Source organism: Orcinus orca, chromosome 9 (assembly GCF_937001465.1).
Source record: "Orcinus orca chromosome 9, mOrcOrc1.1, whole genome shotgun sequence".
NCBI classification, from domain to species: domain Eukaryota; kingdom Metazoa; phylum Chordata; class Mammalia; order Artiodactyla; family Delphinidae; genus Orcinus; species Orcinus orca.
In genome coordinates, this window is record NC_064567.1 from 14153031 (window position 1) to 14386981 (window position 233951).

A 233951-nucleotide genomic window follows, 5' to 3' on the forward strand; every position below is an offset into this window, starting at 1 on the left:
ATTGCTGAAGGCGGCACCGCACGAGCGCACGGTTGGCTGGTTTTCTGACTCCCAGGCCCGGGCTCCCTCGATGGTCTTCACTTGGGCCCTCTTTCCGTGGCTGAACCCGGGCCACCTCCGGCTCCACGCCCAGCCCCACGTCTGCGTCGTCTCTCAGCCCGTGATTCCTCATCCTCAGCCTTCCTGCTCTGTCCCCCACCACCAGATCCAATCAGTACCGACTCCTGTGAACCGTCCCTTTCAGAGGCTCCCTTCTCACAGCCCCTCGCCAAGTACAAGTCCATTTCATCTGTCTGGCCGCAGCCTCAGTCTCCTTATGGTCTCCCTCTGCTCTTGCTTCCTCCTGTCTCAGCACCAGAGGCATCTTCGTAAAATGTGAACCTCACCAGTCCTTCAGGGCCCCCTCTACCTGTGGGCTTGGTCCAACTTATTTTTTTTTTTTTTTTTTTGCGGTACGCGGGCCTCTCACTGTTGTGACCTCTCCCGTTGCGGAGCACAGGCTCCGGACGCGCAGGCTCAGCGGCCATGGCTCACGGGCCCAGTGTGGGATCCTCCCGGACCAGGGCACAAACCCGTGTCCCCTGCATCGGCAGGTGGACTCTCAACCACTGCGCCACCAGGGAAGCCCTGGTCCAACTTCTTACAAGGCTACAAGGCCCCTCATGTCTTAGCCCTGCTCCTATTTCAGGCTTCATCTCCTTCTTCCCCTTCTCTGCTGGCCCCAGACACACCCAACTGTGTTCTGTCTTTCCTCCAGGCCAGGAAACATTCTCTCCCCTCTGCCTGAAATACGTTTCCTGTTGGTCCTTCTCATCCCAACCTGTAGCCCCTCACACACCAGTTTGCCCACGTAACGTCTGCTAATGCTTCAGATCACACATCCTCTAGGATGCCACATTCGTTTGGATTCGATTCGGCAGACTGTAAGAGAAGACCCCAAGAACAAAGGCTTAGACTCAAAAGTCCAATAAAAGAAGTCTGGAGGTGGTCAGCCCAGGACTGGGCTGAGCTCCGAGGTCAACAGGACCCAGTCTTCTTCCCTTGGGCAGTGTTTTTACCACCTTCTAACACACTCCGTGTTCCTGTCTCTAGAGTTCCATCCCAGGTAAACCTGGGTCCTCCTATGTCTCCAGATACAGGCTCCTTGTCTTAGGGTTAGATAATAGGAATGAGTCCTGCCCACAAACTCAGAGGTTGGGGGGAAAAATTTTTCCTTTTCCTTTAAATTAACTTAATTGTAACTTCAGGTCACCATCCGCTAAGGTGGTAGCAAATTCCAGCTCATTTTTTAAATTGAGATAAAATTCACCATTTTAACCATTCTAAAGTCTACAATTCAGTGTCTTTGAGTACATTCATAATATATTCACGACATAGTGCGACCATCATCACTATCTAATTCCAGAACATACCCTAAAGAGAAAGCTGGTCACCCCTCATCTCCCTCTCCCCCAGCCCCTGCCAACCACGAGCCTGCTTTCTGTCTCTATGAGTTTGCCCAGCCTGGGTATTTCATGTCACTGGAGTCCTACGCTCTGCGGCCTTTCGTGCCTGGCTTTCACTTCGCACGTTTTCGAGGGGCATCTGTGTTATAGCATATGTCGGTCCTTCATTCCTTTTCATCTCGGTCTGTTTTGAAGGCTGTTGTCCTTCCTGGGTGGTATCAGAGTCCCTGAGGCTTATGAAGGAGACCCTGGCTGGCACCTGTCCTCCGAGCCGGGCAGGCCCTGCTTCCTGGCTTTCCTGGGATACGGAGTCTCTGCTGGGGCTGGGGCTCTGGGGCCAGAGCTGCCTCTCCTGGCCACCGAGCCATGCGGGTCCAGAAGGCTCTCATGGAGTAGTAGTGGCCCTGCTGCCCTGGAGGAGTCCCCAGACCTCTCTGCCCTTCCCGGGCAGGGCCCGCCCTCCTCACCTCACCGCTTCTCCCAGGGCCCCCTCTCTCCAGGACACCCCATCACCTGTTCCGTGGCCTTAGGTTTTTAGTACAGATCAGCTTCATTTTCGGGCTACCTTGCTGTCTGCCCCACCACAATTATTAAGGCAAAGACATACAAAGCCTGGCGAATTGCTTACAGTTAGGAAACATGTAGAGAGCCAAACAAAAATTTCACGAGAATAGGTTATCCTGCTACCTGCCAGAGTGTCATGGTTGGCCCTGCCTCCCCACATGCACTGAGCAGTTCTGGAACGTTGGTGTTTACTAGACCAGGAGGGCACAGAGTTGCGAACCCGAATGTGCAGGGGCAGACATTTGAAGGAAGGAAGGAAGGAGTAAATCCTACCAGTGGGGGCTGTGGGGGACCCCCTCACTCAGGTCAGTGGGTTATTGCCAAGTGGCCATGCTGCTCCACTGTTAACAGCGCTTCCCAGCATTTTGGTGTTTTCCAAAGGGGTTGGAAATATGAGTTGTCATATGAAACTTCATAATTTTTAATTCTGGCAAATAATTCATATTTTAATAGAAAACTTGTATAAGCCCAAAAATAATAGCCACAGCGCACGTGCACACACACACGCGCGCGCACACACACACACACACATCTACATGATTGATTCAGCCTCTGGGCTACCAGTTGACAGTCTCTGATTTAAGGATACACTTGATGTCAGGGATCCCATGTAGCACAAGACATCACAAACCCGTAGATAAATTGTCACTGGATAAGACCCCTGAAGACAAATACTTCCTAATTAGGCAAGGGCCTCATTTGCTGGCCTGTCTCCCCATCTGGAAGGAAACTTCCTCACTGCTTATTATGTGAGGATACGCTGTGGGTCCTCATGGTTACGAGCAGGTGCTGAACTCGGAGGATATTAGGAAAGGTATTTCCATATGGATGAGGGCTGAACCTATATACGGGTTGTAAGTTTCTCTGCTTATTCCTTTGGAGTAGGCTTGAGAAATCACACCGCCTACTCCCCATACATCAATGAAATCACCTGAGATCTGCAACCAGACTGCCTATTACTGTGGGACACCAGGAAGGTCTTAGCTCTTGGCAGTAAGAGGAGTAGGAACAGATCATTTATAACAACAAACATAAATAATTCACTTTACTGTCCGTAAGTTAATAAAGTGAAAAAATTGTGAAACCAACACAAGGAGAAGACTAAGTACTGGTGGTAGAATATATTTTATTACATGGCTGTATTTTGGCATAGTTTCCTTCGCAGAGTCTGTTCGTGGCTGTCTACAATCAAAGTCTCATTGCCAAGTCCATGTGAGTGTTGTTGTATAACTCACTGTGCTGCTTGGAGCCATGGGGTCTTCAAGGTCCTTCTCCCTTGGGTTCAGGAAGACACTGTCCTTTTTGTGGCACAGAGGAGACATCCTTCTGGTGAAGAAGTTCCTCTCCACCGGGGCAGAGCCTCCCCTCCGTCAAGTTGATGTGTATTTCTCTCTAGAGCGTGGCTCTTCTTGCTGAAATAAGTCTCCACTCCCCTGTCCCGTCCGTCTTTGTCACAGGGCCCCCAGTGATGTGATGATGTGGTTTGTCCTCTGCTGGGTTTTGGTTTTGTTTTGTTGCGTTTGGTTTTGGTTTTGGCTTGCACAGCGCAGCTTGCGGGACCTTAGTTCCCCTGGCGGTGAAAGCGCGGAACCCTAACCACTGGACCTCCAGGGGATTCCTAGGTCCTCGCTGGTTTCCATCAGGCCAGATGATGACTCTGAATCTTTCTCATCCTCAACCTAACCCTAATACACTCTCTATGCTGGCGACCCCAAGTAGCGCACACTAACCCTAATACACTCTCTATGCTGGCGACCCCAAGTAGCGCACACAAACAGATTGTTCAAGCAGAAATACTGAGGGTCGTCAAAAGACTTTGGCCAAGAGATTTTCCTATCCCAGAGCCAACTGTGAGACACGCTGAACAATGATACTGTGGCCCAGGAAATGAGCGTCAGCTCCTGGACGTGGGCACACCAAAAGAGGATTGTGGTGAGTAAATCTTCGAAGCACCGGAATAATTTTGTATGGCCAGTGGTTTCCCGAAGGTTGTTCTCTGGAAGGAGGAGAGTCCACAGAAGTTAAAGCACGTGAAAGTGAAGGGGAGGGTAGGCAAGGCAGCAGCTGCGAAATCCCCGCGGCGTGGGCTTTTCTGCATCCAGGGAGAGAGGCACCGCGCTGGTGCAGCAGGGCCTGGAGGTCACCCTGGGACTGAGGCTTTGTGAGCTAGTGTGGGTTTCTCTGACAACACGATCCGCTTGGGATTTCAGGGGGCTTCCAGGCTATTTGTGTCCCAGTGCCATGGAGTAGGAACAGAACCACTGACTGCCCAGCTCACAGTCCTGACTCTGTCCCTTACTTCGTCGAGGTTTATTTGTCTAACTTCCTCCTGCCTCTGTTTTCCTCATCTGAAAATCAGCATCTACCCCAGTGGGTTGTTACGAGTAATGAGTTCATGTAGGCGAACACGTACGAGAGACACCTAAATGTCAGTTCGCGGTACTCGCCTCCTAAGTCCCAACTTTCTCTCTTGCTGTTTTCTGCCTCTCAGCCTGTGGTCCCTGTGCTCTCGGCTTGTTGCAGAAAATTCAGCTTTTCCAATAGCGCTTGACCGGACTCTCAGCCATACTGGATTGCAGGTCACAGGCAGAAAGGGCCTCTCATGATAAAGCTGTATCTTCTTCTTTCTGTGTATGTTTTATTTTAACTTTAGTAAAAAAACATGCAACATAAAATTTACCATCTTAACCATTTTTCAGTGGCATTCAGTACATTCATTTTGTGCAGACATCACCACCATCCACCTCCTCAACTCCTTTCATCCTGCAAAACCGAAGCTCATTACCCATCAAACAACTCTCTGTTTCCATCTCCTCCCAGCCCCTGGCAACCACTGCTCTACTCTCTCTCCCTATGAATTTGACTAGTCTAGTTGCCTCATATAAGTAAAATAGTGCACCTAGTCTGAGTGGCCACAATGTAATTAGTTGCTTCATTACTGGGTAATGAGAATGGCCAGCTTGCTGCCGAGAAGAGAAGGCTCTCCACCTTCCTTGACTCAGCCAATTCCATATTCCAGGGTCACTTGCCAACCCCCCTTCTTTTTTTTTTTTTTTTTTTTTTGCTGTACACGGGCCCCTCACTGTTGGTGGCCTCTCCCGTTGCGGAGCACAGGCTCCGGACGCGCAGGCTCAGCGGCCATGGCTCACGGGCCCAGCCGCTCCGCGGTATGTGGGATCCTCCCGGACCGGGGCACGAACCCGTGTGCCCTGCATCGGCAGGCGGACTCTCAACCACTGCACCACCAGAGAAGCCCCCAACCCCCCTTCTTGATGCCAGTTTCTATAGCAAGACTCTTCCTAGGGTGAGCTACAGAAAGCCCTGCCCAATTGGCTTAGGCCAAAAAGGAATCCATTGGCACATGTAACTGAAAGTTACACGTGAGCCCCAAAAGGGCTCCAGGTAGACCTAAGCCAGACTCTTACACTGTGTCATCAAGGCCAGCAGCTCTATATTTTGGTTCCATTCTTATCCATTCTGCCTCCACACTATGGAATGTGCTCCAGGACCACACCTCCCCAGATGCAAGGTCAGCAGGAAAAAGAGAGCTTCTCTTCCCTAAATAATTCAGTTAAAGTCCTGGCCCTGACTGACCTTGCCCGCACCCAGGTCATGTGTCCACCCCGAACCAATCTCTGTGGTAAGGTCTGGGTCATATGTCCAAGCCTGTAGCTGAGGTCAGGGTCATCCTCACCCAAATCACACGACTGAGAGTGGGGAAGAGACAAAGAAAATGCTACTGTCACAGGAAGAAAGGGGACAGGCTGTTAGGCAGGAAAAAACAGCAAATGTTTGCCATATAGACAGTGGAATAGTAAAGCCCTTTAAAAAGAATAAAGTAAATCAGTATTTGTTGATTTGGAGCAATCTTCAAGCTAAGTCAGAAGGAAGCAAGATGCAGAAAAGCAGCAGAGTGTGTGTCCACCTGTGGCCACCAAAAGATGCGTATGTGTTCACGTACGCGTGTGTGCTTGTACAGGCATGAAGGTTTTTGCGAGAATATACAAGAAACAGTTCACGGGTATTTACCTCTGTACAGCAGAACTGGGGGGCATGGGACTTCTTTTGTTTTCTGTCCTTCTGAATTTTTAGCTGAATATGTGTACATTTTCATTAAATATCAATTTACCAGGCCCCACCTTTAAGTCGTATTCAGAGCATCTGTGTTAGAATTGTTACCTCACAGAAACTGGGGAAGATCACTGGGTCCGTGGAATCTGTGGCCTGGCTGAGATTTTGACTGAGGGGCAATGGGTCTGGGATAGCGAGGCCCCAGGGCCCTGGGCCAGGAGCTGGGCAAAGCAGAGCCACCTGTCATGTTTTCTATGTCAGGGGTAGTGGCTGGGGAGCCATTCAGAGGGAAAGGGGAGCTTGGGACTCAGCTCTGAGAGCTCACAGCTGGGCACTGTCTTCCTTTTTCAGGAACAAAGAGAAAACTAGCATCTGGGTGGGCCTGGATTTGGGGTCCAAAGCATCTTTGGAAGGATCTCAGAGCAGCTACAAGTCCCCTCTTTGGCACCCTGGCCCCAAAGGTGCCCCCAGAAGTGCTTGATTTTACCTTGGCCGTGAACCCACTTACCATTATTTATATAAGGTGATTACCGTTTACATCTAGATATCGCGTAGCAGAAACATTCTGCAAATTGCTAAAACGTCAAATCAACTCTGCGGTATCGTTTCTAAGTGCAGGGACAGCGTCTGCCCCTGTGTGTTAAGACTTCATCACGTGCTGCGCAGGTGGCTGGGCCATCTGCTTACAACCTTCCAAAATTAGGAGCCCAGGAGACACCCCCAGACTCGTGACCCAGGAACTGCCAGCCACCTTCCCAGACACCCCACTTCCCCAACCTGAAAATCAAGCCAAGAGAGATCAAAAGCTCTTCCTTCAACAAATTCTTTAACAATTATTGAGCATCAAATACACACTGGGCACATTGCTAGGTGCCAGGAATACAGAGGCCAAGGACACACCCAGTCCCGGCCCTCGGAGCTTCATGATGAGAGCCTGAGCAGCGGATGGAAGCTGAGCCGCCTGGTGAGCACACTGGCTACCAGCTCGGAGAGTGAGAGGGCAACTGTGCTCAGCATTTCCTGATGGAAGCAGCCTCTGCAGGCAAGAAAAACTGTTCCTGGCCAAAAGATTGACTTCACAATGAGAATGATGTCTCAGGCATTAGCCCTCTCCCTGGAGGGTAACAGGAACCTGCAAGTGACCCAAAAAACTTGCACCAAGTCTTTGTTGTATTCACCAAATCTGACTTTGTACTTTTTTTCTAAAATGACAAAAATAAATTTTTAAAATTATAAAGTTAATACATAAGCTGTTTTCATGCAAACAATATATAAATTTTTTAATTTTAAACTTTCGCTTGCGTGTGGTATACTACATATGCTTCTAAGTACTTTTTAATATATGTAAAATAAATATTTATGATTTTGTTTTACAAAAGTTAATACATTCTGCAACTTGCTTTTTATGTCACTTCATATAGCTCTCTTGCATTCTTTTTTAACACTTACATAGAATTCCACAGTTTGGAGATACCATAATTATTATTACTTCATTATTCTTCTAGGGATGGACATTTAAATTGTTTCTAATTTTTTAATAGCACAGGCAATGCTGCAATGAATATTCTAGCATATTTACTTTTGTGCTGTTGTACAAGTGTTTCTTTTTTGTTTTGGCTGTGTTGGGTCTTCGTTGCTGTGCACGGACCCTCTCTAGTTGCGGCGAGCGGGGGCTACTCTTTGTTGCGGTGCGTGGGCTTCTCATTGCGGTGGCTTCTCTTATTGCGGAGCACGGGCTCTAGGCGTGCGGGCTTCAGTAGTTGTGGCATGCAGGCTCAGTAGTTGCAGCTCGTGGGCTCTAGAGCACGGGCTCAGTAGTTGTGGCTCACGGGCTTAGTTGCTCCGCAGCGTGTGGGATCTTCCCTGATCAGGGCTCGAACCCATGTCCCCTGCATTGGCAGGCAGATTCTTAACCCCTGTGCCACCAGGGAAGTCCCTGTACAAGTATTTCTATGGAAGAAGTTTCCAGAAGTGGAATTACTGGGTCAAAAGTTCTCTGAAATGGTTCAGCTTGAGTTTGAAGTGAAAATACTGTGTAAGTAAACATTCTGCAGAGCAGAGAGTTATTAAATAATGCACAAGATGAATTATTCAGAGTGATATTTAAAGTGTGCCCAAGGGTATGATTTGTGCCTTTGGGCTGCCTTGTCAGAAATGTTCCAGTTTCCTCGTGAGGACAGGAAGTCAGCAGAGCAGGATTCCTGAGCCGGGGTCTCCCTGATCCCACTGACAGGAACGTGTGAAGGGTTTTGATGGCAGCATCAGAATTGTTCACAGACTGAACGCATCAGTTGATCACACAAGAGGATGGATCACATGTGCGCATGAGAAGCCCTCAAACTCCTAAGTGCTGTTCTGAAGAGAGAACAGCGTACCCAAGAGGCATTTGGGTGTCAGCACCTGTCCTCACACAGCACCTGATCCTCTTCCTGCTTAGGTAATAAGCTCCGGGTCAGTTTCTCACTTACTCAAAACTCACACTGTATATACTTGCTGTCTAAACCTCTTTTTTTTTCTTTTGGCTGTGTTGGGTCTTCGTTGCTGCGCTGGGGCTTTCTCTAGTAGCGGCGAGCGGGGGCTACTCTTCGTTGTGGCGCAAGGGGTTCTCACTGCGGTGGCTTCTCGTTGCGGAGAGCAGGCTCTAGGCTCGCGGGCTCAGTAGTCATGGCACGCGGGGCTCAGTAGTCGTGGCACGCGGGGCTCAGTAGTCGTGGCACGTGGGCTCAGTAGTTGTGGCTTGCAAGCTCTAGAGCATAGGCTCAGTAGTTGTGGCGCACGGGCTTAGTTGCTCCGCAGCATGTGGGATCTTCCCAGACCAGGGCTCGAACCTGTGTCCCCTGCATTGGCAGGCGGATTCTTAACCACTGCACCACCAGGGAAGTCTCCAACATCTCTCTGATTGAATAACTTTCATCCTGAGAGAAATGAGGGACCAAGCATCATATTTAGCCCCAAGTTCCCTGAATCTTACACAGTGCCTGGCACACAAGCGGTCTTGGCAAATGCTTCTTGTAGTATGGCGCAGACTAATGTCAGCGCTAGTTGGGCTGTTAATTTACTACTGGGCATGGGTAAGTCACCTCCCTGCTGTAAGCCTCAGTTCCCCATCTCCCTGCTGGAGTTGTTTCAGGGCTGAAGTGAAACGTACACAGAGCCCACAGTATTGTGAATTGATGGAAAAGGTGAGGATGAGAAAGTGGCCTCCGTATGTGGCTTTTCAAATACGCCCAGACATTAAGGAACATTTTGGGGTCTAAAAAGCAGGTTAGAGTTTGTTTTTCTCACAGACATTTTACGATTCAATTAAGTAGGGATTCAAAGTGGTAAAAAAAAAATGCCGTTTCCTGTAATACTAAAACTGTTTTCATTTTGAGTGGGGTAAGAATACAGCCTTTGAAACTTTTTTTTTAATATATTTATTTATTTTTGGCTGCACTGAGTCTTCGTTGCTGCACGCGGGCTTTCTCTAGTTGCAGCGAGTGGGGGCTACTCTTCGTTGAGGTGTGCAGGCTTCTCATTGCGGTGGCTTCTCTTGCTGCGGAGCACGGGCTCTAGGCATGCAGCCTTCAGTAGTTGTGACACACGTGCTCAGTAGTTGTGGCTCACGGGCTCTAGAGCGCAGGCTCAGTAGTTGTGGCGCACGGGTTTAGTTGCCCCGCGGCATGTGGGATCTTCCCGGACCAGGGCTCGAACCCGTGTCCCTTGCATTGGCAGGCGGATTCTTAACCACTGCGCCACCAGGGAAGTCCCTGAAACATTTTTATGTTCCCTGGTTTGGCTTTGAAAACGACTGGTGAAAGTTTCTGTGAAGCTCCGCCCCCTCCCTCATTCGGTTTGTTTATTACCCACAGGTGACACCGATGGCCTCGCGGAGCCTCGAGGCTGAAGCCCTGGACAGGCATGTTCTAGGATGCCTGAGCCCAGCATTTTCGGCATTTTCGCAGAGCCGAGTGAATTCACACCAAGCGTGAGGTCTAATCGGGCCACAGAAAATTCGCTCTCAAGGGCCATTTCTTCTACCTTAACGGCCTCATCGATAACTCAAGCGCGTCGATTTTGGTGCCGTGATATGCGTGACTGTGGAGCAACTCCACAAGCTTCCAAGCACACTGCAGACTTTTATTATTATTGTGGTGGTGGTGGTGGTTGTTTAAAGTGTACAGCTGTGAGCACACAGAGCCACTCTGGTTTTGTGTCTGGTTTTGCTGCTTCCGCAAGCGGGCGCCACCTTCGCGGTGGCCTCGAGCCCGGAGTCTGTGCCTCGGAGGCCCCCACTCAGCAGGTGAGTGTTCTCTCCCCATCTCGCAGGGCTCACGTCCTTGCCCTGAGATACTGCTTCACCTGAAAACAGCGTTTGGGGGGCAAAACAGGTCCCAACCCGGTAACGAGGGGTCACTTCGCGTCTGCGCACAGCTCCGGGAGCCCCGGGTCGCTGGGCTGGCCCCTGGGTCGTCTGCTGGGGAAGGACCCCGGGACTGGGGGAGGAATTGCCCTCTGGAGCCACGCCTCCCGAGCCCCCGGGCGGACCCGAAAGTAAGCACCTTCCGTATCCGGCCTCTGCTGTCTTTGATTCCCTCCAGGGACCCCGCCTCGAGAGAAAGAGGCAGCCCGGCGGCGGGCGGCTTCCAGCGGCATTTTGCTTTCCCTTTACACAGGGTCGCCATCTAGCGACAACAAGGATGTACTACCACGTTCTAACTTCGGCAGGGAGTGCTCCAAGTGTGGAACGTTCTGGTGAGTGCGGGGAAGCTCTGTGGTGGGGACTGGAGCCAGTTCCAGGCCTTGCTGGGGGCGGATGAGGGGCAGACCTTCCCTGCCCTGCAACACGCGGCCTGGGGCCATCTCCGCAGGGGGCGGTGAGTCTGGGGCAATGGTCGAGTCCGACCTCGGGTGGACAGTGATTTGTTCTTCAAAAGGGGAGGCCGGTGGCCCCCCTGAGTTCGGCTCTGAGAGCCACACTCGGCATAGGACCTGTCTGGAGGAATTCTGGCTTAGGATACCCCACTCTCTGTTGGGACTGGGAAAGGTGTTCGGGAAGACAAGGGTGCCAGATGGAGAGCCCAGATGGGCCTGCCTCGTGCCCTCCCTGAGCACACCTCCAGTTAGAGACTCTGCAGATGGGCGAAGGGAGAGGGCTGACCTCCCAGGTTCCTGGAACAGTCTGGCCCTGAGCTACCTCACCCCAGCCATGTCCACTTGCTCCAGAACAGACCCAAGGGGTAGGTGCCTTCTGCAACTCAGCAAACATTCAGGTGGAAAGAGACTCCAGTCTCCTCTTTTTTAGAGACCCCCGTATCTTTACTAGGGATTTCCTTGTTGCTGTCAACTTGGCTTCATGGAGGGAAAGCACCGTATCCCACATCCCCACTCTTTCAGAGAATAGCTTCTTTCCACAAGCACTGTGCTCCCAAAGGCGGCTGACCTCCTCCCCTCCTTGTCCTATATTGAGGGGGATGGGGAGAGGGGAAAGAGGGAAAGTTCTCAGTAGTCACCGCTCACTGAGCCCTGTGGATAGGTTGCCATATACGTTTGTGCAAGTTGCTCACTGCACAAGGGCGCCTGGCCGGGGGGGCCACTAGGATCTGGAATTCAGCTCTTACCTGATCACAAAGCCACGCCACCTGGAGGAAGGGGTACACTTTTCAAATTTACCTGCTCTCGGTGATCCTGCCTACAGGGGCCCCCTTTTCCTAATTCTCACAGATAGGGGCCAGCTGCAGCTTTTGGGGAGTTGGGTGACGCTCCTTGGAGAAGAGGCGCCTGCATGGAGCCCCAGCCCAGGACTCCTTGGCTTCTGTGGGCCCCAACTCACCTCTCTTCTCCCACAAGTAGAAATTCCCCCCGAGGTGCTCAGTGTATTAGCTGGAGCGGCAAACCTATTCCAGTGCTGCGGTCTCCATCAAGGGGCTCTGCTGGGGAGAAACGGCAATACTACTCTTGCAGAGGGTTGGTATTTGATTATAAGATTTTCAGGCAGAAGACATGTCTTTGCACCATTCTGCTGACTCTAGCCTAGTTCCTCAAGCCAGCCTGTGAATGGCTCACCTTCATTTCTCTTGTCCCAGAATATCTCAGATACACACACACACCTCTATAGACAGAAAGGTCATTACAGTTCCAGTGGACAGAGATTTAGGTGGGCCTAAGGGTGGGTTTATGTTTCTGCCACCTGGTCTATAAAATCTGGGTAGTTTAGCACTTTTTGATGTTTGAAATGGGACAGTGAGGCGTTTCCTTGTGGCCTGTCAAAGGCCCAGGTCAGTGTGTGTTTGTTTCCTAGGGCTGCTGTAACAAAGTACCTTAAACATAAATGTACTGTCTCACAGTTCTAGAGTCTAGAAGTGGAGATCAAGGCACCTGCAGGATTCCTGCTGAGGGCTGTCAGGGAGAATGTTGCCTTTCTCCTAGTTTCTGGGGGTTTGCTGGCCATCTTTGGTGTTCCTTGGCTTGTAGCCGCATGACCGCAGTCTGCCTTCATGTTCACATGGTGTTCTCTCTGCATGCATGTCTGTGTCCAAATCCCCCCTTTTTACAGTGGGTTAGGGCTCACCCTAGTGACCTCACCTGAACTAATTACATCTGCGAGGACCTTATCTTCCAATAGTCACACTCTGAGGTACCGGGAGTTAGGAATTCAACATACGAATTTGGGAGGACACAATTCAACCGATAGCATTAAGATCCCCCCAAAAGATAGCACTAAACCCCTCATCTTCTACCCATTGCCATGGTGACAGGAGGAGGGGAGGCTGGAGGGACAGGGAAGTTCAGCTCAGAAAAGCTACAAGAAAGCTTTTCTTTCTGTGTCAGGTTGGGATCAGGAGACTGTCTGATCCCCACGTAACTGAAAAAATCTCTAATAAGACAGACAAGCCAGACGGTCTCATGCTTATGCATCTCCAGACCACAAAGGAGAGAAAGGTTTTGGTAGCCCAAACAGACCCTGAGCTGTCTCAGCGGCCAGAGAAACACAGGTCTGTGGAAGGCTGGCCTGCTCAGCCAGAGCCGTCATGGTCCTTGCAGGAGGTTGCCCGTTAGGCTTTTGAAATTATACATTGTCTTAATCATCACTGTGAAGGTCTCCTCAAAATTAACAATAGCTTAACTGCCTGTTTTGGTTGTTGCATTTTGCTTGCAGAAATGGCACAGTTCTGGCTCAAAATCACAGTGTCTAAATCTTGAGCACTGTGGCCAGACTGGCTCTCCTGCTGCCTGAGTCATGGTATTTCAATCTGCCACGTATGACAGTCACATAATCCCACTTTGGGGCTCTGATGAGACAGGTGGAAAACAGCCTTGCAATGGCCTGTGAAAGCTTCATGGGCAAACATGCAGTGGAATCGATAAGCCAGCTGGCTAGAGCTTCAGCCAGAAGACCAGGGGTCCTTACATTGCTGTTCATGGGTGGGCTTCAGGGAATCTGTGACCCCCAACACATGTATTTTATTAGGGGGAGGGTTCCCAGCATTCACTGAAGATTCAAAGGAATCTATAGATAAACCAGTTAAGAAATACTGCCCTAAAAACTCCCGTCCCCCCCACATCTTTATGGTAAATGAGTAAAGTCAATTTTCTTCTAAAGTACAGAAGCTCATCATGAAATTGGGAATTGTTACTGATGGGAGCAAGACCTTTAACCTTGACAATGGTTATCTCCCAGTCTGGACCCTGAAGTTCCTGTCAAGGTTATGCATGTGGATCTATAATTGGGAATGTGCAGGCTAGGTTCTGTGGTCCCAGAACGGCATATAATGTGGCTCCCTGTGGCCTGGGCTCTCTGATGGGTCCCCAGTAATAGAAGTGTCTGTTCCTTTATGGAGAAGGGTGAACCTTGATGGAGTCCATGAACTGGGTCCCAGGATTGTTAGGAATGTAAGACCCTTCCCCCAGAAAATCCTCCCTAGAGGGTTTTTGTTCACATCAACCAGCACTGAGTGTCAGACAACTTCTACTTGACCAAAGGATTCACGATGTTTGTTTTTAAGACAGAAGCTGGTCCAGCACCCCCTCTCTCTCTCTGTCTTTCCGTCTCTCTCTCTCTATTTGTCCAACCCGTCTCCACCACTCTACCCTATGATAAATAAATAGATGACAGATCGATATTAGATAGATACATGTACATCCATGGTACATGGTAGGGAAAGTTCTCAGTCTGAATTATTAAAACAGGGACAGCCAGATATCAACTTTTTTTTTAATAATTTATTTTATTTATTTATTTTTGGCTTTGTTGGGTCTTTGTTGCTGCGCACTGGCTTTCTCTAGTTGCGGTGAGCTTCTCTTGTTGCAGAGCACAGGCTTTAGGCGCGAGGGCTTCAGTAGTTGTGGCACGTGAGCTCAGTAGTTGTCGCTCGCGGGCTCCAGAGCTCAGGCTCAGTAGTTGTGGTGCACGGGCTCAGTTGCTCTGCAGCATGTGGGATCTTCCCAGACCAGGGCTTGAACCCGTGTCCCCTGCACTGGCAGGTGGATTCTTAACCACCGTGCCACCAGGGAAGCCCAATATCAACTTTTACAGAAATAAAAGAAGAAATTTTAGCAAACTGTTTAAACTATTTTCTTAAATAGATTTCCTTCACAGCCAGAGATCTTCAGTAGCCTCCTCATCCGACATCGGGGTTCTTCACCAACTGATGAATTTGGCTTTTATTTTGGGGAAAGAAGCCTCTTTTTCTCTACTTGCTTGCATTTTTGCTTTAACGTCTTCTAGCAAGCTGGGGTGTTTCGATGCACATGGACAGCACCTGGGAATATCTCCGCCTCACTCCGTGCTGTGACCACCTCAATCCGGCCATCCCTCTCCTTGTACTTGACAGACTGGCAATCTTGTTACACTCATTACCGTGCAGGACTGGGTAGGGTCTGCACAAATACGCTCGCTGTTTGGAAAGCTTCTGCATGACATCACCAAGAGTGAGGCGTAGTGAGATCCCCCTCCCCAGCCCAGCCTTCTGCACGGGTGTTAGTGACAGTGAGTCACACTGTCGTGTGCTCCTGGTCTCCCTTCAAGGCTGGGGTCTTTACCAGTGTTATTAACCTGGGCCCAGGAAGGGCCTCACAAATCCCATTTCTGTGACCGTGAGGTGCCGGCATCAGGCTGGCAGGGAAGACGCGAGGCCGGGACTTGGAGGCAGCGTGTGGAGAATCCCTGGATTCTCCCTCTTGAGGAGGGTGGGGGTCCCTGCGACGTCTCACACGGTGTTTGTGTGAGACCCCTCCTCTTTCTCACATGGAAAGTTGGAACCCTTCCAATCCCTGAGACAGGTCTCAGGAAGCAGGCCCGCCTGGGGCTGAAGGTGGCTGGAGGGGCTCAGGGGAGGCAGGTGAGAGGGAGCCAGCACAGAACTGAGATGGACCAGGGCCTAGGAGGGCAGGTGACCCCATGCCTCCGACAGGCGACCCCACATGCCTCTGACAAGCAGAGGTAGCCAGGTCCGTTCAATCCTGACAGAGCCAAGTCCAGGGCCCGAAAGACAGTCAGGGGATCCCTAATGGGTTGTGGGGTTGCTGAGACCTTTCGTCTGACCTTTTGTCCCGAGCGACCTTGGGCTGCCTGCTGGCTCCAGTACCACCATCTAGCCTAGCATCTAGCCTAGCATTCCCACCTGCCCGGGAAGACCAGGCTCTTTGTCCTCACTGAGGTCTGCACTGCCAGGCCTACAGACGGTAGTTGGGGTCTTACAGGGAGACCCCACATCTTCCTCTGTGATCAGTCACCCACTGGGGCCTGGGCACAGGGTCTAGCAGAGGGTCTCTTGACCAGGGTGTGCATTCAACAGCACAGGCCGTGAGCTGCTTAGCCCCGGGCGCCCCTCCTCTGGACTCTGACGTGAGCAGGTTGGGCGTCTCTGGAGTTGAGCATCTCATCCCCTCTGCTCCTGACATAAAGAGACAAAGCTGATGTGTACAAAGAGTCTGATGCGAGGTTAGCCGTCTCACTCTCCTATAGACTCATTACCAAAACAGAGAGGTATTTTCTGCTTCTTCCTCTTCAGAGGGCGGTTGGACTTGCTGTCCTGGAAATTGAGGTGTTCCTAGCCCCAGGAGAGAGTCGAGTGCTTTCATTTTTAAAAGCCTAGACTCATAAAATAATCATAACACAGGAGGTTTAGGATAGAGGAAGACTCCAAGGACTGAGTCCAAAAACAGCCCAAGGATGGAGGAGACTGGGTGGGGACAGGTGTTCCCACAGTGCCAGAGACCTGCCCTGGAGGGACAGGGAGGGGGCAGGACCTCAGCCGGGGGAGGGCATGAGTGGATGCATGTGGAGGCTGGCTGGCCAGGGAGGAGGGAGTCTGTAACACAAAGGCTGGATTTGTCGGGGTTCTTCAGAGAAACAGAACCAACAAGGATATGTTTGTATGTATATTTCATATGTTTATATTTCCTATCTGTATAATTAGGAGCTGACTCACCCCCTTATAGAGGCCGAGCAATCTCATGGTCTGCAGTTGGCAGGCCGGAGACTCACTAGAGCTGATGGTGTAGTTCCAGTCTGAAGGCGGGAGGAGACCCAGGTCCCAGCTGCCCGCACCCACATGCGAGGGCTGGGGTTAAGCCTGGTAAAGACCAGCACCTGGAGGCTAATCTGTCTCAGGCAGAAGCAGCAGCACAATCAGGACCCAAAACCCAAGAATGGGCCTCCTCTTTCAAGGCACCAATAAATCCTGGGGTCCTTGTTTAATCTGCTTGCGAGAGGGAGCCCTGGAAATTGACTCAGAGTGAAGTTCTCATGCATCTTCGTAAGTGGCAGCTTGAATTGGATATCGTATGACTTAGGAAAATAAAGCAAGGTGACATTTCTTGCCCTTGAATGTTGAAAAGCACATCACTACCCATTCTGAATCTTTAGGAGCCCTGCCATCACAACAGTGATGCAGAAATAAGAAAGGAAGTTGATAGGATTCAACTAACACGTCGTTAATCTCTGCAGCTATTACCTAAGGTGAGGGGTTGAATTTTTTTTAATTTATTTATTATTATTATTATTATTATTTTTGGCTGTGCCAGGTCTTAGTTGCAGCACGCGGGGTCTTCGTTACGGCACAAGGATCTTTAGTTGCAGCATGCAGACTAATTAGTTGTGGGATGCGGACTCTTAGTTGTGGCATGCATGCGGGATCTAGTTCCCTGACCAGGGATCGAACCCGGGCCCCTGCATTGGGAGTGCGGAGTCTTACCCACGGGACCACCAGGGAAGCCCTGAGGGGTGGAATTTTATAGAATGTGAGGCAGAGGTCAAGGATGGTAAGGATTCTGGGTATCAGTTCCCATGTGGGAGGGTATTCCCACACAACCAATCAATTCTCAGATACCAGCTGGTTATTCTACAGTTTAGCTCAATTCTGACACTGTCTACCTGGAGATAGTCAGATCCCACAGATTAAGGACTGAGTCCCACCAGACTGCCACCACTTCAGGTGTCAACTGAAAGTCCAGGTTGTCACCTGTACTTATAACCAACTGGCTATACAGCAGAGGTTCCCATGACCCCCTCCTTGTGTTGGATTAATTTGCTAGAGCGGCTCACAGGACTCAAGATACCAGTTTACTTACTAGATTACCAGTTTATTATAAAAGGATATAACTCAGGAACAGCCAGGTGGAAGAGATGCATGGGGCAAGGAATGTGGGCAGGGGCGGCAGAGCTTCCATGCCCTTCTCTCCAAGGGCACCACTCTCCCTGCATCTCCACATGTTCACCAGCCCAGAAGTTCTCCAGACCCCATCCTTTTGGGTTTTGATGGAGGCTTCATTACACAGGCATGATTGATTAAACCATTGCCCATTGGTGACTGATTCAACCTTCTGCTCTTTTCCTGTCCCTGGAGATCAAGGGTGGTACTGAAAATTTCAGCCCTCAGGACTTCCCTGGTGGTCCAGTGGGTAAGACTCTACGCTCCCAATGCAGGGGGCCCGGGTTCGATCCCTGGTACGGGAACTAGATCCCACCTGCTGCACTAAGAGCCCTCATTCCACAACTAAAAGATCCCACATGCCGCAACTAAAGAGCCCGCATGCCGCAACGATGATCCTGCATGCTGCAGCTAAGACTTGGCGCAGCCAAAATAAATAAACAAATATTTTTTTTTAAGTTGAAATTCTTAAAAAAAAAAAAAAAGGAGCAAAGAAAAGAAAGTTTCAGCCCTCTAGTCACATGGTTGGTTCTCCTGACAAGCAGACCCATCCTTTGGTGTGGTCCAAAAGTCACCTTACAAACATAACAAAAGACACCTTTATTGCTCTCATCACTTAAGAAATTCCAAGGGTTTTGGGAACTATGTGCCAGAAATGGGGACACAGGCTAAATATATATTTCTTTTTCTTTTTTTTTTTATAAATTTTTTAATTTTTATTTTATTTTTGGCTGCGTTGGGTCTTCGCTGCTGCGTGCAGGTTTTCTCTGGTTGCGGCGAGCGGGGGCTACTCTTCCCTGTGCTGTGTGAGCCTCTCATTGTGGTGGCCTCTCCTGTTGTGGAGCACAGGCTCCAGGCGCACAGGCTTCAGCAGCTGTGGCTCACGGGCTTAGTTGCTCCACAGCATGTGGGATCCTCCAGGGCCAGGGGTCAAACCCATGTCCCCTGCATTGGCAGGCGGACTCCCAACCACTGAGCCATCAGGGAAGCCCCTATATTTCTTATAAAATGCAATATCGCAGATGGTGTTTCCCCAGACACAGTGATTGAACCTGGAGATCTCTGGGCTCTCGTCTGAAAAACCAGGCTGGTGGGGCTTCCCTGGTGGCACGGTGGTTGGGAATCTGCCTGCTAATGCAGGGGACACGGGTTCGAGCCCTGGTCTGGGAAGATCCCACATGCCGCAGAGCAACTAGGCCCGTGAGCCACAACTACTGAGCCTGCGCGTCTGGAGCCTGTGCTCCACAACGAGAGGCCGCGATAGTGAGAGGCCCGCGCGCCGCGATGAAGAGTGGCCCCCCCGCTCGCCACAACTAGAGAAAGCCCTCGCGCAGAAACGAAGACCCAACACAGCCAAAAATAAATTAATTAATAAACTCCTACCCCCAACATCTTAAAACAACAACAACAAAAAAAAAACCAGGCTGGTGGTCACCAAATCACACATATACCAGAATTCAAGACTATTGACACATGGTGGGGGAGGTACTGTGGACATGGCTCCCCGCTCCTGGCTGCAGGGAGCTCCTTGAAGGGAGGAAGCCAAGAAAAGGCAGAACAGGAGCTGGAGCCACCAAGATAGATGATGGAGCCCTAGTGACGGGACCACTCAGACCACAAGAGAATAGTAAACTCTAGACCAGGCAGGATCCAGTCTAAGTGGGGGTGAGATGGTTTTCTTTTCCTTTTTCTTTTTTAATAAGGTCTTTCCTTTTTTATTATTTATTTATGTATTTGTGTATTTAGTTATTTATCTGGCTGCGCCGGGACTTAGATGCAGCTCGCGGAATCTTCGTTGCCGTGGGGGGGATCTTTGTTGCAGCATGCAGAATTTTTAGTTGCGGCATGCGAGATCCAGTTCCCTGACCAGGGATCGAACCCGGGCCCCCTGTGTTGGGAGCATGGAGTCTTACCCACTGCACCACCAGGGAAGTCCCGAGATGGTTTTCAATGGTGAGTTTTCACCATGGGCTAAAGCGCTCAGCTGTCTGAGTCCATAAGAGGAGGGTGGGTGGCCAGGACCCATCAAGGCACTGACAGCTGGGCCAGGCTTGAGCATGAGGCTGAGACCTCCAGAGGGTCTCAGTGGGAAACAGGGCAGAAGGCCAGGGAGGCAGAAGAGCCCTGTACTAAGGGGTTAGACGGGGAGGCTGATGAGAGATGAGAGCTGTGCCCCAAACTTACCAGCTACCTGCACAGTAGTGTTGAGGGGCCCCTTATCCTTCCCAGCTGGCCCTCCCCGCCCTTCGGTTCCGGGCCTCAGTTTTGTTGCAGGAAGGAGAACCCTTTCCAAGGCCCGAGAGTGGGCTCTTGTCTAACACTCGGAAATGCATTGTCCGAGGAGACACACGTGCTGACACAGCAAGAGACTTTATCGGGAAGGGGCGCCCGGGTAGAGCTGGTAAGGGAACCCAGGAGGACTGCTCTGCCACGTGGCTCGCAGTCTCGGGCTTCATGGTGATGGGATTAGTTTCCGGGTTGTCTCTGGCCAGTCACTCTGGCTCAGGGTCCTTTCTGGTGGCACGTGCAACCGCTCAACCAAGGTGGATTCCAGCGAGGAGGATTCTGGGACGTTGGTAGGACATGTGGACGGGCGTCTCCTCTCTCCTTTTGACCTTTCCCGTATTCTTCTGGTTGGTGGTGGCTTGTTGGTTCCGTGTTCCTTACCAGGACCTCCTGTTGTAAGATAACTCATGCAAATTGTTACTGTCTTGGCCCGGCCAGGGCAGGCGGTTTCAGTCAGTGTTTCCCTAACAGTTTGGGAATGGGGACTGCCAGTGATAGGTTATCACCACCACTGGCGGCAGGTCGCACGGGGCAGGCAAGGGTCCCCCGCGTCTCAGGGGACTAGAATGTCTGGTGTGTCTCTGTATCAAGCAGTGCTGGAAAAACTTGCCAAATTCTTGTATTTGGGAGACATTTTCTTATGTTCCACTTTTTTCTCCATCCCTCTTTTTCCTGAAAACGGCTTTTTTTTTCTGATTATATAAATAGTTACCACCTTTGTCTTGAAATACACATGCTCCAGCTGTTAACATCTTAGCTTAGACTTAACATCCACATTTAGTCAGCCTTCCTAGTTATATACTCTAGGACTTTGTTTAGAGTTCGCGAGGCCTGCTTTGACTTGGGAGATCCCGATGCCCGAGGACTCGCTAGGAAGTCTCCTCTGCGGCGGGCTGACTTGGCTCCCGGTGGGGCGGGGGGGGGGTCCTCCACATCTGGATGCCGCTCACCGAGGTGCTTCTGGGCGCTGCTGTCTTCTCCTTTTGCTGCTCTCAGACTGTGGCTCTAGGGGTCCCACGCAGCCTGATGAAGTCTTTTGCGTAGCAGCGGTGTGAGGCGGTGGGTGCTGGTGGGTGCTGCTTCTGCACTCATGTCCCTTTGTCCCCCCTCATCTCTTTCTGCCCCTGTCTCCTGTTCCCTGCACTGCTCCCATCCAGGTCTTTCCGGGTGTTGAGCCCCAGACCCAGAGAGATCAGCTGGGTGTGCCTCAATAGACAGTGTTACTATCTATTCATCAGGGCCGTCTATTCACACAGGTCAGTAACTCACAAGCCCCAGTGCACTGCGTTGTAGCAGATTCCGGGATGGCGCTCCCAGCAAGGGAGGATCTTTGTTTTGACATGCCGGGAGCAAGCAGACGGTGACTCAGGGAGCTGTTTTCCTGTCCTGTTACGGCTTCCAAGTCTCCTTGGATGAGCTTGCACGCGTCCAGGTGGAATATTTTCTCACCCCCGTTGCAGCCTTACCTTTACCTGCTCACCTGACTGAAGGCCACCGTTTGTTCCTCCACTGGATTCACGTTTGTCTCTCCTCTAGCTGCAAGCGGATCCTTCACTAAATAACTGAGGCAGAAACAGGATGCCTTGTCCCTCCCAGCAGAAAGCTAATGTCCCAGAGAACAACAGGGATAAGATCGGGGTAAGGAGGTGGCTGGAGGAACTTGAAAGCGAGGCCCCGGCTGCTGAGTAACTAGGTCAACTCCTGCTCCTTGGCCCCAGCCCATGACTTGCATGGACCAGAGACTGGGAAAGAAACCTCCAAGAGCCCAGAGGACGAGGGGAACAAGATGCAGGAAACGGGGAGAAAGGACGTGTTTGGCAGTCGCAGATGCATGACGGCATCGTGAGTCTTCCACTTAGGAGTTCTGTGACCCTGGCAAGTACCTCAACCTCTCTCACTCTCAGTTTCCGGTAAAGAAGGAATTTTAGTGTCTTCCTCACCGAGTTACTGTGAAGAGTATTTACTCATAACAGCCGAATGCACTGTGTGAAACTTGATTGGATCCTAGTTTGAAAAAAATTGGGGGAATTTAAATACGGTCTCTGTAATATCATCTAGCATGGAGTACTTGCTCATTTCTTGGTGTAAGGATGGTATGGACTTCTGCAGAATACTATATTCGTGGGCGATACATGCTGAAGTATTTAAGGCACAAGTTTCGGGAGGTCTGAAGCACATTCAAATGGTTCGGCAACAAAAAGTACATTAGCATGGAGAGAAAGACAAAGCAAATATGATGAAATGCTGACTGTTGAGTCCAGGTGGAGGGTCTTTAAGAGTTCGCTGTGTGTGCTTTCTATTTTTCTTAATGTTTAAAATTTGTCAGAGAAAAATCGGGGGAGAAAAAGAAGAAATGAGACAAGGTATGTCAAGTACCCTGCACAGCGCCCCATTCGGCAATGTTTATTTCATAAATATTCATAATATGTCACCAAGGTGACATCAGCCAAGAGCCGGGGATGGGCCTGCCAGGTACTGTCCTGGGGTTACAGCAGTGGCTGCCAGAGGGCCGGAGACAAATAGTAAACAATGAAACAAATATGTGAACACGTTGGCCGAAGACAGTGCCGAGTGCTATGAAGACAGTCACAGGTGAGGGACCAGGGACCCGGGGGTGGGAGTGCCACACTGGCTTGGCTGCCCCTGAGCCTCTGAGCAGGTGGAATGTGAGCTGAGGATGGACCGTGCCAGGGAGCTGGCGGTGCAGAGACCTCCCTCCGCCACCACCTGTGCATCCAAGGACCCTAGAAGAGCTCAGGATGCCACAGGGGGTGACATCGGCCAAGAGCCGGGGCTGGGCGTGTTTGCTTCCTCTCTAGGAGCAGCCAGCCATGGCTCAGTTTATGCTCTTACAACTCCTCAGTTTGCTCAGGTGGCCCCGGTACCATCAGCCTCCTGGAGCAGTGAACTCCGGGAGGGCGTGACAAGGGTGCCTGCTGAGCCACTTCCTGGAACCAACCGGTGATCTGGAACGGGCCTTAGAGGGAATCTCCATGGCCCTCTTCACAGGCCCTGAGACTGGCAGAGACTTCTCAGTAACACAATTAACAAAGTATGTTCAGGAGGCTTCCCTGGTGGCGCAGTGGTTAAGAATCTGCTTGCCAGTGTAGGGGACACCGGTTCGATCTCTGGTCTGGGAAGATCCCTCATGCCGCGGAGCAACTAAGCCCGTGTGCCACAACTACTGAGCCTGCACTCTAGAGCCTGTGAGCCACAACTACTGAGCCTGTGCACCACAACTACTGAAGCCTGCGTGCTCTAGGGCCCACATGCCACAGCTACTGAGCCCGCGTGCTGCAACTCGTGAAGCCCGCGTGCCTAGAGCCCGTGCTCCACAACAGGAGAAGCCTGCGCACCGCAAGGAAGACCCAATGCAGGCAAAAAAAAAAAAAAGAAAGGTATGTCCAACCTCATTCGTAACTCAAGAAATTCAAGTTGAAATTTCACCCATCAGATTAGTAAAGACTAAGGAGAATGGAAATATCAAGTCCTGGTGATGCTGTGTGGACGACCCTCTCTCATCCTTCATTTGCTCAGCCTCTTGTGGGTAATCCGGGTCATTTGGGCCCTGTCCATCAAATTTGAAATTGTGACCACCCTTTGGTTCCATTTTAATTAATCTATTCTGAAGATATCATCAAAGAAGTGATTTTTTTAAAACAATGTAGAAGGATGGTCACTGAATTATAATTGTAGCATTTGCAGCACTGCAGGAACTATGTCACGCAGAAGGAAACAACCCAAATGTCCACCAGGAGGAGACTGCTTAAATAAATCATGTATAGGTATGCATTTAATATGAGTGGAGTTTTGGAAGCAAAATATATGTACGTATAATAGCAATCGAGGTCAGTGTATGCATAGAAAAGACATCCAGAAGACTGTATATTGAAATGTTAATAACAGATGTCTCTGGGGCATGAAATCCTGGGCACTTTCACTTTCTACAGTGTGTCTTTCTGTAATATTTAAACTTTGTATCACAAGCATGTGGAGCCCACTTCTCTTGCTGCCCTCGGTCTCCCCGCTTGTGACCCCTCAGCGCCAGTGCGCGCCACCAACTTCCCACAGGCACTGTGGTCTACAGTTCAAATTCAAGATGGAATTTAGATGGCCCTGGGTGCCTCTGAGTCTGAGCCCAGCCCAAGGTGGTGGGCTGTGGCCGGGGGAGCCAGGCCTTGGCGTCTCCCTCTTAGGGACCGTGACACAGTGACGCACATCATGTTTTCCTCGCGGACTCGCTCTGAGCCAAAACACGTGGAAGATAAGAAGTCTTTGATTTTATAAACTACATATGTGATGATCGTCATCCCAGGCGAAGATATTTAAGCAGGAAAGCCAGTCAGGATGCTCCCCTCTCAGCTCCTGTCCACACCGGAAATGAACAAGCAGCCCATCTCAACAGGGACAGCGGCTGACTCTGAGAGGTGAAATAGAGGGACAGAAGAGACCTTTCCTTTATATTTTATATACTTTTTGAACTATTTTCATATTTTTAGTAATCTTTATTAGCCCTAAAAAAATAACTTACTATATGCCACCTCTTTAAAAATTGAATTTTTATGTAAGAATATACATAAATACCTTCTGTTTCTAGAAAGTGGAAACATTGCAGATAAGGTTAAGTCTCCTAGACGTTCCCCCCTGCCCCAGCCCAGACAATCTACAGCAAAATCCACTAGTATTATCACTTTGGTATGTATCTATCTTTCCACATCTTTTTAAATGCATTTTCAGGCATATATATATATATCCCCACATTAAATACATAGCCTGGGGTTGGTAGAGATTAAACATAAAGTGTTTTCATATAGTGCTTTCTTTCTGCTGGACTTTTTCTCTCAGTTGCTTGTCTTCAGGGAGCATCCTTTGCAGTAGTTTACCTCCCCTCCTAAGATCCTTCCCCTCCACATCCTGCTTCCTTCCCGTCTCTCAGGAGTAGCGAGTCTGTGGTCTTTCCAAATGCTGCTACCAAGATCACTCCAGCAGAAGTCCCTGGGGTAGAGTTGCCTGATTTGGCAAATAAAAATATAGGAGGCAGGTTAAATTTTAATTTCAGATAACGAATACTTTTTAAATATAAGTATATCCCACGGAGCACTTGGGACGTTCTTATACAAAAAACAAAAACACTATTATTTATTTATTTATCTGAAATTCAGATTTAACCGAATGGTCTGTATTTTATCTGCCAATCCTATCCTGGGGCACTTGTTAAAAATTGGCCTTATCCCCTTATGAGATTCAGTAGGTCTGGGTGGAGTCTGCCAGGAATCTGTATTTTTTTCATGGTATTCAGATTACTGGTCAGGGCTGGGAACCCTGTCCTCCACACCAGGCTGGCAGGGGACCAGGCTTCTCCCGCCGTGAAAATACACATTTTCAAGCTTATTCATTTCTCAGTCTTTATTGAGTTAGCCCAGTAGGAGTCAGGCCTCCAGAGTACATGTCTCTGGGACTTCTGCCTTGGGGGAGTCCTCTAGGTGTGCCGCTCCTTCCCTAACTCTCAAAAATCAGCACGATGGCAGAGGGCTGGAGGGGGAAATGGGTGGGGCCAGGGACAAGGAAGAGAGAAGGGTCTGCGCTCTGGGCTCCCCCTTACCCGTCTCCCGGCTCTTTCTGGGTAACCCCTCAGCCAGACCCTTCTGCCCCTCTCTTCTCCTTCGCCAAGTAAAGGCGAGGCTCGGGGCCTGAAGGGGCGTGGCCAACAGAACCCGAGCCACAGCCAATCCCAGCCGGGTCCTTGGCTCGGAGGAGGAAGTGGGTGTGGCGACGGAGAGGGGCGTGGCTTGACGGTTTAGAGCGACTCGTCGGAACCAGTCCCGACCCGGGAGGCGAAGCTAACGCCCTACCTGGGCCCGGGTGCATCCCGCTCGGCACCTCTCGGCTGCTCCGCGTATAAAATGGAGGGAGCCCGGGCGGCGTCGGGGGAAGACCAAGACGGAGCCGAGTTCCCAATGGAGCCCTTGGGAAGCCGGGTCCCGGAGCTGGAGCAGCCCCAGGTCCCCGCGGAGGAAAGACGCCCTGAGAGTCCCGAGAGCAGCCCGAGTCTGGCTCCCGCAGTGAAGGAGGAGGCGGGCGCGGGCCAGGACCTGTCGGGCGGGAAGAAGCTGCCCTCGCCTCGACCCGCGCCCCTGCGGTTGCTGCCATCCAGCCCGGGCTACAGCGCCTTCCGCCGTCAGGAGTCGGCCAGCCCGGAGCTGCCGTCGCCGGGCCCAGCCGCGGCTGAGCAGCCCCGGGACGGCGAGACGCCGGGGGCAGAGCAGATGCTCAGGGCCGCACCCGGTGAGCCGGCTCGGGGCGCCTGGGCCCCCATGGAACTGCAGGTGGACGTGCGCGTGAAGTCCGTGGGCGCGGCCGGCAGCAGCTGCGCGCCCTCGCCGGCGCCCTCCACGCGCTTCCTCACCGTCCCGGTGCCGGAATCGCCGGCCTTCTCCCATCACGCCTCCCCAGCGCACCCGCTCCTGCGGCTGACCCCGTCTCCGGGAGGCACCTGGGGCCGTGGCACGCCGCTGGCCGCAGCCCGGACGGAGCGCGACCTCGACGCCGAGGGTTGGGCCGGTCCCGCCGAGGGGCGCGCGGAGTCCCCGGGCTCCCCCACGTGCCGCTGCCGCGGCAAGGAGGACGCCGTGCTCCACGCCGAGATGGACGGCGACAAGAAGCTGTCCCGCGTCATAAAGCTCGTAGGTAAGCGGGCGCCGGGAGCCGCGCTCTCGGGTGGGGGTCGACGAACGTGAGGCCCGCCTGCTACCCACCCAGCGTTGGGCCACTGCGGCGGAGGAACCTCACCCGGCCTCTCTGGCGTAGAGTCGGTAACTTTTGGTCTACGTAATTATAATCCAACTTGTTGGCAGTAAAAGAATAAAACCGCTATTCTCCCTCCCCGACCCTCCAAGAACTTTCCCGTTCGCTCTTGGTGTGCGCAGCGTCTTTGAGAAGTAGAGGTGGAAGGAATTCCAGGCGAGGGGAGGTCTTTCAGGATCACGTGACGGCGGTGGCGGCCCGGCAGCACCGCGGTCTCCCGACTCCTTGCTTCGGCTCGCCGATCTCTCGCAGGTCCAGACTCCCTTTTTCCCTCCCGTATATTGAGGACCAGTTGACCCCTAACACTCATCCATTCATCAGCTACTGCTGCTACTGCGTGGGGACTTCGGGCCAGACTGTGCTAGGGTGTGTGTGAGTTTTTTTGTTGCCGCGTGGCGGGTGGCGACTTGCAGGGAAGAAGAAAGAGCCTGAAAAATACAAAAATCCTGGACAAGGAACCAGAAGGGAGTGGCTGGTGAACTTGAGGGCATGGGAAAGCTTCCTGCAGCTAAAGCCCTGAAAGCTGAGTAGGAGTTGGGGGTGGTAGCGCGCCTTCTGGCTGGAGGGCCTAGAGGCCTCCCCAGCAGACAACCTGCTGAAAGCTTGACCGGTTGAGAGGAGACCGGTCAGCTAGACAGGCTCCAAACCCCGAGGGCCTCTATGCCAGGGGTTCTTAGACATGGTAGAGTTCAGGGGCTCTAATCACGCGGGGACTTTTGCAAAGTTGGGTGTGAGCACATTTTCTGCACGAGAGGTGTATCGTTTTCTGGTGCTGCTGTAACAAATTGGCACAAACTTAGAGGCTTAAAATGGCACTAATTTATTATCTTGCAGTTCTGTAAGTCTGAAGTCTGATATGGGCTCAAGAGACTAAAGGCCAGATGGCAGGGCTGTGATCCCTGCTGGGGGCCCTAGGAGATGATTGTTTCCTTGCCTTTTCTAGCTTCTGAGGGCGATTGAGTTCCTTAGCTCATGGTCCTCTGTATATTCAAAACCAACCAGGACTTCCCTGATGGCGCAGTGGTTAAGAATCCGCCTGCCAATGCAGGGGACACGGGTTCGGGCCCTGGTCCGGGAAGATCCCACATGCTGCGGAGCAAATAAGCCCGTGCACCAGAACTCCTGAGCCTGCAAGCCGCAACTACTGAGCCCACGTGCCACAACTACTGAAGGCCGCGCGCCTAGAGCCCGAGCTCCGCAACAAGAGAAGCCACCGCAATGAGAAGCCCACGCACCACGACGAAGAGTAGCCCCCGTTCGCTGCAACTAGAGAAAGCCCGTGCGCGGCAACGAAGACCCAACGCAGCCAATAAAAAAGAGAAAAACCAGCCAGTGTCAGGCTGAACCTTTCCACTGCCATCTCTGGGGCTCTCCTGTCCTTTTGCCTCCCTCTTCCATTTATGAGGACCCTTGTGATCACATTGGACCCACCCAGAAATTCGGTACAGTCTACCCATCTCAAGGTCAGCAGATAAGCAACCTCAATTCCATCTGCAGCCTTAATTCCTCTGTGCCTTGTAACCTAACATATCCACAGGTTCCAAGGATTAAGACGTGGACTTCTTTAGGAGGACATTATTCTGTCCACCACAATGAGTCTGTAGCTTTTTTTAACAAATAAATTTGTTTATTTTATTTATTTACTTTTGGCTGTGTTTGGTCTTCGTTGCTGCGTGCGGGCTTTCTCTAGTTGTGGTAAGCGGAGGCTACTCTTTGTTGCGGTGCGCAGGCTTCTCATTGCGGTGGCTTCTCTTGTTGCAGACCACGGGCTCTAGGCACGCGGGCTTCAGTAGTTGTGTGACGTGGGCTTCAGTAGTTGTGGCTCGCGGGCTCTAGAGTGCAGACTCAGTAGTTGTGGCGCACGGGCTTAGTTGCTCTGCGGCATGTGGGATCTTCCTGGACCAGGGCTCGAACCCGTGTCCCCTGCACTGGCAGGCGGATTCTTAACCACTGCACCACCAGGGAAGCCCAAGTTTGTAGCTTTTTTTAAATCAGATTAATAATAGGAGAGTCTGTGACTAAAAGGGTGGAATGATAAGGAAGTGAGGACTCAAGGAAGTGAGTCGTGGGGAGGTAACATGGTTGGATTTTTATTCTAGAAAGTGAGCTCTGCCAGCACTGTGGAGGAAGGTCAGGACAGGCATGAAATTGAAGGAAGGGAGACCTTAAGAGGTGATAGCACCAGTTCCGCAAGAGCCGATGAAGGTTTGATCTATGGCAGAGGTGGGAGGGAGTGTTCAAAGGTTGAATTAGAGAGTGGGGCCACTGCCCTGATGAAGATGCGCTAACAGGAAGAGTGGGGATGATTCCCGAGTTGCTGAGCTGGGTAGCTGAATGATGGATTGATTGGGTTATCCTTGCAGAATGGAGAATGGGGGAAGAGGCGTGGGAGAAATAAGCAGGTACATTTGGGAGTTCCAGGTAGTGATGTCATTTAAAGGGAGAGGAGCCAGGCTTCCCTGGCGGTCCAGTGGTTAAGACTCTGCACCCCCTGCACACCTCCATGCTGTGTAGCACAGCTGGAAAAAAAAAAAAGGAAGAGGAGCCAGCCACAGACTGGGAAAGGAAAATGTAGGTGGTAGGAAGAAAATCAGGATGCAGAGAAGCAGAAAAAGGAGAGAGTTTCTGGAAGATGTGGTCAGCAGTGTCCAGTGTCCAGGGGAGAGGCAGACTTTGGGACTGGATGGTTAGGGAGAGCTGCCACGTGGAAACAATACTCTGGACATGAGGCAGGTAACCCGGGGGTGTGGAGAGGAATGACGTCAGGGGAGGGAGATGCCGGGCAGGAAATACCGCAGGGTGCATGCAGACACTTGATGCTTTGCGCTTCCTCTCTGGGAAGTGTGGGATTAAAGAACTTTCAAGTTCCTGGCTGAAGCTTGGTCTGAGGGAGGCTGCTTGGATGAGGATCTCTGCATTGTGGTTTCTGCCTGTGGTGGCCTTTACCGCCTAGATCAAGCTGGTTACAAGAAGAGGGCACACTAGGGCACAGGCTCAGGGACTTGCCCAGGGCAGTGCGGTAATGCTGCCACCCAGCTGTTTCATGTCCCCTCCTTGTGAACCCAAGAGGGAGGAGACCACTGTGGAGAGGGTTGGAGACGTCACTGCTTTGTCTCTTCCCTTGCTTTTTGGGGCAGATGTCCCAGAGGCGCCGTCCAGGTGTAAACTGAAGAATCAAGGACTCAGGGAATGTTCTATATGGGAGCCCTCAGCCCAGAAGGGAAATTGGCTTGTGCAGAGAGCCTAAAACTGGGGGGGAGGGGCTTCCCTGGTAGCACGGTTGGTTAAGACTGTGCTCCCAGTGCAGTGGGCCCGGGTTCAATCCCTGGTCAGGGAACTAGATCCCACATGCGTGCCGCCACTGAGAGTTCCCATGCCACAACTAAGGAGCCCGCCTGCCACAACTAAGGCCCGGTGCAACCAAATAAATAAATAAATAATAATTAATTTAAAAAATAAAGAAATAAAACTGGGGAAGAGCTGGATCCTCAAATGGAGACTATTCCCCTTTAGGTGTTGGTTCAGAGTCACCTCTTCTGGTCCCCAAGGCAAGATCAGGTGTCCCTATTACATGCTCCACGGGCCCTTGTGCTGCCCAGCTCCAGCATCCCTCTTGTAAGTATGCTCCCCTGGATTCTGAGCCCCACGGGGCATGGCAGGTGACAGTCTAGCCTTTCACTGAATCTCCAGCACCTGGCACTTAAGTGCTCTGTAAATCGTTACTCAATGAGTAGCACTAACCTCAGAGTGTAAGCACATGTCAGAAGTGCTTAGTCCCATCCCCGTCTGGGGAAGGGGAGCGGCAGTTGGATCTCAGTGGTTGTCCAGCCTTGCTGCCGCCTGTCACATTGTACTCAACACATCAGGTGTGGAAGATGTGAGGAAACGGCCATCCTGACCCTGCCCTCCAGCAGTCCTCAGTCTGGGCAGGAGAAAACAAAAGCGCCTGGCAGTCTGGGATGGTGCCAGGAGGGGTACATTCAGAGGAAGAATGCTCTCAGTGCCTGGAGGAAGTGGAGCTGGGAGAGGTGATGTCCAGCATGGTCAGGCTCCGCCGGGAGAGCAGAGGCCACCGGCCGAAGTAGATGGACCTGGAGGCAGTGACACAAGCAGGCCTCTCACTGGCAGGAGCCCTTTGAGCCCCTGTGCTGAACTTTGTATTTGGAAGTTTGTATTTTATTTTTTTTAATAAATTTATTTTATTTATTTATTTATCTTTGGCTGCGTTGGGTCTTCGTTGCTGCACGCGGGCTTTCTGTGGTTGCAGCGAGCGGGGGCTACTCTTCGTCGCGGTGCGTGGGCTTCTCATTGCGGTGGCTTCTATTGTTGTGGAGCACGGGCTCTAGGCGTGTGGGCTTCAGTTGTTGTGACACGCAGGCTCCAGTAGCTGTGGCTCACGGGCTCTAGAGCTCAGGCTCAGTAGTTGTGGCACGGGGGCTTGGTAGTTATGGCTCGAGGGCTCTAGAGCGCAGGCTCAGTAGTTGTGGCACGTGGGCTTCAGTAGTTGTGCCTCACGGGCTCTAGAGTGCAGGCTCAGTAGTCGTGGCGCACGGGCTTAGTTGCTCTGCGGCATGTGGGATTTTCCCGGACCAGGGCTCAAACCTGTGTTCCCTGCATTGGCAGGCGGATTCTTAACCACTGCACCACCAGGGAAGTCCCTGTATTTTATTTTTTAAGATGCCCCCCTGCCCCAATTGGATAAACTAAGTTGCACAAAACCTGGCTCCACCCCAGCCATGGGATTTGACTAGGAGGAAGCAGAAGGTGTTTCAGTTGTGGGGTGGGAAAGGTAGTTGAAATGTAGACAATGACGATGGGATGAGCAGTGAAGAAAAGCAGCAGAGGGTGTGACCCTGGAGATGTCAATCCCAGATACAAACAGGAAATCGGGTGGTGGGTATATACAATGTCCATGGTCTTTTAAATGGAATTACTCTTTTCAAAGTAATGAAATATTTGCCACAGACTAACGCCTGCTGTTTCAGGCTTCGGGAAATACAATGATTGAGTTCTTAGGACCCTCACACTGATTATGTGGCATTCCTGACCCTCATCCCCAAGATTTGGGTGGGTCCTGGGCCCCTTGCAGCGAGGTGTTTGCTCTGATTGATTTCATGCCTGAGTCGTGGCAGAGGTCAAGTTCTGAGTGCTCAGTTACTTCAGATGGGTGTGTCTTTCCAGGTGGAAAGCTGCTTATAATTCTGGCTGTGATTAAGCATTTACTCTGTTCTACTCCTCGAGTTTTCCCCTCTGACTTCCCTGGTTACTCCATCTACAGGGCAGGATGTGGCATCGGAATGTGTTCTTTTTTTTTTTTTCTGGCCACGCAGCACAGCTTGCAGGATCTTGGTTCCCCGACCAGGATCGAACCTGGGCCCCCAGCAGTGGAAGCACAGAGTCCTAACTTCGGGACTGCCAGGGAAGTCCCTGAACATGTTCTGTCTCTGAGCCTTTGCACTCTTCCTTTCCCCTCCACAGCCTCATTCCAGCCATCTGGTCCCCTAGGTCGTTGGGCGGCTGACAACTCAATCTGTCTAGCGCTCTGCAGCCCGAAAGGCGCTCTCTGTGTGAAGCTTCGTTAGTGGCCTCCAGTGACCTGGAGAGATAGAAGAGGCAGATGTGATTCCAATGTTAAAAGGAAAACCACCAAGAACACTTGAGGGGCCCATAGAGTCAGGACTCGAACTTGAATTTGGGGGTCTGTCGAACTCTGAACCTAGCCTTCGTTCCTCTCTTGTGTGGAGTTTGATCTCCTGCTACCTTTGCCTGTTCCGTTAGCTCCCTGAGTGCGGGGCCCTTGCCCCATCCTTGGAGCTATTTGTGCCCTATGTCTAATGCACATCAGATGCTCAATACATGGTTCTTAGCCACTTTCTTTCTTGAAGAGAATCTTACGTCTTCTAGTTATTTAAGAAGTGGAATATCTTCTAGCAGTTTTCTCCGAGGTATGAGGTTTGGACCCAAATTGAGTGGATTATCCTGGTGTCTTGGGCCTGAGGGTGGGCGATGAGGTGGGCATGTTGATGGTATAGGAGTCAGCATGGTCCTGAGTTGGGACCATCTCCTAACCTGTGTCTCCTGGTTGTCCCCTCCCCTCCCGCAGGGCTGCCCATGTACATGAGGTCCCTGCGCTGGGCCCTGGCAGTCATGGCCGTGCTCCTGGCGGTGTCTACGGTGGCCATTGTGGCCCTGGCCTCGAGAGCAGGTATGGGACCTCCCCGTCCCCTCTCCTCCCCCTCTCCTCCCCTGCTCCCCCAGCAGGGTGTCTAGTCCTTCTAGCTCCTTTGTGAGAATTAGAAGAAGACACGCCCCCCACGCAGATGCAGCGTGAAGACACAGGGCTCGGTGAGCAGAGGTAAGGGAGAAGAGCCCCTTCCTTCTGTGGACACAGCCTGCACTTGGAGAGGCCTTGTGCACAAGCTGTGCAGCCTTCCCAGGGCCTGCCCTCCTTGCTTACCCCTCCAAGGCTTGCCAGTTCCATGCCTCCAGATTTGCCCCCTGATTTTTTTTTTTTAATTTATTTTTGGCTGCGTTGGGTCTTCATTGCTGCACGTGGGCTTTCTCTAGTTGCGGCGAACGGGGGCTACTCTTTGTTGCAGTGCACGGGCTTCTCATCGCGGTGGCTTCTCTTGTTGCGGAGCATGGGCTCTAGGCGAGCGGGCTTCAGTAGTTGTGGCACGTGGGCTCAGTAGTTGTGGCTCGCAGGCTCTAGAGCACAGGCTCAGTAGTTGTGGCGCACGGGCTTAGTTGCTCCGCGGCATGTGGGATCTTTCCGGCCCAGGGCTCGAACGTGTGTCCCCTGCATTGGCAGGCGGATTCTTAACCACTGCGCCACCAGGGAAGTCCGCCCCCGCCCCCCCCGATTTTTGAACATCCACACATTCAGCTCTGTACAGTTTACCCTGCACTCACTGGTGGTCTCTGTGCTGCAGGGGCCAGGTGCCAGCCATGCCCCCAGGGCTGGATGTGGTCCATGGAGCACTGCTACTACCTCTCTGCCGAAGCTGAGGCCTGGGAGGCCAGCCAGGCTTTCTGCTCAGCCCACCATGCTACCCTCCCCCTGCTGAGACACACCCAGGTGAGGAGGGGGGGAGGTGGGCAGGAGAGGGGCGTGGTTATCATTACAGATTAGATTCTCAGTACTAGAAGGAACCTCAAAGATCTAGTCCAACTCTATGTTATAGAAAAAGTCACCAAGGCCTGGAGAAATAAAGTGACATGCAGGAGGACCAGACATCAGGTCTCCAAGATGTTCAGTTTGCTCTTCATTCTAAGAAGTGGAAGTGGAGCTGGGGAGGGCTGGAGCGGAGATGCTCCCATCCAACCTGGTGACCAAGCACTTAACAGTGAGCTCAGGAACAAGTCTGTGCTGGCCGGTCTGTGGGAGAGACACACGTGTACCCTCTGAGAGGTAGTCTGGAAAATAAATTACATTTAGTGGGTATTCCAGTCAGGTATTGCTATAATAATACTGGGTAACAAATCACCCCAAAAGTCAGTGACTTAAGACAATAGGCATCTCTCTCTTGATCGCTGGTCTGTGGGAGGCCCGTGGATGGGCTAATTTGGGCTGAGTCTGGCAGGACAGCTCAGCTTCGGGATTGGCTGCACTTGGCTTGAGCCCATGGATTGGGCTTGTGTTTGCTCCATGAATCTCTCGTCCTTCTTCTTGAGAGAAACTCTTTGTAAGAAAAATGGCAGGAGGGCAAGAACTGAGAACTTCTCATGTCATATGTGCTAACATTCCGTTGGGCAAAGCAAATAACATGGCCAAGCCCAACATCAAAGGGACAGGGTAGTATAGTCCATGCCCCACTCCCACCCTGGGGGTGGAGGGGGAGGAGTGAATATTTGCTGAATAATAATCCAGTCAGTGGGTCTGAGAGTGGCTACAAAAAAGGACCTATAAACTGGATCCAAACCTTGGCTTAATTTTATCTAACTTAGGGCAGGTGCCAAGAATTTATATTAGCTGTTCTAATATGCATGAAAAAGCACCATTCTTTCAGTCAGTGCCTTAATAAACATTTACTGAGCACCTACACTGCGTTTGGCACTGGGGATCCCATGAAGAGCCACAAGAGCACAGCCTCCACCTTCATGTGACTAAGAGCAGCGAGTGAGGCAGAGAGTAATCTGGAACTCATAGAAATAGATGTTTAATTACTATATTGATCTATGCTATGAAGGGAAGGTGCACGATGCTCTGGTTATATATGACAGGAATATGTGATTGAAGGTCAAGGTGGGCAGGGCAGCGTGGACCAGAAAAAAAAAAAAAAAACCGGAAACTAAAAACTAGTTCAGGAGATGGACAGACAGCCTCCTGGAATCCTCTGTCTCCTGCTTCAGTCTGGACTGGCTGCTCACGAGGCCTGCTACCCAGCTATTGACTTGGAATTTCTTTTTACCTTCATCCTCAATATACCTTTGCCTCTTTCCTGTGTGAGATCCCGTTTCCTAGATTCCATGTCTTTTCTTGGTAAAGCACACCCTGTATAAGTTTGCTGGAAGACATTTGAGATCTTTCATGTCTAAAGATACTTTTATTCTAACCTCTCATTTGATTGATAGCTTGGCTGGGTACAGATTTCTAAGTTGGAAATAGTTTACCTCCAGAATTGTGCAGATTTTGCTCCATTGCCTTCCACCTTTTAGTCCGACCACTAAGAAGTCTCATTCACGCTGATTCCCAACCCTTTGTATGTGACTCTTACCAGCCCCCCTACCCCAAACTCTGGAAATTTTCAGGGTCTTCACCTTTGTTCTTATTCAGTGTTCTGAAATTTAACAATAATAGTCCTTTGTGGGTCTTTTTCTTCATTTTTATTTCTGCTGCCTTATTTGTAATTTTAAGAACTCTTTTTGGTTCTTCAAATGTTCCTTTTGTATGGTGTCCTGTTCCTGTTTCAAGGATGAAGCATCTTCTCTTATCTTACTGTAAATACTAATTATAGTGTTTTGGAAGTTTTCTTCTGCTCCCTGCATTATCTCTGCTTTTATGCAAGTGCTTTTTATTCTGTGCCTTGGCATTTTCCTATACCTTGCCTCTAATATTTGAGCACTTTGGGGCTTCTCAATACAAATTAGCATGTTTCTCAGCTTCCTCCCACTCCACCCTTTCCTTGAAAAATCACTAGGCTTTCTTGGGTCTGCTAAGCCAATCAGTGTTGTCCAGCTTCCAAAATTTTGTCGACATTTCTCATCTGCTGTTATCTCCTCCCATTCTTATATCCTTTTTTCCCCCTTATGTTATTATTTAAGGAAGTTCCCTTCTGTTCCTGTTTTACTAAGAGTTTTAAGCATGAATGAGTCTAATTTCATTGGATTTTTTTTGCATACATTAAGATGGTAATATCTTTTATGTTTCCTCCTTTAATCTTGTGGTTATTATTTTTTTTTTTAAATGCTTGGCCTCTTGTAATAAGGTTTATTTAGCCAGGATTTTTTTCTTCCCAAAATACTTCTGTATTTGAGTTGATAATTTTACTTAAGATTTTCTCACATATGAAATTTCATTTCCTGCCAGGTCCTAAAATCAAAGGTATTCCACCCCACACTGCAGGGAAGGCAGCTTCTGTAGTTTTCTTTTCTCTGGGAGAGTTCTCATGAAGTGGATATAAAAATCTGCTGGAGAAAATGTTTTACATGAACATGGATTATTTTATTACCAGGAATAACACATTTTTCCAAAAAACATGGGGAAATGAAAAAGATACAATGTAGATTGAAAAAAGTCGTGTGTGATCCCAATATGGTAAATATATATGCAAAGAAAACATACTGAAAGGAAGTATATTAATAGCGGTTATCACTGGAGTCAAGATTACGAGCGATTATTTTCCTTCTTCTTTAAAGCTTTTTAAAATTGTCTAAATGTCCTACAAATAGTATGCACTATGATTAGGGGGAAATACTAGAGTAATGGTAGCCCATGGAGGCAAGAGATCAGAATATAATGTTTTCTGCCCAACCCAGCCTGGTTGCATCTACAAAATGAAGGCCAGTGGGAACTTGGTGAGTCCCTAGAGAGTCTCTGCCTGGACCCGACGAGGGGGGCGAGCTGGGCAGGGACTTAGCGGCCCATCTCCTGAGTCAGACCCACTGAGCACAGCAAGTGTCATCAGAAAACTGGTGAAGTAAAAGTTCCCTGCCCTCGGGCCTCTCATCAGACAGGTTCAGTCCACCATGACCTCGGACATCGGCTGAACAAATGGCCTCCCTGTGGCTGGGGGTCCTCAAAGGGGAGATGAGCTGAACTACCCACATCGCAAACGGAGCTTGAATTCTTTTAAAACTAAGCAAACAGGATCAATCATTTGTAACACAAGTATATATTCAGAAAATATATCACAAAGTTTGGATAAGCTTTTTCCAAAAAGGAGCTTCCAAAAAGCCCCTTGCAAAAAGACCAAAGTGAAGATTTGGGTCTCAGGCAGTTGAAATCCAGAATATGACGACTGTGGAGCTCTGGAGTCCTGCTGAGTTCTGGACAAGGGCCAGAAGCTGCAGGAGGCACCAAGGCAGGTATGGGGAAGAGCAGCGGAGGACAGGCTGGCCGCTGGCAGAGGGCTGGGCCGCTGGCAGAGGCCAGGCTCCACGAGCTGGGATGCGAGACCCCAGGGACACGCCAAGGTGCCAGTAGTACACGCAGCCCCAGGATAGACATGTCTCGTCCTCCCCAGGAGGTTAGAGGAAAGGAGAAAGTTTCAGTGCCTCTGTGCCGTCAGTCATTAGACTCACTGGCCATTGCTTTAAGATCAGCTTTGTTTTGCAGGGTCGGGGAAGGAAGAAGCTTCCTGAAATGTACACATTGACTGTAAGCCACGTTTTGAGTGCAGAAAGATGAAAACACGAATAAATATCATAGGATTCAGAAAATTAAGTAGTTTAAAACATTTAAATATTAAAGCAGAAATGTTTGAAGGCAGAAAGTAGAATGGTGGTTGCCAAGGGGAGGGGGAAATGGGAGTTGTATAGTGGGTGCAAAGTTTCAGTTGGGGAAGATGAAAAAGTTTTGGAGATGGGGGTGGGCGATAGTCCCACAACAGTGCGAATGAACCTAGCGCCACTGAATTATACACTTAAAAATGGTTGAAATGGTAAACTTTATATATATATTTTACCACAGTTTTTTACTTTTTTTTTTTTTTTTTTTGCGGTACGCGGGCCTCTCACTGCTGTGGCCTCTCCCATTGCGGAGCACAGGCTCTGGACGCGCAGGCTCAGCGGCCATGGCTCACGGGCCCAGCCGCTCCGCGGTCTTCCCAGACCGGGGCATGAACCCGTGTCCCCTGCATCGGCAGATGGACCCTCAACCACTGCGCCACCAGGGAAGCCCTACCACAGTTTTTTAAAAAGAAATGTATGAAAGGATGGAAAACAATTTACCTTAATTTTAATATGTAAAGTATGAGATTTCAGGTAAATTCTGCTCAGGATCACGTTCCCCTCCCCCCACGTTGGTGGCAAAGTTGGAGATGCACCAGCTGGAGTAGATGGAGGCCCCAGATACCTGTGCCATTACGGAGCAGTCCTTTGAGCCATAAATCACACAGAAGTTTCTAGAATTTACTTATATCTCCAGGCAATGCTTTTCCCACACCATAATTTTTGCTAACAATGGGAACAGGTTAATGGTGTCTGAGCTGCAAGGAAAAAGACGGAATGGAGTGGGTGGAGCTGGGTGGGGACAGGCCATGGCTCCTGTCACCAGGAGGCCCAGAGGGAGAGCCGCATGGCCTGGGGCTAGGACAGAGAGAAGGGAAGGATCACCTTGGCAATGCCAAGGCATCAAATGAGGTCACATATGTTAGAGTCAGACACGAAGCTTTGTACACCATCCAGCGGACTGGAGGCGCCTCATTTAATGAGTGTGTACTACATGCCCTTGGCTGTGTGCACAAAACATCTCCCCATTTTACAGAGGACCATACTGAAGCTCTGAAAGGTCGGGTAACTTAACTAGGGTCACTTAGCTTGCAAGTCACAGGACCAGAATTTGAATGTGGGGTGGCCTAGCCCCAAAGCTCTACTCTGCAGTGATAGCCCCCTTCTCGGCCCTGGGAGGAGCTCCAAGCTCTGGTTTGTCTTCCCGATCAGGCAGCTGATTGCTGCCAGGAGGTCGGGGCTGGCCAGCAGGAGCCCCGAGTCTGCTGCAGCCACGGCAGTGAGATGCTTGGAGCTGCTGTGCCCTCTGACTCGCAGCTCAAACCCAGCCCAGTTCCTTCTCATCCCTTCCAAAGCTCCCACCCAACCCTGCCCAAGGGCCCCAGCCTGTGGAGTCCAGCCAGAGAGGAAATGACCAGCCCAGGAGAGGCTGTACGTGCGCCTGATGCAGTCTGGCCTTTGGGATTTCAGAAGGGGTAAGGTTGGCACCCTTCAGTCTGGAAGTTCCTTCTGGCTCTTCTCCCAGCTGTTGACCAGCTGATGTTCTCTTGAACGTCTACACCAACACCTCTGGGAGCAGGGCTGGCCTGACAGCCCGATTGTTACCTGTGGCCCTTGCTGGTTATTGGCAGTGACCCAGGGGAGGGGGGCCAGTTTTGTTGAGCTGGTCTACTATGTGCTGGGCTGTCGTGGTCAGTGGTGAATAGGGCAGGCACCCGGCGCTCACCAAGTTCACTGTCTGATACAGAAAACTGACAAGGAAGCCAGCCAGCCAAATGCCACACACCATGCTCTAAACTGTGAAGGTTGTGGCAGCCCAGGGGAGGGGGTCAGAATGGTGTCCCTACAGGAAGTGACCTTTAAACTGAGACCTCAAGGACAAATAGGAGTGTCACCAAGGGGATGGGCATCACGTGGTGCTTGCTTTCTCATCCCCAGGGTTAAATATAGAGGTTTTGTCTCTGTCAACATAAACACTTTCCTAGGGAAGAACTGAACATACATCAGATTTATGTCGCTTCTCATCACTAACGCGAATGTGTGCTGCTCGGCGTGGGCTCGCTGGCGTGGTCTGCTTTTTTCCACTCGGCGTGGTTTTGTATCTACGTTTCCTTGCGTAACTGCATCTTCCGTGTGCTCATCATCTTTAACAGCTCTGTGAGTTTCCATCATGTTGATGTCCCAGAATCTGCCTAGTTATTTCCTGACTGCAGAGCATTTGGGTGGTTTCCATTTTTTCTTTACAAAGAGCAGTGTGATAATTTTGCGAAAGTTCATTTTCTCCCCTTTATGTACTTGGATTTCTTCCCCAAAGTGGAATTACCCGTCCGAGCAATAGGAACTGTGTTGCCACTCTTTTTTTGTAGCACAGATTATGTTCTGGAAAGACTGGGCTGGTGTGGACCACTGTCCCCACCTCTATCCACCAGTCCCCTGCACCAGGACTTACAATATTGAAACATCTTTTTCCAAGTTGAAACTTTTTAAATACAATTTTTTGCTTTAATTCATTACTAAAAATAAGATGACGCTGGGGACAATTATTTAAAAGAAAAAAGCATCTCCACTAGCTCTCTAACATACTTGTTTTGCTTTTTGTTGTTTCTCGTGTGTCTGCGCCCATGTGCGTACACATTTTTTCATTCTTATAATCATGCCACAACTTTATTTATTTATTTTTTTTAATAAATTTATTTATTTTATTTTTATTTATTTTTGGCTGCGTTGGGTCTTCGTTGCTGCGCGCGGGCTTTCTCTAGTTGCGGCGAGCGGGGACTCCTCTTCATTGTGGTGCGCGGGCTTCTCATTGCAGTGGCTTCTCTTGTTGTGGAGCACAGGCTCTAGGTGCGTGGGCTTCAGTAGCTGTGGCACACGGGCTCAATAATTGTGGCTCACGGGCTCTAGAGCGCAGGCTCAGTAGTTGTGGCGCATGGGCTTAGTTGCTCCGTGGCATGTGGGATCTTCCCAGGCCAGGGATCGAACCCGTGTCTCCTGCATTGGCAGGCGGATTCTTAACCACTGCGCCACCAGGGAAGTCCATGCCACAACTTTACTTCAGCTTTTTCACTTACTATAACCCTTCATGTACTATGACTTTTCCCCATGTTGCCCCAGGGACTTCATACTCACCCTTATTTTGAATGGTCTTCATAATACTTCCGGAATGAATGCAATGTAGTTTATGCTCTTGCTGGCGACTGCATTGTTGACCATCTGCTCCCTGGCCGCCTCTGCAGCCTAACCAACCCTAGCGCTCTTCTCCTGCCCAGTGAGGCTACTTGCTGTTTGTCACCTGGATTGCTTTGTAGGCTCCCAGCTTTGCTCATGCCCTTCACCCCCTCTTCTCCGAGCTGCCTCGTTTCTCTGTCCGCTCAGTACCCATCGTGCATTGCTCGTGGGGATGGGCGATCACGTCCTGTCTCCCCTTGGGGAGGGCTGAGATGGGATTGCCCCCATTTCTGGTCCTCAGTCCTGAGCACAGTGCCTGTCAACCAGCAAGCACCTAATACAGCTCCCCAATTCCTGGTGTTTGGGGAGGGATGAGTCGCTTCTCTAGCTTGTGGAACTGGGAACTTGCAGAAACCTGGGATGGGGGATGGGGTAGGGGGACGGAAGCCCCAGGTGAGCCGTATCAGTGGCCCGAGAAGAATGACGAGCTGCTTTTCTCTCTCTCAGGACTTCCTGAGCAGATACCCAGTCACCAAGTACTCCTGGGTGGGGGCCCGACGAGGCCCCCAGGGCTGGCACTGGATCGATGGGACCCCTCTGCCACCCCAGCTGTGAGTGACCGTGGGCCTGGGTGGGCGGCCCCTCTGTCCCCAACACGCTAGCATTGGGCCCCCAGGGTGACCCACGTGATACCACAGCAGGCGCCAAAGGGGCTGGAGGCCTTCCCCTCCACGTGTCGCCAGGTTCACCCCCCTGCACCACCCCCAGCCTAGGATGTCCCTTGGTTTCATTTAGTCCTCATCACCCCATCCCTTGTTTGGGTCCCACGCATTCACCCAAGAAGGACTGTCACCATGTTCTATGGATAAGGGGAGTGCTGCTCAGAGAGGTTTGGTGGTTTGCCCAGGGCCACACAGCTGACTCCCTGGGGCAAGAGGCGGGGCACATCATCATAACTCCTGCCTCAGAGCTCTTTCCAGACCCCCCGGGCTCCATGCAGCGATCCCAGCGGTACCCAGGCAGCGGGCACAAGGGCTGGGAGGGCCCGTCAGCCTGAGTACCTTCCCTTCCTCTCGCCCTTCCCCAGACTCCCGGAGGAAGACCAGCAAGAACCGGATCTCAACTGCGGGGGCCTGGAGGGAGGCAAGTTCGTGGCTTCGGACTGTGCCTCCCCCAGACCCTGGGTCTGCGCCAGGGGGACCAAGTGACTTGGGTCCTGCCCGCCCTGAGCCTGCTGGGGGAGGCCAGGCTGAGAGCCGGGGCAGCCTCCTCCCCGGACCCAGGCCTCCAGGTCTCCCGGCTCTGCTCAGTGGCCCCGCCTCGGCGAAGCAGGGAGCGGACTCCTGGCGCAGGGAGGTCGCATCCGCGGGGAAGGAGACGTTCTGCGGCCCCGCGGCTGAGCGCCCATTTGAGTGTCCAGCTGCTGAAGCGGATTTGTTCTGTGACCTTGTGGGTTTTTTTGGTTTTGGGTTTTTCCTTCTGAGCCTCAGTTTCTCCCTCATTAAAACGGCCACTTCTCATTCTCCCACTTACCTGCCTAGTCACAGGTGTGCACCCTTTCAGGCCTAGAGAGACAAAAAGGATGAACAGTCACAGGTGATCCCAACCTGGCTTCTCATCGAGCCCAGGAAGTGAGTCTCCCATTTCGTGGCCTTGGGATTTGGCAGCGATGACATTATTGCTACAAAGGCCACTTCCAGGCGGCCACGCACGCCGACAGCATCCAGAGGGCAGCGCGCGAGACGTGGCCACCCCGGAGGAGAGAGGAAGGAGGGTCCTGTCCCCACCCCGGCGTTGGCAGCGAGTAAGGTTCTTTGCGGTGACTGGCGTGTGGGACTGGCGGGGCGTCCGGCCAGCTGATGCCCAAGGCTGGGAGGACGCAGAGAGGACACACCCCCTCTTGGCCGGCGAAGCCACCACAAAGCTTGGGGTCCGAGGGAGAAAGGAAATCAGAAATGTGGGGAGGCGTGAGGCTGCTCTTCCTGCCACAACTGTGAGGACCCCAGCCTGAAGGTGTCTCCCACTGAGGTTCAGTGAAGGGCCTCCGGCCTGGAGGGAGTGGCAGCAAGGTGGGGGGAGGGTTTGCTTAGCCTCCAGCCTGGAGAGACTTCCTCAAAGGACAGGAGACTGACTGTACCGGCCTCTGGTCGTGGTGCCAGTCATGTGCAAACCAGCCTTCCTCTTTAAAGGCAGACCAGGTGTCCAGCTCCTCAAAGAAACCTCTACTGGTCCATTTGAACTAAGAGCTTGTACAGAGTGCGGGGCTGCCCGGGAGAAAGGGATGGAGAGTGCTAAGAGCACACCTGACAGGCAATAAAAATCTTAGACGCACTCTGGTGTTTCTCACGGCTTTCTTCTTATTTCAACTACAGATTAACCCCAGAGCTTGATGACATGTTCAGGTTGAACTCGCTTCAAAGCCCTTCTCAGCGAACGTCCGGGTCTGGTGGTGTCAGGCTGGTTTAATGTCAGCTTCAGGGCCACCGGCTTGGGGCCCTCTGGGCTCGGCGCTGTTTAGAATCGCCTGTGGAGCTTAAAAGATCCAGGTGCCCAGCGTGGGTGGTGTGATGCTGGGGCCTGGAAATCAGAGTTTTTCAGCTTCAGTTGGTGGGGAAGGGGAGTAAGAGAGTGACCTTTGACCTGCCGAAGTAGGAAGCTCCTAGTTACTGTCCAAAGTTGGCAAACGAAGGAATAGCAGTGTGCACTTATTATTTAGAAATGTGGAGACAAATACTAGAAGAGATGGCAAAAATCATTTAAAGTGGTTGCCTTAAAACTAATCTGATGCCTATAGAAGTCAGGACAGTAGTTATCTTGGTCTGGGGGAGGAGTATTAACTGGGCAGGGGGACCAGGGAATATTCAGGGGTGCTGGAATGCTCTAGACCTTGATCTGGGTGGAGCTGGGTACATACGTAAAAATTCATCAAGCTATATACCTAAGCTTAAAACACTTAAATGCCTATCTCCAAGGAACAGGAGCGAGGTTACAGGAGTAGTGAGGTTTTTCTTCTTTTTCTTAATATACCGCCTTTAGTACTATTAACATAAAACCATATTCACTTTTTTTAAATACCCATATTCATGTACTACTTCGATAAAAAGAGAAATTATATTTTTTGCAAGGTCCAAAAGATTCTGACATGCAGCCTGGCTTGAGAACGATGAGCTTCAGAGAGCATTCCTGTGACTGCCTTTTCTTATAACCTGTCATTATTTCTTTCACCGAGGTACATTTTCACAAGTTGCAGCCTCGCCTCACCTTCCGAGCGTGTCTTTCCCTTTCTACTAAATGGAAGCTGGACAGGTTCCACAGCAGGCTGGTCTGCGTGGAATTCCTCTGCGTAATTTTTCTAGTTTCTTTTTCCACCAGGCACTGCCAACGGCTGTTGTCTGAAATCCACACTAATAACGTTGCCCCCAGTACCGGTTTGTTTTATGGAGCTTTGGAGAACTGCCTCTGACACAGGCTGGCCCAGCAGCTCACAGCGGCCTCCGAGGTTACAGCTATGGACACCTCGTTTGTGGAAGAGTCACCTGTGTGGAGCACACACCTCATCCTGAGATTGGGCACAGGGAGCGACCCCCAAGTCAGGTTTTTACCAGCTTTTCTGGTAATTCTGATGCAGACAGTCTGCAAACCACATTTTGAGAAACGCTGTCTAAAAGAGCCCGTATTGCCCCCAGGGAAAAAAAAATAGTGTGTAGATATTTTGTCAACTTCACTGAGGTAAGAAAATGCACCCATCTCAGGAGTACCTTTTGACAACTGTTGGCACCCGTGTAACCACTGCCAATCAAGATGTGGAGTAGTTCCAACACTGCAGATAGTTCCCTCGTGTCCCTTTGTGGTCAATGTTCTCTTCTCCCTAATCTCCAACCCCAGGCAAATTTGCATTCTGTGTCTGCAGATTAACTTCAGCTTGTTCTAGGATTTCACAGAATAGTCATTAAACGTACTCTTTTGTGTCTGCTTGTTTAGCTTAGCACCAGGTTTTAGAGACTCGTTCAGGTTGCCCCAGGTATCGGTAATAGCTCCTTTCTTTGTAGGGACAGATCACAACCTGTTTCTCTTCTCTCTAGTGGGTGATACTGCGGTTGTCTCCAGTTTGGAGCTTTTATGAATACGATGCTGTGGACATTCGGATTATCAGTCTGTGTGTGGACGTAGGCTGTCAATTTTCTTGAGCGCCTCGGAGTAGGATTACTGGGGTGTGTGGTAAGGATGTGTTTAATTTGTAAGAAACTGCCAACGTGTCTTCCAAAGTCGCTGCGCCATTTTACAGACCCGCCAGTAACATACCAGAGTTCCGGTAGCTCCACATCACCAGCATTCGGTGTTGCCAGCCTTTTCACGTTTAGACATTCTCGTGGATGTGTAGTGGTATCTCAGTGTGGTTTGCATTTGCACTTTCTTTTTTTTTTTTTTAATTATTTATTTATTTTAGCTGTGTTGGGTCTTCGTTTCTGTGCGAGGGCTTTCTCTAGTTGTGGCAAGCGGGGGCCACTCTTCATCGTGGTGCGCGGGCCTCTCACTATCGCGGCCTCTCCTATTGCGGAGCACAGGCTCCAGACGTGCAGGCTCAGTCGCTGTGGCTCACGGGCCCAGCCGCTCCGCGGCATGCGGGATCCTCCCAGACCAGGGCTCGAACCCGTGTCTCCTGCATTAGCAGGCAGACTCTCAACCACTGCGCCACCAGGGAAGCCCTCATTTGCACTTTCTTGACGACCGATGTTAACTTCTTTTCAGGTGCTCGTGGCCATTCGTATATTTTCTTTTGTGATTCTCATACTGATGGTCCAGAGCCCATATTTGGAGAACCCTGCCTAAAAGACGCATATGCCCACCAGGACAGAGCATTTTAAAAGTGATGATACAAATGGAAAAATCTAAGATCTCCCCCCAACTTTGTGAAAATTTTCAAAATACAGAGTTGAAAAAAATGACATGACAAACACCCAGCTGCTCTCTACCTAGATCTAACAACTGTTAACATTTTGCCACATTTACTCTATGTCTGTATATACAAAACTGTCAAACCATTTGAAAATGAGTTGCAGACATGAAGACACCTCACCCCTAAATACTTCAGCACACAGCTCCTAAAAATAAGAATATTCTTCTACATAGTTGCAATTCTACCATTACACTTAATGAAATTAAGTTCATATTCAATCTGTGCTCCAACTTCCCTAGTTGCTCCATTAATTTAAACAAAGGTCCAGTCAGGGTTTAAGCACTGTTAGGGGTTATCACTTGAGTCTCTTTCAACCTGGAACTTCTTCCCTGTAACATGGACTTTTTGAAAAGACCAGGCCAGTCTTGTAGAGTGACTAACATCTCGAATGTGTCTCATTTCCTGTAAACTGAAATGAGGCTTCGACTCAGTATAAACATTGAAAAAAACTATTTTTGCTGTTGTTGAAGTATAGTTGACTTAAAGTGTTAATTTCTGCTGTACAGCAAAGTGATTCAATTATACATGTATATACACACATTCTTTTTTACAATATAAACATTTTTGACAGGAGTGGTATGTGATTCACATTTCATCACCTGATAGAGCTTAACATTGATTTCAAGTAATTTGCACCAAATTTTCTCAAAAAGAAAAAATTCAGGGAGCTAAAACATGTAACTCATATATCCAAATTTGGATAAATTTGGGCGTTTCCTCTGTTATTCTCAGCTTTAGAGATAGTATAAAAGTAAAATAAGGCTATATAAAAAGGTTTTAGAAATGATACAGTTCATTTGCGCCTTTGTTGTTCCCTCCTGGGACATACCATTCACAACGTTATGCCAGGAACAGCCTCAGGCTCAGGAGCAAAGCGATGTTGGGCAACTTTGTCGTGACCTTGGGTGACCTTGGCTTCGCTCTGTTCCCTCCGTAAAATGGGCGTGATAGGATACAGCTCCCACCAGTGCCACAGTGATGCGCAAATCAAGTGAGACCAGGTGGGTCAATGTATGTCAATAATTCACTCCACGTTCGTTGAACATCAGTTGTGTTTCTGCGCCGGGTTTGTGGGAGGATGCAGAGAACAAGATCCATTCCCAGCACTTGGCCTGGCTGCCAGCGTGAGGGTGTGTTCAGGCAAAGGAATCACTGGGGATGTTGGGGGTTCTCCCTTATCTGCTCCGACCTCCTGCGCTGACTGTGGAGCAGCCGTGTGGTCTGACAGTGACCCCAGTTTGGGGGTGGAGGTGAGCAGGGATAACTTGGGAGGCAGACCTGACACATCTAAGCCACACGTGCTGGTGGCGCAGTCCCAGTCCCCTGGCCGTTGTTTGGTTCTGGAGCCCAGGCCTAAGCCAATCAGGGATGTCACTAACTCTGTTCCAAATGGGAACACGCCCCAACCGGGCCCCGGATGTGAGAAAAGCTTGCCATGCTCTTTACAGACTCAGGATGCCATGGTATTGAAACGGTGCGTGATGATGGGTCAAATCCATTCCACCTGCCTCCGGTAATGGAGGTAATTGAGGTCGTTTTAACACTTGCCTGTCTCCCAAACAGCACGTAGCCTGAACATGAAGATGTTTTGCCTGAGTTACTGTCCAGGAACTTGGAGTCTCAGATGAGCCGGTTAAGGCTGGATAGGATCACCCACCCTCCAGGGGTCACACATGGATGTCAGCTCTGTGACCTTTCACACGTGCAGAAGCCTGTAGCGTAGTTACGCCTGCGCAGAAGGATGATTCCTGCACCTTTTTCCAATCACCTTTCCCCACAAGCCCCACCCCTCACGCACCCTGCTTCTTTATTTGCCATCCTATAAATACCTGAGCCGCTCGCTTTCCCAGAGGCGAATTCGGCATCTGAGGTTTGTCCTCCCCTCGCTCCCCTCGCTCCCCTCGCTCCCCCCTCTTCCCCCTCTTCTCTCTCTCTCCTCTTCCTCTCTCTCTCCCCCCTCTTTCTCTCTCTCTCCCCTCTCTCTCTCCCCCCACTCTCTCCCCTCTTCTCTCTCTCTTTCCTCTCCTCTCTCTCTCTCCCCACTCTTTCTCTCTCTCTCTCTCCCCTCTCTCTCTGTCCCCCTCTCTCTCCCCCCTCCCCCCCCACTCTCTCTCCCCTTCTCTCTCTCTCTTTCTCCTCTCTCTCTCTCTCCCCTCTCTCCCTCTCTCCCTCTCTCCCTTCTCTCCCCTCTCGGCTGGAATAAACCCACTCTTTGCCCCAAACTTTGGCGTCTCAGCGTTTGGTTTGCTGTGCGACGGGCACGATAAACCTGGTTGGGTAAAATTCGGCGAGCCGGGCAGGAGGGGAAGTTCAGATGGACCTTTTGCTTGGGGCTTTTTGGCCCCTTGCTGGTACAGAGAGCACGTGGAAAGGTCCAAGCAGCTGCCTGGTCCATTTGTTCCACGACCGTCCCCAAATTTCCCCTGCCAGGTGCCACCGACGTTTCATTTTGCAGCAGACGGTTTTGGGTTTGGAAGACATCTTGTGGGTGAGTAACTGCGTTAAAGAAATCCAACTGTGCTTAAATTGTCCGATAATCCTGACCAGATCGTGGGCTGGGGGCCTGCCTACCTGGAGGGATTCTGGCCGACAATATAGAAGGTTACAGGTGCTGAGTTACTCTACCTGGGTTAGAGGCCCGGGGTTTTTGTCGTTGGTCTTGTTTGTGTCCCTCTGTGTCTGATTGTTTCCGTTGTTAACCTTTGACTGCTGGGGATTGAGCTTGGTGATGGTGGCAAGGACCCTTAGAAAGACTTCATTATTGTGACCACCTGGAAGCAAAGCCCTTTCAAAATGGGAAAGGTTAATTCAGTTCCCCCTTGCAGCCCTCTAGGCTGTATTTTCCAAAATTGGGAGACGTTCAGTTATGAATCCATGGAAAAGAAAGTGATGGTATTTTTTTTGGTAACACTGCATGGCCATAATATCCTTAGTCTCCTGAGCAAAATGGCCTGTAAGTGGATCCTGAATTTACAATATAATTCTGCAACTAGATTCATTTTGTAAATGAGAAAAAACATGGGATGAAGTACCTTTAGATACAATGTTTGTATCAGAATAAACCTACGCAAAGAAGATGTAAGGTTATGGTCCAACAGGAAGGGAAGGAAGGAAACCTGTTTTGCTTCATGCTATTTCAAAGGAGGATGATTTGCCATTGACCCTATGTCATGGGGGCTGTTGCCCTTTCGTTTCCACTGTCTGAGCCACAGCCTCCGGCTTGGGCCCCTCTGGTCTCTGAGGGTCGAGAAATAGGAGTGAGCTCCCCCTTCTCATACCTGCTGCTGGATTTGGCCAGGGAGCTGCCCAAACTCAGGTGGGGCAACATCCAGCAAGGCGAGTCCCCACTGGGGGTGTGGATGCTGGGACCGGGCAGCCAATGGGGTTGATCTGGGTCCACTCCCACTTTCAACTTCAGAGTTATTTAATTGTAAGAACACTATGCCAACTTACAGAGATGACCCAAAGAGAATGGAAATACCTTTTCTCATCCTTTTTTTTTTTTTTTTAAACTCCAAACCTGACCTGGGCAGATGTTCAAAATTTATTAAATACCCTTCTCACTTCAGAAGAACATAGAATGGTGCTGGATAAAGCTCGGGAGGAGGCAGATGTGCTTCATGTACACACCCCTGGCAGGCGGTGGGGGATGCTGGGAGCGTGGCTATATCAACAGGGGATCCTCATTGGGATGTGAATGTTGGGCGTAGGCCAAAACTCGAGTATGATTGAGATTGTATTCTTGCGGGATTTCAAAGAGGGATGCCCAGAGAAGCTTTAATAAAGTACAAGAGGTAAAAGGGAACCCAGATGAGGCTCTTTCAGAGTTTCTCGTATGGGTCTCTGAAGCTTAGAGGCATTATACAGATACAGAGTCTGAGGCCCCAGAGAATTTAAATATGGTTCATATGACTCTTATTGGTCAGGTTCCCCCCGCCCCGCCATATACAGAGGAAACAGAAGGTGCTCTTGGAATGCCGAGTCTCAACCTGTTGAGATTGCCTTCAGTTTCCAATGGCAGGGACCAGGCTCAGGAGAAAAGGGAACAAGAGAACGAAACAACAGGCCACTCTGCTGGCGGCTGCCTTACACAGGGAAGAGCCGGACCAAGCTGAGGACCCTACGAGGGACTTGGCAAAAGGTAGGAGGCCCCGAGCTTCTACTCGAACTGGGCAATCAGTAGTGGGATTTCTACCACCGTGAATACTGCAAACAGGAGGGACCCTGGAAAACAGACTATGCCATCCTAAGGAAGATTCTGGAAGAAGGTAAACAAGTGGCACATCAGATGGCTGAGCTACCTGAGAACGATAGGGACCCAGGGGCTCCCCTTAATCCTGCCAAGTCCATCAATATCTCGCATAGAGAACCCCCCGTGACTAGGACAGTAAGAAATCAACTTGTGGACTTTCTGATCAATACGGGGGTCACTTACTGCTTTATTATTATATTTGGCTGCATGGGGTCTTCATTGCTGTGCGTGGGCTTTCTCTAGATGTGGTGAGCTGGGGCTACTCTTCGTTGCGGTGCACAGGCTTCTCATTGCGGTGGCTTCTCTTGCTGCGGAGTACGGGCTTTAGGTGCGTGGGCTTCGGTAGTTGCAGCACAGGGGCTCAGCAGTTGCAGCACGCGGGCCCTAGAGCGCAGGCTCAGTAGTTGTGGCACAGGGGCTTAGTTGCTGTGCAACCCGTGGGATCTTCCCGGACCAGGGATCAAACCCATGTCCCCTGTATTGGCAGGTGGATTCTTAACCACTGTGCCACCAGGGAAGTCCCCCACTTACTCTGTTTTAAATATCCAGCTTTCTAAACTTTCTTTTGAGACTGTGTTTGTAAATGAGGTGTCTGGAGAAAACTTGAAAAAGCCTGGTCTCCAGCTGCTAGACTGTCAGATGGGGAAGGCTCATCTGAAGCAGCTTTCTATGTTGTTGTTGTTGTTGTTGTTTTGGTCGCATGGTTTGCGGGATCTTAGTTCCCCAATCAGGGAGTGAACCCTCGCCCTTGGCAGTGAAAGCGCCAAGGACCTAACCTCTGGACCACCAGGGAATTTCCTGAGGCAGCTTTCTATACGAGACTTACTAAATACCAGGGTTATCTTTGCACCTGGACAAATGGACATGAAAGTACCACCAGAGCAGGCTTGCACGTTGCAGGCTTTATTGTTCCAACCCCCAAAAGGATAGCCTACAGCCATTCCCAAAGGGACACTGCAGAAGGTGATTTAAAAATTTGCCCACAATATTTGGAGAAATCCGGGCAAAAGAGTTGAGGGAACTTCAACTAAACGAGGGAGCCCTGCTCCAGTATGTGGGTGATCTTTGATTGCTAGTAAGACAAAGGACATCTCAGACCAAAATATGGTTTTGGCTATGAACTTGTTGGTCGAACGAGGCTATAAGGTGTCCAAGAAAAAGGCATAGACTTCTCAGCCCTCTGTTAAACATTTGGGTTTTGAACTCTCACATGGACAGAGAGCCTTGCTCCCTGATGGAAGGGAAGCTGCAGCCAGGGTTGCAGCTCCTACTACCAGGAGACAATTTAATTACAGGACTCCTGGGAGTGTCTGGGTTCTGCTGCATTTGGATCCCCAACTTTGGACTTGTAGCAAAACCCCTTTAGGGAGCTCTTAGAGGAGGAGACGATGAACCTCTAGACTGAAATCTTGAGAGGATAAACATCCGGTGGACCAGCTCAGTCCTCAATGGACGGGACCTCCTGAGGAACGTGATGGGAAATAGAGACTGTGCTGCAGAAGGGAAGCCGCACCCCGGATCCTCATCCAAACCTCAGCTGGTTCCAGACTCCCGACACTGACTTCTCCGAGTGGGCAAGGGAACCCCTAGCAGATCTTAAGCTGTGAGAAAGAAAATAAGGTGAACAAGACTGCTGCAGTGTTGGCTTTGGTTAAGTAAAATTCTTCAGAAGGCAAGTGACTTAAATAACGTGTTAGGTTACCAGAATGATTTCTTTTGTCTCCTCGGTATTTCTGACCTCCCAGGCTTGGAAGGACAATTCAATGATTAGGCTTTCTCAGACTGGCAAAAGCAGGTAACCTCTCTACCTGTTGCCTATGTCACCCAAAACCTTTTTTTGTATTTGACCATGCTGACCCCCTTGGTTATGCCTGTCATCAATTTTTCAACCACCCCCTACCTTCACTGATACTTAGGATAAAAAGCCCTCAGATGTAACATCAGTTTAGGCTAATCAACAGAATTTCCCGTCCTCTGTTTTTTGACTTAGCTGAAATTTGGTCCTCTCCTCGTGTCCTCAGATAAAACCATCCTGGGTGTCTTCCCCCTTCAAGAGTCCACTTGGTCAGGATATTGTAGCAATCGTACTTACTTTTCCCAGCCCATGTCCCTTCCATATTTAATATCGAAGTGTTTCAGCCCAACTGGTAACGATCGAGACAGTCTAATAGGTAAAGGTAGGTCACAGATCCCTGGCTTGACGTGGGAAGTTTATCAATTTGTCTGGCATTCTGTGTGCTCCCCACCCCTGCGAAGGTACAGCTTTTTGGTTTTGATTACCAACCTCGGGCCTATGAATGCTGTGACAGCTGCCACATAGGTGCCATTTGCTTATTGGGATCAAAATGTTAACTTGATCAGGAGCAAGAGAATATTTTCAAATGAGCACTAAACAGTTTCATTACTCAAGTCCTTGTTAGGTCTACACGCCTTATCAGCAGGAAGTATCCAGGGCGGGCATTGCCATTCTTCCCTCAAGATTGAGGAATGAGGGACTTGCCGGGTGGTCCAGTGGTTAAGAAAACGCGATTCCACTGCTGGGGGCGAGGGTTCGATCCCTGTTTGGGGAACTAAGATCCCACACACTCAGTGCGGCCAATAAAAATAAAAATTAAATTTTTAATGCTTTATTTTTTTTTTAAGTTATAAAAAAAGATTGAGGAATGATCAAAAGATTTGGGGGACCGAAACGGTGCATGAGGATTAATCAAATCCACTTCACCTGCCTTCACTGATCAAGGTTGTTTTAATACTTGCATATCTTCTAAGGCCCGTAGCCTGAACAATAAGATGTGTGCGTGAGTTATTTCCCAGGAACTTGGACTCTCAACTGCATCTACTGCAGCTGAGCCGGTTAAGGCTGGTTAGGACCACCCACCCTCCAGCTGAGCATGCGTGGGTGCCTGCTCGGTGACTTTCCCAAACTACAGAGACTTATAGCTTAGTTACGCCTGCGCAGAATGATTCCCGCGCCTTCTCCCAATCACCTTTCCCCACATGCCACACACCTCAGGCCTTTTTTTTTTTATTAAAGTATAGTTGATTTTACAATGTTGTGTTAATTACTGCGGTACAGCACAGTGATTGTTATACACGTACATTTTTTATATTCTTTTCCATTATGGTTTATCATCCAATATTGAATATAGTCCTCTGTGCTATAGAGTAGGACCTTGTTGTTTATTCATTCTCTATATAAAAGCTTACGGGGAACTCCCTGGAGGTCCAGTGGTAGGGACACGGTGCTTCCACTGCAGGGGGCCTGGGTTCGATCCCTGGTCGGGGAACCAAGATCCCAAAAGCCATGCAGCACAACCAAAAAGAAAAACCAAACAGAAAGCTCATATCTCCTCACCCCAACCTCCCACTCCATCCCTCCCCCAACACCCTCACCCCGGCAACCACAAGTGTGTTCTATGTCCGTGCTTCTGTTTCATAAATAGGTTCATTTGTGTCATATTTTAGATTCCACACATAAGTGATAGATGGTATTCATCTTTCTCTGACTTCTCTTAGTATGATAATCTCTAGTTGCATCCATGTTACTGCAATTGGCATTATTTCATTCTTTTTTATGGCTGAGTAATATTCCATTGTATGTGTATGTACCACATCTTCTTTATCCATTCATGGACACTTAGGTTGTTTCCATGTCTTGGCTATTGTGAATAGTGCTGCTGTGAACATAGGGGTGCATGTAGTTTTTGAATTATAGTTTTGTCTGGATATACGCCCAAGAGTGGGATTGCTGGATCATATGGTAATTTTATTTTTATTTTTCTAAGGAACCTCCATACTGTTTTGCACAGTGGCTGCAACAGCTTACATTCCCACCAACAGTGTAGGAGGCTTTTCTTTTCTCCACACTTTCTGCAGTATGTTATTTGTCGACTTTTTAATGACGGCCATTCTGACTGGTGTGAGGTGATACCTCATTATAGTTTTGATTTGCATTTCTCTAATAATTAGCAATGTTGAGAATCTTTTCATGTGCCTGTTAGCCATCTGTATGTCTCTTTTGGATAAATGTCTATTTAGGTTTTCTGCCCATTTTTCGATTGGGTTGTTTGCTGTTGAGTTGTATGACTTGTTTGTGTATTTTGGAAATTAAACCCTTGTCGGTCACATTGTTTGCAAGTATTTTCTCCCATTCTGTAGGTTGTCTTTTCGTTTTGTTTATGGTTTCCTTTGCTGTGCAAAAGCTTGTAAGTTTGAGTAGGTCCTGTTCCTTTATTTTTGGTTTTATTGCTATTGCCTTGGGAGACCTAAAAAAAAATACTGGTAGGGTTTATGTCAGAGAATATTTTGCCTATGTTCTCTTCTAGGCGTTTTATGGTGTCATGTCTTGTTTAAGTCATTAAGCCATTCTGAGTTTATTTTTGTGTAATGGTGAGAGGGTGTGTTCTAACCTCATTGATTTACATGTGGCTGTCCAGTTTTCCTAACACCACTTGCTGAGGAGACTGTCTTCTTCCCATTGTATATTCTTGCCTCCTTTGTCGAAGATTAATTGACCATAGGTGTTTGGGTTTATTTCTGGGCTCTATTCTGTTCCATTGATCCATGTCTGCTTTTGCGCCAATACCAGACTATTTTGATTACTGTAGCTTTGTAGTAGTGTCTGAAGTCTGGGAGGGTTATGCCTCCTGCTTTTTTTTTTTTTGGTGGTACACGGGCCTCTCACTGTTGTGGCCTCTCCTATTGCGGAGCACAGGCTCCGGACACGCAGGTTCAGCGGCCATGGCTCACGGACCCAGCCACTCCGCGGCATGTGGGATCTTCCCGGACCGGGGCACGAACCTGCGTCCCCTGCATCGGCAGGCGGACTCTCAACCACTGCGCCACCAGGGAAGCCCTACCTCCTGCTTTTTCTTCTTCAGGATTGCTTTGGCAATTCTTGGTCTTTTAATGGTTCCATATGAATTTTAGGATTATTCTAGTTCTGTGGAAGATGTTATGGGTAATTTGATAGGGATAGCATTAAGTCTGCAGAATGCTTTGGGTAGTATGGCCATTTTAACAATATTAATTTTCCCAATCCAAGAGCATGCCACCCTGCTTCTTTATTCATCATCCCATCACTACCCTGAGAGCCCCTTGCCTTCAGGGAGGCAGGCTTGAGATCGGTTCTCCCATCTCCTACCTCAGTTCACTTGCAAAGACATCCTCTCTTTGTCTCAAACCTTGGAATCTCAGCGTTTCAGTTCCTTGAATGTCAGGCAAGATGAACCTGGTTTGCTAACAGTTTCTCTTCATCTGGATATCTGGCTCTGTGCTAACCTGAGAATGAAGGTGTCACATGGAACTCAATGATGTGAGCCAACAGACCCTTCCTTGTGTAAGGCTGTTTGAGTTGGATCTTGTGTTACAAGCACCCAACAGTATCCAGGTAAAGGAGTGCATTGTGTTTGGGACCCTAGGAGCCTCTCCCAGAGCATCGTCTGCAGGTTCTGGTGCTGGCACTTCCTATGTGGCCTCACCTTGCTGGATCCCTGACTGAGAGCCCAGTTCTGTGCGTCTGAATGCCTCGCTTTCAGCCGGAACCGTGCCATGCTGGCACGTAGTTTGGTCTGACCCTAGGTGTGCTTGTAGACCCAAAACCTCTGACATCCTGGTTTCTGCTGGTACTTGGAGAACATGTAGGTACACCTCACAGTTCTGAAACATCTGCTGCCCCCAGTACCTCACAGAGCCCTGCTCACCTGTGGCCCCAGCACCACTCTACTGGTAGTCCCATGCCTAGCCCCCCCCAGTCTGCCTCTGCCATCAAACCCCTGTTCTCAGCCCTCTCCTGCCTTTCCCAACTCTGCTGAAGGTGAGATTTTTTTCTTTTCAAATTGCAACAGGTAATGAAAAGAAAGAACAACTTAGTATTTATTGCATTATTTATGCCCTGGGAAAATCTGAATACCAGTAGTCAAGGTATAATGAATAATGGATGTAAATAGCTTTTTTCCAGATAGGAAAAACAGACAAGAAATTTCCCCCCAAAGTATCAGTATAGCATATTGTGCCGGATCAAGGTTCTGAAGATTCTCAGCTGCACCAGACCTAAACCTAAGAGATGCGAGGATGGTTTGGGGGCAGGGGAGGCACGCAGGAAGCTCAGGGCAGCAGCTAATTACCAACTGAGGGGTATGTTTCAATGGCTTAACAATCTGCATAGCTGTACCTGTTCTTAGTTGAGTATCTACCTTAAATGCTTTTATTAAGCATACTTTTATTAAGTTATGTAATATTTACTTGGATCTTTAATGTTAAACCCTGTAAGTACTTACGATTTTAAACTATCACCAACATTTGTTTATAAAAATTTACAGTGATGGGCTGTTACCTAACACTACCCTTTTGAAAAGGTACCATACTGAATGACAAATTACATTTGTCACAATGAATGACAAATTACTACCTTGAATGACAAAACTGTAATGCATGCTGGGCTCTGGCTCAAAGGGCTAATGTTGAAAGCTGTTATGAAATTGTATATGAAAGTAGGCTCTTGAACTTGGAGGGTAAAAATACCAGGAACTTGATAAATCAACCCTAAAACTAAGGTTTAACTTTTTATCATAAAGCTAAGAAAGTCTTACTGGGAAAAAACAAGTCTCCTTACAAATGGAGGGTTTTTTCTTTTGAGTTGATACTGTTGATATAGCTCAGCAATGCAGCTTTGGGGAAAATGCTTGCTGACAGTAAAATGAGGGTCTTAAATAAAATTAATTTTTTTTTTTTTTTTTTTAAATTTTTGGCTGTGTTGCGTCTTTGTTGCTGCATGCAGCCTTCCTCTAGTTTTGGAGAGCGGGGGCTATTCTTTGTTGCAGTGCACAGGGTTCTCCTTGTGGTGGCTTCTCTTGTTGCGGTGCACAGGCCCTAAGTGTGTGGGCTTCAGTAGTTGTGGCAGGTGGGCTCAGTAGTTGTGGCACGCAGGCTCAGTAGTTGTGGCGCAAGGGCTTAGCTGCTCCTCGGCATGTGGGATCTTCCCGGACCAGGAATCAAACCCGTGTCCCCTGCATTGGCAGGCCAATTGTTATCCACTGCGTCACCGTAAGTCCCTAAAATGAGGGTCTTATTGAAGGAAAATACTTAGCATAACATACCCAGAGGATCAAGTGTTCTTGTAAATGTGACTAAACTTTCTCTAAAGATAACAAAAAAAATACCAAATTGTGTATGAGAGAGACTTTAGGGTTATTCTAACTCAGAATGGTTACCCTGGCTCAAGGATGACTATCAAAAATGTACATTTACTCTGAAGTCCAAATACTAGCGGTGGGACTTCCCTGGTGGCGCAGTGGTTAAGAATCCACCTGCTAGTGCAGGGGACATGGGTTGGAGCCCTGCTCCAGGAATATCCCACATGCTGCAGAGCAACTAAGCCCGTGTGCCACAACTCCTGAGCTCTAGAGCCCACAAGCCACAACTACTGAAGCCTGCGTGCCTAGAGCCTGTGCTCTGCAATAAGAGAAGCCACTGCAATGAGAAGCCTGTGCACTGCAACGAAGAGTAGGCCCTGCTTGCCACAACTAGAGAAAGCCCGTGCACAGCAACGAAGATGCAATGCAGCCAAATAAATAAGTTAAAAACAAAAACAAATACTAGCAGTATCTAAGCCACAGAATTGTTCTAAAAGGATCTTTTAAAATGGGGTTATTCAGGGCTTCCCTGGTGGCACAGTGGTTGAGAGTCCGCCTGCCGATGCAGGGGACACAGGTTCGTGCCCCGGTCTGGGAAGATCCCACATGCCGCAGAGCAGCTGGGCCCGTGAGCCATGGCCGCTAAGCCTGCGCGTCTGGAGCCTGTGCTCCGCAACGGGAGAGGCCACAGCAGTGAGAGGGCCGCGTACCGCAAAAAAAAATACTACTACTACTACTACTACTAAAATAGGGTTATTCAGTTCAGGAACATGCAGGTGAGGTGACGCGCCATGGGCCCAGCCCCTGGATGATGATGATGTCCTTCACTGGCTATTGCTGACCTGTTTGTTGGTGGCCACTTAGATATATGTGGTATTTAACTCCACATATATCACTATGGTGGGTCAGGTTCCAGACAGCCTTCCTTGCACCTACCAGCTTAACCTTTTGGACCTCATTCCACACCCTAAGGTACTAAGGATTGAAGAGAACAGCACAGACCACTAGGAACAAAGTAGATAACAATTTCTGAGCAACCAAAAATAAATGGGTACTGATGCAGCTGGGTCTCTGATAAAACTCTATGAACTGAATGTGTGGAACCAAATATGGCAGGAAAACCTCATTTAATGAGGCACAACTTGGTAAGCTGGGAACGTGAGGTTTGTCCCCTTTAGATGTAAATCTGATGTCACTTAAAATGATTAGTTTCAGTTTCTGAGGCTTACGTTCCTGTCACATCAAATTTGTTAAAACTTACGGAACTAAAGATAGAAATAGTCCTTGAAAGGCTCTTAACTATACTCACTCACAGACCCTTATTTCATTATATTCTTGTTTTTCAAGAATCTCAAGTTTTAACTACTGTTTAAACACGAGTGGGTATATAGCTTTTCAATGCAGAAATCGTTAGTCTCATTACACTGGTTACACCATGTTTTTATTTCAATTTGCTCAATGTGAAGAAAAACAAAACAAATAAACTCAATTTCTTCTGCAGGTCTGGTCCTTCTCTACAGCGGTTGTTACAGACAGTCCTGAAGTAGCTGGAATACAGCCAGCAAGGGCCCAGGTGGAGCAACAATTCATCTTGCATCTGTAAGTATATATTTATTTCCTTTGGTGCCTTGCACAGTAAGGCACTATTAGTAACAGAATAGAAATGGCCACAGCAAGTAGTTCTAGTGACAATTTACTAGACAAGTTACAGTTTAATGGTGGTGGTGATTTTCATTTTATTATTTTTTACAATAAGGGTGTAATCTTTATACTCCACACACACAAAATAAAACAAGAAGTGCTTATGAAAGAGTCCCTGCCCCCACCCCCATCTCAAAACATCCTGAACATATAGCTCTTCAATAGAACAGAAAAATCAAGACATGTTTGATTTCAAAATTTCAATAAAAAAGCAAAGCATGTAACGCAACAGCTGTTCAACCTCCCACTCTAAAATAGGCACCGTTAGACAAACAAAACTCCCGGTACTTTAAATTTCTCCAGCACACATTCCAGTATAAATGTTCTGAACTGTAATCAGCTAGTAATTAATAATGGGAATAGAACCTTAGAACAGAAGTTATATTGCTTCCCTGCACCCCTTTCTCTTACAGTTAGAGGGTAGAGGTATCAGGGGATACGGAGTCAAAGGAAGAAAAGAAATTCCCAAAGTTTGTTTTTTGGACGAGAAAGGAAGACAGCATTTTACAAATGTTCAAAAAATCCCAAGGCAAGTAACACAATTCATTCACTATCACTCCTACTAGAAAGAATAAAGACATCAGCAACTTATTATATAAAACTGTACTTTCAGAAGTGTATTACAAGTTCACCAGAAACTATGGATGTAGTTTTAGGCTTCATCAAAGAAAACAAGTTCAGATCAAGTTAGATGCTATACACCTAGCCTAGCTGGATCGGTGTCTGGAACTGCTCACTGTGTCACCCTGAACAGCTGTAAACTAAACAATAGTATGTAACTCCAGAGGAAGCTTAAGGATTGAGGATATGTACACAGCTAATTATATCTCCCCTGCTTCGCGCTCTTCAGAGCTCCTCCTGTCTTCTGATCTGCCATTAGCGCTCTCATAGGACCGCTTCTTATCTTTTCGATCTCTGTCACGAGGTGATCTGTCTCTTGAATTCCTGTCTCTGTCACGTGATGCTAAGTCTTGTTCTCTGAATCTCTCTTTTGAGGATCTGAAAAATATTAATTTGAGGAGCAAAATGTGTTGGGAAACCCAAAATCCAAATGAAAGAATCGGATAAATATTAAGGTACTGATTAGCTGAAGATATACAGAATGCATCCAAGAAAAGAGCACTACTGTATTTGACAAGGGTACTAAAACAAGGAGATGGATGAAGACAAATAGCTAAGGGTCAAAAACCATAAGCCAAAATGATTTACAGGACATTCTCATTATCTTCGAGGCAACCCTAAAGCTTCTCCAGTTCATAGCAAACATATTTAATATAAAAATAATATATAGACAATACCTTAAAGATGTTATCCAATGTTTTAAGAATATACAATAGAATGTAGATTCCCAATCAGATGGAAATCAGTGGCTTAGGACAGGGGTCAGGAACCCTTTCCTCTTTGCTGTCTGCCCAGAGGGATAAATATTTTAGGTGTTGCAGGTCATGTGAGTGTGGGATACTCTTCCTTTTCTTTTTGTCAACCCCTTAATATAAAAACCATCATCCATAGCTCCCTGGCTGTATAAAAACAGGCTGTGGAGCCACATTTGGCCTGCAGGCAAGTTTGCCAACACTCAGGTAAGAGAACTACTCAATGATATGGCTTTGAGCAACCATTTATTATTTAAAACTCTGCTTTATTCCTGCGGAGTTAGCTCATTCAACCGACAGAAAAAGATACAGAGAAAGATGATCACACTGTAATAAACCTTGATTAACTGTAACTGTTTAATACCACCTTTCCATCCCCATACCCAAGTCAAGAAGAAAGGTAATAAGCTCATACCAGAGATTCAATCAAAAGGAAACCCAAAGGACATTAGGGGATCAGAATTAATATGGAATCTTCTATACCTTCAACATCTAGAATAAATCAGTAACATATTACATTTATTTGGTTCTTCACGGGTGACATGGTACTTTTACATAATTCTCTCACTTAACCCACATTCAGAATTAGGATCTGAGGTCTGATTAAGTAATACTTTCAACTTCTAAGGCAGGGGAAAAAGTACTACCCTACTACCCAGTTTTAGAAATACAGTTAAAAAGGATTAAACCAAAAAGGTTGAAAGATTAAATGTCAATTTCTGGCATTCTACTTAATTAAGGTTTTAATAAGCTTAATTTAAAAATAATGTGTTAAATCATACAGTGCACATTCCTATCCATGTCTTTGTAGGAATGGAATATGAAGAGAGACGATTGAGATGATGCCTAAGAATAAGGACACGCATTGCTGGTAAGTCCCAGAGAAATAAGAACAAACTGTAAGTATCAGCTAGTACTCTGCCAGAGATTACAGTGTCCTTATTACAGAAGCAGTTTTCACTCAGTATTTCACTCAAACTATCGATAATCCTGACAAAGCAGGCACCCTTCTACTAAGTAGATAAGGAAAGACAGAAAGGGTAATTAGATAATTTGGCCAAGGCCACTTTCATCCAAGTAGTCTGACTCTGAAGTCTGCACTGTATGTGTCTGAACGCAGCAGAAAAATGCAAACGGTCCTCATTTACCAAGGGTAACTGTTACCCGGAAAGGCCACAAGGAGAATCTACTTACATTGGAGACCAGTATCTCACAGTTGGAGCAGGAGAACGGCAAGTTATAAAAGACCTTTAACTGGGGCTAACCTTGAAATTTAAACTCAACTACTATGTAGGAATAACTTGATATTCTCTTTTATACAGTAACTGTAGATGGTAGTAGCAATTGTCTGCTAATTTTTGGCAAAAAACAAAATATTGCTTTGAAAAAGTAATTTGAGTATCAAGATTAGAAGTGCTCTTGGGAACAGAATAATTTTACAAAAATAATCCTCTTTATTAACAACATGCTGAAAATACTAGATGAGGGGTGTCAGGTGGTATGGTGGAAAAATTTCCTATATGTCTTGATTAACAGAGGAAACCTTAGGGACTAGGTCCCAGAAGAGGAGACTTCATGCCCTCTCTCCATCCCTACCACCAAAAACGACATTTAAGAGTTCAGAGACATCAGAAAAAATGACAGGTAGCCAAGCTGACAAGAGCAATTATCTAGACCTATCAACCAGCAAAATGATTCTTAAAATTTACAGTGCAGGTAAGATTCCTGAAGAATTGTTTTAAATGTATTTTTCTGGACACTGTACTGTGTGCCTAGTTTTAAGAATGAGATAAGTGGCCTAGAATTCACACCATGCGGAGCTCTGCCCTCATCAATTCCCTGCTCATTCTCTGCATCTGCCTATAATACCCAGAATATTTTTCCTACCTGGTTTTATCAATCGGATTATACCCACTCTAGGTTTTAGGCTATTCCCTGAAGCCATTTTTGTTGTTGTTGTTGTTACTCTGGTACTTCCCTCACCTAATCTCCTGTATTATTTACTCTGATATCCAGTTTAGCACTTTGTCAGTGCTCATTATTGTCAAAGATGTTATTAGTCCTGTGTCCTAACTCACTTGAATAAAGCTGCTCAACTACATTATACTTATTTTTTAATACAGTAGAAGGTATACAATTATTACTGATTTAAAGTCTCCTGAAGAACTACTTGAGTGGAACTTAAATGTTCTCACCAAAAACAATAAAAATATATGTGAGGTGATGGAGGTGTTAATTAACTAGATGGAAGGAATCCTTGCACAATGCATATGTAGAGCAAATTACCACAATGCCCACTGTACATGTCTTACAACTTACTTTGTCAATTATGCCTCAGTAAAGCTGGGGGTGGGGGAGGGAACCTACTTGGAACAAGGCAAGAATATAAGGAATAAATAAAAGAGCCTATTATATCCAACGCAGTTTGTGAGCAGTTTCGGGGAAAGGCTAGCTGAGGGGGAAAAAAAAACAAAATCTGCAGAAAGCTGTTAAAAATTTATCACGAACTTTATGTGGAGTAATCCACAGAAAACTTAAGATTAGTAGATACTAGGCACTCAAAAAAATGTTTCTGTTCCATAGAAATGACCTGGCTTAAGGGCCATAATGGGACCTGAGAAGTTTGGGGAGCTTGGTCTATACAGACCATGAGTGCTTAAGGCTCCACCACATTCTAATCCTTTGTCCTGATTAGATATTCAAGTCCTTAAAACATACCTCACCCTGGGTCTGCTCTCCTTGCACGTTTTGAATTTTCATGCCAATGACGTCTAACTTCCTTTAAAATTCTGAACCTGCCCTGCCCAACTAACTATACAACAATGCATATCTACAGTGCAGAATAAACAAGAGTATACTGAACGTCTGCTCTGAAAAAGTACACCAGCTCAAAGAAGTTCAGAAAACAGTAAGTCAGACAACTCTTAATGAAAGGACTTCTCAGAGTCCCTAATTCACCAATACATACTGGAAAAGCTCTAACAGTACTGGTACCTAAAATTATTTGCCCATAAAGTACTTTTTCCCAAGACACACTAAGCAGAGAAAAGCCATAACCTCTGCACATATTGGTTCCAATTTCTTACTCTTGCTCATAAGTATATTCTTTCTGAACTACCCATATATTCAGGAAAAAAAATGTTATACACTCACACACAAATGTGTACAAATTAGCAGATGCCAAGTTCAAACCACCAGTATTCCAAGTCTAAACTGTAAAGGTAGTTCCATATCCTCCTATGGACCTCAGTACCTCCTCCTGGATCGCTCTCTGCTCCTGTCTCTAGAACTGTGCCCACTTCTCTGGTGGCTGCGGCTGCGACTACGGCTGCTGGAGCGGGACCTGTGGCGATGGCGTTTCTCTCGGGATTTGGATCGAGTTCTCCTTTTCCGTTCCCGTGACATGGAGCGAGACCTATGTCTGCGATGCTCTCTGGACCTGGATCTACAAAAGATAGTTAGTTTTTAGCTTTGTTGGCACTACATTTCTCATTTACTAAAGCCTCCTCTTTAAAGAGAAACTATCCCTCAGTAGCCTTATTTAACGCCAATACTATTTCAAATCAGCTAAATCTATGCTAAAATGAATTGCTGATATATTAATAACTACAAACTAGAATTGTGAAATAAAAATTAAACAGTAAAAAAAAATTAAACAGTAGTTCTCAGAGGTCAATCAGTGTTGTATAAATTTACATCAGTAATATTTTTTACGAAGGAAACAATCTGTAACACTACTACATGCCAGGGATTGTATTATCTAGATGCTTTAAGGACAATTTCATTTAAACTTCTAAGATTTTTAGTACACTTTAGAAACAAAGTATGTACCTGATGAACATGGACAGAAAGGAGACACAAGATAAAGAATATTGTTTAGGATAAAGTTACTAACTTGCTGAATTGAAAAGGTTATATGACCATTGAAATAAGTTTAAATGCCCACAATGTGCCTTGTCAGTGTAATCAAAACAGTTAAGACAGTTCTCTAGTCAGTAGTACATAATTTATTTGGGAGGAAAAAATTAACATGCATAAATCATTTTAGAGAACTTTAACTGCAAAAAAGAAGTATTTACTTTTTGTAGGTGTACAGAGAAGGAAAAACACTTCTGTAGCCTCCGCTGGGTCACAAAACTAACTTGTGTATTGTGTCTGCGGCCAGGATGAGGATGGCATATATAGAGGACGTAAAACATTTGAGGGAAAACAACGGGGAAGAAAGGTATGAATTTTGTTAACAGCCATTTTCAAAGTGATGGAAACATTCTAAACTGGATTGTGACAGCTGTACAACTTTAATTTACTGAAAGTCATTAACCAGCACACTTAAATGGGCAAACTTATGGTATGGAGTGTAAATTAAACCTCAGTAAAGCTCTTTTAAAAATTTTAAGTCACTTTAAAGAATGAGGTATTTAATCAAATTATGAGAAGAGTGAGTTCAAAAGCACATTATTCAGATGATGTAACAACCACAGCTAAATAGAGTACTTTCACAATTAAATATTTCTGAAAAGAAACAGAGGGAAAAGATAAAATTCATTCCATACAAAGTTTTTATCAAATGATATTTTCTTTTATCACTCACTTTGAGCTATTATAACAAATTATTTCTCCCAGTGCGTAATTTCATTTTACTAGTTGTCTAGTAACACCATTTACTGGGTGCCTACTGTGCTGCTCTAGGAACTGGGGAGACTGAGCAGCAAATACAGTCCTTAACCTCAGGGAGCTTATACTCTGGAACGAGGCCTACACAGATACGCAGGCAGTAAATAAAGATAGGTCAGGGAATAATGAAGGGTAAAAATGTAGAACGAAAGGAGGTGGTCATCTTTTGTATCGAATAAGCAGGAAAGGCTTTTCTTATAAAATCACATTTAAGCAAAGATGAAATGAAGTAAGGAAATCAGCTCATCAGCCAGCTCAGAGAAGACTGCTTCAGGTAGAGGGAACATGGGTGCAAAGGCCCTAAGGGGAGAGAAAGTTCAACATGTCAAAAGAATAGAAGAAACCCTTTTGGCTGCAATGAAATTAGCAAGTCAGAGTAATATCAGGAGTCTAACAAGCAGGATGACCAAGTACTTTGTCACTCAAACCAGGATGCTCTCAACATTAAATTATACAGAGGGAAAGGGGGAGCTATTAATAAATATGCTAAGAAATAAACTGTAACTACCCTAGGGCACATTGATCACTCTATAAAGCCATGGTGAGGATTTCAACTTCTACGAATGAAATGGAAGACCTTTAGAGGGTTTGAAGACAGGGCTGATATGATTTATTTCACTTTTTAAAGAACTCATTCTGGCCGATGTGTAAAAAACAGACTGAGGCGAAGGAAAGTGGACAACAGAAACAGAAATTAAGAAATTGCTTCGGAGGCTATTGTAAATAGTGAGGTAAGAAGTGGCTTGGACTAGAGTAATAGAAATTAAATTTCTGGCCTGAATATCTAAAGATGTTCTATGTACAAAGAATTTAAATCTCTCTTCAACAAAGGGAGAAGCTTGCATTAACCAACCGGTAAAAAAGAACAGTATTGTCATTTAATATTTCTACTTCTCATCCTGGATTGAAAAACTCAACAACAATATAAGTTAGTTGACACAACTGGTCCTGTTTCATGCCTTAGTTTTTTCGTGTTTTAAAGCAGAAATACCGCTGAAAGATGCTAAAAAGTAGTAGGACATCTAATAGAAACATAAGGTTTTTCTTTCATAACAACAAATGCTCTAGTTTACAGGGAAAAAGTTCTTGGGAAACAGTTACTCTTCAGAGTCAAGAATACTCAGAAGGTTTCAAAAAAGAAGATGTGATTTGAATAAGGAATGGTAGGATTTGAAAAAACTGAGAAAGGGCACTGTGCGTAGGCATGGACTCATTTGAGAAAGGCTCAGGGGACTTCCCTGGTGATGCAGTGGTTAAGAATCCACCTGCCAATGCAGGGGACACGGGTTCGAGCCCTGGTCTGGGAAGTTCCCACATGCTGCCGAGCAACTAAGCCCGTGCGCCACAACTACTGAACCTGTGCTCTAGAGCCCAAACTACTGAACCTGTGCTCTAGAGCCCAAGAGCCACAACTACTGAGCCCACATGCCACAACTACTGAAGCCCACACGCCTAGAGCCCGTGCTCGGCAACAAAGAGAAGCCACCACAATGAGAAGCCCGCACACCACAACGAAGAGTAGCCCGCGCGCAGCAACAAAGACCCAACCCAGCCAAAAATAAATTTATTAAAAAAAAAAAAAAGGCTCAAGACAGGAATGAGAGAACAGCAAGTGAAGAACTAAGAAGGATGAAGTGCACCATGTTTCCTCACCTTAGAAAGAGAAAAATTGTCAGAAACTAGTAAAAACTGTATTTAAAAAAAAGGCTTCAAAGCCCACAAGTATTAGTGCCAAAGGTCAAAACAAAGTGTTATCTTGTCCTCTTTCTATTTAAAGGGGCATTTTAAAAATGCCCCTTCAAAGCTTTTTGGGATCACTGTACAAGGGGAGAAGTAATAAACTCAAAGTCTAGATTGGGTGCAAACATTTTCGTTTCCCCCTTAATTAACTCACCATGGATTCCCTCATTCAAAATGTATCCAACTATTTATATTTTGAACAGGTACAACCTCTCAGAATGTGTTTCTTAGATGTACGACCCAAACTGATTTTTAAAAATAAATCCCGTCACATGTTTACTCTGAGCTTCTAAAGATTTTAATAAAATGCTCTGAAATATTTTTAGCTTTCTCTATACTCCAGGGCACTTTGTGATTTTACTCTGATAAAACTAAATTGTAGCTCATGAGTATCTTCTGACCAACTTCTCAAATGACACTGCTCAAATGTGAGCTACGAAAGAATTAAGAGTACTAATTATTCATTTTAAGAAAGATATTTAATCTATAAAAACTACCTTTGGAAAACACAGCTTCACAACTTATCTTGTATAATACCTACCTTTTAGGATTCTTGCTATGTGATCGAGACCTAAAAAAAAAAAAAATCTATTTTTAGAAAAGTAACTATAAAAAAGGAAGAAAAGGTACAATGTACTGTTAAAATTACATCCTCATTTCTAATTTTTATATTAGTTTTATAAATATAAGGCTTGTATGTATGTACACAAATTTTTCCAAAAGGCACCACAAACTTTACAGACTTCCCCACTCTGGCATACCCCTTACCTAGGCTACCTGGCTCTAAAAAAAAGAATATGCTCCTAGAAGACTAAAACACAACACAACTCACTAAATCTCCAAAAACCACCTCCTAGCCTGGAAAAAATTCGTTATTTTTATCTCTGTCATTTCTTCTTTCCCTCTGGGAACAGAATAAAATTTCTGATCTGTGAGACAATACTTTGTAATTATCACCTCACACTATAATCCCTAGAACACTCAATTCAATCATACAATGTTTCTTAATATGACACACAATACTCTTATATAAAGTACTCTTCATATTTCCTAGCACATAATTAAAGCTCAACAGATAGTAATAGCTAACGTTACGGTTACTAGGAAGTCAGTCACAGGGGGTTTTTGGTGGAGAATATATACCATGGTTGCAGCATGACTTCGGATTCAGCCTGATGTAAATCTTAACTGTTTCCATCACTCACTATCTGTGTGACCTGGGCAGATTATGTATCTTCCCTCAGCTTAGTCTGTCATTTGCAAAAGAGGGATAGTAATAACAATTTCACAGGGGGCTTTCAAGTATTAGATGAATATAGGTAAATTCTTAGTGCAGTGGCTGACACATCATAAGCATCAAGTGACAGTAATTTTTATCATTATCCTTTTCAATACCATAGGTGGAATCCCATTTTGTGTGTCATTTTCTACTTACTAGTAATTTCCTCATCTTCCATACTTAGGTCCATTTCTGAAACAGTGTTAACATTTTATAACTAATGTTAAAGGCAATTTGCCATTTGTCATTAAAGAAGTAAGATGTGATGTACTTTCTCATTAACTTTACATATGTGAAAATGTAGTCCTGCAAAGAATTTTGTTTTTCATTTGACTATCACCTCAGTTCTATAGTTTATACTAGTGGCACTATATTCTGTTGAATTTTAGCTTCAACTGAGATTTCAAATACCATTCATATTGTCTTAAATATTACAATACTGGGCAATATTTCCACAGAAACTTAGTATACACAAAAGAGAACAGAGCTAAAGCTCTGAGGTAAAATTTACCAGGAAATGAAGAACATATATATCAACGGAAGAATGACAGCAGTTCCTCTAAACAGGAACATGTCCATATGTAGCTTTGTTTTGTTTTGTCATTACAGTGCAAAAAGATTACCTGTTACAAGCCATGTAACACAAATGAAGTCAGTTTAAATGTCCTGAAATAGAGTGAGTGTAACAGGATCAAAGCTTGAAAGCAGCTGACATAACCTAGTCCTGTATTATCAAAGATTTTAATTAATTTAGGGACATCTGCTGAAGAGAAGGTATTTAAATTTCAGAGATACGTAATACAATTAAGGGAACACTATTAAGTTAGAACTACACGTAAATGTTTTGTGGCATACCCCTCCCATCTGAAAATTGCTGAATTTATAAACATGATGCCACACAACTTGCTGCCAATGTGTAAAAGTGACCCAGAACATGTAAACATTCTAAATATGAAGAATATGATTTTATCAACTAATGTCAATATAAAAAGAATTGTGCACATTTAGCTATTAATAAACGAATAAAAATTTTAACAGTTTATAGCTCCTAAACTGAAGAAATACAGAATCGAAGTACAATGTAAAATAATCAATGAAAGAAGCGGACAAAAAAATACCCAAAACTTCTATCAACAAGTATATATCATAAAATAGTTCCATGCCAGCCTGGTACAAAGCTAGCCCATTATGAAAATCAGAGGGCTAGAAAAGGGCCTTGTTATATATCTTACTAAACATACAGATGTGAAGCAATCATTATTCCCTCTTCCATACATTTTGAAGGAAATCTCCTTAACTTAAACAGCCATAAGTTAACATACTTGAATGAACATTGTTTCACATGGTAATATTTTTAAGAGTAAACAGAAATTTCTCATGTCCAGATTTATTAACATCTACAACCTTGTATAATTACATCTCTTTTTAGAACCAGGGATGTTCAACTTCAGATACTTGGACTACTCAATTACTCCATACCTCCTCAGCTTCTCCCTTTCTTCTCTCTCCCTTTCTTCTCTTCTTTTCAGGCGTTCCTGGTTTCTTTTCTCCTGCTTCTCAGCTACAACTCTCTTAAAAAACAATGACAGTTCAAATAATACTAAATGAGAAGCATTATTTACTGGGCCCATTCTTAGTGAGCATTATCCTAAACTTTACCATATCTAACATTAAAAAGTTTTTAATAAGAATTCATTTTGAAGATTTGTCAGGTATAATCATTAAGCTTACAAGTCTGGTTTCCAAACTCTTTCCCCCCTTCCATATAAAATTTCATGTTTCTCCATGACTTCTTAATATTTCAAAGTCACTTTCACGAGATTTTTCTCCTCTTAACGTCTTCTGAATTCTAAACTCTTTAAAGATTTCCAATATAGAAATGTCTTCTGTTGACTTCTAGTTACAATCCTGAGGCTGCTGCTTTTAAAAAGTACCAGTGAAATGCTAAACAGTTCTGTTGCTAGGTCTATATTTGCAAAGGTTCCCAATTAGGTACCATTTTTGAGTTTTAACTTCAATCCAAACAATCATTTGCTATAGTGAAACTCTCTTTGTAATTTCAAAAACTTTACCCAAGGTCATCCTAGCTACTCCAAATACTGAGACGAGCTCACAGTTAACTACAAATATGGAGACGTGTCTAGGTGATTCTGATTCCACATTATTTTAAATGTCAAACTATGGATCCTGGGTTAATTTCAGTGATAACTGCACAAAAAGTCACTTCCCAGTGTTTCCCATCTTTCAGACAGTCCTCAGTTCATGACAAAATGCTACAGTGCCACCATTTTTTAAAAAAACTAGCCACATCAGATTGTTGAAAAGTAAATTGATCCTTTCCATTGACTCTGCCTATGTTCACCTCTTTAGAAATAACCTTTTTTTTGTTTGCTTATCTTCTCAGAACTCAGCAGACGAGTAAGAGCTGTGCTGCCTTTCTCACAACAGCCTATATATTTAATCGACAGTGATTGTCCTTTTTAAAAAATTGGTTTCTAAGTCCTTTCTGAAATGGGGGCAAAAGCATAAAACTAGAGGTCCTACCAGTTTGCTATTTAGTGAACTGCAAAATATTTCAAATAAATATTGGATCATTTTTTTCAATCTTCCTTTAAAGTAAACATCATACTAAATTACTATTCGTTTTATTAAAAAAAGAAAGTATCACTGGAAATTTTAGGCATTATTTTAGAACCCAGTTTGCAAGGTTCCTCCCTAATTCAACATCGTATCCAAGACAAAATAGTACTTCCTCCCAGAGTAAGAGGATTTTTAAAGTCTGTTTCTCAGATATCATCCATTAAACAACCTGGTATTTCCATTTACAATCCTACACTATTCAGTATGAATTGTTAACAGAATCACAGTTAAGAATAGTCTTGAAAAAAAAAAAAAGAATAGTCTTGAATCACAATCAAGAATACTACACAAAAAGACAACTTACACAGATCAAAAGAATGAGTGGCTATACTGGATGAAGTGAGGGATATTAATTTACCAATGTACCTTTAATTCTTCAAGCTTCTCTCTTATTTCAATAAATCCCAGGTGCAGTTTACCCCCAAAATGATCAGCCAGTCGTCTGTCATTATCATGAAGACCTAAATAGGCAGAGCAAACTTCACAGACTCGAAGTTTCTGCTGCTGGAAACTGGAAGCTGGCATAGAATTCCGATAAACTTCCTAAACAAAAGTGACAGAAACAATGTTCATATAAACTGCATTAAAATCATACAATTACACAAAATACACTATGTTTATACCAGAAATGTTTCTAATGAACACACAAAAGCATGACTATTTTGTCACGAATATTACAGATTCCCCATTACCCCAATCCTCTGTCCTCGGGACTTCTCCATTGGAAATGAAAGATCAGAGCCTCTTTTGTCAAGAAATACCATAACAGTAACATGATACAACTTTCTTAAAAGGCTTTCTCAATGTTCTGTTTTCTATAATTTTCGTTAAAAATGAGATGTAGCAACCCCAAAAGTATACATCAGTGAAGGATCAAGGAAGCAGCAGTCGCTCATGCTTTGGGAAAAGGACTGCATGTCTTCCATACTATTACAGCTTCCTTCCACTGCCTTCCTGCCCACATATCATTTCCCCCCTATGTAAATGCAGACAGGGCGTACAAATGATAAGACTTCCCATCAAACAGAGTAGCTCTAAAGACAAAGATGAAAGGTGTCTTATGGAGATTAAGATGTCTTGTACTCAAATCATTTTATTTATATTAAGTTCATTAATGAAATAATAATTATTAGTGGATTTGCGTATCCACTCTACTCTTTTTCCTTATTAACAGGATTCTGATTTTTGTTTGAGGCAGCAGCATGGCCAGCTAAAAACATTACATTTCCAAGCTTCCATGTAGCTTTTGCTAAGGAGATATAAGTGGACACTGCTTGACAGAATCTACAGGAAAGTTCTTTAAAAAGGAGTCAACAGATTCAGACGAAAATCATCAACAGCTGCTATAACCTGTGGATCAAGAAGCAATGGAAAACAGAATACTTACAATGTCAATACCAAGACACTTATTAATTACAAAAGGGAAACACAGTAACTTCACAGTGGAAAAATAGGTAACATCACCAGAAATGAACAAACCACTAACACATGCCTTTTGATAAGGCTGTAGCATTATTTCAGTGGTATTCCTCTCAAAAATCTAATGAGAGAGAAATATTAGACAAATCCAAAGTGAAGGACATTTTACAGAATAACTAGCCTATACTTTTCAAAACTGTCAAGATCATGTAAAACAAAGACTGAGGTACCAGATTATATTAGACTCTAGAGAAACATAACTAAATGCAATACGTGATCCTGGACTGGATCTTAAACAAAAAAAATTTTCTTTTCTCAAAACGAACATTATTGGGACAACTGGCAAAAACTGAACAAAGTCTTCAGATTAATTAATAGTACTGTATCAATGTTACTTCTTAATTCAGATAACTGTACTGTGGTTATATAATAAAATATCCTTGTTTTTAAGAAATACACATTGAAGTATCTAGGGATAAAGAGGCAGCATATTTATAACTTATTGTCAAACAGTTAAAATATACACACACACTCATGTAGGAAGAAAATGATAAAGCAAATGTGGTAAAATGTTGAAGAGTCTGGGTGAAGGACATAGGGGAATTCTTCACACGATGTGTTAACTTTTCTTAAAATATTTCAAAATAAAAAAATTTTAAAAAGGAAAACTGAAAACACAACACACAAGACGAGTCAACTCAACTTTTGTGCCTTGTTATTCCTCCTCTTTCTACTTACGCATAGAGGAAAGGCTTTAGGCTTAGTGGCCATAGTGCTACCACAAACTGATAAGCATAAAGATGAATCCACATAGTAAGGATGGCTGCACTTAAAGTTAGAAGTAGCTTGTATGCTAGATGGCATCATGGAGCTACTGTACCAGCCCCAGGCTTCCTAACCTCAAGTATTTATTAAATGAGAAAAACAAAACCCTTCTTTGGTTCAGTCATTGTAAGTTAAGTTTCCTATTACGTACAGTTGAACACAATCTATAATAGGAAAGTAAACATTTTAATGCACTGTCCTAAGTAAAAATCAACTGATAATACATAACAGGCTAACAATATTGAGCTACTGGGTAATACTAGTAAATCACCAAGTATATATATATGAAGTTTTATGAAAACTCCAATATATGGAAGGAAAGTAATAATGATTGCTGGCTTCATTACCCAAGAGTCTTCTGGGGAAATAAACTAGCTATAAAATACTTTGTGCATTTTAAAATTCATAGTATTTATTTTCTGGATTGATATTAACTACATTTCAAGAAATCCTAATATTAAGACATTAAAACTATCTAGAATGGCTACTTGGTATATTTTTTCCCAGTCTAGAACCTTTACTCTGTGTCTTTGTATTTAGAGTGGGTTTCTTGTAGCTAGTATATAGCTAAGTCTTGTGGGGGTTTTTTGTTGTTGTTTTGTTTTGTTTTAAATCTAGTCTCACAATCTCTGCTTTTTAATTGGATTGTTGAGACCATTTACATTTAATGTAATTATTGGTACACTGGGTTTAAGTCTACCATCCCACTATTTATTTTCTATATGTCCAATCTGTTGTTTGTTCTTTTTCTCCTGCCTTTCTTTTGGATTAAGTATTTTTTAGGATTCCATTTTATTGCTACTATTAGTTATAACTCTTTTCTCCCCTCCAGTGGTTTCTCTAGGGTTTATAGTACACAACTTAACTTATGAAGAAAGCTGGAGAGTCTTTTATTAACGTAAGATAAAGGAGATTTCAAAACAAGGGACATTAACAGGGACAGAGAAGGACATGTCAAAATAATGAAGGGTTAAATTAATCAAGATACAACACTCCTAAATGTCTATTAGCCTAATAACAGAGCTTCAAAATAAAACAAAAACTGACAAAATGAAAAGCATAAATAAACAAATCCACAACTATAGAGACTTCAACGCTCCTCTCATAGGCAGAAAACTCAATAGGATACAGAAGACTTGAAAAAATCTATTAACTACCTTGACTCAATTGACATTTATAGAACACTCCATTTAACACAGCAGAATATCATTCTTCTCAAGTACAGATGGAAAGTTCACCAAGACAGACCATATGCAGGGCCACAAAACAAGTATTGACATATTTAAGAAAACTGAAATCACACACATGTTCTCTGACCACAACAGAATTGAATTAAAATTAACAGAAAAAATCTGAAAAGAACAAACAAAAAACAAATCCAAATATGTAAAAACTAAACACATGCCTTCAAAACCCACAAGTTAAAAAAGAAATCACAAAGCAGTATTAGCAAATATTTAGAAATGAATGAAAATAAAAACACAATATATGAAAATCTGTTTCATACCTTCTAAGCTACCATCGTGCTTAGAAGAAAACTTACAGCATTAAATGGTCTAAAATCAATGATCTAAGGGGTGTGGGGAGGGAGGATTGGGAGCTTGGGATTAGCAGGTGCAAACTAGTATACATAGGATGCATAAACAACAAGGTCCTACTGTAGAGCACAGGGAACTGTATTCAATATCCTGTGATAAAACAGAATAGAAAACAATACATATGTATAACTGAGTCACTTTGCTACAGAGCAGAAATTAACACATTGTAAATAAACTATACTTCAATAAAATTAAAAAATAAACCAATTATCTGAGCTCCTGCCTTAAAAGGCTAGATAGTAAGAAAAAATTAAACCCAGGTGTGATACAGTTAGGAACAATGGAGACTATGGTAAAGAGGAGAGTACACTTTCATCCAAAGGCATTCGATTTTCTAAAAAATATCAGGGGGACCAAACAAAATAGAACTTTGTCTGCAGGATATCAGATTTTGATCTGTGCTGTGGAGGAAGAATGAGAGGAGGCTCCCAATGTGTTAGCAGACTGTACTAAGTAAGAAGGGAGAATACTATAGTTGCATGGGCCATGGAGTAGGGGGTAGGGTATCATAGTGACCATGTATATGAAGACTGCACGTGTGTGGATTGTGTGTGAGACTGTTGTGTATGACTAGCTAGTTTAGTTAATTTCATTTACTAGTTATAAATTTCAATAGGATCAATGACTCTAAATTCCAAAACAACCACTAATTTTGATATACAACCCATTAGTATGATACAAACTAGTTAAATATTTTTAAACTGGTTTAAATTTCCTTTAATAGTAGAAATAGTAGAAATTTTTCAATAATTTCTAGTCAAATATATGTTCTTTAGAAGTACAGACACTAAGGCTCTATAAACTACCATAAAGAATTTAGTTACCTCTGCTTCTCTTTTCTTTGCCCGTGCTTTCTCTACTTCATCCATTACTTTCTGGGATTCCTCCACATTCCCTTCAGCTCCTAGCTGTTCCACCTTAGCCAACAATTTACCGATTTCTTCATTTAACTCATGAACACGTTCTGCCTGGAGAGAATCAGAAAAGATCATGAATAAAAAGCAGAATGTACCAAAGTTCAAAATATTGCATAAAAAGACATAAATTATCTAAGGCAATATGAGTACAACTAATGCTTTCTGAGCGTATCATAAATGAACTGGTGGGACATCAAGATGTTTTGAGCCTGCCTGCCTTTACTTCAGTGAATTCAGGGGTACAACTGATCTCAATGTAACTATTACTTCTCAACCTCTGCTCCGGCAGTGCATTCCAAGTATAAAATACATTTTTGTACACAATTTGGCTCTCTGTACCTTTCCAAACTATCTCTTTCTGTTCTCCAACTTCACAACAAATCTACACTTATAGTTTCCCAAACTTACCCTGTTGTTTTCTTCCTCTGTGACTTTGCACGTACTGCTCCCTCTTCCTGCGATGTCGTCCATTATTACCTCCCTTACCTGCCTAGTGTATGTCTGTCTATTCAGTAAGATTCAACTCAAGAGTCTATTATGTGAAGCACTGGTGAACAATCAATCACCACACCTTACCCTCACTTAAGACACTTAAGCAGAGAGGGCAATACCCTCCTTTGTGCATCTTTGTATCTTCTATGACCATTACTTTTATATATATCACACCACTTTAAAGACATCTATATACCATTTTTGTATTTCCAATGCCCAAGAAATAGCATACGCTCAAACATGAGTAAAAGAAATGAACTGGAGGATGTTCTTTAAAGCAAAGATATGGCTTTAGAGTCCAACTGCCAAACCAATTGACAGCCATGCAATTCTGGCCATATTACGTAACCTGAATCTACTTCCTCATCTGAGAAGTACGGATAATCTCACAAAGTTGTGAGAAACGAGAAAACGTGCCTGTACATGCACGCAGCACATTACTGATATTCAGTAGACAAGCATGGCACCCTTCTCTCTTAGTCCATGTCTTTCCATTAGGATTAATTCTTGCCTTGCGTTTTGATATGCCTCCTCCTCACCACCACCATCATCGTGGGAATCTAGTTCATTCTTATTGTTTTAACAGCATATGATAACATAAACACAGTCTTTACTTTGGCTACAAAATAAGTACTCAGCCTGTGTGGCCAATAATATTAGTAAAGAAGTTTTTGTTTTCGCCTTTGGCGGCACTGGGTCTTAGTTGTGGAGTGCGGGCTCAGTCATTGCAGCGCGTGGGCTTAGTTGCCCCATGGCATGTGGGATCTTAGTTCCCTCACCAGGGATCAAACCCGTGCCCCCTGCATTGGAAGAAGGATTCTTAACCACTGGACTACCAGGCAAGTTCTGCAAAGAAGGTTTTGATTTGAAATGGACATCCAGTCCCAACAAAGTAGTGTGCCAGTAATCTTTCCTTCTTAAATTTACCTCAATCCAATATATTTGTCCCTCAAAGAAATCCCCAACTCTGTTATCATTATCCTACCACTTTTAACAAAATGTTATCTTCTGTAAATACCTGCCACAGAATGACTGCATTAACGACCAAAACTCTTCACCCTTCCTGCATCTGTGCCCTTTGCTACGTAACTAAGTACCATCATACGCTGACTCTGAACCTGGCCATGTACCTGGCTTTGGTTAACAGGACGGTAGCAGATATGACATAGGGGAAGGCTTAAAAAATGCTTGTATGACTGGGCTTGATACTTTTGCACCTCTGCTACCACCATGGGAACATGGCCAGGCTAGCCTTCTAGGCCATAGTTCAGCAGCCTCCAGCCGACTGGAAGACATGTGAGTGAGCCCAGCTGAGACAGGAATGACTACCCAGTCAAGTTCAGCCTAAGTCACTGATTATAGACTCATGGGCTACATAAATATTTAATGTTTTAAGTTTTGAGGTAGTCTGTTAAACAGCATTTTTGTGGTGATATATAACCAATACAATACTGTATAAATCAATACAGCTGGGGTCTAGCCAACACCTGTGGATCTCTTTCAACCATGAGAAATGAGATTCCTTGTACTTTAGGATACCCATCTTTACAGTCCCCATCTTAAGGGAACTTTCCAGAAAAAGGTGGTTAAAGGTAACCCTCTCCTCAAACAAAGGAATCCATTTCCCTTTGTACACACATATATGAGCACTATATTTAATCACGTCACCTAAACTCTACTCAGTAACTTTGTCTCCATTCTGCGTTTTCATAAAATGTGCCAGACTATACTGAATAAAGTAGTAAGTCAAACCAACAAAAGTCAATATGTGGACTTTGAATTCTGATTCAACAAACCAACTCTACACAGGAAAAATGAACACATTCTGGATACTGGATAATTTTTAAAAATTGTTACCTTTATGGATGTAATTTTGTGGTTATGTTTAAGAGGTGAAATGATATGACGTCTAGAATTTGCTTTTAAAATAATGAAACAATAGCACAAGACTGATGGCTTCGAATCCATTGGGGTTCACTGTACTTTTCTATTTACTTTTTGCATATAAGTAGTCAACAAAACATTTTTAAAAGGTAGTGAGTAGAGTAGAACATCTGAAGAATACTCAAAACTCAACATTAAAAATATGAGCAATCCATTTGGAAAATGGGCATAAGACATACACAAACATTTCACTGAAGAGGTTATACAAAAGAGGTTATACAGTTGGCAAATAAGCACGTGAAAAAAATGTTCAGCATCAGTAGTCATTAGGGAAATGCAAACTGAAACTGCAGTGAGATATCACCACACACCTTTCAGAATGATTAAAATGAAACACAGTGGCACTTCCCTGGCGGTCCAGTGGTTAAGACTCCACACTCCCAATGCAGGGGGCACAGGTTTGATCCCTGGTCGGGGAACTAAAATCCCACATGCCACACCGCACGGCCAAAAAAAAAAGAAAGAAACATAGTGACACCATCAAACGCTGGCATGATGTGGAGAAGCTGGGTCACTAACACTGCTGGCAGCAATGTAAAATGGTGCAGCCACTCTAGAAAACAGTTTGGCACTTGCTTTCAAAACTAAAAATATATTTACTAAATGATCCAATAACTGTATCCTTGGGCATTTATCCCACAGAAATGAAAACGTATGTCCACACAAAAATCTGTACGTAAAGATTTACTGCAGCTTTATTGGTATTAGCCAATAACCGCAATGTCCTTCCCAAATGTCCTTCAATATATGAATGGTTAACCTGTGGTATATACATACCATGGAATACTTGAAAATAAAAAGGAATGAACTACTGATGAACAACCTGTATGAATAGTAAGGAAGTTGTGTTGAGTGAAAAAAGCCAGTCTCAAAAGGATACATACTCCATGATTCCACTTACATAATATTCAATGATATTACATAATTATAGAGATGGAAAATACATTAGTGGTGGCCAGGGCCTAGTGGGGAATGGGTGTGGCTCTAAAGGGGTAACACAAGGGAGTATGTGGTGATGCTACACAGTTAAGTAACTTAATTATGGTGGTAGTTACCCAAGGAACACGTGATGAAACTGCACAGAGCTATACACACATATGCCTAACTGGTGAAATCTGAATTAAATGTAAGGATTGGCCCAATACCAATTTATTGGCTTATGATACTGTACTGTAGTTGTGTAAGATGTTAACCTAGGGGAGGCTAAAGGAAGAGTATGTAAAATTTCCCTATATATGTCTTTGCAATCTCCTATGGATGTAATTATTTCAAAATAAAAAGTTAAAACCAAAGTAGTGAGGTAGAACTATACTTTGTATTAATGAAATGATTGAAAATCTTACCTTTGCTGCAACTTCAGCACTGATCTCTTCCTGAGTTTCTGCTAATCGTTTCTTAGCCACTTCTGTTCTTCGATCACAGTCTGCAATGAATGACTGCAGATGATCCATAGCCTACAGTTTAATTAAAAGACAATTACTGCAAGAGAAATCATCTTATTCATGAATATCTTTACTCACAAATTACACTATTATTTAAAATGCCACCATGGGAATAAAAAAATAAAACTGGGTTCAGTTACAAATTGAAAACCTATTCATCATCTATCAAATTGACAAAGAATAGACATAAATAATTCCCAAGAAAGGTAAGGCTGTAAGGAAACTGCCACTCTCACGCTCTGCTGAAGGAAGCACAAACTAAAACAGCCTTTATAAAAAGGCACCATGGTAATCGTTATCAAAAGCTTTAAAAATGACCCCTGACTTAGTAATTTTACTTCTAGAAATCTGTTTTAAAGAAAGTAATCAGGGCTTCCCTGGTGGCGCAGTGGTTGAGAATCTGCCTGCCAATGCAGGGGACACGGGTTGGAGCCCTGGTCTGGGAGGATCCCACATGCCGCGGAGCAACTAGCCCCGTGAGCCATGGCCGCTGAGCCTGCGCGTCCGGAGCCTGTGCTCCGCAACGGGAGAGGCCGCGATAGTGAGAGGCCCGCGCACTGCAATGAAGAGTGGCCCCCGCTTGCCACAACTAGAGAAAGCCCTCGCACAGAAACGAAGACCCAACACAGCCATAAATAAATATAAATAAATAAAATTTTTTAAAAAAAGAAAGTTATCAGAGGTATATGGAGGAATTAATATTCAAAGATGTTCTTCACAGTGTTATTTTTAATGGTGAAAAGTTGTAAATACCCTAAATATCCAGGTAACACTTGGAAAATTTAATCCTCAGCCATTTAAAAAAGGTGTTAGTAGAACACGTTAAGGATATAAGAAAATGGTCATGATTTATTTGTAAATAAAAAGTTACAAAACGTTAAATGCAGCAAGATCTCATTTTTGTAAAATAAAGTAGCATAGAAAAAATGGAAGAGCATACATTAAATGTTAACAGTAATTATTTCTGAATATACGGATAATTAATAATGTTTTCATGTGCTTTTCAAATTTTTCACAATGAAAATGTTACAATCAGAAAAACTTGCCCTTTTCTCAAAGAATAAACCACTGAGAATTTTAGAACTGTCTACACTGCAAAAATCCAGGTCAATATTTATATAAAAGACACTCATCGGGCATATATTAATATATCTATAATTAAATAATTCATTTAAAAGTAAACTTTAAAGATTTATTCCCAAACCAACCGATTTAGACTTTCATATCTTACTGTAGAGAAATACAACTAATTCAAAACACAAATGTTTAAAAATAAAAATTTATTCAACACATATCAAATTCTAAAAATGGTTGATTAACCCATGAATTTCATGAAAATGCAAAATAAAACCTTTTATCTGTGATGAGAAACAAACAGCTATTTAATTCTTTTAGTTTAAATTTTATCTTTAAAAAAAGATGAACTAATCCATAAATAGTGCTGGGTCAACTAAGCAGCTATCTGGAAAAAGGGAGATCTATACCTCAATTCCTTATAACAGAATAAATTTAAGTTGGATCACAGATTTAAATATATAAAACAAAGCCATAAAAATTCCAGAAGAAATCATGAGATAGAATTCTCATCACATCAGGATAGGGAAGGCCTTTTGAATTAATCGAATAGATTTTTAAAAGATTAATAAGTTGGACAACTATACAAACATTTTGCAAGACTCACAACTACCAAAAAAGAAACAGGAAAAAATTGCAATGTATTATCTGATAAAAGGGACTAATTTTCGTTATCTGTAAAGAGTCAGTGCAAATCAATTAGAAAAATACTAACATCCAAGATTAGCAAATAGCACCCACCCCCTGCAAAATGTACACTGACAGTTCAATGAAAGGGAAATAAAAACAGATCTTAAATCTATAAAATTTTTTCAAACTCACTCATAAGAGAAATGCCAATTAAAATTACACTATATTTCACATTTCATCTATCAAAGCTACATAGAAATCTTGACAGCACACTATGTGGCCTATGGGAAATAGATAATTTCATACATACTGGTGGGAGTATAAATTGATAATTCTCATGGAGGGCAACCAGGCAAAACTGGCCTTTGACTCAGTTATTCTGTTTCTAGAAATTTAATCTGTAGATACTTGATATGTAAAAACAATGTATTACCATACCATAAGAGAAAAAGATTGAAAACACCATACCCCTACATCTACATGGTGAATTTCTGCTGTATTTTATGCCCAGTGTAGATTAAATCATAACACAATCACTTTAAGGTGTTTCCCTGACTGCTCCAGCCCCATATTAAATTATGTTTACATTGATGACTTCATTTCCATTAGCAGAAATTCCTGGAAGTTCAAAAAAGTAGATCGGGGGGCGGGGGGGCCCTACTTACTACTTTATCTCCCAAACCAAATGAAACATCTACTACCTCACTGATAAAACATAAAAGGTTTATGGTCATCGGTATTGTTTTACGTAATGCTGATTGGTACGTTTTCTATTAAAAAAAAAAGTCCCAATTATTCTCAGGTTTGTATAAAAAAAAAAAGTCAAGAGTTTGAGCCCTTTAGATACCTAAATTGTACCTTCTATTTCCTCTAATATTTCTTCTATTAGTTTTACATAAAAAACAACATTGTCCTTAATATCCTCCCTCTCTCTACATATATATTTACAAATACAAAAATAAATACGAATAAAAATTCAGTAATTAAAGGGCTTTATATACACTAGAAATTAGTTGTTTACATTTGCTTAAGATGGTATTTCCTTAATCACAACCATCTTAATTGGGAAGAATATGCTTAATTTTCAAAAGAATATATGACGTGCACAACTTTCACACATTTTCTTAAAATACTCAGTTTCACCTATTTTTAAAAACTATTGTTAGTCAAGAAAGTACATAATCTTAATTTAGTACTACCCTTCATATAATCACAAAAAAAGATAATTTGCTAAGAGCCTTTTCCCATTAAGAGATATGAATCCATATTCAAAATATTTTACTGCAAAAGATAATCTAACTTGAAGCAAAATGACATACATCGAGTTCAAAGAAAAAATCTTGTTCTTTGGATGCAATTTCATAATCTGCTCTTAAAGCCAGGTCATGGACTTTCAGACATTCTCCAAGATCCATTCTCTGGGTGGGGGGAGAAAAAAGACATATATTATTAAAACAGAAAATATACTTTTTCAAAAATTCATTAACAACCACAATTCTCTTCAGAATAATGATTAAGTCATACAGATGTTTATTTATGGACTTTCAAATTACAAAATTTCACAGACAGGTATAAAACTTGGTGCCTGCATGGAATAACCCGCATGAATTCTGTCTACCAACAGATGGGAACCATGATCACTTGTGTACTTAAGAACACATGGACAAGGAAAAGCCTGTCAGAATCTGAGAAGAACTTCTAGCTTTTATCTCAAAACATATTTCACTTGGCCCTTTAACACAGAAAGACAAAGTTAATTTAAAATCAAAGTAGAGCTTCCCTGGTGGTGCAGTGGTAAAGAATCTGCCTGCCAATGCAGGGGACATGGGTTCGACCCCTGGTCCGGGATGATCCCACATGCCACGGAGCAACTAAGCCCATGTGCCACAACTACTGACCCTGGGCTCTAGAACCCGCGAGCCACAACTACTGAGCCTGCGGGCCACAACTACTGAAGCCTCCGCACCTAGAGCCCGTGCTCCACAACTAGAGAAGCCACCACAGTGAGAAGCCCACGCACCACAATGAAGAGCAGCCCCCGCTCGTCGCAACTAGAGAAAGCCTGTGCGCAGCAACAAAGACCCAACACAGCCAAATATAAATAAATAAAATAAAATAAAATCAGAAGAACGAGCAAATCAAACTGCTGAATTATAGTCAATATTCTTTGAATAACATTCTAATTTTCAAATAAAGATGGAGTCCTCAAACAATAGACTGGTAATCTTGATATAGATTCCAGACAAGACTCCAGGTGAACTAGTAAAGAGATAATTTATTAAAACCCAATATAACTTCACAAAGAATAAGTATCTAGCCCCACTTTGATAAGCATATGTCAGGGAAATAAAATAAATACCAAGTAGATATTTATTTCAATAAGGAATCTACTAGGATCCTTCTACTTGAAATTCCAATTAGATATTATTTACCCAATTAGAGGCTTTTCTCATATCTGAGACAAAAATTTCTAAAATTCTGTCCACTTTTACATGTATCTGGGCAACTGATAAGATCTTTCATGAAATCCTTTTGGAAGCATACTGAACAGAAAAAAATGGGCTAGATGTAAAGATAATTACAGATGTGATTAAAGGTGATCAGAGCAAAGCAGAGATTTTCCAACTAGAGGTATGCTATCCCATCACTGGAATGTCACAGAATCTCTGGAAAGTTGGTGAAAGTAAATACAATAATTCAAAAAGGTATAGTAAATATTCCTTTTGTTTTTGTTACACAAATTATGCACAAAACTACAACAAAACATTGCAGCAGTAAAGTCATCCTTCAACTGACAGCTGAGTACCTAACTTGTGCCAAGCACTATGCCAGGTGCTTGGGACATAGCACCAAGTGACAAAAGATACAGTCTCCAACCTCATGGAGCTGACATTCTAGAAGAGGGGAAGCAAATAATAAACCATACTTGTGCCGCTGAACAAAGTTAAGTGATCTAATAAAACAGTAATGCTCCCATTACTGTGAGAGGCTACTTGGGATGAAGTAGCCAGAGAAGACCTTTCCGAAGAGCATACATTTAAAATGGATCTAAAAAGTGAGAGGAAGCACACTAACCTTAGGAAAAGCCAAGAAAAGAGTGTTCGAGGTTTACAGAAGATTTAGAAAGCAGATCTTTAAGTAAATATATGCCAGCGTTACTCAGAGGGAACTTTCTAGTAGCAGGGAACAGGACTCAAGTATCTACAGCACGTAGGTCTGGGCCTTAGCTTTGTATATACTATCTAAAAATGACTTTGCCTATTTGACATGGTTGCCAACCACGTGGACATGTGTATAACAAAGGATATGATTATCAATTCTGTACAATATCCCAAGCTTTTTAAAAGGATGGTGAATTCACTGGATTAAGATTCAAAAATATTGATATACCAGATAAAATTTAGTATGAAGAAATAAATATGAAGTCCTACAGTTACATCTAAGAAGTCCAATTTACAAATAACTAGGTTATGAACAAAAAATCTGACAAACTGAAAAACTTACTAGTCAAAAGTAAGGGTTACAGTGTGGCATGACTGAGATCAATTTATGTGATACAAAATTAACTTACAGAATACAGTATGAGCAAAGTTGAGAAATCTCTTATTGAAGGCTGGTTTTAAAAGCAAACCCCTCTCCTCCAAAACACACACTGTTGTGTGCTAACACATTTCAAAAGTGGTATGAATAGGGCTTCCCTGGTGGCGCAGTGGTTGAGAGTCCGCCTGCCGATGCAGGGGACACGGGTTCGTGCCCCGGTCCAGGAAGATCCCACATGTCGAGGAGCGGCTGGGCCCGTGAGCCATGGCCGCTGAGCCTGCGCTCCACAACGGGAGAAGCCACAATGGTGAGAGGGCCACGTACCGCAAAAAAAAAAAAAAAAAAGTGATATGAATAAACAAGATAAAGTGTCTCAAAACAAAGCTATACAAAACAGCCAGAGAACGGATGTAATTAGCTGGAGAAGAATTAAGATGTGAAAAGTCAACTGAAGAACTTTTCAACATGAAGCAGAAACACAGTGTATTATGGTCCCAAGGGACTCCAGAGAGTTAGACTTTAGTCCTCTCAACATAAGAAAATAACCTTCTAATAATCAGAGCTTTCCAAAGATGGAATAAGCTTTCTTGAGAGCTAGTTGCCAGATAACTGAGAGGTTCAAATACACTTTAGACAACCATTTCTCTAGGGTAGTGAATAAAGAATTCAACCATCAGATAACTTTTATTCTTTCCTCCAACTCTGAGATCTTATGACTATCTTTAAAAAAAAGTTTCTTAATAAAACTATATTACCTCAGTTCTTAATTATGTAAAGGAATGAATGGGAAAATATAAATAGACAATGTCCTCAAAGTTATCCTTTCGGAAATAATAAGGAATATTCACCACCATTATAAAAGTCCTCATCACACTAATGGTCTAAAGTGTCAGTGTTGCTGAGGATGCTGAGATTTTCCAGGCCCCATTGCTTACTCATTCATTAGTCCCTGGATTAACAAACTAAGGAGTTTTCCAGTGATAAGAAACAGCAACTGAAACTGTGTGGAAATTCAAAGCTGCTTATTAGGCAACATTAAGAAAAAACTGCAGAAAAACATTTAACACTCTTTATAAGAAACATGCAGGAGGGCTTCCCTGGTGGTGCAGTGGTTGAGAGTCCACCTCCCGATGCGGGGGACACGGATTTGTGCCCCCGTCTGGGAGGATCCCACGCGACGCAGAGTAGCTGGGCTCATGAGCCATGGCCGCTGAGCCTGTGCGCCCGAAGCCTGTGCTCCGCAACAGGAGAGGCCGCGGCAGTGAGAGGCCCGCGTACCGCAAAAAAAAACAACAACCAACCATGCAGGAAAATAAGACAGGAATGAAAGAAGTTAATGGCAAAAAGAATGGTGTTACCCCCTTTGTTACACCAGCCTGTTGATTTCTTAATAATAATATCTTAATTAACATTAATCATTTCAACAATCCTATTTGCATATATTTCCACAGCTATAGTTGTTCATGCTATGCTTATTTCATAAAATGTTAAGACGTCATAATTGGAAATGCCTTTGATCCTGTGCAGCAGTTCTCAACCTAGACCCAGGGAGCTTTTAAATAATATCAGTGGAAGCTTCTGAAAACAGGCCCAAGCCCAACCCTCCAAAAACTGAATTGTAAAAGCCTCCCAGAAGTTTTTAATGTACAGTGTTGTGAACCACTCACTGATCCAGTTTTATTCCCATTCCACAGACAAAGGAACTGAAGGCCAGAAAGGCTGACTTCTTCAGGGTACTTATTAGGAAATCTGGTTAGCAGATTTCTAGTCTAACACCCCTTCCACTTTATTATGCTAGTTCCAATTATTTCAGTACTAACTCATCTTTTAATATTTTTAGTTGACATTCATCCCCCGTAACATCTAAAAAAGCTCTGCACACAGCAGATATTCAAAGCAGCCGTCTACTGCCTTTCCTTCAGTAATCTCCCTTATTTTTATCCTCTCCATAACTATATTTCCAATCTGTTTTCAAAAACATATAAATTGCCTGTGTTTAACCTAAACATCTCTGTTGTCCACCCATATTATCCTTTGGCAGGAACTCCAGGCTTTCCTCAGTCTATCTTTAAATTTACATCGCACAACCAACCAAAAGAAGAAAAGCAACTACATGGGTCAAGAACAAAATGAACACCAAAAAATACCCAATTATATCCCTGTAGCAGAGGTGGAATTTTGGTGACAGGAGTAGAGCTGGGGGTAATATATGCCTTGGGGGGGATTTACAGAAGGGAAAATATGAGCTCCAAAGGGATAAGGATTTTTTTCTATTTTATCCACTATGTACCTGGGCCTGTATACAGGTACACAAGAATGCTTAAATAAATATTTAATATTTGTTGAATGAACCAAACTAGGAAAAGAGAGCAGAGAAGAACACTGGCACAGGGGGCCCTGGACTTAACGAGCAAGGGTGGTCAAGACGCACCCCAGGACAAAACTTGTCTGAGGTCTGGAGGGGAAGGTCTTCTTAGCCTCTCCGTGGATTATCTTCTTTGTTGGAACTGCTTTCCTTCTAAGGTGTTTTGAGCTATTCTTCTCTGTTTTTTCCTATGTGCTCCTCTCCTCCAGGAGGAAAACTTACTTGGGCTTTTCACTGTGCTAGGCTATAAGCCTCTGCAGCTTTGGTCTCGTCTAGCTCACCAAAGTAGATCTGGTGGCCAAAGCTGTAGGAGCTAGAAGAGCCTAGTTATAACGAAGACCCCCGCCCCGCGCCCCCCGCAATAGCCTCAGTGCTTATTTCTTCAGGGACCCAGCAGAACAGTAGGTGTAGCAAGGCAAATTTTCAGAATCCTAGATACTAGTCATCTATTTTCCTCTGTCCATAACGTCATTACTAACCACTTATTCTGGCATCATGTCATGCACGTGAAGAGTATTTAAAATAAAAAATAAGCCAAAATAAACTCAACAATTACCTGCCACTGTGAAAGTGAGTGAAGGGAAAGTATGCCGATGTTAATGCTCTCCGTGACCCTAGTCATCTAATTAAAAAGGCACCAGAGGGAACCATGATAGAACCACACCATGACTAAGCATGGACCAATTCTCAAAAGCCAAATCAAACCTGACTTCACCACTGATAGTGCAATAGTGCTTTGAACACTAAGTGCACAGATATTTCCTGCTGCTAGTGCTTCTCTTTTGAAATAGGTGAGCTTCAAACTGAACAAATTAAAATGTTTGGTTATTTATTTTAACTTAAAGTAACTATTTATGATGAAAGCCACAGGAAGACTTTTAAATTTAACAAGTAATTTACTTCAAATTCTTTCTGCAAATTTATTCTTGGTATTTCAATTAATGGACACCTAAATTCTTAGATTATTGGAAAAATGCTTATTTTTAATTGGATAAGTTCAGTTCTGCATTTTGTCCTTTCCATCCTAAATCCTTTCCTCCACGAAGTTTTGACCAAATAACTATACCTACTTCTGATAACAGAATTCTCTTATAACCTCCCAACATTTTATGTTTTACTACTTAATAAAGTTGACTCTGTTAAGTACTTTTTAACTGTTCTTTTGAAGTTCCGAAGGTGACTATTATCTCCTCAAATGGACCCTAAGCATCATGAGGAAAATGGTTTATTTCTCTTATTTTTCCCTCCTACACAGAAGATCAGGTTTGCACAACCCATGACTTAACCATTAAATAAACTTGACAATTTGACTAAGGAATTCTACTTCTAGGAACTTGAGGAAACAAGTAAGTACACAAAGATAAATGAACAATAAAGTTTAACAAATGGTGTTTTTGATTTTTAAAATTAGAAACATTTTAAGAGCCTAACAAAAGGGGTTTGATTAAATGAATTATGGAATAGCCATATAATAGATTACATAGCCATTAGAAACAATGTTCTTGATACTAAGCGGAGAAAAGAGAAGATAGCAAAGAAAGACATATAATAAAATGCCATTTTTGTAACTTCCGATACAGATATTGCTGTGAGGTTGAAGATTTTGTTTGAATTTTTTGACAGTGGTTGAATTAAATGTAATGAGCATATGTTATTCTTATAAGCAGAAAAATCAATGAAGCCACTTCAATTTTGGAGAAAAAAATTTAAGGAACAGAAGCATGTGGAAATTGAACATCAAAATCAACAAAATATTACGGTAGTGCAAATCAAAGGGTTAACTTAGCTAATGGCAGTTAATATGTTAATGAATATATCAGTGATAGAAACGTGACACAGTAACAGCTCCAAGTATCTGCAAATATTTTTGCTTTGTTATATGTTAGTACATTTGCTCAGTTCTGTGAGCTAGATCCTAAAGGGAATTACAAAAAGGTATGAGAATATAAATTCGTGCTATCAAGGAATTTATATTCTCAATGAAAAAAAACGACATTAAACTAAAGCAACAGCAACAAATGTAAATAAAGATTACATACAAGGATTTCATTGCCATACTGCACACCAAAACCAAAACCAATTAACATATTAATAGTCACTGGGTAAGTAATTTAGGGAATGCCCATGTTGTGAAATAGTACATTGGCATTTAAAAAATGTAGACCGGGCTTCCCTGGTGGCGCAGTGGTTAGGAATCTGCCTACCAATGCAGGGGACACTGGCTCGAGCCCTGGTCCGGGAGGATCCCACTTGCTGCGGAGCAGCTGGGCCCATGTGCCACAACTACTGAGCCTGGGCTCTAGAGCCTGCAAACCACAACTACTGAGCCCACGTGCCACAACTACTGAAGCCTGTGCGCCTGGAGCCCGTGCTCCGCAACAAGAGAAGCCACGACAATGGGAAGCCCGCGCACCACAACGAGGAGTAACCCCAGCTCGTCGCAACTAGAGAAAGCCTGCGCATAGCACCAAAGACCCGACACAGCCAAAAATAATATAAACAAATAAATTAATTTATTAAATATATATATATCTTTAAAATAAATTTTTAAAAAATGTAGACCACTAATATGCAAGCTTCTCCAAGACAGGTGAGAAAAATTCAAAGATTCCATTTGTTAGAACACAGACACACATGCATGCACACACACTTGTATATGTACAGAAAGGACAGTGGAAGATGTACATTGAATTCTTAATAGGGTTTAGTCCTGGGAAGGTGGGGGATGATGAATAATGGGAAATATTCATGTTTTATGCTTTCTTCCCTTATACTCGAAGATTATATTGCCAAAATAATAAACAAAGTAAGAAAGAGTAGGCACTGACCAACTCAGAAAATATCCCTTTACCTCTCATTATTCATTTAACTGAGAAATTCACTTAATCTCTCAGGACTTCTCTTTTCTCAAGTACTTCAGGACTGCTATATGGATCAAATTACAGACTGACTAGATTTTAGAAGATTTTGAATGTGAATCAACACATGCAGAACTTACTCTGGACGAAGAGAAGAATGCAAGAATGCTCGACTACTTGGAAAGAAATATGATATGATAAAATCTATTTCAGAAGCATTAACACCACACTACTGGTTGGACTAACATCCTTGTCAGACAGCAAGGAATATGTAAGAATAGACAGCAATATTGGTAAAGCACTAAAAGGAATATATACATATACCAGCTGGAGAAAAAGTGAAACAAAACCATGACAGCAGGACAGAGAGCACAGGAAATACAAACCCCTAGCCCAGCATTTGAACCAGTCCATATACTGTTCCAATGCCAATGCTATTTTCAAAATAAAACAAATCATCTACACTTTGACCTTCCTTCTTACATCTTCACTTTCTTCCTCCTCACATTTATAAAATCTCTCTTCCATCCATGGTCAGTCCCTGCTTCAAGACCCAGCTCAAGAAGCTTGCCTGGTGGTGCAGTGGTTAAGAATCCGCCTGCCAGTGCAGGGCACACAGGTTTGAGCCCTGGTCCGGGAAGATCCCACATGCCACGGAGCAACTAAGCCCGTGCGCCACAACTACTGAGCCTGCGCTCTACAGCCCGCGAGCCACAACTACTGAAGCCCGCGCACCTAGAGCCCGTGCTCTGCAACAAGAGAAGCCACCACAATGAGAAGCCCGTGCACCGCAAGGAAGAGTAGCACCCGCTCGCAGCAACAAAGACCCAACGCAGCCAAACATAAATAAATAAATAAATATGTATGTATGTATGTATGTATGTGTGTGTGTGTATATATATATATATATATAAATATATATAAAGACCCAGCTCAAGAACAAGAGAAAGCCTAGTATACTATGGAAGAAGCCTTGAAATAACAAAACCTGGATATGAGTTTCAGTTATGCCACTATTGTCTTAAAACAAAAATTAAGGTTTTTCTTTCCTAATTCCAATCCTGTCACTCAAAACTAACAAGTCAAACATGAGTGGTGGGTGAAGAGGAATGGGGCACACTGCGCATGCACAAAGTAGTTCCTGCTTTTCTACTACTTCCCAACTTCTTAACTGCCCATTCTCACTTGAATGTTCTTCCTCCAAGTTCACTTTTTCCTGAGTACATAAAGAAAAATAAAGCTCTTCTTCTACCTTTTCTTAATGTATGTTTTTTTGAAGAATATAGTAGGAAATACCTTCTTATCCATTTCTAATCCTAGATATGCAAAGATAGCTAGTTAAAATTAAAACAAATGGCCTTGCCCCACAAAGACTATTCTAATTGAGGAGAGGAAGAACTTATATAAATAAGAGAAAACAAGTGCACACTCGGTAGTATGGAGGGCAGGTGCTACACAGGGGTTTAGAGGAATTGTGTGTAGTAAGCCAGGCAGGATTTAAGTTTGTACAGAAAGGTTATTCCAGGCAGAGAAATGGAGATAGGCAAAAATGAGCATGCTGGGCAAGGAGAGTACTGAGACAACAGTGAATAAATCAGTCTGGGGCTTCCCTGGTGGCGCAGTGGTTGAGAGTCCGCCTGCCGATGCAGGGGACGCAGGTTTGTTCCCCGTCCAGGAAGATCCCACATGCCATGGGGCGGCTGGGCCCATGAGCCATGGCCGCTGAGCCTCTGCGTCCGGAGCCTGTGCTCCACAACGGGAGAGGCCACAGCAGTGAGAGGCCCGCGTAACGCAAAATAAATAGATAAATAAATAAATCAGTCTGGTCAAAACAGAGGACCAAACTGATTTATTCATTCAAGGGAGAGAGAGACCTACTAAAGATTTTAGGTTTTGACCATATAAATAATAGGGAACCACCAAAAGTTTCTGTGTGGAGGCAACATATGATAAATTCATTTCCACTCAGGAATGACTGGCTTCTTTTCTTCACATTTAGATCTCTTCAAATGTCATTTCATCAAAAAAAGTTTTCTCCACTCACTGTCAGTGTAGCCCCTTGCCCACTGTCTCAGACTTAACCACACATTTTTGTCACAGCACTTAACATCACACCTGAAATCACATTATTTCTTTTCACACTTGGTTGTGAAAGAACATTAGAATGTAAGCCCCCATCACTAAAACAGAAACCCCTGTCCACTTCTGTATCCCCAGCATTGCACATGGCACATAGTAGGTCCTCAATAAGTATTTAAGTGAATAAATGAATGAATGCTGATCTCAGCAATTAGCAACACTCTCAGAGAGATAAAAAAATAAATCACTTCTTGAAGGGGAATTTTTTTAACTTTTACTGTGAATTCTCTTTACTTTTTCCATTTAGCCCTCATTAATCTGATACCTCTTGCTTGCCCTTTTCTATTTCTTTCTCTGCTTAATTCCATTATTACCTAAATTTCATTACTGCAAACACTGTTATAATAAATACCAAAAAGGGGGGACACATAAAAACCTACCTGAATTTGGATATTTTACAAATTACATTATCCAATACATCAACATATATGCTTATATTTTTTGACCCTGTAGACCAAAAACGTCTATGGGGTAATATATATTCAAGATGTTTTATTCAATATAGGTAAACACCAAATGCTTTAAAAAGATCCCTTCGTGAGTAACTATCATCAAATTATTGGATTGGCCAAAAAGTTCGTTCAGGTTTTTCCGTAAGATCTTACTGGAAAACCCTATCAATCTTAAAGAAAAACCCAAACAAACTTTTTGGCCAACCCAACAGAAAGGATTATACTAAGTCATTTGATCTTGCCACCTGCACATCAAGACAGAATGCATCACATTTAAAAAAATACTTCCAGTGATAAGACAGTCCATGACTTTGCTTGATGTTTGTGGTTAATCATCTGTATAATAAAAATATGTTTCAAGTTTTTGGTTCTTACCATATGTTTGCTCTGTGTTCATTGTCTACATCTTCCAAATGATGCATTTATAACTCTATCCCACCTTTCTCAATGAACAGCCTCAGAGAACACACTAGTTTCTTCAGATTTGTTAAAATGCAGTTTATAAAACTGTGCCTATCTCCATAAAATGCAGTTTATAAAACTGTGCCTATCTCCAAAAAAGATCTGGAGAGTTCAGGGACTACTAAGTGATGATTCCTGGTTCTTAGGTAATAAGCATTTATTGAGAATCATTGTACAGAAAAACAAATGTGTGGGAATTCCCTGTCGGTCCAGTGATTAGGACTCTGCACTCTCACTGTCGAGGGCCCAGGTTCAATCCCTGGTTGGGGAACCCACAAGCTGCCATGGCGTGGCCAAAAAAAAGAGAGAGAAATAAATGTGACAGTGAAACATGCTGACAAAGTATCAGGCTATGAAAAACAAACTGCTTGAACAATGACTTCCAGACCTCACTCTGCTTTGCTTGGAAATTATTGGTCTTCGCTACTCTGTAATGTTTCAAGAGTCATCCTAAATGACAGGTCCAAGATTTAAGATCCACTTCAAAAAACAACAGGGGGTTTCCCTGGTGGCACAGTGGTTAAGAATCCACCTGCCGGGCTTCCCTGGTGGCGCAGTGGTTGAGAGTCCGCCTGCCGATGCGGGGGACGCGGGTTCGTGCCCCAGTCCAGGAGGATCCCACGTGCCGCGGAGCAGCTGGGCCCATGAGCCATGGCCGCTGAGCCTGCGCGTCCAGAGGCTGTGCTCCGAGACGGGAGAGGCCACAGCAGTGAGAGGCCCACATACCGAAAAAAAAAAAAAAGAATCCACCTGCCAATGCAGGGGAGACGGCTGCAAGCCCTGGTCCGGGAAGATCCCACATGCCGTGGTGCAACTAAGCCCGTGTGCCACAACTACTGAGCCTGTGCTCTAGAGCCCGCAAGCCACAACTACTGAAGCCTGCGTGCCTAGAGCCTGTGCTCTGCAACAACAGAAGCCACTGCAATGAAAAGCCCGCACACCGCAACAAAGAGTAGCCCCCGCTCGCCACAACTAGAGAAAGCCCGTGTGCAGCAACAAAGACCCAATGCAGCCAAAACAAAACAAATAAAAAACAAAAACAAAGCCAAAACAAACAGCAGGACAGAGGACATACGTAATTATAAATGAAATAAGGTAGCTGTGTGTAAAATATTTACTGAAGCTGGCATACAGGTACATGAAGTTCATTATACAACAACTCTACTTTTACTTATAGTTGAAATTTTCTATTAATGAAGTTTAAAAAGACTCCTCAGGCTTCCCTAGTGGCGCAGTGGTTGAGAGTCCACCTGCCGATGCAGGGGACACGGGTTCGTGCCCCGGTCCGGGAAGATCCCACATGCCGCGGAGCAGCTGGGCCCGTGAGCCATGGCCGCTGAGCCTGCGCGTCCGGAGCCTGTGCTCCGCAACAGGAGAGGCCACAACAGTGAGAGGCCCGCGTACCGCAAAAAAAAAAAAAAAAAAAAGATTCCTCAAACTGATTCAATATTACAGAATAAAAATTAGAGTAAAATTAACTTGTATTTGATCTACAAAGACTGGACATCAGCACAATAGTTCATCTTATTTACATGTATGTATATTTGTATTTAACCATTAATCCAAGTCACGGACAAACATGCTGACCAACCTCAATTAGAGACAGACTAAACTAGAACACGATTCTAGAACACATGGTCTCTGGGTCCCCTTAAAAAAATCACTTCCATAAGCCTGAAGTATATTAACTTATTTTAAGAATATGAAATTAATGACTGCAAGATTATTCTCAATAACAGAAAAAGGTTATTTCCCAAGGACAGAAGTACCCCAAGTTGAACAGCTCAGGGTATTCATGTGCCAATTTGCCAACAATACTCCAAATTATATACTGGACTGGGTTTTTAAAGTTTAACAGTAAAGCTCTAATTATTCACTGGGAAGCCCTTAATACGCCTCTGATTTCCTAAGCACCAAATGTATTTTTGGTTTACTGCTTGTTAAAGGAATGCGTATTTTTGTAAGAAACCGAGAATAAAATATAAGCAGAAAATCTGATTAATATAAGGACACTTCAAAATCCAGATCTGGTAAAAACCTGGGCTATCTGGCAGTTTTGCAAATTTGGAAGCTCTAGAAATTGACGGTCATAGAAATTTAAAAACAAAAAAATTCAAGCCAGTCATCTGGGCCAATGTTTTGTTTTCTTTCTTTTTTTTTTAATTTCGGCCATGCCATGGCGGCTTCTGGGATCTCAGTTCCCTGAACAGGGATTAAATTAAACCTGGGCCACAGCAGTCAACGTGCCGAATCCTAACCACTAGACCACCTGGGCTAATGTTAAAAACATTTGTTTAAAAACGCCTAAGTATCCCAAAACAAACCCTTTCCGGAGAAGAGGTTATGAGTTTAAACTGTCTATAGACTAATTTTCTCACATCTGCATGTGAAACCACTGCTGTCATGTTTTGATACGCAACTCAATATCAAGATACTCTACAGGGCTTCCCTGGTGGCGCAGTGGTTGAGAGTCTGCCTGCCGATGCTGGGGACGCGGGTTCGTGTCCCGGTCCGGAGGATCCCACATGCCGCGGAGCGGCTGGGCGCGTGAGCCACAGCCGCTGAGCCTGCGCGTCCGGAGCCTGTGCTCCGCAACGGGAGAGGCCACAACAGTTAGAGGCCCACGTACCGCAAAAAAAAAAAAAAAAAAAAAAAAAGAATACCCTCCAGCTCCTTATCTGTTAGAAGGTAATACTTTTTCCACAGTCATTAATTTTTGAAACTCAAAGTTAGCTTTTGGAACATTTATTTCACTTTCTACTTCTGGGTGATTGATTATTCATTTAACACAATGGAGCGACACCGTTCTAGATGCTGGGGATATAGGAGTGAACAAAACGTCCTTGCCCTTACTATGAAACTTACGTTCTACTGAGTGGCTGAGAAAATTCTGTGTAGGTTTAGTTCTTATCACTTATTCTGCTTCTCTAAACTTTCATGGCTCCTTTAAATTTGTACTATCAAAGAGACTTCAGCAGTTTTAAAGTTCAGGTTTGTAGGTATCCAAGGAATTGATTATAACCAGGCCTTAAAAGAAAGCGTTACAGAAGCAATAAAGGAGTTTCAATTAATAAACTTCATTTTGGATAAAACCCAGAACCTACTGGGGACACCGTAAAATCAACTCAGGATTTTTGACAACCAATAAATACTCCCATCCAATCACTTCAAAAGGCAGATAAAATTTTACTATATTCCTGTCCCTAAGTATTTCACAATATCAGCTTTTCTTAAATTCTATTTCAGAGCTGCAGACTCTCTTTATAAAAACAAAATGTCATGGAAAAATCCCTGTATTTAAAATGTGTAAAAATTCCCGTCAAAATAGGAAGGACTAGCCTGTCCCCAGGTCCTCAATGAATGAGGTACCTCTAAGGACATTTCAGAAACATCTTAAAGTCACTGTCTTAGGTAACTGTGTTATCTAAAAAAACTAACAACACAACAAAAAACATTTTAAAAAGTATTCAGATTAAAATAACCCTAAGATTCCTGTGTGGTATAATATACTGTGATTCTTTGTGAGACATCTGACAAAGACAATTTCTCTGAACCTTAATTTTTCTATCTATATAAAATGATGGCCAGGGCTTCCCTGGTGGCGCAGTGGTTGAGAGTCCGCCTGCCAATGCAGGGGACACAGGTTCGTACCCGGGTCCAGGAAGATCCCACATGCCGCAAAGCGGCTGGTCCCATGAGCCATGGCCGCTGAGCCTGTGCGTCCAGAGCCTGTGCTCCGCAACGGGAGAGGCCACAACAGTGAGAGGCCCGCGTACCGCAAAAAACAAAAACAAAAACAAAAAAGACGCAGACATAGAGAATGGACTTGAGGACACAGGGAGGGGGAAGGGTAAGCTGGGACGAAGTGAGAGAGTGGCATGGACTTAAATATACTACCAAATGTAAAACATATAGCTAGCGGGAAGCAGCTGCATAGCACAGGGAGATCGGCTCAGTGCTTTGTGGCCACCTAGAGGGATGGGACAGGGAGGGTGGGAGGGAGACGTAAGAGGGAGGAGATATGGGGATGTATGTATATGTATAGCGGATTCACTTTGTTATAAAGCAGAAACTAACACACCATTGTAAACCAATTATACTCCAATAAAGATGTTAAAAAAAAAATGATGGCCTTACACTAGAAAACATGATGGCCTGTCAACACTAAAATTATACTATGATGAAGGCTATAAGAATTAGTAGTGGCCACTTCTGAATTTAGGATAGATGCATTATGAGAGTATATATTTCCATCTCTGCAGATCTTAATCTCAAGTTTCTGCTTTAGATTTAATGCCTTCTGTAAATTATTACTATCATATATCCTTTTCCTAGATCACTAGGAACTAAATGGAAAGATTTTTTTTTAAGCACTTCAATATACTTATCTTTCCTTAGGGAATATATGTGCCAGAAATAATGTGGTTCATTTTTTTTGGGGGGAGGGGGACAACTGTACTTAGGTTTTTTGTTTTGCCTAAATCTGAAAGGGGATGCTGTCTACTTTCTGCATGGTAAATAGAAGAGGGAGAAAACTAATTGTTCCAAAGGAGGAGAAGAGTGAGACTAAAACAAAAAATTCTGGATGAACAGGAAAATAATCCATGCCTTTGAAATATAAAAACTTCCTAATTATAGAAATATTCATGCTTCTTATAAAAACCATAATCTAAAGATACATATACACACAATTATTTTGATTCTCTGTTCTACATTTTACCTCCTCTAATTAATTTGTTAGCTTAAGAGTCAGTTATAGCAGAATAACCTACATGGGAAAAGAATCTGAAAAAGAATGGATATACATATAACTGAATCATTTTGCTGTATACCTGAAACTAACACATTGTAAATCAACTATACTCCAATATAAAATTAAAAAAAAAAAGTTAGTTATACCAGAGTACCAGACTAAAGAATGGTAAAATGTTACAGGAGCATTTTCATCAAGCTGAATTCCAGGAACTTCCCTAGTGGCACAGTGGTTGGGAATCCGCCTGCCAATTCAGGGGACAAGGGTTCTATCTCTGGTCCGGGAAGATCCCACATGACGCAGAGCAACTAAGCCCGTGCGCCACAACTGCTGAGCCTGTGAGCCACAACTACTGAAGCCTGCACGCCTAAAGCCCATGCTCTGCAACAAGAGAAGCCACTGCAATGAGAAGCCTGCACACCACAATGAAGAGTAGCCCCCACTCACCGCAACTAGAGAAAGCCTGCAAGCAGCAATGAAGACCCAACGCAGCCAAACATAAATAAATAAAGATAAATATATTTTAAAAAAAGCTGAATTCCAAAAATATTCCATACTGTCAGTTATGAGTATATTTTTAGAAACGGTACTCTTCATCTCCAAGTGCTCAGTATAAAGTTCAACCTTTTTATAATAATAATAAGCCAAAGAATATATTTCTGTGTATTATTCTGCTAAATAATCCAGAATATTGATGAGTCATATTCTGCTGGAAGTGACAGATCTGAGGAACAAGGTCTGGAAAACTAAAGGGCAACCTTCAGTTACATAACAAAGAAAAAGCATTATAAAAAGTTACAATTTAGTTCTTTTCATCCTTGATCTAACGTCAAAAATAAATAAATAAACAAGCATCTTCAACACACGGAAGTGTGAACTATTAGATTCCGTGCCAAAACAGCGTGTGTTCTACAGAGACTGGATGCTAAAGAAGTCTGAGCTCTGTAATTACAAACCATTTGTACATAGGATAAACTGTTATAAATAGCCCTTTTTAGTAATAAGAATCATGAGAAAGTCACTCTGTGGATGATTTCAAGTTCTCAAGGACATCACACTGTGACAACCTTGGACTCTTACAAAGTCCTAGAGCCAGCCCTTAAAACTCTGCTTAAGAGGTTCACAACCACTTAACCCCAACCTTACATATGACAATCTCTTGCCTATTAAGATGACAAAAAGGAGATATTTCTCATACAGTGTTTCCCTGGCAAGTGCCTTTCCAAGGGCTTTCCTTAACTGTTTTTCATGTGATCCAAGACACCATCAATTTTAAGCCTCATCATTAAATTCTGTACTATAAGAAAAATGTTACAAATTAAAATAGTGTTTTTCTATCATCAATTTTAAGATGCATATTTCAGAGATATTAAAATTTGAAAAAATGTGCTTCTTACAAATCCAGCAAGAATTTTATAAGAAAGAAAGTCCAAGACCAACACTAATCCTTTTTATTTAACTTGATGAAGGATTAAGTATTACCTACAGAGTAGAAAACATGTTGAATAAAACTACAGCTCAGAAAATTTGGGTTTGGTTCCAGTTTTACCTTAAATCAATACAACTAAATAATTTTGAATAAATCACTTTACTGTCATTAAGGCTAACTATGGAACATACACCCAACAGAATTATTTTGAAAAATAAATGAATGTGACTGCACTGTATACATTATAAAATGTAAAAGTACAATTGTGATGTCAGATTTTTTTCATTATTATTAATGCCATACCTGAAGAATATAATAATATGTCAAAGTCTTGCTATGGCTGGTTTTAAAGTACTAAAAATTTAAATTCTGCCATTTTATCAATTAATCTTATCCTCAAAATTCATTTGAAGTGACAATTTAGCCTTAAATATCATTAAATGTTAAATTTAATAATAAATGTGAAGAATCAAATAATACTACAGATAATTACTAATATTATAGATTTCAACTGTATTATAGCAGAGTAGAAAATACTTTAATTATGGAAATTCTAAAGAGCAGATATGAGGGTTAATTATCTGTCACAGTCCTAATTCAAGTGCTCAGAAACTGGATGTCTTCCCTTTCAATATTATACTTAAAAAAATTTAAGTATTACATATTTTTTAAATGTTAGCTCTTCTATTCCTTTTAACATAATATAGTTTCGACGGTCTTTACTATTGGAAAAAGTGGTGTTTTTGATCAAAAATGCCTTGATACTTATGTATTTGGGGTATTTAACTCCTCCTATCAGGAAGAAACCACTCTTTAAGACTCTGAGCTTCCACTTCAGGGTGCATGGGTTCCATGCCTGGTTAGGGAACTAAGATCCCACATGCCACGTGGCACGGCCAAAAAAAAAAAAAAAGAAGAAGAAACCACTAATTTAGACAACTTTAATTAAGGGAACTCATTGCTTCTGCAAATGGAAGTTTGAAATCTTTTCTTCATTTCAGACAAATAACAAAGTCAGCTAAATGTTTAGGCCCTACCAGCCCTCCTCTGCTATCCTTGTGAATGGAAGCTCTTGAAAGTGAGTTATCATTTCAATCAAATCCAAAAGCCAGGGAATCAAATCCTCTGTCCCATTTAAATAGGTCCATCATCATGTGATTTATCTACCAAATTAAAATGATGCTCTAAGATTAACCAACATCACTAGATATAGAACTTAAATTAAGTGAGCTTTACATCATTAGGAGTAAGCAATATACGTGAATTTTAACCGACAACAATACTCACAAATTGTGTAAATTTAAGTATTTACCAGTATATTTTCCCCACAATGATTTCCACATTCAAATGTGCACAAATCTTAATAAAAATGTATACTGTTTTGGATGAAAGTCTACTCTGCTCAACAGTGAAGTAAACAATTTAAAAAATCATTTACAGGGCTTCCCTGGTGGCGCAGTGGTTGAGAGTCCGCCTGCCGATGCAAGGGACACGGGTTCGTGCCCCGTTCTGGGAAGATCCTACATGCCGTGGAGCGGCTGGGCCCGTGACCCATGGCCGCTGAGCCTGCGCGTCTGGAATCTGTGCTCCGCAACGGCAGAGGCCACAACAGCGAGAGGCCCGCGTACCAACAACAACAAAAAAATCATCTATATTATTTCTAAACTAAAAGTGCAACTGCTGTATAATAACTGCCTCTATGTTTCAAATAAGAAATGCTTTTTAAAAGCTTGCTCTGAAGAATGGAAAAAATTATAAAGTAAAACTCAGCAATCATTTTTGTGAGGAATTCAATTATTGCAGATCTAAATTATCAACCTGAATATAAGGGATGCAAATTGCTGCGCTAACAAGTGTTTAAAAAAAAAAATCACTGAATAATAATGTGACACGAAATTAAGACTTTATCAAATAGTTTGTTTTCGTAGTATACCAATAACAAAACAAAAGATTTAATAAACACGTACAGTTCCAGACAGGACATCATGGGGGCAACAATTCAGAAGGTGACTCTTGCATACTCTGTCATCACTGAATTTGATTCGTTGACGAGTAGTATCTCCTGTAATAGAGGAAAGTTAATAACATTCAAGGTTAGACAACTGGAAAATATTTATTTTCTGAGAGCCCTACCATCACTAGCTTTTTATGTGTGGCTATACACACACACATTTATAAATCAGCTCAAGAAGGGTTAGTTTTTATATAATATCCTACAGAAAAACTATTTTAGACAACATGCAGTTGCAGTATGTGTACTGCACATGTAATTCAAATAGTCAAAGTGGGAAAGCAATGCATTCTGTTAAACAGAGTACTTCAGAAAAGCATAGCATGTAGAGCAGGAATGGACCTTAAAGATTATCGAGTCCAACTCCTTCATACTGCAGATGAGGAAACTGAGGCCCCAAGAGGTTAAGTGACTTGCAGCAGACCCACTAGGAGAATTTCTACTGGTATACAATGTTCCCTACTTGACACTAAGCACTGATTTATATTTTAATTATTTATATTAATTGAAAAACATAAAAAGTAATCTTGCAAACATTGCATACACACTGCGAATCCCCACTGAACCCCAGACGCCATTTCTTCCACTATTTTGTTCCAGCTGAAGTGTCTCCCTTTTGCTGCTGGGAGGAGTTAGAGAGGGTAGAATAACGTGTTTAAGAGCGTACAAACCTGGAAGAAGGACTTACACACCAGTCAAACAAAGGCATACTGCCTAAATGAAATGTTAACTTTAATGCCTCCAAAGGTCCCACACCTCCAAGTTTTATGTAGTCTGTGCTATATATGGCCAAACCGGGTACATTTAAATTCATTCTGTCTTCATTTAACATAATACACCTCCTAAGCAACAGAAGCACCCAACCTAATCAAATATGCCTATCTACTCAAAACTTTAAAGAATCTAAGAAAAAGAAAGGTAACTATATTAACAAAATATAGATGTTAGTTACATTTTTTTTGCTTAGAATCTCTTTGGGGGGTGGGGGGACTCTTAAGGACATTTCCTCTAAGTAAAATGATAAGCCCTAGGAAATGAACGTGTTTTATTTTTAGCCTTAAACTGATATCGTCATTGATGAATGAAAACCTACTGGTGAATTACTGAAGCGAGAACTGTTGGTACCAAAATAGACTTTAAACACCACTGAACTAAAAACTTTCATCTAGGAAGTGATTCAATTATCTAAATTAATTTGTTTTTCACATGTGAATAACAAAAAAGGTTAAAACTTTACCCCTTTCACATGGTCTTATTTGGAAGAGCTTAACTCAAAGTCAACTAAATACTATCATTTTTAGGCGGGGTAAGATTTTGTTCAAATTGTTTTAATTTGGTTAAAAAGACTTAAAGAACATATTCATTTACAACCAGGTTTATAAAATTTTAAGAATAGTAATTTATAGCTAAAATGATAGCTTCAGAGCAGTTCAACAATAGGTTTTCTAGAGGCTAGTCTCTAGTTAAAGTAGGTTATTTTTGACACCACAATTTGGAATAATTAATTTAGTGTTCACGCCTGCTACTATAATAAAGGTTATTTTGATGGTCCTTTTTTCCTTTTAAACACAACTGCTTTTGTTCCACATTCATTAACACATCTGAAAAGTTAGTGATAACTCACGGCTCGGCGAATGCGGGGCCTTTCTGACACTCCCTTGCAGACTGAAGTAGGCAGGCATAGATACATTGAACCTTTACAAATAAAACAAGGGGCCAGATTGTTCAGTCTGTATAGAATAGACTCTGCCAGCAATTTCAATATAGCATCTAGAAGTACATGTTGACTGTAAAGATTCTTGTATATGAAAACAAAAGTGAACAAAATCAGAGTTTTTTGTTTTGTTTTGTTTTGTTCTAAAATATTGACTTAACAAGTGTAACCCTAGAGAAGAATATGACTGATCACAGGTAAAAGTCCAAGGCTGGAGCTCTGTAAAGTGGTCCTTGGGCAAACTGGGGTTTTGAAAAATGTTTTTTTATAAAGTATATTTCATCAAGACTTTGGTGAGGGCCTTAAGCTCATGTCAGAATGGTACTCTGATGAGCTCACACCAGAATGGCAATGCTTTATTAGAGGCTTTTTGCTTTCTCGCATGTACCCAAATTATGCTAAGAAATTTAAAGATAATACAAATTTTTGAAGAAAAAAAAATTTACGTATCTAGAAGTCTCCCTGCTACAAGTTTCTAAGTTTTTCAGTAATGCAACAGCAGTATTGTTTCAGTGCTTTGTCAAACTAATGGCTCAAGAATATGACAAGCCAGGCCTTCGACTAAAATCAAGATTCTCTGAAGTTTTACTAGTCAAACATTTCCTCTGAAATCACGACATAAATCTAATATTAAGACATATGTGCCTTGAAGACACTGCTATCAGATAAAATGAGAACAATTCCAAATATGAATTAAGCAAAATCATCCCTGAGGACCTTTAAGTGTCAGTTTCTATAAATGCCAAAAAGTATTTTTAAATAACTCCTCACTACATACGAATGGTTGCTCTATAAACATTTGATAACTGCAGCAAACACAATAAATACAGCTATCAAATATCAGCCTGTACAGGACAGAAATCTTTGTAACAATGAAATAATAAAATTCCTAATAATTTGAGATACAGAAATACCCTGAGAGGTACTAGCAACTGAATATGTTTACTGATATTTTTTAAATTTTACTTGAGAGACTTTAAGGTTAACATTTTAAAATAATTTGACTATATTACCATACAGTATTTAATAAATGTATTTTATTTGGGCTTAAGCCATGAAAGTATAATCTGGCTAAACCAACAAAGAATTTTAAAATAAAAATACTAGTAATATAAACTGTCAATTTATCTGGCCCAAACCATGTTTTTCAAAAGAAACTAGGTAAAACAGCACCCACTAAAAAACAAAGGAGGGGGGAGAGGGAAACTATAATTAATAAGGAACAAATATGAACCAAATCTCCTTATAATACAAGGAATTACTTTATTAATTCAATGTACTTTATCTTTGGGTTTTCTGGGTATATATTCATTATAAAAATAACCTAAGTTAAAAGAACAATTGCTCTGTTACACTAATATTGGATCCAAATAATAGAATCAAGCCCAATACTGAACATATCCTCTGTGCTAGGCAATGGGATTACAAAGAGGCATTTAAGACAAGCTCTCTACCCTCAAGGAGCCCCTCATTTTCCTAGAGAAACAGGATATTTAAATGCAGTAACAAGTAATACAAAAGGAAGCATGATCCAAGTGCCAGATGAATGTTTGTAATGGATGAAATACTACCAAATAGTAGTACTTCAGGAATTCTAAGACTAGAATGACCACCAAGGACTGAAGAGTTTAGAGAAGGCTTCATGCAATGAGTAGAAGCCATTATTTGAAGGAAAGACAGGACTTAGACCAAAGGAAAGGGGAAAGAAGAGCATTCCAAACTGGCGGTAATACCTTTGACAAAGCTTATAGAGGCAGGAAGGTTTGGGAAACAATAAGTAAGTCGTATCTGGCTTTGGCAAATGGCTTCATGTAGGGGAATAGCAAAGCTGGGGCAAGAATAATATTTTTAGGGTAAAATCTGATTTAATTTTTTCTGCACCCAGATTTTAAATGTGTAAACAAAGAAAAAAGTTTAAAAATAATGGGGCGGAGGTTAGAACAAGTTATTTGAGTTCACAACAACAAAATGCCCTCTCCATAAAAACATGGCAGGTTCTCTTCTCTGTGACCTCCGTAATACTAAATAATTAGGCTTTGTACATAACTATAATGATGAGATTTGAGATTAAAAACTTGATTTAGAACTTTGAAAGGAAAAGTGTTCTTCATCTGAATGGAAGCATCAAAATTTCTATTAATGTTTTTTCTACCAAGCAATTACCTTCAGAGTAACAACTCTCTTAACCTCTGTTGTTCAACCTCTTCATGAGTTTCATGAATCATAACCTATATTTGAGAACACCTGAGTCATAGGTATACAATAAAAACTAGCATAAATATTATTCCTCTCAAGGTCTTTCAGTCACGTTAACAGAGCATGAGGTGCTACTGAGGCAGTTTTACTCAGGGAATATGGACAGCCCACTCTAAAAAGAAGGCTTCTGTCCAAACTACTCAAATATTGCTATTCTCAAAATCTCCTTCAATCTGTAGGGAGGGAAAGATAAACCCACTGTAAATCCCAACACTGCCATTTTATGGTCCTGCCCTTTCTGAAACAGACTTAAACTGTAGTAGCAACACTTAAAAATCTTAGCCTAGATGGTATCTGACATCATTTTACATGGTGCATGCTATTTTCCCAATATCCACCCCCTCCCTTCCAGCGCCAACCACCCTCTCCCACCCATACAAACAATAAATCAAATCAACTTTCATAGATTTAGGTGCTATTTTAAAAACATCAAAATTTTACTTTACCCATTCTCTCCGATGCTCCCTGTATTTTTTTAAGCTGTGAGTGGATGACCATGCTATGTGATCAACAACTGTGAAGGCTAAGCAAAAGTGAACTGAGTTTAGTATTGTAATTTCAAAAGAACCTTAAACTTTGTAATATTTGACATATATAATGGTATGCAGAATCCTTATTTTACCGCATTTTATCAGGCATTAATGGCAAGCAATTTATAAAAACAACTAGTATTTCTTTTGTACAGAATCAGCTAAGAGCTTAGCTTAGAGAAAACAGAGAAGAGAAAACTCAACAGCACACAAAGCAAATGGAAGCATCCTAGTTTATAAATGGGGCCAGAAGAGGAAAAGCTCTCCCACATTCTCCAATGTGACAACCAAAGCCCTCCCCACAGGCATACTTGTTAGGGGCCACGTGTCACTGTTGGCTTGGGACAGGGCAGGCACATTCCCTCTGAAATAAATTCCATGCCCTCTCAGTGAAAGGAAAGCCAGAGCTAGAAAGAGAGGTGAATAAGCCTAAAGCTTCTCATTTCCCTGTGCCCTCAAATCTTCAAATGTTCCACCTTCTTATTACCTACAACATAAGCTAGGACTCCACATAATAATGTGGGAACTATATAAAGACCAATTTCTAGTCTAGTAACAGAGCAGGAAGAGACCTGTCCTGTACAGAAAACACATGTCTTCATATGGACAAGTAAACCCCTATGTCTTCACGTGGAACCAAGATAAAAGCTACTGCTTCACTGTAACTATTATAGCAAAGAACAAATTCGATCATTTTTACACACTCCTCCAATAGTCTCACCAAATCCACTAACATCTCCCACCTACCTTTGTTGTTCCTTTAGAATTTAGCCTAAAGCTCACCTATAAGAACCCTTTTGTAATAACCTTAAAAGAAAAAACTCTTATTACTCCATGTTACCTTGTTAATACAGTTTAATTCATTGTATATTTATATAGTACAAAGTATAGGGTTTATTTTATGAAAAGATTCACTACCATGTCTTAACATTATATGATTACTGATGCTCTGGAAACATTTAATAGGACTCGATACATGTCAAACTTTTCAGGAATACATTTATTACAAAAGGAAAGAAAAAATACTCAGCCAAAGATGGCAGCGGGAAAAACTAATTAAGGCATTCTCCCTTCCAAATGTAATATCAAGTCATTCTTTCTAACAGAACTTACAAAATCATACTGAGTATTAGTAGAGGCTTTCCTTTCCCCCAGAAAATGCAAAAAATAAGGGTACTGAAAGGCCATCCCTCTTAATTCTTTCATATGGTCCTACAGGTTTATCATTACAAATAGGTACCAATATCACCCCCACCATAATCACCATGACAAGCCCGACATTTTAAAAATGCAATGCCCACTGCAGAAGAAATTTCCAAAACAAGTTCATTCTTGCTGAATATGACCAAAGATTAATAATGCTAAAATAATTTTTTAAATCTATCAGCCTACTTGTCTATGAAAATCCATATAAAAAAAATTATAAGGAATGAGACTGGGAAACAGCCTTGGTAACAGGACGAAAAGCTCAGGGTCTTTAAGAGCTAACAGAATGGTGAAGGAAATGTGCAGAAAGAAATACTGAAGTAGCTACATTCCAAGGGCTCTATTCCACCCCTGCCACAACCCTATCTTCCCTCATTATACAAGCACAGAATCTTGGTCACTGGCAGGGCTCAACGCCATCACATTTCTTCCAGGGGGATATATGCTTTAGGAGATCAACATATTCCTCCTCTTAGATTTAAGACACACATTAGAAAAGCCTGAATAAACAGTTACCCACAAATTTAGTCCTAAAAGTGGATTATATACAATTTGTTTTATGGTATATGTCATAAAGGGAAGTCAGTCATTAAAAAGTTGCAGCCTGCTAAATTTCATATTTTGATACTTACTTGCAGAACTGCAATTCTGATACAATAATACTCCTACTCTGGATATCTGGTGCCTTCTATCATCCAGAACTTTTTATACACAAAATTAGAAGTAACGAAAGCTCTCTCTGGCTATGAGGAAATAGCTGAAAAGAACCAAAGAAAAAGTAATTGGCTGATTTGTCTATTAGAGACAAGTTCTCCATAGTTGGTGATAGCTATAAACGCTAAGCAGAGCCTCCCCAAATCTAAAACTAATGAAGAAATAAAAAGGAAAAATAAATAAGAATATCAAAGGACAGAGGCAACAGACAACTCAATGATAAAGGAAGTTAAAATGAAAAACAGAGATTACCATGAAGGAGACTGAGCCTTACAACTATTGAAACAACAGAGCAGGAAAACTGTGGAAAACCGTGACATAGTCACAAGAATTGCCTTTGGGGGAAAGGACTGAAACTGTGAAGGAGAACATGAGCGACTTCATTTGTAACACTTTACTTAATGAACAAATAACACTTGTTCTCCTATAGGTGTTTGGTGGTCTTTTATGTTTTTTAAAACTTTTTTCAAAATTAGACACCTATATGCAATCAGTATCACAGAATTTATCACTTAAAAATAAACGTAACTGTTCATGTGCAATCTTCACGCCCTACTGGGCTTTCAGTCCCTCGAGAATTAGAGTCCTATGTCACTACTTTATTGCAGAGTCAAACGACAACAGAAGCAAGTATGTCCATAATCTCTAAGAAAAAGAAAGCAAGAAAAAAAGTGAAGCAACTCAACAACCTAGGGATATTCAGGTTCTAGTCCTATCAATTACTACACCCTAAAACACATCGGCCAGTATCAGAACACCATGTCTGGGGAAGTATTCCCTCTAATACTATGAGGCAAATTACATCATTTGATTTATTTTCATACCAGAATTTCTCAAAATTCTAAAATCTGAGGTGAATCAACTGTTTTTCTAGTAAGCATGCCTTGCTGGTTCCAGTCCATAATGCAGAATCACAGCACTTCCCCCCAGTTTCTAGTCCAGGGATTTTCTTTGATAATCAGCTTTTCTCACAGCCAGCACCTTTCACAATCCCACTGTGGAAGAAGTTGGTGAAATCCTGCAGAATTGCTGACCACCATGGACCAAAACATTAATGGAAAGGTAAGATGAAGCTAAATACGTAATTTCATCCCAGAAGTCTAGATGGACCTCTCTGGGGACTTCTATATCTCTCCATCTCATGGGTGTGTATTTCTGTCTATTTCTAAGGAAAAGTCATTTCTACCCAGTGGCTTAGGTATATACAGTTCAAGCAGCTTTCCTTCCATATGAGCAACTAATACAGTATTTCCTAAAGTACAGGATTTGGACAAAAAATAATTTTAGATGTTATATGATTTCACCAACATGACATTTTAAACACCACTCAATCACTAGTGATTATTTATCATGATTAAGGCAAGAAAAAAGTTTCCACTTGGTGCTTAGTACGTACTTAATACAGCTAATGAGTTCTAATTTTTAGCATAGGGTAAGTGACAACAGACTCTAGTTATCTCATAACACCATGTTGTTTTCATTGTATTTATTTTTCTGGTGACATAAACTTTCATTTTAAAATTAGCTTAAATTTTCAGAAAGTGAGTTGACATAAAAAGTTAAACAAAAAGAAAACAGGGTAAAAAATAGTACAGGTGATATATGTGATTTACATTTGGGAAACATTTATCCACAACAGAGTTTCTCAAACTTTTAATGTGCATCAGAGTCACATGAAAGGCTTCTTAAAACACAAATTGCTGGCCCCCATCCCCAGAACTTCTGATTTGGTAGGCCTGGGGTGGTACGTCCAAGAATATGTGTTTCTAACAAGTTTCCAGGTGATGCTAAGGTTGATGATCTGGGCACCACATTTTTGATAAACACTGATCTAGAACAATGGTCAAAAAGCTTTTTCTTAAAGGGCCAGATAGCAAATATTTTAAGCTTACCAGCTATATATCTCTGTTGCAACTACCCAACTCTGCTGTTGTAAGGCAAAGCAGCTACAGACAATATATACACAAATGGGCATGATTGTGTTCCAACAAAACTTTATTTACAAAAAGCAGGTGGGCCATAGTGCCAACCCTGATCTAAAACACACCCTCAAGTAACTGAAAAGTGTATATGGTATATCATAGTAGTAGGACAGAATATAGAAGCAGCTGAACAGCAAGGTGTATATATACTGTAGATACTATCCAATAAATATCCAACCTATTCTACTGAAAAGCAAAGCTTTGGAGAGTTTAACTCTGAAAGAGAAAACTGATGTCGGCAGAAACCTGAGGTCTCAAGAAAATAAAAACAATTTACCATGCATTCAGGAGACATAACAAAAGATTCAGCAAGGGCAGCTGGTTAAATTCTTTTCATGTTGAATCACAGAGGTCAACATCATTGCACATGGTTCACAACTAAATTAGAACATAAGGATCAGTATCTAGTAAGAGTATTTTAAGAAAAAAGTTTTGAAGACTCCTTTCTCTAGGCCATGTTAAATAGAAAAATATAACATTTATTCAGCTGATTGAGTTACATGTTACTTTCTAATGGCTTTGACTTTTCAGTCATAAGTTACTCAGTTAAAACAAAAACACTAAGCTGTAGCCAATTTCAGAGTTTTTACAAACTACTTTTCTCTCTATCCTCAGTAATCTTACAAAACTGATTAACTGATCTATTTTGGCCTTGCCTTCTAATTTCTATCCCAGCAGCTGCTAGTGTATGAGATCTTAAACTGAAAAGGAACAGAATGACTTTTTTGCAGGTGCTGAATCCATAAGATTCCTGTCATAAACTTACCCTCCCTCCCACTCCCTCATTCTTTCTCCCCAAAATGTTCTAACTTTCCTCATCTTCACAGTCTACAACTTCTCAGTAGACTGACTATTAAGTTGGGTATACAATCAATTATGTGTCCTCAATGAATATACTAACATTTCAAGCACCTTTCTGGAATTCCATTCTTGAGGAGTACCTGCTTCATTTATCTAGTCTTGGCCACACTTACTGTTTTAAGCCCTCTGCCTATCTTTGCAACCCCAAACTTGCCTGAACCATTAGGGACATCAAGCTTTAATGCTGATATGAACCACCTGGTACTGAAACCCTCACTAAACCTCACCCCCATCCATGAACCTACTTGCCCTTGACTTCTTGCTACCCATCTTGAACATGTAGCTCACTACCATTTATCCTTATATGACATCTAACCCAAACCAAATCAAAGTATTTACTTGCTGCTTATAAAGCTTATGGACTGACAGACAAAATGATTTTTCTTTGCTTTTATTTTTTTACCCGAAGCAAAAGAAATGTCTTAGAAGCATAGATTTACTTGAGGAGAGCTAAACAACTGTAGAGAATCCAAGAACAATGCAGAGTTGTCAGAGGTGATATTATTATCACCTGGGCTGTTCTGTAGACAAATAGCTTTCAGAGTTCAAAGTGAGTTAAAGTTTTTTTAAATGGATTCACTATGTGGGTGTTAACAGAGTTTTCAGTGTTTCGGTATGCCTGGACTTCCGATAAAATCAAATATTTACTAAAACTCTGTTTAAGTTTACGTTTAACTACTTAACCTTATGTTTGCTAAAATTTCTTATAATGTTAAAGAATTTACAAGCTCTAGAGTTAGATATAGCCCATAGTTATTTAAAAAAATGTATATTTGCACATTAAAGGCTATGCCTCCTTCACTTAAAATGAACAATCCAAGTGGAATAGAAGAATGACTTACAACTGACCAAGAAATAAATATGATTCATTATGTTAATGAGAGAAAAAGAAAAGAAAATGCTCTCAGTGTTGATGACAAGTCAAGGAACACAGATTACAGTAAAGATGATTTTACGAAAAAAATCCACTGAAGAAAACGCTACTTCAATCGTTGATTCAATAATTTATTTTGCAGAAAGCCAGCGAGGTCATACTGTCCTATAGGTTCAACAGTTACATATCACTAAACTAGGTACTAGGTACAAGTAAATGATTTTCTGAACTGTATTTTCCTGGGTATCTCCTAGGATGCATATCCTTTTAATTTTACATCCCATAAACTACAACTACCATATATATACGTGATCAGCAAAAATATTAAATTATGACTAATGTACTCTATTAACTGAGCAAGAACATCATATGGTCAGAAGGATTACCATCAAAAACAGCTAAAATTATCTGAAAGCTTCAACTTCCCCTAACCATTCCCTAACCATAACGGACAACTAACTATGCTATAAAATTCTAATCTATAATCTGAATTCCATTAGTCTACTGGTTGTTTTTGAGGGCAGATGCCATTTCTGGCCTGGTGTAACCTTTTACGAGATGGTCTCTATTCCCATTTAAGGGTTATAAGCAATTAAGAGGTATTTAATCCCCAAAACTACCTTCTGTAACTTCTTTAGTTGCTAAACTTAGGATATAATCGAAATTCACACCCTCAATTTTGTTTAATTCCTATCCCTGGAACCTTGCAAGGCCTTTCTGGGGTCAGGGCCAGAGACTTCTCATAACTAAACTGCACTTGTTGGCAGAAGGGCTTTAGCTAAGGGACATCCTTCCAATTAAACCAACCCAACAAAAGTAACTACAGTCTGTGTGAGGACACTAGGTTCCTCCAACCATCACACAGACAATTCAGCTGAACTGCTGCTTGACTTCTCCTGTGCTGCTCCTCCCTGCTTTCAAATGGAGTATGTTCGGGGAAGACAACTTGCCCCTCTCCCTTCTATTAATGCTAACAACTAAAACAAAGGTAATTATAAAATTTAATGTATCTTAAACTTCAGACAAAATAAGATACTAATTTATACCTAGTTACGGTTCCTCCCTTTTAAAAAACTTAAAATATACTTATTTTTCAACATTTTTGAGGATAACATAGGAAATTACTTGGCTTCTCATTTAACAAATTATAGATTTAACTTGAGGCAAAAAAGGTTAAGTGACTTACCCAAAGTTACAATTAGAGGTACAGCTGGGGCTAGAAACCAGGTCTCCTGAGTCTCAGCCCAGTGCTCTTTTCCTTAGCCCATGATGCCTTATCAGAAAAATCCAAATACAGTCAGACCCCCAGTTACATGGGTATGAGTTACACTGATTCACATATACAAACTTTATATAGTGTGACCAATGTTTCAACTCACGCGGTACCCTGCTTCCATTTATGCAGTATGCCAGGCATCGGCACGATTTTCAGTGGCACACAGGCGGTTGCCACCACCAGGGCCCTAGGCAAAATTGCAAAGAAGGCAAAGTTTGTCTTTGGCCCTCCCACCTCCCTTATGCATTCCTCTCCCACCTCCTGGTCATCCCCCTGCCCAGCCTCCCAGCACCATCATGCTGCCCTCTGGTTGTCCAAAGCCTCCCACTTCCACCACTCACCCAGGACTGTCCTTTCTGGGAGTGCCCAGGGATCCAAAATTACCTCTCCATTTCACTACTAAAACTCCTATTTCTGAGAATTTCAGTAAAGTTTAGGTAATCTACATGATTAACCGATTTAAGTAATTCAAAGTAAGTTACATTTAACAGACTTAAATCTCCAAGGAGTTTAAAAAGAAACTAATTAAAAATTCTAATTTGGGGGAGGGGAAGAGGAAATAAATCTTTCATTAGGGGGGCAAAGAAGGTAAAAGAGAAAGTACTCTCGGCCTCCTGTGCCACTTCAGATTCCCTCACAGACAGGACACTAAGAGTTGAGGGGGTGGTTACTGCCACCCTGACAAAATGAGTGGTTGCTTTATAGTCAGTCTCTGGGATTCAAAAAAAAAAAAAAATTGGACACAGCTGCTTTGAATACCCTCCTACCTACCTTTTCCATCTCTCTCCCACCTCTTGGATCCCCATTTCCACCTCTTAGTACCAAAGACACCCAACAGCATTCCCTGTAAGCTGTTCCTGTGTCCAATACAAAGCTTCCCATTATATGGTTTCAAATTACATGAGTTATTCAGGAAGGTATCCACGTCCCCCTATCCCTGGATAACTTCAAGTTGACTGTATGCTAAAAAAAAAAGTCCTAATTATTTAAAGGTCCTGAATCATAAGATGAAGTATGTAAATTCATTAACTATCTGGTAAGAAGGAAAAGAATACTGATTCTTGTCTTATATACATAAAATAACTAATTTGGGTATCTAAAAAAAATTCAATTCTTTTCCTTGAAAGTAGTATGTTTCTTACTTCTGGCCCAACACAGCAGTGAAAATCCAGTCATTTCAGCTAAATAATATCGTGGACTTGTAAACATGGGTTCATTGGTAAATCCTCTTAGTCTGGAGGCAAAAAAAAAAAAAAAAATCCAGTAACAGACACATAAAAATATAAATTTATTTGTATACAAAGCAGAGTGGATTTTTAAGAAACCCAAGTGTCTGCTAATTACACAAATAGAAAAAATATATATATGTACGTATATGTGTGTATGTGTGTGTATATATATATATATACGTATATGCATATATATACACACACACATTTTAATTCAGCTTTGCAATATTAGATTGGCTGCCTAGTTTGGAAATTTATCAGGTGATAGTAGTTACTCTGATCCAACTACCCTCCCAGTAAAATTAGGAAATTCAATCCATGCAGAAGGTACCCAAAACGGTACCCATCTAGGATTAAAAGGATCATGTAAAGTATGTCTTAAATGAAATGATTTCTATAATTTTACTACAAAGATTATTCTGTTAGGTAAGATTCTGGATTAAGTCCCTTCTCGATACCATATGTTATAAAAAACCATTCTTATCTAAAAGTGAAAAATGGTAACTGATAAGTTTCTCCAGTGGCATTTTTAATTAACGTTAACTTTCAAGGCTTTACTACACAAATGAAATTCATTTCCTTCCCAATCCTGCCTCCTCTCTACACAACCACAAGTAGGTTTGCGATCTACACCTATTTTTCTATACGTTCTAGGAAGATACGTTCCAAATGTGGGTATTTATTACAACTGAACTAGGAACACTGAAAAACCATGCAAAGTATACACTGCTAAAACATTTGAATTCGATAAAATGTTTTACTCACATATTTTGCTGCAAAGCATTCAAGGAAATTATAATAGCGACTGCTAAAAAGTTGAGTGTGCCTTTTCTCTTACATCAAACAATTTAAATAACTTGTCAAAAAAAAGCATTTCTTTAACGGCTAAGAAACTATTTGCCTGAACAAGCAACATACAAAAATGAGCAAGTATTGGCTTTGTCTTTAAGAGAAAAAGTAGTGAACTAGACCCTTCCTCCATATTAGCATGGATTTGAGTCGAATATCAAAGAGTACATTACTAATTATCACCACCAAAAAAGCATCAGCATTTCATCTTATCTAGAAATTCTCTATGACAAAAAGCTATCCAGCCATTAGTGGTTTTCTATACAAGCTCTAACCTAAGCGCCTAAAAGGATCGTTGTTTCCCCTCAATTCTACTTCACTGGGCACCACATTTTCAAAATGGTTCTATTCGGGGCACAAGCAAGGTTTGTCAATATTTACTGAACAAAGCCTCTATTAAATTGTCTAACAAAATGGAGGTCTCTCGGAAAAAAACAGGCCGTAACATCCTTCTTTTCACAAAATGGGCCAAACACACCCGCTTCAAGAAACCATGGTTTGGGTCAGATTTTCCCATAAGAATGGTTGTTTCATCCCTGGGACTGGATTCCTAGTAAAGGTTTTCTCCGGACCCAGGTAAGGGGGTGGTTGATGGGGGCCAGTTCTCCCTGGATACTCTGGAAGGCGGCGACGAGGACTGATCCCAAAGCTCTGGGTTAAGGAATTAGTTCAGGGGGCGGAGGCTTTAGCGGTCCGCAGGTACCTAATCAGCGACAAAACAGGCCGCCCGCCTACGCAAAAGAGACGTGGGCTCTCCCGTCCCAGCCAAGTCAACACTCAAGGCTCAAACTCTCCTTTCGGCCTCCAGGCCCCGCCTGACCCCATTGGCAGCAGTTCCCGCCAATCCGCTCGGTCGCCGCCCCCCAGGCCCGCCTGCCCAGCCCTGATTGGATGGGACGGGAGCCGGGACCTCGTGTTACCAATCTAGGAGCCCCTTACTCAGCCACACACACAAGCCCAGGTGCGCCCGCGGAGACCCTTCCCTCGCCTTCCCCATCCCTTCCCCCACCCCCAGGGCACTGGCAAAGACTTACCGTCCCGGGAGGTGCCCATCAACTGGTCCAGCATCGCGCGCATCTGGGCCTGCGCCGACATGGCGGCGGCGTAGCGGGCGGACGGACGGGGGTGGGGCGCAGACCGGGCCCTCTCGGGCGGGGGGACAAGGGGAAGGGGTGGGGGAAGGTGAGACGCTGTCTCGGTTGCCGCCGCTGCCTCGAGACGTGCGGAAAAGGGAGCTGGAGGGGTTGCAGGAGAGTCCGGGCTGCGCTCCTCACGACGACGCGTACGTGGAAGGCAGCAGCCCCCGAAAGCGACCCTCGTTCCCTCACTCTCCGTCGGGTTCCTGGGACAGAAGCAATACCGGCTAACCAAGCTCTCGTCTCCAACACTGCCACCCGCCAGAAGACGTCAACCCCCCCTTCAAGCTCTGACGCCGCTCGCCGCCACCGTCGCCGCGACGTGAGCGCGCACGCTCCTCGCGCTTAGTCGTTTCCCGCGGGGGCTCCACCAACTAGCGTCCAACTGTATTTGCTCCGCCCGCCCCGTGCGGGAGGGGTTCCACCCTAACGGCTCTCGGGCGCGTGCACGCGGGCCTCTCCCGCCCCAGCCCTCCAGATCTCGCGAGACTCTGGTGCCTCAACGGACCCTAGAGCCGGATCCGCCCCGGGCGCGAAAACGCTCCAGGCTGCAGGTCTGTTAGGGCAGCGTTGCACGCTGTGCTGGCGAACCAGCCCAAGCTAGCTAGTGTGCCAGAGGGTTAGCCCGAGTCTAAAGTAAGTAGAGACCATACCCGTCCTTTCGACGGAGGTTAGCAGTCTTAGGAGCTAATCCGGGCGTATTCCTGACGAATATTCATTGACCGATTAACTCGTTTTCAAGGGCCCACCTGAAAATCGTGTAGCCTCGACTCCTTTCTCACTGCTGCCCGACCCTCTACAGAAGGAGCCCTGGATATCTGACAGCTGGGTCATCTTCCTTAATCTATGCAAGGAGGCTTTAAGCACCCCCAACTGGAATCAATCAGGTTCAGGAAATAACGCCTGAAATTACTGCACTACGAAACAGGCCACCTACCCCATTCGGATTTGTCATCGTTACTTATATATATAGCAGGAAGCTGTTAGTCTAAATTAGAAGCTATAAAAGTTAAGCAGTATTCTAACAAAGGAAAGGAGGTCATCTTGTAGAGAATTTTTTTCCTGCTTGAGAGCTAAATTTGAAGGATAAGGCCTTTTCAGTGTATCAGCAGCCCTGACAACAGAAAAGCAAGCCTGTGGGTTCTTAGCTTGCCATCACCCTGCATTCCAGATGTAGGTCGACCGATTACTAACTGTGGGGACATGCAGCGATTTATTTCTTAATCTCATGTCTAATGAAGATACATACCTTATAGCACTGTTGTGAGGACTAAATGAGCTAGCAGAAAATCCTAGCCCAGAGCCTTGCCCTGAGGTTTTAACTTTTTTTTTGTAAAATATTAATTCCTTAAGATGAGACATAGGTACTTTGCAAGGAAATAATGGTAAACTTTTTTGTTTCATTAAGATTTTATATACATTGTCTTGGAACTTATAATTTAATATCAACATCAGTAAAAAATTTACGTAAAATAACAATCATAGTACCAAGATCCTTTTTTTCTTTTTGGCTGCACTGCGCTGTTTGAGGGATCTTAGTTCCCTGGCCAGGGATGGCACCTGTGCCCTGCCAGTGAAAGCACCGAGTCGTAACCACTGGACCACCAGGGAATTCCCCCAAGATCCCTTTAAATGCATACTGGGCCAACAAAAATCTTAGAATCATCCTAGTGTTTAGTAACTGACCAGATAGTTTCCCACCAGTTATTCAGAGAACTGAAAATTCAAACAACTCCAATACTTGGAATATCATCCTTTGAAAACTACTTACAATAAAAGAAAAATTTACAAATTAATATGTCTGAGAGGAATGCCCTATTACATATACAATACCCTTAGGAGGAAAATACACTAAAATGTTGAAATGTTATGTGTCAGTGAAGAGATTTTAGTTCTTGTCCCTCTCTTACTTTCTACCTTTCTGGTTGCTTACATTTTAGATGTATCTCTTATTTTAAAACAACCGTTTTTTTTTCAATAGTCTGATATTCACTGTCTTTTAATTGAAGCATTTAATCATTCATATTCATGTAATTACACATGTGCTTGAGTTTAAAGCTCTTATTTTGTCTATTTGTCTCACCTGTTTTATGTTTAATTTCCTCTCCTTTCTTGTCTGCCTTTTAATCATTCCATTTTTTCCTTCTAGTAGTTTGAAAATTTTAGTCTGTTTTTATTCTTTTAGCAGTTACCCGAGAAGTTATAAGGGGCGTTTTTAATGTATCAAAGTCTTTATACTTCCCCCAGAGAGATAATACAGAGAACCTAGAAAACTAACTCCATTTAACCTCTTCCCAAGATGCATGCTCTTGTTAAGCATGTGTTTTAGTTCTTTACTGTTTTGTTTTTTTGGCCGCACCCCGCAGCTTGTGGGATCTTAGTTCCCCAACTATGGATGGAACTCAGGCCCACGGCAGTGAAAGTGCAGAGTCCTAACCATTGGACCGCCAGGGAATTCCCAGTTCTTTATGTTTTTTAAAACCAAGTTTCATATAATCGATGTTTGTTTACTTACCACTCTGCTTTTTTTCTGGAATCTCTGCCTTTCCATCTGGGGTCATTTCCCTTGTGTCTGATGTTTAAACTTTAGAACAGGAGTCAGCAATATACAATTGACCCATCAAATCCAGCCCATTGCCAATTTTTGTGAATAGTTTCATTGGAATACCACCAGGCTTACTGATTTGTTATTGTCTGTGGTTTTTTTGCGCTACAACAGCAAAGTTGAGTGGTTGTGACAGATACCATACCCTATGGCCTGCAAGACTAAAATATTTACTATCTAGCTTTTTAGGGAAGTTTGCCTACCCTGCCTCAGGGTTTGCTTTAGTGTTGGCCTGCTGGTAAGGAACTCTTCCATTGTTGTTGATCTGAAAAGACCTTTATTTTGCCTTTCTCAATTCTAGATGGATATTCTAGGTTGGAAGTTATTTTCTTTCAGCACGTAGATTCTATCTTTCTGCAGCCTTCGTTGCTCCTGGGAAGTCAGTCCTCAGTCTGTCACTCCTTTGAAGACAGCTGGCTGCTTTCAAATTTTGTTCTTTTTGCCTGTGGTTTTCTGCAACTTACTATGATGTATCTGGGTGTGGATTTATTTTTATTTATTCTGCTTGAGATTCATTGAGCTTTTAGAATCTGTGAACTGACATCTATCAATTCCAGGAAATTTTTAGCTATTCTCAAATACTGTCATTCATCAACTTCTGGACCTCCAAATAAAGTTTTCACTGTTTCCTCTATGTCTCTTTACTCTCTTCACATTTTCCACCTTGTCTTGCCAAGCTACCTTCTTGATGCTTTTTTCTGACAAATTTTATAGTTCACACTAATCTCCCTTCCAGTGTGTCTAGTCTGTTGTTAAACCCATCCATTAAATTCTTTAGTTTTTCAGTTCTAGAATTTTTATTTGGTTTTTCAAATCTAAGTCATTTTTTATAGTTTCTGGTTCCTTGATGAAATTCCCAAGGTTGGCTGTTCTTTGACCCTAGTGATCATAACTGTTTTGTAATCTGAGTTTGCTAATTATAATATCTGATGTTTTCTGTGTTTCTGTTTCTGTTGTCTATTTCCTGGTTTTCACTTATGGGGTCTTGTTTTCTTCTGTGTCTAGTTATCTTTGTGTGCTGAACATGTATATGAAAAACTATGTGTAGGCATAATATAAGTCCTAAGTAGGGCTTAATGCTATCTTTCTCCAGAGAGGATTTTTATTTTTCTCTGATAGTAACTTGAAGTACTTGTCAAGGATCACCGTGATACAAATTCAATGCTTTAATTTCCCTTGACACCAAAATGGCAAAAGTATGGTCTGAAAGCCTAGCAAGGGCTTTTTTTATTTCCAGTTCAAACTTGAGGGTGAACTCCAGGGTCCTAGTTTAAAGTGAGTGTGAGTTTATTAAAGTGCCCACCTTGGTGGGCCCTGGACTTTGTCTTTTGCCTCACTAGCCCTATAATCCCACCAAAAATACAGGTCAGTTTCAATACTGAAGCTATTGCTACTAAACTGGCAAATGCCCTGAAGCCAAAAATGTGCCTTTGTGTGCTGCACTTACTTTTCTTGGTTCTTGTGTTCTAAGATTTGGCCTAGTATTTCCCTACTTATCTTAATAGCTCTTTAATGATTTTAAGAATTAAAAAAAAAATTTCATCCACGTTTTTTAGCTGTCTTCAACAGAAGGGTTAATCCAAATTACCTAGACTATCATTAACAGAAGTTTGTTCTCTTTGTTTGTAAACTTTTTTTAATTTTTAAAATTTAGTAACTCTTATCTGAAAAAACGAAAACCTCTGTGAATATGTCTTTGTGTACATTCTAGCAATGATATCCATTCCTTCAGGAATAAGGTCTCATAAGGAAACAGGAACTTATAAGAACAGTATATACTCTTAATCTATACATGCTAGAAACTAGGTAATTAAAAATTAGAATAGGTACGAGTAGCATACATTTTGCTAGCCATCCAGAGCAGACAACTCTGCATTTTACTGTAATTTATAAACTAATATAGTAAATAAATAAAGGCTAATAGTAAAATTTAATACTGCAATTATCGTTGGGGCATGAGTACATACCTAACATCAAATTTTATAAACATGGTTCCTGTTAATTTAAATGTAGATTAAAAAATTCAAATTCTGGGGGACTTCCCTTATGGTCCTGTGGTTAGGACTCCACACTTCCACTGCAGCGGGCGTGGGTTTGAGCCCTGGTCGGGGAACTAACATCCCGCAAGCCACACGCAGCAGAATGTTGAAAGAAAGCCATGGCTCCTAGAACCAAATTTCGGTATGGCTAGACTGTCAAATGTAAGGGGAGTAGAGATGTGGCTCAAGATATTTGGCAAGGGCCAGATCCTGCAGGCCCTTGTTAAAGTTTAACTTGAAGGGTTGTAAGCTGGAGAGAGACAAGATCAGATCTGTACATAGTGGAATATGGATTGATTGAAGAGCACAATTTGGATTTAACGAGACCAATTAGGGAGGGCAGTGGTTCAGAGAAGAGATGCAGGAGATAAGAGGTCTGCGCTAGGGTAGCAGCAATAGCGAGTCAAGATTCTTAGGAGGTAAAATCTAATTTAGCGATTATTTAGCTGAGGGTGTGAAGAAAAGGAAGCAGTCTCGAATAACTCAGATTTCCGACTTAAGTGGCTAAGTGAGAATGTCAATGAACTAACAGGGAACACCAGGGGGAATGAGGAGTTTCCATTTTACATGCACTGAATTTTCTTTTTTTTTTTTTTTTTGCGGTACGCGGGCTTCCCACCGCTGCGGCCCCCCGCCGCGGAGCACAGGCTCCAGACGCGCAGGCCCAGCCGCTCCGCGGCACGCGGGACCCTCCCGGACCGGGGCACGAACCCGCGCCCCCCGCATCGGCAGGCAGACTCCCAACCACTGCGCCACCAGGGAAGCCCGATGCACTGAATTTGAGATGCCTTTGAGTCACCTAAGTGGTGGTGTCTGGCCGCTGGACGGGTCTATAGCTTGGCAGGGGGGGCTGGACTGGAGTTAGCCTGTTGATGATAATTAAAGCCTTGGAATGTAGGTGATCACCCAGGGAAAGCATGTAGAGTGTGAGATAAGGACCTAGGTCTGAACATGAGGAACACCAACATATAAGCGATACACAGAAGAGGAAACTGAAGACAAATGGCTACAATGAGAGAAGAAAGAGAATGTATCATGAAAGCCAAGAGAAAAGGAAGGAAAGGTTAACAGTGGCAAATACTCCCTACGAGTCAGCAAGATAAGGAATGATCCATTGGGTTTAGTGGCATGAAGGTCATTTGTAAATTTGCAAGGCAGTTCTAATAGAGGGCGAAAAACCAGACTGCAGTGGATTAAGAATGAATGGTCATGGGCTTCCCTGGTGGCGCAGTGGTTGTGAGTCCGCCTGCCGATGCAGGGAACACGAGTTCGTGCCCCGGTCCGGGAAGATCCCACATGCCGCGGAGCGGCTGGGTCCGTGAGCCATGGCCGCTGAGCCTGCGCGTCCGGAGCCTGTGCTCCGCAACCGGAGAGGCCCGCGTACAATTAAAAAAAAAAAAAAAAAAAAAAAAAAGAATAAATGGTCATGAAAAATGCATAAAATGGGTACATGAAACAACATGGATTATTAACCTCAAAATCTGTACGCTGAGCAAAAAAAGCAAACTCAAAAGAGTAAATACTATATGACTGCATTTGGAGGAAATACTTGAACAGGCCAAACTAATCTATGATTACAGCAAGGAGGTCAGTGGTTGCCTAGGACCAGGTGTGGGGAAGGGGGGTTGTCTGCAAATGGGCACAAGGGAACTTTTGGGGTGCAATGAAAATGTTCTATAGCTTTATTGGTGTGGTTATTACACAGATGCATTCGTCATTATTCATTCACCTGTATATTTATTATATGTACATTATACCTCAATATAAGTTTAAAAAATGTGGGGACTTCCCTGGCGGTCCAGTGGTTAAGACTTTGCCTTCCAAGATGACTAATAAGAAAATAAATAAATAAACATTAAAAAAAAAAGACTTTGCCTTCCAATGAAGGGGGTGCGGGTTCTATTCCTGGTCGGGGAGTTAAGGTCCCACATGCCTCGCGGCCAAAAAACCAAAACATAAAACAGAAGCAATATTGTAACAAATTCAATAAAGACTTTAAAAAAAAATGTAGAAAATGAAAATTCACTCAATTCACTGAATAAATTCATTCAATTCATTGAATACATTCAATTTGTTTGCAAAGAGGAATGAGTTAGAAGATAGGAGCTGAAAAGATATTTGAGTTAAAGCTGAGTACAACTGACCCTTGAACAACATGTGTTTGAACTGTGCTGGTCCACTTATGCGTGGATTTTTTCAATAATAAATACCAAAGTAGGGCTTCCCTGGTGGCGCAGTGATTGAGAGTCCGCCTGCCGATGCAGGGGACATGGGTTCGTGCCCCGGTCCGGGAGGATCCCACATGCCGTGGAGCGGCTGGGCCTGTGAGCCACTGAGCCTGTGCGTCCGGAGCCTGTGCTCCACAGGGAGAGGCCACAACAGTGAGAGGCCCGCGTACCGCAAAAAAATAAATAAATAAATAAATAAATAAATACCAAAGTACTACCCGACCCGCAGTTGGTTGAATCTGCAGATGCAGAACCGTGGAAGGCAGACTATAAATTAAACTCAGAGTTTTGACTCTGTGGAGGATTGGTGCCCTTAATCCCCCAAATTGCTCAAGGGTCAACTATAGTTGTTTTTAGATGGAAGAGGCTTGAGCATATTTAAATACTAATAGAATTCAGTGAGAGGAAGCAGCTGAAGTTAAAGGACAGTCAGAAGAGAAGAAGAGACAGCAAAGGAATGTGATGAAGCATGAACCACATCAAAAACTATAGTGAGTTAACACAGTGCCAAAACCTCAGGAGTCCCTACTTTTAGGACATTCCCAGTATAGAAAGTTTATCACTAATACAGAGTCAATTCCGTCTATTTCCAACACTGAGTTCACCTAATTCTGGATGGTAAGACCATTGATAGGAGGTCCAGGTTATTATATAAGGACAGAAATGGCCTGAGCAAATCATTTAAACCATGGGAAATAAGTTGTCTGTATTTCAGAAGACTGGTGGCAATAGGGCTTAGAGGAAGGGTTCATGATGAAAGAATAAGGGTGCGGTGGTTTAAGAAGAAAACAAGTTTTTCTTTTTTGTCAGGCACTTATGTACTGTGCAAATGTTTTATGTAAACATTATTCTCACTTATTACAACCACCTTGTTGGCATTCTCATTCTACAGAAGAGGGAACAAGCTCAGGACAACTAACCTACCCAAGATCACACAGCTGGTAAATGATAAAGATGGGATTAAAGCCTAGGTCTATATGACTGCAAGCCCGTAAGTATTTCTTACCCTTTTCGGCAGTTCTGCTTCAAATCTCTTTCTTTAAAAACGTTATGGGAATTCCCTGGCAGTCCAGTGGCTAGGACTCGGCACTTTCACTGCTGTGGCCTGGGTTCAGTCCCTATTCGGGGAACTAAGATCCCACAAGCTGCTCGGCTCGGCCAGAAAAAAAAAGTTATTTGTTATATACACAATATTTTAACTAAAGGAATCAAAACATCAATCTATCCTAATCCTTTTGCTTTCTTCATCTTAGCAAAGTAAACCATCTTCAGATAATAATATACCCATGTCCATGAAATAACACAGGGGGAAATAGTATGTTAAACATTTTTATTTTTTTGATCAGTTCAATTGAACAAATGCTTGTTTTGACCTCTTAATACTATTATTCTAATGTTAATCTCTTAGAAGAGATGATGTTTTGAAGTGCTTGGAGTATTTTTGTTCAGATTGTTCTCCTAGTGAGTAGAACTGAGCCTTGCATTCAAAACACTGATTGAATAATTGTCTATGTAAGTCACTGTGGAAGACGCTTTATAGACTACAAAAATGAATGAGACAGCATCCTTACTCTAAAGGAGCTGACAGTCCAGGGAAAAAGAGATTATACGTCTACAGTTATAATACCAGAAGAAACTGACATATACCACAAAGGGGGCACAGATAAAGAACTATTGGTAGTTCACAGAGAATTTTTATTTGTGGAATTCAGGACTTTAGAGGCAAGGGGACCATTTAGGAGTCTAGTTTAATAGTTCAGCCAAAAGATTTCCAGCGCTTAAACTAGGACGGAGACAGTGATGCTAACAGTTCTTGCAAAAGCAGAACTTACTGACTGGATCTGGAGAGTGAGGAGAAAGAGAAATACAGAATGAAGCCCAAGTTCTTGACTTGGTCAGCCAAGTGCATTATGGAGCCCTTCACCCTGAGACAGAATTCAGAAGGAAGAGCAATTTGACATGGAGGGTAGACGGCAGAAGCGGAGCGGTCAGTGTGCTCATTCCATTGCCCTCTCCCTGGCCTTCCTGCAGCCTGCAGATGAGTGGTGGCCATGTTCTTATACGTAAGGGTCAACTCTGTCAGGCTTGGGAGATAACAGCCCCCCACTGTCTTGTTGACCTTAATTCAACCCACATCTTCATAAATATCCCTTCATTAACTCTCCTCAGTAACCCTGTATGAGTGTGCCATCTGTTTCCTACCAGGACCTTAACATCATATTTGTGTACTTAGATAAAAGGTATATATGTATAATTGTTTGTTTATGCATAGGAAACATCTAGAAACATGCCCACCAAACTGTTAGTAATCATTACCACCTGGTAATGGGGTTGGGAGAGGGGAGGGAGGGACAAGGGAAAAGGTAAGAGGGCTTTATTTTATGTCTGTACCATTTGAATTCCTTAATAGGCTGTATTACTTTTTAAATTAAAAAGAAAACTAAAGAGTTTTAAAAGTAAATCAAGAACATCAAGCAGCCTAGTGTAGGAACTTCAGAAAATTCACTGAGAGTAAAGATGAAACCTCCCTAAGAAAACCTCAGTCAACAAAATTTCAGAGAAATTCAGTCAATAAAATTTCAGAGAAAACCCCTAACCTTTAAAAAAAATTTAATGATAAATACATATTGATAGAAATTATTAAATTCTTGTATGAAGGCAGCATCCAAGGAATCTCTCCATTTTCATGGCTCCCAGCCCTTCCCTCCAGGCTGTTGGGGCAACTTGAGACCCACTAAGCCAGCCGACTCCTCCACTGAGCGCTCACCCTTGCCATGAAATTCCTGGTGAAGGGCCACATGTTCTCGGATGCTGCGCAGAAGGCAGAGATAGGTGGCAGCTTGGAAATGAAGCTCATGCTGGGCTCTGCACAACTTCTCACTGGTGACCTGGAGAAGTAGCAAGGTCAGATATTCTATTAACAGCCCAGCTGCAGATACAGGTCCACAGAGAAAGATTTATTAAACAAGCATTCTCTAGAATGAAAGTAAATTGCAGAGGACATACAAACATGTGTTTGTGTATACTTAATAACATATATAAAGGCACTCTGTACATATATAGAGGCACTCTGTAACTGTTGATGATTAGGAAAGCTGGCACCTGTTAATCAAAGAGGAATTTTACAAAGAGTTTCACTGAAGCATTTCATCATGTCCTCAAATTTTAATACTGGAAAAAAGTTTATCTCTTGGTTCAACACCCTCATTTAACGAATGAGGGAACTAAAGCCCAGAGAGGCTCTATGGTTGGTTAATGGCAGAGATGGGGAATATAGTCAGGTCACTGATCATTAACGTCACCTAAGGAATAAAATACAGAACTTTCTCCCCTTCAAACAAATGAAGGGCTGCTTTATTTTATGTGACTGTGGACTTCGGTTAATATGGCATATGCCTTTCATTTCAATGAAAATTAAAAACTTATTTTTCTGAAAAATAGCTTTGTCCTCACCAGTAACAAAACGAAGGTTTTATAAATAAAAGTAATATGCATATGTTCATACTACTTAATTATACTCGCTCTCACAATTTACTTATTCATCTGAAAAATCTGTATTCTGATGACCTTTAGAGGCTGGAAATGCCATATCCATTCCAAAGTGACTACAAACTTTGTTTTTTCTTCATCATAATTAACTTCCAGATTAAATTAGTACACAGACTTTACTTGACTAGTTTTATGTTCTGAGGCTGTGAGAAAGGGGCAGGAAAGGTAAGACAAAGATGTGTGCATAGCCTCAAATGACTTAAGGAGCCCTGTTCAAGTGTGGATTAATCTCTGGGCACCACTGCCTACATATGTCTCTCTTTGACCTTTCTTTACTTGAATATCTAGGTTTGGAATATGAAAACTAGAATGTGTGCTTTAAGATTTGCAGATCACATATATGAAAATGGCACCTATAAGCTGCTCAAAAATAAAATTCATCTGCTTTAATCAATTTAACTTTTTATAATTAAAAATTTATGAGTGACTGACACTAATGTCAAGCATCAACAAAGGGTAACATTCATTTCTATTATATAAGTCTAAATTGATAGAATTTGAAACAGGAATTCTATGTTAGTATAGGACAGAACGTAACTGATCTTGATTCAGCCTGAGTCAGAGGAGTCAGGAGAGAAGCATCAGCAATATTACATAGTAAATGAACCACAAGAGACCAAGAGATCTAATGAAATAGAAAATTGTATTTTCTCTATGGAGAAAGGGGAGATCCCTCCCTAACTGAATCCCTTCAGCCTAGGGAGAGGAGAGAGAAAATGGGCATAGATTATTGAGTTAGCTCTGAGCCAGCAGGAAATAGAACCCTTCCCCATATCCTCATATGCGTTCCACAGAGTGGTGTTTCTGGAATTTTTAGCATGAATTTCAGGTGTATTTCCAAGGAATTTCAGAGCCATTACCAAGGCCTTCTCAAGGGCAATAATGTTGCCTCCATTAGGTACAACTATAATCATGTCACCTTAAAAATCTTAAGAGTGACTTCCCATTACATTTCCAATAAAGTTTAAATTGCTGCCTACCACCTACCTCATCTTCCTCCACTTCATCCACCACACCCTAAACCTTAGCAGCTCTCACCTGTCAGTTCCTCCACCTCTGGGCTTTCAGTTATGCACCTTCTTTACTTGGACCTCATCTTCCCCAACCCCCATTTACTTGCTAACTCTAATTTATTCTTCAAGTCCCGGGTTAATGAATTTCCTCCTGAAAGCCTACCCCTTCTGTATGCCAGGACCCCTGTTGTCTATTTACTCCCTTAGCACTTGTTTATTCTAAGTCCTTGGTTATATGGCTCCTCGGGTGGATTGTAAGCTTCTTAAAGGACAGCACCCATGTGGCTCTTATTCGTCGTTTTTAGCCAAGTTCCTAACAGTCCCTAATATGGTGACCTTTTAAAAATTAATTGAGGGCTTCCCTGATGGCGCAGTGGTTGAGAATCCGCCTGCTGATGGAGGGGCTACGGGTTCGTGCCCCGGTCTGGGAAGATCCCACATGCCACAGAGCGGCTGGGCCCGTGAGCCATGGCCGCTGGGCCTGCGCGTCCAGGGCCTGTGCTCCGCGGCGGGAGGGGCCACAGCAGTGAGAGGCCCACATACCGCAAAAAAAAAAATTAAAAAATTAGTTGAAGTTTAGTTCTAACATTTTGCATTCTAACTTCCATGGTTCAGAAAATCAAGAGTTAGGATGACGGTTCTCCCCTTTCCCACACTGCTCAAAAGACGCTAAGTTTCCTTTGCTAAAGCCCAAGCTGACTCTCCAATTTATATTTCTGAGAAAGGCTGCAACTTCTTTCCAAGCCAGATCAGGAACTCTAGAGTCAGCAATTAAATGGAAGACTCTTATTTGGGAACCAAGTAACCTAGAGCCTAGCTGTTCCTATACATGTGCTTGTACAGGTCAACTGTCCCCGAGCCTCAGTTGCGCCTTTTGAAGAAAGAAACTATCTCCCATCCGATCTTGCCTAAGGGGTAGAAGGAGTGCGGATTTCACAAAGGGATTTTCCAAGAATGACGGCCTCCCGTATGTACATATTTATCTACTACAGGCGGAAAAACTGTTGTCTGGTCACATATCGCGTTAATGTTGTAACTCACAGTACCACCTCATTAGAGGTTTCTAGTTCAGCTCTGCAAGGCACCATTCCCCGAAGCGGCGTAGTCCTGCTCTTCAAGAAGCGCCCAATATTTCCTCTCTGCATCAAAAACCGGTTCCCAGAATAGCTCTCCTCCGGGAAGGAGAGTGTTGGGTAGATGCTGTGGCCTGGGACTCTACACTCTCCACCAAGGACATCTTTTTTCTTGTCCCTCTCTATTTCCGCCATTTCACTTCCTTCTCACTTTCCCCTCCACACAGGCCAAAGGCAGCCAATGAAATCCTCAGGGACGGCTCCACCCCAGGATGACTTTGCCTTCCCGCCGGTCCTCGATCTGTTTGGAGGGAACCAGAGCCTCAGAAATGAGGGCTAAGGCCAGGCGCGCTCCACCCTGCCCAGACCCGACTCTCCCTCCCTTCCCGGGAAAGGGACGCTGGAGCCCCCGGACACGGGCTTCCGTACCCGATGTGCACGGAAAGCCTTCACGAGGTACCGATAAGCCGGGGTGTGGCGATAGGGTCGGCCTGTGGCCGCGTTCAAGTAGCGCAACTCTCGGAGAAGGCCTCGCCAAGTACGCAGCGGTGACCCCAAGGCCGCCATTTTCCCGTCGTCCGAGCCTGGCGCGGGACGGCGCCCTACTCCCCTCTTACTCCCTCACCACCCCCTTGCTCAGCCGCTTAATGGTACGGTCGGAACCAGACTGCCGGCTCCCCCTATCGACTGCAGGACAGTGGAATGTCTCACTTCCCTTCTTTGCGGAGCGTTATTAATCGAACACCGAGCGGCGTCCTAAGGTGTTAAGACAAAAGCAAACGAAAGCCGAGTGTAACTGAAGAGCCTGGAGAAAGGCCGGGCAAGGGAAAAGAAGGTCCTAGTTCCTTTCCTGACTGCGTCATTTCAGACGCCATTCGCTGACAGACCATTGACTCTGAAGAAAATGAGGGCATGTCGGAAATGGGTGTCAATTTGAAATAGAAAACTTTGAGAAGATTTTATGTCTAGAGGGGATGTCAAAATTCAACGTACTGACTTAGCAGAAATCTTAATGGGGTTACGGCTCAGAAGAAGGAAATGGGAGTATGTTGATTCTCGCAAACTGTAGCCTCACACCTAGAAAAACCACGCATACATTTTCCATCTTTAAAGAGTAAAATTAAGTTAGTATTTTTCGCTATAATTGTTTAAGAAGGAGGAAAGGTAAAAAGTTTTATTATTTTAAAGGCAAAAGTATAGTCACCCCAGATGGGACTCGAACCCACAATCCCTGGCTTAGGAGGCCAATGCCTTATCCATTAGGCCACTGGGGCTTCGGTGAATAATGTGCTCAAACAGCGTATTCAATTTTTTTCCTCCTTGGTACGTCATCGTCATCTCAGTTTCTTTTTAACCTATCCTAGGAAACTACACTTAGTACCATTAATGAAGTGCGAGGCATGCTGGGAGTTGTAGTTAAGAGAACAAATATCCGCCTCACAGCTCCAAAGGTTTTACCCTCGAAGCAGCACCGATGCGCCGGACGGAGATCGGCCACGCGCACGGTTTTGCGTACGCGTTTCCTACGCGGTAGCTGCCGCGCCTGCGCAAAAGCGCGCATACGACGTCGCGGAGCCGAGTGCACTGGGCACGCTAGCCGAATCTCCCAGATTCGCCCGCTAAGCTTGTGCTTCGTTGGGTTTTCACCGGAAACAGCCGGCCCCTTCCGGTGTTGCGGCTTTCCGGACTTGGCTTGGCTGCATCCTGCCATTAGGGGGAGTGCGTAGCGGTCATTTTATTTCCGGTTGAAACACAGGCCATTTCCGCAGAGCAAGTGGCCAGTTAGAAACGGTTATCTTGCCTTCTGAATTGGCAGGTTAGTGGTAAACATGGGATAGCAGGGAATTAGAATTAGTTAATTCACTAGGAATTAGTTAATTATAAACAATTAGGAGTTAATTTTCTGTTTCTTTTCCTATTTGAATAAATTGGACAAGTCACTTCTGAGTCTCAGCGGACTAACCCCTTGCTTAAAATCTCGCAGTGGCTCCCCGTTGCCCGTAAGGTAAATTTCAGACCACTGGACCCTACCTAAATTGACCCTTGCCTGTGTCTTAACCTTCATCTCCTTTCACCCTCTGCTCAGTGTAGCCGAACTTCTCTGTCTTCCTCTCCACATTTTTAAAATAGATTTATTTAATTAATTTTATTTGTTTTTGGCTGCATTGCGTCTTTGTTGCTGCATGCGGTCTTTCTCTAGTTGCGGCGAGCGGAGGCTACTCTTCGTTGCGGTGCGCGGGCTTTCATTGCGGTGGCTTTTCTTGTGGAGCACGGGCTCTAGGCGCGTGGGCTTCAGTAGTTGTGGCTCGTGGGCTCAGTAGTTGTGGCTCGCAGGCTTTAGAGTGCAGGCTCAGTAGTTATGGTACACGGGCTCAGTAGTTGTGGTTCATGGGGTCTAGAGTGCAGGCTCAGTAGTTGTGGCACACGGGCTCAGTAGTTGTGGCTCGCGGGCTCTAGAGCACAGGCTCAGTAGTTGTGGCACACGGGCTTAGCTGCTCTGCAGCATGTGGGATCTTCCAGGACCAGGCAAGCCCCCCCTCCACATTTTGTGTTATTCCCTTTGCCTGAATCTTAACCATTCGCATTAATACTCCTATTTACCTTTTGGGCTTCAATTTTCCTCGGGAAGTCTAGGCCAGACACTTCTCCAGGCCCTTATGGTCAGCATGGCAAAGTTAAAATGATTCACTTCACCTCCTGTGGGCTCCTCTAGATTATCTATGTAATCTTACCTTTTACGAGCTATATCACCTGTGTCTCAGCTTCATCATCTTCCTCACAAGCCAAGATGCAACTGCGCAGACTCCGGACTGCCCATTCTCATGGGGCTCTCTTCATAGGTCCCTCTCAGGGTTCACCAGCTCTAGCTGTGCCAACTTTGATCAATTTTTCACGTGGGCTGGAATCCTGACACTTCCAGAATCAACTCAAGAGTAAACCAGTATGACTTAATGTGAATGAACTGATCTCTCCCTGTCACACTCATAAAATATTCATTTTATCACCCTGTAATTCACAAGTGTCTGATATTTAAAAGGCAAATATGCAGGGAGTTAAGAAGAATGCTGTCAGCTATTTTCCCCTTAGTAGAAGTTTGTTTATCCAACTTTCTAAGATGTAGAAAATTTAAGCCAGCTCTGATACGTTATGATAAGGGGCAATAAGACATAATTCTGAGTTCCTTTTTACTGAACTGCAGAGAGACTCTTCTTCCATTTTTACACTAAAGCAAGAGTAAATAGATAATCATAAAATGTTAGCTCTATGTAGCCACTAGTCACCAAAGATGGCCCCCCAAGATCTTCCCCTTTCATACATATGATGCTTCTTACATCAAGAGGTGAAGCTTATTACTCATCCTACTCACCCCTCCCACACTTGAAAGCCAGCTTAGGCTGGCTTTGTGACCAGATTTAACTAAAATAGAATGTTCTGGGACTTCTCTGGAGTCCCAGGCCTTAAAACCGGCAACTTTCACAATCTGCTTCTTATCTAACTACTATGCTGTGAAAACGCCACGGCCCATGAAGAGTCCTGAAATACGCCAAGCTGACCTCTCAGCTGACAGCATGAATTATCATGTTCAGTGAGCCATCTTGAGTGTCCCAATCCAGTGGCACCCCCAAATGACTACAGTCTCAACCAATGTCATATGGAGCAGAGAACTGCCCAGCTAAACCCAGTCAACCCAAAGAAACATTAAAGATAATAAAATGGCTGTCTGGGAATAAATTCCACTAAATTTTAGAATTACTGTGTGTCAACAGAAAACCAAATCAGTCTAGAAAAGTTCTTAGAGACAATTTAGCCAAACTTCATAATTTTGCAACTTTGGAAAATCTTTATATTCCTAGTGCAGGGCTACATACCCAAAGCCCTACAGAAGAGAGCAGGCAGGTAAACAAGAGTGAATCAGGCAGGTGGGTTCCTGCCTCCTGCACAGGAGCGAGACTTTTCAGCTCTATCTAGTTGCAAGTAGCAATGTGGTTACAGTGTTGCCAGAGCTTCTGATTTTTCAAGAGAAGTTGTAAATCCAGAATTTTTATGCAATGCCCCTTTAAGTGTCATCAATCAGTTAAAAACAATACTGTCTGTCCAACAAAACACTTCTGTTGACCTTATATAACCTAGGGTTGCCAGGGTTCAAACTATGTCCTGGGGCACTTCACGGGCGACCCTCACCACAATCCTATGAGGTAGTACTCGGATTTTACCTACTTAGAAATGTGGGAACAAGCTCAGGGCAGTTTCTTGGTTTAGCCAACTTTACTAACTGCTCAGTGATAAGGCTGGTATTTGACCTCAGGCAATCTAACTCCAAAGCCTATTTTTTAAACTTAAAAAAAAATTTATAGCAGAAAAGGGATTTTTATTAAAAAGATACTGGGTGATTCTCAGAACTTCCTGGTAAGGCTAGACACTAGGCTTAGAAGCTACACAGGCAAGAAACCTCACCTCAAAGTCTGTCCCAGATCTGGTCCAGTGAAAACACCAGCAGGCACAGTCGCTGCAGTTGCAGTGCTAACACAGTGACACTGGACAGGGGCTGGACAATGGCATCAAAGCTGTCGCTCCAGGACACTGGCAGTAGCTGGCTCCTCTGCTTCCACTTGTGCCAGAATAGATTAAGTCATTACCTAAGAGTCAGAGTTCTGGGCTGAGTACTTCTAATTAGCATGGCCTGGGTTATGTTCCCATGTTGTTCGGGGGAGGCTGGGAAAGCAAATATTTTGTCATTCGATGAATTTTTATTAAGCATCTGCTGTGAGGCAGGCATTTCCAGATGCTAGGGAAAGCACAAGTAGAATAGTTCTACTCATGAAGCTTCCATTCTAGAAAGGGGCAGACAGACAATAATCAAATAAACAAGCAAAACATAAAATTTATCAAATGGTGATAAATGCTATAAAGAAAAAGAAAGCCAGGGGCCAGGGATTGAGACCTGCTAATGCGTTCTGGGAGGTCCTTACTGATTAGGTGACATTTGAGCACAGACCCTGTGCTCAAATGACCTGCAGAATCTGCATCTTCAGGGTGTGTGTGTGTGTGTGTGTGTGTGTGTGTGTGTGTGTGTGTGTGTGTGTGTGTGTGTGTGTGTGTGTGTTGGCGTGGCCCACACTTTAAGTAGAGAGACCCCACCTCCAGTCTCCACCCACTGTGAGGCCACCATTATTCTGTCCTTCAAGCTCTGGGAGGGTACAGGAGGAGTTCTGGGACAAGTTTTCTATGCCCAGTGAAACTGTAGGAACAGACCCTGAAGGTCCAGTCTTAACACTGCAACTATAGCAGTGACTAGCTACCTGGCCATGAGCTTGGGAATCTGGGGGAAATTTTGGTGGGAAAGAGCCAGGACTAATGAAAGCGGGTGTATCTGAGAGTAGACGTTTGTAGGCACTCGCTTCCATCAATCGTGATTCTAGAGATGGCGTGTCTCAAGGCAGTGATTTCTAAACTTCTTTGATTGTGTATCCACTGTGGTAAAAATCCTGTGCCTCCCCCTTTGTATTTATTTTTAAATTATATACATGTACTATTGATTCAATGTAGTAGATACATTTAAAACGTGCACAAAATAGAAATAAAACGTATATTTTAAAAAAGAAAAACAATATTTTGAAAATATTTTTATTTTATTTATTAACAGTAAAAAAGTACTAATTTCTCTCAGTAAAGAAAGATTATTATTCTTTATTTTATTGAAAATGCAATGTAATACAGTATGTTTTATTATTTTGAAAATCTTGGTTTAACACATCATTTGGGGCAACAAAATCACATAGTGATAAAACATTTCTAAACATCCATTCTCAAATTTCTTCATTGCGTGAGTTTCTTTTAAAAAGGCAGTCAGTGCCTCACTTAGCTTTAAAATATCACTTTTAGCTTAAAAGGACCCATTAAGTATGTTCATTTCTTTCAGAAGATCAGCTATGCACCTGTATCCATCAGGGCTCAGTCAGAAAAAGAGAAACCACTGCAGGCTTTCCAAGCAGAAAGGAACTGAGTGCAGGGCATTCAATTCAGTAGACGCTTGACGGCACTATTAGAAGAGCTGCAGGAGTTAAGGAAAGCTGCCACTAACGTTCAGCAGTTCAGAGTATTGGGAGGTTGCTGCTATCACCTAGGTCAGAAAAATACAGGTCCCCCCACTGCTGATCAGAGCTGGTCCCCAAGTACTCACGTAGGGGCTGATAGGAGATTACTTGGGAGCTACGGCAGAACTTTAAGTCTCCCATGGCCTGCCCGTTTTGCTAGGTGCTGCCAGAAGAAAAAATATCACTTTTTCCTCCCACCTACAAAATACCACATGAATACATCTAGCAGAAAGAAATCACATCCAGAACCTTGAAGGCAAGGAGTTTGGGAATGTTTCCATAAATCTAGCCCCTGTAATACATAAGGATATGGGAATGAATGCTGGCTGCCAAAAACCAGACTGCAGACCACACAGCAGCATACTCCTCATACCCTCTTGTCATCACAGAGGAAGACAGCAAATGAGAAACACTTGCCTCTTTTGTAAAAGAAAAATAGGTAATTTTTAAGTTTGACAACTCTTGTAAATACTTTTCAGCAAGATAATCATTCCATCTGTGTAGTTTACAGATTTTTATGTCGTTTACTTCCCATTACATAGTAGTTTCTGCCATTTAAATGTCTTACTCTTAAGCAAATTAACCTTACTGATAACATCCTGTAGCATATAGACTGCAGTACATTATAATACTCAGAAGTAGAGGTGACTATTACCCAGCAAGCTGGACTTGCTAGATACAAGCAGAGAGCAATTTATTCCTCCTTCCACTGCTGCTTGTGGATTTCTTCCTCTCTGGCATGAAATCGTGGGTGGCTCACACAGCTTTCCTAGGAAATAACAGGACAGTTGGCTTTTTTTTTTTTTCCTTTGGTTTTAAAAAAGTCCAGTCTGTTTAACATTAAAACTCCAAACGTCATTGCATAAGACCTCTCCCCATTGTCAGCTGAGGCTGCCACAGGGTGAAAAATGGGCAGTTAGGGCAGTAGGACACGTCCCACCTACTCTTCTGCTCTTCAAAGGCAACCTCTTCCTGGAACAAGCTAGACTTGTATAAACAGAAAGCAACTTTGTTTTCTCATGAGCGCCCCTACACACTTGCTGTAATGATTTGTTCTTATGGTTGGATGAAGTTTACAGCTTTACTCTTTTAGGTGACAAACAGGTTAAAGAGTTATCATGATCATTTTAAGAATAGTCTCTTTTTTCTAGGTATGAACAAGTCTCATCCAGGATCAGATCAAAACTTCAAATGTCAGTTAATTTAACATTTCTCTCCTCCTCCAGTCTGGAAATGTGAAGGAGAACGGGGGTCAGGATCAGTGTCATTTCTGTTTCTCACTACCTCCTGCCCCCTTGCTGGCTGCTCTTCCAGGCCTGTGGGCCGGTTACAGCAAGGGAAAGAAGAAAGAGGTAAGGTCTTACTTTGTTGGTAGAGATAAGCTGGTGTCCGTGTCCTCCGGGAGCAGCAGATTCCAGTGTTGCTTCTTTTTTTATAGGTTCTCAATAGTTTCTCCTTCTCTGGGGATCTCTCAGCTGTAGTTCCCTTGTAGGCCACGCCTTCTCTAGTTACTTAGAATTCCTGCCCCGGCCCCTTAGTTTCCAGGAGCCTCCCCTCCACTGAGGTCATTCCATCCGTCCAGGTGTTCCCTTTGGCTGGGTTCCTTCTTAAAATGACCAAATCTGGCTCCCTTTCTTGAGAACCACATCAGGCCCACAGGAACTCAGAAACTTTGGGAGTGTAAACCATTCCCATTGCAGCCTTCTCTCCTTTTCTGTCTTCTCCAGGAGCTAGCCACCTACTCCTCATTTGTCTTTAGACTTTTAGGAGTGAGTCAGACACAGTTTCTGTGTCCCTCATACTCCACAGGATGTGTCATCCTCTCCCAATGGTCCTCTAGCAGCCTCCTCATTTGGCATGAGGTGAAGAGGAAGCACCTCCACCCTCTCCTGCTTGGGGAGCGGAAGGGAAACGTCCAGTATACTGACAGCTGCTTCCAAAGGAATCTTCTCACATTCTCTCACAGAGCCTGAAGGTGGGTGCTGAGCTCTTCCTTCCCAGCACTGAGCCAGTGCTTCCCAGTGTCTAGTTCCCAATCTCTTAGCATGTGGTGCACAGGTGATCTAGCTCCTTTTCCCTTTAGAATGTGGATGGACTTGGCACCTACTGTTTTGTTCTCAGCCTTTGGGGTTTCTGGTGAAACTGACACAGAAAGATTCCCACTTTAGTAAATGAAGTTACCACTGTCAAACCCTCCTTTATGGAACTCCTGCTCTTTCAGCAGGACACCTGATGCACTGCAGGCAGCATGGGACAGTCTGACTTGTGAACAGGACTGTGTGAATGTACAGTTAATATAGAACTTTTTGATATTTACATATTATTAAGTATAATCTTATATTAATTATATTAAATTTTAATATTATGTGTTTATATAGAGATATAACTATTTTTATAGAACCTATATATAAGACTTTTGTTTTTTACATTATGGAAGATTAGATGTGCAGAGAAATCTCTCTCCATATAAAACACAAAGTCCTGGGTGAAATTTTAACAAACATAAAAATACATTTTTTTAAGTTTGACTGAGCTGACAGTAAAGGAAGCCAGAACAACCGAGGTCAGAAAAAAGGAGGTAAGTGAGCAATAAAAGCAACGTTTGCCCTGAAGATATCTGCTCACTCCTGGTGGCCTACAGTCTAGATTTTAATTTGCCTCAGGCAGTCCAAAGGAAAGAAAGCCTCAGAGCAGCATGGTAGGAGGTCAGATCATAAACTCTTGCAAAATGATGGAGCCCCCAACAATTGACCTTATTGCTGGGAATGAAAAAAATATCCCTGACCTCACCAAGAGGAGACTTATCTGTCTCAACCTCAGCTCAGGGTTGGGTGGCAGGGTAGGGAACCTTCTACAAGAATTCTTAACCACCAGCAGTAACCACTCCAATACATTTGTGGCTGAAAGTCCTCCTGTCTATGTGTCCTTGAAATCCTTAAGCTGAGCATTTAGTTTGAAGTGGTCCTGGGTTGGTAATGTTCCTAGAAGCCTGGAAGAAGCAAACTCAAATACTCTTTTAGAGGAACACACTTTAAAACAAGGCCTCAAAGAATGCCCAAAGCCAAAGTGCAGGGATATATAATAAAAAATCACCACACACATGCAGAAATAAGCCAGTATAAGCAAGTTAGTGGAAAATAATAAACTGTAGGATTGGACCTACAGTTTGGTTCAAGGTCTGACTCTGGTGCCTGGGACCTTGTGGGTCTGATGCTCCCAACCCACTAAGCATATGCTAGGGCCCTGACCTTGGCCTCTCCCCTTTGTATATATCACTAGCTGAGAAAGCTGCTAAACCCAAGAAAAAACAGGCTCACACCTGAAAATAATGAGATACTTGAGGAGTATAATCACAACAAAGAGACAATTAATGGAACATACCCTAATAGACAAATCAGAATGGAACAACACAGATCAAGAACTTAAAATAAGCATAATAAAGATCCTCACAAAGAGGCTAATAATAAGGAACAAGCAGTTACACAGAACCAAATGGAAATATATATGAAACATGTAATAGCTGAACAAACCCAACAGACTGGATAAAAACAATGGCTAGCTAGCTGAAAAGTGAATAATAATCTAGATCAGCTCAAGGAATTTTCCTAGAAGGTACTAGAAAGAGATGGAAAATATGCAAGAACATTTAAGAGATAATAATAATGTCAATATCTGTACAATATGAATCACAGTAAGAGAGAAAATGGATTTAGGGAAGAGATATTTAAAGAAATCATAAGTAAGAACTTTAAAAAAATGAAAGATAAAAAGGACTCCATTTCAAAGATCTCATGGAGTACAAAATGGAATAAATATGGAAAAACCAAAACTTCGACACATTACAGTGAAATTTAAGAACATTAAAGACAAAAATAAAACTCTAAAAGCTTCTGGAGAGAAGAAGCAGATAGTTCACGAAAGAATAAGAATTAGATTGACATTAGTCTTCCTAAAAGACACTGGAGACAAAGAAAACAATGAAGTTATATATTCTAAGTGATGAAGGAAAATAACTTAGAATATTATACCCAGCTAAACTGTTACTTAAATGTAAGGATGGAAAGATGATACATTCAGACATACAAGGCCTTAGAAAGTTTACAGCACAAAGGGTCTCTTTGAAACCTCTCCTGCTAAGTAAAATAAGTCAGACAGAGAAAGACATATACTGTATAATATCACTTATATGTGGAATCTAAAAAATACAACAAACTAACTACCATATGACCCAGCAATCCCACTACTGGGCATATACCCTGAGAAAACCATAATTCAAAAAGAGTCATGTACCAAAATGTTCATTGCAGCTCTATTTACAATAGCCTGGAGATGGAAACAACCTAAGTGTCCATCGTTGGATGAATGGATAAAGAAGATGTGGCACATATATACAATGGAATATTACTCAGCCATAAAAAGAAATGAAATTGAACTATTTGTAATGAGTTGGATAGACCTAGAGTCTGTCATACAGAGTGAAGTAAGTCAGAAAGAGAAAGACAAATACCGTATGCTAACACATATATATGGAATTTAAGAAAAAAAATGTCATGAAGAACCTAGGGGTAAGACAGGAATAAAGACACAGACCTACTAGAGAATGGACTTGAGGATATGGGGAGGGGGAAGGGTAAGCTGTGACAAAGCGAGAGAGAGGCATGGACATATATACACTACCAAACGTAAGGTAGATAGCTAGTGGGAAGCAGCCACATAGCACAGGGAGATCAGCTCGGTGCTTTGTGACCACCTGGAGGGGTGGGATAGGGAGGGTGGGAGGGAGGGAGACGCAAGAGGGAAGAGATATGGGAACATATGTATATGTATAACTGATTCACTTTGTTATAAAGCAGAAACTAACACACCATTGTAAAGCAATTATGCTCCAATAAAGATGTAAAATAAATAAATAAAATACAACAAACTAGTGAATATAATAGAAAAGAAGATCACAGATATAGAGAACAAACTAGTGGTTAAAAATGGGGAGGGGAAATGGGGGAGAGGTAACATTAGGGGTAGGGGATTAAGAGGTACAAACTATTAGGTATAAAATAAGCTACAAGGATATATTGTACAACATGGGGAATATAGTCAATATTTTATAATAGTAATAAATGGGGTATAACCTTTAAAAATTATGAATCACTATATTGTACATCAACTACACTTCAATAAGAAAAATAATAAAAAATATAAAATATAAAAAAAGAAAGAAAACTCTCCTGGAAAAAGTACTTTTATATATTTAATATACTAATATAAGTAAATTATACTTAATACACTACATACTTAATAAGCATATGAAAAGATGCCCAAAACCATTAGTCATTACGGAAATGCAAATCTAAAGGATGAGATATCACTTTATACCAACCAGGATAGCTATAACCAAAAAAAAAAAAAAAGGAAGATAACAAGTGCTGGTGAAGATGTAGAGAAATTTAACCTCTTATACATTGTTGGTGGAAATGTAAAATGATCCAGCTACTGTGGGAAACAGCTTGGTGGTTCCTCAAAAAATTAAACATAGAGTTACCATATGACCCAGGAATTCCACTCCTAGGTATACACCCAAAAGAACTGAAGACATATATCCTACAAAAACTTTTACACAAATGTTCATAGCAGCATTATTCATAATAATCAAAAAGTGGAAACAGCCCAAGTGTCCATACTAATGAATGGATAAATAAAAATATAATATATTCATACAATGGAATATTATTCAGGATATAGATAGCTGGGATATTAAATTTAATATTAGGGCAAAAACACATCATAAAGAAAAATGAGCGACATTATATATTGGTGAAAAGAACAATAGATCAGAAAGATATAACTAAAAATAGAACTACCATACGACCCAGCAATCCCACTACTGGGCATATACCCTGAGAAAACCATAATTCAAAAAGAGTCATGTACCACAATGTTCATTACAGCTCTATTTACAATAGCCAGGACGGGGAAGCAACCTAAGTGTCCACTGACAGATGAATGGATAAAGAAGATGTGGCACATATATACAATGGAATATTACTCAGCCATAAAAAGAAACGAAATTGAGTTATTTGTAGTGAGGTGGATGGACCTAGAGTCTGTCATACAGAGTGAAGTTAAGTCAGAAAGAGAAAAACAAATACCGTATACTAACACATATATATGGAATCTAAAAAAAAAAAAAAAAAGTGGTTCTGAAGAACCTAGGGGCAGGACAGGAATAAAGATGCAGATGTAGAGAATGCACTTGAGGACACGGGGAGGGGGAAGGGTAAGCTGGGACGAAGTGAGAGACTGGCATGGACATATATACACTACCAAATGTAAAATAGATAGCTAGTGGGAAGCAGCCGCATAGCACAGGGAGATCAGCTTGGTGCTTTGTGACCACCTAGAGGGGTGGGATAGGGAGGGTGGGAGGGAGACACAAGAGGGAGGGAATATGAGGATATATGTGTATGTATAGCTGATTCACTTTGTTATAAAGCAGAAACTAACACACCATTGTAAAGCAATTATACTCCAATAAAGATGTTAAAAAATATATATATAACCAAAACTAACATAACATTGTAAATCAACTATATTTCAATTTAAAAAAAAGAAAAGATATAACCATAATGAACTCAATAAAACTCATGGTTCCTTGAAAAGCTAATAAGAACAAACCTCTGCCAAGACTGAATAAGAAAAAGGGAGACGATGCACATAAACAAAACAGAGAATGAGAACAGGAAAACAAATACAGATACAACAGAGTTTATAAGAATAAAAAATATTATGAATACATTTCTAAGAAATTTTCTGCAAGTTGGTTGATTGTACATAGGTGTTATAGGAAAAGCACTTGACATAATTCAAATCATACTTATGATCAAGATTTCCAGAAAATTAGGAATAGAATTTACTTCATAAAAACTATAGACCAGAAATATAGAATAAACGCTACACTTAATGGAGAAAATTTAGATATTTTCCCGTTAAAATAAGAAACAAAGATGGGAACTCCCTGGCAGTCCAGTGGTTAGGACTCAATGCTTTCACTGCCGTGGGCCCAGGTTCAATCCCTGGTCGGGGAACTAAGATCTCACAAGCTGTGCAGTGTGGCCAAAAAAAAAAAAAAAGAAGGAAACAAAGATGGCATTTTCACAACTACTGTCTGACATAGTACTTATTAAAGAGTCTAATACTCTAAAATAAGACATAAAAAGTGAAAAAAACTGGGAGAGATTAAACTGCCATTATTTGTAGAGTGTATGATTAACTCAGTTGAAAAGTTAATAAAATAATCAGACAAGTTATTAGAATAAGAGAGTACAGCAAAGTTGCTGGATACAAACGCAACTTGTGAAAATCAACAGCATTCCCCGATCCTAGCAAAAGTCACTAGAAAACATAATAGAGATTAACATACCATACTTAAAATCTACAACTATAAAGTACCTAGAAATCCATACACAAACAATACCTTTACAGAGAAAATTTAAAAGCTTTACTAGAAGACATGAAAGAGGATTTAAATAAATGGATATACCATGAATGAGGTAATTTAACATTAAAGATTCCATTCTTTGTAAACTACAAATTAAATTCAATCCTAATAAATATTTCAGCTAGATTTTTTGAATGGAACTTGAAGGTTTTATTCTAAAATTTATATAGAAGAATAACAATTCACGATTAGTTGAGTGAACATGGAGGAACAAAGAGGGAGACTCTGCCTACTAAATATTAAGGGAGACTATAAGTCTATACTGGTATGGAAATAAAAAGAACAGTGGAATGGAACTGAGCTCAGAATAGACCATTGCATATATGAGTATTTGACATATGATAAAAATGGCACCAAAAATTAACGGGAGAAATACTGACTTACTAAATGGTGCTGGGAAAAAACTGGCCCACTAAATGAAGAAAAATAAAGCTGGACCCCTACATTATACAAGGTATAATGGACAACAGATGGATTCTAAATGAAAAACCGAGTATTCAAAGGAATGTAGGAGGATATCTTTGTGATCTAGGGGAAGGGAAGTATTTCATAACAAACCCCTCAAAACATAAATTAGACAAAAACTGACTATTAAAAAAGGTTTTCTGGTCAATAATGGATGGCATAGGCAAAGTTAAAAAGACAGGTAATAGACTATAATATCTGACATGTCTGAAACTGTTAAGAGATTATTATCACAACAAAAAGATGAAAATGCAATAGAATGAGAAGAGATGAACAGGCAATTCGCAGACTACCTATAGCTTTTCTCATGGTAATAAGGAATTGGAGACACCCTAGGTATCCACCTCTAGGAGGACGGATATGCAGAAAGTGGTGGACGCATCATATGAAATACTATGCAACACGTATGATGTACAGAGAGCAACATGGACCAATATAAGTGAGAAAAGTAGAAAACAGCACAATTTATAGCACAGGACCATTTATATAAATTAAAATTGCATACACACAAAATAACACTACAAGTTATAGAAGAAAGCATGCATAACAAGGGGCACATATTAAAAGAGTAAGGGTGGGTACCTTTGGGACAGAGGGAATGGGGACTAAGGAAGGAAGGAGAAACGTAATTTATAATAAAATGAGGGAATGAGATCTTGTATTAAGTGATGAAAACCATGTGCTATGGATTGAGGCATATGATTAGTGCATTGCTTTGCATTTGAGGTACAATAAAGCAGAAATAAACTATATACAACACATACTAACATACAGTTTGGAAATGCAGCAGCCAATTGGCTATGAAGGGAGAGGCAGTAGTTGTCAGAGGGCTACCTGTGAAACCTGACACTTCGAATGCCAGGGCAGAGACAGATGGCTGGCTCTTGGTGACACTGAATCAGTCGATAAAGCTTTACCTAAACTAGGTTTACCTCTAGACGGCTCACTTACATGAATCGAAAGATTCCCTTAACTGTTTTGTTTAACAGACTTCATTTTTAGAGCACTCTCCCTTTACTTTTTATGCCAGGGGTTTGACACCTGCAATGAAAGAATTTTAACTGATACTTATCCACTCCTGTACTTTTAAATATATATATTTCTTAAGATTTTTTGAAAACACTGGTTTCACTTCTATATTTGGGGAAATTAGGAGAGCAAGAGGAAGCACGAATTTAAGAAGAAAAAGGCAGAAAAGAGACAGAATAATAGTAGCCACCATTCATTAGCTCTTCTTATGTGCTAGGCACTATGCTAGGTGCTTTCCATATCTTGTCTCTAATTCAACAACAAACCCCACCACTGGAAATTATCCCTGCAGAAATGAGGAAACAGGCTGAAAGGAGATCCACATCTTGTCTAAAGTGCCACAGCTTCATAATGGGGACCTGAGAACCCAAGTCTGTTTAATGTCAGCCTATTCTGCATGCCGTGTCACCCTACTAGAAAAACGATAGTGGGAAATAGTGAAAGGTCGACACAGGGACACAGAAGAGGTAACTATACACAGAGACAGAGAAAACAAGCCATGTCAAGGCACATACTGATGAGGAAGAGCAATCTTACTAGATGACACCTGCATCAGAGGGGCTGTCACTGTCCTTTGAAAAGCTCACGATCCCACCTGCAAGCTAACGCAACCCTTCGTGCACCTAGAAGCAGTTCTTTTACTTCCAATTTTCAAAACTGTTTTAGAAAAGATTTCTTTTCTCAAGTATTCCTCAAAGCTTTACATAGATATGAAGCGATGCCACAGATTCCAGACACCAACTCTCAGATCTGGAATGTTAGTCACTATCATCCATCACAAAACGAACTTTTGACTGTTGGTTTGACATGCGTACACAGACCGCAAATACCTACAGGATATCACAATGTGACCTGTGAGAGTTACCTAACTGCCCATTAATGGATACAATAAATTATGGTACTATAACTATGGAATACTATGAGCTGTCAAAAAGTACAAGACAGACCTCTATGTACTGTGTGGAATAATCTCCAAGATAATAGAGAAAAAAATGCTAGGTATGGTAGAGCAGATACGTACGCTAAATTTATGGCAAAAGGTCAGATGCATATTTATACTTTTAACTGGAGAAATTGGTAGCAGTGGTTGGTCTGAGGGAGGAAAATGGGGCCATGGGTAGGAAAGATGCTTTGCGTTCACTGTATAATCATGTATTTGGTACTTTTTTTCTTGTTAACTAAGTGCAAGCATAATCTTCCAGAAAAATCTTTACTTTAAATCAAGCAGTTCAGGTGTCTTCCTTCTAAGCCAGATCCAATTCTGGGATCTAGCAGGGTCTGAGTGGAAGAAATAAATTATTTTCTTTTCCCTCTCCCAGTGATGAGACAGCAAGAGGCTCCTTCCCATTTCTTTCCCCTTTTCCTCAACTAAGTCCACCTACTATTTCTTAAAAAAAAACCCAAAACCAAAAAACTTGCTCATGTTATCTATGTTCATTGAAAATACATTTAAGTAAAATGATAAAGATAAAAGCATTCATTTCACCAATCTTTATATTTTGGTGTGTATGTCCCTCCATATATTTTTTTCTGTGCCTATCTATGTGTATTAACACTTATAACTGCTCTTTTATTTAATACATGGACATCTTAATCATTTCTTCTGTTAAAACAATTTTGTTTAGTAGTAGTATTTTTATTTACTTAACCAATCCCCTCTAGCATGTTAGATTGGTTCAAACTTTTACTGTTATGAGCAACACAGATGAACACACTCGTACAGAAACCTTTGTACAAGGCCATTTTCCCCTTAGAATAAATTTGCAGAAGCAAAGTAGCTCCATCACCAATTTGTTAACTTCCGCCTTCGAGCTCCATCTACAGTTGTCGATTTTCGTAACTAGCCACACTCTTTTCTGTGCCAAAGCTAAGGTCTGAGACGGTTTCTTGACTACACAGACAAGTGTAAAACGTACTTCCTGCTTTGGAGTTTTCTATACTCCTTTGAACCAGCCCCCCTTCTGGACACCCGTCCTTCATTCAACTCTAGAGAACTGGTTGCATTTCTCTACCTGCTTACTTCTCGGCTCTCTAAACTGACTTGGTTATTCTGAAATCCTTAACTCCTTGGGCCATGTTTTTTCTTCTTAAAAACTTTAAAAATATATATACTATATAATAAATAATAAAACAGAACTAGTATGAATGATAATAAAAGCTAACATTTACCTAGTACTTACTATGTGTCATTGGGCTAAGTGCTATGTTAATTGAAGTTACATGAAAAAAAGTATTTCATGGTCAAATAAGCCTCAGGAAATTATGGGTTTAAAAAATCTGGTTTAACAATGGCACCTTTAATATGTTAACACACATTTACAAGATGGTGACAACATAGTTAAGTGTAGTCTTATTATTTAACTACAGATTTCTTGTTACTCTCAAGAACACACTTGCAAAACTGTCCTTAAATGTTACTAGTTTTTCATAAAAGCACTTGCAGCCTACCCTCCTCCCTGCACATGCCTTTTAAATTCTTCATCCTGATGACAATGCACTGAAAATACACTTAAGTACCACCACTCTTGTATTTGGGGGCTTATGTTATTTTCTGTATCTTCTATGCACATATACACTTATAAATGACAAAACCGTTCAATTTCTCTGACAAGTTGCTTTCTATCTTTTCATCCTTTTCCCACACTCTACCTGGATTTCTAAGGTTGAATTTTAAATTTTTTCTCTTAACAATATTTTTCCTAAAGAAGTCCTCCACGAGACTAAAAGATGCTCACCTATGCAACTAATTCCTGTATCTACAACTGCAAGCCTTGATCCTGGAGGCACACTCACACACACACACACCCTATAACCTGAAGGAAGAACCTGGTAAGCCTGCATTCCAGACTCCCACAGTCTGGCTTCTCCTACTCACCCCCGTGTCTACCTCATACCAGCCTGGCCTCCTTCCTGTTTGTTCCTGACTCCGCTCAGGATGCTCCCTTTTCCTCCTTCCCAGCCAAATCCCACTTATTCTTGGAGGCCTAGTTCAAATGCCATCAACTTGACAATTCTCCCCAGATCTTTCCAATCCAATCTCTCCCCTGCTCTGAACTCAAATGTCAGATGGCCATGGACCACACCTTTGTGGTAATTTTGAACTGTTGTCTTTTAACTTCTCATGTGATTGCAAACTGTAAATATATGGAGGGTGGGGACTATGCCCTTACTTCTGTATCCCACAGCACCGAGCACAGTGTGAGACAGGCAAGAGGTACTCAACCACCACTGAAAGAATGAGACACTAAAATCCAAGTTAGTCCAATGATACAACAGACACAAGAATAATATGTACATTCCTCTTTATTTAATACAACAAACACATAACACATACAAAAAGAAAAACACTCATGTAAAAGGCCCTGTCACAAAGGATAGACAGGAAAACATCTACACTGAATCAAATAAGGCTCCTGCTTTAAAACAGGGGTTTGCTTAGCTACACCTGGAATATGAGCAAGGCTGTTACGAAAAAAAAAAAAAAGAAATCCCTGCACTGAAAGAGTATATCAATGGGGTCAATTTACTAAATTCACAGATCCACATTTAGGAATGTTCAAGTCCTCTCACATGTCCAAAATTCATCAGGATTTTATGAAATGTGATTTTTTTTTTGGTTAAAAAAATTTACCTGTCTTTCTTTCTTCTTAGAAAATAGTGACAAGAGCTCTTTAAAAACTACAGACCAGCAAACCACCCAAAGTTTGGAAAGATTTACCACTGAAGTTCAAAAAGTGTGTAGAACTGAGAATTCAAAGGCAAGATGGAAGTGGGAAGAAGAATTTAACTTAGTCATTTCCTGGTCAATCAATAGGAAATGCAATGGAAACAGCTAGGCTCAGTGCAGGGTTCAGTAGCAGCAGTTTGTCCATATTCCTGCTCTCATTAGAGCCGGAAATTAAACAAGCACCAGTTCATCTCAAAAGAGCCTTATACAAACACACACACATACATACCCACACCCGTCCACATGTCGTCACCACCCCATTGTATTTAAATTTATTATTATTTTTTTTTTACTAAAATAATACAAAAAAGGGAGACAGGTATATTTACAAAAATCCATGGCTGGTACAGTACATAATTTTTAAGACACACTAAATGCTACAATCTTTCAGGTCCTGAGATTATTACAAATATCAACTCAAAGCTGTGTTCAGGTCCAGTTTTAAAGGAGGAAAAAAAATCCCAAAACATTAAGTCACACACTTATTTAAAATACAGTATATCCCTTCAAGTTAGCAAAAACACACCTCCCTATAAACAAATGCAGTACAGTAACCAGGGCCTTTCACCCGGAGGAGCAACAATTATGTAGGCTCCTTCCTTCAAGACTCGTTGTAAAACATGTTGGCATCTATATCAAGTGTGGAGGCGGCTAAAGTAAGAACATGATGTGTAACTGGAGGGAAGCTCCTCTACAGAGTGAACATTCACTGTATAAATAAGTCCTGTTTTTCCTTCTGTTACCAAACAAAAGTCTTTCCTTTATGAAAATTCATACCGCAAGGGTTGGAAATATGTGCTTAACCCAGACTAAAAATCAGAATCCTTATTTCCAATCATTTATAGTAAATAGGCCTGCAGTCCCACAATAAGTTTTACAACTGCAAATAAATGTTCTTGCTTGTAATAAAAGAGAAAACACTCATCACTTGGTTACCGTGGTAGATAACTTTGATTAACACATTATTTGGGGCACAAAATTTTCACCAGCCAGAGATTTCCTTTCCTTTTCTTTTAAGCTTTACAATGTTTAGCGAGCAACAAACAAGGGCAAGCTCCAGATTTACAGACTCTTCTTAAGAACAATTAGATATTTTTGATACATTCTATAATATAGTTTTTCAATGACAGCCAACAAAAGAACAGTACAAAGCTTGAATCCTTTCTCTGGAGGCTGGCCAGGAAATTACGTATAGGTTGGAAACCTACCTCTACTGGTGAAAGGGCCCCTTGCTTATCTGAAGGTCTCAGAAGTATATGTAATTAATTATGTAACATAGCCAGGATTTTAAAAGTTGGCCAAACTTGGTCAACTTTCCGACTACCTATATAAAACAGTAATACATTTATCAACTGAGAATAACTTCTCTTTTAATGCCTCTGGCCAAAATTGGGGTAATTCTTGGTAATTTCACAGGTACAGGAAAGAAAACTCAATATGCGGGCACAGGGCACACTACCCCTGCAAACAGAATAGAGAAGCAAAAAAAGGAGGGAAGTTTATGGCCGCAAGGACAGAAAATATAATATAGCTGAGATGTGACAAATAAAGGGCAGGTTGTCACATAGAAAAACATGCCACTTGGCTGGTCTTGGTTACTGCTGACTCCTAAATGTGCTTAGAGGGTAGATGGAGCTGTTAACTTCAAAAACAGAAGTATCTCCAAGTTATCTTAGGTAATAATCATCTTGTTTGTATTTCAATTAGGTTTCCATTAGTGCTTTATTACAAAATATTTTAAAACTAGATTAAAATAGAATTATATTATTATTGGCAAATGGGAGTAAATAACGTATAGAGAGTTTTCTGAGGAACATAAAATTGGTACTAAGGATTCATATGGCCTCTCTGACTCAGACCTTTGCAAAGTAGGTTTATTCCAGGGGAAGTAATGAAAATAAGCAAGGCAGAGTATTATGTGAAATAAGAGGCCTAAAAAAGGTCTGTGTCTCTTCTGAATAATCTTGAAAAGTACTGAGGAAGCCATGCAATGTAGCTGCTACTACATTATACAGTAGAGAAATCTATTTTTAACGCAAAGAAGAGAAAAGTAATTCAGGTCACCAGTGATGACTCTACGTTCTGGACATATAGACCCCTTTGATTTTACTACTGAGATTTTTAAAAGTATTCTTGACCTGTTTGGGTAACAGTTCGGAAAAGTGTCCAAAATTTAAGTACTAACCCGATCTAAAATGTACATATGTAAGAAAGGCTGGAAAAAAGAAGTATTACAGTATGAGGAAATTAAACAAAGATCACAAATAGTTACTTTCAAGCAAACGGTACTTTGGGAGTATCTGAGAAAAATGTAATTTAATAGTAAGTTATTCAAAAGCAGTCTGATTAAAATCCTACCAGTCCCTGTCTGAGTCTGTGCTGGGATGTAAACCGTCTCCTAGAAATGCCTATAGTCTTTACTTTTGAATTCAGTGGGAACACAGCATAGATGGCCAACGTGAGTGAGAAAAGGAGGTGAAAGACAGTTTAACCTTTCCTCCCCTGACTCTTAGCAACTTATATTCTAGTGTAGCAATTGGTTGATGGAATGGTTAACTGAAGAGCTCAGACTAGAGGAAAGAAGAATGAAGACTAAAGAAAATGAAGAAAGAATAAGAATTTGACATTAATATTCAAAGCTTTTTAATTATAGTCTGACCATCTGTTTAGCTCCACAAACCTGAACACTGTGCCACAGAATCTAAAACTTTCTCAGAATTGAACACTGGGATGGTTTTATCTTAACCCAAAGACATTCCATGATTCTAACTACAGTTTGCACCAGTATCTGTACTTAGTTTTTGAATATAAAGTTCACATTTTAGGATAGATGAACACACAAAATATCTCTATTTTTATGTTTCCATTAATTTTCCCTAGAGGAACAAACACACATTCAACAAAACCCTTATGCCTTATTTCTTTGGGTAGAAGTCTTAATTAACATCTGTTATTTAAAGAATGGAAAAAAGAAAAAGTGTGGAAAATTTGTGTGTTTATCTGCATAGTTGATATTTAGAGGCTACTAACTAAGGCTTTACCTGGAAAAAGCAACAAAAAAACCAAAAAGTGACTTTTAAGGAAAAACATCCTATCACTAGAGATTAAATGGGCCTCAGCCAGTTCTGGGAATTAACCCAGAGGCTTTGTCTGCTTGGGCCTGGCGCTTTCTGCTGACTCACTTACACTGGATAATTTGTTCCTCATCCCCCTACATTCTCTTTCCTGACCCTGAATATGTGCTACAATTTAAATCTACACACACCCCCTAACAAATGTTGCTAAGCAATTAGCTCAGAGAGGCGGCATCCATTTTTTCCTGTTGTTGTTGTTTCCAATGATAAAAGGAAAATTCTATGTATTACTGCTTAATATACCCAGTGGAGGGTAGGATAAGATGACCTTCCTTTCCTCTTTGGAGTTGAGCAAAACATGTTTCCTTCTACCCCCGCCCTCCCCACCCCCTCCCCAGCTATAGGAAAAGAATCCTGCCTCCCCCCTCTCCCATTTTCCTACCACCTGAGCAGTTGATGGCTCCAACTCTTTCACGGTTGAAGAAGCATAAATTACAAAGGTAGACTGGCTAAAAGTACACCCAGCTGACTGTATGTAGTGCTTGCCCCTTCAGTGCAAAGCTGGATAAACCTACAGTTACAGCAAGAGTACACAATCTCGATTTACAAGAAGGAGGAGACTCCCATTCATTCTTAGAAAGTTAAAAGTTTAGCTATCCATCACTAAACAAGGAATATAAGGAAATCAGACTGAGAATACGGCAAAGTGAGGCAGATAAAATGTTTGGGATCATTAATCAACTCCAATAACCAATCGTCCAAGCTTTAGCTAGCTTCAGCTCCACAACCTTGGCAAAGATCACACGTGTAATAATACCATAAATGGCTAAAAAAAATCTACTTATAATTAAGAAACTTAGTGTTATTTACCCCCTCCCCACTTATTAACCTGAAACTAAGCATTTTATCCAACCACAAATATAATATGTTTAAATAACAAATATGTATCTAAATTAGAATTCCAGTGATTTTTTTTTAAACTTAAAAATCATATGGTACTTTTTTATACCCATCATAGGGAAACATTTTTTAGCCTCTGCAGGAAAATGATAATACTTTTTTAATTATATAGGACATTTTAGAAAAACTCAAAATATTTTTGAAAAAGTCTCTGATATCCCTGGGAGGTAGGTGAATATTATTATACCCAATTTTCTAATGGGTAATCTGAGGCACAAAGGTTAAATGATATTCCCCCTAAACACAGTAATTCAAGAGTAACATGACTGAACTGAGGCCACCTGATAACAGTCTTGCTATCAGGTAACACCACCAGGAGCCTCTGCTTTCTCCTTTTTGGCCACCAGTCTCCTCAGTTAAAATGTAGTTAAAAGGGGGCATTTATTAGATATATCTGTACTGGGCTTTGAGGATTGGTTCAATTTAGTCTCCCTTAACATGTCACATCTGTTTTCAACAAGAAACTGATGAATATTAGCTATCGAATATTATGTTATTTTGCTCAAGGGAGAAACATAAATGACCATTAAATCGTATTAAGCCAAATGTAATTATTTGGCAAATAAGAAAACTGAAGCTCTCTCAAGAATGCTATGGGTTATATGAGTGTTTTTCCTCAGAATCTGAAGTCTTTCTACTTCTAAGTTTATTAACCTTTTGACAGATATGCAGCTATATGAATTCTTCAAAAATTATTTCCCAGAAGAATACATGATGCATTTTTAATATTGACAAAGTTGCTAACTTCCTTCAAAACTCAGAAACAATACCATGGTTTTAACTCTAGCTCTCCCATGTCTTTAGTCTTGCCTGCCGTTGTGTACCTTATCAACTTGACCCAGAAAGACTCTAAGATTCTTGTTATTCCAATGCTTTCTCTAGTATTATGCACGCCAAGTTTGAAGGGCACAGAGTAGTGGATTACATCCAGGAATAGTCAATGAGTCCACTAAATTTATTTTACTTGTAACAACTGACTTATTTTATTTAGATCTATATCTATATATCTATATCTATATATATATCTATATATCTATATATATAGTTATAGTTGTTGTTGCTGTTGACTTCTACAAACAGATATTCAAAGGGGGAAAATAGTATCTTGTGAAAAGACAATTTCCCAATCTATCCATTTGAATTGACTAAAAGCAATGGAATAAACAAGGCAGTTTTGCAAGCATTAATAGGGGAGTGCTTAGAAAGGATGCAATGGTACAGCAGCTACTAGTTTTGTATATATATTACATATGTATACATATATATACAGATATATATATATGTATGCATGTATGTATGTATCTTACACATATATCCATATTCATATAAGGAAAAGGAAGAATATTACAGCATGACATGATCTTGGCAAGTTTTGAGATTCTTCCTCCTGAATCCCCTGACGTATTAGCCTGTACTTTAGGATATCTGAGAACAGTTTCAAAAGAAGGGAAAAAAGAAAGAAAAAAAAGGCACTTAACAAAGACAAAGGCCTGAACTGAGTATGTTTTAGAGGAGTAATATAAGCCATTTTACCAGAGCTAAGAAACGATCTACAGAGTTAAACCCTTCCCCTTAAATTTTATAAAATAAAATTGTTTAACATGTTTGTAATCAGTCATTTACCTACTACTGCATTTTTTCTTCCACATCATTATTACAAAAACAAAAGCCCCCTAAAAGCAAAAACAAAAACAAACAAAAAACCAATCATACATGCACAATAGAAAGTAAAAGTGCCCTTTTGAGAACATAAGGTCAGCAGAAACTACAGTGCTGAAGCATGGGGCAAGTTCTCAATTTTGGCCTGATTACAGATTTCTCTCACTCTTCTAATTTAAAACAAGACAAAACAAACATCAACGAACAAAAAAAGCAAACAAAAATTCAAAACCTAAATGATGATAAAAAGAATACAGGGACCAGTGTGCTTTTATGGTACACCCCTAAAATAAAGTATCCTAATTCTATACATGGGTCAAATTATATGACAAAACCTCCTAAAAGTAAAGAACTGTAAATTAGATTAAAGTTGACCATTACAGGCAAAGTTCATTTTACAAATGTAGCAGCAAATCTGATAGATAACTGGAGTGCTAAGAGATGATCCCAAGGGACACAGCGTTCTCATAATCAATGGCAGTTTGAATAACAGTAGAATTCCATTTCAGAAAATGTCTTGAACCAAGTAGAGGTGGAAAGGGGTGTGGTAGAGGGCAACGAGAGGAGAAAGATTAGAGGTGTCTGCCCTTTCCAAACCTGGGTAGTAAACAATTTAGATCTGCTTTGGGAAAAAAAAAATCCTGGGTTAAAAATCTTTTCAGATAAGTTGTTTTCAAACAGGTGTCAAACCCACAGCATTCAAACATGTGTGTGCCCGGTTCTTCCTCCTACCTGGGTGATATGATAAACTCTATTCAGCTTCTCTGATATTAAAAAATGTAATTTGGGCTAACAGCATCCATCAAAGGGGTGGTAGGCATAAAAGAATGTACTAACACAATCCTCTGACTCCCTCAATATCAAGATTTTGTGACTTCAGATTAACCTCACTTCTTTCCCCAAAACTTAATTTCTTCAGGCTGCTTTAAAATCATGATTTCTTTTACCCACTGATCTCAGAAGCATATGAGAAAGAATTATAATCGACTTATAACTAAATTATTGCTTACATCTATTGTGGAGGCTCTGAATGAGCTTGACACTTTGCTCTCAGTCTCCAACGGAGGCTCAGCACTGCTATCTCTGGAGACAACTCTGCTGACCATTCATTATTGCTCGTGAATACTGAGGATTAACTTGTATGTACAGTAACAGCTTATACATCAGTGAAGGCAATTTAAAATACAAGACAGTTGAAAACAGCTTACTTTTCCTGAATCAAGAAATCCCGCTGAAATGGGACATAATTGTGTGCTGATTACTTTTACATCGGGGTGTTGCTAATGCTCTTCAGAAATACACATTGCTCTATATCCTTTCCAAATTACTCATCATTTTAAAAAATAACATAATTTGACTTTCAAGTGCAAAAATAGAATATGAGTCACAAGCCTCTGTGCTAAAAAATAACCGATTTGTATGTATGATTTTAGTAAGACAAACTGTAAAAATAGGTGACTGTACAGTATGGACACCATTTTCAATGTTATGGCCTAGAAAAGAAAGAGGTATTTACATGTAGTAACTCTTTGATCATACTTTTTAAGAAATATAAGGAAGTTGGTTTCACTTGTACAACAGAAAAGGGTAGTCTTGATTGGAGTGGATTAAGGTAGTGAAAATGTGGTGCAGTGACGCAGAATCAAGACCGAAGAGAAAAGAACAGAATCTCCACGTATGAGAACTCCACAGAGCCAAGGGCCTTCAGTTATTTTTACCGGTTAGTTATAAACGATACTGGGGAAGAACTGATAATCCTGTTCTTCTCTAATGAGGACAGAGTCATCAGGGATCTTCACATGGCGTGATTCAGTTCATGGATTTAAGAAATTAAAGTTACTCCTCAACCGAAAGTCCCAATGAACTTATGTATAGATAAATATATGTGTACAGATATACACACGCAGATGAATACATGCACAGCTGTCCTCAGGAAGAGAGATTAGTGTGCATTCTGACTTCTCTCCTGGTACGGGAAGTAAAACAAAGGCAGCTTCCCAAAGGAAAGTTCCAATAGAATAGCAAGACTTCTTTTTTCTAAATTAAATAAAAGCAAGAGGTATGCTACACTGGAACAACTCAAGAATTGGATACGTTTCCCTAGTTAAAAAACCAAACAAACTTTAATCAAACATACTCAATTCAAGTCAAACCTATCTGCACCATCCCAATATCCTTCCAAAATATCCACCAGGGTTGATACAACATTCTTATTTGCTTTACCGGTAAACTAAATTCTTAGAGGCAAGTAATTATATCAATGATTCCTTTGAAATAATCCTTTCCTCTTACTGTAACAAGTTCTTAGAACTAAAGTTTTCAGTTATTAACTTTTTTTTTTTTTGCTATAACCAAGCCAATGTGACTCTGAAGTCAAAATATAGGCTTACAGATCTAAAGAGATCTGTGCTAATTTATTCACAGTCCTAAAGCTATTTGGAACTTCTGCTCATGAAAGTAAAAAAAGGGCCTGGTTAATACCCTTATCTGAGTAAATGTAACAGGATGATTTGTAATGAAAACATATGCAAGGAATCTTGCTACTACCAATCTGATGCTGGTTTTTTTAGGTTAGTCTGTTATTGTTAATGGATCAAGCTTACACTATTCTTGAGTACAGTCTGAAAACATTCAGAAGCCTAAATAGGAAGAAAACAGAGAGACTAGAACAATGATGAGGTGAAAAAAAACCCAAACAAAATGTATCCAAACATAACCATAAATTTCTCCCTTGGGGCTTCCCTGGTGGCGCAGTGGTTGAGAGTCCGCCTGCCGATGCAGGGGACACGGGTTCGTGCCCCGGTCCGGGAGGGTCCCACATGCCGTGGAGCGGCTGGGCCAGTGAGCCATGGCCGTTGAGCCTCCGCGTCAGGAGCCTGTGCTCCGCAACGGGAGGGGCCACAACGGTGAGAGGCCCACATACCGCAAAAAAAAAAAAAAAAAAAAATCTCCCTTAACGTCCTTTGTTGAATATGCTATTTGCATGAGGAAGCTGTAATAACGGAGTCTTATTATATGCAGGTTTACTCACATATCAATACTCTGAGTAAATATTAGTAAAGCTTTAAAATCCCAAATGCTCCAAATCAATTTCACTACACTGGATATAGGGAGTAAAAATACACTATGATTGTTATAAAAATAATCCCCTGTACACATAATGATCCTAATTTAATTCTTCCCTTTAAAATACCATCTTCAAAATTCAAAAAAAAATACATATATGCCATTTGAATGACCAATGAAGAAGCATTGTAATGCACACTTATACCTGTTTATATCAATAGTTAATAATCACCTGAAATACCACTAGCTAAAAGAACAGAAGACGTTGTGAACCTGAGGTGATGTTGGGGGAAATTTAAAGTTCATACTGGCAGGCCTGCAAAGGCTAACTGGACCAAAGCTACAGCCCTATATCAAAGATCCCCATTTCTCAAGAGGAAAATGTGAACACAGTCACGTTTTAACATCAAGAATGGAAATAAGAATTAACCAGTCAATACCAGATGCACAAATCACCTGAAGAAGAGAGTTAAGTACCTGCTTCTGAATGGAAGAGTAATTGACCCTTTTACAAAAAGGGAACATCTAAGTTTTGTCTGTTAAGAGCAACGGGCTCAATTTTTTGACTTAAAAATGTAATATATATCACTGTGCTAAAATGACTTTCCTGAAGCATCTTTAGTCCACTGACTTACATAGGAGTTGCTACACACTGGAGTAGATTCAAGTTTGTTCAGGATTGTTGAGGGTACATGATTTATACTCAGCTACTGTCTGTATCAGACACAGGGTCATTAACTTTTTTTGTGGCAAATTTGCTGCACAGTCCACCCAGACATGATCATTACTCCTGACAAACTGGCCTAATTTCAGATATATTGTCTTTTATTATGCAATTATGTCTACAAGTGTTCAGATCCAACCCCCAGGATGGATGGAGTTTACCCAAATCCTCAATTTCCTTCTTCCTCCCCCGGGAAAAATCAAATTTGTATTTCTGTGGGTTTGACAACTGAGTCTCTTTCAAGTCAGTTAATATGGTAACTTTGTCTTTCTTTAGAAGAGACCAAAGGTCACTAACTTTGCACGAAAGCATTTCTTCCTCCTGCACCTGGCTTTACTCAAGTAATGTTTTCTTTTCTTTTTCCTCCTCACCACAGTGCTTGGGACGAGAGAATGTAAACATCGACAGAACAGCAGCCCTATGACCACATGAGTACTTTTCCATCAGGTAGATTCCATCAGCCAGCCAAGTGTGTCATCTCCTTTGCTTGCTGGAAGTCACTGAGATTTCCGTGGTAATTTAGTGTCCCCTTTACTTTGGCCTCCATCTGAGAAAAGAGATGTTTAATTGGTATGGGTCGGCATGTAATAAAAAATAAAAACAAAGCAAAAAGAACAATTAACTTTTAATTTTCACGTGGATGATGACATTGCTAAAAAGATAACCTTTAGTACCTTACGTGTTATATAGCAGTATAGAGGTTGAGAACATAAAGGAGATAAAAACTCAACAAGAATGATCCTCTTATCTCAAATGACTGGTTTAATTGGTTTTCAGTGTCCTACAAATACTATTTCAACAAGTATTTATTATCTCCCTCACTGTCAATTGTGTCAAATGCTGTGAGGATTATAAAGAAACATAAAAGACATAATCCCTCTCCTTCAAGGGACCTAACACATTTTTTGATTCCTTTAGAAGACAAGGTCAATTTCATTTTCTTGCAAGTGAGATTAAATTTCCTGCCATGACACAGCATTTAATAACTCTCAATTATTTATGTAAATGACTGGACCACACTGGTAGTGAAAACTCCAGCTGAGTCTTTGTTTTAGTCCTAACCTGGCAAAAGTTGTAAAAGGCAGGAAAGTTTGCTACTGGGAACAATGGTTTCTTAGTTTTACATATGGCTATGTAACTTTTACTGGGAAAATGCTGATCACTCAAGTTAAACTGGACATGAGTAGGGCCCAGTGACCTCTAGAGACAACAGAATATAGAGAAAATCTCTAACAGATCATTCATTGCCTTAGCAAGGAAAATTAAGCCCCCACCAGGCCTGAGAGAAAAAGAGGGAGGCACAAAGGGCAGAAATACACAGGTGTAAAGGAACAAATTATTGCATTCAGTAACAATCCTAAAGCTGGAGGAGGCCACAAAAGTCACAATGCTAAGTCCACTCGTGTGAAACCTAAATCACTCAGGTGAAACATAAGCAAAACAAAAAAACTGCCTCCACTGAAGAAAAGATGTATCAATGAAACAAGACAATTATTTCAAAAGCTGTATAAACAGAATATTATTAAAATGAACTTGGTGACAACATCTAAGGAACTGACTTTTCCATTTATAATGTGGTATTATACCCTTGCATTTGTAGACAGAAATGATTTGACTTGAGGCATAATTAAATTCATAAAATGGCAGAGTGGGATTTTGCTCAAAGAAGCTTTGGTTAATTACCAAAATAAAATACTCATATTAACTGGACTGTGAAATTCTTTAGACCAGGGTTTGGCAACTATGGCCTGTGGGCCAAATATGGTCTGCCACCTCTTTTTATGAATAAAGTTTTATTGGAACCCAGCCACACTCATGCTACATATTGTCTATGACTGTTTTCCTACTGCAATGGCAGCGTGGAGTAGTTGTGATAGACTATGTGGACTACAAAGCCTAAATTATTTACTATTTGCAGCTTTACAGAAAAAGTTTACTGACCCCAGTCTTTAGATAAGGTCAGAAAATTAACATTAACTGAGCTCTTACTATGCACCAGGTACCATGCTAGAAGCTTTAATTTTTTTTTTTTTTTGCGGTACGCAGGCCTCTCACTGTTGTGGCCTCTCCCGCTGCGGAGCACAGGCTCCGGACGCGCAGGCTCAGCGGCCATGGCTCACGGGCCTAGCCGCTCCGCGGCATGTGGGATCTTCCCGGACCGGGGCACGAACCCGTGTCCCCTGCATCGGCAGGTGGACTCTCAACCCCTGCGCCACCAGGGAAGCCCTAAATAAATATTTTTGTTAAATTCTCATAAGAAGCCTATTAAAAACATCTTGTTGTCCTCAGTTTACAAGCAAGGGAAGTGAAGGTCAAACAAGTTAGACTTGCTCAAAGCGGCAGTCCTAGAATTCAAAAATCCCAGCCTGATTCTCAAATTTAGTGTCTCATACTTCAAAATGTTTTTACAATGAAAAATTATAAACTTTTAAATTTCAATTACTTGGAAAATACCGACAGTCTTATTTCCTTTCTCCCTCTGGAACAGTGGTGCTGGCCAGAAAACAAGATAATGTACCTACACTTGGAATATTGGGGTCATGCTGAACCACAAGAATCCCAGGTGTCTAATTCCTTGCAGGTTTCTACCGGTCTGCCCTCAAACATACAGCTCTAAGCCGGACTCATCCTACCAAGCTGTCATCAATACCCAGGGTGGAACTGCCTTAGTCACAGGGCAATTTTCCTTAAGCACTTAAACCTAATCAAGAAGCCCAGGAAGATCAGGACTGTTGACACTTGTGCCTACTTTGTGGTCCCCCATTTGCACAACTGTGGTTTTGTATTCATTCTCTCAAGGGAGAGTCTGGGGCAGCTTGCCACTTAGGTGCTTTAGAGGATTAATTACAACCTATTGCCTCAAGATTGTTCTAAAGCTCCCATTTCCACATTGTGGTCAACTGTAAACTTGTTCAACAATAATTTTAAATGCAGTGGCCAAAAAGAATAGTGAGGCCCCAGTCAACCTTCCTAAGTTAAGAGAGCAGCCGAGCGGCTCACAGATCCTGAAAATGGCCTTCAGAACAGTATCAGCGTTCTATGGGGGTCAACTGCTGGTGAGAGCAAGAATCTGGAGGCCAGTGTTGTGTCCAGTGTCCACTATCCAATTTCAGATTTCAGAGCAATCTAGTTGGGCTGCAAATATATAACGTGTACAGTTTAAAATCACGTTAATTTAATCACAGCTAAGAGGCAGAGAAGTTTAATAGTTAAGAATACAGGCCATGGAGTCAGACTTCCTGGGTTTGTATCTCAGATTAAACACTTAACTACCCTATCATCTTGGGCAAGTTGCTTACCTCTGATTCAGTTTCCTGATCTGTAAAATGGGGACTGTTATCTCATTCACAGGTTTGTTGTAAGGGTTAAATTAGCTAATACATGTAAGTAGTCACAAGACTGTCCACTTAGTAAGCTTTCAATAAAGGTCAACTATGATTAATTACCAGACATGACTTTTGTACACTGTCCTATGAATTCTATTCTTTGTCATCATTTCCATATAACAAACATCTTCAAAAAGGCTCTCTGCACATGTAATAAAAGATCTCCTTTACCTATTTCCTTTCTGTAAGGTGTTTGTTGCCAATAAGGATTCAGTCACATGAAAATTAGTTTTTCCAATCTTTGTCATTCCCTCACATGGTTTTCAGAAAAGACTTAAAATATATATTTGTAAATTTGAATAATAAAGAGAGGAAGAAACAGGTGGCTTTCTTACCATTAAATGTTTGCTGTAAATGTGTAGGCAGAGGTGAGTGGGAAAGTGTTGCTGCATGCTGAGCTCCTGGCTGTAAACCCTTTAGTAAATCTGAGAGGAAAACAGACTTGTCAGTAATCTTCTTAAAACTAAGATTTGAGCCCTCTTAGATAAAAAAATGAAAATAGTTTATCTAATGCAAGCACAGACCTTGACTTCTTAAACTAGAGCACATACATTAAAAAATATTTACATGTATAAATATAAATGTGTATGCAAATAACCCAGCAAATCTGACTCCCTCTTATAAATTTCATTAAGATAGAAATGTGGAATAGACAGTTCACTTACAAACTATAAAAAAATTTCAGAGTCCAGTAATTTGACTTATTTTATATATATAGATGAAATAAACTGCATTTCTTTTTTAAAAATTCTATAATTTTCACTAATTCCAACTGGACTACTCTCAATTAGTATAGATTTGTGAAGTTTCCTGTTCTATCAAACTAGGTAGCCAAGTAAATAAAAGAGCCGCACTTACTCTGAGTTAGGCTATGGTGGAAAGCGGCTGAGGTAGATCCCGAGGTGGCTGTCACTCCAGCTGTGTCCGTTCCAAAGCCAAGTAGCTCCAAGGGAAACTGGAAGGGCATGGTCACTGGAACAAGGCCACCCAGCATCCCAAAAGGAGTCACATTTTGATTTGTTACAGACAAAGGTGATGTCATGAGAGTCAGAGGTGAGGCATTAGCCAATAATGATGCTCCTGCTGTGGACTGCAGAAACCAGGGGTCAAAATACATAAGAAATCAAGTCTTTAACCTGAATTGATTTATTTTACTTAATATCCTCATGGACACGAGACTATGTCTTACATCTGCTCTAACAGAAACTTTGGGAGACAGAAATGAAGACTGAAGCATAAATTACATTTCAAAGAGTGACCAATACTGGCTTTGGAAATACTTCTACTCAGCTCTTCATCACCAGTTTAGATTTCTTAACTGTTACTGCAATGCCTATGTTAACACCCATTCACTCTCTTAATCAACTCATTTCTAACCTTAGATTTCCATGTTTGCTCTCAGCCCCTAGATCTGACACTGGTACTTTATTCCATATAATTTCAACTTGGTCTCTGAAAATGCTCTGTAATTTTACTGTTTGCCTTACAATCTTTTCCGACACAATACCTGCAAGCTGTTGTTCTAGACTATTACTCTCTCAGATCCCCCAACTTGATACCCTGTACTTTCATCATAACAGCCATCCTGTGTCCTCCTCACCATTAGCCTTACCTGCCTCTTCGTCAGAAGCTGAACACCTGACCTATGCCACGAATCCCACCCATGCAGAACTTTCTGTGACAAATGTCAAGCACTGCACCTTTTCCGTATTTCCTCTGCCTTCGCAAATATAGAGTCCTCTTACATTGTTTTACAACCACGCTGTTATTCCTGGCTCTTCCCCAACCCCTAGCAAAAACCTGACTTATGGATCTTCCTTTTATTATCAAACTTGCTGAATGACAGCCTCCTTTTTCCAAATTATCTAGCCTCTCGTTAACCCCTGAAAGAGGTTTCCAATTCCACTACTTTTTTGAACTTAGACTCCTAAGGCAAAAGGTAAATTAGAGAGTGTTTTGACACTCCCGGACCTGGGCTGTGACGCCATGTTTGTGCTTAGAAATACGCTAGCACTCATGAGCTCTCATGGACAAATTACTTAAATATACTCTAGTAAGCTAATTTAATTCTTTGAACACTTTTCTATAAAGCAATTAAATAATTTTTTCCCATTTTGACTTTTTTTATGTGTACTTATCAACAAAGATTATAATCAAAATTTCGCAGTATCAGACATTATCTACTATAGTTTCTGCAATTTTGTAGCCTTATTTTATCAACTCAAAATTTCTGTGGTAAAAAACTTTACAGTTCTAAATTTGGTCAAGAAAACTGAATTCTCTGAATATTTGTTAATCAATAATAAGCATTAGCTATGGTCAGTTTTACTTTGTATGCTGATTATTTCTACCAGTAAATATTATTAATTAAGGGCTAATCATTTTATTTCTTAGTTAATGTATGAGAACAAGGTAGGTGATTTTCCCATGCAAAAATGCCACATTACATCATATATTTATACACTTAATGGTCCACAGCACTGCTGAACAAAAAAAATGAAGAACATCCTCCAAAAGCTTTCTATTCTGGTTTTTCCACTAGTTCTCCAATAGCCTTCCCTTATCTCCTTTATTTATCTCTCAGATTTATACCTATAGTTCTGACCTCTCATCTCAGTTTCAATCCTGTTTAGCTAACCGTTTAGTGAAGAATTCCACTTGGATATCTAACACTCGCCAACTTGGCATGTCCAGAATTGAACTCATTATCTGCTACAATCACTTCCTTCTCGTATATGTTAAACGCTAGGATCAGTAGTTTCATTCTTTGCCACCACTCTGGCTTGAAACCTTAGTTTTTAAGCATCATGAAATGAAGAACAAGATGAGCTCGCAGTCAACATAACTTTTTTTGTTTTTTTAATCGCAACTTCCTCCCACACTTAAGTACAAATCTTTATCACTTTACGCTTGGACTTGACGATTTTTCTTACTTGCCGGTCTTTCCCCTCTACTGTGCCCACCATGATATACAAAATGGGTGATTTAGGAAAGAATTACTAAGTTAGAAACAACAGTGCTTCTGAAGCAAAAAAAGGATCCAGCATCAATTTAAGAATTAACAAGGGTTCTTTCTTTTTAATCGTAATTCTATTTTAGTCTCAGGATAATATGGGGAACACACTCCAAGGCCATGTGCCCCAAGTGGAGCCCCCCTAGTGAGGAACATGAAACACTGCTAATAAGGAGAACTCTTCTATGCTTTTCTGGAGGAGGCTAATGGAAGCATTAAACTGACAGAAAATGCAAATTAGGGCAACTTTCACAATTAAGTAACGTGTATTAGCAATAAAAAATGGCACCACGCCATAACTATCTAACATTCTGTACTTTTAAAAACCTTCCATAACCACTTTTGTTTATAAAGCTAAAGTGAAACACCAGATCACCTAAGTATCTAAGTTTCTCTCATAGAAGGTGGAGACCTTCCAGAAGTGGGATATCCCACTGTTGATATCATTTGGAAGCACACAGGAGAAGCTGTCAACATGCAGTAGGCAATCAGTTCGGGATAATACCCCATAATCACAAATAGTTTCCATGGCCTCCACATTTCATTCCTAGGGGAAGATATGAACGGGCACCTTGCTCTTCCTGTGGTGGGTATTACATTTTTCTTTTGACGACGTGTTTCATTTTGGTGAGTACATCTGTCCCCCATTCTCTACAACACCCAGAGTGATCTTTTGAAATATAAATCAGACCATACCACTCCCCTCCAACAGCTTCCCACTGAACAGAAGTAAAAGCCCAAGCCCTTACTGTAGCCCACAAGGTCCTCCATCACATGGTTTGGAGTTGATCTGTGATCTCCTCACCTCCCCATCCTTCCCTGCTGTCTAGCCATGCAGGCCTGCAGGTCGTCAGGCTCTCTCCTATCTCAGCGTCTTCACATCTACCATCCCCCTCTTGCCTGGGCTGTTCGCTCTTCTCTCCAAAAGGCTGGCTCCTGCTCATTCAATTCTCAGCTCTAATGCTGCCTCGTCAAAGAGGCCTTCTCCATCTCCCTGATCCACGTTAGTAGCAATCACACTTTAGCATATTACTGTTTTATTTTATTTTTATAGCGCTTAAAGTATTTTTAAGTACTTGTGTTTTGCTTATCTTCCTACCTAGAATATATGCCCCATGAGAGGAGGGATCTTGATTCACCCCATTTCCCCAGCACCTAGAAGAGTGCCTGGCACACATTAAACACTTAGTAAACATTTGCTTAGTGAATTATTTTGGGAATTATAAAGTGGCAAAGACAGGATTCACAGAAAATCAGTAAGCTGAAGGGCAAGAAAGAACAGGAAAGCCTTGAGTGGCAAGATAATAAAAAGCAGGTAGAGATAATAATGTGAACCCAGAAAGACTTTAACTTTTGCTAACCTCAGGACCTGTCATTTTCACATCTGCAAACAGCTAAAGATGTCTTTCAGAAAGGAGTGGAATAGTTTATAGGCATAGAAAGGAAACCTGTTTTTAGTGTTGGCCAGCTAGAAGGATAGGATCTAGAGGCCACAAGGTAGCTGATGAGACTTCAGTGAGATGCTATGTTAAAAAAAAGAACCTTAGGTTGACCAGAAGTTAGAAATAACCTTATTCAATTACTGATCTTTTCCTCAGTCAAACCAATAAGAAAGACAAAAAGGATCCGATATGAAGGCAGGAACACTAAGGTCTCCAAATCAGAAAGCCATTCGGAGAGGAAGAAAACCAGGGAGGAAGTAGTTATATTTTAGAAACACAAATTTTGCCACATAGTTTCCTTGCCAACAAACCAATTGGTAAACAACAAACCAAGTTGTTCTTCAGAGATAAATGATCAAATATAGGAAGGTTTCCAGGAAAAAAAAAGAACTGATAGATTCTGGAGATGACAAAAGACAGAGGGAGATTTAACTTTAAATTCAAAGAAAACAAAGCAAGTGGAAAAACAGCAATTTTTAACTACAGGAAAAAAGTCCAAAATTTATAATTGAAACCACAGTTAATGACACTTAGCTCAACAGAGACAATATTTTACATAGTCACAGATTTAACCAAAAGTTGTAATTCTAGTCTTTGAAGAAAATGGGAAAGGTAAAAGTGAGCTAAAAGCCTTATTTATCACAATGAGAAGCTGAAAGATAATACTAAAATAAATAGTCTTCCATTCATTCTTATTTTTTGAAAACACAATTTTTAAAAACACAAGAGAAAAAGCTAAGAGAGTTAAAAGTAGTTGACACTAGGAAGGAGGATCTGGGGCACGGAACTGCCATTTCGGTTATAATCCTCTCACATATTCCTGTGATCAAATTAAAGATTGATTTCAAAAACAGTCAACATTTTAATAAAGATAATAAAACAGGAATGTGGACTAACTCCTGGACCTTAGTTATAACTCAAATTTTAACATACAATCCCTAATCGGTTTTTTTAAATTTCTGATAAAAGCAAAATCATATAGATAAAACATCTATTTATCCAAGATTTCAGTTAATGAAGTATCAGTTAATTGAATTTTGTTCTATATTAGAATTCTAGAATTCATTCATTCCTAAGCCTACTTTAGTAAAGGCAGAGTGATGATTTGGGTTTTAAGTGTATATTGAATACCACCACTTAGCTTGTACTGAGTAGCAGAGACCCTCTACAGACACCAAGGGAAACGTATTTCATTAGATGTTCCTATTCCACATAAATAAGAGGCAGTACAAAGTTAGAGCACTTTCTTAGACAACAGAATTTCAGACATCAATAAAAGTCATATTTTCAAAGAATAACTGAGAAGCTAAGAAATAACATCATAAATGTTATATTTTTTTAAAGCTTCTTATGAAACAGAATATTATGTAAAATCCACTTTCTTGAAGAGTCTAAAAAAGTTATCAGGAAAGTATCAACACTGGTGGGATGATGGGTGGCTTTTCTTTTCTTTTTTTCTGAATTTTACCTACTGCGAACATGGATTATGTTTCAGGGGAAGGGAAAAAAGTTAAAGAAACCAAATCAGTAAAGTGAAGACAAATCTGAGAAAAGCCTCAGAATACAAAGAAGTGGCAGATAGATGGAAACAATAACAGAGAAGATGATATGAAAGGCAGAGAGATGGAATATATGAGTGCTAAAGAGTTCTCAAAAAACCTAGGCCAATGGATCAGAAAACATAATAGAACAAAATATTCTTGAGCTGAAAAAATGGGCAGGTCTGAGATTGAAAGATGTCACCATTTTTCTAGGTACATAATTAATGAAAACTAGATAAACCTAGCCATTATCTGGGAACACTTGATTTTCAAGAAACAAGAGAAAATGTGATTAGCATTTAGGCAGAGAAAACACATTACTTATAAGGGAACAAAAAGTCAGAATTGCCTCATACTTTTTTATAACCTTAATTAGTAAGTAAGGGTCAGCGGAGCAGTATTTACAAAACTTGGAGTTAGTGACCCAAGAGTCTTTATCAACTCAAGTGTGGCAGCACAGAAAATATCAGGTATGCAAGAGCTAAAGTAAAACAGCTTTCACATTAGCCTTCTTGAAAAGATTCCTTGAATTAGGTACTCCTGCTAAATGAGAGATAAATTTAAATTAAAAACTTACAAATGGGAAAAGTGTGGTATAAATGGATTACTGATACTAACTTGACAGAGAATTATATATGAATAACTGTAAAATTTGTGCAAAATAAAAATTTTATTCGAAAAGACAAATGGTTAGAGGAAAAAAATAATATGAATGTCTAAATTTTATTAAATAAAAAATTATGGGGCTTCCCTGGTGGCGCAGGGGTTGAGAGTCCGCCTGCCAATGCAGGGGACGCGGGTTCGTGCCCCGGTCCGGGAGGATCCCACATGCCGCAGAGCGGCTGGGCCCGTGAGCCATGGCCACTGAGCCTGCACGTCTGGAGCCTGTGCTCCGCAACGGGAGAGGCCACACAGTGAGAGGCCCGCGTACCACCAAAAAAAAAAAATATATGAAAGTTGGCAGGAGAAAGGGGACTAGGATGGGGAAAAGAAGAGACATGTGAAGGTATGTTAAAATCATAAATGACTATTTTGTTCTGGACTTTGATAAGGTACAGTTTTAAATATGCATTTTAGTTGTGTTTTTAAAAAATTTTGAAAGTAAGCATGTAATAAAAAAAAATCCACATCCCAACAAAAATTTCATTCCCAGGTGTCTCCATCACTGTGATGTCAACATCCATAAGTTATAAGTCATCATAAACAACTGATGATATTATAATAAAGTCATTAAATTGACTCACGAGAGAAATTACACCATCTTACACTTTATCACGTGAATGTATCTAACATACATACCTGCACACTGGCTGTTACCACTGACGACCCTGAGGCAGAGGATGGTCTATGTGGAGTAGACAACGGTTTAGTAGCACCCTGTGTTCCACTTCCTGTTCCCCCAGATAGACTAGTCCTATTAGCTCCGCTTGAGTTAAGGTTGCTACCTCTGCTGGCCGGTACATTCATTGCAATTCCACTCAAGCTATTCTTGCCGACAGTTCCAGTGGATGATGAGTTTGTTAGCTTTGGAGGGGCCTGAAGATTTTTTGTAGATGGAAGGCCTGAAGTGCGATTAGAGGGCAATAAATTCAAGGTGGGAGACTGTCTGCTGATGTTTATTCCACTGGGCTGTTTATGGACTGGGTTGTTACTGCTAGAGTGGCTACTCTGGGCCACTAGTGCATTTGGACTGGAAGAACTTGGGGATACAGTAGGTTTGGGAGTTGGGTTGGATTTAGAAATAAGTTTAGTTGATACTGAAGGCTTAGCTGACTGAGAGGGCTTGGGTGAGGCAGAAGGCTTAGGTGAGGGCAAGGGTTTAGGAGACGTGGCAGGTTTCGGAGATGCGGCAAGTTTTGGGGATGCAGCCATTGAGAAGGGAGATTTGAAACCCTGCGTGGAGATTTGTGACACCATTGCCTTGGCTAAATAGTTACTGGAGGTAGTGGTGCTAGGTACTGTCCTAGAAACCAGGGAGTGGGACCCTTGAGAACCATTTCCAGGTGGGGGAGTAGATAAGGGAAGGCGGTACATAAGTGGCTTATCTGAAGACTTAATAAGTGGGGATGAACAGGAAAGTTGGGGATTATTACTTAATTTCACCACTGGATTGGTCTGTGATTTACTAATAGTTGCTTGTAATGGAGACACATAGTTCTGTTGGACAGCTGAATGCTGGTGCACCTTTGTTACTTGTGTTAACGAAGAAGCATCTTGGGCCTCTGATGTTCCCAGAGCGTGAGAGGAGGCAGCAACTTGGGCTTGGGAAGAAGAGGAGACATGGGTCTGCGAAGAGGAAGAAGCATGAATCTGGCTTGACCTCTGTAGTCCTTGTTGAAGTAGCCTGGCTGGCAAAGGTTCTAAGGAAACTTTAGGGTTCTGAATTGAAGAACCAGCAATAAGGCCTGAAGAGATGCCAGTATGAGCTAAATCCTGGGGTTTCTTTGGTACTGGCCCTGTGTGGCCAGCAATAAGACTGGATGAATGTGCGGTCTGAGTAGAATCTAGTTTTTTGGGAGTAGCCAGTGGCAGTTTACTCATGATACTTGCTAATTTTTCCTCTCTCAGTCCTGGACGAGGTTTTGCAGTTGGCATACTTATCCTTGAGCCAGATGGAGGGCCCTTGTTCCCGTTGTTGATAACAGCTAAAGCTTCAGAAACAAGATCCAGTGCAGGTGGATGAAAAGAAAGTTCTTCATCTAGTGAGTCATCAAGGCAGATCGTCTCCTGGGCCGGTGTAGAGCTAGAACTGGTGGAGGCCACAGCAGATGTGCTAGAGCTCGTTGAAGGGCCACCAACTGAAGCCACCAAGGATGCAGGAGTTTTCTGGTCCTTTTTTGGACTACACTCCTAGCATAAACAGCATTATGTTGGAAAAACAAAAACGATTAATCAAAAATTACAAAGTATTAGATTTTAAAGGACAAAGGAATTCTCATAATTAAAATTCTACTAGAAATCTTATTTAGAGACTGTAAAAACCAAAATAATTTTCCAGAGGGTAGAGCTCCTAACTGAACTGTCCTCAAAAGCCAAAGTAACTGATGTATTGCACACAGCTGCCACATCTTAGTAAGCCATTCTAAGAAGGCTTAAAACCAAGCCAAAGGAACATTCATATACTAGGTCTATTACTAATGAAACCTCCTCTCCCCTCACCCACCTCTATCAGATCTTCAGATACTATTCCGAATCCATTTGTTCAGAGACTATTCTCTTTTTATCCTCCTTATACCTAGGAGAACTTCTGCCTTTATCTTTTTTATTTGTATTTTTTAAATCTTTTGGCCGCACCGTGCAGCATGCAGGATCTTAGTTCCTCGACCAGGGATTGATCCCGAGCCCCCTGCAGTGGAAGTGCAGAGTCTTAACCGCTGGACCGCCAGGGAAATAGAATCTTAAGGTAGAATCTTAAGATTCTACCCAGGGACTTCCCTGGTGGCACAGTGGTTAGGAATCCGCTTGCCAATGCAGGGGACATGCGTTTGAGCCCTGGTCTGGAAGGATCCCACATGCCAGGGAGCAACTAAGTCCGTGAGCCACAACTCCTGAGCCTGCACTCTAGAGCCCACGAGCCACAACTACTGAGCCCATGTGCCACGACTACTGAAGCCCGCAAGCCTACAGCCCGTGCTCCGCAACAAGAGAAGCCACTGCAATGAGAAGCCTGTGCATCGCCACGCAGACTAGCCCCCACTCGCCGCCAACTAGAGAAAGCCCGTGCACAGCAAAAAAGACCCAACGCAGCCAAAAATTAAAAAAATAATAATAAAAATAAATTAATTATATATAAAAAAGATTCTACCCATCTCGTATAGTATGGTTTGCTCAGTATAGTATGATACTGGCCCTCACTCTCTGCTTCCTTGCATTTCGGCCTCTTTGTATGCCTGTCCTACAGCTACCCATAGGCAGCGCATAGAGAAACTGGTACATCAAACTGGCAGAAGATTCAATTCAAGCACACTTAAATTACATTTTCTATTCATTTTGGTAGAAGTCATTTGTAATTTAGTCCACACATATTCACTATGAGCAAGGCACTATGCTAAGAAAGCAAGAGCATTAGGAATTAAAACTTGGAATACCTAAGAGAGAATATTTTCTGTTTTATCAAAAAAAATTAACTTTCTTAAAATTCAAGGAAGAGATATGAGAATTAGGGCACAGTTTAAAATATTCAAAGAGCAAAAGAATTTAAAAAGTATCTTTCTCGGGCTTCCCTGGTGGCACAGTGGTTGAGAGTCCGCCTACCGACGCAGGGGACGCGGGTTCGGGCCCCAGTCTGGGAGGATCCCGCATGCCGCAGAGCGGCTGGGCCCGTGAGCCGTGGCCGCTGAGCCTGCGTGTCCGGAGCCTGTGCTCCGCAACGGGAGAGGCCACAACAGTGAGAGGCCCGCATACCGCAAAAAAAAAAAAAAAAAAAAATCCTTCCCTTAAGAAAAATATAAAGTACATGACTCATTTTATATTTATGATTAAGAAGAAATAAAACTACATAAAAATCTTTTCAAAGTTTCTTCAATTAGTTTCCTAAAAACAGACAAATCCAAATAAACCCAAACCCTTATATTATACATTAATTTACACCATGACAGCACTTCCTCTAACTACAGTAGGGAAAGCATGGAGAGAAAGGGTCTTTACCACCTACTTTCTAAGGCATTAGAGTAAATAAGAATAATAAATTCTTATTTCTGTTAAGAATGCCACTACACTCCTTCTTAGCAATTTCTCTAAACTTCTATTCTAAAAAGCCGTGATTGAAAACCTCAATACCTTTTAGAAGTCTGTAGCGTAACTACATTAAGATCAAAATTGTCTGCTAAGATGAACAGCTAATGCAGATGAGACACGACTGCACTGACATGCCAACCAATCACATGATTAGTGAAAGCTGCATTACTATAAAAAGTACAGAAACTGAGAGTGCAGGAGTGTATCAAAATAATATTGGGAGTGCTACCAGTATAAAACTGCCATTTTAAGTAACTTTCTTTTAATTTTTCTTTAATATTTTTTTCTTTACAAAAATAACAGTAAATCCAGCCAAGAGAGTACTGTGTAGATTTATATTGGTAAATTGTTCAGGATATATATTTGAGCCAAAAAAGCAGATTATTCCATTTATATAAAATCTTAATTCAATCTGGATAAATGAATGACTGGATGGGCAGATGGATAGATGGTTAGATGGATGGATGAATGGGTGGAAGGAAAGAAGGAAGGGAGGCAGGGACAGACAGCCAGAAGAAGGGAGGGCAGATGTGTACCAGAAAGTTAGGAGCTTTTTATTCTGTGTGAGCAGAAATTTCTGGATACTTTTACTTTCCTCCTTCTTACTTTTCTGTATTGTTTGCATTTTCTCCTGTAAGCATTTCCTTATATTACCTTTATAACTGAAATAGGTATTTAAAGGTCAGCAGGGCAGGAAAAAACCGTATCTGCAATACAGTTTTTCCATTTGGGGAAAAGGAAAGGGTAATTTAATCACAAAGAAAGGAACAAAACATAATTCCCCTGTACCATCCCAGCACACCCATTAGAATTCTGGTAAATTAATCATATGTTTAAATAGATGTATCAAAATTTAACCAACCCTTTATGGTGGGTATTAGGAGTTTAAAAATAAAGTCAAATGTCAAAACAAAGCATGAAGTCAATAGATTTAATGAAATACTGGCTCCATATTATTTGGATTAGAAGACAAAGCAGGTTAACTAAGAAAAAGAAGACTATTTAATCTGTGTTCAAAGAGCCTCTAATATAATAAATTAAGAAGACCATGGAGTAGCAAATGTTGACCTTCTGGCCCTAACCTCACAAGCAAAGAAACTCTATTCAAAGAGATGAAGGCTATGGGAAAAGTCTAAAACCTACAAGTTGTGGGCTTTCATTATAATTTTAATTTCAAATGATTATAGTTTTCACTTCTACAGGTTATGCTTGGTTCAACTCTGCTTTGTCTACTTTGATCGGATATTTTTTGTCCCCTCTTCTACTTTTCTAAATATTAAACTTAAGTTACTTTATGTTCTAAATCTAATAAATCCATCACTTGCCCTTCTTAGGGATCTAATTCTGTTGGCTGTTTCCGCTGACTCACTCACAGTAACTTATTTCCTCACGTATTCTGTATTTTCAGATTGTAAACTCATGTTTGACACAGTATATACGTGATAAGCCTTTGAGGCCTGGGATGAAGGCACATTATTAAAGAGTGAATGAGATTTGCCAGTGGATTAATACTAATCTAACAACTTTAAGTTATTTTCGTAGCTTGAGGTTTTCCCAGTTCATGCTAATCTAACAACTTTAATCTGGGTTAATACTGGGTTAATACTGGGTTAATACTAATCTAACAACTTTAAGTTATTTTCGTAGCTTGAGGTTTTCCCAGTTCATGCAGGTTGTGTAAATTAAACTCCTAATCCAGAGAAAAATTTCAGGGAGGATTTCTTCTCCTAATCCAGAACCCAGGCCAAGATACACAAATTTCTTAGTCTTTCTGCTGGTGAATGGATTTCTTTTCCAGTTCTTTCTTTTACTAAAAAAGTTATCCTTTGAGAGTCCCAGGTTTATGGAGAGTTTCATTCCAATTCCCAACCTATTTAAGTCTAAGAAAATCTTATCTGCTGTGCTCTGAGAAGGTGATAGGAATCAGCAAAGGCACCTAAAGGCAACTAAAGTTTCAGTGACAGATTAACACTCTGGCAGCTTCTTCTTTGTTTTGAGCCTTAGGAATTTCTCTTACATATTTATATTTGCAACCTCAGCGATGCTTCTGAGAGATATTTGTCATATTTTATTCAACATTTCTAAGTAGTAATAAGCCTTACAATTTAACTAATGTATATAAATTTCCCACTGCCACAAAGTCATCTCTTCTCCCAAATACAATGGTTTTAGGATTTTTACAATGTTTGAAAACACCCATCTTAAGAGTATGGTACCTAAAATACATGTGAAATACCATATAACCTTTTCATCATAAGGATGTATTTCAACAGTCACCAATTATCACTAATTAAAGATTTGGTTCATTACTTACCTTCACTTTGGGTTTAGGTGCAGGAATCACCTTTTTCTTTGCCCTAAGAGAAAAGATTAAAAAGGAGTCCATTTCAGGAGCAGTTAAGTCACTCATTAGGAAATTGTAACATATGATCTTGTAATTATATGGGTAAATAATTTCTTCTATTTGGGAAGTTCTCTGAAGGAACTATATATAAGTTATATAAGTGCTCAGTTTATATGTGAATATACAGCAACATGTTCCCCAATTTCAATTAACTAGAATAAAGGCCAAACCATTAGTAAAATGTGAAATGTGGATGATAGTTTTTTAAAAATTTAAATGTAAATACGCCAAAAAAAAATTTTTAAATAACTCAAAACAGGCTAACAAAGCTGCCTAAGGAGACTTATTTCAAAGAATTGGTAAGAATTTGTAATTATTTATAGAATAAGAGCTTCAAGGAACTTTAAACTCAAATTAAACCATGCTAAGAAGTTGTAAATGAGATACTGTTTAAAAAACAAAACAAAAAATCCTCAAGTTTTTAAAGAAAATTATTTTTAACATAATAATTTAGATAAAAAATTTCAAAATGACAGAAAAAAGGCAATAAAAATACCATGGATCCTTGGAACCTTTGGGAACCAGTGTGGAGAATGTTTGAAGATTAAAAAAGGGTTGAAAGCTAAAATACCTCACATGTCAGAATATTTCGACTTCACTAAGTTAAAATGCCATCAATTAAATTAACAAGTATCTTGATTAAAATCTACAACTTCGTTAAGGCAACAGTAATATTCATGACTTTCAGGCCCATATTATCACACAGATTCCGACTTTCTGATACAAAATGAAACATAAAGCCATAATAATGAGGCTACTAAAAAAGAAAAAAAAAACTGAGGTAAAGGATCTATGTAAACACTTGCTTTAGAATTAAAGGAATGAATTATTTATACTTGAATTGTAACGTGATTTTAGAACTATAGGGAAATTAAAGGCCTGAAATATTATTGACACAAATACATATAAAGGCATAAAAAATACACATACCCCCCCCGGGATATCTAAACCACCTGCAACAAAGTAAACCTATAATGTATGAAACCAAACTACTCCAAATTTATACCCAAAACAACAAAACTAGCAAGATCTGAAAACCACACCAACTCAATACATCTCTGATGGTATACTAACTAAGTGTCCTTCCTAAAAGCTGTAAAAAATTCCACCTACAGGGGGCTTCCCTGGTGGTGCAGTGGTTGAGAGTCCGCCTGCCGATGCAGGGGACACGGGTTCATGCCCCGGTCCGGGAAGATCCCACATGCCGCGGAGCAGCTAGGCCCGTGAGCCATGGCCGCTGAGCCATGGCCGCTGAGCCTGCGCGTCCGGAGCCTGTGCTCCGCAACGGGAGAGGCCCGCGTATCGCAAAAAAAAAAAAAAAAAATTCCACCTACTATAACTGTATACAAGGAGAGGGGGAATTTTGTAACATTACCCAGATGTTAACCAGATCACTTAGTGGAATACTGAACTACAGTGCTCAGTAAATTCTCAGTGACTTGCTAATTTTATATTTTATTAACCCTTAATACTACACTTCTAGGCAATAGAGAAGTAGCCTTAAGTTGTAGGTAAAAATAAAATCCTTGTCAAATTAACCAGTATTCACCCAAAAATGTAACCACAGAAAAAACTTGCCTTTTCACTAGAGACCTTAAGTTGTAGGTAAAAATAAAATCCTTGTCAAATTAACCAGTATTCACCCAAAAATGTAACCACAGAAAAAACTTGCCTTTTCACTAGAGACCTTAAGTTGTAGGTAAAAATAAAATCCTTGTCAAATTAACCAGTATTCACCCAAAAATGTAACCACAGAAAAAACTTGCCTTTTCACTAGAGACCCTTGCCTTTTCACTAATTAATTCTAAATTAATTCTTTAGTAATTATCAATACATCACTAATGAAAGATTCAGTTTTGGACAGAGGGAAGGACATGAAGAGTATGTTAATTTTGTAGAATAAAACACTGCAAGGCAAGGCTAGGTAGGATATATACAGAACTGTCTTGGAAAGCATGAGGATAACAGATTACCTTTGTAGATGGTCATTAAGAGGGAAAGAAAAAAGTATACAAAACAACTGGAGGGCAGATCCTCCAGGAACAAAGGAAACCACCAGAGCCTTCCTGTTTACATGGCTTCTCACTACCAGATCTCAGGCCAATATGTTACATTATGGATTCAAGTTTTTAGAGGCTAGCCTGAGAAGTTCTTTAATAGATAAATGTGTCCTGAGGTCTACAGAGTCAACAGTTTAAACGATTTTTAAAAACAAAAAAGCAGTGGTAAGACAGAGATTGTATAAATGTATGTTTAAATTCTATTTTACGTAGCATTTAATAAATGATATTTTTGTTTACTAAATATCATAATGTGAATAAATATAAATGAAGCAATCTGGAGTCTGCATTTACTCACGGAGCAGAAGTAAGATGATTATGTACACTCCGACTTTCCTTAAAAAGCATTCTGGAAAAATTAAAAGGACACAATTATTTTTCCACAGCAGATAATAACATGATAATCACTTTGTCATTTTAATCATTTAATATTCAATAGGCTACTATTTGCTTTTTTACCAAATAAAGACTTATAATGGTACAGTAAATTCAATAACCTATTTTATGGGAAATGTTATATTACCTCTTTATTTAAATCTTTTAACAGATTTCTGTTGATTTAAGATGAATACTTCAGGATGACAGGTTGAGACAGCCAAGTCTATTAATTTTAACATTCTTTACTTAACTCTTTAAACTGGGCTACACTTAGTTTTAGAGATACCACTCTACATTGACTATTTTCAATAGCACTAAAGCTGTGCCTCTTTTTCTACACTCTAAATCTTGTACTCAGTTACTTATCTTCATGATACCCATATAAAGTTCCCCTTCCAAAGTTCAAAACTTTCTTCCCCCCTCCCCTTTTCTCTTATTAGGAAATTCACGTGCAAAAAAGAAAAAGTGGTCGGTTAAAAAAAAAAAATCACCTTTATGTGTATCTCTATGTCCATGTGACTAACTGTTTTGTCTTTTAAGTGAGTGAAGCTTTCAAAGCAGACATCATCTGAGATGACTGTAAAGAATGTTAAACACACTAGGTTCTTAGGAAAATGAATGTCATATGTGTGTGTATATGTCTTTAATAACAGCAATAAAAAAGTAAAATAAAATCTAGGATGTCATATTTCTTACCTTGCCTGCATCCAGCCCTTAGGCCACAATGGTTTCACCTCTGTCTCCATAAAGGATTTAAGATAATCCTCAGCAGACTGGCTTTTATTTGGCTCTAACTCATAGCATCCCAATTTGATCTCAACAAGGTTACATAACAAAGTTCTAAACAGATTAAAAATATATATTTATATATAAATCTGACTGCAAAATTGTAGAAAATTAAGCTTGAAACAGATTTTTTAAAAGCACACAAATCTGACAGCAATAATAAAGACTATTATCTGAAGAATTCAGAAGATGACATGAAGACAGATAATTTCTAACATATATCATTCGGTGTACTATAGCCAAATTTCCAATATGAGATAATTTCCTTTGATACCTTTAATCCAGGCACCAAAGATTAAAAGGGATAGTCCTACAACTAAACCCTCCACTTGGAGTACAGAAATACTGGTAAGAAAGATGACTGGTTATATAAATATATTTAGTACTTCACCTCTGAAACCAGTATGACTTACTCAATAATAAGATTAACTTATAAAAAGTACTATAGGTAAATAAAAGTGATAGAACTCTAAGGATATTAGAACCAAATTAATTTTCTCTTGAATAAATTTTTCCTACACACTAACTTTTGGTTGCTTCTATCTAGTTTTCCATTTACTATCGATTCTTTTTATGAGAAACCTTACTTCTGCATCAGCTATTTGGTTAAAAGTAAAGGTTTTGGTTAAATCTTACCTAATGGTGTCATCCCAGTGGAATTTCTTCCTTGGTCCTATGACACGTTTCCCTGGTTTCTCATCATCATCTTCCTCAGATCCATTTTTTTCTCGTTCTTCATCTGTTTGAAACCTAAAAATGAAAACTATTTTATGAAGCAAAGTTTCAACCCAACACTGCCTATAATATGCTCCTTAGATACTTGTTGAATTGCTTAATTGAATGTTAACTCAAAAGACAGGGTAAATGAGGAGTCTACCTTTCCACATAATACTTTGAAGTTGAAGTGCATTATAAAGCGCTCTGGTAAATAAGGTCTTCAAACTCTAATATAAAGGCATGAACACTTATCTTTTGTATCCAACTTCAACCAGTCAAGTAGGTCAACATGTGAAATGTCTGACCAGTGTCAGCTCTAGCTTTGATCACATCCATACACTAAATCAAAAGACCTTTTGCCTTTCACACCAAAGCAGTTGAGTGGGAAGTGACTTGCCATTTAGAAAATATATTCAATTATACCACTTCAGTGGTTTATGTGGATTTCTACTTGGTGATGAAGTCCACTTAAGACCAATCTCTAACAGCTACAAGTATTTCTCAAATGCAAAAGCCAGTCCAAATAGAAGAGGTACATACTTGGCACACTTAGCTTGATTACGAGCCTGGCAGTCCTCCTGGTATTTAAATAGCTGTTCAGGCATGACATTGCTAACAGCCAGTTTCAGTTTTTGCAGAGGTTCTCTTAAACGATCATCCTGAGGAAAAAAAAACACTGAAAGTTTTTTCAAACATATTTACAAAACTTATTTTGCAAGCAGATCCTCAGAAGATGAAATTTGGGTTTTAGATATTGATCACACATTTGAAATGTTAGCATATTCAAATATGGACATTACTTCTAAAATGCTGACTTTTCATAATGCACACTGTATATAATAAAATTAGGATAACCCTACTTCCCAGAAAGCCAAGCAGAGTCCCAGTTTTTGCCTGTTGCCTCAGCATAATTATTAATAGTGCTCAATTACACTCTTAAAAATACTCCAGTAAATTATATGGACACTTTAACTGTAATAAAATGATTAAATAGAGAACAAAATCTACACTGTGCAGACTACTACCAGTTAATCCCCATTATGATGGGGAACTAGTACCACAAGAAGAGATCCTGCTTTGGAGGACCGGAATGCACAATTTGGTTTGGCGACTACCAACAGAATGTTGGTATCCTGTTTTCTTGTTTATTGTTAGTAACTGTGACTTAAGTTGTAAGCAAAAATGCAAGGTCAAGGCCAAAGTGAAAGAGGACAATGGGAGACTCTTATTCATGTCGGTTCAGGGCAAAAAGAAAAGTAGGTTTGTATCTGACAGCTTTAATCAATCAATTTATTTATTTCATCTTGCAAGTAACAAAATATATATGTAGCTATTTAGAACATACTCTTATTACTGTCATAGGTGCAGAAATATTAGACTGCTTTTCTTACTGACACAACTGTGTTTAAAATGTGATTTTTGGTAAGGAGAAGATTTTTAGGAATGCAATTATCATGTTATGGCAGGTGTGTTTTACAAATTAAAACATTTTATTAATAACATTAATTTTATTAATAAAAACAAAATACAAATATTACTAACAAGCATTTTACTTATTTCATGCATACCAATTAATAAATATTATTGCACATATGACAGTGTCTGCTATAAAATCCCATTTAAAAAAACGGAAGATCCAGTATCATGGTTTCTGGGTGATCTCATCTTAAGAATTACATAGCTGAGACTATCTGCCTGGGAACAATCCAAATATACATCAACAGTAAAATGAATAACTGAGATATATTCATACAATGGAATACTGTACACACAGCAGTAAAAATGGAGTTCCCCTGCATGTAAAGACAGATAAATCTGAGATGCATAATGGTGAGTGTAAAAAAGCAAGCTGCGTAAGAAAACAGACACTATTGCTCCATTTATATGAAGCTCAAAAACATGTCAAGCCAAACAATATAATGTTTAGGGATACAAAGGTACATGATTATACCATATAAAGAAAAGCAAGGGTTAGATAAATGTCTTTCTTCCATAGTCAACATTCCATAGTCAATGTCCAGGCATAGGCACAAAATCTGAGACCTCAAATAAATTTCATTTGTTCATTAACCTGCTTTGAATTGAGAAAGAACTACAGTTTCTCAATTCAAAAGAACTATTTTATTAGAAGTATAGCACCTTTAACAAAGAATTCTATGCCTGTCAGATCACACCCAGTGCGGTGACCCAGAGCACCACACTCAGTCCCCTATCTGTACCATGCTGTGCTTTGCGACTCTAACCCCCCGACCAGAAAAGTTCAGACTGACTCAAAATAATACCACCAGAGTTTTCACCCCAAGAATATGGACTGGGATGAGAAATCTACAGTCAATATCTGTGTGTAGCTTTTCTGTAATATAAAACCTTGGAAATAAAGAAAACTTATCTGCAGATGCACATAAAAGGATAAAAGTGAGATAGGGCGAGAGAGGTAAAGAGAAACAGAGTTAATTCAGATTATCAGTTCCCATTCCTTCCTGGTTGCATTCTTGCCCTTAATTCCAGGAAATACCTTTATTCATAGAAAAAAAGTGTTCTTTTTTTTATCTTAAACTGAATCCAAGTTATTTTTTCTGTAACTTGCAAGTTGTAAATATTTTTAAAATACATAGTCAAACAAATCATTAAAGGAAGAGTAATCAGGACAGTGAAGGTACTGAAGCCCATTTTATATGAAGTAAAGAAGGGGACATAATTTGTGAATAAACGCAAAAGGAGAATTAGGACCAATGGGATGGAAAGCACTTGGATTTGACTCAACATATGCAAGAACTTCCTGATATTGTAATGAAATAAGTTTCTGATCACTGGAAGCATGCAAACTTGCACAATTACTTAGAGGCACTGTAGTCGAGAAGAATCTAGCAGAACATGGATGATTACACTAGATAATCTTTAAGTTTAAGTGCAACCCTGTGATTCCTTCCATTGGTCTTTATGTCAGTGTGAGCGTATCTGTATAGGTCCATTTCAGGAATAAGAAAATTGAATTATACGTATGTCAGATTATTTGTTGAGGGCAAACTTGTGTCAGTCGTGGAACTGAGGTTAATTTACCTAGTCCAAGAAGCATTAGAAAACATTATGTCTCATCTAAACCTCTCAATTGATGAAAAGCAATTTTTTCCCAGGGGATCCAACATGCTATGGTTACTAAAGAACATCCTATGGTTACTAAATATGTACAATACATACTAAAGCAATTAGTATGCAAAAGCAGCAAACAGAAATCAGTCTCCTTTCAGGTTATAAAACCCCAGAAGCAGGTATTATTGTTCCTCCTCTTACCTGGACATTGAGATGTAACTTCTTTAGACGTTTTACCAGTGTTTCTTTATTGCATGGCACAAAAGCTTCAAGGTGGGAGTAGACACTGCTACGAATGACAGGGCCTAGTTCCTGCAGCTGTAACTCAATGCTGACCAAAAACAACAACAAATAAGTAGTACAGAATTTCTTTTAGGTAGTAACAAACAAGCAAGGAGGCAGAGGCAGTGATTTTTTTCTACTTTTACCTTTCCATGATTTCCTAGACAGTATTTTTCAAGGAAAAAAACAAACAAAACCATAAATTGTAATGCTATAAAAAATTTCAATGAATCTAGTTTAAGAGTAGAATTTATAACCCCAACAAGATGGCAAATAATTTTTTTGCTTCTTTTTTTTTTTAATTGAGGTATACTTGATTTACAATACTGTGTTAGTTTCACATATACAGGAAAGTGTTTCAGTTATATATATATATATATATATATATATATATATAAAATTACTTTTTCAGATTCTTTTCCATTATAGGTTATTATGAGATATTTAATATAGACCCCTGTGCTATATAGTAGGTCCTTGTTGTTTATCTATTTTATATATAGTAGTGTGTATCCTAAACTCCTGGGAATTCCCTGGTGGTCCAGTGGTTAGGACTCCACGCTTCCACTGCAGGGGGCATGGGTTCGATCCTTGGTCGGGGAACTAAGATCCTGCAAGCTACACGATGCAGCCAAAAAAACCCACAAAAAACCTAAACTCCTAATTTTTTCCCCATCCCGCCCAAATAATTTTTTGATGACAGGGGCAAAGTCTACATTTTTGGGTAAAGCACAGGAACTCCATTATTAACCAAAAACTCACTTCCTCAAAGAGACATCATACTTCCCCTCACCAACTGCTATACTAGAGTCACAGTTTCAGTGAATTCTTAGAGTATTTTTTCCTTAAAGGTGTTTGAAAAAATTACAGATTCAGAAAAGGTAAAGCCCTCCTGGCTACACGCACAGACTGTTTTATCCTTCTTTGTTTTCCTTATTGTACCTCCACTGAACTAGATATTTAATAGTTTGTTCAATTTATTCCAGTTCTCCAGTTCCTGCTAAAAGGGTATTTAACCAAACAGTTACTTCAAAAAAAAAAAAGGGAAGAGTTTGTAATAGCCACCATATTCTCAGCAAGACAAGCCTACTGATAAACAATTGAGGTTTCTTCCAGATGGAAGACAGTATATGTGGCAGTTGCTACTGTAGAAAGATGAGAACAGATATTAATTTGAAGGTCAAGACCAAACTGGGGCCCTTGGCAACAAACTATGTCCAAATCATCATGTTTTACTCTAGAAGAAGGTGCAAACAGACGTAAATATTTTCACAAATATAAGGTGCATGCAAAGATTCAATTAACAGCTTTTGGGGAAGGAAAGAAACCCTGCCAGATCAAATGTACCCAACACTTATAATATACACTGCAATTTCAGAAACAATGAAATGTGGAAAACTATACTCCTTAGAACTGACAGTTGAAAATTCTTGGTATTAGAGAAGCCAAATACAACAAAAGGATAAATAAAAAGAACTTTAAGGCCTATTAGAGCCAGAGGGTCAAATCAGAGGTTCATATGGAAGACAATCATTCCGGTCATGAGTTCTGTGTACAAACACTTGGTTAAATATTGTGGTTAGTTCTTTATTAAAAGTCAAGACTCTGGGTAGGAGGCATTCTAGGCTTGCCCCATTATAAAAGCTTAGTTAAAGCTGAAAATAGGGCTTCCCTGGTGGCACAGTGGTTAGAGTCCGCCTGCCGATGCAGGGGACACAGGTTTGTGCCCCAGTCCGGGAAGATCCCACATGCTGCGGAGCGGCTGGGCCCCGTGAGCCATGGCCGCTAAGCCTGCGCGTTCGGAGTCTGTGCTCCACAACGGGAGAGGCCACAACAGTGAGAGGCCCACGTAACGCAAAAAAAAAAAAAACAAAAACAAAAGAAGACAAGGGGGCATATGAAAGTAGTCACTAAAAGGGAAAAAATTCAACTCTGAACACTAGGGCTTGTAGAATTAGAGGCACACTCTCAGTGAAATAAAAAGCAGATGAGCTCCAAGAAAACTAGAAGATTCGTTTTAAGACAGACATGGCAGGAATTAACAGAGATGCTTCTTTGAGATGTTATATCCCAAGGATGATTTTTTGATTCTCTCAGAAGAGAAAGAGTTGTCCCCTTACAGAAGAGTAAAATAAAAAAGGACTGTCTCAGTCACAGGAAAAAGACCTGATCTAGAAAACTTAGGGCTCTTAGGTAAAAAAAAAAAAAAAAAAAAAAAGGAGATAGTCAGATCCCAGATTTTGGAATCTGGGACAGCTCTGATGAGTAATGGTTACACTGTTTATTGAATCTAAGGTTTAAAAGGGAGCTAAGTAAAAGGAGGTGGAACAGACAGGAAGCACCTGCAGGCAGACAGAATCAATCTGAAAACCCCTGGCTAAAATAAAGAATAGGAACAAGAAATTCCTCTGTCTCCATGCTACTAGCATACTAGGTTATGTGTTTTATGAGTCCATGGAGACCAAAATGATTTTTTACGTACTTCAGGAGAATGAGAGATTGCATTAATTAAAATAGTTATCAAAACCAATAAGCTAATCCAACCTTTATATCTCATGAGAAACTATCTCCATTATATATTTAAAAGACAGGAATCATAGTATTGGAAACACTGCCTTGTTTCTTTGTATATGATGCTACTGAACCACCAAAAGTAGGCATACATTATTTTCATCAGAGAGGAATTTGCTGCTTTTCCCAGGACCACTTCCTTTTTGCCCATTTCTGCTTGTAGCCAATTATATACTCAATTTCTGGAACCATGGTCAAAATTTATAAGCCTTATAAGGTTTATAAGTACAGCTTATGTGACCATAGTCTTAGAACATGCAACTTCATTAATGTTAAACTCTAGCTAAGGGTGAAAATTATCACTAATTTAAATACAATTTATATCATAAACCAGCTTTCACCCTTTCCTTTCCAACTTAACATCTGTCTTCTCCACACTGCCTCCGTCCTACCCCACAAAAATGATTCTTCATTAAACCACACTTTCCATTTGGCTATAAATGTCTGTATGAATTATAATAAACCTCACTGGATACTAATGGAATTATTTTCCCCACATCTGAATCAAAGTAGAAGGAAAGTACACCAAATTTAATACAAACAATCAGAACTGTCCCAGAAAGATATTTTCACATAACGTGACAAAGAATGCATTTAAATCTAGGATAATATTCAACCCATACAGCAGTCACTTGCTCTGGCAGTTATAACATTGGAAGCTTTGATTATCATAAGGGGTCCCGGAGAACCAATGTATGTAGAAGCATCGTTTTGCTAAGAAACAAATGTTAATCACACATGCTGTGAGGCCAAAAGGGAAGAGCTAATGCATGAGACTAGCCAACCACTCAGCATCTGTACCTCAAAGGCCTACTATATTTTTTAATGACTTCTTAAGGTTTAAATAATTTTCAAGGTTTCTTAATCAAAGAAGAAAATTACTTACTCCAGAAGAATATTATTCATATCCTGTGTAAAGAATTTTTTCCTTCCTTCTTCATCAAAAAGTTTGGCAGCCTAGAGAAACACAAGATTGTCAATATAACTCTCAATAAACACATTACACATTATACGCTTCCATATCTATTTACTTAGAATAAGCTCCTTGAGGGTGGGGCTATGATTAACTTCACTTTGTCCCAGCTTATTACCTGGCATGAGCAGGCAATGAAACAGTGCTGAAACAAAATTTAGCATACATAACATTCTTCCCTGTTATGTCTGTATTTCATTTTTCTGAATTTTCCTAAATTTAAAAAGTTACACAGGGGCTTCCCTGATGGCGCAGTGGTTAAGAATCTGCCTGCCAATGCAGGGGACATGGGTTTGAGCCCTGGTCCGGGAAGATTCCTGGTCCGTGGAGCAACTAAGCCCATGCACCAACAACTACCGAGCCTGCACTCTAGAGCCCGTGAGCCACAACTACTGAGCCCGTGTGCCACAACTACTGAAGCCCACACGCCTAGAGCCCATGCTCCGCAACAAGAGAAGTCACTGCAATAAGAAGGCTGCACACTGCAACAAAGAGTAGCCCCCGCTTGCAGCAACTAGAGAAAGCCCGCATGCAGCAACAAAGACCCAACACAGCCAAAAATAAATAAAATAAATAAATTTATATTTTTTAAAAGTTACACATATAAGACTTTTTATGGGTGCTATGGGTGTCTTGTGTATTTTGAGTATCTGTAAGGTTTGTTTATCAATTCTTGCTGTGATCTCCAAGATAAGAGAAAGCAGATGTCTCATTTTCTACAAGACAATACTGTCCAACGTGTCTGATATTCTATATATTATACTCATTACCATGTTTAATCTTCATAACAGCCAGTGGCATTGGTATTATAGCTCCCATTTTACAAACAAGGAACCTAAATCTTACACAAGTTACATGATAATGCCCCCAAATCACACTGCTAGTAAGTGGTGAATCCAGGACTCAGACCAGAAGCTTTCTGACTTCAACTGTACAACAGTGTCACCCTGTACAAAGATACTCAGCTTACTGCAGCCAGTCTGGGTTCTACCTAATTACTAACAATGAAAAAATTAGCCACAGTCATTATCAAGGGATAAGCAACAATTAATTCAATGAGGATAAGAATAATTTCATCACTGTGTTTGTCATCTTAGCCAGTTTACCAGAAACAAAGAGTATGCAAACCAAGACACTGGACCATAAGCAAAATTTACTGGGGAAATAACAAAAGATAGTTTATCTTGAGATGCCCAAGATGTAAGACATCGAGAGGCCTGATCCAATAACCTGAGCAAGCCACATGCTGACTCTGTCAGTCGGCAGATTGATAATTTTACACTGTTTGACAACATCACATTCTGTAAATAGAGGAGGACAATTTCTGAGATGTGCCTCAGTGCTTCTTAGAAAGGATGAAGACTGGGTATGTGTAGGGAGAAGAAATATAGGAAGAAAGCCAGAATGGAAACTAAACTTCAAGAAAGAGAATCAAAAGAAGTCAAGAGGCTGAACAGTGGAAGATATGTTACAAAGTGAGAAAAGAGCAACAAGAAGAAAGTCCTTATCAGACAGATATGAGCATTTTAGGCAACAATGAATTCTCATCTCCTGAAGAAAAAAATACCATCTCCTATTTCAAAGAAAAAAATACAGAGAATTCACAGATACTAATAAGTGAAATGAATCTTCTTATTGATAATTTCCTACTAAGAGGTTAGGAAGTAGCTGTTCTAATCCTAGCATGGCTACTACAGAAAGAGTTTTTAGTATATGAGATATAACAGCACCTTACAAGATTGAAACACACTCATTACTAATCAATTCTGTTTATTAAGTGAATATGAATGGCATACAACACAGTGGACGGAGTGCAAGTTATAAAGCATGATGGTCCTGCCTTTAACTGCTGACTTTGCATCAAGCCTCACCCATTTAAAAATTATGTGGCCTTGGGAAATTCCTTTAACCTTTCTGAACCTTAGTTTCCTCATCTATTAAATGGAAGAATACTACCTACCTCACATAATTGTTGGAGGATTGGACTCCACAGTATATACAGTATTCTAAGCCTAGTCAGGGAACTGTCTCCTGAACAATAAATGATGTCTTGTGAAGCTGTGGGTCCCAGGAGCACTGCACTCAATACAAGGTATAGGTTTTTGCTAAATAAATAATAGCTGTTATTATTAATTATATATTGAAAAACCTGGATTACATCCCTAGCACTTTTTATTTAAAACATAAAAGAAACTAAAGATTTTAGGGGCAACATGGGATAGCAAAAAGCATGTACTATTGAGTCAGGTGAACCCCTGTGTTTAAATTCAGGCTCCACCACTTACTAGTTGTATGGACTGACCAAGCTATTTAACCTACCTCCACTTAAGTTTGTTAACCATAAAAAGGAAATAATACCTACACTTCATACATAAAGTGGTTAAGAATAGTAAATAAAAAACCTATTTGATTAATAAAATGATTGTATACTTTTCAAAAAATAAGCACAGAAAATAGCAAAAGAATGAAAAACAAAGGAGGGGGAGGGAACAATAAAACAGAATATAAAGGAAAATGACAGAATAAAGATGAATTATATATCATTATCATTATAACAGTGGTAGGTAAGATAAAATCTTAAAGAGAAAATCTTAAAAAAGACTCAGATGAGGTCGATAAACAAATTTCCATTTACATGCTGTCTATAAGAGAAAGAGCTAAAATAAGTCAAAAAATAAAAGAATTCAAAAAAAAAAGAGCTAAAATGAAGGTAAATGAAAAGCTATACCATGCAAAAATAAAGAGAAAGGAGTCTACAGTAAAATCAGACAAAACTGAATTCAAGGTGAAAAGCATTAATAGCACGAGATCTAGCCATCAAGAATTTTATGGGCCAACAAACAATACAGCATAGAAATAAACAAAGCAGAGGACTTCCCTGGTGGCACAGTGGTTAAGAATCCACCTGCCAATGCAGGGTACACAGGTTCGAGCCCTGGTCCGGGAAGATCCCTCATGCCACAGAGCAACTAAGCCCATGCACCACAACTACTGAAACCTGCGTGCCACAACTACTGAAACCCGTGTGCCTAGAGCCTGTGCTCTGCAACAAACAGAAACCATTGCAACAAGAAGCCCATGCACCGCAATGAAGAGTAGACCACACTCGCCGCAACTAGAGAAAGCCCGCGCGCAGCAACGAAGACCCAGTGCAGCCAAAAAAAATTAAATAAATAAAATAAAAATAGCTCATGAGTAAAATAAAAGATACTTAGAAATAAATGACGGTGAAAATCTTACAAAAAAAAGTAAAAAGAAAACAAAGCAAAAACTATGGTAAATACAAGTTATAACCTAAAAAACACTGGCAATGAGATACTTGAGCACAACTCTCTAAGTCCTGAACTAATAAATAAAGTACCTTAAAATAAGTAAAAATGTAAGAGAATTTAATAAGCCACAACCTCAGAAGAAATGCTAAAGAACAAAAACAGAAAAAAGAATAGAACTGATAAACAGAATCCATGAGTCAGTTGTTGGAAAAATTAGATAAATCTCTCGCTTCCCTAATTCAGAAAGAGTTAAGAGAAATAAATACAACATAGTGATTAATAAATTTAAAATGTGATTTAAATGGTTACTATAACCCTAGAAGAAAGACACAACTTGTAGAATAATCCACACATTATACTTCGACTAACAATTATTTTTAATAACAACATATTTGCAAATGCCTGGATTAAAATCCAGAAAAATTAGTTTAATAGTCGTTATCTCTGTTGGGGGTGGGGAATGTCTGATTATGGGGCATCTTTCCCTAAGTATAAAATACAATTGGGGGCTTCTCTGGTGGCGCAGTGGTTGGGGGTCTGCCTGCCGATGCAAGGGATGCAGGTTCGTGCCCTGGTCCGGGAGGATCCCACATGCCGCGGAGCAGCTGCGCCCATGAGCCATGGCCGCTGAGCCTGCACGTCTGGAGCCTGTTGCTCCGTGGTGGGAGAGGCCACAGCGGTGAGAGGCCCACGTACCGCAAAAAAAAAAAAAAAAAAAAAAAAAATATATATATATATATATAATTGGGACTTCCCTGGTGGTCCAGTGGTTAAGAATCTGCCTTCCAATGCAGGGGATGAGGGTTCGATCCCTAGTCAGGGAACCAAGATCCCACAGGCCTTGGGGCCACTAAGCCCGCACCGCAACTAGAGAAGGCCGAGAGCCACAAGGAAGACCCAGTGCAGCCAAAAAAAAAAAAAAAATTATATTGAGTGTACAACTTCTGTAATCAGGAGAAAAAAAAAAGAGGACTAAAACATGGCATGGGTTCAAATGAACATGCTAAAGTAATTAAAAAAGGGCATTTTAAGCAAGGTTTGAAACATTTTAAGTCAAAATTATATTTCCCTGAGATTAAAGGGAGAAGTGTACTGACATACCTGGATTTGCAGCTAGTTAAATAAAGATTATGTACCCAAGTCAATCGGGAGAGGAATCTACTGTGAAATGCTAAAATCTCAACCCTTAAAAGTTTGTCTAGTGAGAACACAATGTATGCTTACTAAAGCTGCTGATTAGCTGGTAAGGACTAGCTGGTAAAATCGATTGCAGAATAACTAGTTGTTAACAATAGGTGGGACCAAGTTCAAGTACACTTCTGCATTGTTACTATTTGTTCCTACCTTTCTTCTATTTTCTTTACATGACTATGTATGTATTTATGAAACCTATGCAGAAAAATATAAAGTGAAGTGAGATAATAAAACAACCAACTTTTATCCATGTTATAACTATATTTAAAAGAAAAAGACTATGCATAGAGCCAATGCTTAAAAGGAAATATAGAAAATAAAGTTACTTCTAAGTAGTTAGGATTATAGATTATTATTTTTGCCTGAAAGTAATTATTGTTATGTTTGTGCAGCAAACACAACACAAGAAAATTATCACACTTACTACACGGAGGTCTTCGATACGTTTTTCAAGAAGGACAGGCAGACCCTCTGGGAGTGTAGGTACCACCTTGGGCATAACTTGAGAGGCATAGGTTGGCTGGGTGGTGTTTCCATTCTCTCCTCCTGACTCAGACAGGGGGCTACCATTAGAAGCAGCATCCAGTAATCTGTCAAAGTCAAAATCATCTAGCATCTCTAGGGCATTTTCAGCTTCCTGAAATAGTTCATGTTCATTTGTGCTAACAAAAATGGGGAGGTCCGGATCAGCACTATTCAGATTTAAGTCCGAGACATCATTCCCCAATGCCACAGCAGCAGAGGGGGTTTTATGCAGAGAGGAGGTCGAGAAGTTCACTGGGACTTTAGGGTTAGACTCCTTCCTTAATGCATCCTTCTCTTTTTGAAATTTTCTTATCATGGCAGCTAGAGAAAGAGAATCTTTATAACGTTTCTTCTTTTTTTCAGATTTGTGTGAATTTAGAGCCACAACTCTGTGAAGAAAAAAGTGATCAGTTAGGCTATGTATGATTTTAAAGGTTAAAACCCCAATAAGCAGGCACAGAATTAAAATAATCATTTGATAGGTGAGGAAGCAAATTTGTTACTAAATTACACTTTTACAATGGCATCTTCATCATCATCCGGATTGTCACTTATGAAAGGCAGGTGAATGGCCATTAGAGTGAAGAAAACGAAATAACGTCAACAGAAATAAACAAAACTGAATAGAGCTCTGGTTTATTAAGTATACGAAGTTAGGGAATTCCCTGGCGGTCCATTGGTTAGGACTCCTTACTTTCACTGCCAAGGACGCAGGTTCAATCCCTGGTCGTGCATCTAAGATCTCGCAAGCCCCTCAGCGTGGCCAAATTAAAAAAAATAAAAGGAAATGAAAGTATACGAAGTTAAACTTACTACTCTGTTTGGAATGTTCATTCTTTAGCACATCTATAAAGTAGGCACCTAAAGAATTAACGAAGTAAAGAAATGCACTTTTGCTGAAAACAGAGTTGATTACAACCAGAGAAACCTACATAATACACCTTCACACTGGTACCCCAGGTGGTTTGTGCTACAAACTGCCAAAGAAATGCAAAATGTCTGTGTCAATCTGTGAGCCTTCATTCATTACCATGTCTTCTATCCAGACCCTATTCTATCTGCTACTACCTTCTGATCATTTTTCACTTTCCATTCTAGGAACAGCGTTCTGAGGCTTTCGGATAGATACGTGTAATTTTCAATGACAACTTTCTCCCTATAGGGACTAAGAGGAAAGGGTGGTCTCTGTTTAGCTATCACCTTCTCTAAAAAATCTTTTCTAAATTTTATGGCTTATATGCTTCTACGTGCACTCCAGAACCTAAAAGATTATAAGTGCCTTACAGGTAGGCCAGTGTTTCATTTACTGTTATATATCCGAAACCCAGACAGTGTCTGGTACACAGTAAGCACTTAGTAAATATTTGCTGAATGAAATCAGTTTACAAATTTGAGAAAATGATAAATTCAATAAAAGGCATTACTTACAGTTTTTGTTCATAAAGAAGTTTACTTGTAAATAATGAATATTTAAAACAACCAGTAGTAATATTTTTTTTTCTTAATAATTTCTTAATGACTCAGGGATCACTATAATCTCATGTTTAGGAGGGGATAAATACCTCCCTATATCAACTCTGGAGATACTGACAGCCCCCAATTCAGATGTACCTCCTCTGCTAAGGAGAGGAGGAAAAGCCAGCCTCTCACAAGTTTTTGTCCCTTGACTCTACCTTGACTCTACAAAAAAAGCCATAGAGAAGTAGAGACAAATGGTAGCTTTATGACTGCAAGGTACAAACATTTATTCTTAGGACTTTTTTTTCTTTTCTTTTTCTTTCTTTCTTTTTGTTCGTGGTTGTGCCTCGCGGCTTGCGGGATCTTGGTTCCCCACCAGGGATCAGGAATTTCACCCAGGCCCCAGCAGTGAAAGTGCTGAGTCCTAACCACTGTACCGCCAGGGAATTCCCTCTTCTGACTTAATAAGGCTTTTGAGAAATTCTACTTGGTTTTTTAGAGGCCATATCATTACCTAAAGTCACAAGCGTTAAGAATAGCTAAATAAAATCAATGACTTTTAAAAAAATATTAAAACGACCATAAATCGTTTATACAAAGACTACTGCCAATTGTCAATCCCCAGGCATCTAAGCTCAGTTTTAGTACAAGAAAATTAAAATAACATGTTCAATGTTTGTACCATCTTTTCAAACTGGTTCCTGTTGATAAAATGTTGTAATGAGCAAAATACTTAACAAATTTGTAAATCTGATCTCAAACACCTTAATCTCTAAGATGGCTTCTACTTATTAATAAATAAAATATTATTAAAATATAAGTTGATAGGTCACTGACATTTATAAATACTGTATTAAATTAGACCCAGCTAAACTGAACTAATTAATGCTAAATATATCTTTCTAAAAAGAGAGTTTGTCATGCTACAACACTAGTTCCCTCATTATGTCTAATTTCACATACCCCAGTTGTTTCGGTACTTTTTTCCTTGGCTTCTTCTCCTTTTCCCCTTCCTCTTTCCGCTTCCGCTTCTTCATCTCGATATCATCTTCTTTCATTCTGGGAATCTACAAAATGATTAAATGCATAACTTACCTAAGTATTACTGCTTTACTCGCTGATGTTATCAATCCAGCATCCAGGGCAAGTGGTTTTTCTCAAATTTCAGGGCGCATAAGAATTGCTTGTTAAAAATGCAGATTCTTTGGGTCCATGAGAACTCCCACCCCTGGTTTTGGTTCAGTTAAAGGTTTGGTAGAGCCTTTTTGGTTTTTGTTTGTTTGTTTGTTTGTTTTGCGGTACGTGGGCCTCTCACTGTTGTGGCCTCTCCCGTTGCGGAGCACAGGCTCCAGGCGCGCAGGCTCAGCGGCCATGGCTCAAGGGCTTAGTTGCTCCGTGGCATGTGGGATCTTCCCGGACCAGGGCACAAACCCGTGTCCCCTGCATCAGGCAGGCGGACTCTCAACCACTGCACCACCAGGGAAGCCCTAATCTGCATTTTTAACAAACATTTTGGTGATTCTGGTACAAATATGTCTTTGGCTCACACTTCAAGGAACGCTTATCTAAGGACATTCTATTAATTTCCCAAATACAATATATATATTCTATAAAATTTGCTTTACATCTTAGGAAAAGTAACAGCTATTAACAGTCATTTCCATATCAAGTCTTAACGTATCCTAAAACCTCAACCTTATCCAGAAACAGATTATTAGACTAGATATGGAGAGAGAAGTTTTAAAAGAAAGTATTATAATTATATTAGAATTATAATAGAATTTTATGATATAAAAATAAGTTTCCCCATATCTACATAATTTTACTTTAAAGCATGTAATTAACTATAAATTCATTAAACAATGGTTAGCATTTTACTTTTCCTTATATTCACAGCTGTAAAGTACAAGTAAAAATCAAAAAATATATCCTTTTAATTGAATGCTCTCATTACTGTTGCAATGTTGGATAAACTCACTTTGGGTGGCTTGTGCTTTTGGTTGTCTGTAATATCTTCTTCTTCAGTATCTGAAGCTTGGCGAAACTGGAGAGTGCCAGTGTTGATATAAAACCCTCCATATTTTGTTGTTAGAGAAGCAGGAACTAATTCGTCATACTAGGTTTAAAAAAAAGGCTTCAGATATATCTTATCTTTAATTCTATAAATATCTCAAAGAAATTCAATCACCATGTCAGAATCTTCCTTAAATCTTAACTGCAAAACTAACTGCAATGAGGATGTTTGTGAATAAATAAAGAAAAAGTTACTATCTGGAATAGAACTGAGCTCTGATCATTCAATATTTAAGAAATGAACTTCTGGAATACTGAAGCAGATTCTAAATATATCGTCTGCCGAGAAAAATTGAAGGATCACTGCTATTCTTAATGACAAATGATTCTGATGAGAAATTGAAACAAGTTAAAACAAATGACTGAATGTCCAGGCAGCAAATGAACTTCATTTCTTACCATATTGGTATATAATTTTATTCATAAAGAGATTATAAAAAATAAAAGGTTATTTCTTCTGCCTTAGCTCTAAGCGTTTAAGTAGGGAATATTTTTTAAACATATAAAAGAAAAATAGCATATATATATATATATGTTTTAAAGGGAAGTAGAAGAAGAACTGCCCTGTTCGGTAAACATACACCGAGGGCCCATAATGAGCGAGGCACTTGGCTTCGAAAAAGAGACTCAAATTGTCTAAATCAGTCTGAATGTACTCTAAGCCTAGATGTTAAGGTTTATCATTATCTCACCTGATGAAGATGAAGAAAAAACTATCATTAAATGGAAGGCCAGTCTTAACTAAACGAAGATGTTCATGGCAGAAGAGAAAAAAAGGAACTACTTATCTAACAAAAGCAAGATACCTGCTACCAGGTTCCCCAGAACTCTATTTAAGGGTTTTCTTCATATTACATAATTAGTCTTTAAGAAAGTCATATTTGTAAGGAAAATTCTTTGCCATGGGCAAAAAATATACAGAACATATTAGTTATTCTAAAAATATTAAGGCTAAGTATAAAAGTTGTGATTTTAACCTGTATCATTTTAAATTACATGGAAAATGGAAAAAGAAAGAATGTACATTTAATCATATTGAATCAAAAAGGAATGAAGTTAGAAAAAGAAAAAAGGAATGAACTCCTTTCTTGTCGCTCCACTTGAGGGGCTACTACTGTACAAAGACCCACAGGCAAGACCTTCAGAAAGGGCCCAGTACTATCTGCAAGTAAAGGAGTGATGTGAGGAGTAAAGGATTAAAAGTGAAAAGGCTCTGTAGTAATTATTTTGAAAATGTGTCATTTTGATAAGATAAATACACCTGTACTTTTTGCTTACATATACTTGTATACTGCTTTATAATTTTCAATGCTTCTTCACATAAATTATTTCACTTGATCTTCCTGATACCCTTTTGAGGCAAGGAAAATAAATATTCCCATTTTATAAGTGAAAACCAAATTCAGAGAGGTTAAGAATCTTGCCAGAGTACTTTTATTAGTTTATGGCAGAGTCACTGACTGTTTCCCAGCCCATCCACTATACCAAGCAGCATCTCATGTGGAAAACACACTCATCACCAGGTTACCAGGCAATGTGGATGTTCAATGTCTGTCTTCTTCTGCAGTATTCTGCTGAGCTTTCCCTATCAGAACACTTTTCAGGAGAACAAACTCTTTATGCATATTTGGTCTAGCCTTTGTTTTTGTTTTTGTTTTTTTTTCAAATTTAACTGGGTAGACTGTAGTTTTATTTGCTAAATCTGGCAACCACACTAAAGTGACACAACCAATAAGTGACAGAGCAAGGATTAATACACAGCCTTCACTGCACTGTGAATTATAAATGTGCCAAGCATTTTTTTTGTAAGGTACAGGAAATATTCTGGGTTTTTTTGTTTGTTTGTTTTTATTGAGGTAATATTGGTTTATAACCTTACATAAGTTTCACATGTACATTGTATTTCTACTTCTGTATAATTTAGCCTTTTAAGTACAATGTATTAAGAGGCAATGGATCACTGAACTTGAGAATCAGATTTACTAGATCCTTTGCCAACAACTAGCTATTGTGACCCAGAATAAATCACTTAACATCAATACTTCAGCGTTGTAAAACAGGAACAATATTACTTATTTCAGAAAGTTCTAGTGAAATTTAAAAGAGATAACCTAAATAAAAGCATTACTCATGTCTGGTATTATTATTATTTCTCAATAACAAAAACATTTTCTTTCGGTCTTTTAAAAATTTGGCAGCATAAGTGTTAGACTAAAAATAATATTCAAAAGCATTTATTTTCAGATATTATAGTAGTAAGTAGTATACAATTCTGAAAGTTAATTAGAACCAGATTATTATCACTCTCTATCGAATAATATATGAACAGTGAAAGCCTACTGGTGGGAACTCCCTGGAGGTCCAGTGGTTAGGACTCCACACTTTCACTGCTGAGGGCCCAGGTTCAATCCCTGGTCGGGGAACTAAGATCCCACAAGGCCACAAGGCACGTGGCACAGCAAAAAAAAAAAGGCCAACTGGCAATACAATCATTTTAAAAAACAGAGAATTATTTGGTTGGCTCCTAAGTGCTTTATGTCTGAATTACTGAATTATAATGAGAACCAAATAATCTATTAAGGACAATGATACAAAATTATTTTTTAAGTCAATAAACAACCTGTGCTTTAGTTCAATTTCCTCGTATAAAACAGGGACCTAACTTGTCCTATAAATGTCAGTAATTGTATAACTTATACAACTTATACCTATAAAATTTATCCTTATTTATTAGAGCAGTGGCTTTCAAATTTTCTTCACCACAACCCAAGTGGAAAATATACTACACATCAAAAGCCAGTGCATGGTACAAACACACACACATAATAAAAATCACATAATGTACCAGTGGTTTACTGTTAACAGCTCCTATTCTATTCTATTTTATTCTCTTTAAAAATGCTGGCCACAGTCTCTAAACTGATACACAGGTCCAATTATGGGTTATAAAAATCTGTTTGAAAAACACTTTATTCAAATATTTGGAATGCTACAAAGGAAAATATTAAAAATGCTATTTATGAAAGGTTACATACTATATGATTCCAACTACATGACATTCTGGAAAGGACAAAACTATGGAGACAATAAAAAGATTAGTGGCTGCAGGTGTTAGGGAGGGATGAATAGGCAGAGCACATACTTTTTTAGGGCTGTGAAACTATGCTGTATGACAGTATAATGGTGGGTACATGTCATTACACATTTGTTGAAACCCATAGAATGTACAACACCAAGAGTAAATCCTAAGGTAAACTATGGACTTTGGGTGATGATGCGTCAATGTAGGTTCTTGGACTGTAACTAGTATACCACTCTGGTGGGGGAACGCTGATAATGGAAGCTGTGTTGTGAGGGCAGGTAGTATATGGGAAATTTCTGCACCTTCCATTCAATTTTGCTGTGAACCTAAAACTGCTCTAAAAAAATTAACTTTACTAATTTTTTAAAAACACTTATTTATTTATTTATTTGGCTGCACAGGGTCTTAGTTGCGGCATGTGGGATCTTTTCTTTTTTTTAGTTCGGCATGCAGGATCCCTAGTTCCTTGACCAGGGATTGAATACAGGCACCCTGCATTGGGAGCGCAGAGTCTTAACCACTGGATCACCAGGAAGTCCCAAGTTTATTAATTTTTTAAAAATTCTATTTATGTAAACCTGAGTACATGGAATGTCCATTTATATATGGTTGAGTTCCCTCTTGGGTTACTTAGAATTCAAAAATCTACTTTACATATAATGTTAACACCAGTACCAATGCTTTATACTTGCATTATGCTTTTCAGCATGTCATTATCTTGAGTCTCAGAGTACAAATTCTGCTGGGCAAGCCACTCATAACAGAGAAAACTGGGTGATGCTAAAATAAAAGACTTGCTCCTGGTCCACAGTGAATTAGAAACCAAGTGAGGTCTAGAATCTAGGGCTTTTGACTTGAATGCCAAATCAAGGTCAATACTGTTGAAAACATTCCATGCCCTAACCTACAAAAAGGCTGACAACATTTTTGGTAACAGGAAATCCTCTCTACTCCAAAGGCACTGTCAACATTTTATTTCTACAGACTAGGCTTGTAAACCAGCTTATATCAGGACACCAAAATAACACAGGAGTATGACAGGGTATCCTGTACGCCTTATGCTGGAAGTCCTTCCTATCACTCTCCTACCACTATATGCCTTGTCATCATCTATGCAACCAAGCACTGTAGTAACAGGAAAAAGAGGTACTAATTTGTAGGTAGTATAACAGCGGCCTTAGGGTCACTTTCTGTATATCCTAAGTAATCACTGAACACTGCAGAGGATATAATCCAGGGATTAGATTACTCTACTACACTGAGAAGAATGTAAGAACATATACCTTACCGACCCACCTAACAAGACATGCCTTTATTTATTTGCTGTGTGATCAATGGACTGCTGTAGTCCTGAAATGCTCTCCTGAATTCCTCTTCCTTTTATAAGAGAAAGAGGATTCCAGTGCAAAAGCTGTAGGGCTTGATCAAAACAGACAGTGATAAGGCCTGGCATTCAATTACCGCCACTGTAGTAAGGTTTGGCAGCAATAAAAATATTAAGTACATTTTAAAGACATGTGCCAGATTAACTTCAACCCAATAGCTCCAGTCTTCAAGATCACGTGGTCCTTATCTGGAAGTCATTTCAAAAATATACCTGCCCAAGTTTGGGAATATCAATAAAAATTCAAGATGTAAATACCCTTTGATCAATAAATCCCACTGCTAGAAATTTACCCTACACATATATTTATACTCTATAATTATCTTACATACAGACTCAAGTACACAAAGAGAAATGTATACAGATGCTCAACTATTTGTAATCACATAAAACTGGAAACAATTTAGATGTATACTGAAAGGGGATTAGTTAGTAAAAACACTTGCTGACACATTTAGTTTTTCCTTGAATTCTACTATCCAAATAAAGAATTGCTGCTATATTAAAGATACATTACTCACAGCCTCTGAATTATCAATAAATGGATCTGTCTCATCATAGCCAAAGCCTATATCGATTAAATCTTGTAGCCGATCCTTCCGGTGTTTACGGGGCTTCCCACCCTGTGAAGAACAGATATGTTAGACTGATTCAGTACTCATGCTGTTTCCATAAAATTAAAAAACACCTGTTAGAAAATAAACAAATCGGACCTAATGAAACTTAAAAGCTTTTGCACGGCAAAGGAAACCGTAAACAAGATGAAAAGACAACCCTCAGAATGGGAGAAAATATTTGCAAATGAAGCAACTGACAAAGGATCAATCTCCAAAATATTCAAGCAGCTCATGCAGCTCAATATCAAAAAAAAACAAACAACCCAATCCAAAAATGGGCAGAAGACCTAAATAGACATTTCTCCAAAGAAGATATAGCGATTGCGAACAGACACATGAAAGAATGCTCAACATCACTAATCATTAGAGAAATGCAAATCAAAACTACAATGAGATATCATCTCACACCTGTCAGAATGGCCATCATCAAAAAATCTACAAACAATAAATGCTGGAGAGGGTATGGAGAAAAGGGAACCCTCTTGCACTGTTGGTGGGAACGTAAAGTGATACAGCCACTATGGAGAACAGAATGGAGGTTCCTTAAAAAACTAAAAATAGAACTACCATATGACCCAGCAATCCCACTACTGGGCATATACCCTGAGAAAACCATAACTGAAGAAGAGACATGTACCACAATGTTCATTGCAGCTCTATTTACAATAGCCAGGACATGGAAGCAACCTAAGTGTCCATCATTGGATGAATGGATAAAGAAGATGTGGCACATATATACAACGGAATATTACTCAGCCATAAAAAGAAATGAAATTGAGTTATTTGTAGTGAGGTGGATGGACCTAGAGTCTGTCATACAGAGTGAAGTAAGTCAGAAAGAGGAAAAACAAACACCATATGCTAACACATATATATGGAATCTAAAAAAAAAATGGTTCTGAAGAACTTAGGGGTAGGATAGGAATAAAGACACAGACCTAGAGAACAGACTTGAGGACAAGGGGAAGGGGAAGGGGAAGGGGAAGGGGAAGTTGGGATGAAGTGAGAGAGTGGCATGGGCATATATACACTACCAAATGTAAAATAGCTAGTGGGAAGCAGCCGCATAGCACAGGGAGATCAGCTCGGTGCTTTGTGACCACCTAGAGGGGTGGGATAAGAAGGGCGGGAGGCAGACGCAAGAGGGAGGAGATATGGGGATATATGTATATGTATAGCTGATTCACTTTGTTATACAGCAGAAACTAACACAACGTTGTAAAGCAATTATACTCCAATAAAGATGTTAAAAATAAATAAATAAATAAAACTAAGAACAACAACAAAAAACCTGTTAGAAGAATTTCCAAATGATTTCTGCAGATTAATTCCCCTCAGGAGGTTGAATTTAAGTCCCCTCACACCTTGAATGTAAGTTGTACCTAGGGATGTGCTCCCAAAGAGTACAGTATGACAAGGAGGAGACGAAGTAACTTTACAGTGAAAAACCTAACATTACTCAGCCAGGTGATCAAGGTCGACATCAACAGTGATAACGTCATGTTGATAGCATTACCCTTGACATGATGAGACACAAATGGCACTTTACCTTTGTGGTCTTCCTCTCAAAAGCCTATAACCTCAGTTGTAGGCTAACCACGAGATAAACATCATGACAAACTAAACAACAAGAAAAACACCAAACTAAACTGAGGGACATTCTACAAATAACCAGTGTTCCTCAAAGCTGTCAAGATTATCAAAAACAAAAATCTGAAAAACTGGCATAGTCTAGATAAGCCTAAAGAGACATAATAACTAAATGTCATCTGGTATCCTGGTTGGGATCCGGGGACTAAAAAAGGACATTAGGGGAAAAATAGTAAAATCTGAATAAAATGCAGCGTTTATTAATAGTAATGAACCAATGTTGGTTTGTTAGTTGTAACAAATCTACTCTACAAATATAAGATGTCACAGGGGAAAGTGGATGAGAACTATATGGAAACTCTTTGTATTTTCTTTGCAAATTTTCTGTAAATCCAAACTAATCTTAAAATTATTTTTTTAATGTCCTAGATTTACTTATACACATAGACATATAAGAAAATAAAAAATGAATGTATGCAAAAACTGGTGAAATCTGCAAGACATGACTCTCCTTTGGTTTCAATTCCCATAGCGCATGTCTCTCAATGCAGTGTCACTGGTTCTAATTGGTGAAAGATGGCTGAGTTTTGTGCAACATGGCTCTTAAATGAAAGCAAATTGTTTCATCTTATTTCCACGTAAAGAAATGATCTTTTCCAGTGTTTACATGAAAAAAACAAATATGATGGACTTACTGAGAAAAGTCTCCAACGTGGTACCATTTACCTTCTAATTAATTTGTAAAGGTAATTCTGACTAAATGCTATGTTTGCATTGCATACTGATGTTAAAAAACCTAATCCCCATAACTGTGACTCCAGTTTATGTTTTTCAATGACCAAAACTTCTATTATACCATCACCACCAAGAGGGTCATTTCGGTGTGAGATAAAGTAATGGCTCTCATGTTTTTAGATTTTACAAGTTCCAAAAACAATTTTGGAGACCAACACAGGGTGGCAACCCTTTTATTTTGCTAAATAAGACCACTGAAGGCATAACTCAGAATAAGAACAATTCTTCTCAAGAGACACCAACTGGCAACTTAAACATACCTACACACACATACACACATGCGCACACGCACGAAACGCATGTATATGCTTAAATGCAACACATAAATAAAGTGTCCTTATTTTTTCCATATGCTAGGTCTGCAAGCTGGAACTCTTACACTAGGTTACAGAATTACAGTGAGAATAAGAAGTAAGTAAAGGAAAAAGATATTTGTATGTTAGAAGTTATTCTACCAAGAAAAAGTAACACACAAGCAGTTAAACACACGAGGGAATGTTTCACCCAAAAAAGAGAGAGTTCTAATAATATAAAAATCCACAGACAAAAACTAATGAGGAGGACTAGCCCTGTCACATATTAAATATATTTAAAGTTATAGGAGTTAAAATAGATATGACAGGAATACAAGAATGAATTTAATATGAAAAAGGCAACATTACCGCTCAATGGAGAGCAATTAATAAATAAATGGAATTAAAGTAAGACACCAATTTCATCTATCAAATTATAAACTTTTAAAATTCTGGCAAGATGGAGAAGAAACAAGACTGCTCAAACACTGCTGATAAGAGTTACCAATAAAACCCTTGGAAAGCGATCTGAAAGCATCTGCCAAGAAATTCTGCCATACGCTTACGTTTTCTTCTTTTGTCTCTACTATGTTTTCTAAAATTTCTATGAAGTATTAATGCCAAAATGGAAATATACTAAAATAAGTTTTAAAACTCTTCATCATATTTGACTCAATAATTCTACTAAGTTACATAGCTTATTTTGAACTACTACTTAGATTCAAAAGTATCTGTTAAAAATGTATGCTATAGGGCTTCCCTGGTGGCGCAGTGGTTGAGAGTCCGCCTGCAGATGCAGGGGACACGGGTTCGTGCCCCAGTCCAGGAAGATCCCACATGCTGCAGAGCGGCTGGGCCCGTGAGCCATGGCCGCTGAGCTTGCGCGTCCGGAGCCTGTGCTCAACAACAGGAGAGGCCACAACAGTGAGAGGCCCGCGTACCGCAAAAAAAAAAAAAAGTATGCTATAGGGACTTCCATGGTGGTCCAGTGGTTAAGTCTCCATGCTCCCAATGCAGGGGGCCTGGGTTTGATACCTGGTCAGGGAACTAGATCCCTCATGCCACAACTAAGAGCCCGCATGCTGCAACTAAAAGATCCTGCATGCCACAACTAACACCCAGCCAAATAAATTTTTTAAAAAAATGTATGCTGTAAAAAGCAATATGTGTAATCTACAGATTCAACACAATCCTTATCAAATTAGAACAAAAAATTTTACAATTTGTATGGAAGCACAAAAGGCTCCAAAAAGCCAAAGCAATTTTGAGAAAAATGGAGCTGGAGGAATCAGGCTCCCTGACTGCAGACTGTACTACAAAGCTGCAGTTGTAAAAACAGTATGGTACTGGCACAAAAACAGAAATAAAGATCAATGGAACAGGATAGAAAGTCCAGAGATAAACCCATGCACCTATGACAAAGGAGGCAAGAATACAGAATGGAGAAGAGACAGTCTTTTCAATAAGTGGTACTGAGAAAACTGGACAGCTACATGTAAAAGAATGAAATTAGAACATTTTCTAACACAATACACAAAAAAAACCTCAAAATGGATTAAAGACCCAAATGTAAGACTGGATACTATAAAACTCTCAGAGGAAAACATAGGCAGAACACTCTCTGACATAAATCTCAGCAAAACCTTTTTGATCCACCTCCTAGAGTAATGAAAATAAAAACAAAAATAAACAAATGGGACCTAACTAAACTTAAAAGCTTTTGCACAGCAAAGGAAACCACAAACAAGATGAAACGACAACCCTCAGAATGGGAGAAAATATTTGCAAATGAAGCAACTGATGAAGGATTAATCTCCAAAATATACAGACAGCTCATGCAACTCAATATCAAAAAAACCAAACAACCCAATCAAAAAATTGGCAGAAGATCTAAATATTTCTCCAAAGAAGACATACAGATGGCCAAGAGGCACATGAAAAGATGCTCAACATCACTAATTATCAGAGAAATGCAAATCAAAACTACAATGAGGCATCACTTCACACCAGTCAGAATGGCCATCATCAAAAAATCTACAAACAATAAATGCTGGAGAGGCTGTGGAGAAAAGGGAACCCTCCTACACTGTTGGTGGGAATGTAAATTGGTACAGCCACCATGGAGAACAGTATGGAGGTTCCTTAAAAAACTAAAAATAGAGCTACAATATGATCCAGCAATCCCACTGCTGGGCATATCTCTGGAGAAAACCATAATCTGAAAAGATACATGCACCCCAATGTTCACTGCAGCACTATTTACAATAGCCAGGACATGGAAGCAACCTAAATGTCCACTGACAGATGAATGGATAAAGAAGATGTGGTACATATATACAATGGAATATTACTCAGCCATAAAAAAGAACAAAATAATGCCATTTGCAGTAACATGGGTGTACCTAGAGAGTGTCATGCTGAGTGAAGTAAGTTAGACAGAGAAAGACAAATATCATATGATGTCACTTATATTTGGAATCTAAAAAAATGGTACAAATGAACCTATTTACAGAACAGAAATAGAGTCACAGATGTAGAAACAAACTTACGGTTATCAAGGGGGAAAAGTAGAGGGGAGGGATAAATTGGGAGACTGGGATTGACATATACAAACTATTATGTATAAAATAGATAACTAATAAGAACCTGCTGTATAATACAGGGAACGCTACTCAATACTCTGTAATGACCTATATGGGAACAGAATCTAAAAGAGTGACAACAAAGACCCAACGCAGCCAAAAATAAATAAATTTATTAAAAGAGTGAATATATGTATAACTGATTCACTTTGCTATACAGCAGAAACTAACATAACATTGTAAATCAACTATACTCCAATAAAAATTAATTTTAAAAAAAAGGAGGGCTTCCCTGGTGGCGCAGTGGTTGAGAGTCCGCCTGCCAATGCAGGGGACGTGGGTTCGTGCCCCAGTCCGGGAAGATCCCACACGCCGCAGAGCGGCTAGGCCCCGTGAGCCATGGCCGCTGAGCCTGCGCGTCCGGAGCCTGTGCTCCGCAACGGGAGAGGCCACAACAGTGAGAGGCCCGCATACTGCACAAAAAAAAAAAAAAAAAAAGAAAGAAAGCAATATGTTAAATCAGGGGTCCCCAACCTCCAGGCCACGGACCGGTAACAGGCAGCGGCCCATTAGGAACTGGGCCACACAGAAGGAGATGAGCAGTGGGTGAGCAAGTGAAATTTCATCTGCTGCTCCCCATTGCTCACGTTACCACCTGAACCAACCCCACCCCCATGTGTCCATGGAAAAACAGCAGTCCCTGGTGCCAGAAAGGTTGCGGAACGCTGTGTTAGATGTCAGAAGGAACTTAGATTTAAATATGAAGTCTCTGCCCTAAAGGAAGTTAAAAGAAGATAATCTACTCAACAAATTAACTGAGCACCTACCAAGTGCCAGCCTTCATGGATTTTATATTCATAGTATTGTGGAGAAGGGAAAGATTAAATAATTACAGTAGTAATAAGTGGTAAAAAGGGGATTATAGGTGGCACTGGATTTTTTAACAGAAGACCTAATCAAGGCTTTCCTGAGATATTTATGCCCAGACAAGGATGAGTGGACGTAATCACTTGTGGAAGCCACAGAAAGTGTTGGAACTGGTAAGTAACCTGCTAAGATTAGTGCTTTAACAAAATCACTCTGGCCATTGTGGTGGGGAATGAACACAGTTGGGGAGATGAGTTAGGAAAGAAAAAAATGCAGAGATTTGCAAGAAAGTCACAAGTTAGTGGGGACATAAAACATATATTTAATTACCAATCATGATAATGATGATGACAGCCACCATCCACCGAGCGCTAACTTTGCATTAGCACCTATTCTGAGTACAACCATATATTATTTCCCATTTAAGAAATGGGAAAAACTAAACCTTGGAAAAAACAAATAACTTGTCTAAGCTCATAGAGAAAGTAACAGAGCCAATTTTCAAACTCATGACCATCTGACTCCAAAGTATCATTCTATTAAAAGTCCTGTAGGAGAAGTGATAGAACTTCTGAGGTCATTTTTCCACTCGGAGACACATAAAACTCAATACCAAAACTCAAACCAGTGTTCCTGCTGTCAATCATCTCCAAATTAGCTTCCCCCACTTGACATTTCCATTTTATTAAGTCTATTTTTCTGCCTTAAAACTTCATTATTAACTAAAATTACAAAGGTTGATGACAGCAAGCATTAACAAGGATGTGGAACAATCCAAACTCTCCTACATGCTGCTGCAAAATGATACACCCGCTCTGGAAAACAATTCGGCAGTTTCTTATAAAGTTAAACACACACTTATCTTGTGACCTAACAATCCCTCTTAATATTTCCTCAAGAGAAATGAAGACATATGTTCACACACACACTTGTGTTCCAACGTTAGAGCAGCTTTACTCTTAGCACCCACAAACTGGAAACCATCCAGTGCCCATCACCCAGTAAGTGGATACACAGACTGCGGTACATCCATACGCTATGCAGCAATAAAAAGGAAGGAACCACTGATAACATGCAAAACATGGGTGCACTTCAAAAGCATTATAATAAGTGAAAGAAGCCATGTACAAAAAGACTATAAGATTCCATTTATAGGAAACTCTAGAAAAAGAAAAAACAAAACCCAAAAATCTACAGAAACAAAAACAAACAAAAAAAATCTACAGAAACAGGAAGTAGATCAGAGGTTGCCAGGAGCCAGGGCTGAAGGGGAGAGGATTATCTGTAGAGAGATAAAAGGGAACTTTCTGGGGTGATGAAATTTTTCTATATCATAATTGTGGTAGTGGGTACAGGACTATGTATATTTACCAAAATATACCAAATTATATACTTGAATGAACTGTATTTATTTATACTTCAATAATGATGATTTTTAAAAATGCTTATTATTTCTACTTCAACTCTCTCTCCCCACAAACCTTTGTTCATATGATTATTCACATCGACAGCTTCCTCTCCATTCTAACTGCTGTTGCTTATAATCCTGGCCATTGTTTTTCACTTAAATGTAATGAATGCCTTAATTAGCTTCTCCTTCCTCATATTGATTCTCAATTCATCCTGCCTAATATCTAATATTTCTCTGATTCCCTTGCTCAAAATGCTTCAGAAGCATCCTACCTATTACAAAATATATCCAAAACCCTTAATAAGGCAGTAATCAAATACCTTCTAAATGTTGGCTCAAACCACCCTTCCAACTTTTTTCTTAGGATTTTCTGACTTGAACACTTCAATCCATTCAGTTTATAGATCCACTCTCCTCCCAAGCACACTTGCTTATCTTTCCTCATGCTTCCCCCTTATTGGGAATAATCTCTTATTCCTCTCTGAATTCTCCCACCCTTTACTGCTCAGCCCAAGTTTTGGGGTTTTCTTTTTGAAATAAATTTAATTTATTTATTTGTTTGTTTGTTTGTTTATGGCTACGTTGGGTCTTCGTTGCTGCACACAGCCTTTCTCTAGTTGCGGCATACGGGGGCTACTCTTCAATGCGGTGCGCGGGCTTCTCATTGCAGTGGCTTCTCTTGTTGGGGAGCACGGGTTCTAGGTGGGTAGGCTTCAGCAGTTGTGGCACACGGGCTCAGTAGTTGTGGCTCACGGGCTCTAGAGCGCAGGCTCAGTAGTTGTGGCGCACGGGCTTAGTTGCTCTGTGGCTTGTGGGATCTTCGCAGACCAGGGCTCGAACCCGTGTCCCCTGCATTGGCAGGCAGATTCTTAACCACTGCGCCACCAAGAAAGTCCCTCAGCCCAAGTTGTAAACCTTCTCTCCTGGATGTTTTCTACTCAAAATCACAATGATCTTTTTCTGCTCTCCTAACGTATTTTTTGTCTAGGCACAACTAGCTGCCTAAAAAAGATTTACGTAGGGAAAACTAGAAAAACAAATGGGTTCTGTTTTAATGGGCCCAACAAGACACATGCAGAAGTCCAAGTAACTTATGCGTAAGTAGACAGATTCAGGAACATTTAAGTCTAGGCAAGGCTACCAGTAGTTAACCACAGGAAAAGATAGCAGTTATTAATAGTTCTGAGTCCATATCTAATATATGCAATAAAATGGTTACATAAGTAAATGTGACTCTTGTCAATGACAGTAACCAAAATGGCTAATGCTTTTACTTAACTATAACAGTATTAATCTGACTAAAATGGCTCTCAAAATAGGATCTTAGAAGTATAAGCTTTCCCAAAAATCATATCAATTAAAGCATCATAACAATGATAAAGGTATAAATTATATATACTATGACAAATCTATGCAATATTAACAGCCATTTTAAAACAGTGTGGTAGGGCTTCCCTGGTGGCGCAGTGGTTGGGAGTCCGCCTGCCGATGCAGGGGACACGGGTTCTTGCCCCGGTCCGGGAAGATCCCACATGCCGCAGAGCGGCTGGGCCCGTGAGCCATGGCCGCTGAGCCTGCGCGTCCGGAAAAAAAAAAAAAAAAAAAAAAAACAGTGTGGTAGAAGAATATTTAATAATATAGAGGGCAACAAAAGCAGTTCATCAGATGTTACGTATAGTTCAGGCTATTCACAGAAAAGGTAATAGTGATGTTCACTAAGCATCTGAAAGTGTTCGACCTAACTGGTAATCATGGAGACAACATTAACATAACAAGATACTGCTTTTTCAACCATCATACAAATAGTAGGATCTCATTTAAGAAAAACACAACAATATACATCTACAGCTATATATTATATATATAATGCTCAAAGAATTGTAACACGTAGATAACCATGACCATTACCAGTGTGGAAGGGATAAAACTGGAGGCAGTGGTGAAGGAAGACTTTGGCTTAATATGTATATTTGAATTTGTTTTTAATAACTGGAATGTGTTCATGTAATACTCAAGTGATTAAAAAAAGTGCAAGAGAGGACGTACATAAGCTCATATGCATTTTTAAAAGCCCTAAAAGGGTACACATCAAACTATTAACAGTGGTTATGCCTGGAAGTGGGCTTAGAGATGATTAGCTGATTTTTATTTTCCTCTCTGTTTATCTGTATTTATATATTCTTTTATAGTGAAAAAAATCTTTGAAATATGTAAATGCTTACATATACATAGATCTCTTGGGCAAGAAACTCAGTGATTATTTCTGAGAAGGGAGCTGATTAGCTGGGAGTCAGGGGTAGGAGGTAGATTTACTTTTCATTATTTTATCTTTTGTATCTTTCAAATTTTTATTAAGTGCATGTACTACCCATTCAAGGAATTTTATTTTCTTAGGTCTGGACCATCAAATGTTCAACATCATTTACTGTTTGACTCCTTATACGGTTCTGCTTCCCAGGCCCACTGCAGGGAGAGTTTTGGATAAACTATATGCGACACACCCATGCCCATGGTGGTTCTTTCTTAAATCCCTCTCCACTAGCCAGGGTTACATTGTCTTTGCTCTACCAAATACTGGCTTGCTGCCAAAGCATTACTGTTGGCACATCCCAGTTCCCTCCTGCATCACAGAGGCCAACAGAGCACAGTTTTTCTGGCCTCGGATTACTTTTCTTCACCTTCTGGCCTTACTGGGAAAACTCCAAGTCCCCGGCCTGCCCTCTACCCTACCTTCCTTTTTCTATTCTCCAGCTTACAATTCTCTAGTTCCCCAATTATGCTGAAATGCAGTGATACGCAAATGATATAAAGTGGAGCCAAATTCTTGACAGTTGCCAAAAAGGCACAAACCAGTTAATCCACAAAAAAAAAAAAATTTTTTTTTTTTTGGCCGCACCATGCGGCTTACAGGATCTCAGTTCCCCAAGCAGGGACTGAACCCAGGACCACAGCAGTGAAAGCCAGGAATCCTAACCACGAGGCAACCAGGGAACTCCTTTTTTTTTTTTTTTTAAATCCACAAATATTAAAATTCACCTAAAGGAACTCAAGACAGATTGGCAAAGGACTATATTATCACGTCTTCCCTACTGGGCCTATGTTGAGTTGCTGTCTTTTTCAGCATCTGTGGCAAAAATACACTCTGCAGTAGTATCAAAGTCTGCCTTGATAAATTCTCTGGCCTCCTCCAGTTGTTGATGTTACAGTTTACACAATAAATGCATCTTATAGAAATACAAATTTTATTTTCCAAATTTAAAAAACCCTTGAATTTTGCTACATCTAAAATGAAGAAACCCCTTTAAATCTACTCCCCTAGGGCACTAGTTCACACACTATGACTCAGAAAAAAACTAGCTTACTGAGTCATTAGTACCTGCTTTAACCTGATAATCAGTGTTTCAAGCCAATGAAGTCCGATTACACTGTAACACTAAAATGGAAAACAAACAACAAGTGTTCTTAGTACGGGACCCCCTATTGCCTTCAGGTAATAAGAAAGCTAACTAATAACAAGCTTTCATTGATCACCTGTGGAAGACAGAAGAATCATGACACTGCTAAGACTCTAGTCTGATAACCGAGAAGAAAATATCTGCTGGTCACAAAGCTTCCTATTTGTTCCAGCCCTGTCACAACCTTATCTTCTACCTTTACTAATTTTCTTAACCTACCAATAGAAAAGGGTAGAGATTTAAGTCAGTGGAAAGACAGTCAAGAGCTGACTTAACAGCACAGAATACTATACACAGATTTCTATAATCACCACTTACGGATACTAAACCTTCCTCCCAAATACCCTAAAACTGCTGATTCTCAACTGTTCCTAAGGGACTGAAGGAAGATGAAGAGAATTTATTTAGCTCAAAGAAGCCAAGGACTTAAAAGGGCATGTCATGGCAAGCAATTACAATTGATAACTGCACTAAAGAAACAATTATTAGAGTGGAGAAGTCTCCCTCGCCCTTTAAAAAATCACACCCCTCAGACTGCTTTGAAAGGTTACTATTTCCCATTTTTATTTTATTTGTAGGACTACACTATTACTGGCCAACAGAACCTAAATACACTGGTATTTGTGCTTTGTAAGTAGAATTTATTTTGTGGTGGTATTTACAAGTTGGCCCAAACTGCTTTACCCAAAGCCCTACCAAGTTGATCCTTAGAGACCAGAGCTAACATAATGCTCAAACAAAGAGAGGAAAACCAGCCCAGGAAGTTCCCAAGGACGCTCTACTGCCTCAGCAACTGTGGATGATCATCTAATAATATGAATAACAGATAGAATTCTTAAAATTCCCAGATAGGGTGCATAAATGCTTTCTAACATCCACTCATATCAGTCTCATATTTGAGGATACTTTTCAAACAATTCATAATTATTTTAAGTATAAAAATATTTTTCCTTTCCACTCAGTTGAGTAGTATATATCATGAAGAAGCCAATTTCATTGGAAATTATACAGTTATTCCAAGATATTGCCATCCTTTAAAAAATAACTGGACAAAATCAGTTTTAAGAGCCATACCAAAAGAAAATCAAGACTTTTTATAAATATGCTTTGTTTTTGATTAAAAACAGAGTTAACTCTATTTCATCAAATGCCTTATTTGTAAAACTGCTCAAAATGACTTTTAACTCATCAAATCTACCCTTATCCTCCCTTTTATTTATTTATTATTATTATTTTTTTGGCTGGGTTGGGTCTTCGATGCTGCGTGTGGGCTTTCTCTAGTTGCGGCGAGTGGGGGTACTCATCGTTGTGGTGCGTGGACTTCTCACTGCGGTGGCTTCTCTTGTTGCAGAGCACGGCCTCTAGGCACACGGGCTTCAGTAACTGCAGCACACGGGCTTAGTAGTTGTGGTTCGCAGGCTCTTGAGCAGAGGCTCAGTAGTTGTGGTGCACGGGCTTAGCTGCTCCACAGCATGTGGGATCTTCCCGGACCAGGGATCAAACCCGTGTCCCCTGCATTCTTAACCACTGTGCCACCAGGGAAGTCCCTATCCTCCCTTTTAAAATAAATACGAAGCTACTTAGGGCTCTGAGAGTCCAAAATCACAAAGAATTAAGCATCAAACGTGGTCCTATCAAAGGTGGTATTCAAAGTATGTGGTATACTAAGCAGATTTTAAAGTCACAATGTGATTTTATACATGCTAATAAATGCCTGGCAGAAGTACATGTCTTCCTGTTTAGAGAGTCATTCAGATTCAAGCAGTATTAACTGTGATGTATCAGGTATTGTGTTAAGCACTTTCATTTAGATTATGGAATTTATATCCAATTCTAGGATAGCATGATCTTTCAAGATGGCTGGGGTAACACAGTGAGAAAAATCACTAAAAGAAATCTGCCAACCACCATAGGTTATCCTATGCCCTAGAAGGCTTAGAGAACAAGTCTACACCCATCAAACCAAACCTCATTCCCTGATCTACAGTATACATGGCCTCGGAAAAACATACACAACCTAGAAACCATCTAAAAACGGAACTGGAAAGTAGGATATTTAGTCTCCACATTTGGAGCCTTAAAACTGGGAATGAGGAAAGTCACGGGGGCCTCTTTAAACTGTATCCTCCTTTCTTCCTTCAGTAACCAACAAGACAAATGTCAAATGTCAAAACTCGGACTTAGCTATTTATTAAGATTTATGTACAACAACCAATTTAATATACTCTAGGTAAAAGTAAGTGCTGAATACTTATACTGCTCTGTTCCCAAAAGAACATTTAGCAATTGGTGCTGAATACATAGTGTCACATTACCTGAAGAGTAACATAACAGGAAATATGACATAGACAATAAAAATAGGACAGAATGGGGGAAAAAACACAAATCAACCATTCAATACAGGGTTCTATACTCTCCATAATTTCTGCTATCACCAAAGCTGTCTCAATCCTCTTCCACAAGCAACTGCTGCAGGATAAGGCACATCCTATACTCCACAAGTAGCCTTCCCTTCTCCCTCAGGTGGCCGCTTGCTCCCCCTCACTCAACTCCTCTCCAGCACAAGCAACAGCTAGATATACTAAAGACCACAAAAAGCCCATAAACTTGCCTCTCAGGCCTTCCAGCAAAACACAGAATTTATCACTAACATCACTCTTGGACGCAGCCACATCTCAATGCATCCTATTTTTTTTTTTAAACTATACATGTAAGATTTATTTTATACTTTCCACCTCCTTGGTCACTGGACCTGTTATTACATTTGTCAATTTTCTGCGATCAAGTTGCATCCCATTTTTCTCCATATCTGGAAACCCCCAATTGAGTTTAACTTGCTCCATTCTCTGAAACTTCCTACAAACGCACGCTCCTCCACAATGGAAATGGTACACGCCCCCACATGTACCACCAACCACTCTGCTCACAGACGAGAAAGGGCAGAATGTAAAAGTAGATGAACTGATGAGTTAAATATATTAGGAAAAAAATAGTGAAGCAAGTACACAAAGGTCTCAAACAAAAGCTTGAGAGCCGAATCTGACCCACAGAGGGACATTTTGTTTGGCCCAGTAGGTGTTTTAGTTAGAAGCCCACATTTAAAAGTAAGATATAATCAGATTTCCCTGGTGGTGCAGTGGTTAAGAATCCACCTGCCAACGCAGGGGACACGGGTTTGAGCCCTGGTCTGGGAAGATCCCACATGCCACAGAGCAACTAAGCCCGCGTGCCACAACTACTGAGCCTGTGCTCTAGAGTCCATAAGCCACAACTACTGAAGCCCGTGAGCCTAGAGCCCATGCTCCGCAACAAGAGAAGCCCACGCACCGCAACGAAGAGTAGCCCCCGCTCGCCACAACTAGAGAAAGCCCGCGCGCAGCAACAAAGACCCAATGCAGCCAAAAATAAATAAATAAATTTATTTAAAAAAAAAAAAAAAGTAAGAGATAACAGAGTAAAATCCAGATTTCAGCCTTCTTTTGAGAAATGGAAAGATCTGGCAACCCTAAGCCCAAATTCCTACAAAGTAACACAGGCTGGAACTGAGTAGCAATGTCCCCTTTAGAGCACGTGCTGTCCCCTGTTTGGAACAATCCCCCACCTTTATTGTCCATCTGGCTTGCTTCACTGATTAATCAGGGGAAACTGGGGACATCTGAATTTGCTACTCCTGAATTTCAGGCACTAAAGTAACTAAAGGACAGTAAACAACAGGTCAGTAAATATCTTCATTTGTTGCTTAACAGTGATCTTTTGTGAGAGCCTAGGATTGGACAAGGTATCTTCTCCCAGGTGACTTCTGGCTGATGATTTTCTTTTTTTTGGCTGCGTTGGGTCTTCACTGCTGCGCACAGGCTTTCTCTAGTTGTGGCGAGCAGGGGCTACTCTTCATTGTGGTGCACGGGTTTCTCATTGCAGTGGCTTCTCTTGTTGTGGAGCACGGGCTCTAGGCACGTGGGCTTCAGTAGTTGTGGCACGCGGGCTTAGTTGCTCCACAGCATGTGGGATCTTCCCAGATCAGGGCTCGAACCCATGTCCCCTGCATTGGCAGGTGGATTCCTAACCACTGCGCCACCACGGAAGTCCCAGCTGAGGATTTTCTTAAAGGGCTCCAAATAATCTGTTGTAGTCTTTAAGAAGACCACAATAGTTAAGCATATGTAAAAAGTGACTGGAGGATGAAAAATAAAGGCCACTTGGAATAGAATGCCTGAACTAAAAGATCAAAATCAGTGGAGTCATCAATTAAAAGAGGTTAAAACCACATAGATGTTTACATAAAAAGAATTTATGACAGGTACAGAATAAAAGCAATTCTCTACAAGAATGATATGTTTTAATTTCTGTTTTATGCAATGAAGTAATTCACTGCATTGGTCTAGCCCTTGGGGTAATCAAGAGGCCTGGTTAATATATCTGCCCGGGCTTTGCTGGTGGCTCAGTGGTTAAGAATCCACCTGCCAATGCAGGGCACATGGGTTCAAGTCCTGGTCCAGGAAGATCCCACATGCCACACAGCAACAAAGTCAGTAAGCCACAACTACTGAGCCTGCGCTCTAGAGCCCATGAGCCACAACTACTGAGCCCACGTGCCACAACTACTGAAGTCCACATGCTTAGAGTCCATGCTCCACAAGAGAAGCCATGGCAATGAGAAGCCCCTGCACCGCAATGAAGACTAGCCCCCGATCACCACAACTAGAGAAAGGCCACGCGCAGCAACGAAGACCCAACACAGTCAAAAATAAATTAATTAATTAAAAAAAAAAATATATATATATATATATATATACACACACACACACACACATATATCTGGCTGCCTGGAAGGGAGAGAAAAATATTAGGTGTTTTAATGTCTATTCTTTTGCAGAATTAATCAGTTACTTGCTACTTCCTTAAATAAATTATTTTTCAGAAAAGAAAAAAAGAATGATATATTTAAGTGACTGAACAGCATTTCACATTTAGATAGCACTTTAAATATTTCAAACACTAATAATCTATTTTTCATCTTATTTTGACAAAACCCTTGTGCTATAAAGTTGACTAAGCAGACCTTATTTTCCCCTCACACATACTAAAGCATAAAAAAACCAAGAGCCTTCACTAAGGTCACCTAGCTAGTTATGGCAAAGAGAGGATCAGAATCTAGCTGCATTAACTCATAATCCTGGGCTCCTTCCACTACAATATATTGCTGCTGCTGCATCTCATCCATTGCTAGCCTACAAAGGGTAGAAAGGAGGTTGAAAGTATCCATTCAAGTCTCCAAAATTCCTTCCAATTTCAAGAATGGGACTTCTACTCACTTTCAGGTCCCCAAAGGAGAGTCATTCATTTCCATAGGCCACTGCTTGGCCCTGAATTTGTGTGTCATATGTATGTTTTGTCTTCCCAATGATTTTGAAAGTTTCTCCAAGAGGCGGCAAATACCATGTCTCTTTGTATGTCCAACAAAAATGCTCAAATATTTTATTATTTATATACAAAATTTAACAAATAACTCCATCTCTCGTTCCAAGAAACAAAGGGCTAGAAGTAACCTTAAGCGATTTTCAGAAATAATGACAAGGGGGGGCTTCCCTGGTGGCACAGTGGTTAAGAATCCGCCTGCCAATGCAGGGGACACGGGTTCGAGCCCTGGTCCAGGAAGATCCCACATGCCATGGAGCAACAAAGCCCGTGCACCACAACTATGGAGCCTGTGCACTAGAGCCCAAGAGCCACAACTACTGAGCCCGCGTGCCACAACTACTGAAGCCTGTGAGCCTAGAGCCCATGCTCGGCAACAAGAGAAGCCACCGCAATGAGAAGCCTGCGCACCACAATTAAGAGTAGCCCCTGCTCACCCACACGCAGCAACGAAGACCCAACGCAGCCAAAAAATAAATAAAATGTAAATAAAATTTAAAAAAAAAGAAATAATGACAAGGACATCTACGTTATATTATGAAGGGAAAAAAAGTAAGAAGAAAAGGTAGCTAGGGATACAAGTTTTATCTGTGTTTTATAAACCTCAAAGAACTAAGTCACCTTTTTGTCATCTGCAAAAAGAGAAATCTAACTTTGGTGGGTTAATATTTTGCAAATATCTAAAAGATTTTCTTTTACTTAAAAAATATATATATAGTGTTTGTATAAATAAATATACAACATATATGTATAAATATACATATATATGTCTGTATATGATATGCCTGAACACCAATAAAAATCTTTGTTGTTTAAGAGTGATCTTTTGTGAAGCCTAGAGCCTAGAGCTGGCAAGATATCTTCTCCCAGGTCACTTTTAGCCTGATGATTTTCTTAAAACATTCCAAATAATTTGTTATTTAACATTCATGGATATAATTAACATTTTAGCATATTTAACATTCATGGATATAATTAACATTTTAGCATATTTAACATTCATGGATATAATATTCATGGCATGCTTTTAGGTTTATGCACATAAAGCCTTCATGAGGCAAGACATTTTAAATCTCTACTTAGAATGGAAATAAGAGCGTCAGTAGCCAAAATAAAAATCTAGAGAAGAAATACAGCCCATTAATTTGGATTATAACAACATTTTATCCCTGCACAATGACAGTGCCTGGATATATCCCAGTTATTTGAAACAACTTTACACATCAACCAACTTCTTCAGAACATTGGTTTTTCTATGCCAAGAACTATCCAAAAGCTTCCCAATAAGATTTAATGCTAACCGTGAGGTACATTACTTACAGGATATGCTAGGAATTTTCCACTTGCAAAGGGCAATCTAATCCTTGGTGTTATAACCCATGGGGAAAAAAGGCACTCTAATATAGTGTTGGAGGGAGTAGAAACTGGTAATTTGATAATACTGTATATACCAAAACTATAAATGCATAAATCTTTTGAACTAAAAATTCCCCTTCTAGGAATCTGGTCTGAAGATAAACTTGAAAATGTATGAAATGGCATGCTACTAAGTAATTTACTGCAGTACTATTAGAAGGGTAAATTTTTGGAAACAACTGAAATTATGTCGGGACTAGTTAAATAAACGGTGATATGTCCATACAGTGGAATACCATGTAGCCTTAAAAATGAGAGAGAGAAAGCTCTCTTTGTCCTAATATGAAAAAAATCTCCAAGATATAGTAAATGAAAAAAGCAAAGAGCAGAACCATGTAATACATTCAGTAACATGTGTAAAAAGGGGTGTGGGGTAGGGGGAGGAATAATGTATATAGAGAGATACACATAAAATATCTCTGGAAGGACACCCAAGAATATTACTTGCCTCTAGGAAGTGAAATTAGGTGGGTGGATAGTAGAATAAAAGGAAGATTTTTCACTCTATATTTTTTTTCATTTTTGAATTTGAACCATGTAAACGTACTACCTGGTTAAAACATTAAATTTAACCAATGTATTAATCTGTATAAAAAGTTTAGACAGTTATTTCAGGATTTATAATCTGAGAACACTGTATTATATTTAACACTACAAATGTAACAACTTTGGCTATTTCTTCCATGGAAACACCCATTAGTCCACCCCTAAAGATATTATACAGCCACAGAATACAGAGCCACAAGGGGCTGTGAAAAACCTGAACATCTCAATTTACAGATAAGAAAACTATGGCCCAAAGAGGTTAAATAACCTCACCAATGGACACAACTAGTAGCTGGCAAAGTATGGCCTAGAACCTGACCCACATTTCAAAATATTCTCATGTATTTTCTCCATCCCCCAAACTGTTTCTTCATTACCGCAAAGAGCCAACAAGTGTCCACCAAGACTGTAGCTGCATTTTGAAGATAACATGAATGACAGAGCTAGTGTGAGCTGATATCCTATCTCTGTGAGATACTTTTCAATGCTCACAGGGGAACCACAAAGGGTAAGGTCTTGCTTCTCCTGGGTCATGTTTTAGCAGAGACAAAGGGTAGTTAAAGCCATAAGATAAAAATGGGGAGGGGATAGGGGGGATCTTCCAACAAAGTCAATTATACTAGAAAAATTGAGAATAACATTAAGCAACTTTACAATCAGGTAATTCAAATTTATTTTTATATTAAAACAAACACCAATCTACTGTGGCAAAGAATATAAAATGCACATGAATTTTAAGGTAGACAAGATACTTATAAAGAAATTTCATGCTGCTTCTGATTGATCCTGAACCCAGTGGCCTAGAAGTACACACATGCATTCTCTTAAACTCTTAAGAGGCAGGAAGGCTTGAGAACTACTACACCAAAGGAATTAAAAGTGTTCTCAATGGCAGTGGAAAGAGCAAAGGATTAGAGCTAGACAGACCTGGACATGCAGCCTCATTCTTGCCATTGTGTGACCTTGGATCAGTTATTCAACCTTAAGCTCAGAGCCTGTTTCTTCATCTGTAAAATGTGGTCCATATTACTTACCTTGGAGTGCTGTTATAAGGATTGGAGATATTGATGATAAGCAAACTGCCTGAACTCTAGAAGGAGTACAATAAATGACAGCTACTATTATAGCCATCACAAACCTATCAGAATCTTTATAGGACCAGCTAACCATTTATTGGGGTTCAATCTGTTAGAACAAGATAATGTGAGCAATGGATGCTATCAGCCCTCCCAAACTGTCACAGAAAAAAAAATAGGCCAACAGGATAAAATTACCTACGTGAAAAGTTTAGTATACTTACATATTTCATTTCAAACTTCTTAGCCAACATTTCCACTTCTTGCCTCTCTTGATGATCATCATTGAACGGGTCTTCCATGTAAATGGGCTTCTTCTGCTTCAAAGTGAATGGTAAAAGAAATAGAAATGTTAGTATTACTTCAACCAGAGTTGAATATATCTAAATTTAAAACATGAGTCAATTTTTCCAAATATTAACAAAGTTAGAAGCATTAAAAAGTAACTAAAGGGCTTCCCTGGTGGCGCAGTGGTTGAGAGTCTGCCTGCCGATGCAGGGGACGCGGGTTCGTGCCCCGGTCCGGGAGGACCCCACGTGCTGCGGAGCGGCTGGGCCCGTGAGCCATGGCCGCTGGGCCTGCGCATCCAGAGCCTGTGCTCCGCAACGGGAGAGGCCACGGCAGTGAGAGGCGCACGTACCACAAAAAAAAAAAAAAAGTAACTAAAAAGGGACTTCCCTGGTGGCACAGTGGTTAAGAATCCACCTGCCAATGCAGGCGACATGGGTTCGAGCCCTGATCCGGGAAGATTCCACATGCTGCGGAGCAACTAAGCCCGTGCGCCACAACTACTGAGCCTGTGCTCTAGAGCCCGTGAGCCACAACTACTGAGCCTGCGTGCCACAACTACTGAAGCCCCCATGCCTAGATCCCGTGCTCTGCAACAAGAGAAGCCACTGCAATGAGAAGCCCGCGCACCGCAACAAAGAGCAGTCCCCACTCGCCGCAACTAGAGAAAGCCCGCGCGCAGCAACGAAGACCCAAAACAGCCAAAAATAAATAAATAAATTGAAAAAAAATTTTTTAATAAAAAAGTCACTAAAAAGGAAACTAATACAACACTGTAAATCAACTATACTTCATTTAAAAAATTAAATTTTTTTAAAATTAGAAAACAAAATTCAACAGTAAAAAGAAGGAAATAGAATGAAATGTTGATTTATAGCAAAAATATTTGCAGTTTTAATGAACTCTTACACATTCTAAAGTTTTTTGGTGGTTAAGAACTCAACAATTCAAACTGTCTTCACCCACAAAATGATCCATGGTTACCCCATCAAAAATAAAAAGGCCGAAGAACCCAAGAAAATTAGGTAAACATGAAAATCCCACCTATAACTCTAGTTTGAGATCTTCCCAACAAAGATTAACCACTTTGGTCAGACAATGCTTCTAAAAGGTTATTGGAATCTAGGTTATTACAATCAACATTTAATCATCTGCCCTGAGTTAGCACTGGAGTATCTGTAGCTGCTACAGCTTTTTGCTGAGGCCTAGCATTGACCACCTCTGTATCACCTACATCCTGTCAATGAAAATCCATTCAGAAAATACATACGACTTGTAAACAAAGCACAAAAGTTCAATTGCTACAAACAGATTATATTATCATAGCTTCTTTCTAGCAAGGAGAGTGAAAATCTACTATAATGCATGGTTGAAAACACACACACAAACAAGGGCTCCCCTGGTGGCAAAGTGGTTAAGAATCCACCTGCCAATGCAGGGGACACGGGTTCAAGCCCTGGTCCGGGGAGATCCCACATGCCGTGGAGCAACTAAGCCCGTGCACCATAACTCCTGAGCCTGCGCTCTAGAGCCCACGAGCCACAACTACTGAGTCTGTGTGCCGCAACTACTGAGTCTGTGTGCCGCAACTACTGAAGCCCATGCACCTATAGCCCATGCTCTACAAGAGAAGCCACCGCAATGAGAAGCCCACGCACAGCAATGAAGAGTAGCCCCTGCTCGCCAACTAGAGAAAGACCGCGCACTGCAACGAAGACCCAACGCAGTCAAAAATAAATAAATAAAATAAATACATTTATAAAAAATAAATTAAAAAAAAACAAACACACACACAGAGCTAGGATCCCACATTTACCATCTATTGACCAAAACAAACAAAAAGATACATCACATCCTTTACTATTTTCACAGACACATTTCATAGATATACATATATACACACACACGTATATATATTTCAATATACAAAAAACCCAAAACAAGGAGCTACCTGTGGATAAAAATGCTATTTTCATCTAATTATGAACAACTAAGAAGTTCATTAAAAAAAAGGCTAGATGCTATTACTGATGTAGCATCTTCAAGCAGTAATTAAAAATGAAAATATATCACAGCTGAAATATTAGATACAGATTTGCCCTGAAGGGCAAGAAAAAATGCAGAAGGGATGAAGATTTGCAGTTTGAAACTGAGATACATGATCCTGGCTATTAAGGCTGAGACATGATTAATCTAAAAATATGACAGAAAAATATGGACATAATGAATACAAAACAATTCATCATACCTAGGGCATTAGAATTAAAGGATACATCTTAAAGCTTAAAGGAATTTTTGAATCAATTTTTTAAATTATCTATTATAATAAGTAATATATTTATAGAATCTTTTATCCCAATAGGAGTTACCAATGGAAAATATAAATATGACCTGAAAGGAAACAAACTAGCAGAAATAGACTGGTGATGAAATAAGAAGTACTAGGCATATTCAGGGCATAGCCTTAACTTGAGACTAAAGTTAAGCAGAGTAAACAACCACCATGACTTGCTTGCCATTATAAACAGTTTCCTTCATGTCACTATGAAGTCCAAATACTAGGTCTTACTACTGGTCTGACCCATTTTATATGTGCAAATATAAATACACGAATATATATTTTTAATAAGAATCACCTTATACACCATTCTGAACTATTTTATGTAGACTTTATATAGGCAGCAAAAGTAAATCTCTTATTTACCCTTGCTAGTCCATGAAAATAAACTTAAGAAAACTGAGTCACCACCTTTCTTTCACAGTTAAGAAGTAATGCTTATCCACAATCAAGGCTCTAAGTAAGCTTTACGTTTTTCAGGTGAAAAGATCTGACAATTAGTAAATATCAAAATTACCAACCACCCACAGGCAAAAGTGACCCAATGATTTTGTCTCTTGATGTTAACTCATTAACGTCATTTTCAGGAGAGCTTTCGTATATGTTATCCGAAACATGCAGTATGACAAGCAATGGAATATCATAGAATTCTCTGGTAACAATATAATCACATTAACACTATAATCATTTATTTTCTTTTTATACTGAATGTTCAATTAACCATGTTTATAGGAAGATGTTTTCTGGTTAAGTGATTTTCTGGTTTACTAAGAGTTAAAAAAGAATTTCTTGTGTATCAATTCCCCTTAGCCAGAAATGGTGAACAAATTAATCTTTCAGGATAGAGATGATTGCACTGTCTCAGCCTCAATCAAGGATCAATACTCTACAGATAACAAGGTTAAGGGTTTAGCTAACCTGTGTCCTGACAACCTAGACGAGGTTTTGTTTTCCATATTTTGCCAACACACGCTCATTTAATTGTTTTTCCGTATTAATAAGAAGTAAGTTTAGAAAAATTTCTAACTGCATTAGGTTAATTGGGGTTTTACTGTTCATTTCGTATTTACAAAGGGGGATGATTTAAATTCACCCTAGTACAGACGGTATTCACATGTAACAGATTTTTTTATACTTACACCTATCAAGTAAAATCTTATTGGGTGATAGATGGCTATTTCAAAATCTTAGAAACTTTTCTTCTTTTAATTTTACAAGATCTCTTTTCCTCCCCTTTCTACTCTAACCCTGCTACATAGTATGTCGTTCAACTACAATAACTTAAAATTAAAACTATTTTGAAAATATTACAACATCACTAAAAATAAACTGGACTCCTCCTGAGGGCAAATTTGGGAATCACCACTTTGCAGATCAATTCTATTGCTTACATTTTGCTTTTTGATGGTTTCTCTTCCTAGGATTTCCTTTCATGGAAATGTGACAACTTCATTTAGAAAGGTGTTTTCTACACTTTCTTATGCAATAAATATGTTCACTGGGAGTAACCACAGGAAAATCTGGCAAATCTTTGTTGCAAAGGTACACTGTATAAGCAATGGATTTTTTGGTTCAGTGGAATATGACAAATGATATATGGCCGAATGTACAAGAAATCTGGACTAAAATACCCCAAATTGATAGTGTAAACAGAAAAATTAAACTGAATTATTCACCTTTCTCCTATTACATGAAACTATTAATTCTGATATTATCAAGTTAATACGATAGGGTATCAAAATTAACTTTATACTTATAATTAAAAGATACATATCTATTATTAGTTTATCATAGTATCAATATTACAGCAAAAAGAGGGTCATAACAGAGGTCTTTGTATATCTACTATAACTCTTATTTCAGTTCATTTCGGCAGGACTTTCTAAATTTAAACTATATGAGTTAATTGTAAGAATTCTGCTTTACTAAGAATTGGTACTAGCATGGAAAAAAAGTATTAATAAGATACATATGAGCACTTTGTACACCAGCCTCCTTATTTGCAAAATGTGGATAAATGTGTCTGTCTCATGGAGCTCTACTGGACTAAATTCCACAAGCCATGTACCACGCTTAGAACTGTGTCTAGCACATTGTAAGAAATCAGTAAATGTTAGCCATTACTATGTATTTTTCCCGAATATAATCACCTGTAACTTATGATGTAGATTAGGAAGTAAAACTGCAAGTTTACATAGATTAGAAGAGCAAACATAGTACAATTTTTTGAAAAACGCTCCAATCCAGTATTCGCAAAAATCTTTTGGGGAAAAAAATGGCATCACTTTATAAATGACAGGGGCATTAAAGTGAATCTAAAGCACAAAATGTTATGTGGAAATGACCAAAATGATCTCTATCCTTAACAATTCATTTTGGTTTGACCACACAGCAGTATTTGTAAATAATGATCAAAAGATTAGTTGGCCTTACAATAAACAAAATCTAGTGACGTTGTTTAGTATGATATTTTTAAACTAAGGTATTCATTTCAACTATAAAGATAATTGAGGATGAAAATAAAACAAGTGACTTCTGGAGTCCATTAGACCTGTGTTAAAGCAAAACCTAATAAAGAGCATAGTCTCTAAACAACAGAGGAAACTGTTCTCTTATTATTGTTACTCTACCATTTCCCTTTCTAGTTTACTTCTGAACATCACCAACCAACAATAAAAATTAGTTACCAACGAACCTCTCTCCTATCTCCATTGTTCACCAGTTCCACCAAAGGCATACCTATATATTTTCAATAAAGTTTTTAGAAATTCAAAGCTAAGTTTTTTTTCATCACTCTCCAAAAATTACAATGGCCAAGTGCAATATCCTCCAAGTAGGACCAATAAACTAATGATATGTACTCAAACAAGGATATGATGGTAGGCACCAAATACGAGACACCCTCCCATTCAATTATTGTATGAACACTAGAGAAAACAAAGCTAAAAAGGTTTACCAATATCAACACGAGAGAGAAAAATAAGGAACCAGATAACTAACCCACGTAACCTCCAATCCTAAAGTGGAATCCTTACTCTGAAAATGTTTAGATTACTTTTAAATCCCCTTTCAATTAAGATAAATACCCCACGCTCAGAAGCACATCTCAGTGCCCAGCACAACAGCGATGAAGGTAAGGATGATACTGGAGAGGTTACACAATCTCTCTGCTTCAGACTGGGGGGCGTGTCCCCCAACTGGAGCTCCGCAAGCAAAACCCAACAACGCAACGTGCAGGGCCCCCAGATTTTTTGTGGGAAGCCGAGAGGAAACCTGAGGTTTCGAAAGGTGCAGAGGGAAGCCGGCTTGGAACAGCGTTTGGAGCGGGCGTACGATGGCGGTGGCGAGGGGGGGGTTAGTGGAGCCGGGTGGGAGCCTCGGCCAACACTGGGGACCAGAGGAAAGCAGCACCAACCGCCCGTCCACCCGCTCGGCCCCTGCCCCCTCCAGCCACCCTCTGGGGCAACCCGAGACACGCAAGTTGGGCTTCGGAAGGGGCAAACCACTGGGGGAGGCGGACGGGTCCTGAGGCTCCCGGGGTCTGGGGGATGAGGGAGGGATCTTCTGTACCCGTTGTTCTCCGCACAGCAACAGCTCCGGGTAGCTGAACTCCACGCAGCTCTCGTCGGTGGGATCCTTGAGCACCAGCTCCAGGCGCACTGTCTCCTTCGACGGCCTCTGCTGCGGCTCGGCCCGGGAAGCCGACTCCCGCGGCGGAGGCGGCTGCAAGTGCAACTGCGGGAGCGGCGGCGGCGGCGGCGGCGGCTCGGGCCTAGGGGGCTCGCGCTGCAGCGACATGGGCGGCTCGGCGCGGCTGACCTCGCGCTGGGGGAGCGGCTTCTCCCGCGGCGGGGGCTGCACGTCCGACCGGGGGGCAACCTCCCGCGGGGCCGACTGCTCCGCCCGGGCCGGCTCGCGGTACGGCTGCGGCTCCAGTCGGGGGGGCTCGCGAGGGTAGTCGGGCTCGCGTTCGGCCCCCGGGAACTCGGCCTCGCGCCGCCTCACCGGTGACAGGCTAATAAACGCTACTCTGCGTGGCTCCGCCATCCCCACTGTTCTGGCCCTCTGCCTTCGCTCGAGCCGGCGCTCGGTTCTACGCCGAGTTGTTTGCCTGCCTGCCCTTCCTTTTGCTCTCCGTCGCTTTTCTTCCCTCCACCACCCTCAGCCGTCGCCGCCGACGCCACCGTGAGTGCGGACTGTCCCCCCTTCCCCGCCACTATGTTCTGATGGGCTCCACCGCCATCGCCAGGATCGTTGCGGCCGCCATGTTGGATCCCCCACATAAATAGAAGCAGGCCGCTGAGCGGGCGCATGCGCACACAGGAGACGCTCACATCCACCGTCGTGGCTGTGGCTCAGTTTTCCTCTTTTCCTCCCAACAGCCTGGAGTCCAGACAGGTCAGCGGAAATGACGTCATGGCAAGACCGGTTTCCTTGGAAACAGAGACGCCGTCTGCGCCCTTCCTAAAGGGGAGGGGTCTGGGGTTTCCGGAGAAGCTTCCTATTCGCACCTGGAAACCAGAGGCGCGTTTGGGGCTCGCCCAAAAGCGAGCGTCGGAGATGTGCCTGGGACGGATCTGGCTATGGCGCCGGTCGCCTCCCACTCTCTCTTTCAGAGAGTTGGGGTTGTCAGCTGGTTAGTCAAGGCGGATGCGGGGAAAGGGTAGAGGGACTCAGGGACCAGCCTCGGTGTATGCCCGGCCAGCACCCCCGCAGCCCGAAGTATCGGGGGAAGAAAGGAAATGGCTAACTCCAGCCGGACTCGCCCTGCGGCTTCCCTGCGCAAAGCGCGACGTTGACTCCCACAGGCCTCCCGTTCCTAAACCGACTCCTGTTTTTCTCGCCCAGCTGCAGAGAGGATTGTGTGACACGGTCGTAAAATGCTCAGTAACGTTTTGCAGTTGGGAAATTGAACACGCAAATGAACATGGGCTCGTTCATAAAGTCTAAACTGTTTAAATTAATTTTTAAAAAAAGACTCTTCTCAACAGTGTGATGGTATTTTATGGGACGTACTCTCTTGAAAGTGGAATGCTAAATGACCCATTTCCAGTAGGAGAGGAGCCTTAATTGGGAAGGCCTCATAGTCACACCTGTAATAAACTAATTGAAATTCACCTTTAAAAGAATGAGGATTACCATCCATTTTAATCCATTTAATGGAAAACAAATCTAAGGGCTCGCCTTCCACACCTGTTAATTCAATTAACCGGATTAACAATGTTAACACCTACTGATGACTCTTTGAGTCAGTATGATGTCATAGATGAATTCTGAATGGATTCCGGTTTTTTGCCCTCCTATTACTTTCCCTATTTGTATAAAGATGGTGTTGGAATCGATGGTATGATGTTCCCTCCCAGTTCTCAATTGCTCATACAAAAATCCTAAATACTTTTTTGGAGGAGTGAGGGCCTTCGAAGAGGCTGGGAATAGGTCAAAGTCAATTCTTGTTCAATGCAAAGTCAGAATATCTTTGTCTAAAATATTAGATTACCTAAAATGTGTAAGATATTCGTGCTATCTAACTGTAATGCTGTAAGATCAATCATTCAGTTTTTGTTATATATAAAATATCCTGTGAGATCAAGCTACTCATACCTTTTTATGAATAATTAGTATCTAAAACATCTTCAATTCTGATAATTTCACAAACTCTCAAATCTCATGTTGAAGATTAATGTTCAATCCAGGGTGTGGTAATCTTGCACCTATGGAGAAGTGCATTTATAGAAAAAGGGCAAATCAATCTGATCCTTTAATGCCTTTCCATTAATGTTCTATCCTAGAGGCAGAGCAGCAGGATTGTCCCCAAATCCCTGTCTCCCATTTTACCCAAAATGAATTTAGCAATAAGCTTAAAATGGCTGCCTTGTGGAATTAAGCAATAGGAAAAACATAATTGACAATAGCAGAGACAAACAGAATTAACATAAATAGGTAGATTTCAAGACGGTTCAATGTCATGGTAGTACTTTTTATGTTATTCCTCTCTGAGGAAGACACGTTTAAGACTAGAATGTCTTGGGAAGATCCAAAGGCAGAATATCACAAAAAAAGAAAAGCAACTGCAAAAAGACTGTGTAGGGAGTGAACTTGGTGAATTGGCCAAAAGGTCAGAGTGGCTGGAGCACAGTGAGCAAGATGGGGAAAGATGTAGGAGACAAATCTGAGACAAGAATAAAATTGTATTTCACACCTTACAGAAGGATAATTATCTAATGAATCAAAGTTTTAAATGTAAAAAGTGAAATCAGGCATGGTGCCAACATGTCTGCCATCTTGGGGCAGCCTTTCCTGCCTTCTTCCAGCAACAGCGGGGGAAGCTGGATTCCACGATGGCAGCAGCAGGGTTCGTGGCAAGAATCATGGCTTGCAGGCTGCCCCGGGTGGTCTCGTCTTCCTGCAGCTTGTAGACCCTCAGGCTTAGGAGCTGATTCAAGCACACAGCCTTACAAGGGTAAGGTGTTCTTGAGACGATCTGTACCAAATCCATGACTGAACCCAGTGAAGACTGCTATACAAACGTTTAACATTCTGGCAGCACATGCAGAGACCTACTCTTTTAGCCACCGGCTGCTGGAGATAACTTCGTAGACAAATTGCTACCAAGTCAGCCTGTTCTAGCTGAATGGCTATTGTAGACCCTCATAATCTGACTTCATAATGGAGACTGCCACACTCACTGCTCTGTGGCTGACAGGGTTGTGGTGCTCTGGCTGGGTGTCAGGCCTCAGCCTCTGAGGTGGCAGAGCCAAGTTCAGGACTCTGGATCACCAGAGTCCTCCTGGCCCCATGTAATGTCAATCAGCGAGAGCTCTCCCAGAGACCTCCATCTCAATGCTAAGACCCAGCTCCACCCAACGGCCAGCAATCTCCAGTGCTAGATGCCCCATGCCAATCAACTAGCAAGACAGGAACACAACCCCACCCATTAGCAGAGAGAATGCCTAAAATCATACTAAGTTCTCAGACACCCCAAAACACACCACCGGATGCAGCCCTGCCCACCAGAAAGACAAGATCCAGCTCCACCCACCAGAGCACAGGCACCAGTCCCCTCCACCAGTAAGCCTACACAAGCCAGTGAACCAGCCTCATGCACTGGGGGCAGACACCAAAAACAATGGGAACTATGAACCTGCAGCCTGCAAAAAAGAGACCCCAAACACAGTAAGTTAAACAAAATGAGAAGACAGAGAAATATGCAACAGATGAAGGAGCAAAGTAAAAACCCACCAGACCAAACAAATGAAGAGGAAACAGGCAGTCTACCTGAAAAAGAATTCAGAGTAATGATAGTAAAGATGATCCAAAATCTTGGAAATAGAATGGAGGAAATACAAGAAACGTTTAACGAGGACATAGAAGAATTAAAGTGCAAACAAACAATGATGAACAACACAACAACAGAAATTAAAAATTCTCTAGAAGGAATCAATAGCAGAATAACTGAGGCAGAAGCATGGATAAGTGACCTGGAAGATAAAATAGTGGAAATAACTATCGCAGAGCAGAAAAAAGAAAAAAGCATGGAAAGAATTGAGGACAGTCTCAGAGACCTCTGGGACAACATTAAGCATACAAACATTCGAATTTAGGGGTCCCAGGAGAAGAAGAGAAAAAGAAAGGGTCTGAGAAAATATTTGAAGAGATTATAGTTGAAAACTTCCCTTCCCTAACATGGGAAAGGAAATAGTCAATCAAGTCCAGGAAGCACAGAGAGCCCCATACAGGATAAATCCAAGGAGAAACATGCCACGACACATATTAATCAAACTATCAAAAATTAAATACAAAGAAAAAATATTAAAAGCAGCAAGGGAAAAGCAACAAATAACATACAAGGGGATCCCCATAAGGTTAACAGCTGATCTTTCAGCAGAAACTCTGCAAGCCAGAAGGGAGTGGCTGGACATATTTAAAGTGATGAGAGGGAATAACCTACAACCAAGATTACTCTACCCAGCAAGGATCTCACTCAGATTCCATGGAGAAATTAAAACCTTTACAGACAGCACAAGTTAAGAGAATTCAGCACCACCAAACGAGCTTTACAACAAATGCTAAAGGAACTTCTCTAGGCAACAAACACAATAGAAGAAAAAGGAACATACATGTCAATAATTACTTTAAAAGTAAATGAATTAAATGCTCCAATCAAAAGACATAGACTGGTTGAATGGGTACAGAAACAAGAACCATATATATGCTGTCTACAAGAGACCCACTTCAGACCTAGGGACACATACAGACTGAAAATGAGGGGATGGAAAAAGATGTTCCATGCAAATGGAAATCAGAAGAAAGCAGGAGTAGCAATTCTCATATCAGACAAAATAGACTTTAAAATAAAGATTATTACAAGAGATGAAGAAGGACACTACGTAATGATAAAGGGATCAGTGCAAGATGAAGATATAACAATTGTAAATATTTATGCATCCAACATAGGAGCACCTCAATATATAAGGCAAATGCTAACAGCCATAAAAGGGGAAATCGACAGTAACACAATCACAGTAGGGGACGTTAACACCTCACTTTCACCAATGATCATCCAAAATGAAAATATACAAGGAAGCACAAGCTTTAAATGACACATTAAACAAGATGGACTTAATTGATATTTATAAGACGTTTAATCCCAAAACAACAGAATACACTTTCTTCTCAAGTGCTCATGGAACATTCTCCAGGATAGATCATATCTTGGGTCACAAATCAAGCCTTGGTAAATTTAAGAAAATTGAAATTGTATCAAGTATCTTTTCTGACCACAGCACTATGAGACTAGATATCAATTACAGGAAAATAAAACCGTAAAAAATACAAGCACATGGAGGCTAAACAATACGCTACTAAATAACCAAGAGATTACTGAAGAAATCAAAGAGGAAATCAAAAATACCTAGAAACAAATGACAATGAAAACACAATCAAGACAGTATGGTTGGTACTGGCACAAAAACAGAAATAAAAATCAGTGGAACAGGATAGAAAGCCCAGAGATAAACCCACACACATATGGTCATCTTATCTTTGATAAAGGAGGCAAGAATATACAATGGAGAAAAGACAGCCTCTTCAATAAGTGGTGCTGGGAAAACTGGACAGTTACATGTAAAAGAATGAAATTAGAACACTCCCTAACACTGTATACAACAAAAAACTCAAAGTGGATTAAAGACCTAAATGTAAGGCCAGACACTATCAAACTCTTAGAGGAAAACATAAGCAGAACACTCTATGACATAAATCACAGCAAGATCCTTTTTGACCCACCTCCTAGAGAAATGGAAATAAAAACAAAAATAAACAAATGGGACCTAATGAAACTTCAAAGCTTTTGCACAGCAAAGGAAACCCTAAACAAGACCAAAAGACAACCCTCAGAATGGGAGAAAATATTTGCAAATGAAGCAACTGACAAAGGATTAATCTCCAAAATTTACAAGCAGCTCATGAAGCTCAATATCCAAAAGACAAACAACCGAATCCAAAAATGGGCAGAAAACCTAAACAGACATTTCTCCAAAGAAGACATACAGATGGCCAACAAACACATGAAAGAATGCTCAACATCATTAATCATTAGAGAAATGCAAATCAAAACTACAATGAGGTATCACCTCACACCGGTCAGAATGGCCATCATCAATAAATCTACAAGCAGTAAATGCTGGAGAGGGTGTGGAGAAAAGGGAACCCTCTTGCACTGTTGGTGGGAATGTAAAGTGATATGGCCACTATGGAGAACAGTATGGAGGTTCCTTAAAAAACTAAAAGTAGAACTACCATACAACCCAGCAATCCTACTACTGGGCATATACCCTGAGAAAACGATAATTGAAGAAGAGACATGTACCACAATGTTCATTGCAGCTCTATTTACAATAGCCAGGACATGGAAGCAACCTAAGTGTTCATTGACAGTTGAATGGATAAAGAAGATGTGGCACATATATACAATGGAATATTACTCAGCCATAAATAGAAACGAAATTGAACTATTTGTAGTGAGGTGGATGGACCTAGAGTCTGTCATACAGAGTGAAGTAAGTCAGAAAGAGAAAAACAAATACCATATGCTAACACACATATATGGAATCTTAAAAAAAAAAAAAAAAGGTTCTCATGAACCTAGGGGCAGGACAGGAATAAAGACACAGACATAGAGAATGGACTTGAGGACACGGGGAGGGGGAAGGGTAAGCTGGGACGAAGTGAGAGAGTAGCACTGACATATATACACTACCAAATGTAAAATAGGTAGCTAGTGGGAAGAAGCTGCATAGCACAGGGAGATCAGCTCAGTGCTTTGTGTCCCCCTAGAGGAGTGGGATAGGGAGGGTGGGAGGGAGAAGCAAGAGGGAGGGGATATGGTGATATATGTACACATATAGCTGATTCACTTTGTTAAAAGCAGAAACTAACACACCATTGTAAAGCAATTATACTCCAAAAGATGTTAAGAAAAATAATGCAATAAATATAATATTTCACTTTCACATTTTTCAATAAAAATAATTGTAGTTTCTTCACTTAAAAAAAAAGAAATCATAAAAACTTTAGCAGAAATCAGGTGAGATTTTTTTAAAAACTCACACTAGGAAAGGCCTTTCCAAGTATGATTGATAATTGCAACTATTTAAAATAAATTTCATGGGGCTTCCCTGGTGGTGCAGTGGTAAAGAATCTGCCTGCAAATGCAGGGGACACGGGTTCGAGCCCTGGTCCGGGAAGATCCCACATGCCGTGGAGCAACTAAGCCCCTGCACCACAACTACTGAGCCTGTGCTCTAGAGCCAGTGAGCCACAACTACTGAGCTCATGTGCCACAACTACTGAAGCCCGAGAGCCTAGAGCCCATGCTCTGCAACAAGAAAAGCCACTGCCAAGAGAAGTCTGCGTACCGCAAGGAAAAATAGGCCCCACTTGCCTCAGCTAGAGAAAGCCCACACACAGCAACAAAGACCCAACACAGCCAATACATAAATAAATAAATAAATAAAATTTTGAAAAATAATAAAATAAAATAAATTTCATGAAAGAAAAACAGCATCAGTCAAAAGCAAATGACAAACTGGAATAAAATTGCAACACCTTTCACAAAGAGTGAATTTCCCTAATCTATAAACATCAAGGAGACACAACAGTAATAACCTAATAGAAAAATAGGGAAAGACATGAACAGATAGTTCACTGGAAAGGAAATACAAACGGCTCTCAAGTGAATGAAATATGCTTAACCTGACTCAGTTGCTGAATGAAGGAATATGTGCATTTCTAATTTGATAAATTACCCTCCATAGAATGTATCAATTTATATTCTACCACCAATGCATGAGGGTCTCTATTTCCTAATATCCTTGAAAATATATTATGTTATCTGCCTTTTTAAAATATTTATTTATTTGGCTGCGCCAGGTCTTAGTTGCAGCTTGCGGGATCTTCGTTGCCACGTGCGGGATCTAGTTCCCTGACCAGGGAGCAAACCCAGGCCCCTTGCATTGGGAGCGTGGAGTCTTAACCACTGGACCACCAGGGAAGTCCCTATTAGCTTTTTTGATCTTTGCCAAGCTGATATATTTATTTAAATGATTTTAGTGTACATTTCTCTTATGATAAGTCGATATATTCACTGGAATTTGAAGCAATCTTCAAAAAAATGTTTCATCACTAAGATCTATACTTAAGTGAAAAAAACAACATGCAGAACAATATTTAGTATACTACTATTTGTGCAAAAACAGAAAACATTGTGCTAAAGGGGGGAAATAATGTATTTTTTTTTCCCTTTAGAAAACTTTATTCTGAAGTGAAAAAATGCACAGCATATGTTTCTTTTATGAAAATCCATAGGTAGATTTTTTTTAATATAGCATAGTTGTACAAGGGGAAATATGTTTTGTTAGTATAATCTTACCAAGAACGTAAGAAAGGAAAGACTGATATATTGAAATACGTTTGGCTTCTGGCAGAAAGGTACCGTTCTGAAGAAATGAGAAAAATAGCACCAGGGCCGATTAACCATCCCTCCCCCCTATTATTTATATATACATAAAATATCTGGATGTAGACCCATGCAACTGAAAAGTGATCTGTGGAGGGACACTGTGTGGCTTGAAACAGAAGTGGTTTAACTATCAGCTGGAGATAGTCGAGGTGTGCTTGTTTTGAGCTGAAGCCAACTCTGGTAGCTGAACATTGGCATCTTTTTTTAATTTTTAAATTAAGGAATTCTTTTTTTTTTTCATGGGCATCATTTTTTTCTTTTGAATTTTATTTTATTTATTTTTTATACAAATTAAGGAATTCTTAACATACAGGAAAATGCATACGACAATGAATTTTTCTTCTTGTATACAACCCTTTAACCACTACCCATTTCAAGATACATAAGGTTTCTTTAACCCCAGAAAGGTCTTTCATGTTCCTTTCCACTCAGAACTCTCACAGAAGTTACCCCCATTCTGACTGCTTTCACCATAGATTAGTTTTGCCTGTTCTTGAAACTTACATACACAGACTGATATGGTATGTACTCATTATGTACTATTATGTCTGGCTTCTTTCAATCAACACAATGGGGTTTTCTTGTTTGTTTTGTGTGTGTGTGTGTTTTCTTTTTTGGCCGCATTGCGCAGCACGTGGGATCTTAGTTCCCCACGAGGGATTGAACCTATGCCCCCTGCATTTGAAGTGCAGAGTCTTAACCACTGGACTGCCAGGGAAGTCCCATGTGTGTGTTTATTTTTTAAAACATTATTTTTAGTGGGAATTCCCTGGCGGTCCAGTGGTTAGAACTCGGCTTCCACTGCCAAGGACCAGGGTTCAATCCCTGGTCAGTGAAATAAGATCCTGCAAGCCGTGTGGCACAGCCAAAAAAAAAAAAAAAGTTAAACATTATTTTTATTCATGGTGAAATACACATAGCATGAAATTTACCATCTTAACCATTTTAATGTGTACAGATTAGCAGCATTAAGTATGTTCACATTGTTTTGCAATCACCACCACCAACGTCTATCTCCAGAAGTCTTATTTTTTTCTTCCAGTTTTATTGAGGTGTAATTGACATACAGCACTGTGTAAGTTTGAGGTGTTCAGCATAATGATTTGATGTACATCGTGAAATTATTATCACAATAAGTTTAGTGAACATCCATCATCTCATATAGATTTGAAATTAGAGAAAGAAAAAAATTTTTCCTTGTGATGAGAATTCTTAGGATTTACACTCTTAACTTTCATATATAACAAACAGCAGTGTTAATTAAATTATTTATCATGTTGTACATTACATTCCTAGTACTTATTTTTCTTATAACTGGAAATTCGTACCTTTTGACTGCCTTCATCCAATTCCCCCTGCCCCACCCCCCCACCTCTGGTACAAAAATCTGATCTCTTTTTTTGAGTTTGTTTGTTTTTGAAGTATAATTGACCTACAACATTATGTTAGTTCCTGATACTCAACATAGTGATTCAATATTTCTATACATTTAATCAATATAATGGTTTTGAAACTCATCCATGTGATTGCATATTATCAGTAGTTTATTCTTTTTCCTTGCTGTGTAGTATTCCACTTACAAATATACCGCAATTTGTTCATACAGTGATCTTATTAATGGACATTCTATATACTATTCAGCTTTTATCCTTATAATTTTCTGTTTTCCAATTTCAAGGGAAATGTCATGGAATTCATGTTGAATAGTTCCCTTGAGCAGAAACTGTTTTGTTGCAAATTGTGCTGTAAGTAATGAAATACTAATCACTTAGTCTTGAACAGTTCCATGAGATTGTAACCATGGGGCAAGGCTATGGGAATTTCACACAGCAGAAGCTAGAAGACTAAAAGATTTTGTATGAAAGTTAGATGCTTGAGATGGAAAAAGCTTTGAGTGTTATTTGGCATAGCTGGGCAAACATTTTTCAACTCTTCTCCTAATATACAAATATTACATGGACATTTGGGACAGAGGAGGGCGAAATCAAAGAGGTTTGGAATAGTTAAGAAAACTTTATGGAGGAAAGAGGGACAGACTTCTTAAGGATACAGATAAAGAGAACAAGGGAAGGCATGACCATAGAGTTAGAAATGGAGTATGGTGGCCTGGCAGGATGGAATGAACTGCCATGCCCCAGCGCGGCTGAAAGAAGGGCAGTGGGATTAGAACTGAATAATACTAGAACTTTTGGTTTCAAGTATCTTAAAAGAAATCAACATAAGCTAGTTGGATACTCAGAGAAGTTTGTAAAGCAGATGCAGGAGTAATTCCTGCATTCCTATCCCAGGGAAAGGAATGCAATCGGGCCCCAAGAAGATGGAACCAGAATTAGGGACTAGAAAAGCTACACAGACTCCCGGCAATATTCTCTCTGTCTCATTGCTGCTTCTCTCTCAAATCTGTTTCATTCTGCTCCCCTCTCTCTGTGGACTAGATTTCTTTGCTCCCCAAGTTACATGATTAAAAATATGGCCTTGTTATACTTT

At 41.1% G+C, this 233951-nt stretch overlaps 4 protein-coding genes, 2 long non-coding RNA genes and 1 other non-coding gene across 25 annotated transcripts; 2 read left to right on the top strand and 5 right to left on the bottom strand.

The window, feature by feature from the left end:
* Nucleotides 1-265: 265 nt before the first annotated feature.
* Nucleotides 266-63531, top strand: KLRG2 (killer cell lectin like receptor G2). Of its 9 annotated transcripts, none has more exons than XM_033432355.2 (6): nt 25612-26686; nt 32907-33008; nt 33736-33881; nt 58705-58802; nt 61089-61148; nt 63114-63531. In XM_033432355.2, the coding sequence occupies exons 1-5, from the start codon at nt 25903-25905 to the stop codon at nt 61099-61101; spliced, it is 1143 nt and encodes a 380-aa protein (XP_033288246.1). In that variant the 5' UTR covers nt 25612-25902; the 3' UTR covers nt 61102-61148; nt 63114-63531. The 9 variants fall into 9 exon arrangements, with proteins under 9 accessions (XP_049571049.1, XP_033288247.2, XP_033288246.1 ...); XM_033432354.2 differs by lacking the exon at nt 63114-63531 and adding an exon at nt 61814-62450; XM_049715092.1 differs by lacking the exons at nt 33736-33881; nt 58705-58802; nt 61089-61148; nt 63114-63531 and adding exons at nt 266-278; nt 41369-41472; nt 41949-43192 and having other exon boundaries at nt 25671-26686.
* On the bottom strand, nt 24482-25695 carry LOC117202295 (uncharacterized). The gene is made up of 2 exons (XR_007479371.1): nt 25602-25695; nt 24482-25009 (listed from the first exon to the last, which is right to left on the bottom strand). It is a non-coding gene; the product is annotated as an uncharacterized LOC117202295 (long non-coding RNA).
* Nucleotides 50008-116025, bottom strand: LUC7L2 (LUC7 like 2, pre-mRNA splicing factor). 7 transcript variants are annotated; one of them, XM_033432358.2, is made up of 11 exons: nt 115486-116025; nt 102585-102655; nt 100917-101011; nt 82271-82369; nt 79149-79259; nt 75277-75420; nt 70977-71153; nt 69450-69541; nt 67233-67262; nt 63531-63722; nt 58623-59903 (listed from the first exon to the last, which is right to left on the bottom strand). In XM_033432358.2, exons 2-11 carry the CDS (start codon nt 102640-102642, stop codon nt 59726-59728), a joined length of 1176 nt encoding a protein of 391 aa, XP_033288249.1. In that variant the 5' UTR covers nt 102643-102655; nt 115486-116025; the 3' UTR covers nt 58623-59725. The 7 variants fall into 7 exon arrangements, with proteins under 7 accessions (XP_049571052.1, XP_033288249.1, XP_033288248.1 ...); XM_033432357.2 differs by lacking the exon at nt 115486-116025 and adding an exon at nt 105377-105456; XM_049715095.1 differs by lacking the exons at nt 58623-59903; nt 115486-116025 and adding an exon at nt 50008-51671.
* A 7407-nt stretch (nt 116026-123432) lies between these two features.
* Nucleotides 123433-156793, top strand: LOC125965473 (uncharacterized). Its single transcript, XR_007479379.1, has 4 exons — nt 123433-123450; nt 135341-135541; nt 135999-136164; nt 156765-156793. It is a non-coding gene; the product is annotated as an uncharacterized LOC125965473 (long non-coding RNA).
* FMC1 (formation of mitochondrial complex V assembly factor 1 homolog) lies at nt 125057-128778 on the bottom strand. Of its 2 annotated transcripts, XM_049715119.1 has the most exons (3): nt 128524-128662; nt 128071-128395; nt 125057-125347 (listed from the first exon to the last, which is right to left on the bottom strand). In XM_049715119.1, the coding sequence occupies exons 2-3, from the start codon at nt 128287-128289 to the stop codon at nt 125144-125146; spliced, it is 423 nt and encodes a 140-aa protein (XP_049571076.1). In that variant the 5' UTR covers nt 128290-128395; nt 128524-128662; the 3' UTR covers nt 125057-125143. The 2 variants fall into 2 exon arrangements, with proteins under 2 accessions (XP_049571076.1, XP_033288252.1); XM_033432361.2 differs by lacking the exon at nt 128071-128395 and having other exon boundaries at nt 128524-128778.
* TRNAR-CCU (transfer RNA arginine (anticodon CCU)) lies at nt 129296-129368 on the bottom strand. Its single transcript has one exon. It is a non-coding gene; the product is annotated as a tRNA-Arg (tRNA).
* Nucleotides 136158-223806, bottom strand: UBN2 (ubinuclein 2). Of its 4 annotated transcripts, none has more exons than XM_033432364.2 (17): nt 223016-223804; nt 217044-217136; nt 197278-197379; nt 192196-192333; nt 191181-191284; nt 188659-189148; nt 183682-183752; nt 180144-180273; nt 177393-177511; nt 176772-176885; nt 176046-176189; nt 175270-175320; nt 172822-172864; nt 167070-168620; nt 160633-160864; nt 160110-160199; nt 146464-156935 (listed from the first exon to the last, which is right to left on the bottom strand). In XM_033432364.2, the coding sequence occupies exons 1-17, from the start codon at nt 223490-223492 to the stop codon at nt 156886-156888; spliced, it is 3999 nt and encodes a 1332-aa protein (XP_033288255.1). In that variant the 5' UTR covers nt 223493-223804; the 3' UTR covers nt 146464-156885. The 4 variants fall into 4 exon arrangements, with proteins under 4 accessions (XP_033288258.1, XP_033288255.1, XP_033288253.1 ...); XM_033432362.2 differs by having other exon boundaries at nt 217044-217139; nt 223016-223803; XM_033432366.2 differs by lacking the exon at nt 176046-176189 and having other exon boundaries at nt 217044-217139.
* Nucleotides 223807-233951: the final 10145 nt, after the last annotated feature.

What these genes read in the sequence shown, in the direction of transcription:
- KLRG2 (XM_049715092.1), top strand. Translation starts at nt 25,903, where the DNA reads ATGGAGGGAGCCCGGGCGGCGTCGGGGGAAGACCAAGACGGAGCCGAG. An exon ending in CCGCGTCATAAAGCTCGTAG is followed by an intron (nt 26,687 to 32,906) that starts GTAAGCGGGCGC and finishes CCCCTCCCGCAG; the next exon opens with GGCTGCCCATGTACATGAGG. An exon ending in ACCCCTCTGCCACCCCAGCT is followed by an intron (nt 41,473 to 41,948) that starts GTGAGTGACCGT and finishes GCCCTTCCCCAG; the next exon opens with ACTCCCGGAGGAAGACCAGC.
- UBN2 (XM_033432362.2), bottom strand. Translation starts at nt 223,492, where the DNA reads ATGGCGGAGCCACGCAGAGTAGCGTTTATTAGCCTGTCACCGGTGAGG. An exon ending in AAAGTACCGAAACAACTGGG is followed by an intron (nt 189,149 to 191,180) that starts GTATGTGAAATT and finishes TTTTCTTCACAG; the next exon opens with AGTTGTGGCTCTAAATTCAC. An exon ending in CACTGGGATGACACCATTAG is followed by an intron (nt 176,190 to 176,771) that starts GTAAGATTTAAC and finishes TAATCTGTTTAG; the next exon opens with AACTTTGTTATGTAACCTTG.
- LUC7L2 (XM_004272147.3), bottom strand. Translation starts at nt 115,546, where the DNA reads ATGTCGGCGCAGGCCCAGATGCGCGCGATGCTGGACCAGTTGATGGGC. An exon ending in GATGGGCACCTCCCGGGACG is followed by an intron (nt 101,012 to 115,485) that starts GTAAGTCTTTGC and finishes CCTCTATTACAG; the next exon opens with GAGATACTACTCGTCAACGA. An exon ending in ATTTTTTCTTTGAACTCGAT is followed by an intron (nt 79,260 to 82,270) that starts GTATGTCATTTT and finishes ATTAAACTGTAG; the next exon opens with GCTATGGATCATCTGCAGTC.
- FMC1 (XM_049715119.1), bottom strand. Translation starts at nt 128,289, where the DNA reads ATGGCGGAAATAGAGAGGGACAAGAAAAAAGATGTCCTTGGTGGAGAG. An exon ending in AACTAGAAACCTCTAATGAG is followed by an intron (nt 125,348 to 128,070) that starts GTGGTACTGTGA and finishes CTACTTCTCCAG; the next exon opens with GTCACCAGTGAGAAGTTGTG.